The sequence below is a fragment of the Euphorbia lathyris genome, chromosome 6 (assembly GCF_963576675.1).
Source record: "Euphorbia lathyris chromosome 6, ddEupLath1.1, whole genome shotgun sequence".
Taxonomy (NCBI): Eukaryota; Viridiplantae; Streptophyta; class Magnoliopsida; order Malpighiales; family Euphorbiaceae; genus Euphorbia; species Euphorbia lathyris.
The window spans coordinates 84,470,917-84,759,274 of NC_088915.1; the positions used below are offsets into that span (position 1 = coordinate 84,470,917).

The 288,358-nt window shown below is 36.3% G+C and overlaps 13 protein-coding genes, 13 non-coding genes and 1 pseudogene across 39 annotated transcripts; 14 read left to right on the plus strand and 13 right to left on the minus strand.

Annotated features, from left to right (window-relative positions):
- The first annotated feature begins 2,624 nt into the window (after nt 1-2,624).
- LOC136232283 (phospholipase A I) lies at nt 2,625-11,355 on the plus strand. Its single transcript, XM_066021343.1, has 18 exons — nt 2,625-3,473; nt 3,954-4,101; nt 4,198-4,276; nt 4,387-4,540; nt 4,620-4,829; nt 4,918-5,163; nt 5,258-5,420; nt 5,504-5,764; nt 5,850-5,968; nt 6,301-6,462; nt 6,615-6,807; nt 6,897-7,033; nt 7,804-7,942; nt 8,196-8,402; nt 8,493-8,967; nt 9,061-9,277; nt 9,387-9,476; nt 10,673-11,355. The coding sequence occupies exons 1-18, from the start codon at nt 2,910-2,912 to the stop codon at nt 11,117-11,119; spliced, it is 4,011 nt and encodes a 1,336-aa protein (XP_065877415.1). The 5' UTR covers nt 2,625-2,909; the 3' UTR covers nt 11,120-11,355.
- A 17,210-nt stretch (nt 11,356-28,565) lies between these two features.
- Nucleotides 28,566-29,284, plus strand: LOC136233425 (uncharacterized). The gene has a single exon (XM_066023080.1). The coding sequence runs from the start codon at nt 28,670-28,672 to the stop codon at nt 29,030-29,032; it is 363 nt and encodes a 120-aa protein (XP_065879152.1). The 5' UTR covers nt 28,566-28,669; the 3' UTR covers nt 29,033-29,284.
- Nucleotides 29,285-34,357: 5,073 nt separating this feature from the next.
- Nucleotides 34,358-48,089, minus strand: LOC136233257 (probable serine/threonine-protein kinase PBL23). The gene is made up of 4 exons (XM_066022870.1): nt 48,002-48,089; nt 37,447-37,628; nt 36,113-36,302; nt 34,358-34,755 (listed from the first exon to the last, which is right to left on the minus strand). The coding sequence occupies exons 1-4, from the start codon at nt 48,024-48,026 to the stop codon at nt 34,358-34,360; spliced, it is 795 nt and encodes a 264-aa protein (XP_065878942.1). The 5' UTR covers nt 48,027-48,089.
- LOC136233256 (cardiolipin synthase (CMP-forming), mitochondrial) lies at nt 40,905-44,952 on the plus strand. The gene is made up of 8 exons (XM_066022869.1): nt 40,905-41,476; nt 41,600-41,666; nt 42,823-42,897; nt 42,991-43,042; nt 43,919-44,004; nt 44,109-44,183; nt 44,381-44,475; nt 44,569-44,952. The coding sequence occupies exons 1-8, from the start codon at nt 41,001-41,003 to the stop codon at nt 44,660-44,662; spliced, it is 1,020 nt and encodes a 339-aa protein (XP_065878941.1). The 5' UTR covers nt 40,905-41,000; the 3' UTR covers nt 44,663-44,952.
- Nucleotides 48,050-49,385, minus strand: LOC136233255 (small ribosomal subunit protein mS86 (rPPR1)-like). Its single transcript, XM_066022868.1, has one exon. It carries the CDS (start codon nt 49,262-49,264, stop codon nt 48,050-48,052), a length of 1,215 nt encoding a protein of 404 aa, XP_065878940.1. The 5' UTR covers nt 49,265-49,385.
- An 11,095-nt stretch (nt 49,386-60,480) lies between these two features.
- LOC136232598 (small ribosomal subunit protein mS86 (rPPR1)-like) lies at nt 60,481-84,324 on the minus strand. Of its 7 annotated transcripts, none has more exons than XR_010690559.1 (3): nt 82,950-84,324; nt 82,046-82,176; nt 60,481-60,674 (listed from the first exon to the last, which is right to left on the minus strand). XR_010690559.1 is itself a non-coding variant. In XM_066021832.1 (2 exons), exon 1 carries the CDS (start codon nt 84,213-84,215, stop codon nt 82,998-83,000), a length of 1,218 nt encoding a protein of 405 aa, XP_065877904.1. In that variant the 5' UTR covers nt 84,216-84,324; the 3' UTR covers nt 79,446-82,176; nt 82,950-82,997. The 7 variants fall into 7 exon arrangements, 1 of the variants encoding a protein (XP_065877904.1); XR_010690558.1 differs by lacking the exon at nt 60,481-60,674 and adding an exon at nt 65,239-66,123; XR_010690556.1 differs by lacking the exon at nt 60,481-60,674 and adding an exon at nt 69,905-70,303.
- Nucleotides 73,597-73,703, minus strand: LOC136234436 (small nucleolar RNA R71). The gene has a single exon (XR_010691320.1). It is a non-coding gene; the product is annotated as a small nucleolar RNA R71 (small nucleolar RNA).
- A 5,774-nt stretch (nt 84,325-90,098) lies between the features above and the next one.
- Nucleotides 90,099-90,170, minus strand: TRNAW-CCA (transfer RNA tryptophan (anticodon CCA)). Its single transcript has one exon. It is a non-coding gene; the product is annotated as a tRNA-Trp (tRNA).
- A 5,106-nt stretch (nt 90,171-95,276) lies between these two features.
- LOC136233507 (small ribosomal subunit protein mS86 (rPPR1)-like) lies at nt 95,277-98,447 on the minus strand. Of its 4 annotated transcripts, XM_066023182.1 has the most exons (3): nt 96,842-98,447; nt 96,671-96,688; nt 95,277-96,341 (listed from the first exon to the last, which is right to left on the minus strand). In XM_066023182.1, the coding sequence occupies exon 1, from the start codon at nt 98,345-98,347 to the stop codon at nt 97,136-97,138; it is 1,212 nt and encodes a 403-aa protein (XP_065879254.1). In that variant the 5' UTR covers nt 98,348-98,447; the 3' UTR covers nt 95,277-96,341; nt 96,671-96,688; nt 96,842-97,135. The 4 variants fall into 4 exon arrangements, with proteins under 4 accessions (XP_065879254.1, XP_065879255.1, XP_065879253.1 ...); XM_066023183.1 differs by lacking the exon at nt 96,671-96,688; XM_066023181.1 differs by having other exon boundaries at nt 96,671-98,447.
- A 134-nt stretch (nt 98,448-98,581) lies between these two features.
- On the minus strand, nt 98,582-98,653 carry TRNAW-CCA (transfer RNA tryptophan (anticodon CCA)). The gene has a single exon. It is a non-coding gene; the product is annotated as a tRNA-Trp (tRNA).
- Nucleotides 98,654-99,334: 681 nt separating this feature from the next.
- LOC136232320 (NADH-ubiquinone oxidoreductase chain 1-like) lies at nt 99,335-99,633 on the plus strand (annotated as a pseudogene).
- A 1,044-nt stretch (nt 99,634-100,677) lies between these two features.
- Nucleotides 100,678-101,369, minus strand: LOC136233789 (uncharacterized). Its single transcript, XM_066023478.1, is given in 2 exon segments — nt 100,678-100,974; nt 101,256-101,369. Coding segments are annotated over 2 exon segments (411 nt in total).
- Nucleotides 101,370-101,914: 545 nt separating this feature from the next.
- On the minus strand, nt 101,915-101,986 carry TRNAW-CCA (transfer RNA tryptophan (anticodon CCA)). Its single transcript has one exon. It is a non-coding gene; the product is annotated as a tRNA-Trp (tRNA).
- Nucleotides 101,987-112,802: 10,816 nt separating this feature from the next.
- On the plus strand, nt 112,803-117,460 carry LOC136232950 (tobamovirus multiplication protein 1). The gene is made up of 12 exons (XM_066022438.1): nt 112,803-112,928; nt 113,021-113,264; nt 113,737-113,827; nt 113,978-114,030; nt 114,202-114,294; nt 114,447-114,518; nt 115,072-115,144; nt 115,269-115,314; nt 115,421-115,484; nt 116,202-116,255; nt 116,787-116,864; nt 116,955-117,460. The coding sequence occupies exons 2-12, from the start codon at nt 113,115-113,117 to the stop codon at nt 117,045-117,047; spliced, it is 867 nt and encodes a 288-aa protein (XP_065878510.1). The 5' UTR covers nt 112,803-112,928; nt 113,021-113,114; the 3' UTR covers nt 117,048-117,460.
- A 1,468-nt stretch (nt 117,461-118,928) lies between these two features.
- Nucleotides 118,929-123,448, minus strand: LOC136233049 (derlin-2.2). Its single transcript, XM_066022589.1, has 6 exons — nt 123,141-123,448; nt 122,699-122,798; nt 121,284-121,498; nt 121,111-121,194; nt 120,344-120,397; nt 118,929-119,342 (listed from the first exon to the last, which is right to left on the minus strand). The coding sequence occupies exons 1-6, from the start codon at nt 123,237-123,239 to the stop codon at nt 119,160-119,162; spliced, it is 735 nt and encodes a 244-aa protein (XP_065878661.1). The 5' UTR covers nt 123,240-123,448; the 3' UTR covers nt 118,929-119,159.
- A 25,305-nt stretch (nt 123,449-148,753) lies between these two features.
- TRNAS-UGA (transfer RNA serine (anticodon UGA)) lies at nt 148,754-148,835 on the plus strand. The gene has a single exon. It is a non-coding gene; the product is annotated as a tRNA-Ser (tRNA).
- Nucleotides 148,836-149,557: 722 nt separating this feature from the next.
- On the plus strand, nt 149,558-149,640 carry TRNAS-UGA (transfer RNA serine (anticodon UGA)). The gene has a single exon. It is a non-coding gene; the product is annotated as a tRNA-Ser (tRNA).
- An 823-nt stretch (nt 149,641-150,463) lies between these two features.
- On the plus strand, nt 150,464-150,545 carry TRNAS-UGA (transfer RNA serine (anticodon UGA)). The gene has a single exon. It is a non-coding gene; the product is annotated as a tRNA-Ser (tRNA).
- A 923-nt stretch (nt 150,546-151,468) lies between these two features.
- TRNAS-UGA (transfer RNA serine (anticodon UGA)) lies at nt 151,469-151,550 on the plus strand. The gene has a single exon. It is a non-coding gene; the product is annotated as a tRNA-Ser (tRNA).
- Nucleotides 151,551-152,377: 827 nt separating this feature from the next.
- Nucleotides 152,378-152,459, plus strand: TRNAS-UGA (transfer RNA serine (anticodon UGA)). The gene has a single exon. It is a non-coding gene; the product is annotated as a tRNA-Ser (tRNA).
- Nucleotides 152,460-153,277: 818 nt separating this feature from the next.
- TRNAS-UGA (transfer RNA serine (anticodon UGA)) lies at nt 153,278-153,359 on the plus strand. Its single transcript has one exon. It is a non-coding gene; the product is annotated as a tRNA-Ser (tRNA).
- A 796-nt stretch (nt 153,360-154,155) lies between these two features.
- On the plus strand, nt 154,156-154,237 carry TRNAS-UGA (transfer RNA serine (anticodon UGA)). The gene has a single exon. It is a non-coding gene; the product is annotated as a tRNA-Ser (tRNA).
- Nucleotides 154,238-155,853: 1,616 nt separating this feature from the next.
- TRNAS-UGA (transfer RNA serine (anticodon UGA)) lies at nt 155,854-155,935 on the plus strand. The gene has a single exon. It is a non-coding gene; the product is annotated as a tRNA-Ser (tRNA).
- Nucleotides 155,936-159,268: 3,333 nt separating this feature from the next.
- Nucleotides 159,269-164,769, minus strand: LOC136233948 (cytochrome P450 716B1-like). The gene is made up of 4 exons (XM_066023683.1): nt 164,232-164,769; nt 161,873-162,314; nt 160,698-160,885; nt 159,269-159,791 (listed from the first exon to the last, which is right to left on the minus strand). The coding sequence occupies exons 1-4, from the start codon at nt 164,730-164,732 to the stop codon at nt 159,486-159,488; spliced, it is 1,437 nt and encodes a 478-aa protein (XP_065879755.1). The 5' UTR covers nt 164,733-164,769; the 3' UTR covers nt 159,269-159,485.
- Nucleotides 159,319-159,400, plus strand: TRNAS-CGA (transfer RNA serine (anticodon CGA)). Its single transcript has one exon. It is a non-coding gene; the product is annotated as a tRNA-Ser (tRNA).
- Nucleotides 164,770-188,498: 23,729 nt separating the features above from the next.
- Nucleotides 188,499-192,139, minus strand: LOC136233790 (cytochrome P450 716B1-like). The gene is made up of 4 exons (XM_066023479.1): nt 191,645-192,139; nt 189,932-190,373; nt 189,259-189,446; nt 188,499-188,816 (listed from the first exon to the last, which is right to left on the minus strand). The coding sequence occupies exons 1-4, from the start codon at nt 192,137-192,139 to the stop codon at nt 188,499-188,501; spliced, it is 1,443 nt and encodes a 480-aa protein (XP_065879551.1).
- A 7,156-nt stretch (nt 192,140-199,295) lies between these two features.
- On the minus strand, nt 199,296-215,904 carry LOC136232393 (cytochrome P450 716B1-like). Of its 5 annotated transcripts, none has more exons than XM_066021526.1 (10): nt 215,766-215,904; nt 215,477-215,585; nt 213,071-213,490; nt 212,552-212,993; nt 212,300-212,487; nt 212,127-212,213; nt 209,275-209,787; nt 200,500-200,941; nt 200,229-200,416; nt 199,296-199,806 (listed from the first exon to the last, which is right to left on the minus strand). In XM_066021526.1, the coding sequence occupies exons 2-10, from the start codon at nt 215,504-215,506 to the stop codon at nt 199,492-199,494; spliced, it is 2,625 nt and encodes an 874-aa protein (XP_065877598.1). In that variant the 5' UTR covers nt 215,507-215,585; nt 215,766-215,904; the 3' UTR covers nt 199,296-199,491. The 5 variants fall into 5 exon arrangements, with proteins under 5 accessions (XP_065877598.1, XP_065877600.1, XP_065877597.1 ...); XM_066021528.1 differs by having other exon boundaries at nt 213,071-213,476; nt 215,766-215,801; XM_066021525.1 differs by lacking the exons at nt 215,477-215,585; nt 215,766-215,904 and having other exon boundaries at nt 213,071-214,999.
- Nucleotides 215,905-288,358: the final 72,454 nt, after the last annotated feature.

Here is a 288,358-nt window from a genome sequence, read left to right on the forward strand (position 1 = left end):
GGGTCATAATACACATGCCCAAATGTGAATTAGGGATTCTCCAAGTGACATGAAAGACCTGATGCTTAATATAAAAACTTTTGGAGAAAAGGGTCTAAAATTATTCAACCGAATGATTTTCAATAAAATCCAATTAATGATTTTTACTTAGAATAAAGACTCAAATAATTTTTACTTAATTCAGAAATCTGGTTAATAATTTTAATAGTTTAAACGCTTTAAAGTTTTAATTTAAGATAGCCAAATTATTATTATGTCTGTATAAAGTGAAGTTTGTAATAATTTAATCTATAATTGATTTGTTTAGTTATAGTTCAATTTGGCATCTACGGTCATTAAAGCTCAGTCAAATTACAAATCTAGCTCAACTAAAAGGATCCATTTATATATATAACTCACTTTACTTCAGTCTCACCAAATTAGACACTTTCTTCTATTTTGGATAAAATTACCCTTAGTTCTATTCGATTGATCCATCCGCTCCTGCTCCCGCTTCTTCTTCTTCCATTTCTTCTGCTGCTTCTTCTTCTTCTTCTTTTTCTTCTTCGGTTCATCTTCTTCAATTTCTGATACCAATCATTAGAGATTTTTGAGATTATTGAAGTATTATGTTCAATTTCCCATAGAAATGATATGTTTTTAGCTTATACGCATGCTTTTCTCGCTTTTTCTCGATGGTCTTGCCTCTTTCTTTATCTGTAACGGTATCGTTTCAATTTCCTCAATTGTTGTCGCATTTATGACGAAATTTATCGTATTTCGTCACAAATGCGACAATAGTTGTCGCATTTCGTCGCAAATGCGACAACTCTTGTCACATATGCGATAACTCTTGTTGCATTTGTGATGAATTCGTCACAAATGCGACATCGCAGTAGTTCAATTGTTAGATTTTTTTTTATTTCTCATTTTTTAAGCTTTTCACCCTAATCCTCTTCCACAGACACTAATTCTTCAAAGGTTGAACGAAACATAATCTCTCCTCTCTATAAACCACCGTCTTTTTGTCAGTTTGGGATGGCAAAGAAAGACGTTAAGAGTCTGAGGAAGAAGGTGAATTGAAATAAAGTTATTCTTGTCCACAGTGGATGAAAGTGTCTAATTTGGTGAAATGGAAGCAAAATGAGTTAGATATGGACCCCTTTAGTTGAACTAGATTTGCAAATAGCCCTTAAAGCTCATAGTCCAATTTATATTGTTACCAAAAAAATCCTACAAATTCGTTTTCTTTCTATAAATCTAGCTTTAATTACCCAATGCTTCGGACCTCAGGCATCTACATGTATTAGAAATTCATTTTACTAATAAGTTTTAATCACTGTCACTCCGTTTTTGACTTGGGGTTCACTTCATTCATATCTCTCATCACCATCTTTTAAGATCGCTCATTGTTCAGACTTTCTATCATTCACACCGGATCTGGTGGTTACATGCCCACCAACTTTCGCTTGGTTCATCCCGAACCGCATATCATATAAAACCAGCTTTGATATCAATTATAACCAGTTGATTCAATATCATATAAATATTGTCCGTTTTGGTTGGGTCCCACGAATTTAAAAAGGAATCTACATATATTAGAAATCAACGTTACTGATAAATCTCCGCCACTCTATTTCTGATGTGAGATTCAGTATATTCCCACTCATCGTCTCATCGTCATTCCTTAAAGCCCCTCCTTATTCTGGTTTTTTTACTAGGACCACCCACTTTGAACCGAAACGTTACACTCACTATTAAAAATGTCAAGAAACTTTTATGGAAACTCTGTGTGCAAGGTGTTTTTTTTAGGAAAAAAACTAAAATAAATAAATAAATTATGACTTTTACTTTATAAATTATATTTTTTTTACTAAAAAACCAATTATATATCATTGTTATGTAAATCTAAAAAAAAAAATCACCATTTTTATAGTCTTATCATTTCACATTTTTCTTTTTTTTTTTGTTATGTTTTCGTGGTTTTCTCATTTTTCGTTGATTTTCATTGTGTAACTAGGGATGGCAACGGGTAGGGTACCGCGGGTAGTGCCAATCCTAAACCCTTACCCTTTTATTTTTTAATTAATCGTACCCTTCATATTACCCTAACGGGTATATGTTTTGCATCCCATACCCTTCCCATCTAATTCACGGGTACCCGCGGGTACCCTTATCCGTTAAGAATCAAATTGAACAAATTGAACCTTAATCAATAAAAATAAAATAGTTTAGTAGTATCACTCAATGGTTAAAGGACAAAAGGTTAGTATTCAAATCACATATCTTACATCTAAAACACAATAATATTTTTTAATATATAAAAAATTTATGACGGATAACGGGTATCCTGGAAGATCTTTCCATACCCGTCACATACCCTTTTATACAAGGTACGAATAGTCCCATTAGGATCGGATAGTACCGGATATCCGCGAGGAGAATAGCCGTTGCCATCCCTATATGTAACGACTTTGATTTCATTGTCTAAATTGTTTTGATGAAATATTTAATCTTTTAAGTGGAGTCGGCAAACAAGCACTTGCAGTTGCTGTACCAGAAATGGGGTGTACATTACGTCACCGTATTAATAAAAACGACGTCGTAGCTACTCTTCCCTCGTCCACAACGAAAAGTACCGAAATCTAGAAGATTTTCAACATTTCACCAAACCCGGCACCCATCTGCATAATTTCCCGTTTATCATTTTCCCGTTTCTCTCTCCCGCCATTGTTTCATTCTTTGTTTTCTGAACTCTAACTATGATTCTTTTCCCCCATAACCTTCATTCCTAACGCCTCAGATGTTTTCGTTCGGAAAATCGATCACCACCACCTCCGTCGGGGAATTTCTCTCAACGGTCGCGCCGTCATCAGTCCGTAACCGCTCGATCAAATCGAAATCTTGAGAGTTCTTTTCATTCTTGTACAATGTCTTGGGGATTAGGCTGGAAAAGGCCTTCGGAGATCTTCCGTTTAACGCTTAACTATGGTACTGAAGAATCAGAAGACGATCTTAACCGTACATCAACTTCATCTTCAACTTCATTTTCCTCGTCTTCTCCGTCTTCGCCTACGTCACCGGTTCTAGATCAGGATCTTGGATTTCGCGTTGATTTGGATTGGACGGCTGCGGATGACGAGGACCAGGTGGCCCTCAGGTTGCAGTCGCAGTTGATGGTGGCACTGCCTTCGCCGCAGGATTGTGTGACGGTGGATTTTAATGTTGGGGAGGAGGGAGGCGAGGGTGAGGAGAGGGGTGAGGAGGAACAGAATGTGAGGGTAGAAATGAAGGTAATCAAGAGGAGGGAGCCGTTGCGAGGGATGATGTTGAGCAAGGCAGGGTCTGGACAGCAAAGTGATGGAGTAGGGGTTTTAACAAGGTTGATGAGGTCAAATTTGACCCCTGGTGGAGCTGTGGATGCTACTGGTTTGGGTTATGGTGAGCATTGGCGGACTGTCACCTACCTTGGCCTTTGTGGTTGCGGTTTATCGGTTAGTTCTTATTTTGTGTCAATTTGACTCTTAATATCCGCTGTAATACTTTGTTTTTAAGATCATTTAACTGTATGTTTATATAGCCTACTTGCATGTGATTTCTCATCATTGAGAATGCTTGTAAATAAAACCCTTGCTGAATTGAACGTATTCCTTGTCTACTTGCATGTGATTTCTCATCATTGAGTAAGCATTGTCATAGATAATATTAATAAAACTATTCTTAGGACTTAATTATCAACTTAAGCTTTTAGTTCAAATGGTTCTTTCACATGGTATCAGAGCCTCTTAGACCAAGTGTTCGAATCCTGACAACCATTGGCGTGGGGTGTGGGGGTGTGTGTCGGAGATAATAATAAAAACTAGTCTTGAGCCTTAACTATCATCTTAAGCTTTTGGTTTGATTGGTTCCTTGACAAGCATGTCTTTCTGTGGCACCTTGGTTTTGTATAATTTGTTAAATGGTTTTATTAACAGGTATTGCCAGCTGAGTTAATTGGATTGCCTCACCTTGAAAAGCTGTATCTTGATAACAATAGGCTTACAGTTTTGCCACCAGAGCTTGGTCAATTAAAAAGTTTGAAGGTTTTAAGTGTTGATTTCAACATGCTGATTTCAGTTCCCGGTAGGAATTTATTATCTGACAGTGCCTGTTCCATCATGGTTTATTAATGTTCTGAAGTTCATTTAGTTATATGATTTTGATTGAAACTGTGAGCAGTTGAATTGAGACAGTGTGTTGGATTGGTTGAACTTTCATTGGAACACAACAAGCTTGTCCGTCCTCTTCTTGATTTCAGGTCATTTTACGCAAAAATAAAAATACACTTCTGCCCTTTTCCGTCTGATAAAGCTTGTAAACAGTAGAGTTTTCTTTGGGCTTTATTGTTTATCTCCAGTTGAATGACAGGGCTGTGGCAGAGTTGCAAATTCTCAGGCTATTCGGTAATCCTCTGGAATTCCTTCCTGAGATTCTACCGCTGCGCAAACTTCGCCACCTATCCCTCGCAAATATGAGAATTGTAGCTGATGAGAATTTAAGATCAGTGAGTGTACAAATAGAGGTACGAATAATACAATAGTTGTAGGAATTTTTAAGCTATTTGCTTTCTCTAGTTAATTTCTGGTATTTGATTATCGTAGATGGAGAACAGCTCTTATTTTGGTGCATCTCGACACAAGCTGAGTGCTTTCTTTTCTCTTATATTCCGTTTTTCTTCATGCCATCACCCATTACTGGCATCTGCACTAGCAAAGATAATTCAAGACCAAGGAAACCGTGTTGTTGTTGGTAAAGATGAGAATGCAGTGCGACAACTCATTAGCATGATAAGTAGTGATAATCAGCATGTGGTATTTTTCCAATCCTATCTGTTATGAATCCCATCATTATCTTTTATCTGTCATTGTGGGAATATTTCTTAGTTGTAATATGTGGCAGGTTGAACAAGCATGCTCTGCTCTATCCTCTCTTGCCGGGGATGTTTCAGTTGCTATGCAGTTAATGAAATGTGACATAATGCAACCCATCGAATCAGTACTGAGATCGGCTGCACAAGAAGAAGTAATGTCAGTGTTGCAAGTTGTGGCCACCTTGTCTTTTGCGTCTGATTCTGTATCTCAAAAGATGTTAACCAAGGATATGTTGAAATCACTAAAGATGTTATGTGCCCACAGAAACCCAGAGGTGAGATGCCCACCTCCTTTTATTATATATCAATGTTCTTTTTACTGGTTTTAGTAATCTGCAGTTACTAGATTTTAGGTTCATGTTTCACCAGGTGCAAAGGTTAGCTTTAGTAGTAGTTGGAAATTTCGCTTTCTGCTTGGAGAATCGCCGTATCTTGGTGACCTCTGAAAGTCTACGGGATCTCCTGTTGCGGCTGACAGTTACATCTGAACCACGTGTTAATAAGGCAGCAGCCCGTGCTTTGGCAATTCTTGGTTTGTAAATTAGTTTGTATTTAATGTTCTCAAATTGTTTTGTGTATTAGCATATAAGGAGTGGTCTATTTATGCTACTGTAGGAGAAAATGAGAATTTGCGGCGTGCCATAAGAGGAAGGCAAGTTGCAAAGCAAGGTTTACGCATACTTTCAATGGATGGAGGGGGTATGAAAGGTCTGGGAACTGTCCAGATGCTTAAAGCAATTGAGAAGGGAACTGGAAAGCGTATACATGAGTTGTTTGACCTTATATGTGGCACATCAACGGGTGGGATGCTGGCTGTAGCTCTTGGTATCAAGCTGATGACCTTGGCCGAATGTGAAGAAATATATAAAAATCTTGGTACACATGGTTTTCTAAAAGATATGTTACATTAGTTTCGTGACTTTCAATTTGGTTGTCACTCTCTGAAAATATGCTTCTTTAGGAAAGCTTGTCTTTGCTGAACCTACACCAAAGGATGAGGCAGCAAGCTGGAGAGAAAAGTTGGATCAGCTTTATAAAAGTTCATCACAAAGTTTCAGAGTCGTGGTACATGGATCTAAAGTATGGATGGTTCATTTATATATGTTTCCTTCCCTTTCTAAATTTTCAGTTGTCTGTTCTTTTATAACAAGTGACATGCAATACTAGACATTCCATGAGTACTTGTAAAATTTGTCATGATAAATTTTGCTAAGGGTTTGACAATGTTGCTCATTGCTGACTGTTATCTTTTGTGCAGAAACATAACTGCATTAAATGTGTTTTGGTTAATGCTTGATTCTGGATATATACCTGTTCAATTACTTTGTGTATGGCAATGTCTAATGTTTTCTACTACCCGCACCCATCCTACTTGGCCAAAAAACGGAATACAATAACATCTTGTCTTGCAGCACAGTGCAGACCAGTTTGAGAGACTGTTAAAGGAAATGTGTGCTGATGATGATGGCAACCTTTTAATAGAATCAGCAGTGAAAAACGTACCCAAGGTTTTTGTTGTGTCAACTTTGGTTAGTGTGACGCCAGCCCAACCTTACGTATTTAGGAATTATCAGGTCAGATCCTGAGGTTTGCATATTCTTTTCAATGAAATTTTTACCTTACACTTTATGTAATGTATATATCTTAATTCTGTTGTAAGGACTTTGCATTGTTATATTAGTTCTTGATGGGCTATCTTTAACTATTTTTCTGTACTATTACTCAGTACCCTGCTGGAACACTTGAAGTGCCTATTGCAAATTCAGAAAATCCAGGAACTACTGTGTTAGGAATATCAACTACAGGAGGTCAAGTTGGCTATAAACGCAGTGCTTTTATTGGCAGTTGTAAGCATTATGTTTGGCAAGCTATAAGAGCATCATCTGCTGCTCCATATTATCTTGATGATTTCTCAGATGGTATTCTATCAACATGCTCACCATATTTTGATCTCTCATTCGTAGGCTCCGTAAGTTCTAATGAGCTGAATGTTTGTTTGATTATGTAGATGTGAACCGTTGGCAAGATGGTGCTATTGTGGCAAACAATCCTACCGTTTTTGCCATTAGGGAAGCACAACTTCTATGGCCTGACACAAAAATTGACTGCTTGGTTTCCATAGGATGTGGTTCTGTTCCAACGAAGGTGACTCTCTACTTATTCTTCTATGCCATGTGAGTTTGCACTTTATTGTTATGCAGATCACTTTATTGATCTGGCTCTCATCAAAATCAAGTTTCATCTGACAACCATAGAATAAAGAAGAGCAAGCATTTCATGCAAATTTTAGACGATTTATCTATGGCAACTTCAAGAACTTGGAGATTTAGATGCTCATCATAGCATTGAAGTGGTCAAGATACTGTTGATGGTTATGGTTAAATACTATGCTTATTATGTTTAAAATGTTGGTGGCCATATTTAATTTGATGCAGTTTGCCTGTACGTTATTTATTGTGCAACCTTGAATAGAGTTTTTGATTTTGAATTGTCCTATTATGCTTCACTGAGTGATTCAAAGATGCGTTCAACTTTATCGCATTTCAAGACACAAGATATTTATATTTTTATTTGTTCCTTCAACTATGGACATAGCACACTCACAATCCCGTCGAAGGTAATCCATGCTCTAGATCACTTTGGCAAGTAGGTCTATGTTGAGAAAGATGAAAATCAGAATCGTTGAAGTTTTCAAAACGTTTGTTTGAAATGGTGGGAAAAACTGTGAAGTTTTGGTTAGAACCATTGAAAGACTGGAAGAACAAAGTGTTGTTTTTGTCGAGGTGCCAAATTGTAATTATTTATGGACTAGCATTGTGTTTTAATGAAAAATGTATACTCTAACCTCCATTTCCTTTTTCTGGTGGTCTTTCCAAATTTCTATTTTATTTCATTAACCATGAATATTCCTGTAGGTGAGAAAAGGCGGTTGGCGTTATTTGGACACTGGGCAAGTGTTGATTGAGAGTGCATGCTCTGTTGATCGAGTGGAGGAAGCTTTGAGTGCATTGCTTCCAATGCTCCCTGAAATACAGTATTTTCGTTTTAATCCAGGTACATGAACAGTTGAAAGTCTTGAGTTGTTGCTTTAGGAGTATGAAACATATTTATTTTGAAAAGGATGTTCCTTTAATCATCCTGTTTTTTCATATCTTAAATGCTTTATTTTCCCCTTTTAGGAATTATTTTTTGAGACTACCATTTTTCTTAAAAGAAAAAAAAAACTAAAAGAACTATATATATATATATATATATAAGATAAGGAACTTTAGCCTTTAATCAGCGTCGTACGTGGTATCTGTCACAGTTGATGAACGTTGTGATATGGAGCTGGATGAGACTGATCCATCAAACTGGCAGAAGTTGGAAGCTGCAGTTGAGGAATACATCAATACTAATTCAGAAGCCTTTAAAAATGCCTGTGAGAGATTACTTCTCCCATATCACCATGAAGATAAGTTATATGAGAATTTTAAAAGTCAGCAATTTCCCAAGGCTAAGGTACCAAATGCAGGTACTATTTGATTTGTTATTAGGAGGTTTACATTTGTTTTGTTCTTCCTTTTTTCTGAACCTGAGTTTTTTTGCCTTGCTCTTGTGTTAGATGAGAATAGTCCCTCTTTGGGCTGGAGGCGCAGTGTGCTACTTGTTGAAGCGTTGCATAGTCTTGACTTAGGACGGGTTATGTACCATGCTAGGGCTCTAGAAGCATTTTGTGCGCGCAATGGAATTAGATTATCTCTTATACTTGGGGCATCCGGGATTGTGAAGCCAGTGCCAGCTACTACATTCCCCTCACCATTTACCTCACCCTTGATTACTGGAAGCTTCCCTCCAAGCCCTCTTTTTTATAGTCCCGATTTTGGTCCACAAAAAGTTGGGCGCATTGACATGGTCCCACCTTTAAGCTTGGATGGAATTCAATCTGGAAAGAGTGCTGCATCACCACCAATATCTCCATCAGCACGGAGACAGTTATCTTTGCCTGTACTTTCATTGCATGAAAGGTTACAGAACACTCCGCAAGTGGGAATTATACATTTGGCCCTTCAAAATGACTCAATAGGCTCAATATTGAGGTTCACTGCTCTTTGTTGGCTGGTTTTTTTTTTCAAATATAAAAATCGAGTTTCTTACACTGCCTTTAACTTGCTTGATGATTATTTCTCCAGTTGGCAGAATGATGTATTTGTTGTCGCTGAACCTGGAGATCTTGCAGATAAATTTCTTCAAAGTGTTAAAATTAGCTTGTTATCAATGATGCGAAGCCGCCACAAGAAGCTTCCATCGCTTCTTGCGAATATAACATCTGTTGCAGATCTTGTTCGTGTTAGACCATATTTTCAAGTTGGAAATGTTGTGCATCGTTACATAGGACGGCAAACACAGGTATGTTTATGAATTCTTCATTTCCCTTTGGATGATTCAGTATGGTATTTGTAGAGTAGAGAATCACTCCCTATTTATTTCCTGTAATGTTTATTACTGTTTTCTGAAGGTTATGGAGGATGACCAAGAAATTGGGGCATATATGTTTCGTAGAACAGTCCCTTCTATGCACTTAACACCTGACGATGTTCGCTGGATGGTATTTTTCTTGGCTTTTATTTGATCTGCTTATTTCTGTTGGACTTCTATGGATCCTTATGTGAATACGGAAAGCTTACCTGCCATATTTTGATATGTGATGATAATGTGAATATTGGTATATTCTCATAGGAATTTTAAGTACTTCCCTGCTTTACCAGGGTTCATGGTGAGTAATCTACTTGCAGATCTTAACTTTCTGTATTTCTGTGTGAATTGAGTCAAGCCAGTGCTTTACAAACATGAACTTTTTGCCTTTGCGCTTGATTGTCATTATTATTCTTTGAACTCTGGTAGGCTGATTTGACACTGTTAGAGCTATCGGATTCAATTAAGTGCATTATTTGCGGATTGTTTAAAGAAGGATAAGTACACTGTATTGTCCTGCTGAATAATCCACTTGTTTAGAGAATCAATAGTTCTTATAGATTGTATAGTACACTTATTTTTAGCTTCACAAAAGGATAGTTCTTGTTGTTAGCCTGGAAATTAACATTATGGAGAATGATAATGAGTCGGGTTAAACATGAAGCAATAGGAAAATGAGTACTTCAAATAACAACAAATGAATGGGGAGCATAGTTATCAAAGGCGCGCCTTAGATGCAAAAAGCTCTAGGCTCCAGACATGTCTCCTGAGAAGCCAAAAGGCGAGTTCTGTTCAAGAGGTGCTCCCCTGAGTGCGCCTTGGCAGAGCGTGCACTAGGTGCATTTTATAAGACAGACACTGTTTTTCAGGGTTCTATCCCAACCCTTTTCTCTCTATATCATCTACCCTCTGAAATTAAATTAGACTAAAAAGAAATAAACAAAAGAGGAAATAACATTTGAGTGGTAGAAATATCGCATAGTTTGATGAGTGATGAATATGGACCGCGGAGACTTTAGTCTTGATGAAAAGTAGTTATTAGATTATTAACTTAGGATTTGGTTGAACTTCAGTTTTTAGATTTAGAATTTATTATTATAAATTATGATATGGAAGACTTAGTAGTTAAATTCAAATTTATTTCATGCTAAATTTATGTTTAAGATTATATATAATTAGATATTATTTAGTATTTGACTATTTGTTGCATTTTAGAAATGTTAATTGTCGTTATTTATGATTTTATATGTTATTTTTTTTAGTGCGTCTTGTGTCGCTCAGGCATGCGCCTTGCGCCTTTTAATAACTATGCTGTCTTATGTGGTCTAGGTTGGAGCCTGGAGGGACAGGATCATAATCTGCACAGGGACATATGGACCTACTCCAAATTTAATCAAGGCCTTTCTGGATTCTGGTGCGAAATCTGTTATATGCCCTTCTGCAGATCCCCCAGAAATCCCACAGACGTCAGGCCATGGATCGGACGAATTCCAAGTTATGGAGAATGGGAAGTTTGAGATCGGAGAGGAAGAGGCTGAGGATGAAGATGCAGAGCCAATCAGTCCAATGAGTGATTGGGAAGATAGCGATCCAGAGAAAAACGGGGAACTTTATAAAGGTTTCTGGGATGATAATGAAGAGGAACTTGGACAGTTTGTCTGTCAGCTTTACGACTCGTTGTTTCGAGGAAGCGCAAGGGTGGATGTGGCCTTACAAAATGCGCTTGCTTCGTATCGGAGGCTGAGGTATTCTTGTCATCTCCCTAGTATACATTAACTAGTCACATATACTATAAATACATGAAATGAAGAAAAATAATTAGTTCATTAAAAAGGAAAAAAAGAGGCAAAATATAGAGCAGGAATAAGAATATAATGAAATTCTTCATTAATTACAGAAAATATGAGAGGATATTTTTGATTTTGAGGCTGATGTAGAAGAATTATGTTCTTTATTCATTACTGAACAGAAGTAAATAGCATTTACCATTATATATATTTTTTGTTCTCATAGATCATAATACATACACGTGTCATCTCTTCCTATGGCTAAGTAAATCCTGAAATCGCTAAATTACATAATTGTTGTTCATTAATGAAATGATTGACTGTTAAATCTCAAGTCTCGTAGAACAAATAGGATAGTTTGTTTTTGTTGAAGTGGAAACAATGACTGATCTAACTGGAGTGCTTGTGGTGGTTTCTCGTGATTTATGGATGCTAAATTCATGTCTTTTTGTGTTTTTCACATAAAAGCCCCGTTTTATAAAATTTTCGGCGTTTTCCAGCGATCAGTGGTTGCTCAAACCTCTAGCTCCCTGGATTCATCTGTGAATGGAAACATGTTTGAATTTAACCGAATCATGAGATATTCTACAAGTTTCGGTCCAAGGAGTGTTAATGAGCTGCCTAGATAGGCTCGGCTCGAGAATCGGCAAGGTTGGGCTCGGCCGAGCTTAAAATTTTAGTCTCGGCTGAATGGTTTGATTTGAATTTACTCAAATTTATATGTTTTATAATTTACTAACAAATTTAAATGATATAGAATATAAAATTAAAAATTAATGAAATATATATGCCAAAAAATAATAAAGTCCGTTTGCGAACTTTCAAGTTGAACTTAAAGGAAGTTCATGTTCAAGTTCCTTAATATTCGAACCAATCACAAACTCAAGCACAACCTTATAATGTTAACTTGAAAATAAGTATTTCACCATATTGTGACGCTGATAAAAAAAAAAAAAGGTCGGTAATATAATGTTAACTTGAAAATAAGTATTTCACTATACTTTATGGTGACCTTGATAAAAAAAAAGTCGATAATATATCTTTGTTAATTTTTTATTTTGACTTTCATTTTAGAATAAGACAAAAAGCATTCTGAGGTCCTGATCTTTCATTCTATGGTGCATTAAGCCTTCGATCTTTCGTTTAGATACATTGAGTTCTTGATCTTTCATTGTTTGGTGTATTAAGCACTCGATCTTTCATATAGACACATTGAACCTTTGATCTTTCATATATGGGTGTATTAGGTCTTTTTGTAAATCAATTCATATATGGATATATTAAGGGCCTGTTTGATTCAACTGTTAGCTAATAGATATTGTTGTTGCTGTTAGCTGTTGTAGTAAGCTGTTTGTTGCTGTTGGTTGTTTGTTATTAATTGTTTAATTATTAGTGTTTGATAAAATTATATTGAATTGTTACTGTTAGTTTATATTTATTTCTAATATGGACATGTTTTAAATTAATCTACAAATAAATTATAAAATAAAAAAATATATTATACAAATTAATAAAAATAAATTATATAAAAAATAAAAAATAAAAAATTTATTAAACGCAACAAAACTTTGTTTTTTGGTAATTTTGTTCTAGAAATAAAAATAATGTAAAAAAGAAAACACATTTCGTGGAAATAAGAATGATAATTTTGTCAATAACAAGTAACTACAAACAACTATCCATGTTTCGTGAAAAGTTTCAAAATGTTGCAGTATTCAGAGAAAATACTAAACGCTACGGTTATATAAACCTAACCAAATGCTATGTTTCATGCGGTTTGGAGTAAAACGCTAATAATTAAACAATTAATGACAAACAGCTTACTACAACCGCAAACAATTAACAGCAACAACAACATCTATTAGCTAACAGTTGACCCAAACAGGTCCTTAATACACCCATATATGAATTGATTTACAAAAAGACCTAATACACCCATATATGAAAGATCAAGGGCTCAATGTGTCTAAATGAAAGATCGAGAGCTTAATGCACCAAACAATGAAAAATCAGGGACTCAATGTGTCTAAATGAAAGATCGAGAGTTTAATGCACTAAACAATGAAAGATCAGAGATCTCAGGATGCTTTGCGTTAGAATAATGGTAACTTTTAAAAAACTTTTATGTCACTTAGAAATCAACACCAGGGATCATTAATGTGTTTTACTTTATTTTCTTTTGGCTTAATACATGTCTGAATTTGTTCAAAAAAAGCTTGGTCAGCTCTTTGAACGTTTAAAGTATCTCATTAGTCCCTTGAACTTTTATAAACTATTCAGTTAGTTCTTTAAATTTACGTAAAATATAATCAATTGATCATTCGGTTGTAAAAAATAAGATAAATGTGAAAAATATATTACACGTGTCTCAAAAAAGTAAAACAATCAAGATCAGAGTATTGTGATTGTAATATTAGAGAATACAATGTTTATAGTTGAACAAGTAATAACTTTATTTTTACTCTATTTTTAATTATGTAATAACATTTCAAGACACGTGGATTACATCTTCCGTATTTAACTTTTTTTATAATCGAGTGATCAATTGATTACATTTTACGCAAGTTTAGGAGGCTAACTGAATATTTTATGCAAGTTCAGGAGGCTATCGAGACATTTTGAAAGTTCATGGAATCAATCAAACTTTTTAGATAAGTTCAGGTATTATTACAAAATTATAGAGGAAATTACGTCAAAAACATTAGGAAAATATTTTAAAATTAATAATTTCATCATCTCCTATTTGGCCTGCTTCTTATATCTTCACCTCTCTTTATCCATTACTTGAGGCATATTTCATCTTCTTTTTTTCAGGGGTTAAAGTGCAAAAATACTCCTAACGTTTTGAATCAGGAGCAATTTTATTCCTAATATTTGTAGTTAAGAGTAATTTTATCCATAACGTTGAGAATTTGGGTCAATTTGAGAAATAATATCATCAAACTGTCTGTTCGGTCATGAATCTTGTCATCTACACTTCACACGTGCATCATTTTATCAGTAACAAATCACAAATATATATTAGGATGTGAAAAAAATAATAAAAAAAATATAGTCTTTAGTACAAATTAGATAAAAAAAAGTTAAAAAATTCACCGAATTTATAAATATTAATCTTCAATTCTATTATTAAACTACAAAAAAATATGAAATCCTTTTTGTTAGAACGAATTGATATGCAATTGGTACAAAATAAAGACAAAAATATCTGTGTTTTATAATAGCGTCTAAAATTGATCCAAATTATCAACATTAGGGGTAAAATTGCTCTCGGATACAAACGTTAGGGGTAAAATTGCACTATTTTAGACGTTAGGGGTAAAATTACTCATGATCCAAAACGTTAGGGGTATTTTTGCACCTTAACCATTTCTTCAGTTTCCTTTTTCTCTCATTTCTTTTCTTTCGTAACATTATTTTACTTGTGAGTCTTCTTCATGGGTGATTTTAATAGTATCGATCGAAAAAGTCCTTATTTTGCTAAAGTTGAAAACCTCAATCCTCGTTTTGACAAAAAGTAAACCACAATCCTTTATCTGAAAATTAGTGAAACCACAGGGGTTTTATTTGAAATTTATCCTAATTAATATTAAATGGGCTGTTAATCAGATAACATAATTTACCTAAATAATTTGTTTGATATGGTTATTATTTTTATGTGATTTATATCATACGTAATCATGCAAAATATATATAAATATATATAAGAATATATATAATAGGTCTAAATCATACGCTTCTCCTTAGGAGTGTTTAAAAACCGAACCGAACCGAAATAACCGACCGAACTGATGAATTTCTGTTTTTTTCGGTTCGGTTTTCGGTCTATTAGGTTCGGTTTTGGTTTTGAATATTAAAAAATATCGGTAATATCGGTCAGTTCGGTTTTTATGACAAAATAACCGAATTAACCGAACCGACCAAAATATAGATTAATTAGATTTATAATTTAGGTAGAAACTTTATATGACCGAGACTTTGCATTTTTCTCCGACCATCCAAAGAATGTAACTATTTATAATTTTTTTTTTTATCAATATTAAGTCTAATACATTAATATTATTCTACTAAGAAAAATACATTAATACTGTTCAAACCTTACACTAATATTGATCAAATCAATAACATTAATGTAAATTATGGTTGTAATGCGAATTGTGGTGGTAGAAGATTGGAATTCAACTATTTATATTTTTAAAATTTGAATCACTTTGATTTGACATTTTTTTTATAATTACATTTTAATAAAAATTTAATTTTTAATTTTCAAACTTTACATCAATTTTATGTTATATGCTACTCAACTTGCGTAACTATTTTTAAAATTTTAGATTAAACTAAATTAATTAAAACTTATAAAATTATAAATATTAATTAATTTTTTTATTTTAACTATTTAGTATGTGTTAAAACCGAAAATTGAACCGAACCGACCGAAATAACCAGTTAGGTTCGGTTTACTAATATTATTCGATTAGGTTCGGTTCTCATTTTAAGTGTTTTCGGTTTTCGGTTATTTCGGTTCGGTTCGGTTTTCAGACCGAACCGACCGATGAACACCCCTACTTCTCCCTGAACTTGTCAATTTTGGTCATTTTGTTCCCTGAAATTACAGGACGATCTATTTGCCCCCTCAACTATTTAAAAGTGGTATTAGCAACCCCATATTTTCATTATAACGGAAACAAAATGAAGTTCCGATATTAGTACAAGTGTTCATGGAAGCCTGCATATATGTAACCTCATTTGCAGCTTGTTTTAGTAGTGCACAACCCTATATGCAATTTTTTACAAGAGAACTTGTGTACTGTCTATACTAACCTCATTTGCAGGTTATTTTAGTAGTGCATTACCTTTTTTATTATGATTTTGGTGTTTGCAATGAGAACATGTCATAATTGTTTCTGTTATAAAGAAACAGAGGGTTGTTAATACCACTTTTAAATAGTTGAAGGGGCAAATGGGTCGTCTCGTAAGTTCAGAGAGCAAAATGACTAAAAATGACAAGTTCAGGGGGCTACGTATGGTTTAGGGCTATATAATATGATTATGATATAATCCGTTCTTACATCCTTGATATATACCAAACTTAAATATCAAATGGCCTTTTGAATATCCTTTTTATAGTGTTGTAATTCATTAGGAATATTCACATGGATCTTAATGACCAAGTGAATTCGGTCATTTATCGTTAGATATATGCTTATTAAATCTAAGCCACAGGATGCTTTGAATCTCCACCTTAGGATTCTAACAAGCTTAGATCTAATAGTGAATGAACAAATAGTGCATGGTCGTTAAGGTCCATGTGATCCAGTGTTCTAAAAATTGGCCTAGGCGGGGATTTTTAGAACACCGTCCTGATTTTCACTAATCGGGCGGTATAAATCGGTTGACCGATTTTTGACCGCCTAGGCGGTCCTAGGCAGGTCTAGGCGGCTCCTAGGTGGTCCCAGGCGGCTCCCAGGCGGCCTTTTTGAAAAAATTGATCCTTAAATTTTACGTCAACTTTTTTAATTTTAAAAAAAATATTAAATAACAAAAAAATAAAAAAAACCTTAAAATATTAAATTTATTTTTAAGAATATTAAATTTATTTTATTTTAACATATTTTATTATAAATATTATTTTATTGATCTATTTGTTATTTTTTAAGGATATTAATATAAATAATATTAAAATATGTATGTTTTTCTATCCTAAATATTTTATATTATTATATTTACATAGTATAATCCATATATTAATAATATTTATATAATATTTTATTTAATAAAAAATAAATAAATATAAAAAATACAAATCCGATTAATCCGATTAATCGCCGATTAATCAGTAAAGACCCTCTCCGCCCGACTAGCACCTAACGTCTTTTACAACCTTGATATGATCAAAACCGTGTAATTCATACTGTTAAATTAGTTGACATCTATCAACAAATAGGCTCAAGAAGCCTTCAGTTTTAAGGAAACTTTATTTTGTGCAACAATCTATTGAACTTTATTCTTCTCAATGGACCAACACTACACTAGAGAGATAATTTCACCTTCTAATATTAAAGGAGAAGATAATGGGTCCATTAGTGGGACATTAATGAGATTCCAAGCAAGATTTTTGCTTAAACATAACAGGTAAATTACACTAATTGCTACTCAGTTTTATTCATTTTCACAGTATGACTATTAAACTTCAAAACGTAATGTAAAAAAAGTCACTCAACTTTACACTTTTTAACATTATGGTTACCAAATTTCAATTAACGCCTTAAATAACTGTTGGTGACTAGGGATGACAACAGGTAGTGTACCCGCGGGTACCCGGCACTACCCGACCCTAATGAGACTACTTGTACCCTGTGTATAAGGGTATGGGAAGGATATGTGATCAAAATAATTACCCATTAGGGGAATGAGACAGGTATGGGAATACCTCCCAGGGTACTCGGTACCTGTCATAATTCTTTTATATATTAAAAAAATTATTGCTTTTTAGATGTAATATTTGAGATTTTAAACCCCAACCTTTTGTTTTTCAACCATTGAGTGATACCACTAAGCTACTTATTCTTATTGATTAAGGTTCAATTTGTTCAATTTTTAGATAAATGATTTATTAAATTTATACTTTGTTAAATTTGTAGTATTTTTTATTTTATTTATTAATTTTTAACGGATAAGGGTACACGTGGGTATCCGCGAATTAAATGGGAAGGGTATGGGATGCAAAAATATACCCGTTAGGGTAATGGGACGGGTACGTGTAATTAAAAAATAAACGGGTAAGAGTTTGTGATTGACACTACCCGCGGGTACCCTACCCGTTGCCATCCCTATTGGTGACCTCAAAATAGAAAATTCTAAGATTTTATTATATCCTAAGCAATTTTAATTCTCAATTTTTTTAATTTTTAGATCATTTAAGTGTTGTTTGGTTAAGAGAGAGGAAGTGAATGTTTAGAAAGAGAACTCTTTGAGAATAGTGATTTTGGAATTAAAAAAAACGTGATTTCATTTTAAGCAACTTTAATTCTTGAATATTTTTATTTTGAAGTTATAAATAGTCATTTTGAGTCGTTAATTGAAAATTAGTGGTCATTATGTTAGAAATTATAAAGTTGAATTATTTTTATGTTATGTTTTGAAATTTAGTGTCCGTATGTGAAATCAGGGTTGTAAAAAACGACAGACGCTAGTCGGGCAGAAAGGACACTCGAGGATTCCTCGAGGATTCCTCGAGGATTAGTAGGGAATTAATCGGATTTGCATTTTTTTTTGTACTTTTCATTTGTTAATAAAAAAATTGTTATATAAATTCAATTAAAATATGTATTATACTATCTAAAAATAATAATATAAATTATTTAATATAGAAAAATCCGTATATTTATAACATATCTTTAAAAATATGCAAACATCAACATTTCAATAATAATATCCTCGAAACAACTCAAAACTGAATTATAATAAAACAAACAATAAATTCATAATAAAAAATACTTTTGTTTATCGTTGCTTAGGCGACACCTAGGCGGCCTAAGCACAGCTCATGCGGTTAAAAATTGCTTAGGGGCCAAAAAAACACTTAGAGAGATTATGCAGAGGGGACGGATTCTCGATTTCGAGTGTCTAGGCGGTCTTGATTTTGAATAGAGTGTGAAATTGAGTAAAGTTCAGTGTCCAAGAATGTAATTTACCCTAAACATAAGCATTAATTGGAGGAAAATTCTATTATATGATGAATATTTGGTAAGGTGGCCTTTTCTCTTACCAATTAATTTAAGCAATGATTTCTTCCACTATCGCTTGTTTATAATTGTCTCACAATTAATTAGAAAAAAAAAAACACAAAAAGGGGCTTAATACATCATTTGCCCCTGAACTTGTCCAAAAAGTTTGATTAGCCTTCTGAACTTTTGAAGTGTCTCGATAACCCATTGAACTTGCATAAAATGTTCAGTTAGCCCCTGAACTTGCGTAAAACGTAACCAATTAATCACTCAGTTGCAAAAAACTAAGGTGCTGTTTGATAAAACTGAAAATTAAGTGCTGAAAAAATAAGTACTGAATTTTAAGTGCTGAATATTATAAGTGCTGAAAATATTGAATGATTTAATTTTTAAAAAAGTATGAGTTGATTATGTTTAACTTAAAATGATAAGTTAAATATTTTGACTTATCAAAATAAGTGGTTTTTAACTTAATTAACTAATTTAAGTGGTGAAAAAACAACTGTTATCAAACGCACTTAAATTAAATAAGTGCTTAACATTTTAATTTAAGCAATTAAGTGCTTTATCAAACAAAGCCTAAGTTAAATGCGGAAGATGTAATCTACGTGTCTTAGCATGTTATTACATAATTTAAGAATAGAATAAAAATGAATTTATTACTTGCTCAACTATGAACCTTGTATTCTCTAATATTACAACCGCAATACCCCGATCTTGATTGTTTTACTTTTTTAAAGACGCGTGCAATATATTTTCCGTATTTAACTTACTTTTTTACAACCGAGTGATCAATTGATTACATTTTACGCAAGTTCAAGGGGCTAACTGAATATTTTATGCAAGTTTAGAGGGCTATCAGGATACTTTGAAAATTCAGGAGGCCAATCAAGTTTTTTGAACAAGTTCAGGGGGCAAATGATATATTAAGCCAAAAAAAAAAAAGGGAAAATCAAACCCATCAATGACCACATACACACAAAGCATTGTTTCAAGTGATTTGGCAAGCAAGAAAGTGAAATCTCCTAGCTAAGGGATTAGCACTAATTAATGCAATATTAATGAAGGGATAAAGTGTAAAATACCCTTAACATTGACAACCATGAGCAATTTTACTCATAACGTTTAAAATTGTGCAATTTTATCCTAATGTTATTGCGAAGAGCAAATTTACCCCTAACATTGACATGTTGAGTCAATTTGAGAAATAATTCATCAAACTGTCTTCTCAGTCATGAATCGTATTATATATCCATCATTTTATCACTAATTAGTAACAAATCACAACCATGTGAATAGATGTGATATTTTTTAATAAAAATATTAAAACAATTATACTATATTTTGTACGATTTGGACAAAAATGAAAAACATTTCGTCAAATTTAAAAATATTGATCTCCAATTCTATTATTAAATAAAAAAATATGAATTCTTTTTAGAATCAATTGATAGGCAACTCGTGCAGAATAAAGAATAAAATATGTCTTTTATAATTATATCTGAAATTGATCCAATTTGACACCGTTATGAGTAAATTTGTTCTAAATTGCCAAAATTAGGGATAAAATTGTACTATTTTAAATATTAAAGGTAAAATTTTGTGGTGATCAATATTAAAGGTATTTTTGGACTTTATTCTATTAATGAATTAAGAGTCAAATCACCCTTAAAGTTTTGATAATCAATATGAATATAATCCAAGTCGAATTTTAGGAATTAACTCAATTCTCTAGTTAATAAATTATTTCAAATACAATTAAGTTTAATATTTGAAATTTGTAAAATTTGACCTAATTTATTAAATTTTATTAACTTAAAAGTTGAGTTGATTTTATCAAGTTGGACTAAATTGTTTTTTAGTGCTAATTTTAAGGGTCATTACCTTTAATTCCAATATTAACAATAATTTGAACATAAAGTGAACTGAATCTCACATCGAAAACAGAGAATGAGTGATTAAGGCTTCTAATAAAGTGAGAATCCAGTACACGCAGACACATTTTAAAGCTATGAGACTCAAGATGTTGCATTTGAGCCAAAGCGGACATGATATTGGACTAGGGTGTTACATCTTCTTTCAATTAACGCTTTATGTCTATACTAGGACTCAAACTCGAGATCTAACTTAAGCGAGTTGAAGCCCTTAACCACTCAAACCAACCTTAATTGATTGCTAGGTTGTTTGTAACTATGTTAAATATTTTAGACACGATGGATGATTAAAAAGTTCGATGCTACATTTAAATAACGAATCAAATAACAGTAAATCAATCTGTTTAATTTTCTTAGATAGAAGTAAATTTGATATTGTTTAGAAACGTTAGAGGTGAAATTATACTATTTCACACGTTAGGAGAATTTTGCACTTCCCAAAAAAATGATTGAATAAAACTTGTACATTGTCCCTTACGGGGTGTTTGTTAAAAGGGATATAGGAGGTGGGATAGGGATAAAAAAAAACACGAGATAAGTTATCACGTGTTTGTTTGGGAGATAGAAAAGTGAGACAGATGAGGGATACACCTCTTATCCCTCAAATCTTATACCCAAGAGGGGGGTGGTATAAGGAGGTGGGATAAGCTCCTACGATTTTAATAGGATGAAAAAGTCCATTTTATCCCTCAAATTAATGTTATGTAGTTTAAATAATGTTAAAATAGTAAAATGTATTATTTTATCGCTATTCCTATCCCACATACCAAACATTGAATAATAATTCTCGACTATCATATTTTATCCTTATCTCAATCATTTATTCCTATCTTTATCCCAACTTTATCCTTATCCCTATCTGTTATCATCGTAATTTATATCATTTTTAGTATTTAATTACTAGTTATTTTGTACCATTTTAATAAATTTTAATAATGGTTTTTGTATATTTTCTTTATTTTATGTATCTAAGCCAATTTGTGTGTTTTTTAGGCATTTTCGCAAGGTTTTCGGCACAAATAACTAAGTCGGGGCTTAAGGCGGTAACTCGGGAGTAAAAGGGACCAGAAAAAAGGAGTTTTAGTGACACCCAGCATGCACTTCGTCGCGGATAGGTGCTGTAAAATAAAGTCCAATTGTTCACACTAGGACAGATTTTACATATTTTCGTATTTTCAACTTATCTCCCTCATACGGACTCAGATTGAGGCGATTCAAAATGCGTTGGAAAGTTAAGAGAAAGATGAACAAATGTCTAATAATAATCATCTCCAAATTCGAAGTGCATCAGGCCCAGAAAATTATCCAAAGTTGATGAATATGTTGAAGACTAAGATTCCTTTCACACCTTTACACATTTCAACTCCTAAATTATTGAAATCCTCCACCATGATCTCTTAAATGCTAAATTCAGATGATAAGGAGTGGAAGGCCATAATGATGACTTGGTCTTTGGAATTATGTGTGCCATTTTACTATAAAAGAAGGCCTTGGGTGCCATTTGAAGACACACCAAGCTTAGGCTTAATTCTTCCCTCTATAATGTTATTTTGTTGATTCTTCTCCTTAAGAATCGGTTGTTTGTGTTATTGTAATTGTTGTTATTGTTGTTAAAGTGTTGCTTGTGCAAAAGTTCATCAAATAAAAGTAAGTTTCAAGTTACCGAAGAAGTTCGTTCGGTAATCGTCATTACGGTTTCTTCTAAACTTTAATCCCTTTTATTAGTATGAACTCCATTATCTATTTTTCTAAGGTGTGATTTAATCTAATCATGAGCTAAATCCCCCTTAACTAAGGCTAAAAACGGATCTTAATCTTAATTATGTGGTAATTACGTTTAACCTATTTTAATTTTACCCATTCTCAACTCATCGAATATCCTATTTACCCCCTTAACTCCATAAAAGTGGTATTTCTCACCACTTGTGATCTTATTTACCCTCTTAACTCCATAAAAATGGTATTTCTTATCCCTTTATAGTAGTCAAAAAAATTAAAAAGAGAAAGAACGAATGAAAAATACAAATAACAAAAACATTAATATAAACAAGTTAAATACATTATATATAGGGATAATGTACCAAAATAGGCCTATGATTTTTAGAAAAGTATCAATTTAGGTTCCACTTACAAAATAGAGGTTTAACGTTTAAAAAAAGTTATCAATTTAGGCTTCGATAACGGATTGTAGGGGGTGAAAAATATCACTTTTATGGAGTTAAGGGGGTAAATAGAACATTCTATAAGTTGGGGGGATAAATGGACAAGTTGAGGGGGTGAGAAATACCATTTTTATGGAATTAAGGGGGTAAATAGGACATTTGATGAGTTGAAGGGATAAAATAACTAATTTGGATAAATTAAGGGGGTTGGGGAAACATTAGGCCAAAATAAAAATAACGTACTATCATTTACTCTCCAATAGACCTTGACTCAAATTCGTCCTCTTTCTTTTTAAATTCTATGGAATTATTATGCTCTCCTTATAGACCATTAACATTATACGCTAGTCCTGCTTCAATAGAAAAGAAAAAAAAAACATTGGTGATGTTCAGTAAATAGCTGTTAACTGATTATATTAACTATTAGCTAATATGTTAGCTGATTTGACTAGCTGATTGTATAAAGTTGTTCGATTAAATTTAACTGATTGTTAATAGTTGTTTGTGTAAAATGATAAATAAAAATATGATAAAGTTTTTATTTGGGTGTTAAAAGGTATTAATTAAAGGAAAAATGTCATTAAAAAGAGATGGAACAATAAGCTAATTGAAAAAACTCTTAAAACCAATATTTTCAAAATTAGTTTTTTTTATCCAATAAGCTCTTTCAAATCTTTTTCACCAAACACTACTATTAGAGGTTTAACTAGTCAAAATCTCTAAAGTGGCTCAAACCTCTATTTACCCTAAAAAACTCTTTGACCCTGTTTGGCAAATAGCTGTTAGCTGTTACCTGATTACCTTTTTGGTTATCTGATTTGACTAACTGTGTAAACTTGTTTGGTAGAACTTAACTGATTGCTAATAGTTGTTTGTGTAAAATGACGAATAAGGACATGGTAAAGTTTTATTTGGAGTTAAATGATAGTAATTAAGGGTAAAAATATCATACAAAAGAGATGAAGCAATAAGTTAATTGAAAAAGCTTGTAAAACCAACTTTTTCAACATTAGATTTTTGGCCTAATGCTTCTCCAGGCCCCTTAACTTGTCCAAAATGGTCATTTTACCCCCTCAACTCATGAAATGTCCTATTTACCCCTTTAACTCCATAAAAGTGGTATTTCTCACCGCCCTCGACTTGTCCATTTCCCCCAACTCATAGAATGTTCTATTTACCCCCTTAACTCCATAAAAGTGGTATTTTTCACCCCTTACAATCCGTTATCGAAGCCTAAATTGATAACTTTTTTTAAACGTTAAACCTATATTTATGCTATTTTGTAAGTGGAACCTAAATTGATACTTCCCCAAAAACCATAGGCCTATTTTGGTACATTATCCCTATATATAATGTATTTAACTTGTTTATATTAATGTTCTTGTTATTTGTATTTTTATTCGTTCTTTCTCATTTCAACTTTTTTTACTACTATAAAGGGATAAGAAATATCATTTTTATGGAGTTAAGAGGGTAAATAGAATCATAAGTGGTGAGAAATACCACTTTTATGGAGTTAATGGGGTAAATAGGATATTCGATGAGTTGAGAATGAGTAAATTGACAAATTTGGACAAGTTAAGAGGGTAAGAAATACCATTTTTATGGAGTTAAGGGGGTAAATAAGACATTCGATGAGTTGGAGGGATAAAATGATCAATTTGGACAAGTTAAAGGGCTGGAGAAGCATTAAGCGTATTAAATTCAATACAATATTAAAATAGAAAACTTTCAACCAATTACATAGTCAAAAGGGTAAAAAGAATTTTAAAATGCTTGATCATTCTGTCTAGTATAATATGAATACTTTGCTTAATCTTCAAAAGGAACAACAACCCATTACATAGTCAAAAGGGTAAAAAGAATTTGGCTAGTAAAAGCAAGGGTAAAATTTAAAAGAGATAAAAGCTCATAATTGTTCCCTAACAAGTTTACCCCAATTCAATTTTGGTTCCTTATTAACTTTTTTTTTCTTTCTTATATTACTTTTATTTCGGAGATAAAGTATAAAAATACCTTTAACGTTAATTTTCAGGAGAAATTTTATCCTTAACTTCTAAAACGGGGGTAATTAGTATCGATGGTCATAAAAGTTTAGACAATGTTCTCGAAAAGGCACAAAAGTTTAACTTGTCTCAATAAAATCACTTGAGCTTATTTTTGTCCCAATAAAGTTACTTTGGACATTTTCCGATTATTTTTGTACCGGAATTGATTACGTGATATCTAATCACATGTCTCAACCCCATGTGGCATAATAAAAAAAATTTAACTACTAATTAACACAAGTAAATAACGATTGTCAATTAAAATTTTAACCACAAATTAACCTACGTGATATATCGATTGTCAATTAAAATGTGTAGTTATATTTTTTTTAATGTACCGGGTGGTGCTAACATGACATTGAGATGCTACGCTAGCAATTTCGATGAAAAGATGACTGAAAAACATTTAAAGTGATTTTATTGGAACAAAAGCAAACTTAAGTGATTTGATTGTGACAATTTGAACTCTTGTGACATTTTGAAGATATTGTCCAAACTTCAGTGACCGCCAATACTAAGTGCAATTTTACTACTGATGTTGACAAGTTAAGATAATTTCAAACATCATTATAAAATACATATATTTTGTTCCGTATTATACACTAGTTGCATATTAGTTAGTTCCAATTTGTTTTTTACGTTTTTTTTTGTAATTTCATAATAGAATTGAAGATTAATATTTTTAATTTTGACGCAATATTTGGATTTTTTTCCAATTCGTATAAAATATAATATAGTTTTTTTTCCATGTGTATACATATATTTGTGATCTGTTGCTGATGAGTAATAAAATGATGCACATATACAGTGAAGATGACAAGATTCATGATTGAGAAGACAGTTTGATAAAATATTTATCAAATTGACCCGACTTGACAACATTAAGGGTAAAATTATTATCTTTTTTTGCTGCCAATCTTACGAATAAAATTGTCACACTTTAGTTTTTATGGGTAAACTTGCTCTTCAACATTAAAGGTTTTTGTGCATCTTATCCATTTATTTTGATTTAAAGTTTAGTTGAGGTAAAACGAGAACATACAACAACATTATAAAAGGAAACCCTTTATATTCCCGATTAAGTGTCCGTTTGATTCTCATTTTGGAGCTTCTTTTTGTTGTTTTATTTTACTCCAAACAATATATATGAATATTTGGTTGGTTAAACTGCACTGATGATCACTGAAGTTTGAAGTCCATTTCAAAAAGGTCATTGAACCTTAATTTGATTCAAAAAAGTCATTAAACTTTTCTTTTTTATTTGAATAAACTCATTACAACCAATTCATACTGAAATAAGGATAAAATAGCCACGTTGGAGAAAATTTACTTTCATGTATATGTCACATGACAGCTGAAAAAAAGGCCTAGTGCTCATCCAACCCCTTTAACTTGTCTAAATTGGTCATTTTATCCCTCCAACTCATCTAATATCCTATTTACCTTCTTAAATCCATAAAAATGGTATTTTTCACCCCCTTAACTTGTCCAAATTGGTCATTTTATCCCTCCCCAACTCATCGAATGTCCTATTTACCCTCTTAACTTCATAAAAGTGGTATTTCTTACCTCTTATGATCATACGTTAAGATTATATTTTTTTATTTTTTTTTGTTGTCATTTGATTGTTATGTCATACGTAAAATTCAATCATTTCTAATGTAGTTGTTATGTCACTAATCAAATGATTTTTTTTGTGTCTCAATTAATAACTAACTTTAATGAAATAAATAGGAAAGTATAATGATTTTACTCGAACAAAATGAAGTTCAAGGCTTTTTTGAAATATGTCCAAACTTCAATGATCATTAGTATAATTTACACATATTTAATTAGAATTGAAAAACAATTGACCATATCTGTTTGTTTGGAAAGAAAATCAACTAACATTCAAACAATATAATGAATAAGCAACAACAATAACTGAATCGAACAGATTCTAAAATTTACTAATGATAATTTTTGATATTACTAGAAGACCCAAAAGGCCCATATGGACGGCTCTCAGGGGAACCAACGTCGTTTGGTTCTACAATAGACTGAGAGCCTTGTGTAAGAGTGAAGAGTAGTCTTCTGAGGACCATGACGGTAATAGTTCATTTGGCATGAAAATCGAGTGTCAATGTAAACGCAACTATGAAAAAACCTTACACGTGAAGGATTCTTATTAGAGAATCCCCTGTCCCAATAGAGGCGTAACACCTCAAAAGGCATCAATAAAAATACGTAACGAAATGATGTAACAACCTATAAATACATGGTTTTAGAGAATCTTTTCTTTCTCTTTATCTGAGTTTCAGACTGACTTAAACATCGAAGTGCTTATGCCGGATAGTTAACACCTCTTCTATTTTACAAGAACCAACCTTACGACACAAGAAGCTTGAAACTCATCTCGATGGTTAATTTACTCATGATATCAATAATATATTCTTCGTATAATATTGTTTTTATACTATGTTTGTTATTGAATTTTTAATTATTAATTAATAATGGATTAAATAAAACATAATTTAAAAATCTTTTACAATTAATTATTTATTGAAATAATATTTATATATATATAAAATTCTATAATATATAATTATAAATACCGCATAAATAAATATTATATGAAACTTATTATATTTAAATTAAAATATTATATTATTATAAATTTAATTATTTATTTTAATTAAAAATACACCAAATAATGATATAATTTTATTATTAATTTTAGGATAATTAATTTATTAGTCCCTATATTTTGATAAAACACACTATTTAGTCTCTATATTTTCAAAAACACACAGTTTAGTCCCTAACGTTTTTCTCGGTGAACAATTTAGTCCCTAACGTTTTTCTCGGTGAACTGTTTAGTCCCCGCCGTTAGACTCTCATGAAGATTTTGTTAGTCAATTTGGATTTGCGTTCTTCTTTTCCTTTATTTTCCTTTCCTTTAAACTCTAATGAATCTGAAATCAACTTTGAGTGTTCTTCTTCTTGATTTTCTTCTTAATCATTCAAATTCGTAAGCATTGAGTCTGTTCTTTTTATTGTTCTCCATATAAATAGCTTCTTCTTCTAAATTGGATTTCCTCTTCTGAAGTTTGAAGGTAAATAGTAAAGGGTAATTTAGTCATTTTCGAAGTTATAAACGGTAAAAAATCTAACAAACAGACGGAAGGACTAAACAGTTCACTGAGAAAAAGGTTAGGGACCTTACCATGTGTTTTTGAAAAAAACAGGGACTAACCAATGTGTTTTGTCAAAATATAGGGACTAATAAATTAATTACTCTTAATTTTATTACTCTTACATTTTATATTTGCATTAATATAATTAAAAAAAATATATAAAATTTAATTAAAAAATATTTGTATAAATGAATTAATAATATAAGAATAATTATCATTTACATAAAATTTATAGATTCAAGACCCAAATAATTATTTTTATCAAAATTAAGAGAATTTAAAGTTCATTTGTGTGATATCTATAAATGTATAACTAATAAATTATTCACCAAAAAAAATAAATATGATGACTATCCCCATACCATCATATCATCCAATTATGCTCAATATCACGCTGTCCACTTTAATTAAAAAAAAAAAAAAAACACTTGAATTAAACACCAAAGATTAGATGCTCTAATCCCTTAGGACCACCATTTTCTTCAAACTAAAATGTTCTATAAACCCACCATTACAACCACCAAATTGCCTGAAAAAATGGCTGCTGCAACAACTCCGGTGGCGATCGGAACCCGGGGCACAGTAGGATCACTGGTGAGGAAAGAGATTGATTACTTCAACAAGATTAATGATCAGGTAGATATATGTGGAAGCTCAAGAAATAAGGCTCATAGGACTGGTTTCTGGTCTTTGAAACTTAGCTGGAAAAAGAAGAAAAGAAGTGGCAATAGCAGTAGATTCATTCCAAGCATCTGTTCTGCTGTTGATCATGTTGAAGTTACTAATAGAATCAATGGAATTCATGGATTCAGTTATAGGATTCTCAAGGATGAGGTGAAGGAGATGATTGTTTAAGCAAGAAGATAATGATGTTGATCCGATTAATCGATTCGAGGTTAGTCAGACACGTTTTTTTTAGGTTCGGGTGGCGGGGCCATGTTGTGTCAATTACAGGGTTAGCGTCATTAACTCAACTTACAAAATTTCGTGTTATAATCATGTCAACTTAATTGGGTAAATGTTGATTTCGTGTCGCTTGAAATTTTATTGTGTAAACATTTAAAATATTAGATGATATGATAATATTTCTAAAAAATTTATATATTATTTTTGGATTACGTGTTAACAATCTAAAAGTCTGTTAATATCATGTTGGATTTATGTGATATGTTTATGAGTCACGTGTAATTTTACTACTTTTATTAACGATGAGAAATGATTCATTCCAAGCATTTCTTACTAATAGAATCAATGGAATTCATATAGAATCCTCAAGGATGAGTTGAAGTAGATGATTGTTTAAGCAAGAACATCCGATTAATCGATTCGAGGTTAGTGAGACACTTGTTTTTAGGTTCGGGTGGTGGGGCCGTGTTGTGTCAATTATCAGGTTAACGTCATTAACTCAACCCAAAAAAATTTCGTGTCATTCAACTTAATCGGGTAAGTGTCGATTTCGTGTCGCGTGAAATTTTACTGTGTAACTATATTAATGACAAAATTTAAAAATATTGGAGGATATGGTAATATTTATAAAAGATTTTACATTATCTTTGGATTACATGTTAACAATGACTATCTAAAAGTCCGTTAATATCATGTTGGATTTGTGTAATGTGTTTACGAGTCACGTGTAATTTTACTATTTTTATTAACGATGACATGTTCGCTTAAGCGGGAAGCGTAATGCATCGGGCCGCCCTTTTTTTATTATTAACGATGACATATAAAAATATGAGAAATGGATTCATTCCAAGCATTTGCTCTGATGTTTATCATGTTGAAGTTACTAATAGAATCAATGGAATTCATATAGAATCCTCAAGGAGATGATTGTTTAAGCAAGAACATGATGATATTGATCCGATTAATCGATTCAAGGTTAGTGAGACACGTTTTTTTTAAGTTTGGGTGGCGGGGCCGTGTTGTGTCAATTATCGGGTTAGCGTCATTAATTCAACCTAAAAAATTTCATATCATAATCGTGTTAATCTAATCGGGTAAGTGTCACGTGAAATTTTACTGTGTAACAATATTAATGACATCATTTAGAAATATTAGAAGATATGGTAATATTTCTAAAGATTTTACCTTATTTTTGGATTACATGGTAACAATGACTATCTAAGGGGGAGACTTGAGGGAAACAACGAGAGATCTGAGGAAAACCTCCTGAGACCTGAGGGAAACCACTAAGGGAAACCATGAGATATATGAGGAAAACCTTATGAGAAGACTATGGGAGACATGAGCGAACCCACTAAGAAAAACCATGAAGAGACATAAGGGAAATCAAACCACCTTAGGGAAATCAGGGGAGATTAGAGAGAAACCATGGAGAGATCTAAGGGAAACCTCGTGAGGAAAATCACATTTCAATAGGCCATTTAATTAATTAATACATGTTCTGTGAATTAATTAAGAAATAGAAAGTCAAAAGGTGTTGTCAAGTTAGAGATCATGGAAACCACAAGGTGAAAATTTTTATGAAGATATGAGACACATGGTGGAGAACGAGCATTGGTCGAGTAAACATGGAAGTTACCTTTGTTAGAAAAATGGCTTTGTTGTTGAAGAGAATAACTTTGAATGGTGGGGGTATATTTGTCTTTAGGGACTTTGCTCTTAAGAGCGCTTTTCCTATCCCACATGGGAAACTTACAAATCTTTGAGTGTGTATATATAGAGTTGGGCTTTATAAGCCTTTAAATTGTGTTAAGTGGGTTTTAGCAATACCACACGCGCGCACTCGCTCATTCGGACTGGGCCCAAATTTTATTTTTATTTTTATCCGTTTCACTCCTTTGAATTTTTCTTCAACACTTTATTTAGTAAAAAAAACGGAACCTTATTTTTCTCTTGTTCTACCTTCAGGTTCTAACGTGTACATGAACGTTCTAACGTTCTTATTTCTGAAGCTTATAAATACAAGAAGTTTTCCAACTTTGCAAATACAGTTTTCTTTTATCATTTTTTCAATCAAACTTTCTGGGCAATTAAAACACTCTTGATGTTCCATCATCTTCGACTTTTGAGTGTACAAGTTCGAAAGTCTTTATGTTAACCTTGGGGAGCGACCGGAATTTCAGATTGCACATCGGTCTGCCGAAATCGCTTTCAAGACAGTGGCCTCCGCCACGGTACAGTTCGTTTCCTATTAACACATAGTCAACTTAAAGACTGACATTTCAAGCAATCCAAGCAATTTTTCTTTTGACTTTAACAATCTTAGCTTTCTAAGTTCATTTTTCTATAGTTGTAATCTTTATTATTTTCTTTCAATCCAAATACAGTTTTATTTAAGTTTGTTCCTCAATTATTTTTGAAAGGCTGGTATCATTTTGATATTCAAAACCTTTGAAATTTTAGGTCTCTTTTATTCCTTACCATCATTTGATTCAGAAATTAGTAAGCGCAATTTACTTCCACAATTTGGAAATACTATAATTTTCTAGCATGCTCGTAATTTCTAAGAAATATCCAAACACCAACCTTGAATCTAATTAAAATATAATAACAATAAAATAATAATAATAAATAATAAATAAATAAATAAATGCACATTCATGAATTTGATAGAGAATTCCTAAATAGATATATTAACGTTGTTCTTTTGTTTTTCCTTTTCTATTATATATATAGTTTTCTAATATATTCTTAAGTAGTGGAATGCATAGAGAGTCTGTTGGAATGTTGACACGTGTCCCAACACATGTCAACATCCTAATGAGAATTTTTGGGAGAACCCCGTCCTTCCAATAAAATTTCTTATCGCACCCTTGACCACTAGAATCTAGGTTGTGAAGGGTGGTTCCAGACGACTCTCTCTCTCTCTCTCTCTTTCTAAAAAGATGGTATGAGGGTGCTGCAACTACACCTTTAAATTTGAAAACCTGTCTCCGTCACTGCTCCTAAACTTATGCGATTTCCGATGTTTGTTGCTTCTTTATAGCATTGAGATAGTGAAAGCTGTTTTTGGGACCAGTAACAAGCTGATTTCGCTTCCTAGTCATAGCAAGAGATTCAAGTGCAAGAACAACATCTCCCATTAGAGGTCTGACATTAGCTTCATCTTGAATACACATTGCTGCAATTGCAAGAGCTTGATATAAGCTCTTTTTTGGATAATTCCCTTCAAGCAATCTATCTGCCATTTCTGTGAATTTGTTTTTGTTTCTAAACAATGGTTCTGCCTGCAAGATACAACAACTCAATCATGTCAGAGGTTATAATAAAACTATTCTTGGACCTTAACTATCAGTTTAAGCATCTAGTTCAAACGATTTCATAATATGGTATGAAGTCTCTTAGATCAAACGATCGAGGATTTGAATCCTGACAACATCATGTCATGCACGCTTCAAACCATTTTTTCGACAAATGTGATCTAAATGACACTTGTCTAAAAAGAATCATGGTGCAAACGGACATATGTCATAGTGAAACACTACTAATAGTTGTTTGACTGTCTCTAAACATTACTGATTTTAACATATTTTTATGGGTAAATGATCTTTTGACCTCCTGAACTTCTTTGACCTAAACTTTTTAACTTTTGAACTTGCTTAAAAGTGATGCATTTTAACATGTCCAAATCTCAATTTACCCTACCACGTGATACTTAGAGAGTTAAATTATTCATGTCACTTTTAAGCAACTTCAAAAGCTAAATCAACCGTTTTCAAAGTTGAAAGAGTCGTTGAACCTTTCTTAACAAGTTCAAGAGACTAGAAATGTATTTGACTGTAAAATTATTGATGTCACTTTTAAGCAACTTCAAAAGCTAAACAACCGTTTTCAAAGTTGAAAGACTCGTTGAACCTTTCTGAACAAGTTCAAGAAACTATAAATGTATTTGACTGTAAAATCGAAGAGTTTTGCATACCCATAAGATAAGATTTGTGCTAATTAGCATTTCAATATTGAAACTTTTTAAAAATTTCAATGTGATTTTATTGGAATAAACATCACTTCCCTTATTTTATTAGCACAAATCAAAGTTTTACGATCATAGTAAAACATTACCGGTAGTTGTTTGACCGTCTCTATATTTAACCACAAGTTAAAAAAATCAACGCATTTTTGTGTAAATAAAGCCGCCTCTTGGACAAGTTGAAGAGTCAAATTATTTCCAAATGCATACAAAATCCTTCCGACTTGAGCATAAAAGTCAATTGCCCCCGAAAATTTGAAAACAACCGATTGATTCCTTAAACTTGTTTAAACTGATGTTTTAAGGGCAAACTTCGTTAAACTAACTTATTTGCCTCTAAACTTGCTTAAAAGTGATGAGCTTCAACTTGTCAAAATCTCAACTTGCTCTACCACGTAGTACATAGAGAGTTTAATGTCACTCTAATCATGTCACTTTAAGCAATTTTAGAAGATAATTGGTCGTTTTCAAAGCTGAAAGTGTCATTAAACTTTTCTGAACAAGTTCGAGAGACTAGAGATCTATTAGACCGTAAAATCGAAGAGTTTCACACACCCAAAGGATAAGATTTTGGTTAAAGTGAGTTAACTCCTTAAATTTGCTTAAAGCGACGTTTTGACCTCGTAAACTTTCTTAAACTAACATATTAGTCTCTGAACTTGCTTAAAAGTGATACACTTCAACTTATCGAAATTTCAACTTGCTCTACCATGTGGTACACTTTTAAGCAACTTCAAAAGCCAAATCAACCGTTTTCAAAGCTGAAACCGTTATTAAACTTTCCTGAACAAGTTCAAGAGGCTAGAGATGTATTAAACCGTAAAACGGAAGAGTTACACATACCCAAAAGATAAGATTACGGAAACGTTTCATAAAATGTATCAGTTTCCGAGAGTTTCCATTTTTCACATCTACCGGAAACGGTGAAACGTGTGTCATGATGAGTTTCCGTGCATCATAGATGAAAATCGATTTGACCCTTCAACTTGGCTCGTGAATTTCATAAAACTTGATGAATTTTTTCAACAAATCTATTAACCCTTGAATTTGCTTAAAAGTAACACACTTTGACTCGTCAAAATCTCAATTTACTCTACCACCTAGTACTTAAAGAGCTAAATTAACCATGTCACTTTTAAGCAACTTCAAGGGATAATCATCGTTTTCAAAGTCGAAAGAGCCGTTAAACTTTTTCTGAACAAGTTCGAGAGACTAGAGACGTATTAAACCGTAAAAAAACGAAGAGTTTAACTCACCCAATAGATAAGATTCTGCTCTTCAGAAGGCCTAGAATCATCAATGACTCTTCTACCAGAAATGATCTCAAGCAAGACAACACCAAAGCTATAAACATCAGATTTGGCAGTGAGTTTTCCAGTTCTTTGATATTCAGGAGCACAGTAGCCATAAGTACCCATAACTCTAGTAGAAACATGATCTTTTCCACCAGTTGGACCTAATTTAGCAAGTCCAAAATCTGATAATTTGGGGTTGAAATGTTCATCTAATAATATGTTTGATGCTTTGAAATCTCTGTAAATTATTGGTGGATCTGCATCATGTAAGAATTCTAATCCTCTTGCTGCTCCTATTGCAATTTTTATTCTGATATTCCAATCCAATGGCATTGTTCCTCTTGGTAACTCTGAAAAAAATAGAGGAAAAATTGTTCAGAAAAGTCCAATCTTTAAAATTAAAAACGATCAAAAGTTGTTTAAAGTGACATGATTAATCCATTAAGTTCTACGTGCTAGGATGAGAAAGTAACACGTATCAAATAACTATCAATCAAAATTTAAATCCTCAACCATTTAGTTCAAGAAACTTTAATAACATGTTATGAAACCGGTTACCTAAAAGACTAAGCTATCATATAAGACTCCGTAATAATAAAATGCAAAATTACTTTTAACGCTTAGAGATAGGAGTAACTTTACCCCATAACGTCTAAAATGGTGCGATTTTACCTAACGATGGCAGCCAAGAGCAATTTTATCCTTAACGATGGCAAGTTGGGTCAATTTCAGACATTATTATAAAATACAGGTATTTTATTCCATATTTTGCACAAATTGCACGTAAATTGATTCTAAAAAAAATCATATTTTTTGTGATTTAATACTACCTCCGTTCCACAATACATGTCTTTCTAGAGAAGTTTTTTTGTTCCACAACACATGACATTTTGCTTCAATCCATGCACATTAATTCACTTTTACCAAATATACCCCTATTTAAGTTGACTTTTTGCTTTGGGAATTGATAAAATTACTAGTGGATGCAATTAATACAAAGGTAACAAAGTCTTTTACTTAAAATTAATTGCATTTCTTAATTAGTGTGCATTAACCTTAAAAGACATGTACTGTGGAACGGAGGGAGTAATATAATTGGAGATTAATATTTTTAAATTCGGTGAAATATTTGATTTTTTTTTGTCAAACTCGTACAAAATACAGTATATTTTTTAACTTTTTTTTAAGAATTTTTTTTCACATTTAATCATATGTTTGTGAACTATTACTAATGAGTGATAAGATGATGCACATGTGTGAAGTATAGATGACAAGATTCATGGCCGAGTAGACAAATTGATGAATAATTTCTCCAATTGACCAAACTTGTCAATGCTAAGGGTAAAATTGCTCTTTACCACCAACGTTAAAGGTAAAATTGCACCATTTTAGATATTAAAGATAAAATTGTTCCTATATGTAAACGTTATTGGTGTTTTTACACCTTATCCCATAATAATTATTATTATTATTATTATCTCCAACATGAATTCCCCTTCAAACTCGGCACATTTGGACAAACCCAAAATAACATTAAACTCTGACATATTTGAATAGTACAGTTCGGTTCAATTTTAAAGAAAAAAATCAACAGTTTAATTTAATTTTACATCTTTTTATTCTTGAGTCGCCTCGATTCAACAATTTCAAAGATTTGTGAATCAACGGTATAATTTGGTTTGATACTAAAGAAAAAAATGGACGTACCGAAAAGGTGATTTTCGAGTGAACCTCTAGGCATGTATTCATAAATCAACATTCTGTGATCACCATCTATACAGTAACCAAGTAATTCTACAAGGTTTGGATCTTGTACCAGACTTAACATCAGAATTTCTGAAAAGAATTCTCTGTTTCCCTGAAGTCCGTTCCTGTCTAGCTGCTTTATCGCCACGTGCTGAAAAAAAAACGAACTGTCAATTTCTGATACGATAATATAAATTATATGTCGGGTCAATTCTAAAATGGTCCGAAAAATTGGTACTATACATAATAAAAAATCCGATTCATCATTTTGCTATTGGGTAAAACTAAATTATTTAGTGAATGTAATAATACAATATTTTTATTGGAACATATAACTAGGGAGGTCATGGGTTCGAATCGCATCCGGGTCTGGTCGGGATTTTTCTTTCTTCTTTAATGTAAGCGCATTGTGCGCAAATTTTAAAAAAAAAAAAAAGTACATTTTTTTTGTTATGGGGGCGTTATCTCTTGTTTCATTTACGACCCAATAAAATATAATAAAATATAAGGACCGGTTCTGTATTTTTATTGCATTTATATCATATATATATATGTGATATAAATCATATAATACGAATATAACACGGCAATCCAATTAAAAAAAAGCATATAAATGAAAACAATGTCACAAACTGGATCAAAGGGCTAATTGTGCTTGGGAATTAGCTTATAAGATCAATTTAATTAAGGTTTAATACATAATCTACCCCTGAACATATTCAAAAAGTTCGTTAACGCCTAAACTTTTAAAATATCTTAATAGCCTCCTGAACTTGAATAGAATGTTCGAATAGCCCCCTCAGTTTGCCTAAAATATAGTCATTTAATCACTGGTTTGTAAAAAAAGTAAGTTACATACGGAAGGTATGTTGCACGTACTTAGGAAAAATAAAGCGACCAAGATTGGGATATGAGGCTCTAATATAAGAGAGGACACGTTTTACGATTGAGTAAGCAGGAACTTCATTTTTAATATGTTTTAAAGTTTAGGGAGTCAATTAAACTTTTTGAACAAGTTCAGTGACGGAACGGGTGACATATTAAGCTTTTAATTAAAAATAACTTGAAGTATCAAATTAAATTAGTCCAAAAATTATATGTCAGCTGACCCGAACCGTCCTATCTTTATAAATTCCAATCCGACACAAACATAGACAATGCTTAGATGGGAATGAGCAGTCCGGGTCAAATATTATTTTTTCTTATCCAAACTTGACTCATTAAATACGGGCCTAGACGGCCTATGCATGTGGAATGTCAAAAGCGATAACCGATCCTGGAAAGATGAAACATACCCGTTGGATTTTCGCAACAAATCCCTTGTAAACCGTCCCGAATCCACCTTCTCCGAGAAAGAATTCCTCATCAAAATTATTAGTTGCTGTTGCAAGTTCCCAATAGGAGAAAACCTGAGCCGAAACTTTAGCATTATTCACTTTCCTTATCTCCTCAGTAATTAGTCTTTGCTTAATGCTGCCTGTAAATTCAAAACATGATCAATCAATTCAAATCAAAAAAAAAAATTACGTGATCAGCAGTCTCATCCATAGAGGTGCAAACCATCTACAAAAAGGAATAGTCACTAATGCCTGTAGTGGATACCCTTAAATAAAAAAAATCAAACCCAAAAAAAAGGAAAAAAAAACAATAAACAGTGGCGGAACCAGAGAAGAAGGTCGCGGGTGCAATTACAGCATCCTTGGACTCTCTTTTGTTGCTTTTCGGCCAAATTCCACCTCAAAAATGCAAATTATTGTTTTTTTTGGACATTTTAAGCAATTTTCCTATTTTCTTTTATTTTGTGTTTATGATCAGGAGTTAGGGTTTATTATATAAACCCCTAATTCAAGCGTATTAGATAATTTATCATTGAATAAGAATCTATTTCGTTTTCTTCCAAAGTTCTTGTCGAATTTTAAAGGTTTTAATTGGAAATCGTGCGCAATTCAACAATTCAAAACAAGTCTCTTTATTCCTACTGCATCAGCGGAGGACCATCAGTGGTTTAGTGGAGATACAATAGCTTCCTATGCACCCCTCCCTCCGCCATTGATAAGTGGGGGAGCCACATAATAGGGTATATGGGTGCAATTGCAGCATCACTAGATCTTTTAGGCGGAGAGCCACCTGAAACCACCCCTTCCACGAGGTGTGGAATTCAGACCCATTTTCAGACAGAAGACCACCGAAATCATTACTCACAAAATAGATTTCTATGAGCGAAAACGCAATGGTCTCCGTGCACCCCTCCTTCCATCATTAACAAGTGGAATAACCACATAAAAAGGTTCTGGATGCAACTATAGCACCCCAAAACCTTTTTTTCCAATCCGAGAGCCACCTGAAACCACCCCTCCCAGAATGGATTTTCGCAGCCAGAAATGCAACAAATCTCTTATACCCCATCCCTCCACCACTAACAACGTACAATATCCAAATGGATTTCAAACCCACTTTCCACGCGGAGGGCCACCAAAAAATCACCACTCACAAAACATATTTCAGTGAACGAAAATGCAATGGCCCCCGTGTCATGCACCCCTCCTTCCACTATTAACAAGTAAAAGAACCACATAAAAAGGTCCGCGATGCAATTATAGCATCCCAAAACCTTTTAAACCCTTCCATAACAGATTTCGGTAGCCGAAAACGCAACAAACCCGGTATATTCCCATAATAGATTTATGTCGCCGGGGATGCAACAAATACCCCATCCCTTCACCACTAACAACAAACAATCACCATAATCACTGCTCACAAAATAAATTTCAATAAGCTCAATGCAATGGCCCCCGTGCACCCCTCCTTCCGCCATTCCACATAAAAAGATTCCGGACGCAATTATAGCATCCCAAAACCTTTTTAAACCCTTCCAGAACGGATTTCAGTAGCCGAAAATGCAAGATTAAAACATATATACTTACCTGTTTTACGAGAAACATTTTTGAGGAAGACAGAAAATGTATTTCCATCTTGTTTGGAAAGTTGAGTGTTCTTGGTGTATGTATTTTTCTTATTATTAGGAAAAGAATTACTACGTTCAATTCTACAGCAAGAGAAATAATTCATGATCTTTATTTCTTTGCTAATTTTAAGACAACCTTTTTCCTTATAACTTCATAAATTTCTCAGAAAAAATTCTTAAATATAGAATTTGATTTTAATTTTTGAGGGTTTAGATTGGATTAAGAAGTGGGATTATACGTTTTTATTGTTAATTTCTGGCTTAGTTTAGTTGTCTAATTTTGGTTTTTATGTACTGTTTTTGTTATCTATGTTACTCTTTTTGTTTAGCTTCAACAAACTCTTAACAATCTCTTTATTTTTTTGGTGATTTATTCTTAATTGGTTAATTTGTGCTAAATTAAGGTTCTACTCCATTTATTATAATAGTTAATCAATCGTATCTATCATTGTTGTAGCTCGGTTGGCAACGTAAGTTTAGTTTGTGAGAAAGAACTCTGGTTTGATTCTCGCCAAATATATCCGCAAAGAGGGATGATGAGTGTTAACTATAAGCAAACCCGAACAAAATTATTTCAATGAGGATCATAATAGACAAAACAAAAGATAAGGTTAAAAAAAATACCCCTATTAGTGTCAAAGAGTCTAAATCGTACAATCGGGAGCTTAACGTTGACAAAGGCGATTAACGACGTGTTGCTGAATCTTATTATTTCCACTACATTTGTACGCTATGTTATCATTTATGAGTAACATATCAAGTAACATATCAAAGACACGTGACCTATGAACATATTTTGAATGTATTGGATAAAAAAATCTTCGATATAGATCTTGTGACCTAGGTTTAGAATTTATGAAAGGTGTTAGAATTTTTAAATTAGAGTATAAAATCATAATTTATTTGTTATATATACAAAAATAGTAACATATTGAGAATTAATTTTGATGATACGATTTAATTGTAATTTTGTAACCAACCGTCGTATTCATGTAAAAAGCTAAAAAAAAAAAAAACAACAACAAACACATAAAAAAGCTTAGGTCTGTTTGGTACGTTGTAATGGAATGTCTATTACAATGGAGGCCTCCATATTTGGTTAGTCATATCATTTTTGTCGTAATGGAATCACAAATACATCACTTTTTTTTTTTTGCAAATTTATGTAATAGGCATTACGAACAAAAGAGACATGAATCCTTATTACGATTAATCCTTGTATTTTTTATTACTAATGGAGAAATACGAAAAAATTGAAAACCGAAAAAGAGAAAAATATGAAAGCCCCGAAAACGAGAAAAAATGCAAAAAACGAAAAAACCCAAAAATCGAAAAACATGAAAAAGACGAAAAAAACATAAAAACAAAAAAAATATGAAAACCACGAAACAAGAAAAATGAGAAAAAAAACACGAAAAATGAGAAAAAACGGAAAAGAGCAAAAACAAGGAAAACAATGGAAAAACGAAAACAGAAAAATAACGAAAAAATGAAAAAAAATGAGAAAAAACATGAAAAACACGAAAATTGCATTTAACTAAATACACATACACATTGTATTGATAATTGCACTTTATGAATTTTGTTAAAATTTATCCAGCAAACATAATAATTGAATCATTATTTCATTCAATTTTATTCGATCTTAATTACATTACATTGCATTATAACTTAATATTATGGGCCTCGAGACCAAGCCCATTCCAAATAACCGGAGGCCCAAAGCCCATTAAAAAAATTACGTGTATAACCTTAAGTTATCCACGTGTGAAGTCCCAGCACGTGAAAAATGTTTCGCCCACCTCTAAACCCCAGCAAAACCTAAAATTTCCGAATTTGCAGAGATCCCCAAGCTGAAACAAAGTTAACTAACATGCGCCATTAATGGTGATCTTCAGATCGCTAAGAAAAACCCTAACATATGAAATTCCTCTCAAAAGCAGGAATTTCCTTACCGTCATATCAAATTCTACATTAACCCCATCTCCCTTCGCTACTTTCCATCCCTTACATTACTCTCCTCTTCCTCCTCCTCGATTCCTCTCACCTCTCTGTAATTGGATCGCTCCTTTTCGTGGTCAAGGTCCTCTCTTCCTCATCTCGCCTCCATGGAAGCTCTTGCAATCTGCCACTCCTCTTTACCTCCGTGGCAACGTTGTCGTGTTGAGGAAAGTCGAGGCGTTGCAGTTGAATTTGCTTAGGAATCGGATCCGATCGGGATTTCCTGCTCAACGTGTGTTGGATAAGGTAAAGGAGTTTAAGGAGGGTAATGCTGCAGATGATGAGGTTTTTAAGAGTTTTGTTAATTGGCCTAATTTTATCTCCATGACTCGTTTGGTTTCTGGACCTTTGCTTGGATGGTAATTGTTCTTTCTTATGGTGATTTTATTTCGTATTTCCTGTTGTTTATCTAGAAATTGGTGCAAAGTTGAATAAATTGAAATCAAATCGATTTTAGTTGGTGATTAACAACATTCTTGTAGGATGATTACAAATGAAATGTATTCTTCTGCATTTGTGGGGTTGGCCATCTCTGGAGCCACTGATTGGGTAATTATAATTATGAAGACATTTATGGGATGAATGTAGGGTTAATTGTACTGAAGTCTGGGGTCTGTTTCATGGTCATTGAACTTCATTTTCTTTACATAGAGTCAATGGAATTTAAATCCATTTCGGCCTATTTGTGTATAAAAACTTACTGGAATGTTTATGTGGCATAGAGACAGATTAATTATAGTGCCAAAGTCCAATTAAGTATGGGATAAGGTACCACAATGGTCTCAAAGGTGACAATTTAACCCAACGTACAAAATAGCACCATTTTAGCCTCAAGATTTGTGAAATGGCACCATTTTAGCCCTGGGTAACGGAACTTGGAGCATTGAGGCGTCTTGTTCGGTTATCCAGGGTTCAATTGGTTCCATTTCACAAATGTTATGCCAAAATGCTGTTATTTTGTACTTTGGGGTCAAATTGGTACTTCCCCAAAAGATCTTGAGGTTATTTTGTTACCTTTTCCCATTAAGGCCCTATTCGGCAAATAGCTGATAGTTGATTACCTTTTTGGGCTCATTGTGTAAACTTGTTGAGTAAAGCTTAGTTGATTGCTAATAGCGGTTTGTGTAAAATGACAAATAAGGAAATGGTGACCCCTTTATTTGCGGTTAAAGGGTAGTAATTAGGGGTAAAAATGTCCTTAAAAATAGATTGAGCAATAAGCTAATTGAAAAGTTCATAAAAAGCTTTTTCAAAATTAACTTTTTGAACCCAATAAGCTCTTTCAAACCTCTTCACCAAACACCACTATTAGAGGTTTGACTAGTCAAAACCTCTAATTTTACTCCAAAAAGCTATTTACCAAACAGGGCCTAAGTATCATGTCGGATATGGATGTAAATTTTTTCTTTTTTTAATGTCTTAGGATGTGTCACGAGGTCGCCATGTTTCTGCTGTGTCATCTGTAAAACAATCAGACATGTCTGGTAGTATGCTTAGTTGGTATATAGTCAATTGCCTTGGCAGGTCAAAATCCCATTGAGTTTTTGTACACAAATTGGCCATTATGATTTTATTGAAATCAAATGTGAAATTTGGTGATTTTATTGAAAGAAAATGAAATTCAATCTTTGTAGAACAGACTTCAATCTTCAATGCCATTGTGCATCCGGTGAATGTAACATCCTTAATAGTGTTTTTCTTGTAGCTAGATGGTTACGTTGCCAGAAAAATGAAGATTAATTCAGTGGTGGGTTCTTACCTTGATCCTCTTGCTGACAAGGTAAGTTATAGCTTTCAATTCCGTTAGTATTATTAGGCGATTTAAACAGGTTGTTCATCTTGAATAAAGATAATTAACTCTTTAATTGTTTAGGTTCTTATTGGATCCGTGGCAGTGGCAATGGTGCATATGGATCTTCTTCACCGTAAGTTGTCTCTGTTCTTAAACATATTATATGATACACAGGGGCAGAAGGCGGAAAATTCTCTTGGTGAACCCAAAAAAATATCCCTAACTTTTTACATATTTTCTTCCATTAACCCCTAAGTATTTTGTTCTGGCTCCGCCACCGTTTGATCTTAGTTGTGGTGTGAACTCAGTCACCAAACCTCTGGATGTATCTGCCTCTAATTAGCTGCTCATGGCTAAAATTTTTTTTTTGCGTTGAATGACTTCAATTTTGAATTGTTTCCCAGTTTGAATTTTCAGAATAAAATAGCTAATTGTGGAAGGCCTTTAAGACGATATAGAATTTTACTTTTTATTATCATTTTCAATTCTACTGATATTTAGCATAATATACTAGTACACCCTTGTGGTGGGACCCCTCCCCGGACCCTCGCTTAGCGGGGACGCGTAATGCACCGGGCCGCCTTTTATACTAACAAGTAGCTTTAGTAATATATTGAGGATATTCTCCAACTGTCTTTGTGCATATAAAAAGTAGAATATGTTGTAACCATGAGTAAATATTCCGTAGTTGCTAGACCGTACATCTTTCTTGGTATATCCAGATAATAGGTAAGAGCATAAACTGAATATTTTTGGAGCTAGAAAGATAGTTATTAAACCGTTAGCACCACGTTAAAACGTTCCTCCTAGAGTAGATATTATTGTTAATACAAATATGAGAAACTCTGGTATAGCCATTTTTGTACATTCATGTACTCTATGCACGGATAGAGGACATAAAGTTGAACAAAGTAAAATAAGAAATTGAAACATTTCGTTGAAATTGTTTGCTTGGAAATTTCCAAGCAAGTCAATTCATGACATCTTATGAAGTTTTTGTCTTGTGAAGCTGGACTTGTGGCAATGGTCGTGTTGCGGGATGTTGCACTTGTTGGTGGTGCATTCTATCATAGAGCTAACAGTTTAAATTGGAAGGTGAGGTTGACTGAGCTGAACTTGGTATTCGTTGTTTCTTTTCATCACAAGTTAATTTATTTGGCTAAAATTCTACCTTCACACCATTGAATTTATTCTTTCAGTGGAACAGCTGGTATGATTTTGTTAATCTTGATGGAACCAGGCCGGAGAAAGTTGAGCCTCTCTTTATAAGCAAGGTACGTGCCATGTTATTTTGACCTGACCAGTAATGGCAATACAATGTGGTTTTGGTTTAAGCCTTTATGCCTCTTAGTTAGGCTCAAGTTAAAATTTGAGTACAAAGTGTTAAAAACGAACTCCAACATTTTCCTGTTGAATTTTGCGTGAGATTGGTTGATAACTTCTTTTCTCCGTTTTACCATAACATTGGCAGGTCAATACAGTTTTCCAGTTGCTTTTGGTCGCGGCGGCCCTCCTTCAGCCAGAGTTTGGAACAGTGGAAACTCAACCATACATAACATACTTGAGGTAAATCTAAGCAACTCTCAAAGTCTACATCAATTAGGTTTCGGTATTTTTCGTGTTTTTACAATACTGCATATTTGCCACAAATTGGTGCAGTTGGTTAGTTGCCGGGACAACAGTGGCTTCAACAGCAGGATATGGGGTGCAGTACATGAGAAATCGACCTGCATTGCTTGCCAGAAAATCATAATTCGAGATTATGAACCCGATCCTGCATTTGACACCTGAGTACAAAGTTCAGTGTCGATTTACAAGAGAAAGAGCATCTCTTGTTGTCCGTACTGATCCCATATAATGAGTTTGAGTACTGATCCATGAATCAATTCAACAAAGCGACTGAAAGCATGCTTGGCAGAGATGGTATGACTGTTGCTGAAGCAACTGGAACTTGTAAAGCATGTGTTTTAGCATATACAAGACTGTAAAGAACGGGAAAAGGGATCTCTTTTTCATAATGTGAAATTAAATAAGTTGCAGACAGCTAATATTATTGGTCATATATTCAGTTCGTCAATGCAGAATGAGATGCATTCAAGTTAGATCATTTAACACAAAGCAAAGTGAATGGTTGATATTTTGCAATAGATGGTTGCAATAATCAACATGAATTTTAATATGTTGGATTCAATAAATGATTTTAAGTACAAGAAATATCTTTGTTACAAGATTAATATTAACAAACTGAACGAATTTTAAATATGCGAAAAGAAGGCCAGACTCCAAATTCTTCAAGAATGGTGGCAGTCCTTCAAGAACAGTGGGGTTGAGTTTTTTGACCAGTTTTCAGTTTTCTGAAGAACAGTGGGGTTGAGTTTTTTGACCAGTTTTCAGTTTTCTGAAGAACAGTGGGTTGAGTTTCATAAGTGGAACAGACATGTGGAACAGACCAGGAATCAGGATGTCTTTTGAACAACCAACCTGACATAAGTGGTAGCTCATGTTCAAAACTTCTCCGACACGGGTCCTACTCGTTGCGCTGCGGTCCGTTTTCCAGCTTCGCTTGTGCAATTTGCACTTCTGATTGGTTTCATCCATCTCCTACCCTAATGAATCAAGTATTTAGGGGATTACTGAAAGAAATCTAAATATTTTGTTATGTCTTGTTCTGCATTTTTATACCAGTTGTTTGAAAAAGATTGGCATTTTTTTGTGAGCTTTAAAGATTTTCCTTTTTAACAAAATGGATTACAGAGCTAAAGCAAGTCTGTCCCTCATCCCAACTAAGTTGGCACTAGAAAACTAAACTAGCAAGTTTGTTTCTCGTCCCAACTAAATTGGCACTAGAAAACAAATCTAACATAAGCAGAGAATCAAATTTATTAAACTATCAAAAACAAGAAGTACAATAAAGATAGAAAAAACAAGTCGAAGTCTAATTAAACCTCCCTTAAATAATCAGTCCTACTAGGATTAAGATAAATTTAGAGCAAATAGAGGGAAAACAGTGTCATCACTGAGATGTTGATAGACAATCAGCAGCACCATTGCCATCTTATGAGAGAAGTGAAACATGTATGTGGGCAACCAATCCACTCACGAAGCAGTTCCCAGCGAACATCAGCATATACATTGAGTCACTTTCAATCCAAAGCGGAAACGAATGCAACTCAACAACCATTTTTATCGCATAAATAACAGCCATAAGCTCAGTAAACCACACATCACGATCACCAAAAGCACCTCATGAGAAACTTCTGCAGTTCTGAAAATCCCACCTGCACCAGCCGATCTATGAACCACGAAAGAAGACATCCATCTTACTAAAACAATCCGAGGAGGCTTCGGAATGGCAGAAATAAAGAATTTGCCAAGGATTGCAAGGTCCACCGTACAAGAGCAACCTTTATTAAAACTACTTGGTCCTTAATGGATTAGGAGATACTACGGAGAGTGTACCCAATATTGACCTCTGTGTTGTGCTATTGAAAATCATATCATTTCGAAGACGCCATAAAAACCAGGCAACATGAATTAAGGCTCCGTTCAGATAGCTGAGAACTCAAGGAAACATATGTTGCTTGGTACATGTATGTATGGGGTAATTGAATTATTATTTCGGGATTTATATGATGGTTCATGTTAGCCGACCCCGAATCATTTCGGGACTAAGGCTTTGTTGTTGTTGTTGTTGTTTTATCTAGGCTTAATACATCGGTTGCCCCCTGAACTTGTTGTCTAAAAAGGTTGATTGGCTCCCTGAACTTACATGATGTCTCATTAGCCCTCTAAACTTACTTAAAGTGTCATGATTAAGTCCCTAAATCCATAAAAACGCCATAAAAATTTACAAAATAAAAAGTTAATTTGTTTCAAAGATTTAAAATCACGAATTAAGCCTTTACTTTCTAAGTTTTGAATTTTTTTACGGATTTTGACAAATTGCAATGTAGGTCACTTTAAATAAGTTCAGGGGGCAAATGGATCACGATAAGCAAGTTCAGAGGGCCAATAGGTCATTTTAAACAAATTCAGGTGGCCAATAGGTCATTTTAAACAAATTCAGGTGGCCAATAGGTTATTTTAAGCAAGTTGAGGGAGCTAATGAAACATTATGTAAGTTCAGGGAGCCAATCAAATTTTTTGGACAAGTTCATGGGGCTTTTGATGTATTAAGCCTTTTATCTAACATATAAAGAAAACAGGGTTTTTCTCTCTTTTTTCACGTATATACACGTCTTTGACATGTTATTAATGAGTTATCACATGCCGAACGGATGAGGTGGAGATAATAGAAATATACAATTCATGAATGAGTAGAGTACTCAGTCAATGATGTCTAAAATTGCCAAGTTTACTAATGTTAGGCCCTCTTTGTATCATTTATGATAAAGATAAAATTACTTTTGAATGTCGTGATATATTCAATCCTAAAATTGACAGTGGATAAAAAATGAAATTTCACAAATGACAACATGAAATCTCAAACTATACGTCATTGCATTCATTCCTTCATTATCCATTACACATATCTAAAATGTCGTTACTCCATCCATATATCATCGTATATAATCATCATTTCATTAATTCATCAGGCGTATTCAATACGTCATTGCTCCATCCATATAACCATTTCATTAATTCATATTCTGTAGACGTATCAATACGTCGTTGCGACCAAACATCACAAGAGTTGAGTGCGTTAAATGCCAAAGGTATGCCTAATTCGGAACAGCTAATACATGCCACAGTGCGAATATAAGCCAATTTATGGAATTCAAGAATTAGATGTCAAAATCTTCAGCATATATCACTCTCTCTGGCTTAATGTATTAGAAAGAAGAGAGCATTATTAAAGATCAAATAGTCAGGTTCAACAAGTAAACAATTGTAATACATAGAACATTTTTACAAGCTTGAAACCTCTAATACATTCAACACCAGAAAAAAAAGAATGAAACCCAGCATCACTGAATCAAAAGACCATTTTCATCTAAGGGGCGAAAAATTCGATCATGTCTCAATAGCTAATTAGCAAATGCAAAAATTGTTATTCTACTAACTTGCAGGTATGATTCTCAATACAGCGTACCTGGCTTTCGATTGTGTTCCATCATCAAAGATTGAAATGTCTCCTTTCCTACTGAGGCAAACCAGCTTCAACTTCTTCCCATTGGCTAACGTTCCTCGGAAATTTCTCCTTCATTTTCCGGACGAGCTCTTTCGCATGTTCCACCTTCCCAACACGAGCAAGGCCATTCACCAGAGATTTCATAGTCCCATAATTTGGAAACCATCCCTTCTCCATACTCTCTTGACAAAGTGTCAGTGCAGGCTCAAAATCCTCACCTTTACATAAGTAATGCACCAAAGTAAAATAACACACAGCATCCGGTTTACAACCCCTACTCACCATGTTCCTAAACATGCTTTGTGCTTCCTCTAAATTTCCTTCTACGCAGAAACCGAAAATCAAATTAGAAAAAGTATCAGCATTTGGCTTCATTGTCCTAGATAACATCTTATCAAGTAAAGCTTTCGCCTCTGCAGACCTCTTGAGCTTACATAAACTCTTAATCCTAATGTTATAAGTGGCTACATTCTGGCCGATTTTGTACTTCTCCTTCATCATTTCCAAGACTTTACCAACATCTTCTTCTTTATCGTCCATATAAAACCCAGAAATTAAGTGCTGAAAAGTGGTAGTATTTGGCTTCATCCCTTTCCTATCCATTTCTGCTAAAACAGAATAACATGAACTAGAACTACCAGACTGACAGAATGCTTTAGCAACATTATTATAAGTTTCCAAATTTGGCTCAATATTGTAAATTTTGGGGAATTCAAGAAAAATCCTATTCACCTCCTTAAAATCTTTAGCTAAAATGAAAGCAAAAATCAAAGCATTCAAAGCCTTAACTGATCCAGTAGAAGAACTACCGATGACATCAGCATGATACTCTTCGAAAACACGAATAGCATCATCGATCATGCCAGCCTGGCCGTAGAGAACGATGGCGTGAGCAGCAAATCGTTCGGAGGATCGGAGATCAGGGCGAGACGATCGGAGTTCATCTATGAACTCTTTAATGTAGGAAAAATTGTTGGATTGAGAGAGTTTGGAGATGGCCATGGAGAAGACGATTCGATCCAGGTGAGTTTCCGGTATAAGAGAGGCTGCGCGGCAGATTTCGACGATCTTTTCAGGGTTATTCTCGAATTTAAGAAGAGAAAGCGCAGCTCTGGTTTTCTCCTTGGAGTAGAGTGGAGTTGTGGAGTTCGGCGAGAGAATTGAGTAGAAGCGACGATTGCTTCTAATGAGAGATTGGATACGGTGACGAAGTAGAAAAGCCATTTTCAGATTGAGTTCTCTCTCTGTTTTCTTCGCAGTGATTTTGATTTCTAGGGTTTTAGAGTGGAGATGATGATCCAAAAGGAAGAAGAAAAGAGAGGGTTTTGGCTGAATCAGGTGCGGTCGATAGTAATTGTTTATGATCTGTTGTACATGATATATCAACGGTGTCGATCTAATCAATACTTTTATTCTTTTTCGAGAAATTCTAATAAATACTTCTAGGGTTAATCCTTTGAGGAGCTGTTTAGGTAAATAATTACACATATATTGTTATAAAATTAGGTGTTGCTATTTTCATGAGTTCTTTGATAAAAAAAAAAATTTAAATTTTAATATTTTTGATTCGTAATCATCCATTTTCGGAGTTCAAATTGTCACACATCAATTATTTTCATAATTTCAATTATTATTGTTCGAGTTTATGATTTTGGAAAGAGAATTTTCAGTTTTTGATCAAAATTATGAGAATGACAAAAAAGTTCAAATGAGAGCAGTAACTAGTAAAAAAGGGCGGTATTTAACAATCTACTAAAATTATGTGAAAAGCACAAAGATGAACCTTGTGCTTTAGCCGATTTGCAAACATAATCCTTGTGGTTTAAAAGTTGACAAATGGGTACCTTAAGGTTTATTCCGTTAGCAAAAACAATCTAAAACACTAACACCGTCAAAAAGTGATGACATAGCAAATTAGGTCAAAAAGTCAAAAGGTTGTTTTAGTCTTTTAATTATTAATTTAGAATTAAAATTTTACTTTTTTACTTAATTTTATTTTCTTCGTTCCTCCTCTCTCGTCAGTCTTACCCTCTCTCCCGATTCTTTGAAATTTGGTCGACCTTATCTAAAATTGTGAGAAAATGAATTTAAAGAATTTTGTGATATCACCAGAGCTACCAAAGCGCTCGGAGCTAATCTCTTTAATTCTTAATTGAAATTCCTGCAGAAATTATCTCCTCCATTAATGCTACTGGTTTCGGATTGTCGAAAAAATGTTTCTAATTTATGGTGCCGAAGAAGGCGGTGATATCTTCGAAGCTACCAAAGACGACAAATGAGAATTAGGCGTGGCAACGGGGTGGGATGGGGGCAGTTTTGCATTCCTCGTTCCGCCCCCAATATTTTCGGGGGTGGTTTCGGAGAATCCCCAAAAAAATGTTCGGAAATTACCACAACCGCCCTTACGGTTCTCCACGAATAACGGAGAATCCCCAATCCCCAAATAAAATTTAAAAATTTATATAGAATTAACAATTTATAAAAAAAATTATAACTTAATATTAATTTTAGTATAAAAGTAATACTGGTTTATACCAACAGACTGGTATAAACTAGTTAAATAAAAACAATTTCTAATTAAAGTATATATTATCTTATATATATAATATTTTATTTTATTTTTTTGGGATTTCACGGGCGGTTCGGGGGAGGTTTGTAGATCACCACGGTTCGAGGATAGTAACAGCCACCCCCATCCAATTTTAATGTTCGGGGCTAAAATTTCCTCCACCCCTAATCACATACCTAAAAATTTCGGTTTTTCCCCGACCCATCAATTCGAATCCTCATGGTTTTCGATTTTTTCCCGTTCCATTACCACTAGAAGACTTTTTAGATACCCAGGATATATGCTCATCCACATAATATATGATTATATTTCATTCCATTAATGGGCATGTATACAAATGCTCGTCTTTGAAGTTTCAATTAATGGGTTTGTGCATAGATGATTATATTTCCTTCCATTCTTTCTAGAAGATAAAAGAATGGGTTTATATTTTTATTTAGACAATTTGGAATCATAGAAAAGGAATGCGATATTAAATCTGGAAAAAAATAAGCAGATAATGCATATGAAGAAAGATAGGAGTTGGACATGGATTCATTTCCGGTGGAGAGATGAGAGAAGAAGAGAAACATTGTGGAAACTATGAGAAGAAAGAGAGATGTGAGGTGTCAAACAGAGATTGATTAGATGAAAAAAAGTAAAAATTTAATTCTAAATAAATAAATAAAAGACTAAAATAACCCTTTGGCTTTTTGACCCAATTTGCCACGTCATCGTTTTTTATGGTGTTGGTCACAATGCACTTTGACATGCTTCTGACCAACTCCCAAATCTTTTAGCAATCCCTGAAGCCAAATTTCCTCCTTAACATCTTCTGTAACTGTCATATATTCTGCCTCCGTCATAGATAAAACAACTGTCAATTGTAAAGTAGCCTCCAACTAACTGGTGCCTTTTCCATGGTAAACAAAAAACCAGTAGTTGATAATTGGTTATCCAAATCACTAGCATAGTAAGGATCACAATATCCTACTAAGTATTGGCTGACTTTCTCATCCCGCTCAAACATCAAACCAACATCCATAGTATGTTAAATATACCGTAGAATCCATTTCAGAGATTGCCAATGTTCGTTACCAGGATTATGCATATACCTACTCACAACTCCAACTGCTTGTGAAATGTCGGGCCTTGTACACACCATCGTATACATCAAGCTACTAACTACATTTGCATATGGAACATTTGACATATATTCTCGTTCTTCATCACTTTCTGGAGATAGAGCTAAACTAAGCTTGAAATGAGGAGCAAGTGGAGTACTGACTGATTTTATCTTCTCATCCATGGCAAAATGTCTCAGTACTTTCGTCATATATTCTTTCTGAGTCAAACAAGGTCTCCCCAATTTTCTATCTCTGCTCATCTCCATACCGAGAATCTTTTTGGCCTCATCCAAACCTTTGATTTCGAACTCCTGAATCATTTGAGCCTTCAATTTTTATATATCTCCTTTATTTTTTGACGCAATCAACATATCATCAACATAAAGGAGAAGATAGACAAATAATCCATCTTGTAGCTTGCGCAAATATATACAGTGATCGTACTTGCTTCTGGTGTACTTCTGCCCTATCATGAACTTATCAAATTGCTTTGGAGATCACTTCAATCCATACAACAATTTGCTCAACTTGAACACTAAATTTTCCTTACCAGAACCTTATATCCCTCTGGCTGAGTCATATAGATTTCCTACTCCAAGTCCCCATATAAAAACACGATTTTTACATCCAAGTGAACTAGTTCCAAATCAAAATGCGTTACGAAGGCCAACAATATTATAATAGAGGTGTGTTTTACAACTATAGAAAACACTTCATTGTAATCAATTCCCTCCTTTTGAGCATAGCCTTTTGCCACCAACCTTGCCTTGTAACGAACACTAGACTTGTCAGGAAATCCTTATTTCATTGCAAACACCCATTTGCATCCAATTGCATTCTTTCCCTTTGGTAGACTTGCTAGCTTCCATGTCTGATTCTTTTCAAGGAACTGCATCTCCTCATCAATATCATTCCTCCATCTTTCCTCTTCTGAACTCTATACCGTTTCAGAATAAGAGGTAGGAATTTCTTAAACTGAAGATGCACAAGCAACCATATCTTCATAGCGAGCAGGATTTTTTCTGTTTCTACGTGGCTTTCTCAATGCAATTGACATATCTTATTGTAGTGATTCTTTTATTGGAACCTCACCTTCTTCATCTGATCCTTCTATTTGTACGAGTATCTAATTCTATTGTTGGATCAATTTTTCTACTACCCTCAAACTCCACTTGTTTGGAAGTATCTTCCACCTGCTGTGGAGTACCATCTGTTTGCTTATCTTCTAACTTCTTCAATATGGTGGATTTATCAAAGGTAACATCCCTGCTAAGGATTATCTTCTTGCACTCTCAGCACCATAAACGATATCCTTTGACTCCAAAGGAAATGCCCATAAATACCGCTTCTTTTGCTCTTAGATCCAACTTCAATTCCTTATCATGGTAGTATGTAGTGGAACCAAATACACGTAAGGAATTATAATCTTTAGCTGGTTTTCCATGCCACACCTATAAAGGTGTCTTGTCATTGATAACAGATAATGGTAACCGATTAACGAGATGGCTAACGTATGTTACAGCCTCAGCCCAGAACTATTTGCCTAACCCAGCATTGGAGAACATACATCAAACTTTCTCCAGTAGAGTTTGATTCATCTGTTCTGCCACCCCATTCTGCTGTGGTGTATTTCTAACTCTGAAGTGTCAGACACTTCCTTCATTTTGACAGACGTTCATGAAAGGATCACTTTTGTACTCTTCACCATTATCTGATCTGAGACATGATCTTTCTTCATGTCTGAGTTTCCATCATCTTTTTCCATATGAGAAAAACTCACAACACTTCATCTTTTGATTTCATAGTGTACACACATACTCTTCTTGAGAAGTCGTCAACAAAACTAACATAATATGATTTACCCCCAACGAAACTGTTTTGGAATATCCCCATAAATCTAAGTGAACATAGTCCAAAATACCCATGTTATTATGGATTCGTGTGCCAAACTTAACTCTCATCTGCTTCCCTTTGATACAATGCTGACAAAGATCTAAGTTGCAGGTTCAAACTGTTTGTCCCTTGTGATATGAGAATAAGTTCCTGGGGGGGGGGGGGGGGGGTTAAAGGAACTATTTAAAATTTTATGTAATAAGGCTGACTTGTTACCGTTGATATTTATAATTTTTCATTTAGATTAATAGCACAATGATATTGAGTGTGGTCAGAGGCAGATTTAGTTGGTCAACAACTAAAGTTGTTTCTAACGTTGATTCAGGAAATATCACTTAGAAGTCTATTCCTGAACTCAACACCAGATCACACAACTCAGTAGACTTAAGTTAAACGTTTACTTGGCCAAAATAAAAGCAAGCAGATAAAAGAGATAAGGGATAAAAAATGTTACTCAGCAGTTTATCCTGGTTCGGCCTCCTGCCTACATCCAGTCCTCGGAATTCCTTTTCCGAGCTTTAATCCACTATTGGGCCCTTTTGGGGTAGAGCACAAACCCCTTATAATAGTCAGCGAGCGGTTACAGAGTACCTTCCTCTATAAACCTATAGTCAGCACTATCTACATCTAAGTGCTAAATACCGAGCAACTCAGAGTCTCCTAATCAATTTAATGATTGATAAAGTTTTGTTCTATTAACAAAGAACACTTGAAAGATCTAATCTATTCGTTTACACAGAAAAATAGGAGTTTGTGTAAATGTCTTTGCTTTGCTTTCAGAGGGAACTTCAAGTATGAATTTGGTTAGAGTTTTGGCTTGTTGAAGATCGAGTTCTAATGAAGCAAATGACAAGCCTTTTATAGTGACACTAGAAGTCATCGGTCATTTCAAATTTCGAAATAACCGTTGGAGGGAAATGGCTCTGATGTCCCTTTCATCCTCAGTGCTTAGTGTCACGACCAATAAGAATGAAGTCTTCTCTGTCGTTGATCGATGCTTCAGTTGCTTTACTCAGTAAGCGTCAGATTGTCTCTCCATTTTAGGCAAAGATTCCTGGACAGCATAGCAACAGCTTCTCTGTTGCATTTGAAACTTTCCTCAATTGGATAGCCTTTGTCCGCAAGTTAGCAAGTCAACTTGCGCCTTGTCTGCTTGTCCTTCGAACTCAGCAGCTTCAATGTGAAGGCGTCGGCCTTCCTTCTGGATCCTTCTTTCCGCTGGGCTGAGTGGATAAAAAACCTTTGATCCGTTTGACTTTCTTTTTGGCTTTGTTTGGGCTTTGACTTGACTTATCGGACTTGGGCTTTGTCTTTAATATCTTTTTGCACTTGTAATTTAATTACTCCAAAAATACTCAACAAACACATTAGTGGTAATAAATCAAAGAATTTAAATTTAATGTGTTGGGAATTTATCTTAGGGATTTAATTCTAATTTTAAATTGGGTGAAGTCAAAATGGCATTAAATAAGATGAGATTGAAGAAAGCAGTAGGACCTGATGGCATTCCTATTGAGATTTGGAGATGTTTGGGAGAGAGGGGAATCGAATGGTTGACGAAGTTTTTCAACAAAATTTGGAGAAACAATAAGATGTCATCCGAATGGAAGAAAAGTATCCTAATCTCGTTGTATAAGAACATAAACTTAATCCATACTTCAGTTAATCGCTTTTTACTCACCATGGTAACTGATGCGTATAAAACGTATACGGGCTTTTTAAAGCAAGTGCACTCTATCGTACAAAGTAATACAGTATACTTATGTATAAAGATCGATCCCATAGGGATTCCACATAATCATTAACTATCCACAGGTTTTTGAAGTCTAAACGATTGAATTAAAGAGGCTTGGGTTGTTTGTAGCTACGAAAAACTTTTGTTGTTAAAGCAATAGAGTAAAATACTAGGGAGTCGGGTTCACTTCCTAAGTTTGAGCCAATGAAATCAATTGAAATAAAACATCGAGTAGAAGTTCGTGATTTTAAAGATGGTGATTTCTAAAAAAAACTTGTGCTAAGATCTTAGACCACCTCGTTCTAATTCTTCCCTCCTATTCACTTAACCGGACCAATGGTTACTTGAATACAACAAGAAAGCGTTAAGTGTAATGAGAAATCCTAGCAATGTAATGCTAGAAACCATATGGAGTTGCTATCGAATCTAAGAATGTAGTTTTCCATTAACCTCTTGTCACTATGGTGGGTAAAAAGTGATGAACTGAAATATGGATTAAGCTTACGTTCTTAGTTCTTTTAAATCGAATTCCTTCCAAGTGTTTATCTAATATATTTCTAACTTGACTCAAAACATTAGAAAGATTCCCCTCATCCCTAGTAGGGAAGAATTAATTCATGGTCATTGGGGAAACAAAACATGAAATAAAGTGAAACAAAGTGAAACTCATAGAAAGTAGAATATGAAGGAAATGGAAGATGAACAAACTTTGATTGAATATGAAATCAACTTACAAAACTAGAAGGAAATGACTTTAAAATAAGAAATTGTACTTTAAGAACTACAAAATCTAACTAAAAATAGAGTAATGACAAACGCCTCAAGCCTGGCTACAACAATAATGGAGTTTCTATGCATAAGGATGTAAAAGGTGTAGCTTCTTCTCCAAAATATCTTCTATTTATAGGCTAAATCTTGCTCCAATCAAGATGAAATTCTGAATTTGATGATTGGTAGCCTCCAAAACAGTAAAAATTATGCATTAAATGTCATTGAGAAGTCAAATGGAAGAGAGGTATGAGCTTGCATAGAGAAGAGGAGTTGCCCAGTGCAAGTTGCGGAAGAAAACAGGTCTCGCCGAGACTTGCCTCTGGGGTAGATTCCAACATGTCTTCCAGCCTATTGCAACGCTTCTGTGCGAATCGGTTGCAATAGGCCCAAACTGTCCAAAAATCACCGTTTTGTCGTCCTTTGACGTAATGTTCCCTCGTTCTTGCCATGTAACTCACTTGGGTAAATTGTCAATCTCGTGAGGGTGTGTGAGGGTGTAAAAAAATAACCAACAACTCGTGAATTAAATTAAAATTACGTGACAGTGTGTGAATTTGTGAATTAAAGTGAATTCTAACACTAAAGTGATAATAAAGATAACAAAATGGACAAAATTATGACTCAATTTTACTATAAAAACGGGCGGCAACAACATTCTCAAACTTAAACTTTTGCTTGTCCTCAAGCAAATTAAATCTGAAAACAAAGCTAGAAGACCAATCATTCAAATAGATTAAAAAAAGAGACATTATTTATTTCAATCAACATGGAAGATCCTAATTTCAAACCATCTGAATCATGATAAACATCTTAAACAACTCAATGATTTTTGAATTTATACTTGAGCCATTAATGGGACATTTTTCCAATAGTCGATGCATAATGAACTCGTTAAAACACCTCACAAGGGATTCGATATTTACGCTCAAGTGTTTGGGGTAAGGTGTTTTCTCTCGATTTTCCGACACAAGAAATAACTACCGCAAACTTGCATGGTCATCCAACCTCTACTATTATGTTTCCTTACTAAGATTTGATCAAAAGGGCTTAATTGGATTGTAATGAAAGGTTAAGTACGGGTGTGATCGTGATATAAGTGAGGTTTCAGGAATCTTATTAAGTTTCTAAAATATTAAGGCGTAATTGGGTACTTGAATGTATTCGTTTATTATTTTTTTTCTTTTTTTTTTCTTCCCCACTTTTTCTCATTTTTGTGGAATGTGAGGATTACATTAGGGGGTTGATGTGTATAAGCTAAAAAATGTATATGTTTTTTGCTCGGGTGCTCTTTTTATTTTTAGACCCATAGTCTTTTAAGGAGAATTGGTTAGAAACTCGTGGATTCCGGGTAATTTTGGATAGAGAGTGATGGTATAGGTTCGTGTTATGATGGCGAAAGAAAAGGCAAGGCTCAAGGAGTGAACAAGGGAAATTGATTTTGGGTAGGTTAGTGGTTTATGTGGTGGCGAAAATGAAAGAAGGCGTTAATCATATCAAATTCCTAATTTGGCACGTGTGGTTTCGGTTAGCATTTGATGCAAGCCCTATAGTTAAAAACAAGTGTGGATCCCACATCAAAGAAAAATAATTGAGCTTTTTAATGTGCTCGTGGCTCAAAATATCTTTCCATGGGTATGTTTGTGTCCTACAAGTTCAAGTGTTTCAACTATAGGCAAATGTCTAAAAATGAGTATTTATTCGAAAAAGAGTTATTCAAGTTTTTATTCATGACTCGACAGTTCAATTTTAGAATTGTCAAATGAAGGTTTATCCTATCACGAATTAATGCTATTCAAATGGATCTTCCCGGTGGGCCTTGAGCAGGGCATGGTAAGGTTTTGGCCCTGGTGTATAAACGGAAACGGGGAACTCTTTTTGTGCTACCCACAAATTCAAGTTTACTGGCTGATTCGCTTACTAAAGAGAGAAGGAATGGGACAGGTGTGGACAGAGTAGTTCTCCCCAAGTCTGGTCTTGGCTTTCTTATGGCTGAAGAAAGGTCTAAAACAATCGGTATGGAAAGAAGAGCAGGAGCTATTCTAAAAGACTCCTTCGGTGAAGACCTAGTAAGACCTTGGGAGGAAGCCTTTGAATCGAATCGGATTTGAGTTCCCGGTCGGGGCAGGAAGGTTAAACTCTCATTCGTTACCTATTCTAATCTAATAGAAAGAAATGCCTAAGGAAAATAAGTACCCTATTCGTTACCTATTCGAAACAAACTTTTCTCTACGGAACCCATACCTCTTACACCGGTCAGCCATCACTCTATCATAGCCTATTGGTCTAGTTAATATCCCTATTACTAAGTTTGTTTCGGGAGTCAATTGATGCTTTAAGACATTATTACTTGGGTTGGGGTTGTGTTGCCAAAACATTGAAAACTAAAAGTAAAAATCACAAACTAAAACACTACACTTATTATGGTCAATTTCCTATCTTTTGCCCCCAGCGATCCTGCACACATTGCACACATCAGAAAAAACGGTCCACATAAAAATGGTATCAGAGCCTTAAAAGGATCTCACAAATAGTTAGAACTTTTTGAAATCACTATGTCATCTTCATATACCAGTATGTTTGCATCACAGCTTAATATTCATAGGAAAGCAGTTGACAAAATTACAAGCGGCATAATTGAATTAGATTTAAGCAATAGTTTAGAAATTTCTATTCTATTAGGCAAATTAATTATATTATTAGAATATTACCAACATCTCCTTAATATAGGAACTAATGATTTAAATAGGCATATAATGTTAACACGAAAAGTAGTAATGATTAAAAGCCTAATTAATTTCACAATCGTGATTTTTCAGGATTATACACACTAGATAATGGATATACCAGTTGAAAGTCTTAGGATTATTACTGAAAAACCATTAATTTATAATCAGGATATTAATCAACATATTATAAGTTGTAGAAGAGCATTACAAATTATGGAATTAAAAGATAGACAATTAGAATTAGCACAAGGTGCTTTAGATGCTAAGCGTATTGAAAAGATAAAATTACAAAAAAGAGTTTTTGACTTAGAAGATGAAGTAAAACGATTAGAAGAAAAACATAGAGAGCAAGAAGAGACAATAGAAATTCAAAAACAAATAATTACTGAAAGTTACAGACATATTCAAGCTTTAACAAATGGAAGAGAATAAGGAAATAACAGAACAGACTAATATCGATAATACTTATTATCAAATGAATACTTATGAAGGTGGTATAACTCAAACTTTAAGTTTTAAACCAGAAATTTATCAAAAAATACAAGATGAAACTGAAGAGCTATCTGTAAATAAGATATTTAAAACTAAATGGTTTGATAGAAATAAAAATATAAGATATATTGTTCAGAAACATGAGAATATCATAGATACAACTACTATAAATGGTAGAACAAGGATAAATTTGATAACAGATAAAGTAATAAAACGAGAATTATCAAAATTATCACATAAAGAATCTAAGAAATATAGGAATATTTATTTTGGAGGAATAGAATTCACTATAAAAGCATATTTTCAGAAAAATATCGATACTCCTATTCAAATATATGTATTAGATTATAGAATATTAGATAATATACAAGATGCCTTAATATCAGTAGTAAGAGGGAATTTAATTTATCAGAAACTTAAATTCACAATTCAACCAGATTTTAGTGTATCATTAGAAGATAAACATAAAGATCTAGCTTTAACCCTATATTATAAATTAGAAGGAATAAGAATGCCCCTAGGGAGTAAAGTAATTAGTATAGAAACAAAAATGATATATGCCCTTACAGGTAATCATCATATAAGAAAAGAAAATGATAGGGAGATATTAGTACCAAAATTATATCAGGAAATATTAGAACCAATAGAACATAAAAAATATTCAATCATAACAATACCAGACGAAATATGTATAGATTTTAATTCTAGAAAAATACAACCAATCTAGAAATTGTTACCCAAGATTGAAGGAGGAAGATTAAGTTTTAAAAAAGAGATAATAAGACAACCAAGAACCTTAGATTTATTACATTCATATTATGAAGATAAATTACGAATAAAAGTAATATTATTTAATGAGCTAATAGCAAATGAATGTATAGCTGAAATCAATACATGAACTAAAAGTTTAGTACATATTAGCAAAATAAACGAAAACAAATGTGAACTAATAGAACCACAAACGTATAATTGTCCAAATAGTACGAGAGAAATAATCATAACTAGAAGTATAAGAATTAGATTTAAAATTCAAGATTTAGAATATGAGATAATTGTAGGAGTAACAGAATATGATAGTACATATGCACTATTATTAGGATACGACTTGTTAACTAAAATATAAGATAAATAATGAAGGAATTACGATAGAAGATCAAGACAAAATTAGGTATATTAATAAAATATGAACATACCACAACAACTTGAGAAAAAAGAACGAAAATTACAAACAATAAACAATAATAGAATCTCAAATGATGTAAAAACATCCAATATAGACATAAGCACCGAAGTAGAATATCTTCAATTAAATGTAGAAAAACAAAATCAAGAATTAAAAGACCTGCAAAAAGAAAATATTAAATTAGTCATAAATTCTAATACAGAATGGGTAGACAAATATAAAAAATATAAGCATAAGTTTAAAAACACTAAAAAAGAATTAAAGGAAACCAAATTAGAATTGAAACACACAAAATCAGAATTAATCCACATTAAAGACGAATTAAAAGAATTAAAGGAAGAAGTAAACGTCTTAAGAACAATGGTGAAAAAAGTGAAAGGAAAAAATAGTCACATTCGTAATAGTAGTAGTGATAGTTCAGATAATCAAAGTGAAGGTGAAACTAAACTAAACATTATTGGATACATAGAAGAAGAAAATAAGGATGAAACAAAATTAATAGAAGAAAATAACGAGATAATAAAAGCATTAGAACAAATGAAAAATATTAATGCAATTATAGAAGAAGAACCAGAAAGTGATATAGAAAATACCGAATACACTAGGTATGAGGAATCAGATATAGGATCAGAAAATATAGTAAATGAAGATGCAGATAATTATCCAGAAGAAGAAATGATAGACCCCAATTTAGAAGTGGTGACTAAAAAGGCACCTACAATACCAAGACATATACCAATAGGACAACAATGAGACTTTAAAGAATTTATAGGATCTATGTCTCAAGGATTAAATCCAAATGGATACTTTTTAGACTTAGATAATGTCTATGATGAACAAGAAATAAGTAGACGAATAAATGATTGGAATTTAGGAATGTATATAGCCTTAATGAATTCATCTCACACTGAAAATTTAGACTATATGTATGACCTAATATCTAAAACAATGATAGGAAAAGTAGGATTTTGGATGGAATCAATAACTCATCAGTTAAGATCACAAATAGAAGCTTGTGCTCATGATTGGAAATCAATGTTATTATTATTTGATATGGTATTAAAAAGAGAATTTTTAGGAGAAAGATGGTTAGTAGCTAGAGAAACAGTATTTGCTGAAAGAAAAGCCGAAATAATAATGAATTTGAATAACATGAAATGTTGTAAAATCAGTAAATTACCAGAATATACTATCAGTTTTACTAAGTTCTTTTATGAAGCTAGATTCTTACCACAAGAAGGATTGATATATCAACAACTATATTATGACCATTTACCAAACCCGTACAACATAGAAGTGTCAAAAGAATATACACAATTAGAACCAAAAGAAAATACATTAGGAGAAAGAATAAGAGTTTTACGATCTTATCTTATGAGAAAATGTGAAGAATATAGAGTTCAACAAAAGGTTAAAAAGGATAAGAAACTAGGATTACGAGAAATATGTGGATTCACTGAAAAACGATTAGTTTTTGGTTGTGATGATAAAGTTAGACGAAAATATAGACGATATACTCATAATCGTAATTATAGAAATAATCCTACATATAAGAAGTCTTATACAAAAAATGATGATTATGGACGATTTCGACGAAAAAGATTTAGACGAAAAATAATCCAGAAAATAGGAACAGATTTAGATATAAACGAAAGTTTAGGAAAAGACAAGAAAGACCCTTAAGAGATAAAAAATACTAAGCTTACAGAATGTAAATGTTGGAACTGTAATGAAAAATGACATTATGCTAATAAATGCCCTAAATTAAAACAAAAAGGTGCCAAGTATATAGGAACAACAGAATTTATAATGAGTCTAGAACAAATAAGAGCCAATGATGACACATGGCATAAAGAAAATGAATTTTATATTAGTGAAACAGAAAATTCTAATTCTGAAATAGAACAATTAGAATATGAAGATAGTGAAACTGATAACTAATGGTAGCTATATATGTAGAAGCCCCAGTAGAATATAAACCTAATAAGATTATAAAACGTCGTATATTTATAGATAGTGGAGCTGATATATGTTTAGCGAAGCAAGATGTACTCGTTCCCCATAAATGGAAAAGATCTAAAGGACATAAGGTCAGAGTTACAGGATTTAATGAACAAATGAAAGAATTAGATATTATAGCCGAAAACATGAGATTAATACTTAACAAGACAATCTTTCGATTACCCATAATTTATCAAGAAAATAATATGAAACAACATATATTATTAGGAAATAATTTCCTTGATTTCTTTAAAGTCCAACTAATCAAACCTGAAACCATCAGTCTTTTAACTCCTTGTAATAAATGGATTATCCTTAAGCGAGTCCTACCTTTATATCCACTCACAATACATAATATCAAAACAAACAGAGATAATAATTTAGAACTTTTAAAACAGAAATATTTAGACCATTTAAAGATTAACTTTGGAGAAAACCCTATAACGTTGTGGGAAAAAGAAAAGATATATGCTAAGATAGAACTCATAAACCCTAATGATGTTGTTCGCACCAGACCAATAAGATATAGTCCTGATGATCAAAAGGATTTTGAAATACAAATAAAAGAATTATTAGACTTAAAATTAATTCAAGAAAGTAAAAGCCCTCATAGTAGCCCAACATTCTTAGTAAGAAAACATAGCGAACAAAAGAGAGGCAAAGCAAGAATGGTAATAGATTATCGAGAACTAAATAAGAAAACGATTTTTGATGGATACATTTTACCTTATAAGAGAAATTTAATTAATAGATTATCAGGAAAAAAGTGGTTTAGTAAATTTGATTGTAAAAGTGGCTTTTGGCAAATTAAGCTTACTAAAGAATCAAGACCATTAACAGCATTTAGTGCACCACAAGGACATTATGAATGGATTGTGTTACCTTTTGGTTTGAAAAATGCACCCCAGATATTTCAACGAAGAATGGATACGATATTTAGAAAATTAAATGAATTATGTGTAGTTTATGTCGATGATATATTAATCTACAGTCATAATATAGCAGATCATTTACAACACCTAGATGCATTTATAAAAACAGTAAGACAACATGGAATCCTTTTATCTGAAAAGAAATCAGAAATCTTTACAAATAAAATAGAATATTTAGGATATATAATAGATAGTGAAGGATTACAACTACAAGATCATATTGTAACTAGGATCGAAAATTTTAAAGAAAAATTAGATACTAAGAAAGAAGTCCAACAATTTCTAGGAATAATAAATTATGCATCAGATTATATAAAAGACTTACCAAAATTACGACAACCCTTGCAAGAGCTCATTAAGAAACATAAAGTATTTGAATGGACTACAACTCATACTGATACTCTAAGAAAAATAAAAGAAGCAGTAAAAGTTCTCCCAAAATTAAGACTACCGAAAGATAATGATCAATTAGAATTATATACAGATGCTAGTGATATCGGGTGGGGAGCAGTACTCATCGCATATAGAAAAGAAGATATAGACAAAGAAACTCCTTTAATATGTGGATATAGATCAGGAACTTGAAAACCCTCAGAGAAAAATTATCATATCAATGAAAAAGAATTACTAGCTGTTAAAAAATGGAATTAAAGGGTTTAGGTATCATTTGTTACCCATAGAATTTATCATAAGAACAGATAATACACAAGTAGGAGCATTTATCAGAAATAAAATAGATCCCCTACCAGAACTGAACAAAAGAAGGCATTGGCAAAGTTTTTTCAATTGTTATAATTTTGTTGTTAAGCCTATCTCTGGAAAACGAAATATCTTAGCTGCTTTTTTGAGCAGGAATGGAGATAATGATCCAGCGAATATCAGAAATCAGAACCGCCAGATGCTGGCAATGATCAGAAATCATGAGAACTTTCTGGACAACCTTGAGGAAGAACTCAAGAAACTCCAGTCTCAAAACAATCAGAATATAAGAACCATGACTCCTATATCATCTTATGAGTTGTTAGGAGATCTTCATAAGAAGCCATTTGAGATGCCAACTTCATCAAGTGGACTTGCAGGAGCCACCACCTTGAACCATTCTAAGCTGATTAATCAAAACTCATCAGAAATCACAACCTCCCAGGTTATACAATTCCCTCCAGAAATGACAGAAGCATATAAGAATATCATGAAATTTTTTACATATAAGAAGAGTCAAACCGTATATAGAACCATTAAGATGACCAAATACCCTAGGTATATATGCTCAGAAGACTGCAGTCCAGATGTTGTTCAGAAACTATTTCGATATGGATTTCTGGACAAAGTCATGACTGATGAGAGCCTTACTAGTGTTTCAAAACTCCCATCTATCATACTCAGATCCATTGACGAACTTGGATTACGATTTGGAAGAGGAATATTTTGTGTTCAAATTTTTGATGCTGCTATGGACTTAGAAGGGAAACCAATAATAATTGCTCAGATCTTTAAGACTGGTAGAAACACTAAGATTGATGTAGATAATTCCGACCATCAATGGGACATTCCATGCAAATTAGAAAATTTTAAATCTTGGTTAGGAGAAAAACGAGCACATGGAATCCATACGATCAAATGTAGACTCGAAGACTATATTAGAAATAAAAAGGTGGCTATAATAGCCAGATCGAATCATGGAGAAGTTGAAGAAATGATAACTATCAACTATTTAATGGAAATGGGTGATGAAACGAGTCAACAAATTTTGATAGAAATGCATACGAAATTGATGGATAAGAAATTTGTTGACTCGTTTCATCACCCATTTCCATTAAATAGTTGATAGTTATCATTTCTTCAACTTCTCCATGATTCGATCTGGCTATTATAGCCACCTTTTTATTTCTAATATAGTCTTCGAGTCTACATTTGATCGTATGGATTCCATGTGCTCGTTTTTCTCCTAACCAAGATTTAAAATTTTCTAATTTGCATGGAATGTCCCATTGATGGTCGGAATTATCTACATCAATCTTAGTGTTTCTACCAGTCTTAAAGATCTGAGCAATTATTATTGGTTTCCCTTTTAAGTCCATAGCAGCATCAAAAATTTGAACACAAAATATTCCTCTTCCAAATCGTAATCCAAGTTCGTCAATGGATCTGGATATGATAGATGGGAGTTTTGAAACACTAGTAAGGCTCTCATCAGTCATGACTTTGTCCAGAAATCCATATCGAAATAGTTTCTGAACAACATCTAGACTGCAGTCTTCTGAGCATATATACCTAGGGTATTTGGTCATCTTAATGGCTCTATATACGGTTTGACTCTTCTTATATGTAAAAAATTTCATGATATTCTTATATGCTTCTGTCATTTCTGGAGGGAATTGTATAACCTGGGAGGTTGTGATTTCTGATGAGTTTTGATTAATCAGCTTAGAATGGTTCAAGGTGGTGGCTCCTGCAAGTCCACATGATGAAGTTGGCATCTCAATTGGCTTCTTATGAAGATCTCCTAACAACTCATAAGATGATATAGGAGTCATGGTTCTTATATTCTGATTGTTTTGAACTGGAGTTTCTTGAGTTCTTCCTCAAGGTTGTCCAGAAAGTTCTCATGATTTCTGATCATTGCCAGCATCTGGCGGTTCTGATTTCTGATATTCGCTGGATCATTATCTCCATTCCTGCTCAAAAAAGCAGCTAAGATATTTCGTTTTCCAGAGATAGGCTTAACAACAAAATTATAACAATTGAAAAAACTTTGCCAATGCCTTCTTTTGTTCAGTTCTGGTAGGGGATCTATTTTATTTCTGATAAATGCTCCTACTTGTGTATTATCTGTTCTTATGATAAATTCTATGGGTAACAAATGATACCTAAACCCTTTAATTCCATTTTTAACAGCTAGTAATTCTTTTTCATTGATATGATAATTTTTCTCTGAGGGTTTCCAAGTTCCTGATCTATATCCACATATTAAAGGAGTTTCTTTGTCTATATCTTCTTTTCTATATGCGATGAGTACTGCTCCCCACCCGATATCACTAGCATCTGTATATAATTCTAATTGATCATTATCTTTCGGTAGTCTTAATTTTGGGAGAACTTTTACTGCTTCTTTTATTTTTCTTAGAGTATCAGTATGAGTTGTAGTCCATTCAAATACTTTATGTTTCTTAATGAGCTCTTGCAAGGGTTGTCGTAATTTTGGTAAGTCTTTTATATAATCTGATGCATAATTTATTATTCCTAGAAATTGTTGGACTTCTTTCTTAGTATCTAATTTTTCTTTAAAATTTTCGATCCTAGTTACAATATGATCTTGTAGTTGTAATCCTTCACTATCTATTATATATCCTAAATATTCTATTTTATTTGTAAAGATTTCTGATTTCTTTTCAGATAAAAGGATTCCATGTTGTCTTACTGTTTTTATAAATGCATCTAGGTGTTGTAAATGATCTGCTATATTATGACTGTAGATTAATATATCATCGACATAAACTACACATAATTCATTTAATTTTCTAAATATCGTATCCATTCTTCGTTGAAATATCTGGGGTGCATTTTTCAAACCAAAAGGTAACACAATCCATTCATAATGTCCTTGTGGTGCACTAAATGCTGTTAATGGTCTTGATTCTTTAGTAAGCTTAATTTGCCAAAAGCCACTTTTACAATCAAATTTACTAAACCACTTTTTTCCTGATAATCTATTAATTAAATTTCTCTTATAAGGTAAAATGTATCCATCAAAAATCGTTTTCTTATTTAGTTCTCGATAATCTATTACCATTCTTGCTTTGCCTCTCTTTTGTTCGCTATGTTTTCTTACTAAGAATGTTGGGCTACTATGAGGGCTTTTACTTTCTTGAATTAATTTTAAGTCTAATAATTCTTTTATTTGTATTTCAAAATCCTTTTGATCATCAGGACTATATCTTATTGGTCTGGTGCGAACAACATCATTAGGGTTTATGAGTTCTATCTTAGCATATATCTTTTCTTTTTCCCACAACGTTATAGGGTTTTCTCCAAAGTTAATCTTTAAATGGTCTAAATATTTCTGTTTTAAAAGTTCTAAATTATTATCTCTGTTTGTTTTGATATTATGTATTGTGAGTGGATATAAAGGTAGGACTCGCTTAAGGATAATCCATTTATTACAAGGAGTTAAAAGACTGATGGTTTCAGGTTTGATTAGTTGGACTTTAAAGAAATCAAGGAAATTATTTCCTAATAATATATGTTGTTTCATATTATTTTCTTGATAAATTATGGGTAATCGAAAGATTGTCTTGTTAAGTATTAATCTCATGTTTTCGGCTATAATATCTAATTCTTTCATTTGTTCATTAAATCCTGTAACTCTGACCTTATGTCCTTTAGATCTTTTCCATTTATGGGGAACGAGTACATCTTGCTTCGCTAAACATATATCAGCTCCACTATCTATAAATATACGACGTTTTATAATCTTATTAGGTTTATATTCTACTGGGGCTTCTACATATATAGCTACCATTAGTTATCAGTTTCACTATCTTCATATTCTAATTGTTCTATTTCAGAATTAGAATTTTCTGTTTCACTAATATAAAATTCATTTTCTTTATGCCATGTGTCATCATTGGCTCTTATTTGTTCTAGACTCATTATAAATTCTGTTGTTCCTATATACTTGGCACCTTTTTGTTTTAATTTAGGGCATTTATTAGCATAATGTCATTTTTCATTACAGTTCCAACATTTACATTCTGTAAGCTTAGTATTTTTTATCTCTTAAGGGTCTTTCTTGTCTTTTCCTAAACTTTCGTTTATATCTAAATCTGTTCCTATTTTCTGGATTATTTTTCGTCTAAATCTTTTTCGTCGAAATCGTCCATAATCATCATTTTTTGTATAAGACTTCTTATATGTAGGATTATTTCTATAATTACGATTATGAGTATATCGTCTATATTTTCGTCTAACTTTATCATCACAACCAAAAACTAATCGTTTTTCAGTGAATCCACATATTTCTCGTAATCCTAGTTTCTTATCCTTTTTAACCTTTTGTTGAACTCTATATTCTTCACATTTTCTCATAAGATAAGATCGTAAAACTCTTATTCTTTCTCCTAATGTATTTTCTTTTGGTTCTAATTGTGTATATTCTTTTGACACTTCTATGTTGTACGGGTTTGGTAAATGGTCATAATATAGTTGTTGATATATCAATCCTTCTTGTGGTAAGAATCTAGCTTCATAAAAGAACTTAGTAAAACTGATAGTATATTCTGGTAATTTACTGATTTTACAACATTTCATGTTATTCAAATTCATTATTATTTCGGCTTTTCTTTCAGCAAATACTGTTTCTCTAGCTACTAACCATCTTTCTCCTAAAAATTCTCTTTTTAATACCATATCAAATAATAATAACATTGATTTCCAATCATGAGCACAAGCTTCTATTTGTGATCTTAACTGATGAGTTATTGATTCCATCCAAAATCCTACTTTTCCTATCATTGTTTTAGATATTAGGTCATACATATAGTCTAAATTTTCAGTGTGAGATGAATTCATTAAGGCTATATACATTCCTAAATTCCAATCATTTATTCGTCTACTTATTTCTTGTTCATCATAGACATTATCTAAGTCTAAAAAGTATCCATTTGGATTTAATCCTTGAGACATAGATCCTATAAATTCTTTAAAGTCTCATTGTTGTCCTATTGGTATATGTCTTGGTATTGTAGGTGCCTTTTTAGTCACCACTTCTAAATTGGGGTCTATCATTTCTTCTTCTGGATAATTATCTGCATCTTCATTTACTATATTTTCTGATCCTATATCTGATTCCTCATACCTAGTGTATTCGGTATTTTCTATATCACTTTCTGGTTCTTCTTCTATAATTGCATTAATATTTTGCATTTGTTCTAATGCTTTTATTATCTCGTTATTTTCTTCTATTAATTTTGTTTCATCCTTATTTTCTTCTTCTATGTATCCAATAATGTTTAGTTTAGTTTCACCTTCACTTTGATTATCTGAACTATCACTACTACTATTACGAATGTGACTATTTTTTCCTTTCACTTTTTTCACCATTGTTCTTAAGACGTTTACTTCTTCCTTTAATTCTTTTAATTCGTCTTTAATGTGGATTAATTCTGATTTTGTGTGTTTTAATTCTAATTTGGTTTCCTTTAATTCTTTTTTAGTGTTTTTAAACTTATGCTTATATTTTTTATATTTGTCTACCCATTCTGTATTAGAATTTATGACTAATTTAATATTTTCTTTTTGCAGGTCTTTTAATTCTTGATTTTGTTTTTCTACCTTTAATTGAAGATATTCTACTTCGGTGCTTATGTCTATATGGGATGTTTTTACATCATTTTCTTTATGTTTTCTAGCGGTTCATACCCCCCCCCACCCCCCCCCCCCCCCACACACACACACTAAGTCTAAGCCTAAATTCCAAAAGGCACAAAACTCGAATAAAAAAAGGAGAAGATAGGAAATATCGTCTCAGTTCGGGAACTTCTCCCTGATGTCTTCCTTCGTAACATTCTCCTTGGATTTGAACTCTAACCGTGAATTGTCACCCAAAGACACATATTTCAAATGACTAGGAAGAGTTTTAAGATGAAGAACATTAGGATCCTCCAATGAAGTCTTAGGTCTCCCTTTTGGCAGTAGTTCCAGTTTCTCATAGTAACCCTTCACCCATAAGCATTTTTGAACGTCTTCATTTGGGGTTTCTACAATGTTTTGTGCTTTTCGATCTATTATGAGTTCGTCCAGATTTAGGCCAAGACCATTGACAACGACTGTATCGATGGTGTCTTCGTAAAGGTTCTCCTGAAACACCTTGTCAACATCAATGAAATTGCAATAATCATGGGAGGTATGATATTTCATTGAGTCAAAAACATTGAATATAACTTCCTCATCTTGAAGACGTAAAATGAGTTTACCTTGCTCAACATCAATTAAAGTTCTACCTGTGGCTAGAAATGGTCGACCGAGGATGATCGGTACTTGTGCATCTTCTTCCATATCTAGCACAATGAAATCTAGTGGAAAGATAAACTTATCTACCTTAACAAGAACATCTTCAATTATTCCCCTCGGGATGCCAAGGATCGGTCGGCGAGTTGAAGCGAGACATTTATGGGTTTAGGCTCACCTAAGCCTAGCCTTTGAAAGATGCTTACGGGCATTAGATTGATGCTTGCACCAAGATCGCATAAAGCTCTTTCAAAGGTTAGACTCCCAATCGAACACGGGATAGAAAAACTTCCCGGGTCCTTTAACTTTTACGGTAATTTTCTTAACAGAATGGCCGAATAGTCTTCGGTTAATTTCACAGTCTCATTTTCTCCCCTTTTTATTTTCTTAGATAAAATATCTTTTAAATTTTTTTGCATATATGGGCATACTTTCCAAAGCTTCCGCGAACGGCATGTTAATGTGCACTTTTTTAAAAATATCCAAGAACTTAGAAAATTGCTTTTCTTGTTTCTCCTTATGTAGCCGTTGCGGAAAGGGAATTTTCGCCTTATATGGCTGCACAAGGGGATTCGCGAAAAGTTTAGGTGGAGAATCAGATATACTTACCTCGGGTTCTACTATACCTTTATCCTTGGAGGAGGATGGCTGAGATGTCTCCTTACTATTCCAAAGTGTAATGGCATTGACATGTTCCCGAGGGTTGGTCTCGATATCACTGGGTAAGGATCCCCTAGGACGTTCAGTGGAGGTTTTTGCAACTTGATTAATGTTTTTTCTAAAGCCCTAGTGAATGTGTCTTAATGCCGACGCCATTCTTCTAAGCCATTTAATCTATTCTCAATTCTACCAAGGGTCTTTACAATGGTAACTAGCGGGTCATGTTCTCTTGCGAGTTAAATCCGGGTGGAGGCCTAAAATGATTATGAGCATGTGGATTTAGAGTATTTTGGTTATTGCTCTATGAAAAATTTGGATGATTCCCACACCCATTATTGTAGGAATTTGAGTATGGATTGTTTTGTCGATAAGAATTACCGATAAAATTTCACGTTTCACCCATGAATTGATTTTCGGGTTGGTTATGCATACTCAAATTAGCCATTAATAGATCTATTTTCTTATTTAGCTCATCAAGGTTAGGAGATGATCGGGGTGGTGCATCACACATATACATACTTGCCCTTACCTCGGAGAATCGCTCGGTCGGCCAATGGAAACTTCTTTCGGCTAGTTCTTGGATGAGTGCATAAGCATCATCCGGACTCTTTCGGAATCGACTTCCACCTGCAGCTGCATCAACAACGGCACAATTATTTGAAGATAAACCACTATAAAAGATATTCACCTGTTCCACTTCGCAAAACCGTGATGTGGGCATTTTTTGAATAACAGACGGTAGCGTTCCCACGCATCATACAAGCCTCTCTCCTTTTGACGGAAAGCATTGGTCTCATTCTTGTACATGGCCGTCTTGGAAGGAGGGAAGTATTTAGCAAGAAACTTCTTTACTAAATCGTCCCAAGTCGTGATGGATCCGGCATCTAAAGACTCTAAGCAGTCAATGACATCCTTCCTGAGAGAAAAAGAAAACAATTTAAGTTTAATAGCGTCACTCATAATACCATTAGTACGAAACAAAGAACAATGTTTAATAAATTTAGTAAGATGAGCGTTTGGATCTTCTCTAGCATCGCCTCCGAACTTTCCGACATTTTGGAGGAGTTGAATCATAGTCGGTTTGATTTCGAAATTATGCGCGTCTATGGTCGGTTCTACAATGCTAGAGGTGACCATGAGGCGATTTGGAGTTAACATGTCCATGATTGTTCTTTCTCCATTTTCTTCTATGGCGGAGTTTCTTCCTACACGCCGATTCCTTCAACATGTACGCTCTATTTCTGGATCAAAAACTAAAACAGGCCAAGATTGGCTCCGCGTTAGCATAAAAATAATTGAAAAATGTCTAGAACGTCAAACCTGGTTGTTGCCAATGTTGCAACTAGAATACCCGACAACGACGCCAAAAACATGAAGTCTAAAAACAAGAGGTTAACGGAAGACTACATTCTTAGACTCGATAGCAAATCGATGTGGTTTCTAGCATTACATTGCTAGGATTTCTCGTTGAACTTAATGCTTTCTTGTCGTATTTAAGTAACCATTGGCCCGGTTAAGTGAATAGGAGTGAAGAAATAGAACGGGGTGGTCTAAGGTCTTAGCACCGAGTTTCTTTTAGAAATCACCATCTTTAGAATCACGAATTTCTCTTCGGTGTCTTATTTCAATTGATTTCATTGGCTCAAACTTAGGAAGTGAACCTGATTCCTTAGTGTTTTATTCCATTGCTTTAACAACAAAAGTTTTTCGTAGCTATAAATAACTCAAACCTCTTTAATTCAATCGTTTGGACTTCAAAAACCTGTGGATAGTTAATGATTATGCGGAATCCCTGTGGGATCGATCTTTATACGTAACTATACTGTATTACTTGGTACGATAGATAGAGTGCACTTGCTTTAAAAAGCACGTATACGTTTTATACGCATCAAGTTTTCGGTGTCGTTGCTGGGGATTCTAGTTGCAACATTAGCGACAATCAGGTTTGACGTTCTAGACAATTTTTTAATTGTTTTTATGCTAACGCGGAGCAAATCTTTGCATGTTTTAGTTTGTGATCCAGAAATAGAGCGTACGTGTCAAAAGAATCTGCGTGTAGGAAGAAACTCGACATGGACGGAGAAAGAAAAAACCCCGCCATAAAAGAAAACGGAGAAAGAACAATCATGGACATGTTAACTCCAAATCGCCTCGTGGTCATCTTTAGCATTGTAGAACCAGCCATAGCCGCACATAACTTCGAAATAAAACCGGCTATGATTCAACTCATCCAAAATATCGGACAATTCGGAGGTGATGCTAGAGAAGATCCAAACGCTAATCTTACTAAATTTATTAAACATTGTTCTTTATTCCATATTAATGGTGTTACAAGTGACGTTGTTAAGTTTAAATTGTTTTCTTTTTCTCTCAGGGAGGATGCATTTGACTGCTTGGAGTCTTTAGATGTCGGATCCATCACGACGTGGGATGATTAAGTAAAGAAGTTTCTCGCTAAATACTTCCCTCCTTCCAAGATGGTCATGTACAAGAACGAGATCAACGCTTTCCGTCTAAAAGAGAGAGAAAGCTTGTATGATGCATGGGAACGATATCATCGGTTGTTCAAGAAATGCCCACATCACGGTTTTGAGAAGTGGGAACAGGTGAATATCTTTTATAGTGGTTTGTCTTCAAATAACTGTTCCACTATTGATGTAGCCGCAAGAGGAAGTCTATTCCGAAAAAGCCCGGATGATGCCTATGCACTCATCCAAGAACTAGCCGAAAGGAGTTTTCATTGGCCAAACGAACGATTCTCCGAGGTAAGGGCAGGTATGTATATGTGTGATGCACCACCCCAATCATCCCTTAACCTCGATGAGCTTAATAAGAAAATGGATTTATTGATGGCTAATTTGAGTATGGAAAACCAACTCGGAATTCAATTCATGGGTGAAATGACAAATTTCGTCGGTAACTCTTATCGAAAAAATAATCCATACTCAAATTCGTATAATCATGGGTGGAGGAATCACCCAAATTTTTCATAGAGCAACAATCAAAACACTTTAAATCCGCATGCTTCCAATCATCCTAGACCTACACCCGGTTTTAACCCGCAAGAAAAGAGAGAACCTGCCCCGTTAGCTACCATTGTTAAGACCCTTGGTAGAATTGAAAATAGGTTAAACGGTTTAGAAGAATGACGTCGACATCAAGATACATTCACTAGGGGTTTGGAAACAAATATTAATCAAGTCGCAAAAACCTCAACCGAACGCCATAGGGGATCCTTACCGAGTGACACCGAAACCAACCCTCGAGAGCATGTCAAAGCCATTACACTCCGAAACGGGAAAGAAACCGCTCAACCATCCACCTCCAATGATAAAGGTATAGTACAACCCGAGGTAAACACATCCGACTCTCCACCTAAACTTTTTGCGGATCCCCTCGTGCAACCATATAAAGCGAAAATTCCATTTCCGCAAAGGTTGCACAAGGAGAAACAAGAAAAACAATTTTCTAAATTCCTGGATATCTTTAAAAAGCTACACATTAACATTCTGTTCGCGGAATCTTTAGAAAATATGCCCGTTTATGCCAAGTTTTTAAAAGATACTTTGTCTAAGAAAAGGAAATTGGGAGAAAATGAAACTGTTAAATTAACCGAAGATTGTTCAACTATCCTGTTAAGAAAATTACCACAAAAGCTAAAGGATCCGGGAAGTTTTTCTATCCCGTGTTCAATCGGGAGTCTAACTTTTGAAAGAGCTTTATGCGATCTTGGTGCTAGCATCAATCTAATGCCCTTAAGCATCTTTCTTTTTTGTCTCCCTCTTTTTCTCTTTGTATAAACGTTTTTGTGGCATATGAGAATTGCGTTAGAGGGTTTGATGTATATGAGCTAAAGAATGTATATGTTTTGCTCGGGTGCTCTTTTTATTTTGGATTCATAGTACACTTAAAGAAGTTGGTTAGAAACTCATAGATTCCGGGATTTTTAGGTGGAAAGTGATGGTATTGGTTTGTATTTTAGTGGCGAAAGAAAGGTAAGGCTCAACCGGGTGAACAATGGAAAATGATTTTGGGTAGGTTATGGTTTATATGGCAGTGAAAATGAAAGAAGGCCTTAGTCATATCAAATTCCTAATTCGGTGTGTGTGGTTTCGGATAGTATTTGGTGCAAGCCCTATAGTTAAAAACAAGTGCGGATCCCACATCAAAGAAAAATAACCGAGCTTTTAATATGCTCGTGGCACAAAATATGTTTCCATTAGTATGTTTGTGTCCTATAAGTTCAAGTGTTTCAGCTCTGGGTAAATGTCTAAAAATGAGTATATATTCAAAAAGAGTTATTCAAGTTTTTATTCATGACTCGACAATTCAATTTTAGAATCTTAAAATTGTCAAATGAAGGTTTATCCTATCACAAGTTAATGTCATTCAAAACTTGGTTTTAAAGTTTGTTTTGGGACTCAATTGATGCCTTAGGACATACTCGAGCTATTGGGTTTGGTTCGTGTTGCCAAAACAAAAAGTAACAATTGCAATTAAAACAAGAAAAATGCAAACAATAAATACATATTACACAACCACACATATTGTTACCCCATTTCCTATCTTTGACCCACACCCCTCCCTATAAAGTTTAAGCCAAATTCCAAAAAGCGGAAAACTGGAGGAAAAAGAGAAGATAGGAAATACCAACTCAATGGGGGAGGTACCAGTTTCGCTCGCTGGCATACTGTGCCATGAAACTGTCAAAGCGAGCATTGTGGCGGGCATTGTCGGCTTGAGTCTCCAATCGTGCTAAAGCCTCAGTATGCTGGTTAGTGATAGGGAGTTGGGCATTGGAATGTTCAAGTCCATCCAAACGCTAACGGAAGTCGGCTGTAGCAGAGTCATGGACAGGGTCAGCAGTGGTGGCACTGGGACCGGCAGCAGGCATAACCGTATCATCGATACCTGGAGGAACAACTGCAGAACGAGCAATTTTATTTAAATAATTTTCATCAAAGTTTAAAGCGCAAGTTGCTTATAGTTTCGCAAGTCCGTTCGAAAACCAAAATGAATGACCAACTTAGTGATTACGTTACCGAAAGTTAAAGTAATTTTATGTATAATTGTTTCCATGGCACGATAAACAAATCGGGCAACATTCACTCGTTTACGGTTCATGACGCACCAATGGATAGTGATGTCTTGTTCACTTACTTTGTCACTCTTTTTTTTTTTTGCCTTGGATGGCATAATAGCTTGATTTGTGGACCATTTTGAGTGTGTTGTCCATAATAAGAGAGGACTTTTGGTTGCCCTTTTGGTATGGAAAGAAATTTGTGAATTGATTCCAAACTGATTCAGGGGTGACGTTGATGGGGTGAGAATCAACTCCCCCCGGACGAAGATTAAAGCAAGTGCAAAATCGTTTTTCATCAGCCTCGACAGCCTGACCACATAAACGGAATTTGATAGTTTTATGGTCGGGTGTATCAAAGACCTGAAGAGTGCTATAAAATTCACGTAAAATGACCGAGTAAATACCATAAGGGGTGAAAGCAAAATCATTCCAACCTAAACGACCTAGAACAGCACGTAATTCATCCACATCCCCAAACTTAGCATATGCATTAAGATCAAAATAATGGGGCTCAGCAATAGCCACAGAATTTATAATACGATACTTTTCGCCTTCCTCATCATAAAAAAGTTTAAAGAGACAATTGTACCTTTCAACAATGGTGAAGACTCGTCCTGTGCGCGGGTCACGGGTGGCATGAGGACGAACCTGAATATCAGATTTAGACGATATTCAGATTCGTCCTTGCGCCACCCGTGACCCGTGCACGGGACGGGTCTTCACCATTGCTGAAAGGTACAATTGTCCCTTTAAACTTTTTTCTGATGAGCAAGGCGAAATGTATCGTATTATAAACTCTATGGGTATTGATGAGCCTCATTATTTTGATCTTAATACATATGCTAAGTTAGGGGATGTGGATGAATTACGTGTTGTTCTAGGTCGTTTAGATTGGACTGATTTTGCTTTCACCCCTTATGGTACTTACCCGGTCCTTTTACGTGAATTTTATACCACTCTTCAGGTCTTTGATACACCCGACCATGCTAAAACTATCAAATTTCGTTTATGTGGTCGGGTCGTCGAGGCTAATGAAAAACTGTTTTGCACTTGCTTTAATCTTCGTCCGGGGGGAGTTGATTCTCTCCCCATCAACGTCACCTCTGAATCAGTTTGGAATCAATTCACAAATTTCTTTCCATACCAAAAGGGCAACCAAAAGTCCTCTCGTATTGTGGACAACACACTCAAAATGGTCCACAAAGTTAGCTGTTATGTCATCCAAGGCAAAAAAGAGAGAGACAAAGTAAGTGAACAAGACATCATCATCCCTTGGTGCGACATGTACAATAAACGAGTGAATGTTGCCCGATTTGTTTATCGTGCCATGGAAACAATTATACATAGCAATAAGCACACTTTAGCTTTCGATCACGTAGTCACTAGGTTGGCCATTCATTTTGGTTTTTGAACGGACTTGCGAAACTATGAGCAACTTGCGCTCTAAGCTTTGATGAAAATTGTTTAAATAAAATTGCTCGTTCTACAGTTGTTCCTCCAAGTACCGATGATACAGTTATGCCTGATGTCGGTCCTAGTGCCACCACTGCTGACCCTGTCCATGACTTTGCTCCAGCCGACTTCTAATGCCCAACTCCTTCTTATTGCTAACCAGCATACTGAGGCTTTAGCACGATTGGAGCAGCTTCACCTACAGACTCAAGCCGACAATGCCCGCCACAATGCTCGCTTTGACAGTTTCATGGCACAGTACGACAGCGAGCGAAACTGGTACCTCCCCGATTGAGTTGGTATTTCCTATCTTCTCCTTTTCCTCCAGTTTTCCGTTTTTTGGAATTTGGCTTAAACTTCATAGGGAGGGGTGTGGGTCAAAGATAGGAAATGGGGCAACAATATGTGTAGTTATGTGGTTGTGTAGTATGTATTTATTGTTTGCATTTTTCTTGTTTTAATTGCAATTGTTACCTTTTGTTTTGACAACACGAACCAAACCTAATAGCCCGAGTATGTCCTAAGGCATCAATTGAGTCACATCATGCCAAAGTCTATAAGGAACGAACCAAATGGTGGCACGATAACACATTTCAAATTGGAGACAAAGTTCTTTTGTACAATTCACGAATGCGACTTTTTCCAGGGAAGCTAAAGAGTAAGTGGTACAGTCCATTCATTGTTACCGACGTATTCCCATCGACCGTCGTTTGAAATCAAGAAAGAGGGACATGATCCGTTCAAGGTGAATGGACAACGAATCAAGCACTTCGAGGAGGGCGTCTTGAATCTCAAAGCAATCACAGTAAAACTCCTAGATCCGCCTACAGCCGGATCTCAATCATCTCGATAAGTGCAAGTGGTACGGCTAGCTACGAGACGTTAAAATGCAAGCACTCATAGGATGCACCCCACTCTGGTCTCAAGTTGAACACAGATTTTGATTTGCATCTTGATTTGATTAATTTGTTTAGCAACTTACGAGGAAAACAAACTGAAAGTGCTCGAAAGAGCTTGAAAATGCCTAAAACTTGTATTTTATTTTCTTTTGTCTTTTCGAGAGTGGCACAAAAACTATTTCAATGGCGATTTTGCACTCTTTGCTAGAACTTTGGCTTTGAAGTGGTTGATGCAGTTATTTTAATTCTTTCGGTGCTCAAACGAGAAGAAAAAAAGTGGGTTAAATGTTAGCGGGTTAAGAAAGAAAATTTGGTTAATAGTCTCAAATGGTTTTCTAGGGATTATGAAAAACAATATAAAAGAATTAACCTAAGTGAGATCATTTTATCATTTATTGTCTTTATACCGAAATAGACGTACTTAACCTGGTATTTGGTGCAAACTCTACGACACAAGTGAAGTAAAAGCTCTCAAAATTGTGAAAATGTAGAGTTCTCATGTGAACTCTTTTTGGCTCAACATACTTCACCGTAATTTTAGGTTTATTTGTGCGTTTAAGTTCCTTAGAATTCTCAATGATCTATTTTTATTGCCTTTTCAAGATTAATTAGCAAAATAACTCATGAATTCGAAACTATTGAATTTGTTTTCCATTGGGTGCAAATTTTATCTATTCATAAAATTCCTATTTTCAGAATTATAACTAAAAATTTCAACCAAATCGATCCTTCACATCGAGGTATTTAGTTTTGAGGATAACTAAGCTAAAATTTCAAAGGTGACGATAGGTTTATTTTGGTTCAATTTATTCCGAGCTAAATTTATTATTCTTACTATTTATTTATTTTTAAATAAAAACGCACTATATGTAAAATAAATAAAAAGAACACAAAGCTGTAAAACCACAAATAAATATAAATTTCGAAATTGAAAGAATACATATAAACACGCCTACGAACACTAGTGCGAGGGTGTGCAACCCCTTCGCACGAACAAAAGGTTAACTAATTCCAAAGGTTCACGAAAAGAAATATAAACAAATGATAAAATAAAAAGAAATATAAACGAAAAACTGCAAACTAAGAAAACGTCCTTAATTTTCCGGTGGTTATGGTGGTGGCGGCCAATCGATATGGAAGTGTTGGCAAAAGGCGTTGGTGAAGGAGTTGAAGCTGGCATGGTGGGTTCTAGCTTCGGCGAAGTGTGCTTATGCTTCGGCTCTATCCCGTGCCTGATCAGCTTTAAGAACGTCCATCTGAGCATTCATTTGCATGAATGTGGTATGGTAGTCAAATGAAGGTTCGATGGGAATGTCGAATTCAAAATTACCGTCACCAAAATCACTGGTATCCATAGGAGTGCCACTCAAATCGTCTGCACCTCCATCCATCGTCCCATCTGCACCTTAACGTTCATGCCCCGATCCTTGGCCGTGATTAGCAGCGGCTGATGAAGTGTCGACCTCTGTTGGACGTTACAACCCCTTTAACATCTTGGCCTCGATCTTCTTTGGATCAAGTTTGGGGAGACTGTTAAAGAAGGTAGCTGGAAATACACTCTTGGCAAAAATGGTGACCAAGTGTTCGAGACCGAGTTTGGCTCGTTTCCGTTTGCACATTTGCAGGATGGCTTCTTCATCCAGTGGGCAAAGATCAAATTAAAGGTCGTTATGATAACAGTAAAGGCCAAGGAGCTCGGGTTGATTGATCTTATTAGTTTCCCATTTGCCGGAGAAAAAAATAAGCAATGAACTTGTAGAAGAGGTAGAGGACGGGGTATTTGATAAGGCTCGGGGAGAGGTTGCTAATGTTGTATAAGGCCCCTCCCGACATAGTCTCCTAAAATTCAGCTTGATTAACTCCTTTAGGCCACTTTTCAAGACCCGACCTTGTCTGTTTGGCGAAGGAGGTGCGGATCCAATCACTGTTGATGGAATATACTTGATTGTTGAGGCGCAATTCCAAGAAGGAGTTGTTGTCACGGGTCACCGACCGAAGGGTGGTGAAGAACTCAGTCACCAAGGTCGGGTAGATGTACCAACGGAAGTCGAACAGGGGACTACAACACATGTCTTCCAATTTCTGTGCAAAGAGCGCGAGAAGATCTTTCCGTAAGAGGAAACTATTGGTTTGACAAAAGTTTCCTCTTACAGAAAGATCTTCTCGCCCCCTTTGCACAAAAATTGGAAGACATAGGTTGGAGTTCCCTGTTCGACTTCCGTTGTTATGTCTACCCAACCTTGGTAACTGAGTTATTCACCACCCTTCGACCGGTGACCCGTGACAACAACTCCTCCTTGAAATTCCGCCTCAACAATCAAGTTCATTCCATCAACAGTGATTGGATCCGCACCACCTTCGCCAAACAGACAATGTCGGGTCTCGAAAAGTGGCCTAAAGGAGTTAACAAAGCTGAATTTTGGGAGACTATGTCGGGAGGGGCCTTATACAACATTAGCAACCTCTCCCCGGGCCTTATCAAATACTCTGTCCTCTACCTTTTCTACAAACTCATTGCTTATTTTTTCTCCGACAAAGCGGAAACTAATAAAATCAATCAACTCGAGCTCCTTGGCCTTTACTGTTATCATAACGACCTTTAGTTTGATCCTTCTCTACTGGTTGAAAAAACCCTTCTGCAAATGTATAAACGGAAACGAGCCAAACTCAGTCTCGGACACTTGGTCACTATCTTTGCCAAGAGTGTATTTCCTGCTACCTTCTTTGACAATCTCCCCAAACTTGACTCAAAGAAGATCGAGGCCAAAATGCTAAAAGGGTTGGAACGTCGTCGGCACTTCATCAGCCGTTGTTGCTGATCACAGTCAAGGATCGGGGCCTAAACATCAAGGTGCAAATGGAACGACGGATGGAGGTGCAGACGATTTGGGCGGCGCTCCTATTCGATATCTAGACTTAACCAGTTTTATTACTTGATAACGACAAGGTACACTTATCCTTAGTTGTAAAGTTGGAGTAGTTATCACCTCGAGTGCATCGCTACGCTTTCTCTCATCAACTAGTCGAGGATTCCCCTTCCCCGCGAAGAAGGGGACAAATTTATTCTCATCCCCATCTCGCGAGGAATCCCTGTCCCCAAAAAGATCCTCATCCCCCGTTTATAGATGTACCAAAAACCTTCTCCTCATTCCCCATTTCTCGTTCCCGACTAGGAATCATCATTTATTGAGGTTTAAGCACACAAGATTCCAGTTGATTCTCACTTGTTGAAAGCTATATCCAAAACTTGTGTTAGAGCTCTTTCCTAAAATTTGCTCATAACAAAAATTTTTTTCCTAATCATTCGATTTCGATTCTTTTTGGGAGTCAAAGCTCTTTCATCAACTATTTTAATCACAACTGCATTTTCATTTCAAATCCTGGTTGAATGGTTAGCTAGCTAATTCAATACCTTAACCACCCTAACCACATGCTTAGTCGACTAAGAAAGAACGAATTTTTCAATGACAATCGTGAAGGGTGTAGGACATTAAATACCTTAAAGCTTTCCAAGGAGAAATCTCTAACGATATCTTCAATTAGTTGAGATCACCAAAAAAGAGTATATAGCCTCGTCATCAACCCATTGTTGAAGCAAAAGAAAGAGCTCCACCATTATTTTGAGTATCCTACGGCAAGTGAAAATTTGATACAATTAGTTGTAACATCATTATTTTGATCAGCAAAAGTCAGAAAGTTGCCTATGCAATCTTCATTCCTCCACAAGCATTGAAAGAAATCAGTACATAAATTCCAATAATGATTCTCATTCAGGGACCAAAATTCTAAACATATACAGGCTAAAAGACCAGCATATATTTATGTCGTTGTCAACTTGTTTTTGCATATGAAATAGTTACTTCTATAGGTAAATTACATACATGATCCCTTAACTTTGGCCTTACTTTCTTTATGGGTATGGCCCCTCAACTTGAAAACCAGGCACAAAAATACTTAAACTTTACCACTTACAAACATAAAATCCCTTGTAAAAGTAAAGGATCGCAAAATGACTTTTAAGTGTGTTGAAATGCCAAAAGTATGTCCAATTTAGAACAAATAATGAATACCACTGTGAGAATATAACCCAATTTATGGAATTCAAGAAATAGATATCAAAATCTCCAATTCATTAAAAAGAAGAGAGACTTATTAAGAATCATATAGTCAGGTTCAACAAGTAAAGAATTGGAACATAGAGAACAATTTACAAGCTTGAAACCTCTAAACCTCTAATGCATTCACCATTCACGAGAAAAAGAATGAAAACCAGCATCACAAATGCAAAAGGCCATTTTCATCCAAAGACGAAAAATTTGATTATGTCCCGTAGCTAATTAGTGAATGCAAAACTGTTATTTCCATTAACTTGTAGATATAATTCTCAATCAAGCAAACGTACCTGGTTCTCGTTGGTCTTCTCTCATCAAAGATTGAAATGTCTCCTTTCCTACTGAGGCAAGCCAGCTTCAACTTCGTCCCACCGGCTAACATTCCACGTAAATCTCTCCTTCATTTTCCCGACAAGCTCTTTCGCCTCTTGCACCTTCCCAACACGAGCAAGGCCATTCACCAGAGGTTCCATAGTCCCATAATTTGGAACCCATCCCTTCTCCACACTCTCTTGACAAAGTAAAAGTGCAGTCTCAAAATCCTCACCTTCACACAAGTAATGCACCAAAGTAAAATAACATTGAGCATCTGGTTTGCAACCGCTATTCAGCATGCTTCTAAACAATCTTTGTGCTTCCTCTAAATTTCCTTCTAAGCAAAATCCGAAAATCAAATGAGAAAAGGTATTAATATTTGGCTTCATTCCCCTAGATATCATCCCATCAAGTAAAGCTTTCGCCTCTGTAGACCTCTTGAGCTTACATAAACTCTTAATCCTAATGTTACAAGTGGCTACACTCTGCCCGATTCTATACTTCTCCTTCATCATTTCCAAGACTTTACCAACATCTTCTTCCTTCTCCTCCATATAAAACCCAGAAAGTAAGTACTGAAAAGTGGTAGCATTTGGCTTCACCCCTTTCCTATCCATTTCTGCTAAAACAGAATAACATGAACTAGAACTACCAGACTCACAGAATGCTTTAGCAACATTATTATAAGTTTGCAAATTTGGCTCAATATTGTAAAGTTTGGGGAATTCAAGATAAATCCTATTCACCTCCTTAAAATCTTTAGCTAAAATGAAAGCAAAAATCAAAGCATTCAAAGCCTTAACCGATCCAGTAGAAGAACTATTACCGACTATATCAGCATGATACTCTGTGAAAACACGAAGAGCATCATCGATCATACCAGCCTGACCGTACAGAATGATGGCGTGAGCAGCAAATCGTTCGGAGGATCGGAGATCAGGCCGAGACGATCGGAATTCGTCAATGAACTGTTTAATATAGGAAAAATTGTTGGATTTGGAGAGTTTGGAGATGGCCATGGAGAAGACGATTCGATCCAGGTGAGTTTCCGGTATGAGAGTAGCTTCCTGGCAGATTTCGACGATCTTTTCAGGGTTATTCTCGAATTTAAGAAGAGAAAACGCAGCTTTTGTTTTCTCCTTGGAGGAGAGTGGAGTTGTGGAGTTCGGAGAGAGGATTGAGTAGAAGTGGCGATTGCTTCTAACGAGAGATTGGATACGGTGACGAAGTAGAGAAGCCATTTTCAGATTGAGTTCTCTCTCTCTGTTTTCTTCTCAGTGATTTTGAATTCTAGGGTTTTGGAGCGGAGATGATGATTATCCAAAAAGAAGAAGAAAAGAGAGGGTTTTGGCTGAATCAGGTGCGGTCGATAGTAATTACTTATGATCTGTATATAATATATCAACGGTGTCGATCTAATCAATACCTTTCAGTGCTTCCAATTAATTATTTATCATATTGGAATTGTTTTCTAAATAATATAGAATATCAAATGAAATTATAAGAAAATTACAATAAATTCTTAAACCTTTCATGGAATAGGAAGCATAAATAGAGTGAGTTGGAGGTTTGATCAGATCAGTTTTCATAAAAAAAAAAAATAATAATAATAATAACTGTAATTAGTTACAGTCTCTTAGGATATAACAGAAGGGAAAAGCTATCCGGATAGAATTTATCCGGATAGAAGGGATAGAAAAAAAAAATCCTACCAAAATACCCTTTTGAAATATTTTTATTTTGTTTGTTTTTATATTCTATTAATGATTCAATACTACTACTACATTAAATACTATTTTAGTTTGTGAGTTTCCATGACTACAAATATATAAACGAAAATCCAATTTTATTTTATGAAGGGTAATTATGATATTTTAACTCATTCTATCCATTCTATCCCCATTTTTTCTATCCATTTAGCAGTGTCCAGAACAGAAACGTTGTCAAACTCTCTTATATGCAAAAGGTAATCACAAAGAAAAACAAAACAAAAAAACAAAGAATTCAGACATTTTGATAAAAACCGATAAATGAAAAAAATGGCTGAAGCTTTTAAATTTGTCTGTAGTATCATATTTGATTTTTAATCATTAATTCTCGATAATAGCTCCATCTTACTTATGGGATAAATTGCATTTATGGTCCTTAAGAGTTTACTTTCTTTTGACCCCTTATCGTTAAAAACGGATATAAGAATTGCAAAAGAAATACCATTACTGTTAAAAAAGGTTAGAAAAAAATAAAATTAAATTATGGCCCTGTTTGGTAAAAAGCGTTTTGGGATAAAAATAGCGGTTTTGACCAATTTTAGAGGTTTGACCACTGAAACCGCTAATTGGAGTGTTTTGTGGAGAGAGGTTTGGGAGAGAGTTTTGAGATGAAAACGCTAATTTAGAAAAAACTCTTAAAATGAGCTTTTTCCATTAGCGTTTTGCAATATTAAAATTAATGGACTTCTTTAACCCTAATAGATAGACTCCCTCTTCTCCTGCGCCAAAATTAATGCCCTTATTCGTCTTTTTGCACAAACCGCTATTATCAATCAGGTAATTTTTACCAAACAGGTATACACAAACAGCTAATTAAATCAGCTAGTCAAATCAACTAATGTAATCAGCTAACAGCTAACAGCTAATTCCCAAACAGGGCCTATGTTGAATGTCTTTTGTGAGTATGAAAGGTTTAATGCCCCTCCCAACGTATGCATAATGGTCATATTTAACCCCAACGTTTCAAGTAAAGTGTAGATTGAGCCTAACGTATGAAACGGTGCAAATTTAATTCTAAAGTTTTCAAGCAAAATCAATTTTAGTGCTGCTCTATCGAAATTTTAAAAAGACTAGTTTGACTATAAGTTAACTGTCACATGGGACCTTCCAAACAAGTTTGTCGATAAATTGAACCAGTGCATTTTTTTGTAACTATATTAATAACACATAAAATATTTTAGACAGTTTGACCAAAAAAAATAACTAACTTATATATAGCAGATTTAGGTTTAGCATTTTAACCAAATTTTTATAATTTTGTTGATAATACACTAAATATGTTAGATATAATTGATATTTGGAAGGTCTGAAGTGACAGTTAAATACCAGAAAAATCAATTTTTTCTATTTTTCGATAACATGTGGCCAAAATTGATCTTACTTGGAAACGTTAGGATTATATTTGTATTATTTATACGTTAAGGCTAAATCTGCACTTCCTTTAAAATGTTAGGGTTAAATTTGATCTAAATCACCTGAAAGTACAAGAACAAATGTCTAATTAATGCACCATAAATTAAAGTTGCAAAATGTCTTACATGTACCTGACATTCGGATGAACCTGGTTTAAGAAAGCCTACTTAGCACTCACATCTTTAAGATGGTTTTTGAAGCTGAAAAGTTTATTTTGTCTAAGGATGGAATGTATGTGGGTAAATGTTATATATCCAATGGATTGTAGAAATTTAATGCAATTTCTTGTTAGTCCAATGCAATGACTTTTTTTTTTTTAGTTTCGGAATGCAATGACTATTAATAAGAACAATGTTCTTCTACTTATATCATTGAGTCATTTAATTTATGGCACAGTAGACTTGGATATGTTAATTATGACACTTTACGTAAATTAATTAATTTAGAACATATCACTTCATTCTAAATTGATTATGAACATAATGTGAAATTTGTGTTGAGACAAATTTAACAAGGTCGTTATTCCATACTGTGGAAAGAAATAAAAAACCGCTTGATCTTATACATTATGATATTTGTGACTTAAAATTTATTCAAACTAGATGAAGTAATAAATATTTTCTTGCTTTCATTGATGATACTACAAAATATTGTTATGTATATTTGCTTAAAAGCAAAGTCGATGTTATTGATAAATTTGTTCTTTATAAGTAGGAAGTAGAAAACCAATTTAATAAAAATATTGAAGTGGTTAGAAGTGATCATGGTGATAAATATGTTGAACCATTTAACAAGTTTTGCTCATAACATGGAATTATTCACGAGGTAACATCACCATACTTGTTATCGTCGTAATCTACAGCTTCTTCGGATTTAATTTTTTTTATTTCATATCATTTTTCTAGAATTAATAATAATTCATACAATTTTCATCATTTTACGTTTCTAAGTCATTTTCATGTATTTCCAGGTGTTTTCACAATGTTTTATCTATATTACCAAAGTCGAGAGACGACACGATAATTTGGTGTCAAACGACACCATTTTAAGTAAAGTTCAAGGTACCTTGGGAAGGAGCATCACCACCTCATGGAGGTGAAAATAGTTGGGACTTTGATCCCAACTCACCCTGCACCTTGGTGAGGTGCATCGCCACCTCGCCGAGGTAAAGATAGTTGGGACAAAAGCCCCAACCCATCCCTGCACCTCGACGAGGTGCTTGCAAAAATTATCCATAAATATTTCATGTTCCTATATGGTTTCAACACTGACTCGCAAACTTTTTGGTGTATAATTGTTGTCATCCATAAATGTGACTGTTTGGCAGTTGGGGGATAGTTGTAGACTTGGGTTTTGGGAGTATATGTGACTTTCCACTATTAAAGGAGGCTTAGGGATACATTCAAAGAGACACCAAACTTAGACTTAAACTATTTCTCCCTCTGTATTTTTAGTTTACTGTTTCTTTTCTTTAAGAATCGGCAGTTTATATGTTGTTATCGTTTCTGTTATTAAGTGTTATTTGTACAAGAATTCATCCAATAAAAATAAGCTTTTCACTTTATTGAAGGAGTTCCGTTCGGCAATCGTCATTACGATTTCTTCTAATCCTTGTTTTACTTTTATTACTATGAACTTCATTGTCTATCTTTCTAAGGTTGGTTTTAATCTAATCATGGGCTAAAACTTTCTTAACTAAGGCTAAAAGCGGATATTAACCTTAATTATAAAGTAATCACGTTAACCTAATCAAAATATGTTTATCCATTTGAAAACTAATTTATGATTCTTAATGCTTGTTGGAGATGGACCAAATCCCAACTCGAATATAATTAATCATTTATATGGAATGTGATTAAATTGATTAATCGAAATCCATAAGTAAGACCTAATGACCATTTAGTGTGGCTTATTGGGTTTTCAAGATTTTTTATGAATCTTAATACTATCTTTGATTTATTACTTTAGCGGAACCAGGGTAAAGTAATAAATCAGAGGTTAAGAACTGAGAAAACTTAATGCTTATTTGGATTAATTACTTTAGTTGGACCAATGTAAAGTAATTAATCAAAAGTTTAGAACTAATAAATGGAGAGGTTTTTTTAATCTTAAGTAATCACTTTAGTCGGACCAAAGTAAAGCAGTTAACAAAGGTTTAGATCTAAGAAACTTAATGTTTCTTTGGATTAATTATTTTAGTCGGGCCAAGGTAAAGTAATTAATCGGAAGTTTAGAACCAATAACTCAAGAATGTATTAGTTAATAAGAAAAATCATTAACTCAAAAAGGATAAAACAACTTGAAAAAGGTTAAATGTTATTACTAAGAAAAGAGGTTAAGTGAAGCTAAAAGCCTTAGTTTCTTCTATCATAAGTAATCTTATCAACTCTGTAATTTTCATTTCACTTGTTAAAGTAATTCTTAATTTGGTTACCTAACAAACTCTGCATTTTGATTGTTTAAATAATAGTAAATAAGCAAAAAGATTAATAATTACGGTCGTCCTCCTCATGGGAACGATACTATACTTTGACTTTATTACTTGATGCACGATAAAGGTGCACATGCCTTCACATAGTTTGGTTTAAGTCTGACGAGAATAATATTATAGTACTAGCAATTGATTTATTTTTCAAGTCGACCCATTTACTATCTATTATTTGATTGACCAATCCTTTATATTGAAATGGGTGAAAAGTCAAATGTTTTGGCAATTCCTCCTCGGGGGATGAATCGAGATATTTTTGAATCATAGCTCGAGATTTTTGTTAATCCCTCGTTGTAATAATATCTCGAGTTTTACTACAATTACATGAAATGCGGTTGGATAACATCCTTTTTCGATTGGGTATGGCGTCAACTATTCCTCGAGCCCGCCAATTAGTTAATCATATACATATTTTAGCTAATGGTCATATAATATATATCCCAACTCCTCAATCGAATGGAATAGTGAAGCGCAAGAATCGTACCTAAAGGAAACGATGAACGTAATGTTAAACAGCTCTGAGTTGCCACATAACATGTGGGGGGAAGTTGTTTCATCCGCTAATTACCTTTTAAATAAAGTTTCATCAGACAAAACACCACATGAGTTATGTAAAGGAAGAAAATCTTCCTATAATTATTAGAAAGTGTGGAGGTGTCTTGCTAAGGTAATGGCTCTATTACCAAAGAAAATGAAAATTAGTCTAAAGATCATGGTCGGTCCTGCTATTTTATGGTCCTAGGAGAAATAAGAGATAATGGGCTTTTAATTAAAAAAAATTGTACTTAAAAGGTTAAAATTATAATTTTTGGCCAATTTTAAGTCTAAAATATCATATTATTTGGTACTCTTTAGGCGTGAATGAGTATTATAATTACATTTATAATAAAAAAAAATATTATAGACATAGTAAAAAAAAATTAGGCTCCTTTTGGCACTGGGTTCTGGGCAGTTGCACTATTGCCTATGCCTAGGGCTGACCCTACGAAAGATAGTGGATTATATTTTCATTGATTATGCACTTCATAGTAATGCATATTGATTACTTGTTTATGAATCCGAAAATCCTAAGATTCATAATAACATTATCATGGAATTTAAGAATGCTTCATTCTTTGAAAACGTATTTCCATACAAGAGAAATGAGGGTAGACCTGGACTCAAATAAACTCTAAAAACAGTTGATGAAAACATTTAAGACCTTCAACAAGAAGTTGAGGAAGAGGCAGAGCCTAGAATGAGTAAATTTGGACAGGAGTGGGTGTTACCACCCCCGAATCGTGGGGATCCCCACCCTGCCCCCGAAAACCGCTTGTGGTTACCCCCGAAAAATCCCTGAAAAAAACACCATAAGCTAATATTATATAGAGAATAATTAAAATTTGAAGTTCAATTAAAATTTAATAGTTTGTTGTTTTTCTTTGGTTGGATATGTAAAATCTTTTTAAAAAGAATGAACCTGAAGTGAATCGAACACGCAACCTTCTGATCTGGAGTCAGACACGCTACCATTGCGCCACAAATCCTAATGAAAGTTAAAGTAGTTGTACAAGACTATATCGAAGTGTTTATAAAATGTTGTGTAAAAAATGTTTTTATGAAATAGTACGAGTACATGTAAAGTTGATTAATTACTGGAAGTTATAAATTTTATTCTGAGAAAGTGTAAATTTATCCTTAACGTACGAACTTATGTAATTTTAATTTTAATTTTTTTAAATAAGATCAACTTTATCTCAATAAAATAATTTAAATAGATTATTTCTTACTATTTGATAACATTAGGTAAGGATAAATTTGATTTTCCTTTACAAAATTAGAAGTTAAAGTGTACCATTTCATATAGGGTGAAGTCCAAAAAAAATCCATGTGTTTTCACGTATTGTCAAACTGTAACTTGAAAAAAAAATTATTCAAAAGGTGACTGAGCTTTTTCGTTTTGCTAAAAACAATGATCTTTTAGCTTGACACTATAAAAATAACCGTTAACGACCTCAAAATGGAAAATTACAAGAATTAAAGTTGTTTAGTACCATATTTACTAGTGTTCGAGTTTGTGAAGAAAAGAATATATGAAGTCCCTACATTATCCAATCAAATGACAATAAATGAGCTTATACAAATGTTAATGGATCACTATGGAGTGGGTTGACAAGTGTCCTCGAGATATTCCATTTGATGTTGGCTACGGGAGGAAGAAGGTTTTGGATAGTATCCGGTTAACTAAGTGAGAGATAGAGAAGTCTGAGGATGGTCAACTCAAAGCAAATGTATGATTTTCTAAGAGTGTTCATGGGATTGCCAAGAAGTGGGTTGACAAGTGTCGTCAAGACAGTCCATTTGAGGTGATCAATGAGCGGAATAAAGTTGTGGCTAATTTTTGAATTAGTGAAGTGGAAAATAAGAAGGTTCAGGGTCCACTCAACATGATGTAGGAGCTTGGAAAGGTGTTCAAGGGATTATTGAGCGGTGGTTTGACAAGCTTCATCACAATATTCCATTTGATGTCGGTGAAGAGTGGAAAACGAATGTCAATGAGGATGAGAACTAGGCCAAGTTACACGTTGAAATGGGATATGAAATTATTGTATACTCAAGCATTGAGAGGCTTTCTAGCACAATAAGTCTCAAATGTCAAACTCAACAAAATGATACGTTCAAGAATATAAAGAAAGTGAACCTGGAAGTTTGCGGGGTGGTCTTCATAAATTCATTACGAATAACACTTTGTTCGATGTGAAAGTTTAGAGTTCGTTCACGATCGACAAGCTTTTTCCATACTCAATAAAGAACTTAAGATCAAGTTCTTTTCAAGAGAGAGCGTATGATGAAGACATCAAGTTCACTGAATGTGTGAAAACGGGTAGTTAGGAGAAGTCGGGTAAAATGGATAAAACACTGAGGGTAAGAGATGACAAACCGTGTGGAAAATAGTTCACACGGAGAATCACTTTGTTGGTTTAAGGTCAAAATCTTGAATCAATTTTTTACTATCAACACTGATCTGCATCAGCATCCATTAATCTTTTGTTCGGTTTCTGGTAACCATACTCACCAGATGTGCCATATGGCAGTTAGGCAAGCAAAAAATTGCCACATGACATTACTTGTGCCAACTAACCTGACCCACCATCTTGATTTAATTCAACCCTTTTCTTTTCCCACATCCAAATTAAAAAGGCAAAAAAACAATGAGTCTCTCCCATTGTACGACTTGTTTCTTATCTCCAAACTTCAAAGGTGCTTCCAACTAAAAGCAATGTTTGGTAAATGTAAAACTACTTTCCTTAAAAACTAGAAAAGTTTGAAAAATTGCTTTTAGGAAAAACTATAATTTGTAACCTTTGGAGAAAGTAACTGTCACAACTTAACAAAAAATTGATATTTAAATTTTGTCGGACTAAAATATTCCATTGTAACCTAATATTATATATTTTTTATTTTTTTATGTCTTGACTTTTAGAACTTTTATAGTGTTTTAAACACTCATCAACTTTTTCCAAAATAAATTATTGATAAAAAAAAATGAAACAAGAAGAGAGAAGGAGGCTCCTTAATAATGAGCTGAAAAATTATTCTTTTACTCTCTTTTGGATGATAGTATTTTAAAGTAGATAATGGTAAATGTAATTAGGTAGCATTATTTGTTTTGAGATATAATTGAAAATAATAATAAGTGAGGGAAGTTGAAAGTGAATTTTGAATAGTTTTCTTTACAACCCAAATTAGAAGAAAAACATGGTATATATGTTTTTTCCTAAAATTATCTTTTATATTTTATTTTATTTACACAAATGAAGAAAGTAAAAGTTTTACATATAATCTTGAAATTTTTAAGTATGAAAAAATACCACTCATGCTTCTAAACTTTGTTAACAAAATAAATAAATATCCCCCATCATTTTTTTATTCACTATTGAAAAAAGAAATAGCTAAATAGTTGACATTTAATACCGTATAAAACAATGTTTAGAATATTTCAATTATTTTATATTAATAAATACCGTGGTGTTCATATGGACTTGAATGACCATGTGACTAAATTCATTTAATCATTCCGGATTCATATTGGAGATACTCTAATTAGTAATAGTTGGGAATTCGATCTAATCAACTTTGATTATAATTAATTTAGTTGATAGAGAACTAAATGGTATAAAAATAATTTTGTATTTCACCTTACCTTACTTTACCATCAAACCAAATACAAATACATTATTAAATCATCACTTACTTTATCTACTATCGAAACACAACAAATTATTTTACACAACTCACTTACTTCACCTTACATTAGCTTACTTTAATTCATGCTCACTTGTGTGGTGAAGGTTTTGACCTAATGGTTGAGAGTCTACGACTCGTAAGCTAGTCAAGCACTCTTTAGATGGATCCTCTGACAATTAAAGTTTTCTACGTGCACTATGATTCGAACATAAGATCTCTAGCTTAAGCGACTTGAGATTTTTAACCACTCAAATCCACCTTGATCAGTATGTTTCTTGAGTCTTTAATGAGTTTCTGAATTTTTCAATGGTTATGGGGAAAAAAACAATTCATACAAACATTTTTGGATTTAGTTTGCTCTAATGTCTGTACTGTATGTGAAATTGTTAACCAGTCTAGCACATAATCTAAATTCACTATTTAATAAAATTAAGCAAACAATTCATTAGGGATATTGACTTTCCACTTGCGACTTACAATAGGAGAACATATGAAGTTAGGGTCCTTTACTAATTATGGATTTTTTTTTCAATTAAAAAATTATATTTTTTTAACATTGATTGTAATTAATTAGAAAAAGAAAAACCCGAGATTACCCCGATTCCTGGTTGGACCGCCAGGTCACGGATTAATCCCAATTTTTGTTGGGTTATTGCATTTAAAAAATCCAATGACCCAGACCGGAGACCTGTCCAGTTTCCGAACCGACCAACCGGTGTAATCCGAGTCTGACAACACTGATTAAAACAACAAATGAAACTACTAAAAGGAGAATCAAACGGACATTTAATAACAACCATAAAGGGTAAGGCGTTAAATCTCTTCCACTGACGGATTCTGGAAGTGGGCTTGAGCTTTAACTTTTTCTGCATCAATTGGATATCCATAAATCTTCAGAGAGCACACCAAACAACCCTGTCAATGAATCCTAATGAATTGTTGTTTGTTATTTGTTGTTACTTGTACGACTATGTTGCACGAAAACTCTTCTTCACTAGCGTTTCATGTCCGTTTTTGTTTCCGTTTCTTTTTTGTCTCCATTACCTGGGAGCAGAAAAACGCGTTATCATCTTGACCACAAATCCCCACCGACTTTTCCTAGCAACATAGCTTGTAGATAATAGCTATTAGCAGTTATTCCTGAATCTAACTATCCGTTTCCGTTTCCGTGCAATATAGCTTGTAGATAATAGCTATTAACAGTTGTTACTGAATCTAACTAATCAATTTATATCTATTTTATGAATTAAAACAACAAAAAATGTTGTGGAAAGGAGAGAGAACCAAACCAAACCGACTGTAGCACATTAAATCTCTTCCAATTTTCCAAGGAAGAATCACTAATGTTGTCTTCAATCAGTTGAGATCATCAAAAAAAGGAGTTACAAACCCTGTGAAGCAAAAGAAAGAGCATCTGATCTGCTTATGGAACAGAAGTTGAGTACCATGCAGCAAGTAAGATTTTATCATAGTTGTTAAATCGAGATTCGACTCGTGACTCGAAATCTCATTTTGTGAATCGGGACTCGTGAATTGAATCGGATCGTAAGATTCGGATCAAATTCAAAATATTATAAAAAAATAAAATATTAACCATATTTAACTTTAAATACTAGTCTAAAAAAATTATATCTACACTTATAAATCTAATAATTATATGGAAATTATACAATTAATATTACATAATTTTAAATCTTAAATACTATTTATATATATATATATATATATATATATATAAACTCTTTTTTTATATATATATCAAGGATTTTGGATACATGAAAGTGCATAAATTAATTATAGTTTATTAAAAAAAATCAAACAATTTAAATATGGAGCTTATTGTAGTGGAAAAGAATTAAAAATAAGTTTTTCTTTTATCGAAATAGGAAGAATTTTATTAAGGGTAGGGGTGAGAATCTGAAAAAGTTGAGAGCAATGATTAAAATTCACCATTTGACTTTAAACTCACCGTTTCACTTGAGACTCCTTAAATTAAAACATAAAAAATAATTAATAAGATAAAGCCTTCATCTTCTACATTGTGTAACCTAATTTTTCCATCATCACAACTTCTGCCGCCCTCCTGATCCTTCCTTCATCCAAACCTCTGCCGCCCTTTCTTTTCCAGCCCAGGCTAACCCATCCCTTGTTCCGACACTGCTTCTCCAGACGTTTTCATGGAAAACAGTGTTTTTTTTCTAATGGTGTCATGAATCGGCCGAATCGATGGACTTGGCCGATTCGGCCGAGTCGAATCGATGGACTTGGCCGATTCGGCCGAGTCACCACCGATTCGGCCGATTCATGTCCGATTCATGAAGAGTTCGAGTCGTACCATAGATACGACTCGAAATCTTCATGAATCGGATCGAATCGTACGAGTCGACTCGTACGATTCTAACAACTATGGATTTTATACAATTAGTAGCGAGTAAAATCATGAGGGTGGGCCTTGGCGCAACGGTAAACGTTGTTATCGTGTGACCGAGTTTTAGGAGCGGTCTCTTGCCGAAGACTTGCCCCTAGTACACCCTTGTGATGGGACCCCTCCCTGGACCCTCGCTTAGGCGGGAACGCGTAGTGCTTGTCCAAATTATCCGATTGGTCTCCTGAACTTTGAAAATGCTCATTAGCCTCCTAAACTTACTTAGGATGACCTATTGACTGCTTACACTTGCTCAAAAGTAACTTATACGCCCTGAAGTGGTTACAATGATCAATTAACCTCTGAACTTTCTTAAAGTGATACACATTTTTAACTTATCGAGATTTCTACTTGTTCTGCCACTGAACTTATGAGGTTAACATTTTAAGCAAGTTCAGCTAATGAAACATCTCCAAAGTTCAGAAGGTCAATCAATGATATGGACAAATAGAGGGGCTGATCTATTAAGCCTAACATCAGTATTTTGAGCAAGGATTTTCTTCAAAAGTCACCAAGTTGAGTATGCAGTCTTCTAAAAAAGATGGACCATAAGCCAAAATTCTAGACATATATAGACTAAACCACCAGCATATATGTATCCATTGTCATCTTACATGTGAGGCAGTTATTTTTTTTTTTAACACAGGTGAGGTTAGGACCCGAAGGATACAACGAAAAGAAGAAAAAACACTAGGTTCGAGTCATCCGAGGTAGACAAGAACCGCACATGTCGGCAAAAATAAAATCCCAGATGCCTGCAGGAGGCACTTCACACGGGTCTCGTGATGATCCAAGGACAAATACCTTGCGTAGTAGTAGCCATCCAGTCAGAAGCTCTGTTGCCCACATGCAGTACATGAACAATCTTCACATCCCAATCACGATCATACAATTGATATCACGGCACTTACCAATAAGCCAATAGAAATGATGCCAATGCTCCGTACCATGACTGACCAAGCGAACCACAACCAATAGAAACGATGCAGATGCTCCGTACCATGACTGAAGCAGTTACTTTTATGGAAACTGTGAAGTGCAGCACCTGTACATGTTTAAGAATCAACCTATAGGAGCGGAACAGATTTGGCTATTCATAGCCCCATGTACTAGTCTAGGAAAGTCAACTGCCCCTTATAGTTTGGAAAGGTTCTATGTACCCCTAAACTTGCTTAAAATGACTTGTTGACCCTCTAAATCCACATGGCGGAGCAAGAGGAGATTTCAGACAAGTTGAAGTGTATATCACTTTAAGTAAGTTCAGGGTGTAATTAGGACATTTCCAAAGTATAGGAGGACAATTGACTTTTGTAGACAAGTACAAAGGGCTAGGGATGTATTAAGCCGAACAGATTTTGAAAGGTAAATTCAGACCTCTAATACGTTCAACACCTGCAAAAACAAAATGAAAACCAGCAAACTGAAACAAAAAACCTTTTTCCCTCGTTCAATGAAGAAAGTGAAATCAGTCTTTCCGGGCACTATTGATTAGCAAATGTAAAATTGTTATTTCCACTCGCATATATGCTTCTCAAGCAATATTACCTGATCTTCTTCTATGTTCTTATCAAAACAAATGAAAGACTGAAATGTCTCCTTCCCTATTGTGGAAAACCAGCTTCAACTTCTTCAGAACACTTCCTCGAAAATCTCTTCTTCATTTCACTCAAAAGCTTTTTTGCCTCTTGCACGTTTCCAACATGAGCAAGGCCATTAACCAGAGATTTCGCAGCTTTTATTGTTATTTCCACCAACTCAGATATGCTTCTCATATAATATTACATGATCTTCCTCTATGTTCTTATCAGACAAATGAATAACTGAAATGTATCCCCTTCCCTACTGTGGCAAACCAGCCTCAACTTCTTCCCACTGGCTAACGTTCTTCGTAAATCTCTTCTTCATTTCACGCACAAGCATTTTCGCCTCTTGCACTTTTCCAACACGAGCAAGGCCATTAACCAGAGATTTCATAGTTGCGCAATTTGGAACCCATCCCTTCACCAAACACATATTACAGACTCGGAATGCAGTCTCAAAATCCCCGGTTTTACATAAATAGTGCACCAAAGTAAAACAACAATGAGCATCTAATTGGAATCCCCTAGCAACCATGACATTAAACATCTTCTTAGCTTCCTCTACATTTTCTTCTATACAGAAACCGAGAATTAAATGAGAAAAAGTATCAGAATTTGTCTTCACATTCCTAGATAACATATCATCAAGCAAAGCTTTAGCCTCTGCAGACCTTTTTATCTTACACAAACTCAAAATCCTAATATTATAAGTTTCTAACCCCTGGCCAATCCCATATTTCTTCATAATTTCCAAAATTTTACCAACATCGTCATACTTCTCCTCCATGTAAAACCCACAAATTATATTCCCAAAAGTAGTAGCATTTGGCTTCACGCCTTTCCTATCCATCTCTGCCAAAACAGAATAACATGAACTAGAACTTCCAGATTCAGAGAGTGCTTTAGTAACAGTATTATATGTCTGCAAATTTGGCTCGATATTGTAAGTTTTAGGAAATTCAATAAAAACCCTATTCAGCTCCTTAAATTTCTTAGCTAAAATGAAAGCAAAAATCAAAGCATTCAAGGCCTTAACTGATCCAGTAAAAGAATTACTAACTACATTAGAATGATACTCTTCGAAACTACGAATAGCATCGTCGATCATACCAGCCTGACCGTAGAGAATGATGGAGTGGGAAGCAAATCGTTCGGAGGAGCGGAGATCAGGGCGAGACGATTGGAGTTCGTCGATGAATTGCTGAATGTAGGTGAAATTGTTTGATTGAGAGAGTTTGGAGATGGCTGCGGAGAGGACCATGCGATCCATGTGGAATTCCGGACTAAGAGAGGCTGATTGGCAGATTTCAATGATCTTTTCCGGGTTATCCTCGGCTTTAACAAGAGAAAGCACAGCTCTTGCTTTATCCCTGGTGTAGAGTGGAGAAGTGGAGTTCGGAGAGACGATTGAGGAGAAATGACGATTGCTTCTAACTAGAGATTGAATACGGTGACGAAGAACAAAAGCCATTTTCAGATTGAGTTCTCAATTTCACTGATTTCTAGGGTTCTTCAGTGGAGCTGATGATCCAGAAAAAAGAGGGAAAAGGGGGATGTTTTGGAAATGTTCCAGTGCGGTAGTTAATAATTGTTTATGATCTCATTGATCTGTAGTGGATGAAATCAACGGTGGTGATTTAACCAGCACGTTTTAATTAAAGGAAATAGAAAAATATTTAAAAAATACTAAATCCGTATAAAAAATTGAACCTGACGTGAATCGAACACGCAACCTTCTGATCTGGAGTCAGACGCGCTACCATTGCGCCACAGATCCGGATGGAAGTTTAGTTGGCTACTACAATATATAATTAAATGTCAAATAAAATATTGTGTCAATTATTGAAAAAAAGATGAATTACTAAGACGGTTAAGTATAAATTTGGTAGAATTAAAAATGTGTAAATTTATCTCTAATTTAGGAACTTGTGTAATCCTAAATTTTTTAAATAAAATCAATTTTATCTCAACTTAATAAAAAAAATTAAATAGATTGATTTCCTATTATTTGATAATGTTATATAAAAGTAAAATTGATTTTCTTTAACAATATTAAGAGTTACATCATTTCGTGTGTGGGTAAATCTACACTTTCTAAAAATGATAGGGAAATTTTGAATCATATCCCTTTAATTAACCGGCATTCTTTTATAATTAAAGTTTGTTGCGTATACTTTAATAATGATAAAAATAAACTACAAATTTATCTTTATCATTTTTGAAGAAAAGTAAATTTACTCGGTCCAAACTTAAAGACGTCTATTTTTTTCTTTTCCAATTTGTATTTTTCAAGAAAGGGTCTCATCCTTCAATATCATGATTGAATCGAATTGAACGGACCAGATCATGAGTGAATAGAAAATCGAAAACGTATATAGTTGTTCCAACTGAAATTCTTGGAATAATTTTACCACTTCTACTAGGAGTAGTCTTCGTAGTGCTAGCTGAACGTAAAGTAATGGCTTTTGTGCAGCGTCAAAAGAATCTTGATATAGTGGGATTGTTCAGATTGTTACAGCCTCTAATAGATGGTTGGAAATTGATTCTAAAAAACTTATTTCACCAAGTAGTGCTAATTTCTCCCTTTTTAGAATGGCTCCAATGGCTACATTTATGTTAAGTCAGGTCTTCCAAGATGTTGTACCTTTTGATTATGGTATGCTATTATTAGATCCAAACATAAGGTTACTTTATTTGTTTGTCATATCTTCAGTGGGTGCTTATGGAATTGTTATAGCAGGTTGATCTAGTAATTAAAGGGTGGTCATTTGGTCGTATATGATACTAGGACCAATAGGTCATAATTGGGTTTGTGCCGCATGTGTTGAATGTTCTACTCTACATATGTTATACTCTACATATGTCCTCACTATATAATATTAAATTGTGGCAATCAATTTTCTTGGCCACTAAATGTTTTAATGTCGCGTTTCTAGTGGCTAAAATTTTTTCCGCCACAAAAGGCATTAGTGGCGAATTTCTAGCCTTTTGTGGCAAATAATTTCCCCATAAAAGACGTTTTTCTTGTAAAATTTCATTCATCAATAGCAATAGACCCCATTCGTTCACTTTTTTTTTAAGCTGAGATCAATAAGTGGAAGTCATAAAAAAAAGATGTTTAACTTCGCAGCTTAAATGAAGAAGAAGGATAACTTCTCAAGCTGGACTAAAAATATATATTTTATATTTATATTATATATATAAAAAAGATTTGTCGTCTTTTTTTAAACCTAACTAACCGACTATTGTTCTTGTCAACGTTGTTAAGGACCTATAGGTTCAGCTACTTTCTTTACTTATGAAAGATAACAGGGTTATTCAAAAAGGAAAATGCACTACTATACAATACATTAGTAGAAGTAAGCGTTAGTCTAACCTAGCTTATGTTTTAAAGTAGGGTGTAGAATGATAGGCGATCGGGTTAGTGAAGATATTAGGCTAATAGATAAGATATTGTTGGTGTGCAGCCTTCATTCTACTACGCAATGTAAGCGTTGTGAAGTAACTTAGCTTGACTCTATCTGAGTCAATAGGGAAACCATACCTACATTGTATATAGAAGAATCGTTGTTCATGGACTTTTTAAGGTCTAACCTTTCACTCTCCTACTAAAAGCAAAGCCGCTTCGCATCACTGATATCTTACTAATAAGATTCAATTCAAAAGGCCCTACTTAGTTGAGTGACAATGATAAAGGCTTGGGATACTTTGTGAATCCATAAATATAAAGAGTATGTCACAACAAAATGATGGTCCCCTATGCATTTCATTCTTTCCGAAATAGAAAAAAAGTACCCTTTATCATAGTGAACCTCTCCTTATGATAGGGTTGAGGGAAATGCTTCCCAGTTGGGGGATGGATCGAATCGGAGTTTCCTTAGGTAGCCTCCAACCCACAGTTATCCTAAAAATTCCGTGCTTGGTGGAGAAGAAGCGAACAAAGGTACGCTCGTTTTCTGTCTCGTTCTCTACCATGAACTGGGGTCACACGCCAGCTAGGTCAGATTGGAGAAACATTTTTTGAGAACATCCTCTCGATCTACTTACTGCAATGAATAAGAACTTTTGTCTAGATGTTCCCTCTTACTCTGATCCCCTCTACGCATAGGACGTTGTCTGGGCCAAGAGTTATAATTAGTTGGCGTTTTCATTTGGTTGTTTTTTTCTCATTGTTGATACAGGTAAGTCCCTGCTACATGATGTTTACTGGTTGGTAGTGAGAGGACTCTTAGTATATGCATACCCAAAAAGGGATGTTGTGATTAGAATCATTTTCTTTTGTTTCTTGCTTTCCCTTAGCATCAGAAAAATAGTCTATCTATATGCCTAGCTTTGGTAGATTTCCCCTAATATATTCCACAAAAATTCTAGAAATCTTTTGGTTGATAAGTATGATGACTCAATAGTAGTGTGAAATTGAGTTTCTTTTCCGGTGGATCTGATCTATAGTTAAGGGGCAATACATACAAAAGGTCCGAAGAAGGAGCGGACATAAGAGTACATAATAAACCCACCCTTCCATATATATAACTTATTCACATTAATGAAATGGCTGGATGCATAAGGGAGTGCATGTTTGTGAGACCTTAGTCGGGATGCATAGGGGAGTCACGAGCACGGAAGGGGTTCATAGTATTAGTACTTGTTTTTCTTTGCTGAGTCAAAAGTGGCATGGCGTGTAGTGAGCTTTCTAGCGGAAGACAGACTTAAAACTGCCTTACAACTTGCTTTGATCTAGAGGGAGCTTCCTGAGTCAGACCAACTCGGCCACCCAATCATCTAAATGGAATGTGGTTATTAGGAAATCGACTATTCACTCACTAAAAGAGCTCAACAAAGTCACTCCTCGATCCTTTTAAAGCATACTAGATGGATTATGTTAAATAAGTATTCTGTGAGGTGATATATTAGTCCTTGCTTGCTTGCTTTTTAATTGAAAAAAAAAATTAGTATTTTAATTGGAAATTTTTTTTTATGTCAATACTAAAGATAAGAAATAGGTAATCAACAACAAATAAAATAAAAAGTTGGGAAAAATTGAACCTGACGTGAATCGAACACGCAACCTTTTGATCTGGAGTCAGACGCGCTACCATTGCGCCACAGATCCTGATAAAAGGTTAAGTGGTTGTACAATAATATAACTAAAGTTTATTAAAGTAATGTGTCGAATAAAAATGTTTTTATAAAATAGTACGAGTATATATGAAGTTGATAAATTATTGTTAAAACGTTTAAGTTCTAAATTTGTTCCTACCATTTTTTTTTTGGGGAAATGTAAATTTATTCTTAACGTGTGAAATTGTGCAATTTTAACCCTAAATTTTTAAACAAGATTAATTTTACTTTTACCTAACAAAAATTTAAACAGATCGATTTACTGTTATTTGATAATGTTAGGTAAAGGTAAAATGCTTAGCGACGTTAAAAGTTAAATTGTACCATTTCGTATATTAGAAGTAGATCTACACTTCCCAAAAAATGATAAGGAAATTTGGACCTTATCCCTTTAATTAACTAACATTTTTTTACGATTCAAGTTTGTTGCGTATGCTTTAATAATAATAAGGATAAACTACAAATTTATCTCTATCATTTGTGAGGATATGCGGATTTATCCATAGCGTACAAAATGGTACAAATATATCTTTAACATTTATAAGTAATGCAATTTTACCCCTACTTAACGGAAAATTTAAACGAACTGATTTAACTCACATCAGATCTTTTAAACATTAATTTATGTCTAAAATATTTAATGTGTTAATAACACATTTACAAACAAGTTATTAAAATACTAATAACTAAGTCTGACACATATAAATCAATCACAAAACAAAATGTTAAATGTTAAAGTGTCTAAAATACTTTTTGTGTTACTAATATCATTGCAAACGACTAACCAAAATATACGAACCTGCTTCAATTTTATCAACAAACTTACTTTGAAGGTCCAATATGGCAATTGAATAGTTATCAAACTAGCTTGTTCAAAATTTATCAAAACTAAGATAAAATTGATGTTGCTTGAAAATGTTAGGAGTAAATTTATATCATTTTATTTTTTTAATAAAATCTAAAAGCTTGAAGTAAAAGAGAAGCTTAAACATCCCAATTATGTTGTTACCCCTAAGACTAAACTTGTGCACCCAAGTCCGATATTATCAAAGATAAGTAAGAAAGTTAAAACTAGAAGATGAATAATACATCCAGAAAATGGGCAATTAGCAAAGCCAAAACTAAGCTAACATATTAACATCATCAATAATAATAAAAACTACAAAAATCAGGTGTCGAATACCACTGTATTGTGCCATTAGCTAAAACCCTATGCATGCCGAGCCAAAACATCCACCACTCGATTTCCTTCTCTAAAAATGTGAGTGACCTCCAATTGCATTTGAGCACAAAACGACAAATAATGCATCCATTCATGCCTGAACCGCCAAACGACTAAGGACGTCTTGCTTCTGAAAAGACCGACCACATAGTAGAATATACTTCTAGCCATAGGTTATGCCACCCAAGAGCTCATGTTGTACCAACGGTATAAATTACTTTTCCTCATAAACAAAAGCCGACATAATAACAAGAGAGAATGCGTTCATAGGAAAACCCTCTATAATTATGGGAAATGTCACTAGAACCCGTTGTCCTAAAAGAACCAAACACCAACCCATCAATGTCCACTTTCATCCAACCTAGAGGCGGCGGCTTACAATTAACTTCTAAAATCCTCGGAGCAGCATCAACACTCCTCGAAACTTCAAGCTATCTAAAGACATAGCGGTCCAGTGTTGGATCGAACATGTAGTCTCGACTTAGCATGTTAGACTCCTTAATCATTTTCTAAAGAAGGCGCAACCTATTGAAAAAAATTGGTATTTTTTTTAAAAAAAAGCTTCATTTCTTGCCCTTTAAATAGACCTCTTTAGTAGGGGTTGGCTAGCCGAAACTTGAAGAAAGTATTGGTGCCGCACAAGATTTTAGTCTGGTACAGACCTGACTCCGTGACACAAAGTACCACAAGTTAGAGACTAAAAGATAAATTAAGGACACTTGTATGTTTTCACCATTGGATGAATTTTACACTTCATCCAATGGTGAAAAAAACAAAGTAAAGTTTACTTTATCTAAAACAAAGTAAGTATAAAAAGCACCATATATTTCTATAGTGGAAAAACTTCGCACATTTGTACAAATATCCATGCCCATAATATTCCAAACGGATTTATAAAAAATATTAGCATATTTAATCCAGTGGTCAATTTTTTCACTGAGACATAACAGTAAAAAATGCTTAATTATGGTCACCCACGTTAAGCCATCGGATACGACTCTTACCTTTGAGAAAAATTTATTCCCCGCGAGATGCTCATCTAAATTCTTATGGAGAACAAGCTCCTTACAATGCAAGTCATTAACCAGGACCCCGAATGATGCAGGGCTCAAACATATCATTTTTAGCCTCCAATGTATTAAAATTGTAAAAATGTTATCATTTTTTAGAAACTAGCATTGAACTAATAGAAAATTAAACATGTTTACTTTTTTTAATGGTAAAGACATGATAAAAATGAATATTAAATATGTTTATTTTTTTTAATGGTAAAGACATATTAAAAATGAATTCAAAAGTGTTATCTTTTTTTTATCAATTCAAGAGTGTTATCAAAATAAAAATAAAGAGTCTATTTAAATTAATTAATAATGGTAACATGTTTTTATAATTATTGAAAAATAAAATAAAAATAAATAATTTTAAAAAAAAATGAGATTGAAGGGAGTCGAACATAGGACCTCTAAAATAAAAGTAAGCAACCTTAACCATCTCATCTACCTTTAAACATTGAAATGATACTACATAGAGTCAATATAATTCTCTCCAACATATTACCAGACACTATTACTAAAAAAAAAATCTCAATTCTCCGGTCGCTTACTGGGGCTCGAGCCCCTAACCCCCCTTGGTTCCGCCCCTGTTTGAAAGCCCTTGAATTTCAATTTCATATAGTAACAACTACTATCCTAAAAAAAAAAAAGCAGGTCGATATACTTCAGATCCATGTTGCTATTCCAAATTGCACTGAATGATAGATCTTATATTAATTTATGGCACATCCTCACATATAAATATCCCTGGACTTGCATGGTCTGTCATATGTTTTTAATTCCACAACAAGAGACTTAGGCTCTGTTCTTTTTTTATTGAAATTAAGTAAACTGAATTGAACTGAACTGAAATTACTGATACCGAAATTAAGTGACAAAAAACAGAGCATTAGATACCATGAAACCTATTGAATTAAAAGTTCAAATTGGTAGTTAAAGGTGCACTTCTTATTAATATCGATTGGAAAAAGATCCGTAAAATAAAAGGATCCCCATTTAGCTATGAAGGTCTGAATTAGGATTGTAATCGAGCCGAGACGAGTCGAGCTTTGGTCTGTTCAAGCTCTACTCACTATAAAATTAATGAGCCCGAGCCCGAGCCCGAGCCCGAGCCGAGCCGAGTCGAGCTTTGGTCTGCTCAAGCTCTACTCACTATAAAATTAACGAGCCCGAGCCCGAGCCGAGCTTTGGCTTGCTCAAGCTCGACTCAGCTCATTACAAAATAAACGAGCTCGAGCCGAGCCCAAAACCCTATTTGAATTTGGTTCATTAAGAAAATTATCTTACCATGAATTGGTTGTAAGTGAATCGTTAATTATATTTATGAAGTTTGCTCACAAATAGCTTTTTAATTGTGTAAATAACTAAGATCACAAGCAAAGTTTGTGAATAAATAAATAAGATGCTTACAAATAGTTCGTCTTATTATATTTGTGAATGAACTCATCTAATAGCAAATGAAATAATATTAAGTTTAGATATTTGTGAACTAACACAAAGCTATATAGTTTTCTACAAAACTAAAATTGTTCATAAATGTTCTAATCGAGCTGCTCGCGAGCTTTGCCCCGCTCAAGCTCGGCTTGTTTACGAACCGAACTAGTAAATCGTGCTTACGAGTGGTTCGTTTACAAATCGAACCAAATCAAACTGAACTTTCATCGAGCCGACTACCGAACCGCTCATAAGCGGCTCGGCTCATTTACAGCCCTAGTCTGAAAGAATAAAAATCGATTAGGACTAGTTGTGAAAAGTAATCTCGTTCAAATAAAATAGGGTAAAGTTCAAATAAAACTCCTGTGGTTTCACTAATTTTCAGATAAAGGGCTGTGGTTTACTTTTTGTCAAAACAAGGATTGGGGTTTCAAACTTGGATTAATGCTATTAAAACCATCTTTAACGATCTGAAAATGAAAATTTTCAAGAATTAAAGTTGTTCAATATCATATTTTCTATGGAACTGCATTTTCGATTTTCGAAAATCATCTTTTTTGGAACTTTCTCTCTCTAAACATTAACTTTCTCTCTCTTTACCAAACATCACCTAAACAATCTCAAAATAAAAAAGTTGAAGAATTAAAGTTGCTTAAAATATTAGTAGTTCTTAAAATATGTCATTTTTGAAGTCGTCCAAGGTGATTTTAATAGTATCAATCGAAAAAATCCTTATTTTGTTAAAGTTAAAAACCTCAATCCTCGTTTTGACAAAAAGTAAACCACAGTCCTTTATCTGAAAATTAGTGAAACCACAGAGGTTTTATTTGAACTTTACCCAATAAAATATTGATGTTTGCCTTCTAATCTAATTCATACATTAAAATATTGGGTAAATTATATTCATGGCCACTAAACTTTACACATTCTTATATTATACCTATTGAACTTCAATTTTTGACAGTATGATCACTGAATTTTACACTTTTTAATACCGGTGACAACTCAACTACTAACTCTTCAAAATGGCCGTTAACGACATCAAAATGAAAATATTTAAGAATTAAAGTTATTCAGAACAAAATTTACCATGAAACCATATTATTTATTTTCCAAAATCTTATTTTTTTGGAGTTTTTTCTCTCTAAAAATTCACGCTCTCCCCTAACCAAACAACACCTAAATGACTTCAAAACGATTTTTTTAAGAATTAAAGTTCCTTAGAATAGCATTAACTCTTCGAATTTTTTATTTTGAGGCCGTCAACGGTCATTTTGAAGCATTGAATGACCATCAGTGTTAAACAGTGTAAACTTCAGAAATTCAGTAGTCATAATATTAAAATGAGTAAAGTTCAGTGGACCATAAATGCAATTTACCCTTAAAACATTACTATTTTTTTTTTTTATAATAATGCTTAATTATTTCATTAGATAAAAAAGTATAAATACATCATAAAAATAATAAGGGATAAAACCTTACATAAATACAAATAATACAAAATCCGCAATAAAATCCATAAAGGTAATAAAAAAAATTAAAGTATTACATGCACGTGCAAAAAGTGTTGATTTGTTATTGAGCTAACCCTCTCAGCAACCTTTCATTCTCCAAGCAATTCAAATTTACGGATGCCATTAACTTGTTGCTACGTACATTCTATTTAAACCAAATTCTCATTGTTGCCCAATGTATATAATATATATCTACAGTACGCATGGATTTGATTATTTAAACTAAATCATCCTTCCAAAGAAGAATAGAATAAAGACCGACGGATTTTTGGTTGTTTATTTTTATGCTTATTTTTGTCTTTTTGTTTTAAAATAGAGAGTTTTAGATATTAGGTTAATGATCTTTTGTCTTTTATATCTGAAAAGTACCATTTTACTAAAACAGAAAATCTCAATTTTTTGAAGAAACAGTTTTTTTCAACAGTAAACAGTAAGTAAAACAAACGAGCTCTTAATATCCATTTGTTTTTTTTATAGTGCTTTTAGCTTCTTTTTTTTTTAAGAAAATTCAACTAAAATTTAATAGTTATCCACAACAAATAATTAATAATAACAATATATGACCAATATCGTTTTGATTAAGAATGTCTTGCTATTGATACGCTTTAAGTTTCTTTTCCTCTTTTTGTTTTTTTCTCTCTTTCTCTCTCTGACCATAAAGTCCCTGAATAAGTCATATGCAAAAATAACTTTGGAAGAAAATAGTGATGCAGAAATAGTTATTAGCCATGACGATGCTGAGGTCCAACCAATACCAAAAGCTCTGAGCTCGAGTCTCATCGGCAGATTTCTCAGTATTAAAATTTCAATGATGAAGAAAATGATGGTAGATCTTCGGTATCCGTCTAAAGGGTTATGTATGTTAAGAGACTATGCTGGTTTTATTAGGATAACAGTAGGGGGTTACATCTATTGAGAATAAAATGAAGGAAACCCGACTAAGGTGGTTTGACCATGTAAGACGAGGAGCGCTTGATGCGCCGATTAGAAAGATTGAAGAGTGGCAAATGGATGCAACGGTGAGGGGTATGAGAAAGGCCTAAGCAAACTTGAAACATGATGATTGAGAGTGATATGAGTTTATTGGAGATTGAGGAAAATATGGTGGTGGATAGGACGGAGTGGAGGGAGAGAATTTATGCCGCTGACACGACTTAATTTCACGGTTTCATATAACGGTTCATGTTAGTCGATAGTGAATCATTTCGGGACTAAAGCTTTGTTGTTGTTGTTTGTATGACCACCGAAATTAATGTTTCAAAATGACTATTATGACCTTAAAATAGAAACATCCCAAAATTAAAAGTAGTTAGAATCACGTTCACTGGGTTAAATGCACCATTGGTCACTGAACTTATATGGTTGTCTCAAAATGGTCACTCAACTTCAATTTGTCTCAATAAAATCACTCAACTTTGAGTTTTGTCTCAATTGGGTCACTCCGCCGATTTTAGTGGTTAAAATGCATCGAAATAATGACATGGGTAACACATCAACATAAGTTAACCCAAATCTCTAACCGCAACAAAATGTGACAACCACATGTCGGGTATTTTTATGAAAAAAACTAAATTTTTCATAAAAGTAATCGACATGCGATAGCCAGGGTGGCGCATATGTGGATGTCATGTGTCATTTCTATTAGAAATATGAGTGGTCTCATATTGACATGTTACTTACATCATCATTCCGATGTTTTTTAATCATTGAAATCGTCAGAGTGACCTAATTGAGACAAAACTCAAAGTTAAGTGATTTTATTGAGAAAAATTGAAGTTGAGTGACCATTTTAAGACAACCATATAAGTTCAGTAACCAATGGTGCATTTAACCCACGTCCACCATATAATCACATTTTTTCTCTTTCTAAATTTTTATTTTTTCTTTCCTAACCAAACAGCACATAAATGATTACAAAACAAAAATGTTTAATAATTAAAGTTGTTTTGAATATTATCAATTCTAAGAATTTTATATTTTAAAGTTAGAAAAAGTCATATTGAAACTTAGAGATCATAATATTAGAAAAATATAAAATTAAGGGACTTTAACGTTATTTTAAAATTTAATAACCATATTTTATTAAAGTTGAGTGGCCATGAATGTAATTTACCCATTAATTAATTAAGTTCATACTTAATTCAGTTATTTGGACGGGTAAGGGTGCGTCTACAAATCAAATACGACAAGCACCGTCCAACCGGCCATTGCCACGTCGAGCCGTCAGAAATTTAGCGTCACAAACAGTTACTCCATATCTGGTGGACCCTAAGGAATGTACCTTGGCATCTATATCTTCTCCTCATCTTCGTGACTACATCACGTGATGCGACAATTCCAATTTCCAAACATGTCCTTCATCAAAAATAGTAGTATTTGTTTACGTGTTTTATTTTTGTTTCTTTAACATATTCCACATTTCTAAAACTAAATAAAAAAAGTAAAAAAAACAAAAGTAAAAAAATTTAAAAATTTAAAAAACTAAATTATGGTATTAATTTGATTTTTATATTATCCAAATTACCACCCTCATTTTATATTAATTGAAGGGTTAATACATATATTTGCCCCTGTGTTTTCGTGGAAAAACAGATTTGCCCTTAAATCAAATAAACCCACAAAACTATCCCTGAATTTTCCATAAACCTGTAATTATACCCTAATCTAATAGAGCTGCTAAACGACGATGACATCAAACCTTCTTGTCTCAAAAAAAAATTGGATGACGACAATCAAAATTCATTTGGTTTTTTTATTGTTTTCTATTGCTATTGCTTTTGGATTAATTATGAGGTTTAGACGTCGTTTTATTAGGTTGACTGAGCTTTTATGAAAATGAATTTTGACCAATCTGTTCTTCTAACTTGCTTTTAATCGAAATTGAATGTGCATATTTTTTTCTGTTTGTGATTGGTTGTTCTTTTCTGAAGTTTTTCTAGAGACAAGCAGGTTTGATGTGAACGCCGTTTAACAGCTTTGTTAGATTAGGGTATAATTGTAGGTTTGTGAAAAATTCAGGGATAGTTTTGTGGGTTTATTTGATTTAAGGGCAAATCTGTTTTTCTGAGAAAACACAGGAGCAAATATGTGTATTAACCCTTAATTGAATTTTATTTTGCTACTTAGGACCCGTTTGTTTTACTTACTGTTTGCTGTTACGGTTTGTCATTTGCTATTGCTGTTACGGTTTGTTGTTTGCTGTTGGAAAAATCTGTTTTTCCAAAAAACTGAGATTCTCTTCTTTTGTAAAAGACTGCTTTTCGGGTGTAAAAGGCAAACAGGAGGTCACTAACCAAACACATAATGCTGCATTTCAGATGTAAAAGGCAAACATGAGGTCACTAACCAAACACCTAAAACTCTCCATTCTGAGATGAAAATGCAAACATAAATATGAAAATGAGCAACCAAACACCCCCTCAATCCACAACGTAAAAATAATCTAAAAATCATGTAGGTGACTTCACATTTTTAGAAAAAAAATCTATAATAAAATTTGGACTATACTTTTGTTTCGTTTTGTATTTGTAAGATTAGTTTGATATTATTTTCCTGGACAATAAAAGCAATTTTTCAAAATTTTTAGCTAAAAATTACGTTTAATAAATGTAAAATTCATTCCCTATAAAAAAAACAGTTTAACAATTTATAAGAAAATCTGAACTTTTTGTGACAACAATATCAAAATCACCCTAAAAAATGTTGGACTTTCATTTAATATGTGATTTATAGTTATTTTATTCTATATTTTTCTTTGATGATTTTTTTGTCATTTATGATATGTTTTTTTTAGTTTTGTATATTTTGTACTAGTTTTAGCTTGATTTTTTCTGTTTTTATTTTATTTTCTCATTATATTTTTTAATGGAATAATATATACTTTTATAAAAAAATAAGGCCATCTCCAACCCATTACGCTATCTCTATCTCCATTTTTTATTTTCTAAACATCAAATCTTATTTTTTCTCCAACCCACTACACCATTTATTACACTAAAAATAATATTCTCCACTTTATTCTATTTTACATAACACTTTTATTATTTTTTATATATATTATTATTATCATCAATAATCTATATTAAAAAAATTAATTCAAAAATAAGAAAACAATATTATTTAATTTTAAATCATTAATAATATATTTAACTATAAAATATAAAATGAAAAAAAAAATTAAATAACATTTAACTAAATTAAATAATTCATAAAACATAATTTAAATTAAAATAATAAATATATTTATATTAAATTATTGATTTCCACCGAAATAAATTTTGGTGGAAAGCAAAATCAACCAAAATTGGTTGATTTTGCATTTCTATGCCACAATGGCATAGAAATTTAGTGGTGGTTGGAGAAGCCAACCACTACTAAAAATGCATTTCCAACCCTCATTTGGTGAGGGTTGGAGATGCTCTAATGCACGTAGTTAAAAGTGGAGGGAAAAGTCAGAGGTGTATGAGGACCTTTGCACCCTCGTTAATTGGATAACATTTTGAGGTCTCAAATAATCGTTTTAAGTAGTCCTTTGTATAAAAATAGAAAATTTAGAGAGACGGTAAATTACACCATCAAATTTGAAAAAAATAACATTTTCCAACTTCAATAGTCAATGTTTATATTTTTCTTTTTTTTTGTCTGAATAAAAAATATACATAAAAGAATGAGTTAAAAACTCGAATATACATGCTGGCCAACATTAATCCTTTTCTTTTTACTACTACCGTCGAGTTTCCGCTTGCGATTCCAACTGCTGTATGTTCTGAGAGATAAATTTCTAACTCTAACAACATATATGCTAAATTAAAGATTTAGCATGCGATCCCAACTGCCCAACGTTCCCGAAAATGAATTCCTGACTCCAACACTATACGGAAAATGGTTTTGATATATGCAGCCTTAAGGATCGCATATAAACATTAAATATAAATATATATTCTTGTATATTTCTAATATTTACACATTTATTATTGCATTGAACTTTGGAATACAATAAAAACTATTAATAAAAAATATTGGAAATACACAATAATATTTAATTTATTCAAAAGTTCAATGCAATAATAATTGTAAATATTGAAAATACACAATATATATATACACACACGCTTACATTAAATGTTTATATACAAGGGTTGTATATATCAAAACCGAAAAAACTATAATACACTTTAAAATTATAAAAACCCAATATACCATTGTATTATAGGGAAAGAAATAATTTATGTACATAATTTTTTTTGAAGTAATTTATGTACATAATTGAAATATTATAAAATTGAAATAACTCCAATTTATTACAATATAAATATTTTTGCGGTAATCTAGAAAATAATTTTTAATATTACTAGTAAAATTTATCGCTTCCGTTTTTTTTTTAAAGTAAAAAGCAAATTTCTATAAGTAAAAAAGGCGCAAGTATTTTAATTTTCAAATATATAATCTAATCACATTCAATTTTACTAATTAACTTGCCGCCGAAAACGATACGGGGGCATTTTTGGAATTAAAAAGAAATCCAAACCCAGAAAGGGGAAAGCAACCGCATACTAATCACAGCTAATGTTGATTAATTAGCAAATAGAATAATATTACCCTTTTCTTAATAAAAAATAAATAATTTTTTTTTTTATAGAAAGTAAGCAAAGTATGAGCTGCTACTGCGCACAACCACCAAATCTGATGAATTGTCTGCAGATAGACGCTTAGGTGCTTCTCTCTGCTTGGACTGTCTGGTAGAGCCATTTTTGAGCTGAATTCCAATTCCTTTCTATCTTCGTTTTTATGTTTGGATTTTGCAGTCCTTTTCCTTTCTGTTCGAAGTAGTGGTGCGGCGGTTTTGGGAGGTGCCGAGGAGTTTGACTTTCCCGGAGGTACTCGGGGAAGGTTTTCCAGATGACGAGAATGCCGGTGCAACTTGTGCCGATGGAAGTTGTAGGTTTGGTTGGGGACTGGTGGGACGAGATCAATGATTCTAGTCAATGGCAGGACGGGATCTTCTATGCTCTTTGTGGTGCTTATGCTCTTGTCTCTACTGTTGCTCTGGTATCTCTCTCTCTCTCACTCTCTCTCTCTACATATCTCTCTCTAAATGCTTCTGAATCATTATTGGAGTTGAATCTTTCGATCAATAATTAGTTTGATTTATTTCTTTTATTGTTTGTATCCTTTGCTTAATAGCAAGTGTTTTTGGTTTGATACGAATTGATTGGCATTGTGTTGGAGCAAAGAAGCGTTTAGTGCAAGGAATATTGCGTTTACATCTTCAAATTTCTTGAAATTCATTCTCTTCGGTTCTGGTGCTTATTGAGCTAGAATTGAGCAATTCGACTGTTTTTTCTTCTTCTTTAGGTATAACATCAGAAGTTCTCAGAGCTTCACTTAGTACTTGGACGACCTATTAGTTAGTTACTTAGTTAGTTGCTCTTAGTTTTCTCACTTAGTATTGAGTTGCTCTGGTCAATACTTAATTAGTTAACTGGATTATGAGGTTTATATGTGTGCATTTGATGTCCAGATTCAATTAATACGGATAGAATTGAGAGTGCCTGAGTATGGTTGGACGACGCAGAAAGTTTTTCACCTTATGAACTTCATTGTTAATGGAGGTAATGCTTAAAGTTTTGGGAACATTTTTAGATTCTCATTTTAAAAAACTCTGTAGCTGGAATGTTAGTATTTTCGCAACATTTAAATTATCATTTTAGAAAATTTGTCATGGAAGTGTTAATATGTTCTGCTGAAAATTGTATGTGCAGTGCGTTCAATTGTGTTTGGATTTCACAAGCAAGTGTTTCTTCTGCATCCCAAGGTTAGTTATGGAGGTCTTAAAGTCAAATCAACCACACTGGGAGCATATATTTTGTGCTCTTTTTACAGGGCTTGATATTTGAGCAAGAGTTGCATAAATGTTCATTTCTTAGTTTGTCTATATCATACAGCATCTTAACCTATTACATGTTTGCTCTGCCTCTTTGACCAGCTGCTAACGTGGGTTTCATTGGATCTCCCTGGACTTTTGTTTTTCTCTACATATACCCTGCTTGTCTTGTTTTGGGCAGAGATATATCACCAGGCAAGTATCTGCGGGAGGGAGTGTTTCATGAATTGTAGTTTTTCAGCATTTCACTTGGATATCTTCTCCATTAGTCATATGCATTCTTATTGTTTTTCTAAATCTTGAATAAAATGTAGAAACTCTAAACTTTTCCTTACTGTAACAACCAGGCAAGAAGTTTGCCCACAGATAAGCTCAGAATATTTTATATATCAGTCAACGGAGCAGTGTACTTCGTACAGGTGAGCTTGATATTTCAATCTTTCTTTTTTCACCTCATGATATGTATAAAAGACTATCTATTTTAACATGCTTAATTGCTCTTTTATTATGTCATCTCACCTAGTCCCATAGGGATATAGGTTATATGAGTTCCTTTTTGCATTTTTTTAATTTTTATGCTCATTGGCCTATGTCCAAATTAAAAAGTTAATATGAGTATATCTATGACAACCAAACACCTCTAAATTGTGCAAGTATAGGAACCAAAGATGGTTGTTCTAAATTGTGCCTTTGTAGTTTTTTCCCCAGTCTATTGACATAAAGGAGTTGCAATTCAAATGGACTGTAGCTTTAATACTCTAGCATGGGAAGGTCTAGATGAGCAATGGTTCTGGAAATAGGTTTAGGACTATCAGAGGTTCTAGTTATTAAGTTACCTCTAAATATGGTCATTGATGGTTACATTACATGGCTTAAATGCCATATCAGGAACTGTGAAGTCCAGTGCTGGAACTTTTTTTATTTTTTCATCGTGTTTCTGTAAAGTGCCTGACTGACATAAGGTTGATACAGGTTTGCATCTGGGTATACCTCTGGATTGATGACAACAGTGTTGTGGAATTCATTGGGAAGATATTTATTGCAGGTTAAATTTTGTACTTACCCTTGCAAGCTTGGTGACTTCATTTATGCTCTCACTGGAATCTTGTTTTAGACATTTGTACTTATCTAGTTCATTTTCTTCTTCCTTTTTGTTTTTTTGGTTCTAGTGGTGTCGATCATTGCGGCAATAGGTTTCTTGTTGTATGGAGGAAGGTGAGTTTTCCGTACATTACTAAATAGTAAATCAGCCATCTCTTACATTTGCTTGCTCTTGTTATTTTCTCTTCTCCCTCTAAATTGTCATATGCAATCCTTACAGATTATTTTTCATGCTGAGACGCTTCCCTATTGAGTCTAAAGGGAGAAGAAAGAAGCTCCATGAGGTTTGGTACCCTAACCTGTGGCATTACATTTAAAGGCATAAACCGTGGATAACTTTTAGGAAAATTGAATATGTTTATTATGTTAAATTTGACATATGAAATGACGGATCCCATTTCATACTCACCAAATAAAGCATATGTCACTGATGAGTATCTCTGCCCTTGATATTATATTTTTTTTTCCACAAAATCAAGCTTGTTCAAATGGTGACTTTTCATGCTCACCACCTTTTGGCCAACAACCATCCTATCCTAACATCTAGATCTAGCATAGAAATCATACACTGGATGACTAGAAGTTTGCTACACATCTATGGGTGTGGTTGAATTTGATAATTGTATGGACTTACTTGTGAAAATGCATTTTTGTGTATACGATCTCTGGGTACCACGACTTCATTCCAGAGGCAGGATAGTTCAGTATGAAATTGAATTAAATGTGCTTAGATTACTGTAAAACTTGAACCCAAAGTTAAATTTGATTAAATTTCATGTATCACTATTGCTTTGTTAAAAAAATTGTCTATAATTTCACTTAGGGAAACTGTTGATCATGATCGTGGTATAAAATAGAAGAAACATGTGCTAAGATATGCATGTCTTCTTCCGTAAAAGAAGAAAAAAAATCATTTGAGCTTTTTTTTTGTTCTTTTATTTCCTTTAGTTGTGATTTGTGCTTAAAATATCTTTAACAACATTATATTATCTTCATTTCAGGTTGGGTGGGTTACAGCCATTTGCTTCACATGCTTCCTTATAAGATCTTTTGTGGTAAGCTTGGCATTGTTTGAGCTTTAGAAAATTCTTTGATGTGCTAATGACTGTAATGCTATAGTTCGTCGTACCTTCCTCATATCATGCCACGTGACAATGCAAATTGCAACCGTTATATATTGTAGCTTCAGGCACATTAATAATCAAATTAGAGTCTCTACATGAGTCATAAATAAAACAGTAAGCCAATCATTCTTCCTTCCAACACCTATCGGTCCAACACACACACACACAATCCTATTCCCGACCACAAAAGAACAAGGAAATAGAAAAAATCTATAAAAGATTAGAGGCCAAAGTATCTAATTATCTTAACCACTTTAAATTCCATTAATGAAGCTTAGATGTTGGTCTTCAGTCATTCTGATATATATAAGCTTAAGAAATCAGCCTGGAAGATGGAAATCTAAATTGATCTTAAGCTTAAATGGTAACTTTTGGCTGAACCATATGCCACACTACTAAATGATGGATTTTTTTTTTTTTTTTTTTTTTTATCACATTTTAGCTAAAATTTGGAATTTGCAGGTTCTTCTTTCGGCTTTCGACACAGATGCTTCACTTGATGTTTTGGATCATCCAGTTTTGAACGTGATCTATTACATGGTATTATACACTGTGCATCACGTTCAACTCCATTATTACTGTATTATATTCTTTAATTTCCTTTTAAATAATTGTTACTCTAAATTACAGCTGGCTGAGATTTTACCCTCCGCCCTAGTGCTCTACATCCTACGAAAGTTACCTCCGAAGAGAATATCAGCACAGTATCACCCGATTCGCTAGCTGAAATCTTCTTTCTCTCATTATTTTTGCCCAGAGAAGTGGTTTTCCATGGGTCCAAAAAGTAGGTGATATTATTGGATTTGAAAGCAGAGCCAGAACAAAACAATGCTGAAGCAGTAGTATTCTGGTATGGCTCTTGAATGCGGTATTCTTTTTTGCATGTATATTACTTAGCTGGTTTTGCAGCTTTTTACCGAAATGAAAGATATTTTTAGATTTAGTTCTTCATGGCTTATCTTGATTGAGGCTTTAGTTTGATAAAAAAAAAGTTATTATTTTTAGTTCGTTTGTTGTAGGTGGCGTTTAGTTTGTTTTTAGGCTTAATATGATGTTATATATGACTTGTACTTCTTGCTTGACACTCAATTGATCAAATAATATTTTTGCTGGCAATTCGGGTTATTATCTCGTAATCATGTTATGTTGTTTATATATATGTTATTTATATATATGTTCTATATGATTATATATTATATGAATGTAAGAAAAATGATCACCGTGAATTGGAGTCAATCATGTTGTGTCGGTTGGTCCGTATATTGTGTTATCATGATAGAATTTGCCACCCTTCCCAAATTGTGGCATTCTTGGAATTGATTTGTTAGTTAGATAGATGGAAAAAGAATATTTTCAAACTCTTGATCTTTTAGCTTTTTGTTGATTGAGCTTTATGATCTTTCAATTTGATACACTCATTTAATTGTACACATCAAATAACATTACTTTGCATTTTAATTGTATTTTTTACTAATTTGAAAGAAGGTTTTTCTGTTTCTCTATCATCACATCAAACATAAAAAAGAAGGCCTCGAACATTTAAAAAATGCAAATTTCAAACGATGAAATAAATATCATTCAAATGATGAAATGAATATCATTTTATCAATCGAGTTTTATATTCAAAACGACTTTTTTAGTCACTAAAGGCTTAATGTGTATAATTATAATTAATCAATTGAGAGTTCAATAGCAGGGTTTAATTAATAAAAAAATAAATATCGGACCTCAAAATGCTTTTTTCCTACATAATTAAACTTGAAATCAATGAGACACGGAGGTAAGAAATTTCATCACATCACTTGGCTCTTCAGCTGAATTTCTTGATCAAATTCAATTTTGTGCTAAAGGCTAAAAAGCTGTCTTAAGCAATTGTTCTATCAACAAAGAGGAAAAAACTGTCATTTTTCAGATGAATCGTCTTTTGGTAGAAAAGATGACAACAAGGAATGCGTCAACGAACAGTTTTTTCTAGAACAGGTCAACTCGAATAGTAATTATTTGAAACACTTATTTTTACATTATTTCTAAAATCCGAGGACTCAATTTTATGTTTATGGATATGAAAGATGCAGGATTTTCGATTCTAGAAAGAAAAGGAGGAAAATAAATACTCAATTTGAAGTGAATAAACAAAGTTTCATATCCGATTTTCGATTTTATAGATACATATAGAATTTTGTGAAAAGCTTTATAGATACCTGTACTACGGCTTATATTTCAAGGTTCACCCTACAATATGAGGTCAAAATGTCAAAATAAATGACTTTGCAATCCCTTATGAGAGGAAAACCGATTCTTGAAAATTTCTTGTACGCTCATATACTGCAGAACAGAAAACTGCAAAATCCAATCCGATTAATCCGATCCAATTTATCATAATCGATTAGTTAACATGTTGATGCATTTCTTTGCCTTGTTGAAATTGTAAGTACTGGAAATCAGAACGACAGAAAAAAATATTTCGACTTCAATTCGAGCTACACGAGCAAAACGAAGAAACAAAAACTAATCAGAAGAACAAATTAATGTGAGCAAAAGAACCAGGCGAAGGCTGTATATTTGCAATGGCGTAAGAAAAGAAATCCAGAAGAACACCCTGAATCACCAAAGACTGACTCAGTAAATTTTCCATTCTTCATACAAATTACAAAAACCTGTGTCAAAGTTTCCGTGGCTCCAGTAACAGAAAAAATATCATATACATTAGTTAAACCTCTAAGAAGGGACACGTCAGGATTTCGACCATATCGAAACAACTCTATTCACTTCTCTTTCCCCGCTAGTGAAAACCAACGCAACAAAACGCTACCATCTACTAGCCTATATGGTCACTCAATCTCGGTGCAGTTCATCCCCAGGCGGAGGAGCAAATCTCACGTTAGCTGGCCGTGCCACTACAACAGGGTCGTCCGCGAATAGTGATTTGATAAATGACGGGGTTCGTAGGGGTCGACGACCGGTCATTCGGGGATATACATCTTCAAGAAAATAGTAAGCATGACCAGCTATCATTCCCTGAAACCAAATTTTTTGTTGTTAGAAATGAGGACAACTAAGTTCACTGAAATTCATTTTCTTTCAATAAAATCATCGAGCTTCAAATTTTATTTCAATAAAGTCATTCCCAGCAATTTATGTACAAAAACTCGTTGGAATATTGATGTGACAATAGAAGATGATTGAGTATATGCCAACTAGCGATGCGCCATACATTTCTGACTCTTATGGCTAATGTGGAAGCCACATGGTATATCAGACCTGGGGCTTAGTTGGCATATACTCAACTCAACTATCTTTCGTGTCATGTCAACATTCCGATGAGTTTTATATAGAAATTGCACCTTATTGAAATCAAATATGAAGTTAAGTGATTTTATAGAAAGAAAATCAAGTTCGATAATCTTTCAAAAATAAACAGCAAAAAAACAAACACCAAACAGTATAATATTTTGACAATGGTTCGATAAAGGTCAAGCAGATTCGCGTTTCTCATCTACACTAAAGCTAGGCAAATTATAAAATCTATGCGGTAAATAATTTATTACTCAGTACATTTTAACCTAACACACTGTTTAGTCCTTAACTTGTTAAGACTAAACAATGTATTATTAAGGACTAAACAGTGTATTAAGTAAAAATGTAGGGGCAAATAAATTATTTGCCCAAATCTACGGAAGAAATATCAAGATCTTTTTGTAACTAACACATCAACCATACCAATTATTCCTATATGAAAACTAAGTATGCAAGATCGTTTTGCATGTCCATGTGATTATTAGCCGATTGTTAAGAAATTTAATGCAATTGGACTTTAAAAAGACTGACAGTCGACATTAAAGGCAATTTAGTAACAGAAACACACTAGTAGACACGATTTATAGTGACAAACTGCCCACCCAACCCATTTGACACGATTATCAGTTTTGTTGCATTTATATTATATATAATCATGTGAAATATATATAGATCATGTAATACTATTATTACACACATATAACCCGTTTTGACACCCTTACCAGTAGATCAACCCAAGCACTAGCACCGACAAGGACAGAGAATCCCAAAAGAACCTGCATAATAGAACATAAAAAGAAAATTAATACACTTCTGGAATGGACTTTGTTACTGTATCAAATAGACAAACAACATTGCATTAGAACTCATTGTTATGTCGGGGCGACTTCAGATACGAGTTACTTGTGACAGCTCGTTTTTAAGCAGGGCTTGCTCTGAGGGTTTGCAGAAGTGCAATCGCACAGGGCCTTCAAATAGTAGAGGCAATATAAAGATTCTTGTGATATTGATAGTGAAGTCAAGATTTGTTTCAAGAGTTAAAAAATTTACGAACTAGTTTACCAAAACAGGCAAAAAGATGCTATTGAGTTATTTTGAAACATTCTGATTGCTTTCCAAATGTATTTATTGCTTATATGATATTGTTGACTATACCAGTTACGGTTGCATCCGCAGAAATGAGTTTTTCAAAATTAAAGTCATATTTACGATCAACCATGTCACAAGAAAGATTAAATGAATTAGCTTTATTATATATTAAACATGATTTGCTTGAAGATATTGATTATAAGAGTCTAATTAGTGATTTTGCTTAAAAAAATGCAAGAAGAACTACTTTTTACTTTATTTTCTGTAATTAAATTCTAATTTTTTTTTTTTTCCGTTATTAGTTGGGCACTTTACTTAAGTTTTGTACAGGCCACTCAAAATATAAGGACCGGCCATGTTTTTAAGAGGAGACGAAAAACAAAAGGAAAAGCCAACATACCCATGGAAGGTAAGCTGCTGTGAAAGTGAAAAGACCCAAGAAACTCATGTGGATAAAAGGATTCTGCTTACTCCATACGTAAACCTGAAAAGTTAAAAAAAACAACATGCTTAGATGAAAGTTTGCTCAAATAATCAGCAATATGTCGGACGTGTATGGAAAGACCAACTTACCATCATAAATGTCAATGAATTGCTAAGGAATATTATTTTCGCAAATGATTCTGACAAATACGGTATCATCCCTCCAACGAGAACAATGCCAGTCAAAACAGTAGCACCGAATAATAGCATGTAAAAGAAATCAGCCGTCCTTCCCCTGAAAGAGTTCTCTTCTAGTAGTTTGCAGTATCGAGCAAGAAAGAACATATGAAACAAAAAGTCCAGATCTGGCAAAATGAAGGCACCCGTCCAAACAAAAACAGTGTCAAAAGATTCGCTCAATCATGCATATACCATAAACAGATTTCACACATGTATGTAACTCAATCAAATACTTGACATGACCCAGCAACTTGGTCGATCATTATAACGAGATTGGCATATCATTATAGTGTTAGAAGATTTACTTCAATCATGCATACACCACATACAGATCGACACGTGTATGTAACTCAATAAAATACTTGACATGATCAAGCAATTTGGCATATTACTAAAAGGCATACACGGGACAGGAGCATCCCGAAAAAAGAAAAGGAGCAGGCTTTTAACTAAAAAGGCATACAAAGGGTAGCGAGCTTCACGACAAAAACGAAACAGTAGGTTTTCAACTAAAAGACATATGCAGGACAGAGAACATCCCGACAATGAAGCCATAAAGTGCAAGTAAAACTGCCTTTTTATTACAGGCTTTCAAGATATTGAACCATCCTTCAATGCATTCACATGAATAGCAGTTCCGCGTTTCTTGTGCGTCTAACTATCAAAAAGAGCAATTCCTTTCCTTAAAAATTGTGAATCTTAAGTATCTTACAATTGGCAAATCTAGCCTATGCTTAATGAAATCATTTAATACTCGTAACCTAAACTCACATTTCTATTACACTTTATCAGCATAAATCCTGCAAGAATAATGATGATTTTCGCATCATTTAACAGAATCTATCACGCAGACATCCAAAAAAGAACTCCATCTATTAGCATAAAAAGGGCGGCCCGGTGCACTACGCATCCCCGCTAAGCGAGGGTCCGGGGAGGGGTCCCACCACAAGGGTGTATTTGGGGCAAGCCTTCCCCTGCCAATTTTTTGGCGAGGGGCCGCTCCTAAGACTCGAACTCATGATCTCTCAGTCACATGACAACAACGTTTACCGTTGAGCCAAGGCACGCCCTCTCCATCTATTAGCATAGAAATGGGAAATTATGTTGCAAGGTAAATATAAGTCGTTCCAATCCACAAGACTCCAATCACAACAACCGAAAAGAACCATCTTCGATAATCCGAAACTTGCAAACACCTCAATGTACAATAGGTAATATGTGAATAAATGTTGATACAGATAAAAAATCACAGCAGAGATTTGGTTGCATTACATAAAACACCATCATACTCAAACATAAGCTAAAGCTAGAAGTTTAAAACATACCCATCTTTCGGAAGTACAAGAAATTGGTGATGAGGCGCCAGAACTGATAATTTTTAACCACAAGAGTTGGATGCAAGTACAGATTATGAGGAGAAATTATCTGCCAAAAACGAAAATACGAACTTACTAAAGTTATCAATCAAAGCCCCCAATTAGTTTCACAACTCCAATTCAAATAAATCAACAGAATCAATAGGAATCCAATGTTTATGCAAATAAACCCCAATCTAAAATCAAATCCACATGAAATTAGAATATAAGGAATAAAAACGAATTAACCTAAATTAATCTTCATTAAGGCTATGAAGAATCAAATTGGAACAACGAAGACTAAAAACCACAAAACCAATATATCTACAATTGAAATTATCGATTAAATTCCCATCAATGATCCTGATTATCCAAACACAAATTCAAACCCTAAAAGAGGAGGAAAACATACTTCAAGAGAACAACCGATTGTGGTGACAATAGCCGCTGTAAGATAAGAGCGGGTGATAATAGGCATCTGTTTGTACCATTCCTCAACAGCTTGAGCCATGATTAAGTTATTTTTCCGGCGAATTGGGGGAAAATCTGTGAAACTCACCAGAGATTATCGATTTTGTGAGGGAAAAAGAGGTTTTCTTAGATGTAATTCAACAAAAGGGATACTGAAGATCGATAAAGAGAGGTTTTGGAATAACCGAACGAAAGTGAAAGAGGAAAGGAGAAATTCACATCACGGGATGACTGAGTGAGATGTTGCAATCTTAGTGTGCGAGCTCGGTTTTGCTGACTAACAGCTGCGAATCATAAAACGCGTGAGATACACGATCCAATAGGAACAGGAAGCTTGAGATTTTGTTTTTTTTTTATTGAAAGAGGGGCTTGGTTTAGTTTAATGGGCTGGTTGAAATGGCCGATTGTTTTTAGTGTAAATTAGACAGTGATCATAATTAATAAATTATTTATATTTATAATTATGTCAGATCCTTAAACAAATTTATTTAACTGTCAAATAAATTTATATGAATGTTAAATTTATTTAACTGTTAAATAAATTTATTTAAATGTCATATTTGGTGGTTTTTTTAAAACTGTTTTTATTTTCTGTAACTAAATAACTGAAAATTTGATAAAAATAAAAATAAAAATAAAATTATGATATTATGATATTTTAAAATTTAAAATCATATAATTATAAAATACATAAAAGCGATTTTCATAATTGTAAATAGTTTTTAAAATATGAATTTTTGTGTAATTTTCCCTTGTTTTTATAATAATTAGAGCTGTGCATGGGCTGGGCTCGGGCCGGCCTACCCGACGTTTATGTAAAAAACTCGGGAAAATTACACAGAAATTCATCTTTTAGAAACTATTTACAACTGTGTCAAATCATAATTTTAGATTATGTCAAACTAGTAAAATCGGTACTTTTAATATATTTTAAGGATTAGAATTTATAAATTAGAAGTCTAGAATATATTTTCTAAGGTTTATGATTTATGAATTTGAGTCTAAATTTTTTAAATTATGGTGTAAAATCATAATATATAAAGAATAATGACATATTAAGAATTAAGTTTTGTGATATGACTTAGTTGTAATTTTTTACTTAATTATGATATTCATGTAATTGACCCAAAAAACTCAGTCCAAATCCAGTCCATTCTACTATTAATTTAAATGGGTTTGGAGTTGGGTTTAAAAATGGGTCAAATACATGAATATCATAATTAAGTATAAAATTACAACTAAATCATATCACCAAACTTAATTCTTAATATGTCATTATTATTTATATATTATGATTTTACACTATAATTTAAAAAATCTAGACCCCAATTCATAAATCATAAACCTAGAAAATATATTATAGACTTCTAGTTTATAAATTATAATCTTTAAAGTATATTAAAAATACTGATTTTATGATGGTGAAGAATTTTTATGAAGATTGAGAGTTTTGAGATCTATCTCTTCTTTTTTAGATCTTTCTCTCTCTTTTAGATCTATCTTCTCTTTTTCAGATCTGGCTTCTCTCTCTCAGATCTGTTGTCATGGTGAAGAATTTTTATGAAGATGGAGAATTTTGAGATCTATCTTCTCTCTCTCAGATCTATTTCTCTCTTTTAGATCTATCTCCTCTCTTTCAGATCTCTCTTCTCTCTCTAAAACACATGATCAATTTTATAACTCAATTTTCTCTCTCTCTCTCTCTCTCTCAATTAGTTATAACTAAATTAACTATAACTAATAGTAGAATTTAAGAAAAGTAAATCTCTCTCTCTCTCTCTCTCTCGACGATGACCAAGGCGATCGTGAAGGTTAAGGGGGATGGGTCGGTGAAGGCAGGCGGCTGGCCTGTGTCGGATCTGGTGGTGGCGGGGCGCGGGCGGGGCAATGACTCCGGGATCGATGAGGCGTGGGCGGCGGCGGATGATGGGAGATTCGAGGGATCTCCTCGGGGGAGGAGGCGGAGCAGCGGGATTCGGAGGGATCGGTCGAGGGATAGGAGTAGATCGGAGTGGGTGGATGGTGGGGAGGCGGATCCGGCGGTTTCGACGGGGGGTGCTAAGGGTGCGTCGGTGCCGGTGGGGGCTTCTAGGGATGCGGCGGCCGATCGGGGGCTGGAAGGTGTTGGTGCCGCGGCCGCGGCCCTGGACTCGTTTTTCACGGAGGGACGCGCGCATGATTCCGGAGTTAGAGGGCCGCTTCCGGTGCTTGGGCCACAGGGAGTACCGGCCGTCTCTCCCCAGCAGGATGAGCATGCCGTGCGACTTTCGTTGGCCGTGCAGGCCGCGCAAGCCGCACAGACTGCGCAAGCCGCTCAAGCGGGAGTTTCCGTGGATTTGGGAGGCCCCTCCTGGAGGGATAAGTTGCTAGGGGTGTCAGAGGAGGATCCCATGATGGAGGTGGATGCTTTTGAGAATGATTCCGGGGATTTTCTCTCTGATTCCGATTCTGAGGATGGAGAGCCTGATAACCCGCTGTGTCCTAGGATCCGGCTGTCCTCAGATGACAAGCGGGTCATGAGATCGAAGTGGAAATTGGCGTTAATCGTCACTGTGTTGGGGAAAAGGATCAGTTTCAATTATCTTGCCCAGAGGATCCAGGCTCAATGGGCAAAGAAAGGAAAGGTTACTATCACAGACCTTGAAAATGACTATTATGTCATTAAATTCACAAGGGCTGAGGATTTCAATGCTGTTGTGAATGGTGGTCCGTATATTATCTCCAATCATGTGTTGGCTCTGAGACTTTGGGTCCCAAATTTTGATCCCCATGATTGCTCTGTTAACAGGATCCTTACTTGGGTTAGGTTCCCAGGCCTACCTCTTGAATACTACAGTGATAGGTTCCTGAACAAGATTGGTAGCCTTGTTGGGAAAGTCCACCATGTTGATAAGACTACCATTGGGGCAGTGAGAGGCAAGTTTTCCAGGGTCTGTATCGATATTGATCTCGCTAAGCCTCTTCTTTCTCAGTTCTGTACTCAAAACAAGGTTTATCATATTGAATATGAAGGTATACACAACATCTGCTATGAATGTGGTATGTTTGGCCATACCCTTGAGGGTTGTCCTAAGAGGAGGAAGGACGTGGAGGAGTTGGTGCAACCTATCATAGGTGAAGCTGAGAAGAGTCAAGGGGAAGTAAGGAGCTTTGGCCCATGGATGCTTGCCAAGAGGCCAGTGAGAAGGAAGCCACGGGCTAATGTTAATGCTAATCATTCACCAGATATCAGTACGAAGATGACTACTCTCCAGATTGCTCCTGAGATCAAGGTCAGACCCCCGGATATTAAGAAGGGGATTGAGGCTGGAGTGGACTCAGCTTCGGGTTCCGGGTCAAGGTTCGGTGTTTTGTCTATGGAGGAAGATCAGGACTCGGATCCTTCTGATAAGCAGATTGATTTAAGCATGCCTGGTCTGGAGTCGGTAGAGCATGCCTCTAGTCTGGGTAATTCTATTAATCCTCTCTTTGTCTCTAATGCTTCTGCTAAAGGCAAAGAGATTCCCCAGTCTATCCTGTCAGTTGGGAAGGGTTTGAGTAGGGAGGCGAGTACTCTACATCCTCTTGTTGATGCTCCTATTGGTAAGACTATAGGAGTGAGTAAGTTAAACATGAAGAATCCCAAAGGGAAACCTAAAAAGAACCTTCATGGTTTGAATTCTTTGGATAAAAGGGGTCCTTCTGGGACCGCCTCTAGGCTCTCCGGAGCCCCGAACAAATACCTGATCTAGGGTTTGGGCCTGCGTCTGTAGTCTCCCCCTCTGATGGACTTCTTTGTTTGGAATGTTAGAGGTGCGGCGAGCAAGGCTACCCGCATTCATGTCAATGATCTCGTTAAACAGTTTAACCCTTCCTGCTTTGTCCTTCTTAAGACCAAGGTTAGTGGAGCCAAAGCAGATGAGGTGGTTAGAAAGTTTAAGAATTGGAATTGCGTCAGGTCGGAGGCTACTGGCCGGGCAGGGGGGATTTGGCTCTTTTGGAAGCCAGGTCAAGTCAATATTGATATTGTTACTATGGACAGTCAATTCATCCATAGTAAGGTGTGTTACCCGGGTAATAAACCCTTCTTTATTACCTTCGTCTATGCTGATCCTGTTTCGACTAACCGAAGAAGGCTGTGGGAGATCCTTCATTCTTTTAGCTCTAACATGGTGGAGGCGTGGTTGGTTGCCGGGGATTTTAATGACATTGCCCTCTTGAGTGATCAGAGAGGAGGGGGTAATCATTATGTGAACCAGTGTCTTAATCATAAGCAAAGTATGGATATGTGCGGGCTTTCGGACCTGGGTGCTGCTGGCCACAAATTTACCTGGAAAAGGAATAGTGTGTTTGTTAGGTTGGATAAAGTGTACGCTAATGTTGCAGCGATTTATAGGTTTCCTGAGGTCAAGGTACTTAATCTCCTTTTCCGTCACTCAGACCATTGCCCTATCCTCATTAATTTGGTCAAAGGAAATCGGCTGAAAGGTAATAGACCTTTTAGGTATCTGGTGGCTTGGGAGTCTCACCCCGAGTTTAAGGATTTCGTTAAAAGCAATTGGCATCCCCACTCTGATGTTCTCCTCGCTACTGAGGAATTCAGGAGGAATGTGGCTGTTTGGAATAAAAATACTTTTGGTCATATTATCAGGAGGAAGAACAAACTCTTGAGGAGAATGGAAGGTGTTCAGCGTTGCTTGGAGGTTCGTTTTGATCATAGCCTGAATGGTCACCTAAGAGCTCTTCAGAACGAGTTGGAAGCTGTGCTTAGACAGGAAGAGCTTCTGTGGTTCCAGAAATCTAGGAAGGCTTGGATTCAAGACAGGGACCGGAATACCAGGTTTTTCCACCTCTCAACGATCATTAGGAGACAGCGAAATAGGATCGAGGCTATTAAAGACGCCAGTGGTGAGTGGATTTTTGAGGAGGAGGACATTCGGCGCCTTGCCCTTGATTTCTACAAGGACCTGTTCAGAGAGGAAGCTGTGGACCTAGAGAGTGCCCACTCTGGCATTTCCTTTCCTCATTTGGGGGAGGATGCTATAAATAATGCTTTCCATCCCATTGAGCTTAAAGAGATTGATCTGGCCTTCTCCAGCATCGGTTCCACTAAGGCTCCTGGTATTGATGGTATCCCCGCTAGTTTCTATCATAAACACTGGGACACTGTTAAAGAGGGTATATACAGCTTTGTGTTAGGTGTCTTTGGTGGTTCGAACGATATCAGTTTGGTTAATAAAACCCTCATTGTCTTGATTCCTAAGGTTGCCAAGCCTTCTTCCTTTCTCTAGATGAGACCCATCAGTCTTTGTAATGTCTTGTATAAAGCTATTACTAAGATTGTGGCTAATAGAATCCGGAAGATCCTTCCGGATATTATCAGCCAAAATCAAGGGAGCTTTGTTCCTGGAAGACAATTGATGGATAACGTTGTTATTGCCCAGGAGGTTGTCCATTCTATGAAGATTAAGAAAGGCAAGAAAGGGATCGTGGCTCTCAAGCTGGATCTGGAGAAAGCCTATGATAGGTTGAACTGGAGCTTTCTTCTGGATAGTTTAGCCAAAGCTGGTATCCCGGAGAACTGGAGGAATTTGATTGGAAAGTGTATCTCCTCTCCTGTTTTCCAGGTTATGATCAATGGGGATATGTCGGATGAGTTCTCTCCATCCAGGGGTATTCGTCAAGGGGATCCTATGAGCCCCTTCCTTTTTTTTATTGCCATGGAAAGATTGTCTCACCTGATCCAAGAGGCGGTGAGCGAAGGGACTCTCCACCCTGTTTCCATCAACAGACATTGCCCCCCTGTTACCCATTTACTCTTTGCTGATGATGTCATGCTTTTTGTGGAGGGTAATGAGGAACAAATTAAGGCTGTGATGGATATCCTCGACTGCTTTTGTGAGGCTTCTGGCCAGAAGATTAACATCCATAAATCCCGTATGCTTTGTTCCAAGAATATGGATAATAGCTTGTGTAGAAGACTGAGTGAGATGTCTGGCATTCCCATGACTCAATCGTTTGGGAAATACCTTGGGGTCCCTCTTCATAGTGACAGGGTGTCCAAAGCCTCTTTTAAAGACATTTTGGACAAATCTAACGGTTTGTGTGCTAGCTGGAAAGCTAATTCTCGTTCCCTTGCAAGTCGCCTTACTTTAATCCAGTCTATCAACTGCGCTGCTCCAAATCACATCATGCAAGCCTGTAAGCTCCCTGAGCCGGTCCTCAACGACCTTGATAAAATTAATCGGCGTTTTCTATGGGGAGAGTCTGGGGATGGGAGGAAGATTCACCTGGTCCCTTGGAAGGAAGCCTGCCAGCCTAAAAGCAGGGGGGGTCTTGGTATAAGGAAAGCTAAGGACAATAATAAAGTCCTGTTAATGAAGCTTCTTTGGAGAATGTGGCAATCCCCCTCCTCCCTTTGGGTTCGTCTTCTGTGCGGCAAGTATAGGAAAGATAGAATCTTTGGTGGCCCGAAGGAGAGGGTTGTCAGCTTTTCCTTCCTCTAGAAAGGGCTTAGTGCTGTTTTTGCTGAGTTCTGTACGGGGATTGGCTTGGAGGTGGGTAATGGGAGATCCATTAGTTTCTGGTATGACACCTGGATTGGTGACAAACCGTTGATTGAGGTGTGCATCGCCCCTCCGCCGAATGATCTCCTCTCCTGGAGAATTGCTGATGTGGTGGACTCGGAGGGAGACTGGATCTGGTCTAAGTTCGACTCCTTTCTTAGTCTGGAGACCCTCCTTAATATTAGAGGTGTGAAGATTAGTAATCAGGAGGAGGATAAGGACAGACACTGCTGGGCCTTGACTAATAATGGTTCTTATTCTTGCAAATTGGCCTATGAAGCTTTTACCCCTAATAGGGCTGATCCTCCCTTGGAAATTTGGAAGTCCATTTGGGCCCTCAAAGTCCCCTACCGCATTAGGAGTTTCCTATGGCTGGGAGTCAAAGACAGGCTCCTCACGAATGCAGATAGACACAGAAGGCACTTGGCTGTTTCTGGTGCCTGTAGCAGATGCAGCGGCCATGTGGAAACCTTGTGCCATGCTTTGAGGGATTGCCCGAATAGTAGAAAGGTTTGGGAAGGGGTCCTTCCTCACCACATCCTTCCTTCCTTTATGGGGTTCTCTGATATTGACTGGTTCTCTGAAGGCATTAATGGGAATTTGTTGGCCAGTATGGAGCACGGGGCTATTCTCTTCGCTATTATTTGTCACCAAATGTGGAAATGGAGGAATGAAGAGTTATTTGCTGAGAAGACTGTCTTTATTCCTGACCTCCGGTTTTACTTCTCGAAAAAACTCTCTGTTATTACAAAGAGTTTTGAAGGAGAGCCCCTGGTTCACCCCTCCCCGGTTAAAGAGGTCCAGTTAGTTGGTTGGAGGAAGCCCAGGGAAGGGGTTGTCAAGTTGAATACGGATGGCTCCTGCCTTAGTAATGGCAGAATTGCTGCTGGTGGAGTTCTTCGGGATGCTGGTGGCGCCTGGCTGGCTGGGTTTACCCATAACTTAGGTACGGGCTCCTCCTTTACTGCGGAGCTCTGGGGGATCTTGTCTGGCTTTAAACTCACCATTCGCATGGGTGTTAAAAGACTTTCAGTGGAGTCTGACAATTTGGAGGCTATCAACAGGATTTCGGATAGACAGGCTGTTTGTCTTAAGAGTCAGAATCTCATTAAAACCATCTTGAGGCTTCGTCCTGCCTTTGATTCTCTTACCTTCTCCCATATTTATAGGGAGCAAAACCGCGTGGCGGATCGCTTGGCAGCTGCTGGGCATGGGGGGATGTTAGGTGTTTCTACCCTTTCCGTTCCTCCTTCTTTTCTGTTACCTTCTCTTCTTGAGGATAATATTGGGGTCAGTCTTCCTAGACTGATCCCGGGTTAGGTTTTTGTTTGTTTGTTTTTTTTCTTCCCTTCTTACCAAAAAAAAAAAATACTGATTTTATTAGTTTAACATAATCTAATTATGATGATATAGTTGTAAATAGTTTTTAAAAGATGAATTTCTGTGTAATTTTCCTTTAAAAAATCAAATATCAAACCCAACCCATATAAACTCACCTAAAAGTATATACATATTTTTTTTTTGAGAAAAATAGCCATTACATTAAAACAGAGATCCTTACATAATGCAGAAACAAGAAAACTAGGAACATCTAAAAAATGATAAAAATTAGCATAGGAATGAGCATTACGGGCCAATAAATGAGCTGTTTCATTCGCTAATCTTGGGACAAAAGCCACGGTATAATCCAGACAAGAAATAAGACATTCTTTAATATCGTCAAGAACGCCACCGACTTCAGTAATATTCCGCTCCCTTCTCTGTAAACCGTCCACCACATTCTTCGCATCCACCTCAAAATCCACGTTTCTGTACTCGAGATCATGAAACCAATCAATTGCACACCTCAACGACATCGCCTCTGCTAACTCAGCAGTAGCAGTGCCCTGCTGAAACGTGCAAAAACCCGTTATAAACGTCCCCCGACAATCTCGAATAATGGCTCCCGAACCCATTATTGCAACCGCCGATGAAACAGCAACGTCTGAATTGCACTTCAGATGACTTGCGCTCGGAGCCTTCCACCCGTTGTGATCCGCCTCATTTCGACCACTCCTTGGAATCCGACCGCCTGAGTCCGCCACCCTTACCCGCTTCCATTCTTCCCAAAATCGCAGCACTTCCTCAACTGCAGAAGATGAAGATTTCCTAGTGTCGTTCCAGACCAAATTATTTCTTTGGCTCCAAATTTCCCATAGTATCATAGAAACTCGACAACACCAATCATCCCCTTTATTCACACAATAGTCCAGGAACCACTCCTCAACCCACTCATACACCTCCCCCAGTGCACTAATACCCGTAAAAAACCAGCAATTCCGTGCGAACTCGCACCCGCTGAATAGATGCCATCTGTGCTCAATATCAACACCACACATCAGACAATGTATAGGAATTGCAATCCGTCTATCCGCCAATCTCAGGCGCGTGGGTAATAATTTTGCGCAGAACCTCCATAGAAATATCTTAACTTTTGGCGGAACCACCAACATCCATAATCTCTTCCAACCATTGCTAAATCTCACCCCTTCCTGATGCCTAGCCAACAGTTTATACCCAGATTTAACGGAATACAAGCCATTCTTAGTAAAGTGCCATAACAACTTGTCAGAACCACCGCCAAGAGGGACAATCATCTGTAGGATTTTTTCCGCATCAGCAAGAGAAAACCAATCCCGAATTCTCTGTTGATTCCATAATCGGGAGGCCGGAATGAATAAATCAGCCACCTTAGCAGTCCGCACATCTTCTCTATAAGCTGAAGTAACACACCTAGAACTATCATCAATCACCCAAGGGTCATTCCAAACCGATATCGTCTCCCCACTTCTCCAACGGATTCCTCGTTTCAAAACCTCTATCGAACTCCATACGCTCCTCCAAACAAAACTAGGATTAATGCCTAATTTGGAGGAAAGGAAAGATCCATTCGGAAAATATTTAGCTTTGAAGATCTTGCTTACCAACCTATGAGGTTTATCCAGAAATTTCCAACCCTGCTTACCCAAAAGTGCCAAATTGTATTCTCTTAAGGTCCGATATCCTAATCCTCCTTCTTCCTTAGGTAGGCATAGTCTATCCCAACTACACCAGTGAATCTTCCGTTCCCCATTCTCCTTCGTATCCCACCAAAATGAATTCATCATCCTCTCCAATTCAACCCCAATGGATTTAGGAAGTAAAAAGGTGCTCATACAAAATGTTGGCAAAGCTTGAGCCACCACTTTTAATAACACATCCTTCCCAGCTGCGGATAAGAATCGAAATGTCCAGTTTCTAAACCTCTTGAGAAGTCTATCTTTCAGGAATCCGAATATATGTTTTTTAGACCTACCAATTAAAGAGGGCAAACCCAAATACTTTCCCGTATCCAACTTCCCAGATACTCCCAGTAAATTACAACAAGCTCCTCTAGCTTGCTCTTTAACGTTTGCACTAAAAAATACACCCGATTTTGCACAATTAATTGCCTGCCCGGAGCATTGCTCATAATTCTTCAATATCTCCATCAATTTCGTGCACTCTTGCTCAGTAGCACTACAGAAAAGAAAGCTATCATCAGCAAAAAATAGGTGGGATACACTAGGTGCCCCCGGGCAAATTTTACACCCAGTTAACTCTCCTTCAGCTTCTGCCTGTACAATAAGCCTTGATAGGACCTCAACACACATGATCAATAAATATGGAGATAACGGGCCCCCTATCTCAGACCCCTCTCAGGAGTAATAGGTCCAATTAATTCTCCATTAACAGCAACTAAGAACGAGATCGTAGTTACACACATCATTATCCACTTCACCCACCTCTCATGAAATCCCATTCGTTCGATAACCCGTCTCAAAAAACCCCAATCCACCCTATCGTATGCTTTACTCATATCGATTTTCACAGCCACATCGCCCATAATTCCCCTTTGTTTATGTTTCATATGATGTAGCAATTCAAACGCAATCTGTACACTATCAAGTAGGGACCGACCAGGTACGAAGGCAAATTGAGTCTCTGAAATCACTTTTGGTAAAATATCCTTCATTCTGTTAGCCAAGACCTTAGCAATTAGCTTATACAGCACGTTGCATAAGGAAATAGGACGAAGCTCAGTCATCCGTTTTGGGTTTTCACACTTCGGAATCAAAGTTATGACAGTATCATTTAATCCTTTTGGGAACTCATATTTTTCCAGCCAACCAATACATGCATTAAACACATCATCACCAATATCTCCCCAAAAATGCTAGAAAAATCCTGGGCTAAATCCGTCCGGACCCGGGGATTTATCCGGATGCATTTGCATTATAGCAACTTTAAACTCATCCACCGTAAAAGGTCGAATGAGATCCTCATTCATCCTATCCGAAACTAACAATGGAACCACCTCAACAGACGCATAATCAACTTCATGTGATGCTTCAAATAATTTATGAAAATAATTTCCAGCAATGTTACATATACCAGGAAGATCGTTGTGCGTCACTCCGTCGTCACCTTCTAAGGAAGACGATAAATTGGCCTGTCGCCTAGCTTTAGTAGTTGCATGGAAGAATTTTGAATTTTGATCGCCCTACTTAAGCCAAAATGCCTTCGCCCGCTGCTTCCAATAAATCTCCTCTTGCTCAAGCACATTGTCGAGTAGAGCCTTCAATCCCGAATAGCGTTTTACCGATACCTCATCCACTTTCTCCCTTAGACCAGTAAGCTGCTCCTTCAATCTTTTTATTTTACCAGAAAATCGTTTCTTGAAGTCAGCCCCCCACTCGCTCATCATGCCCCGACAATCTTCAAGTCGTGGTAACACAAGCTTATGTCTGTTTTCTTGCCAATTTGCCTTAACCAGTTCGTAAAAACCTCCTTCTTTGATCCATGCACGTTCATACTTAAACTGCTTATTCCTTCTACAAGTTCCAGGAATATCAGTTTCCAAAATAATCGGAAGATGATCCGAGTAATTTGAAAACACACTCTGAGCTCGAAACTGATCAAACCGCTCCAACCATCCTGTTGACCCGAGCACCCTGTCGAGCCTTTCGCTAATCCAGTTATCCGATCCTCGACCCCTTTCTCACGTATACCTGCTACGACCCATGTGTAGACATGTCAGGTTATTTCTTTCCAAAGCTGAAGCAAATTGAGCAATTAAATAGGCCGGGTAAGCCTGTCCATCTCGTTTCTGAGTCCTGATGTAGCAAACAATTGAAATCTCCCATAAATATTGTAGGAAGCAGAGAACTTGTTGCTAATCTGTCGAGTAGCTCCCAAGAATCCTTATGTTTACTTCTGTTAGCCTAGCTATAAAACCCGATCAAGCGCCAATCCCCTCTCTTAATATCCCGAATTGCAATCTCTATACGATGATTTGAATAACTAGTAATAGAGAATTTCCCACTATATTTCCAAAGAACAGCTAACCCACCACTGTGACCACGAGCATCTACAGTGAAACACCCATCAAAACCAAACTTTCTTCTTAAACTCTCCATTCTATTTTTTTTCCACAAAAGTCTCCATTAAAAACACCAAATTCGGCTTGTGAGTGAGCAAAAGCTCACCAAGTGACCGAACTGCCCGGGGGTTGCCGAGACCCCGACAGTTCCAACTTATGAAACTCATAATCCTCGGTGGGTCTGTAATGCAGACCGTGCCATTTCAATATCATTAGTGCTAACATTATCCTTGCTGATTAAGGAAGATGATGGCCCTTTTAAGTTTCCATGTTCATCATTGGTAGTTCCTTTGTAGCTCGTGTTTTCCCCTTCGTCACGCCTTCTTTTCTTTTCTTCTTGAAACTCTAATAATGTTTCCTGCTCTATGCTCACATCCACATCAGAAGTTATCATAGCAGTAGACTCCCCTGCACCACTCGAACCTCTTGTCCAGCCGGCCTTGCCAAAATTATTGCCGCTCAACCAATCTCCATCCTCAACAACTCCTCTAGGATCCTGTAACCATCTAGATGTTTGCACATTAGAACCTCGTCTTGGAGCAGCCACCAACCACACGCCCCATTCTCTCACAATTTCTCGAGTTTGTGGTCCAAAGAGTTTATCACAATAGCGTTCAGTATGGCCTATAATTCCACACAAAAAGCAAAATTGCATAAACGTTCGTATTTGAACTTCAGCATAGTCTCCTCACTCCTTCCCCTTTTTATTTTTTTGAACCTTTTAAAGGGCTTTCTGACGTCTAATCAAACTCGAATTCTCATATAACTGAACCTTCGTGCTCCCTGATTATTTTTAGCGTCGTATTCCAGGAAGGAACCAATGAAATCTCCTAGCTGTTTTCCGATGCTTTCAGACATACATCCTGCTAGAAGTTACCTACACCCACATATCAATGTGATAAGATCAATCTCTTCAGGCCGTATTCCATGATCCACCTCTTTTAACAACAACATCTTATTATCAAAAGACCAAGGCCCTCCTTCCAGAACCCTATTTTTATAAATATAATGAAAGAACTCAAACATAAATAGGTTAGTCTCAATCTCCACAATCCAAACCCCCTTGTTAGGCATCCATAGGTCTGCAGGTTTTGTTTTCATGACAGAGAAATTAACAGTTCTCTCTGATAAAAATCTACCAGCCAATAGAAGAGTCTCTTTTGTGCTGTGATCGACCGGCTCGTCCCCAGGTATTGCGATAACGCAATCTTCTTCCTCCGTGAGTGTAAGCTGTGTGATCCCCTCCATGCCACCTAGAGTGTTTATTTCCAATCGCAGCCTCCCTTCATCGGAACCCTAGCCACCTCCCTTTGAAATACCTTCACACACACGTAACAAAAACCCTAACAGACCGCAGATAAAACTCTTACGAGAAAGAGAAAAGAGGAAACTCTTACGAGAGAGAGACTCACTATAGATTAGACTAATTAGGTTTTCATGATCCTATATCTTTTAATGCCACAATTTGCCATATGACCGTCGGTTCTAATTACCGGCAATTAACTCTATAGTGTCTGAATTGATTAAATATATACATAATTTTTAATTACAAAAAATAAATTTTATACTTAAAATTAAACATTTAATATATAAATTAATAAGGGTAAATAATTTATTAGTCTCTGAGTTTGTGCATATTACACTAGTTAGTCCCTCTATTTTTCGAAACACACTATAATATCCTTGAGTTTTGACAAAACTAACTACTTAGTCCCTCCATCCATAAATTTTATAGAAAATGACAAATTTACCCTTCTACTACTAATTAACTTTCTTATGTGTTTAATTAAGTTTTATCTAATTTTATTTATTATAATTAATTCAAGAATAAAAATTAATAATAGTTACAAAAAAATATCATAGTCTATTTTTAATTAAAAATAGATAATCAATTTTATAATAATTTAGTATTATAATTTAAATATAGTATTTATATAATAACTATTTTACGTGATAATTGTTATACATGTAGGGCTGTAAATGAACAGAGTCGCTCATGAGCGGCTCGGTGATCAGCTCGATAAACACTCGGCTCGATTTGTAAACGAGCCGCTCGTGAACATGATTTACTGGCTCGGTTGGTAAACGAGCCAAGCTTGAGCAGGCCAAAGCTCGGCTCGAAAGATCGCGAGCAGGCTCGATTAGAACATTTATGAACAAATTTTAGTTTTGTAGAAAACTACTGTATATAGTTTTGTGTGAGTTCACAAATATCTAAACTTAATATTATTTCATTTGCTATTAGATGAGATCGTTCACAAACATAATAAATGAGTAATAGACGAACTATTTGTAACCATCTTGTTTATTTATTCACGAACTTTGCTTGTGAGCTTTTTATGTACACAATTAAAGAGTTATTTGCGAGCAAACTTCACAAATATAATTAACAATTTACTTACAAACAATTCATGGTTAGATAATTTTCTTAATGAACCAAGTCCAAAAAATGATTTGGGCTCGAAACAAGCTCGAAGCTCGGTTCAAGCTCGTTGAGCAAGCCAAAGCTCGGCTCGGGTTCGGCTCGTCAATTTTATAGCAAGCTCGGCTCGGGCTCGAGCTCATTAATTTTATAGCGAGCCGAGCTTGAACAGGTCAAAGCTCGGCTCGGCTCGGCTCGGCTCGATTATAGCCCTATATACATGCATTATTGAGTGTCTAATTTATTAAATAATATTTCTAATTTATTAAATAATTATTGTTTAAATGAAATATAAGTTAAATAGTTATTAATGTTTTTTAACCTAAAGAGAAAATTAAAATTTATGAAATAATTTCTAATTAATTTTAGTACACACTATTTTAGTAAAAAAATATTTTTTTTATATAATTTATCTGATTGCTCGGTTCCAGATTCGTTAGACTTTAGGAGGATTCTTTTCCAATTAATTTTTTTTTTACGTATACTAAGGCTCGAACTCAAGATCTTTAGTTTAAGCGACTTGAGATCTTTTACCAATCAACTAAATATTAATTGGTTTAGTAAAAAATAGTTAAATACTACATTAATTTTTTAATACATTGATTTATCAAATATTATGAAACACTAAACTAATTTATGGTAGATTAGTAAATTTATCATTTTATTTATAATGATTTATTAAAATAATTTTAATTATTGATATAAATAAAATTTGATACAACTTAATTAAATATAGATGAAAATTATACTCATAGAAGGACAAACTTATTATTTTCTATATAATTTATGGATAAAGGACTAATTAGTTAGTTTTGTCAAAACATAGGGATGTTCTAGTGTGCTTTTAAAAACAGAGAGACTAACTAGTGTAATACGTATAAACTCAAGGACTAACAAATTATTTACCCAATTATAATTAATATTAATAGGCGGGTCAGACAGTGTCGGTCCGTGCTATTTTTATCAATCCCAAGTCCGTCCAAAAAATAGGCGGACTTTAGTGGGCCTAGACCGGACTGGTCTATGATCAATTTTCATTGTTCAAACCCGATCCAAGGAAGACAGACTTGGACAGACCGTACGAGTATTCGGACCCGTGGACAGGTCTAATAATAATGCTTAATCGATTTCATAAGGTTAAGAAATACAAGTACATCATGAAAATAGTAAGGAATAAAATCTTATACAAGTATAGGCTAAAGCTTAATATAAGATCTATAAAGGAAATAAAAAGACTACAAAGAGTAAACATAGCCATAAAAGATATAACTAAAACAAAAGGACAACAAATCTCATATTTCTCACGGATCCAAATCCGCATGAAACCAGCTGCAAACCAATCATCATCATTTAGTTGCTTTCAGCCAATCAGATCTGAGTCATTTCTATTGGTACAACCCCGCATATCCGTAGATCTACGTATAAGATAATACGTTTCCACTCTTGCTAAACCGATTGTTTTGGAAAATGTTAGTGCAACCCATATTAAAAAAGGGTTTTAGAAAAATAACTTAAAAATAAAAAATAATTATAAATGTATATTAAAGATAAAATATATTCTTTTTTATTATTGTGGGACAAATTAAGTAATTAGCGTAGGAAAGCTCAACTATTTTCGGACAATATTAAAAGAATTAGATATTTTATTTACGTGTTCTGCACTAATTACATAAGAATTTTATTGTTATTTTTGTTTTTTTTTTTCTCATTTCAAAATTGGTTTAAGGATGAATTGTCTTTAAGCTCGATAAAATATTTGAGAGATTTTTTTATCTAAATATATGCAAAACATGTGATAAGAATCCAAGAATCCAAATAAGATGAGATTCATATGATGTCACGTGTGTACATGCATTTTTTATTTGTTACCAATGAGTGACGATAACAACCAAAATATAGTTATTCTCGAATTTAGACTTAAGGCCTATATGACAGCTCCCTTAAAAGTCGGTCGAATATCGCCTTAAGAACAAAAGTCCATTCATAGTTTAAGCAACGCCATGTTAAGGAAGACTCATAAAAGGTTTAAAGAACCACCATGTTTGCTAAAATAAGCACACTAATAGAGTACCTTTACACGTAATGGCTTACCGTTAGAAGGTTTAAGTTTTCCAATAGAAACCTGAGACACGTAAAATGGCGTTGACAAAAAAAATGGTTTACAAGAGACTTCACAACCTCTAAACAAGGTTTATGAGAATCATACATGTATGCTAAAAAAACATAGTCTCTTTCTTACTTTACCGCTAAACCAACAGTTCTATTGTTTTACAGATTCAATTAGACTCGAGAATATATAAAAACGACAATTTGATTATGTCTGATGCAGGCAAAATTGAGACATATGTTTTGGATATCTATTCCAATTTAGTTTTTTTTGGGGCCAAAATTGCATCCTTAGGGATCTTTTCAAGGTCGAAAATATTATCCCAAATGTGGTGAGTAATGTTGATGAAATCAAGCACACTATTTTCCAAATGGACGGGGTTGAGATTTACGAGTAATTTCTACAAGGTTTAGTAGGAAATTATTGGTTCCGATGTGTGTAAGGTGTTATTCAAAGCTTTTTTTACTACCGGAGAAATGTTTATGGGTTGGAATTCGAATATTATCATACTTAGGCCCTGTTCTTTTTGACTTAATTTCAGTATAAGTTCAGTTCAATTCAGTTCACCAACATTCAGTTCAGTTCAGTTAAGTTAAGTTAAGTTAAGTTCAATTAATTATTTGGTGTAGTTAAGTTAAGTTCAGTTCAGTTCAGTAGCATTCAGTTCAGTTCAGTTAAGTTAAGTTAAGTTAAGTTCAGTTCAGTTCAGTAGCATTCAGTTCAGTTCAGTTAAGTTAAGTTAAGTTAAGTTAAGTTAATTTAATTTAATTTAATTTCAGTCAAAAAGAACAGGGCCTTAGGCTCTATTCTTTATCGCTGAAAAAAACTGAACTGAACTGAATTGAACTAAACTGAATTGAATTGAGCTGAACTGAACTGAACTGAATTGAACTGAACTGAACTGAATACTACTGAATACTGAACTGAATTTAACTGAATACTACTGAATACTGAACTTAACTGAATGCTACTGAACTTAACTGAATGCTACCGAACTTAACCGAACTTAACAATAATGATGATATTAGACTTTAAAATAATTTTCATGATAATATTGGACATTAATGAACTTATAATAATAATAATGGTTCTAATAAATTTAATAATATCAATAACAAATAAATATATTATTAAAGATAAAACTAAATTGAATATCAAATAAAAGCCCGGGATGATAAAATCTTGGCTCGATAAAAGCCTATGAAATTAAATAAAAATAAGTCTAATTTAAATTAAAAATACAAATTACAGTAAAACCTCTATATAGGAATACGTTTGGGACCAGACAATTTGTATAACAATTGGGAGGTTATTCTTATATAGAGTTTGGTACAAAAAAAAAAAAAAAATCAATACTTAAAGTTTATGAAATGGGGTCGCTTGAAATTGGTTTATATACACAATGTACAATAGAATAGATTAATAAAACAAATTAATGTTTAGCATATCAAGTCTACGAGTTTTATTTCCAATACCTAAAGAATTGGAAGAGTTTTGAGTTTAGTTTCCAATACATAAAGAAAAGAGTTTTATGGGAAAATGGTAAGAATTTATAGTTAAAGTTGGAATTTGTGTGCCAACTCATATTTAATCTCAATAATTTTTAAATTTTTAAATAAATTTTGTTTAAATCCTTAATACATATATACATTATTTACATAATTATTCCTATATAGAGGTATAGTTTCTAAAGGTGGGACTTGGATTATGTATAACAATTAACATTTGGGAGGTTATTCTTATTTATAACTGGCCCAAGTTGGGACCGAAATTTTTTATAACAAATTGGAGGTTATTCTTATATAGAGTATTCCTATATAGAGGTGCAAAAATAAATACAAATCTTCATATGAATATAAACTCTTAACTTTTTATTTTAATTAAGGGTTAAAGTGCAAAAATAACGTTTTGGGTCAGAAGTAATTTTACCTCTAACGTCTAAAATGGTGGAATTTTATCCCTAACATTGATACAACAACAACAACAACAAAGCCTTAGTCCCGAAATGATTCGGGGTCGGCTAACATGAACCATCATATAAAACCGTGAAAATCAAGTCGTGTCAGCGACACAGATTCGCTCCCTCCACTCCGTCCTATCCACTACCATATTTTCCTCAATTCCCAATAAACTCATATCACTCTCGATCATCCTCCTCCAAGTTTGCTTAGGTCTTCCCCTACCCCTCACCACTACATCCCTTTGCCACTCTTCGGTTCTCCTAACCGGCGCATCAAGCGCTCTACGTCTCACATGGCCAAACCACCTTAGTCGGTTTTCTCTCATTTTATTCTCAATAGATGTGACCTCTACTTTTGTCCTAATTATTTCATTACGCACCCGGTCCTTTCTCGTGTGACCACACATCCATCTCAACATACGCATCTCCGCCACCGACATCTTATGGATGTGGCAGTGTTTCACTGCCCAACACTCCGTACCATATAACAATGCTGGTCTAATTGCCGTCCGGTAGAATTTTCCCTTCAATCTATTAGGCATGCCGGGATCACAAAGGAAACCCGTAGCACTCTTCCACTTCGACCAACCAGCTTTAATCCTATGGGCAACATCTCCATCTACTTCTCCATCCGTTTGGATAATAGATCCTAAATACCGGAAGCAATCCGAGGCCTGAACAACTCTCCCATCTAGGGTGATTGTCCCTGCCTCCCTACTCCTACGGCCGCTAAACTTACACTCCAAATATTCTGTCTTACTTCGACTCAACTTAAAGCCTCTAGATTCTAGAGTTTGCCTCCATAGTTCCAACTTCATCTCCACTCCTTCTTTCGTCTCATCAACCAACACAATATCATCTGCAAACAGCATGCACCATGGTATACCATCTTGAAGTGAACTTGTTAGTTCATCCATAACGATGGCAAAAAGAAATGGGCTTAGTGCGGAACCTTGATGCACTCCAATCGTAATAGGAAACTCTTCAGTTTTCCCAACACTAGTACGTACACTCGTGCATACTCCCTCATACATGTCCTTTATGATGTCAATATATTTCCGCGAAATGCCTTTCCTTATCAAGGCCCACCAAAGTACTTCCCTTGGTACCTTATCATATGCTTTCTCCAAGTCAATGAAAACCATATGCAAGTCTTTCTTCTTATTTCGATAGTGCTCCATTAATTCTCTCATTAGATGGATGGCTTCCATAGTTGATCTTCCCGGCATAAAGCCAAACTGGTTTTCCGAGATCTTCACCGTCCTCCTTAGCCTTTGTTCAATCACTCGCTCCCAAAGTTTCATAGTGTGACTCATTAATTTGATTCCCCGATAGTTGGCACAATCTTGGACATCGCCTTTGTTCTTATACAAAGGGATTAAGGTACTTTTCCTCCATTCTGATGGCATCTTATTGTTTCTCCAAATTTTGTTGAAGAACGTCGTCAACCATTCGATTCCTCTTTCTCCCAAACATCTCCAAATCTCAATAGGGATGCCATCAGGTCCTACTGCTTTCTTCAACTTCATCTTACTTAATGCCATTTTGACTTCACCCTTTTGAATTCTCCGCAGGCATTCATGATTTATCATATCGTGATGGATACTTATATCTCCAACATCTTGTTGGCGATCTCCATTAAATAAGTCATCAAAATAGGACCTCCATCGTTCCTTGATATCCTTATCTCCAACTAGGACTTTCTGGTCCACATCCTTCACACATTTAACTTTTCCGAGATCTCGCGTCTTCCTATCTCTCATCCGAGCAATTCTATATATGTCTCTTTCCCCTTCTTTCGTATCCAATCTTGTATACAGATCCCGATTCACCTTTGCTCTAGCATCTCGTATGACCTTCTTTACTTCCCTTTTAGCCTCTTTGTATTTTTCGTAGTTCTCGTCACTCCTACATTTCCCCAATAGTTTATAGGATTCTCTCTTACTCTTTACTGCTTGTCGTACTTCTTCTGTCCACCAAGATGTGTCCTTACCCGGTGGCATGCTACCTTTAGATTCCCCTAGAACTTCCTTCGCTACTTCCCTTATACTATGCTCCATCTTATTCCATATCGAATCTATATCTGAATCCATATTGCAAGTCCAAATATCTTTTTTGGTCATCTCATCCACAAATTTTTGTTGATTCTCCCCTTGCAATTTCCACCACTTAATCTTAGTCTCTACTTGAGGTGTTTGTTTTCTTATACATTTCCTACTTCGAAAATCTAGCACCACTACTCTATGTTGGGTTGTCGTACTCTCACCAGGGATCACCTTACAATCAATATAACTCTTTCTCCAAGCACTCCTTACTAAGAAGAAGTCAATTTGGCTCGCATTACCGCCACTCCGATAAGTCACTAAGTGGGATGTTCTCTTCATAAACCATGTGTTCATGATACTCAAGTCATAGGCTGATGCGAATTCCAAAATATCATTTCCTGCTTCATTCTTATCTCCAAAACCATACCCTCCATGAACACTCTCAAACCCATCTCGCCTAGAACCCACGTGTCCATTGAGATCACCCCCTAGTACCATTTTTTCATCCCTAGGAACCTGTTGCACCACTTCCTCTAAGTCATCCCAAAAAGCTTGTCTTATAGACACATCTAATCCTATTTGTGGCGCATATGCACTAATGACATTCACAACCTCATCCCCTATCACTAGCTTAACACTCATAATTCTATCGCTCTTCCTAGACACCGCTACTACCTCATCAATATACTCCCTATCAATAAGAATACCTACTCCATTTCTACCCTTATCCTTTCCTGAGTACCAAAGCTTATAACCCCAAGGAGCTATCTCTCTAGCCTTGGCTCCAACCCACTTGGTTTCTTGTAGGCATAATATATTTATTCTCCTCCTCTTCATAACATCTACAATTTCAGCTAATCTTCCTGTCAAAGAACCTATGTTCCATGTCCCAAAGCGTAACCTACTACCCTTACCCCTACCCTACCATTACCGTGGACTAGCTTATTTACCCGCAACCCTTGCATATTTGACACCACCCCCGGGTCCTGGGGTGGCGCGCCGCTTCGGGGCGACGACCTAGCAACCCTTGCACATTTATCACTACACCCGGGTCTAAGAAGTGCAGCGCGTCGCTGAGTAGGGAACGCCCCAACGGTATTTATATTATGGTTCATGTCATAAGATGTGGCTAAGTTTTACGCTGGCCGCCACAAACCTACCGCAACCCTCCTCCTTTGTCCGGGCTTGGGACCGGCTGTAAAGGCCACCAAGTGACCCTCACAGGCGGAGTTTATCCCTAACATTGATAAATTGGATAAATTTGAGAAATAATTCATAATATGGATGCAATTCCTAATTTTTAAATATGGATGCATACTTTAGTTTTATTTTTTTTTATTAAACCATATATACTTTAATAAACTATCATTTCTTACTTTTATCTAATTTATAGATAATGATAAACTATAAATAATAATAATAATAAATAATGATAAATTATAGATAAATAATAATAATAATAATAAATTATATATAAATAATTATAATATAATAAATAATGATAAATTACTGAATACCGAAACTGAATGCTGAAACTGAATGCTGAACTGAACTGAACTGAACTGAACTGAACTGAACTGAATTGAACTGAACTGAACTGAACTGATTGTTACTGAAATTAAATGATAAAGAACAGGGCCTTAGGCCCTGTTCTTTTTGACTTAATTTCAGCATAAGTAAGTTCAGTTCAGTTCAGTTCAACAACATTCAGTTCAGTTCAGTTAAGTTAAGTTAAGTTCAATTAATTATTTGGTGTAGTTAAGTTAAGTTAAGTTAAGTTCAGTTCAGTAGCATTCAGTTCAGTTAAGTTAAGTTAAGTTAATTTAATTTAATTTAATTTCAGACAAAAAGAACAGGGCCTTAGGCTCTGTTCTTTATCGCTGAAAAAAACTGAACTGAACTAAACTGAATTGAACTGAACTGAACTGAATTGAATTGAATTGAGCTGAGCTGAACTGAACTGAATTGAACTGAACTGAACTGAACTGAACTGAATACTACTGAATACTGAACTGAATTTAACTGAATACTACTGAATACTGAACTTAACTGAATGCTACTGAACTTAACTGAATGCTACCGAACTTAACCGAACTTAACAATAATGATGATATTAGACTTTAAAATAATTTTCATGATAATATTGGACATTAATGAACTTATAATAATAATAATGGTTCTAATAAATTTAATAATATCAATAATAAATAAATATATTATTAAAGATAAAACTAAATTGAATATCAAATAAAAGCCCGGGTTGATAAAATCTTAGCTCGATAAAAGCCTATGAAATTAAATAAAAATAAGTCTAATTTAAATTAAAAATACAAATTACATACAAACACAAATTTATATATAATTTAAAACCTATGAAACTAAATACATCTTCATATGAATACAAACTCTTAACTTTTTATTTTAATTAAGGGTTAAAGTGCAAAAATAACGTTTTGGGCCAGGAGTAATTTTACCTCTAACGTCTAAAATGGTGGAATTTTATCCCTAACATTGATAAATTTAATAAATTTGAGAAATAATTCATACTATGGATGCAATTCCTAATTTTTAAATATGGATGCATATTTTAGTTTTATTTATTTTTATTAAACCATATATATTTTAATAAACTATCATTTCTTGACTTTTATCTAATTTATAGATAATGATAAACTATAAATAATAATAATAATAATAAATAATGATAAATTATAGATAAATAATAATAATAATTATAATAAATTATATATAAATAATTATAATATAATAAATAATGATAAATTACTGAATACTGAAACTGGATGCTGAACTGAACTGAACTGAATTGAACTGAACTGAATTGAACTGAACTGAACTGAACTGATTGTTACTGAAATTAAGTGATAAAAAACAGGGTCCTATTCCTAATATAGTTGATGCTCTTTCCATTGATCAATTTAAGCCTATTGTTTTGAGCAATGTTTGTTTCAAAATTGTCACTGAAATTTTCTCATCCAATCAATTCGGCTTCATAAAGGACATGATAATCTCATATTAATTGTATTGCTAGGTTGTTTGAGGGTGTCAATATTCTTAAAATGCAAGGATATTTTTTTTTTTCACTTTTTGATTGACTTTTCTTTTTTTTTTTTATTCTTCTTCCATTTCTTTTTCTGGAAAAATAAAAAAAAAATTGAAATTCAAGAAGAAGGGAAGGAGAAAAAAAAAATGTTTGAATCAGTACTCTGCCCGTACGTTACGCGGTTGATAAATTTTTTTGTACATATATTTAATATTTTTTAATTATATATCATATTGATAACAACCCGAATTATTCCTTATAAAAGTAGAATTAATGATAATTAATGCAGGATTAATGCAGGGGTGAATATGCAAATAATGAAGAAAAATGAAGGAGTCTCTAGCATTATGCCACGCCACATGGACCATGACGAGACACGCCATAGCAAGATACGCCCAATGAGAGCAAGTAATGGAGACCCGCCATAGTTCTCAAGGAGAGCATACATACGTCTCGACGGTTCTAAAGAATACCAAAAGGCGCACTTATAACCATCCATGAAGGAAATAAATGCAATTAAATGGCAATTAATAGCCATCAATAAAGAGATCAGTATCCGCCAGGTGAATATAAGGAGGTTTCTTGAGACAGGTCCATCCAAAGGTCTCTAAACCATTATCAAGGAGAAACCTCCGACATTGATGATACTAATAACTCCATTAATACTTAAACCATCAAGTATAACTAAAGTAACATCAAAACCCACATTCAAGGACAATAAAGGGGATTAATGCAATTGTTACAGAATTGCATATAAATACCTCAGCTTCCTGGGATCAAAGGTACACACATTATTCTAACCTTACTTTGTGATTACAATTTATTCTCTCAAGAATATTACTGACTTAGGCATTGGAGTGCCGGCCGATCCCAATGGCGCCTCACAGGGAAGGGCTCCAATCAAGAATCTTTACACAAGATATCACATATGTATATAATGATATTAATACTTTGTTTTAAAATAATTTTAAGTTTAAAAAATAGTTTATAAAAAAAAGTGTTGGAGTTTAGTGTCCTAAAGACAATTGTTTTAGGATATGAATATTAATGAATAAATTGTTTATTTAATCATTGGTTTAATCAGATATATATCATAACTGTAACTATATATAAAAGACTTTAATCTTTAATAAAGAAAGTAATCCTAAGTTTATTTAAATAGTTATAAAGTGTTCATACAAGCATGAAGTGAGACTATACTTTATAATAGACCAATAAACTTAAAATCAACCCAAGTCAAGTAATGTGTTATAGGGGTTGACATATTACTGTTGAGACTTGCATGTAACAATGTTTTATGTCGAGACAGAGAGCTGATTTCACAAGCTTTAGATATAGAGATATCTAGACAGTTACATGGATCCGGTGAAGGAGTTCCTTAGGATTGGGACCCGACTTGAGATAACAGCATAGATTGATTTATCAAAGTGTCAACTGTTCATCTCATTGGTATTATTGGCACAAAACACATCCGCGTGGCAATATCTACTGGATCAAAAATATGGCGTACACCAGAAGAAACTCTAAAAGGGGACATTGACACGTGGATATGCCACGAAGGTTCGACACGCTAAAAGACACCAATGTCCGCCATCTAAGGCAGATACGCCTTTGTTACCACTGAGCCGTTTTTTCAGGAAATTGTTATGATCAGTAGCATTAAAACAGTTCGTTAAAGGCCTTAATGGTCGCACCTGAAAAATGTATAATTAATACATTAAAAGACATGAAATCCAAGACTGTTCAAAATACCACCTAGATGGTTACAGAATCTAATATAAATACCTCCACTCTGAGGTATTCAAGGTACACATACTGATTCCTTACAATAGTGCTTACAGTTTATTCTTAGAATTATCACTAACTTTGGCATCGGAGTGTCCCCTGTCGGTCCCAATGACACCTTACAGAGAAGTGTTCAGACCAGAAATTTTTTCATAAGTTATCAACTTTCTTCTTTTATCTCCATCATTAGTCAATATGTCCGAGTGGTTAAGGAGACAGACTTGAAATCTGTTGGGCTTCGCCCGCGCAGGTTCAAACCCTGCTGTTGACGTTTTTTTCTTAAAAAAATTGCATATTTTTTTTTAAATGTTGAATATTGTAAATAATGCAAAAATTTTAAATTTTGTATTACTACAAATCAATAAAAATCAGATAAAATATTAATAAAATAATAATTTGAATAATTTTTTCTATATTATTGATAACATCCTAATATTATCACTAAAATCAAAAAAATCCATAAATAAAAGAATCCATTGGCACAAAGCACAGTCGCGTGGCAATATCTGCTAGATCAAAGATATGTCGTACGCCAGAAGAAACTCCAAAAGGGAACCTTGCCACATGGATACGCCATGAAGGTTCGACACGCTAAAAGACACCAATGTCCACCATCTAAGGTAAATATGTCCTTGTTACCACTGGACCGTTTTCCCTGGAAACTGCTATGACCAGTAGCATTAAAACAGTTCATTAAAGGCTTTAATGGTCGGACCTGAAGAATGTATAATTAATACATTAAAAGGCATTAAATCCAAGACTGTTCGAAATACCACCTATATGGTTACAGAATCTAATATAAATACCTCCACTCTGAGGTATTCAAGGTACACATATTGATTCCTTAATATAGTCCTTACAATTTATTTTTAGAATTATTACTGAGTTTGGCATCGGAGTGTCCCCACGATCCCAACAGCACCTCACAAGGAAGTGTTCTGACCAGAAATTGTTTCACAAATTATCAACTTTCTTCTTTTATCTCCATCATTAGTCAATATGTCCGAGTGGTTAAGGAGACAGACTTGAAATCTGTTGGGCTTCGCCCGCGCAGGTTCGAACCCTGTTGTTTGACGTTTTTTTTCTTCAAAAAAAATGCATAATTTTTTAAAATGTTGAATATTGTAAATAATGAAAATATTATAAATAATTATGAGTATTAAACGATATAACTATTTGACTTAGAGTAAAAATAAGAATTAAACATTATTTTTAAACATAAAATTTTTTAAATTTTATATTACTACAAATCAATAAAACTCAGATAAAATATTAATAAAACAATAATTTGAATAAATTTTTTCTATATTATTGACTTTTGATAACATTTGAATATTATCCTTGGGGTAAAATCATAAATATCTATAAATAAAAAGATCTATTGGCACAAAGCATAGCCGCGTGGCAATATTCGATGGATAAAAAATATGGTGTACGCTAGAAGAAACTCCAAAAGGGGATTTTGTCACGTGGATACGCTATGAAGGTTCGACACGCTAAAAGATATCAACGTCCGCCATCCAAGGAAGATATGGCCTTGTTACCACTAAGCCATTTCCCAGGAAACTGTTATGATCAGTAGCATTAAAATAGGTCATTAAAGGCCTTAATGGTCGAACCTAAAGAATGTATAATTAATACATTAAAAAGCATTAATTCCAAGACTGTTCGAAATATCACCTAAATGGTTACGGAATCTAATATAAATACCCCCACTCTGAGGTATTGGAGGTACACATACTGATTTCTTACTATAGTGCTTATAGTTTATTCTTAGAATTATTACCGACTTTGGTATTGGAGTGTCCCCCGTCGATCCCAACGGAACCTCACAGGGAAGTGTTTTGACCAGAAGATTTTTCACAAGTTATCAATTTTCTTCTTTTATCTTCATCATTAGTCAATATGTCCGAGTGGTTAAGGAGATAGACTTGAAATCTGTTGGGCTTCGCTCGCGCAGGTTCGAACCCTGCTGTTGACGTTTTTTAAAAAAAAAACTGCATAATTTTTTTAAATGTTGAATATTGTAAATAATGAAAATATTATAAATAATAAAAGTATTAACGATATAACTATTTGACATATAATATTAAATTTATTCATGTGTCATGTGTCGTTTTTATATTGGTGACCGCTGTTAATTTTTTAACAAAGTTAATTTTCTATTCAATATGGGTTGAATTTTATCTAATTTGATAGGTCAGGGGCCAAATGTGACCAAATAATAGATTAGGGGCCAAATACACAAATTTTGGATAGATCAGGGGCCAAAAAGTGCTTCAAGCCATAATTATTTGAATAAATGTTTCTACATTATTGACTTTTGATAATATCCGAATATTATCCCTCGGACAAAATCATAAAAATCCATAAATAAAGAATCCATTGGCACAAAGCACAGTCGCATGGCGATATCCGCTGGATCAAAGATATGGCGTACGCCAGAAGAAACTCCAAAATGGGACCTTGCCACATGGATACGCCACGAAGGTTCGACACGCTAAAAGAAACTAATGTCCACCATCTAAGGCAAATATGTCCTTGTTACCACTGAGCCGTTTTTCCCTGGAAACTTCTATGATCAGTAGCATTAAAACAGTTCATTAAAGGCTTTGATGGTCGAACCTAAAGAATGTATAATTAATACATTAAAAGGCATTAAATCCAAGACTGTTCGAAATACCACCTAGATGGTTATAGAATCTAATATAAATACCTCCACTCTAAGGTATTCAAGGTACACATACTGATTCCTTAATATAGACTTTACAGTTTATTTTTAGAATTATTACTGAGTTTGGCATCGGAGTGTCCCCGTCGATCCCAACAGCACCTCACAGAGAAGTGTTCTGACCAGAAATTGTTTCACAAGTTATCAATTTTCTTCTTTTATCTCCATCATTAGTCAATATGTCCGAGTGGTTAAGGAGATAGACTTGAAATCTGTTGGGCTTCGCCCGCGCAGGTTCGAACCCTGCTGTTGACGTTTTTTGCTTCAAAAAAAAAAAAAATTGCATAATTTTTAAATGTTGAATATTGTAAATAATGAAAAAATTATAAATAATTAAAAGTATTAAACGATATAACTATTTGACATAGAGTAAAAATAAGAATTAAACATTATTTTTAAACATAAAAAATTTTAAATTTTATATTACTACAAATCAATAAAAATCAGATAAAATATTAATAAAATAATAATTTGAATAAATTTTTTCCATATATTGACTTTTGATAACATCGGGATATTATCCTTGAGGTAAAATCATAAAAATCCATAAATAAAAGGATCTATTGGCATAAAGCACAACCGCGTGGCAATATCCGATGGATAAAAAATATGGCATATGCCAGAAGAAACTCCAAAAGGGGATTTTGTCAGGTGGATACGCCATGAAGGTTCGACACGCTAAAAGATACCAACATCCGCCATCTAAGGCAGATATGGCCTTGTTACCACTGAGCCGTTTTCCTAGGAAACTGTTATGATCAGTAGCATTAAAATAGTTCATTAAAGGCCTTAATGGTCGAACCTGAAGAATGTATAATTAATACGTTAAAAGGCATTAAATCCAAGACTGTTCAAAATACCACCTAAATGGTTACGGAATCTAATATAAATACCCCAACTCTGAGGTATTGGAGGTACACATACTGATTTCTTACTATAGTGCTTATAGTTTATTCTTAGAATTATTACCGACTTTGGTATTGGAGTGTCCCCCGTCGATCCCAACGACATCTCATAGGGAAGTGTTCTGACTAGAAGATGTTTCACAAGTTATCAATTTTCTTCTTTTATCTTCATCATTAGTCAATATGTCCGAGTGGTTAAGGAGACAGACTTGAAATCTGTTGGGCTTCGCCTGCGCAGGTTCGAACCCTGCTGTTGACGTTTTTAAAAAAAAAACTGCATAATTTTTTTAAATGTTAAATATTGTAAATAATGAAAACATTATAAATAATAAAAGTATTAAACGATATAACTATTTGACATATAATAAAAATAAGAATTAAACATTATCTTTAAACATAAAAAATTTTAAATTTTATATTACTACAAATTAATAAGAATAAGATAAAATATTAATAAAATAATAATTTGAATAAATTTTTCTATATTATTGACTTTTGATAATATCCGAATATTATCCCTAGGACAAAATCATAAAAATCCATAAATAAAAGAATCCATTGGCACAAAGCACAATCGCATGGCAATATCCGCTCGATCAAAGAGATGGCGTACGCCAGAAGAAACTCCAAAAGGGGACCTTGCCACGTGGATATGCCATGAAGGTTCGACACGCTAAAAGACACCAATGTCCACCATCTAAGGCAAATATGTCCTTGTTACCACTGAGCCGTTTTTCCCTGGAAACTACTATGATCAGTAGCATTAAAACAGTTCATTAAAGGCTTTAATGGTCGAACATGAAGAATGTATAATTAATACATTAAAAGGCATTAAATCCAAGACTGTTCGAAATACCACCTAGATGGTTATAGAATCTAATATAAATACCCCCACTCTGAGGTATTCAATGTACACATACTGATTCCTTAATATAGTCCTTACTGTTTATTTTTAGAATTATTACTGAGTTTGGCATCAGAGTGTCCCCGTCGATCTCAACAGCACCTCACGGAGAAGTGTTCTAACCAGAAATTATTTCACAAGTTATCAACTTTCTTCTTTTATCTCCATCATTAGTCAATATGTCCGAGTGGTTAAGGAGACAGACTTGAAATCTGTTGGGCTTCGCCCGCGCAGGTTTGAACCCTGCTGTTGACATTTTTTTCTTCAAAAAAAAATGCATAATTTTTTTAAATGTTGAATATTATAAATAATGAAAATATTATAAATAATTAAAAGTATTAAACGATATAACTATTTGACATAGAGTAAAAATAAGAATTAAACATTATTTTTAAACATAAAAAATTTTAAATTTTATATTACTACAAATCAATAAAGTTAAGATAAAATATTAATAAAATAATAATTTGAATAATTTTTTTCTATATTATTGAATTTTGATAACATCTGAATATTATCCTTGGGGTAAAATCATAAAAATTCATAAATAAAAGGATCTATTGGCACAAAGTACAGCCGCGTGGCAATATCCGATGGATAAAAAATATGGCGTATGCTTGAAGAAACTCCAAAAGGGGACATTGCCACGTGGATACGCCGCAAAGGTTCGACACGCTAAAAGACACCAACGTCCGCCATCCAAGGCAGATACACTCTTGTTACCACTGAGCTATTTTCCCAAGAAACTGTTATGATCAGTAGCATTAAAACAATTCATTAAAGGCTTTAATGGTCGAACGACATTAAATCCAAGACTGTTCGAAATACCACCTAGATGGTTACAGAATCTAATATAAATACCCCCACTCTGAGGTATTAAAGGTATACATACTGATTTCTTACTGTAGTGCTTACAGTTTATTCTTAGAATTATTACCGACTTTGACATCAGAATGTCCCCCCGTCGATTCCAACGACACCTCACAAGGAAGTGTTCTGGCCAGAAGATTTTTCACAAGTTATCAACTTTCTTCTTTTATCTCCATCATTAGTCAATATGTCCGAGTGGTTAAGGAGACAGACTTGAAATCTGTTGGGCTTCGCCCGCGCAGGTTCGAACCCTGCTGTTGACGTTTTTTTCTTCAAAAAAAAATTGCATATTTTTTTTTAAATGTTGAATATTGTAAAAAATGAAAGTATTAAACGATGTAACTATTTGACATATAATAAAAATAAGAATTAAACATTATTTTTAAACATAAAAAAAATTAAATTTTATATCACTACAAATCAATAAAAATCGATAAAATATTAATAAATAATAATTTGAATAATTTTTTCTATATTATGATAACATCCTAATATTATCCCTAGAGTAAAATTATAAAAATCCATAAATAAAAGGATCTATTGGCACAAAGTACAACCGCATGGCAATATCCGATGGATCAAAGATATGGTGTACGCTAGAAGAAACTCCAAAATGGGACCTTGCCACGTGGATACCCCATGTAGGTTCGACACGCTAAAAGACACCAACGTCCGCCATCCAAGGCAGATACGCCTTCGTTACCACTGAGCCGTTTTCCCAGAAACTGTTATGATCAGTAGCATTAAAACAGTTCATTAAAGGCCTTAATGGTCAAACCTCAAGAATGTATAATTAATACATTAAAATGCATTAAATCCAAGACTGTTCGAAATACCACCTAGATGGTTACAGAATCTAATATAAATACCCCCACTCTGAGATATTCAAGGTACACATACTGATTCCTTACTATAGTGCTTATAGTTTATTCTTAGAATTATTATTGACTTTGACATCGGAGTGTCCCCGTCGATCCCAACGACACCTTACAAGGAAGTGTTCAGACCAGAAGATTTTTCACAAGTTATCAACTGTCTTCTTTTATCTCCATCATTAGTCAATATGCCCGAGTGGTTAAGGAGCCAGACTTGAAATCTGTTGGGCTTCGCCTGCACAAGCTTGAACCTTGCTGTTGACGTTTTTTTCTTCAAAAAATAAAAAATGCATAATTTTTTTAAATGTTGAATATTGTAAATAATGAAAGTATTAAACGATATAACTATTTGACATATAGTAAAAATAAGAATTAAACATTATTTTTAAACATAAAAAAATTTTAAATTTTATATCACTACAAATCAATAAAATTTTAATAAAATAATAATTTGAATAATTTTTTCTATATTATTGACTTTTGATAACATCGGATATTATTCCTGGGGTAAAATTATAAAAATCTATAGATAAAAGCACAGCCGCATGGCAATATTCGTTGGATCAAAGATTTGGCGTACGCCGGAAGAAACTCCAAAATGGAACCTTGCCACGTGGATACGCCACGAAGGTTCGACACGCTAAAAGACACCAACGTCCGCCATCCAAGGCAGATATACCCTTGTTACCACTGAGCCGTTTTCCCAGGAAACAATTATGATCAGTAGCATTAAAACAGTTCATTAAAGGCCTTAATGTCGAACCTCAAGAATTTATCATTAATACATTAAAAATCTAATACTGTTCGAAATACCACCTAAATGGTTACAAAATCTAATATAAATACCCCACTCTGAGGTATTGAAGGTACACACATTCTTAGAATTATTACCCACTTTCGTATCAAAGTGTCCCCCATCGATCCCAACAGTTTCCCATAGAAAAGTGTTCTGACCAGAAGATTTTTCACAAGTTATCAACTTTCTTCTTTTATCTCCATCATTAGTCAATATGTCCGAGTGGTTAAGGAGACAGACTTGAAATCTGTTGGGTTTCGCCCGCGCAGGTTTGAACCCTGCTGTTGACGTTTTTTTTCTTCAAAAATAAAATTACATAATTTTTTTTAATTTACTATATAAAAATATCTATGTATCTTTGGAGAATGATATATCGGGAGAAGAAAGCTTCCTATTGAACTGAGTGATAAGAATATGAATTGTAATTAAAGTTTCAATCTTTGCAAATTCAAGTCCAAGGCAAATTCGGACTCCTCCGAATGGAATGAAACTATAGGGAGGTATTGATAAATTCTCAAAATATGCAAGATCAAACTTTGATGCATTTGGAAATATTTTATCATCCATATGAGTCCGGTTCGAGGTATAATGATAACTATAGCTAATGTTTCATCATCTTGTTATGACTTCTCGTTCCTTTAAACGAAGATGAACTATTTGGGCTCGAAGGCCCGTAAAGGATGCACTAGTAGGGAATCATGGCCACTAACAAATTCCAGCCACCCCTCGTTGTCACATGCACTCTGGGCTGGAGACCGTATCCTCTCTCAAGCCAGGGTATTACGGACTTTACATCACCCTATGGGCCATATCTACAAATAAGGGACACCACCCCATGGTAAAGGATCCAAACTTTTTCTCTCCATTTACTCTCTCTACATACTGTTATCCAACCATCATTGGACACTAACGTAACCGTCAGAGTGTATTCCATGGACCACTGTTAGCACAAGTACAACCGGTGGACTCGACAGGACTTCCAAATTCTAACTTCTCATCAAATGATAAGGTTTAGTGGATTGCGACGTAGTTAGTGGCGAACTGTCTAGTCGTCACGATTCAAACATTTTATTAGACCATTCAATTGGCCATTGTGATATATAGGCAGTGTTTAAATGGTAGAGATGTAATCATCGTAAGTTGATGACTTATATTTACTAGGACTTCTGTGTTTATAACATTGTAATATATCGGAAATTTTCACATGCATCTTAATGAGCAAGTGAATTTGCTCATTCACCGTTATATATAGTGACTTTTTTTATACAATAATTTTTTAAGGAAAAGTTTAAGGGTGGGAGGAAAATATTCAACCAAGGTAAAAAAGAGAGCTTAAGATTACATAGAGATTTACGAGAGAGTTTATATATTGCTCAATCTATGGACTCCAACGGTAATGGGATATCGAATCTATATAGGGTACGAGGGTCACTTCCGTACCATTGTGCACACCTTTATAGACTTGTAATAATTAGTTTTTTAATAATGGTAATTTTTTGTGATTGGAAGTTCGATGACCATAATGTACATAAATGTATTTGACTGTTAAAGAAGTATAACACTAAAAGCTGGAAATTGCATCCATAGGTAATGAAGTTTGGAGATTGTTTCACAAATGTTAGTAAACTTCTTTTTTCTTTTGATAACATCGCTAAACTTTACATTCGATTTCAATAAAGTTATTTCGGTTGATTTGTGTATAACAACTTTTAGGAACATTAACGTATATAGCATAAAAAACAATTGATTATATAATAATATAAGCACCACAATTGGACAATGACACTTGGCTACCATGTTCTACCAAGTCAATCATAAAACTCTTGTAAGATGCTTAGTTGACATATAGTTAGCATCTTTAGTGCCACGTCAATATCCTCATGAAAGTGTGCACACAAATTAGCCAAAATGATGTTAGTAAAATCAAATGTGAAGTTCACTAATGTTCTTGAAAGAAAATGATGTTCAATGTTTTTCTATGAAATGAAATGTTGATGAATTTTACTCGTACTAAAAGCTGAAAATTCATACCTGCCATCCTTTTGAAATCAAGAATCTTTCGCACTCGAAATCTTTTAGGACTTTTTTGTAGGTGGTTAATACAAGGGGGAGTTATCCTTAGAGTCTCTGTTGCTACTCTCTAAATATATTTCATTTTTTTATAAGATCATCCCATGTCAAAAGCTCTTTCGGAGCCTTATTCTTAGCTACCTGCATCCTCAAAAATTAGTAATTACTAATGTAACATGCTAGATAAAGACTAAGAATAGTTTAAGATTTTATGAAAAAGTATCTTTAAGCCCCTAATGTTTCCAATTTTGTTAATGAAGTCTCTAATCTTTCATTTTAATACATTGACCTCTCGATCAATTATAATCGCACATATCAAGACTCTACCTATCTAATTAGTCAGTTGTACACTTTAGTAAGTCACCAAAAGGTTGTGTTATCGTATTTCTTAATGAATGATCATTGACTGATCTTCCGGTCACCTGAAACCACAATAGACGTCAGAAAAGGTACCGGAGTTCCAGCGAACTCTCTGCGATGCTAAAGTCAGTGGTACTGTGGATAATATCAAGCTAATGTAATTAGAGAAATGCAATTCTAAGAAGTAGAGTTAAGATACATGAGAACCCAGAATACATCTACTATTTATAGATAAATTGAGATGCATTTAGACACATGGTAGGTCGTGATAGGTCTTTGGGCCCTATCTTTCCGTGCCAATGTATTTCTAAAAATGAGGAGCATGTGTTTGGAATCCAGCATGCCGATTGGTCCACGTGTTTCCAAACACCCCTCCGAAAACAGCCTTCAGTTACTCAAGGTGCCCGAAGCCTTGATTTTGGTCAAGCCAAGACTAACGATCGTAACAGGTCTGAATGGGCCAAGGCCCATATGAGGTCTTCGGGTCATGATAGGGCTTTTTGGCAAAAGCCCAAATAACTCAATACCATATTAGGTTGTACAGTATCATGTGTAAAATTGAAAGATGTATACTAAATTGTGAAATAGGACAACAATTTATGTAATTTATCCATACTTTCTTTGCTTGTGCTAGGGTTTCATGACCATTGGTGGAGCGATATTCCAGACTTCTGTAGTTCGGCCTATTTTCATGACATTGGAGGACGAGGTTTTTATCGTTTTTTTTATGATTTTTGGCTATATTTTATTTTATTTTATTCTATCATTCATTTGTATTCGGAACTCTTTTCTATTCTTTTTAATAATATCGGTTCGGGGGCTTTGGTGTTCGGTTCGGGAGTGCCAGCATAGCTGGGATGTCCGTATTTGACCCTTCCTCGCTAACCAGCTTTCGATTAAAAAATGACCATTGGTCAATGAAATATTCAGCTAATTTCCCAGAAATTATTAAGTTATTATTTTATTTTTTAAAAAGAAAAAACTAATTATGAGTTGAGTTGAGATATATGAATTTGGTCAAATTTGGAGATGATGAATAAAGAAAGCTTCAAATCAAAAGTTGGATCATTACGTGAAAGAAAGAAAAACAATGGGCAATAATTACAAAATTTCTTAAATGGTGCGGATCTATGTAAATTTTTATATTTTATATTACTGTAACATTAAATTTCAAAAAAATTGAAATAATAAACTTGAATAAAATTTACTATATTATTGACTTTTTTTTTTATCCATATAATTAGTTGATATGTCCGAGTGGTTAAGGAGACAGATTCGAAATCTGTTGGGCTTCGCCCGCGCAGGTTCAAACCCTGCTGTCGACGTTTTTTTCTTAAAAAGAATACATAAAATCTTTTATTTCGTATCTAAAAATATCTCAACTGATTTTATTCAGAGATTTAGTTGTAATTAATTAATAGACATTTTTGGCTCAATTAGTATCTCTAAACCATTTTTGAAACTTGGCAATGGATCTCTGAAGAATGACATATCCGGAGAAGAAAGCTTCCAATTGAACTGAGTGATAAGGTTATGGATTGTAATTAAAGTTTCAATCTTTGCAAATTCAAGTCCAGGGCAAATTCTGGCTCCTCCTCCGAATGCAATGAAACTATAGGGAGGTATTGATAATTTCTCAAAATGTGCAGGATCAAACTTTGATGCATTTGGAAATATTTTATCATCCATATGAGTCATGCTTCCAGCCCACATTACCTGAATTAATAAGAAAAAAAAATTCAGGTAAATCCAGTTAAAGTTACGGTTAAATGTACAGACGGTAATCGAACTTGTGAATAACTAGTGTTTCTACAACTATAGCTAGTGTTTCACCTACATAAATCTTGTTATGGCTTCTCCTTTGTTTAAATGATGATGAAGCATTTGGGCTCGAAGGCCCATAAACAGTGCCCTAGTAAGGAATTAGGTTCACTAACAAAATCCAGCTACGCACGCTGTCACATGCACTCAAGGCTGGCGACCGCATCCTCTCTTAAGTCAGGGTATTATGGACTTTGAACCGCCCCATAATCATATCTACAAATAAGGGGACACCACTCCATGATAAAAGATCCAGACTTTTTCTCTATGTTTACTCTCTCTCTCTTCATATACTGTTATCCTACCATCCTGAACACTAACTTGACCGCAAAATGTGTCCTATAGACCATTCCTGTCACAAGTACAACCAATGAACTTGACAAGACTTCCCGATTGGACTGTGGCGTAGTTGGTAACGAACCGACTAGTCGTCATGATTCAAACATTTTTCTAGACCATTCAATTGGCAAGAGTGATATATAAAGAATCTTTAAATGGTAGAGACGTAGTCATCGGATATAAGTGTATTTGACTGTTCAAGAAGTATAACACTAAAAGCTTGAAATTACATCCACATCCACGACTAATGAAGTTTGGAGATTGTTTCACAAATGTTACTAAACTTCTTTTTTCTAGTGAAATTGTATACACAAATTGGCCGAAATGCTTTTAGTAAAATCAAATGTGAGCTTCTGTGATTTTCTTGAAAAAAAACGATGTTCAATGATCTATATGAAACGTAATCCAAAGTTTAATTAATGTCGATGCATTTTACCCGTACTAAAAGCTGAAAATTCATACCTGCCATCCTTTTGGAATCAAGAATCCTTCGTACTCGAAATCTTTCTGGACTTTTCTATAGGTGGTTAATACAGGAGGAGTCATCCTGAGAATCTCTGTTGCTACTCTCCAAGTATATTTCATTTTCAGGAGGTCATCCCATGTCAAAAGTCCCCCCGGAGCCTTATTCTTAGCTATCTCCTCTTGCTCTGTATTCTCAAAAATTAGTAATTACTAATGTGACATGAATAGATAAAGTTCGAGAATAGTTTACAATTTTATGAAAAATGCATCTTCAAGCCCCTAATGATTCCAATTTTTGTTAATGGAGTCTCTAATCTTTCATTTTGACATATTGAGCTCTCGATCAATTATTATTGCACACATCAAGATTATGCGTACTAAATTAGTTAGATGTAATTAACATCCATTTCAGTTAGAATCTGAAATTATATTTTTTACAATTCGAATAAGGTTTTTAAAATTTCTCCATAACCACATCAGACATAAAAATATAACTATTCAGTTCGTTAAAAATGCAAATCTCAAATGCAAATGAAATAAACAACTCTATGTTAACCAACTTCATATACAAAGCTAACTTTGCTGTTGGTCACCAGAAGCTTACTGTATGCAATTATAATCGATTAAGAGCTCAATATGTCGAAAGATCACTAGTGAAAAACTTGTCTTTGGTGTCGGTTATTTTTTGCTATTTGCGTATATCATTGAACTAACACCAAAGACCAACGACACCAAAGCTCAGCGCCGGTCGATAAACTGATGCCAATGATATGGTCATTAAGGTCGGTCCTTAGTAAAAGATCGACCCTAATGACCATTTTTAAATTTGTGTGGATGCATTACAGAGGCTATTAGGGTCGGTTATATATAACGACCCTTGTCAATAAGGCATCTTTGAGGTTGTTCGGTCGTTTCTAATGATCAACCCTAAAGACCATTGTCATCGGTTTATTACAGAGATCGTTGCCAATAAGCTGTCATCAAAGATCATTTTTCTACTAGTAGATCATGAACTTAATCAACGAAAATAAAATATATTAGCGATCTCAAAATGCGTTTTCCCCCCCCAAATTTTATTAACACCTCCACGTTTTAGTCCGAGAGGCTTTTATACCACACTAAGCAACCATTCAATCCAAAAACTTAAACCGATAGCTAAGAACCAAACATACCTTGAAGAACATTGGCACGAACCGAAGCATCAGTCGCAAGTAGCCGGATGAAGAAAGTGAGGGGGATGGAGGTTGTGTCATGACCCGCAATCATAATAGCAATAGCGTTATCTATGATTTCCTCGTCGGACAACACGGGCAAACCGTCATCGTCTCGGAGAGCGAGCAAGCAAGTGAGAAGATCTTGTTGAGGAGAAGCCTTTTGTTGGTCCATTGCTAGTCTTTTTTCATGTATAAGTTCCATTAACAAGGTTCTAATTTTTGCTCTTGCTTTGAGGCTAATGTTGAAGCTTGTGAAGGGCAAATTAATAGGTACGGATAGTATTCCTTTCATGATTTGTTGGAAGAGTTTTCCAAGTGTATCTCTTCTTGATCCTTCTTCTAATCCAATTATTAGTGAGCTCATTACTTTGAATGTGAGTGTCTTCATAAATGGCATAACCTAATATGTTAACATGTCCAAAATTAGTATGAATACAAGTATACAAAATCACAGGTTAAACTTGTGAAAAATTATACTGAACAGTACTGATCACTCCACTTAAATGATGCTACATCAGCAGTTGGATTGACATGTTATCATCTGAGTAGTCGGGATCAGTACTGACCACTCCACTCAGAGAGTTCTTATATTAAGCACCGGGTCTTCCATGTCATTCGGAGGACCTCCAATTCACATTTGGACATGTGTGTTGTGACCCTACGTAATAATTAAAATAGTGGGTCTCTTATAATATGAGTGGATCCATGTTACACATGTCAAAAGATGTATAGAAGGTCCTCCATTTGACATGGAGAACCGGGTGCTTCTAATAATTTTCCCCACTCAGATGATGCCACATCAGCAGTTAGGTTGACGTGACATCATCTGAATGGTCGGAACCAATACTAGTCCCGATCTATTTTATTTTGTAAAAAAACATACCATATATTTGCAAACTTTTAAACCACATATCTCTATAAATAGGACAAACCACCATCATTTTTTTTTTAACTTTGCCCTTAAATTATATGTATTTATATTTAGGTCTTAAATTAAAACATTTCAAAACTTCAAATTTATTTGTTGTGTGTTTTTTTTTAATAGAATAAGGATTAAATCTGCTCTTAAGATTATTAGAGAAAATAAAATTTACCTAGCCCCAATTTTTTTTGCTCACTGTAGAAAGTTTAGCTCAATTTTATTCTCTACTTCAATTTTATCCGTTTCCAAATAGATGCCAACAAAAGGTAAATTATGTGAAAGAAGAAGGTAAAATTGAGCTATTATTTATACAATAGGACAAAATTGGACATTTCCAATAATCTTAAGGAGCAAAATTGACCCTTTATCACTGTTTCTTTGAATTTGATTTTATAGACTAGTTAATAAATTATTCGGATAAGGTATCAAAATAAGCTTATAGTTTTGGGGAAGTATCAATTTAGACTCAACGTATAAAATACACCAACATAGGTTTAGTGTTTAAAAAAGGTACCAATTTAGACCTCGATAACGGAACGAGACACGTCATTGATATTACTCCGTTAAGTTCTGTCAATTGTACGTAGAGGAAGAAATCAGAACTTAACGGGTAATAGGAATGACGTGCCCAATCCGTTATCGAGCCCTAAATTGATACATTTTTTTAAACGTTTAGTATATATTGGTGCTATTTCGTACGTGGAGCCTAAATTGATACTTCCCCAAAAATCATAGACATATTTTAATACATTTAACCCTAAATTATTTGATTTTATAGACTACTTAATAAATCAATAAATTTTTGGTTAATAGACTCACTAAAGCCGTCCATGTGCACCCTTACAAAATTAGTGATAGTGTCAAACAGATCATCATATATATCATAAACGTGTTATGTGATGTATATATTCCACATGATAGCAATTTACCCATAACGTCTAAAATGATGTAATTTTACCTTTAACTTTAACCGTCAATAACAATTTTACCCCTACAATTGACAAATTGGATCAATTTGAAACGTTGTTTTTAAAATATAGATATTTTATTTCTTATTTTACACCAGTTGAATACTAATCGGTGCTAAAAAAAATTTAACATTTTTTGTGACTTAATAATAATATAATTGTAGATAAATATTTTTAAATTCGATGAAATATTTGATTTTTTTTTGTCCAACTCATACAAAATATAGTATAATTTTTTCATTTCTATTTATATATTTGTGATCTGTTACTAACGAGTGATAAAATGACGCATAAAATTGCACGATTTTAAATATCATGGATAAAATTGATATTAATTATGAACGTTCATAACGTTTTTGCGCCTTATTGCTTAATTATATATAACGCGAAAATGATAATCGTGTCAAACGAGAATGAAAACACATACCGAAATCTTTTGGTTGCCATGCCAATGAATTCCGATTTCCCTCCTAATCCCTTCATCCATCCTTCCAACATATTGTTTCAACACATCAGGTTTAAGAAAAGAAACAAGAGCACCTCTAACTCTCTTATGTTCATGTCCACTAAGTTCCATAATATTCCTCTCACCCATAATCCTTCTCACAGAAGAAGGTTGTTCATTGTTAAGAACGGTGTGATCACATGTGTATATGAACTTGTTAGCTGCCTGGCCGTGGAGGAACACCGTCCGCACCCCGAAAACGTTCATTTTCGAGACGGAACCGTGTTTTCTGACCCTTTCCTGAAGCCATGATTCTGCTGTGTTTGTTTTCATGGCTTGCAGGAAGCTCAGGGTCTGGCCTATGATGGGGAATCCTAAGGATCCTGGAGGGACATTTTTGGAAGATTTGGTTTTTAGAAGAAAGTAGAGAGGAAGAATCAGAACGAAGAAGATGAAGAAGATAATTGAGATTGAAAGATCCATTTGTGGAGTAGAATCAATTGTGAATCTCTGATAAACTTAATTTTGAGTTCAATCTATATATATATATATATATAATAGAATATTTTCTTTCTTTTATGTCATCATCTAGAAGGGTAGGAGTGAGAAAAGTCTAAAAATAACAAATAAAAGAATTTTCCGGTAAATTACACCAATGACTTAACGGTATCTATATATAATATAAAACAGTAACGATGGAGCTGAGGTGTCACTTCCTCCTTTTTTATATCATTAATTGTAATTATTAATTATATTTTTGTTAATATTTATATATTAAGATGAATCCGTACATCGCACGGGTCAAAAACTAGTATTCATTAAACTTTAAAACTTAACCTAAAAGTCATTTAATTTTACCAGACTCGTCCCTGACCATGGGCAGGAGGGACACCTGTCCAGGGTCCATGGATAAAAGAGGCCCAATTATAGTAATGTATGGTACTATTATAGGCTTTTAAACTTGATAACTTGCTGGATCCGCTTTGATATTCTTTGCCGGAGTTACCTGCAAAACAAAACCAGAGACAGGATCTCCGGAAAAACTCTCCGACGATCAAGTCAGTTTTTATAAGAAGGTTGGTAATTTGACAATAGTATTGCGGGGAAAAATGTGAACGTACCTCCCTCCTTATTCTTAAGGCCTTTTATAGGTGCTTTTTTGGGTAACCGCCGAGGGCGGTTACTCCTTAGTGGGCCACGTTCTGAGGGCGGTTACCCCTTTTTAGGCCATGTCCCTTTCGTGGCTTTCATGGCAACGAACGTGGTTCTGAGTGGGAGTCTTGACGCTCCGTTTAGGAATTCGGGGCGGTTTACTCGCTGCGCCCGCTTCCTTCATTCGGGTCCCGTCCAATCTTAGCCCATGGGGCTTTAATATGGGCTGGGCTTGCGAAATGAATATAACCCGTTTTGGGCTTCGCGGGTTATCACATGCCTCCCCCTTGGTCTAGCAAGAGCCCTTTTAGGGTCTTTTTATAGGGGACGCTTCGTCTTTGTCCGATTATTTCAAAGTTTTGAATTTATGCATTTCTCCTCTTTCGTTTTCTCCGGCGTCGATCTTTTAATTCCGTTACTTCTTTTCCGGCGTTGACCTCTTAATCCTGTCACTTCACTGTGTTGTCTTTTTCATGTAAGTTTTTCTTTTCACATTTGTTCCTTGTTCGGCTTTTTGCTTCTGTTTTCCTTTTATCGATCATGTCAGACCTCGACTTCGCGCCGTTTGACGACGATTATGTCCGCGAGGTCTCTAACGAGGTCGAAGAGATGGTTGAGGAAGCTTCAACCAGCTCTCCTGGGTGTAATTCTCATCCCACCGACTTCCTTCATCTGGCGAATACAACCGACGAGGGTTTAGGTTTTGACCCCAAAAAGTTGATTCCGCCACCTGTCCCAACCCCTCGTTTGTTACCAAAGAAGGATAGGTCGGGAAGTCTGGTTTGTCAAGAGACAATCGATGATTTGCGGGAGCATTATCCCTGGCTCCGAGGTCTCGAGACTATCATTCCTGGGGAGGATAGGGGACCGGGCGATTACCCAAAGGGGTACTTCACTATTTTCGTGGCCCAGATTATCTGCGGCTTCACTTATCCGCTGGCGGATGAGATTGCTTCCGTCCTAGGCGGTTACGGAATCGCGCCCGGGCAATTGCATCCTAACGGCTGGGCCGATTTGACTCTGGACAAATTCTTGGTGGATTGTTTGGAGGTTCCCTTTTCGCCCAAAATCTTCTCCAAGCTCCACCATTTCAAAAGCTCGGCGGGGTATTTCACTTTCATCCGCCAGAGCGGATACTATGGTTTTGACGAGAAGCTGAACAAGATCCGCGAGTGGGATCGATCTTACTTTTTTATCAAGTTTAATGAGGAAAACCTGAACTTCCTTCGTTGCTGGAGCCGACCCAACGTAAAGAGTTTGAACTTCGGGTATCCCAGCAAGGAAGAATCCGCCGTTATCAAGTTCTTGAAGAGCACTCCTCCCTTTGTATGGACATACGATCAGGCCTTTCATATGCTAAGGAGCCGAGTAGCGATTGCGTACCGCGAGGGGGATCGCGTTGTCTATATTCCTTATCGCGTTTTTGTGCAAGGTACTTTTTATTTCCAAGTTGATGGTTTCTTTTAACCCTTTGCAGGGGTGATCCTTTATCTCAAATCGCTGCAGATCGGGAGGCTAAAGCCCTGGCGAGAAGAAAGAAGCGGATGACGGAAGCCGCTTCCGTTGTAGGGGCGGATACTTCTGGAGGGACGATTCCTTCTATTGGGGCGGCTTCCCCGATTAGGGCTTCCGCTTCACAAGGTCCCGCTTCTGCCTCCAAGGATCTTCCTTTAACCAGGAAGCGGAAGATAAGTGCGGATACAGAGTCTTCTCGTTCTAAAAAGAAGAACACTTCTGTGTCCCTTACTGTTGGCGGCGCACCTGTATCCGCCTCGTCTAAAGGAAAGAGCAGTACCCCCATTCACGAGGTATCTTGATCTACTCCCTCTCGTATTGCTACTTTTTCCTCATGAGCTATCTGCCGTTCTCTTGATATTTTTCTTTATGCTTTTGCAGCCAATCCTCGATATTAGCGGATGGTGGACTAGGACTTTCGGCCTGGCCGTGAACTTCTCTTGCAAGGATATTGTATCTTCCATATGCAATGTCCTCGGGCGACTTCCCTCTGCCTCCCGTGTGCGCGAGCAAGTACCGCTCCCTACTGCTGTGGAAGGGATCGAGAAGCGTTCTGTAGAGGTATATTATTGCTTTGTCCTTCGCTTTCAAATATCTTGTGTTCATTGTAACCGCATATTTCTATTCGCCCATTTTTATTTGTGAGACGTGTTATATGCAGATTATCAATTTCGCTGAGGGCATTCTCCGAAGGGATGCAGAGCGAGCCAAGGAGTTGGAAAGTCTTGGTACGGAATTGGCGACTCAGAAGTCGCTTTATGATGATGTCCAAGGGAAGGTGAAGGTCCTAGAGGGCACCTGTTAGAAGGCCGTGGGCGAGAAGGAGGAGGTCCTTAAATCCCTTCAGGCCAAGTCCGATGAACTGCAAAAAGCCCTCGACGACCTAGCTGCTTTCAAGGAGGCCCAAAAGAAGAGGGTTGAGGAGATTTTGGCTGAAGATGGCGCCCGCATCTACTAGTATGGGGAGCGGATTCATGCCGCTTATGAGCACGGGCATCAGGGTCTAGTACTTAACCGCCCCAAAGTTCCCATCCCTGAAAAGGATTTAACTGGGGAGTGGGATAAGCTGGAAGCCGAGGATGCTGATATGGATGAGGTACTCTTCTTAGATTGGAAGAGTCTTTAGGATCCTCCGATTAGCTGCGAGATCCCTATTCAGCCCACGGAAGGAGAGGCACCCTAAGCCGTTTCTCAACCTGTGCAAGAGGTACCTCTCGCCGAAGAGGTTACTGAAGCGGTTACCGATTCAAGGGTTGAGGATTCGCTTGAAGTAGATCCTCCTACCGGAGGAGATGAGGGAGTCGCCGCAGTCTAGGAGGGCATTAGGGGCGAAGGAGAGGAAGCTGTAGCATAGCTTAACTTATATTTGGACTTTTGTATGTAAAAACCATGTAACAAACCGCTCTGATATATATATTTTCTTTCGGTTGTTGCTTTTCATATGTGTGTGATTGTCACTTTTTTGCCCTTTATATGTGCCCTTTGTCCTTTTACCGACTCCATATTTGTGTTTCTTCATAGCTAGGGTGGCCAGACCCTTTTTGCAATTTTGAGTACTCGTTTATTCGCTTAATTTTATGCCTTAACTTATAATTCTTCTTTCGAAAATAATCATAAGTTTTGATCATAAGGTTTTGCGAGTGATGCGTAATCATGCATCCGCCTTTCTTTAACAGGCAACACATTTATGTGTTTTTGATTTTAACCCTAAGGTTTTTTGCGAGTGATGCGTAACCATGCATCCGCCTTTCTTTAAGAGGCAACACATTTATGTGTTTTTGTAAAGAATCCGCATTTTGTTGTAACATACTGAGTGAATGTAATAACTTTTATTGATGACGAGAAAAAGTTTATTACATATGTACACCAATTGTGCGGGATCGAAGCCTCATTAAAACCTTTTATCAGAAAACCCAGTGGGAAAAACTCATAAAAGGAAAAAGAGTACTCGTCATTTCCTCGAACTACTCGGCCTTTCTATATAGGCGTAGATTCTCTAGATTCCAGGTGCGCGGGAGCTTCTTTCCACTCATTTCTTCTATTTCGAAAGTGGCCGGTCCCATCTTCTTGGATACTTTGTATGGCCCGATCCAGTTGACGCCTAGCTTGCCTTTGCCATCTCTAGACTGTATTTTATCTGCTTTTTTCAAGACCAAGTCGTTTTCGTTGATCATTACTTTTCGCACTCTTCTGTCATGGTATTTCTTGATTCTATTGCGGTACATTGCCATTCGCATGTAAGCTTTTTCTCTTCGTTCCTCCACAGAATCCAAAGCATCTCTGATGTTGATATGATTTTATGTGTCGCAATAATAAATTGTCCGATCTGTGGGCGACTTGATTTCAACAGGTAGGACTGCTTCGGCTCCATAAACTAGCGAGAAAGGTGTTTCGCCTGTTGCTGCCTTTACAGAGGTTCTGTATGCCCACAACATATGGGGTATCTCATCCGCCCACCCTGTTTTTTTGTCACCTAGCCGCTTCTTGATGCCTTGAACCATGGCCCTATTGGTAACCTCCGTCATACCATTTGATTGGGGATGATTTACAGAAGAAAAATGATTCTTGATTCCCATGCTTTCGCAGTATGTTTTGAACTTGGCACAGTTGAACTGGGTGCCATTGTCTGTTATAAGCTTCTGCGGGATCCCAAATCGCATGATAATGTTCTCTCGTAAGAACTCGATCATTCGCTCAGGTGTTTGTGCGGTTACTGCCTCTGCTTCTACCCATTTGCTGAAGTGGTCCACTGCGACTATCAAATACTTCCTTTTCTTTGTTGTTTCTGGGAATGGACCCACTATATCAATTCCCCATGTTGCGAATGGCCACGCCGTCATTATAGTGATTTGTTCAGCTCCGGGAACATGCTTTTCATTCGCATGGATTTGACAGTTGTGACATTCCGCAACCATCTTCTGGAAATCTTCCACCACCTTGGGCCAGTAGTATCCCATCAGTTTGACCTTTCTTGCCAATGCCGCCGAAGCTTCGTGTGCGCCACAAATTCCTTCGTGTAGTTCTCGCAGCACATAGTCTCCTTCATTGGGACTAACGCATTTCAACCATGGACATGTGTACGATTTCCGATACAAAGTTCCATCCCGCATTGAGTATCGTGCCGACTGCCTAATTATTTTTCTGGCTAAGCTCTTATCAACTGGCAAATCTCCCTGCTCCAGATATTGACGGATTGGCATCCGCCAATCTTCATCGTCTTCCAGTTCCTCGATGATCATAATCTGATCAACCTCGAATGCTGGTGCCGATTTTATTTCCAAGCTGCATGCTTTTTGACTCCATGGTTCTCTACTTGCCGCTGCTTTTGCCAATTCGTCAGCTTTTGCATTTTGGCCTCGTGGAACATGCACCATCTCCCAAACGACTCCCTTGTGCGTTAACTCTTGTGTCAATCGGCTGACCACCTGATGGTATTTTACTAGCTCCTCCTGTTTCACCAGATAATTTTTTGTGATCTGGTTTATCATGAGTTTGGAATCGCTGTAGATTACCACTCTTTCTGGGGTGAGTTCATTGAGCAATCTCAATCCACATATCATAGCCTCGTATTCTGCGGCATTATTGGTAGTTTTGAAAGTTAATTTTGCTGCATAGTACAGGCGGATAACCTCCGGACCTTTGATGACGATTCCTAGCCCAGCTCCGTCTGCAGATAAGGCCCCATCTGTGTACATGCTCCACTCTTCTTTTTGTGCCTTTGGACATTCATCATCATCCCAGGTGAATTCGTTCACGAAGTCGGCGAGCACTTGGCTCTTTAGCGCTGGTCTTCCTTCATAGCGGATATCGAATTCGCCCAGGCGAATTGACCATTCCATCAACCGGCCGGATGCGTCAGGTTTCTGCAGTACCTTTCACATTGGGATGCCAGTTCTCACAATGATAGTATGCGCCTGAAAGTATGGTTTCAATCTAGCCGCCGTGGTTATCACTGCGAGGGCCATTTTGTCCAACTTCGAATACCGGAGTTCTGCATCCTTCAGGACTTTGCTCACGTAGTACACTGGATATTGTTGCCCTTCTTCTTCTCGCACCATCACAGTGCATATCGCCATGCTGGTGACGGATACATAAAGAAACAAATCTTCTCCGTCTTTCGGCCTGCTCATTAAGGGCGGATAACATAGTAATCGTTTTATCCCCTCAAATGCTTCTTGACAATCCGGCGTCCATTCAAAGGACTTGGATTTTTTATGGCATTGTAGAAAGGTAGACATCGCCTAGCTGAGCATGATATGAATCGCCCTAATGCCACCAATCGCCCATTTAGTCTCTGTACTTCTCTTATGCTCCTCGGCGTTTTCATCTCCATTACTGCTTTAACCTTCTCGGGATTCGCCTCGACTCCCTTGCCGCTAACAATGAAACCCAGGAACTTTCCCGCTCTTGCTCCGAATGTGCATTTCTCTGGGTTCAATTTGAGGCCATATTTGATTAGCACTTCCAGGATTTCTTTGATATCCTGCGGGTGGTCTTGCATTTTCTTGCTTTTGATGATCATGTCATCAACGTAGATCGAGAAGTTCTCGCCGGATTTGTCTGAAAATATCTTGTTCATCATCCTCTGGTATGTTGCTCCCGCGTTTTTCAATCCAAAGGGCATCACCTTGAAGCAATAAGTCGCCTGGTGAGTTATGAACAATGTTTTGATTTCATCCGCCTTCTCCATGGGTATCTGATGGTAACTGGATTTCACGTCGGTGAATGATAAAGCTTCATATCCTGCAGTTCCATCTACCAATATATCAATGTTAGGAAGCGGATACATATCCTTTGGACATGCCTTGTTCAGATCTTTGAAGTCGATGCACATTCTGTACGTTCCATTTGGCTTTTTGACTAGCACCACATTGGCTAACCACTCCGGATAGGTGACTTCTCGAATTGCATCTGACTTTAGCAAATCCGCCACTGCTTTTTCAATCGCCTTTTGCCGCTCAGGAGCATGTCCTCTCTTTTTCTGTCGCACTGGGGTTGCACCTTTGTCTATATTCAAACGATGGGTTGCCACGTCTGGACTTATTCCTTTCAGTATTTCATTTGGGGCGGCAAATGCCGACTCACATTGGACCAGCACCTCGGTAATGGCTTTCTTCGTTTCTTCGGGGAGGCCCGTCGCTATTCGCACATTTTTGTCGCTTGAGATGGCGAATAGTTCCGTTTCTCCCAATGCTTCCGCTGGCAACTTCTCCTCTACCCTATCTTCCTCGTCTGGCTTTGGTTCAAGTGACAATGTATAGGCCTGTTGAGATACAAGTTGATCACCTTCAACTATGACTCGCCCTTGGTGTGTTGGTAAATGTAATGTTAAATGCTTCATTGAGATGAGCGACTCCGTTTCTGACAGGAATGGGCGTCCCAGAATTATGTTGTAGGCCAATGGGAGATCAACAATTGCGAATTCTAAATCACCTCGCCATTTTAGCTTTTTATCGCCCATTTCTGCCTCCAACACCACCTGTCCACTTGTTTGAGAGGATTGACCCCCAAAACCTGTTACATCCATGAATGTATGTTCCACTCGCTCGTCATTAATTTCCAACTTGTTGAATGCAGTCCGAGTAATAACATTACAAGAACTGCCAGTATCAATAAGGACCCGCTTGACGTCCCATCCTTCTACAGCCATTGTAATCACCAAAGCATCCGCATGCGGCTCCGTGATTCGCGCGAATGAGTAATTGAGGGCATCCCCCCTATGAGTGTTGCTTTTTCGCTGTTCACGGCGAGCTCTTTTTGTTGGAGGCTCATAGATCCCGCCGGCTATCACGTTTATCACTCCTTTCTTCTGCTTCTTTTCTGGCCGTGTTTCTCCCTCATGCGGGAGCGTTGTTTTCTCATCAGCTATTTCTTTTCTTACAAATTGACTCAGCTTGCCTCTCTCGATCAGTTTTTCTATTTCCTTCTTCAGTTCGTAGCAATCATCTGTGTCATGGCCATTCAACCTGTGGAACCTGCAATACTTACTGGGATAGCGCCCCAAACTGGTTCGGCCTTTCACCTCGGGGAACCGCACATCCTTCTTCAAGGGGCTCTTTTCGATCCAAAGTAACACCTCTTGGCGAGTCGTGTTTAGTGGTGTGTGATATCCTCCACCTTGAAAGGGACGATCGCCTCTTCGAACAAAATTACTTTTGGACTGGGTCTGACGCCGACTGTCCGAAGTGGTTCTAGCGGCGTCTCTTTCTCGCCGAGTTTGGGCCCTATGTTCCCTGTTGACATCATCCACTTCCATGAATTCCTTTGCTATCTTCATGAGCTCGGCTACAGTGCGTGGTTTGTTACGGATGATTTCTTCCCGCATGCTCCAATCTGTGGTTCCATCCGCCATGATGTTGCGAATACTCACGATATCTGGGTTCTGCAATCGCACCAGGATATCGTTAAAGGCGACAACAAATTCCCTTAGGGAATTATAGTTTCTCTGTTTGATCTCCTTCAGCTGCCTATCTGTCACATCCGCTGCTTTACAACCCACAAATTTCGCACAGAAATCCCGACTATATTGATGCCAATTGTGAATAGATTCTGCGGGTAAAGATCGAAACCAATCAGATGCGGCTCCGCCCAAAGTTGTCGAGAATAACCTGCAAATGATGCTTTCACTCGCTCCTGCAACATCCATTAGTTCTCTGTAGTTCCTGACATGAGCCTCAGGATCAGAATTTGGATCCCCATAGTATTTAGGTATCGCGGGCGCTTTGATTCTGTGATCTGGAATGAATTCCCGCAACGAAGGGGCAAAAGGTGAATCGCTCTGGACCTCTGCTCTCGGCCTAGGCGAGTACCCCATTCGCTCCATCATGCTTCGTAATTGATCTTCTAAGTCAATATCGGGTATTCGCCGGACTTCTTCCATTCGCTGCTGGTGAATTCTGGGTGGCATCCACCCGCCCATCGGTGTTGAGACGTGTGCCTGTTGGGGGACTAACCGCTGTCCCGTTATAGGATCAAAGTTCCATGTGTGCTCTCGCCCAGGAGTCATCAACTCCGAATGCCTGTGAGGAAAAGGTTCCACTTGCTGTAGCGGAAGAGTGCCTTGTACTCCTGGCAACGATTGGGATGGCTGCCAGGTCGGATGTATCGTCGTAATGAGATCTGGGTGCGAGTAGATGCTCGGGTGGCTGTGTGGGTTTGTGCGACTACTCTGGCCCACTTGATTTGGCGCCTGAGATGGCCGCGGAAGGACAGGCATGACAGGAATAGTCGGTGATTGTGTTGAGATAACCACAGGTTCCTGAGGGGCAGGCGCCATGGCGGTATCGCGTTCGGCGAGGGCGGTTAATAAATTAATCATTCGATCGCCAGGCGCCTGGCTCATATTCGAAGCCAAGACCTGTCCTTCCATCTGCACGAAATCGCTATTGGACATCTCCACTTCATTTTGCACCTGCACTTCCAATAAGGGACCCAATTGTCCCGAGGGGCCTGACGAGCTAGGCACCACAGGCTGAGTACCTGCAGGCTGCGAACTTGCAATCCGTGAACCTCGTGAGTTCATGCTAGTGGATCTGGTTGTAACACCGGTCGTTCGTGATGGTTCTGACATGTTCTTCGTGTACCTTTAACCAAGTGTTGGTAAAAAAGGTCCACCTTCACCGCACCAATGATAACTTGCTGGATCCGCTTTGATATTCTTTGCCGGAGTTACCTGCAAAACAAAACCGGAGACAGGATCTCCGGGAAAACTCTCCGACGATCAAGTCAGTTTTTGTAAGAAGGTTGGTAATTTGACAATAGTATTGCGGGGAAAAATGTGAACGTACCTCCCCCCTTATTCTTAAGGCCTTTTATAGGTGCTTTTTTGGGTAACCGCCGAGGGCGGTTACTCCTTAGTGGGCCACGTTCTGAGGGCGGTTACCCCTTTTTAGGCCATGTCCCTTTCGTGGCTTTCATGGCAACGAACGTGGTTCTGAGTGGGAGTCTTGACGCTCCGTTTAGGAATTCGGGGCGGTTTACTCGCTGCGCCCGCTTCCTTCATTCGGGTCCCGTCCAATCTTAGCCCATGGGGCTTTAATATGGGCTGGGCTTGCGAAATGAATATAACCTGTTTTGGGCTTCGCGGGTTATCAAAACTATACTTGATTAAATTCAAAAAAGAAAATATACTTCAATTAAAAACATTGTTATAAGATTCTTTCCAAATGAAAAATCTTGGCATTAGATTAAATTCAAAAAGAAATTATACTTGATTAAAAACATGGACATCAGTTACTAAGTAGTGTTTCCAAATTCTCTAATTTATCTCACATTCTTTCCAAATTTCTTGACAATTCCATAATTTATCTCAAAGTCTTTCCATAATTATCTCTCCCACCCATTATTCCTAACAAAATTTCTAATTTATCTCTCTCATCTTTGCAAAACTCTTTCAGATTCTGATTTACTTGGTCTTCAGAGGTAATTTGGGAGAAACACATCAAAATCTTCCAATTTCAAGAACTTAGCCGCTAAAGCCCGTTAAGTGAGATGATTTTCATATTTGATTTTTCATTTTTCTGTTATCATACTTTATGTCCTGAAGAGCATAAAATCTATTAGAACTATTTCATAATCTATTAAATTTGAAAATTTTGCATTTAGAAATGCTCATAGACATCATTTTGTATAAGAAATTGGGTACTTACAAGGTGTTTGTTAGAAGGGATATAGGAGGTGGAAAAAGGATAAAAAATACGAGATAAGTTATCCCGTGTTTGTTTGGGAGATAGAAGAGGGAGACCGATGAGGGATAAGCCTCTTATCCCTCAAATCATATACCCAAGAGGGGGTGGTATAAAGAGGTTGGATAAGCTCCTGCGATTTAATAAGATGAAAAAGTCCATTTTATCCCTCAAATTAATGTTATGCAGTTTAAATAAGGTTAAAATAGTAACATGTATTATTTTATCCATAACCCTATCTCACATACCAAACATTGAATAATAATTCTCGACTATCATATTTTTATCGCTATCCCAACCATTTATCCTTATCCCTGTCCCAACCTTTATCCTTATCCTTATCCCAATAGAATACCAAACGCTCCGTTAAAGGAATATAAAATGTTTTTTCATATGAAATGTTTTTAGATTGTTTGTTAAATGTAACAAAAAAAGATGTCATTTTAAGTAATATTCTTTTATACAATTGACTTTTCTATTTTATTTCTTACTTGTACTTATTTATTAGGGCCCCAATTAGTAACTCGCCTCTGAGCCTCTAAAACCTCAGAATCGGCCCTGAATTTTACTTTTTTCAAAATCTGTGGCCACTTAACGCCTCAACACGGCCTTTGAAGGTCTCATAATAAAAATTTTTAAGAATTAGTGATATTTTAAGCAACTTTAATTCTTGAAAATTTTGAATTTTGAGGTCATTTAAGTTTTGTTTAGTTAGGAGAGTGATTTTTTTTAGATAGAGAAAACTCCAAAAATGGTGATTTTGAAAAATAAAAAATATGGTTTCATGGAAAATATCGTTCTGAACAATTTTAATTCTTAAATATTTTTATTTTGCGATCGTTAAGGGTCATTGTGAGGAGTTAGTTAAAGTTTAGTGGCCACGAGTGTTAAAAAGTGTAAAGTTGGAGTTCTTATATTAAACACCCGGTTTTCCATGTCACTCGGAAGACCCACAATTCACATTTGGACACATTTATTGTGACACCACGTAATAATTAAAACAGTGAGGCCTCTTATAATATATGTGGGTCCATATTATACGTGTCAAAATATGTATGGTCGGTCCTCTATTTGACATGGAGAACCGAGTGCTTCTAATAATTTGCTGTAAAGTTGATTGGCTTTTATGTTAAGCTTTGAAGTTCATTGGTCATACTGTTAAAAAAAAAGCAAAGTTCAATGGTCATGGGTGTAATTTACCCAAAAAAATCAGTTCGGTTATTTATGAGTAGTGTTCAGATGGATCATGATTTATTTAGATATGAGAGTCTATGTGAACACCATTGAATTATTTATTTACTCATTACATTCCAAAATAATTGCTATATTTGGCTAACTAGTAGTTCTCATTTTTTTTGTGCCACTAATTAAATTCAACCATTCTTCATAGATAGAAAACATAAAATACAAAAAGTGTGATTAGCATTAAACTCATTAATAATATGGGTAAAATAGGAAAAAGTTGCATTGAAAACTAGGTCCGACAAATAATATAAAATAAAAAAAGTTGATCAAATGTGACAATTATTTTTTCTCAAAGAAAAATATGACAATTTTTTTAAAATGGAGGGAGTCGTTTGATTGAATGAGTTGCATTTTAAAATAAAAGTAGTTTGATTATCAATTATTGATAATTTATTTTAGAATTCTTTCCAGTGTAATCTAGCCGAATCAAATATTATATAGGGATGGAGACATGGGTGTCGGGAGGGATCCTGTCCTCCGGAATCACCCATACCAAGATGGTTCCGACCATGCAAATTGAGGATTTCGGATGCAAGATTGTACCCCTAAAAATATATGCGGAAATTTTTTTAGGTAAGAAAGATTTAAAATGAGATTGAATTTCTTTTTGTCCAAAATAAATGTAGTTAGTGTAAAATTGGTTTCTCAATAGAACAATCCTCTATCCGCTACTGATTATATATATAATACGATTTCATATATGTTATATAATATTTATTTTAGATTTTATAATTTTATTTTATTTTTACATATCATAACAAATATCAACTAGTTCCATAGTAATCGAATCAAACTGATAATTTTGGTTGGATTATATTCAATCATTAAATCTATTCGGTTCAGTTTTAATTTTGAAGAAAAGTTCAGTTCGATTGATTAACAATTCAGTTCGGTTAGTAATTGAACCGACCTGGTGTCCACTCCTAATTAAAGGGGTAAATTATGCTCTTCAAATGATTGTTTTTGTCTTTCACAACTCGAACATGAGATCGAGATTGTTTTTGTCTTTCACAACTCGAACATGAGATCGAGACCTTAAGGAGAAGGAGCTTTTAACCATTTCAATATTGGTAAAAGGAAAGAAACTCGTAACCACTTTAACTAATAACTTAAGCTGTAAATTTTTTATTATTAAAAAAGGTTAGACCAAGACCAAAAAACAAAAAGAAACTAAGATCGAATCACTCTGTTTTGACTAATTATGTAATAATATTCAAATAAAACGTTCATGTTGTCTGCAGGTTGAAAATTATACTGTTTGAACTCTGGTCGTGATCGGCTCGAGACATTGACGAACTGAAGCTAATATTTTTTAAGCTCGGTTCGAAAACTTGCGAATAAACTGTATTTTTTTTAATTGCTATACCTATTTCATTAGTAGTTTTAATCAAAATAAGTTTATTATTGTATAAACTGTTTATTATTGTTTTTTTTAAGTTTAAAGTTAGTATTTCATTAATTAGGAAACTGGAATTAAATAACAAAAATGTCAAAATATGTATATTTAAGTATATATTTGAGCTTAAAATCATTCTCGACCCGTGTCATTCTCCAATAGAACCTCGAGCTAAGCCTATATTTAGTTCTCTCGAACTCGAGCCCGAACCTAAATCTTTTCGAGTTCGACCTTAGCGTTAATCGATCCAGATTCGGTCTCGGTTTGGCTGGGTTAACACTAAGGATGTAAATGGGACGGGGACGATGACTAATATGTGCCCCGTTAGCAGGGATGAGGCGGGGACAGGAAAGGGTATCCCCGCCCCGCGGGGATCCCAGAACCCGTCTCGTATTGTGCCCCGCGAGATTCTCGACGGATTACCCGTTTAATACATGATAACATATTATTAATCATAGAAAATAAAAAATACGCATAGAAAAACTTGAATTTATGATTAATCCGATCCAAATGTTTTACCTCCATTTCACTCTATATCTATTTGTTCATCATATATTTTTTTTTTTTCCTCTATTCTTTTCATTTATTTCTTTTTTTCATATATTGTTTTAAACTTTAAATGGGTAAACGGGGATACCCATGGGATAGGAGATTCCCCACGGGCCGGGGACATGGATGAATTTTGTCCCTGTTTGTTTTGCGGGATGAGTATGGGGATTCCCCGTTTAGTCGCGGAACGGGGATGGGAACTCCAATCCCCGCCCCACCCCCGTTTTAAATCCCCAGTTAACACCCTATTTTATACTCCCTCTGGTCCACAATAGAAGTCTTTCTAGAGAGTTTTTTTTGTTCCACAATACATGACATTTTGCTTAAATCTATGCACATTAATTTACTTTTATCAAATATACCCCTATTTAAGTTGATTTTTTTATTTTAGGAATAGATAAAGTTTACTAGTGGATGCAATTATTACAAGGATAACAAAGTCTTTTACTCCCTCCGTCCCATTTTGATAGGTAAAATTTCTATTTTGGTTGTCCCATAATATAGGCATTTTTCTATTTTTAAGTGGTGGTTAAGTGTTAAATAGTCCAAATTACCCTTGTTTTATTGCTCTAATAAATTTCATTTTCATGTTTACGAAGGTTAACTTTTTTTTATCCCAATATCAATTAATTGCATTCAACTAATACAATACCAAGAAACTTTGAATCAAGACTAATAAGTTGACTAACATCATTTATTACATCATATTTATTCCATGGGTATTTTAATAAACATGTATGATTTTAACTAAATTTCTTAATTACCGTGCAACTAAAAAATTGCATATCAAAATGGGACAGAGGGAGTATTCAAAATTAATTGTATTTTTTAATTAGTGTATATTAACCACTTTAAAAGACTTCTATTATGAGCAGGAAGTATAAAAGTATAGTGAACTCCCTACCAAAAAAAATAAATAAAAGTATAGTGAACCAATAAAGAGATGACACATCATCAGCCCACTTACTTGGTCAATTATGGCGGCTACCTTGGTGGCTTGAGTAACTGTGGCGGCTTGGACTTGAAATCGGCTGCAATAAAAAAAATTCAACTTTTTTGGAAAAGTAGAATTGAAATGTGATTTTATGTTGACAATTGTGATGCAAGATAAGATTTTTACACTCTAAAAATAATATATTAATCTGGTAAACTTCTTTATATAATTTGATGGGCTAATTAATCACCAGCTCCCTGAACTTGTCTAAAATAGTAGAATGATTTTCTAAACTTTGCAAATGTCTCACCAGCTCCCTAAACTTGCTTATTTCGTATCAACATCTTCCTAAACTTGTCCATAAAAGTATATTAGTTTCCTGAACTTTACAAGTATCTCACTAACTCCTTAAACTTGCTTATTTTGTAACAACTAAATACAAAAACTTATTAAATCTAAATTCTAAAAATACGTTTTCATCTATTCGAGAGGTAATTTTTTCGTTTCTCCTACCTTTCAACCTACTATAAGAGTTAGTGTTGCAGGTTTGAGAGATTGAATGGATAAGGATTGAGAGTTAGTATTATAATTTTTGTATTTAGTTGTTACAGAATAAGCTAATTTGGGAAATTGGTGAGACATTTTGCAAAGTTCAGGAAGCTAATCTACTTTTATGGACAAGTTTAAGGAGCTGGTAATACGAAATAAGCAAGTTTAGGGAACTGGTAAGACACTTGCAAAGTTTAGGGAGCCAATCTACTATTTTGGACAAGTTCAGGGAGTTGATGATGTATTAGGCCTAATTTGATCATTAGTAGCAAATACATGATCAATTTGTAGCGGGTCGATTTTACACGTATTTGCGTAATTTTTTTTTTTTCTAAAATCGAACTTGCTCAATTTTATATATATATATACACGTGTTATTATCTGAGTGGTCTAGAACCAATTTTTACGTACCAAGGTAAAACTTTTCAAAATTAAGCTAGATTTGGACTATAAAAATAAGATCGAGTCGTTTTAAACAAACTTACAGAAACTTATGGCCTATTATATATTAATCATAATTAATACAAACTTAATGAGTTAATTAACCAATCTGAATCTTAATTTATCGAAAATAGGAGGACAAACCCATCAATAAGGGTAGTTCCAATGGCCGAGGCCATGATAAGGGTGGTTGTGGCGGTCTTAATGGTTGTGACGGTCTTGATGGTATCAGCGACCTTGGGGCCTGGATCCTCAAGATCCCCACTTATCGCCGCCCCTGCTAATGATTCTTTAAACTTACTTAAATTATACGTACTTTAAATTATTCAAAATTTTCTTTGCTCTGCTATGTGAATTTTAGAGGTCAATAAACCACTTTAAACAAGTTGATATGGTAAATATAACGTTTTCAAAGTATATGAAGTAATATATTATGAAGACAAATATAAGAGATTAGAGATGTATTAATCTAATAAAAAAAATTAACGATTAATTTAAAAAATTGTCCTTGTGGTTTTTTTTTTTTTTTTGTAAAAGAGGACTGAGGTTTAGACCGTCATCAAATCGAGGACTTTCCTCGAACACCGTGGTAAGGGATTAATAATTCAAGGCCTAATACACAAATAACTCCCCTGAACTCGTTCAAATGTCCCCCCGCCGACGAATTTTCAATTATAACAACTTACCCCTCAAACTTATCCAATTGTAAAACTTACCCCTTAAACTTGTCCAATTGTAAAACATAACACCAAATTGCTGACATGGACTGCAATTGAAGAATCACGTGAAATACAAAAGCTGCAACGCTCGTGGAGTGTGATAATCATATCTTTGGCGTGAGACGAATCCGGAGATACGTTTTACGGTTGCTTCAAGTGCGGGGTAAAAAAATTCTCAAATTGGGTTTATGTTTTACAATTGGACAAATTTAAGGGGTAAGTTGTTACAATTGAAAGTTAGAGGGGGCAGTTGCAATATTTGGACAAGTTCATGGGTTATTTATGTATTAGGCCATAATTCAATTTAAGTAAATTTAAAGTACTAATAAATATTTCCAAAGTTTACTGATTCCAATCAATTTTTTAAATTAGGTTCAAGCCACTAATATATTTGGCTTATATATAATTATGTGAATTTAAAAGAAGAACACAAAATATTTATAAAATTGTTATTTATTAATTTTTATTGTCTTTTTTATTTATCTTCCAAATTATTTAGATTATTTTTAATCTATTTGTATCTTATTTACATTTATATAATTATGGGATAAGTACCAAAACAAACCTATAGTTTTTGAGGAAGTATCAATTTAGCATCCAGGTACAAAATAATACCAATATAGGCTTAACGTTTGAAAAAGGGTACCAATTTAGGCATCGAGAGCGGATTGGACACGTCATTTCTATTATTCTGTTAAGTTCTGATTTCTCCCTCTATGTACAAGTGACAAAACTTAACGGAGTAATATCAATAACGTGTCTTGTTCCGTTATCGAGGCCTAAATTGGTACTATTTTTTAAACGTTAAACCTATATTGATGTTATTTTGTACCTGAAGCCTAAATTGACATTTCTCCAAAAATCATAGGCCTATTTTGATACCTTATCCCTATAATTATTATATAATTAATTCGAAACATATCTTTATGAGAGTCTTTTTATACTCTAACGATAGGTTAATTTGAGTGGTTAAAGTTTCAAGTCGCTTAAGCTAGTAATCTCAGATTCGAATTCTAGTGTATGCAGAAAATTTAATTAGGAGAGAATCCACCTAAAGGGTGTCAGATGCAGGGGCGGAGAGAGCCTGGAGCCCGAAGGGTTATAGCCCCTCAGTCTCTGGCACCATCCCTAAAGAATAATGGTTCAGCCCCAAGGAACCCCCTAAGATAATTAAATTAGTACTTATACCATAGGACGTGATTACATAACACAAAATTAAGTTTGCACAATTGGTTTAGTTTGTAGTTAAGGACCAATGACGAATACATGATTGGTCGGTTGGGGGGGGGGATTTTACTCGTGCATGCGTTATTTTTTTTTGCTAAATCGAACTTGTTCATTTTCCCCCGTATATATACGTGTTATAATCTGAGTAATCAAGAACCAATTTTTAAATACCAATGTAAAATTTCTCGGAATTAAGCTAGATTGTGTTTAAGATTCTTAACATATAAAAAAAATTGTATCTAATAAAAAAATTAGATTTAGTTAGGACAAAAAAAATTAGAAATTTGGATTTAAGAAGGTCATAATATACCAAAAAAAAATTAGAAATTTGGGTTTAAGAATAACCTAACAGGGTAAAAAATTTAAAAATTTAGATTTAAGGAATGCCTAACAGGAAGGGCTTAACTTTTAGCCTTTCTTGGGTGAATTTTAAAATTTCTTGGAGACAAAGAGACCAGAACCACCTCTGATTGGGGGGCCGGAACCACCTTAGATTGGGTAATTGAATACAATCTCAATGAGTTAATTTTGTATTAATCATATCAATATCCTCAATTTATGTCCTCAATTTATCAAATACCTAATCAAAGTTTTAGATCAAATTCTCAATTTATCAAATACTTAATTAAAGTTTAATCAAATTACCAATTTAACATCCTATAATGTTAAATTTTGTAAAGACAGAGAGGACAAAACTACCCTGAATCATGGTGGTTCCGGCGTCCCTCCCTGTATCCGTTCCTGCTAAGAACTCCTTCATAACCACGTGGTTCTAGGTTTAAACCTCCATCTTCTTAGTTTTTTTTTTTTTGCAATTGTAAGTTTTTCCCGTAAATCCCTTTTAAATCAAAATGTGAATATTAAATTATTATTTTTCATCATTGTTTTTATTTAATTATAATTTTTTTAATGTCAATATTATTATCTAATTTAATTATTGTTTCATTATTACTTATTAATTAATTTTAATATTTTTCCCTAATCAAAATGTCAATGTAAATATTCAATTTATAAAGAATAATATAATTGTTTAGGAGTTTTAATGGGCTAATTACTAATCTAGCTCATTTGAGGGGTCCATTAACATATCTAACACACTTCCCTTTCATCTTACAGATCTAAACACTTTCATCCATTTTGAACAAAAATACCCTTATTTCAATTCACCTTCTTCCTCAAACTCTCAAACGTCTTCTTCGCCCTCACTTCGTTTCATCTTCTCTCTTTTATTGACTTTTTCTTCATTTTACATACACATTATTCAAGTACGCAGTTGGTTAGTTGAGTAATTTCTCGTTGAACCCGTCATTTCCAATTTCCTCCATTTTTATCGCATCGATAGTTGCTCCTATTGCATTTGCAACAAAATTGCTCCTGTCGACGACAGTTGCTCTTGTCGCAAATGCGACAACAGTCGTCACAAATGCGATAGGAGCAACTATCGATGCGATAAAAATGGAGAAAATCGGAAATGACGGGTTCAACGAGAAAACATTCAACTAACCAACTGTGTACTTGAATAATATGTATGTAAAATAAAGAAATAATACTTATATGAACTTGAATAATGTATGAATATGCTTAGATCTTGAGTTGAATTATTGAATTTTGTTGTAAGAATTTGAAAGAAATGAAAAGGAGAAGGAGGTTGGGGGAGGTTAGGGTGTTTTTGTTCAGAATGGATAAAAGTGTCTAATTTGGTAAAATGAAAGGAAAGTGTGTCAAATATGTTAATAGACCCCTCAAATGAGTTAGATTAATAATTAGCCCGGTTTCAATTTAGGAAATTAAAGTTAAACTTATAAAAATTTAAATATGTTCATGCACTAAAACGAAACAGTTTTATCATGCTGGAGGTCAAAAAAGTTTTGCCCAGTCCTGCGAAACTTGACTCTAGAAAATTACTCGAAACCGTAGGGCTAAATTTAGCCCCATCGAAAATAAAATCCTAGCTCCGTCACTTATCGGAAGATTTTCAACCTGAGTAAAGGGCGCCCGGTCGCACTACGCGTCCCCGCTGAGCGAGGGTCCGAGGAGGGGTCCCACCACAAGGGTGTACTGTGGCAAGCCTTCCCCTACCAATTTATTTGGCAAGAGGCCGCTCCTAAAACTCGAACCCGTGACCTCTTGATCACACGACAACAACGTTTACCGTTGCGCCAAGGCTCGCCCTCAGTTTCAACCGGAGTAATTGGAAATTTTATAAAAGAAAAAAAAAACTCATTATAAGCTTATCAATCATTTAAAAAAAAGGTAGCAACCATAAAAAAATACTAACAGTATTTCCAAACACGTTTTTAATAAGGAAATAATTCTAGAAAAAAAAAACAATTATACCAAAAAATCAACAACTGAAAATTATTTACAATTAGTGCCGGCATGATTTTGAATTTTCTCAAGAAAATGAAACTCAAATTGATAGAACAAATACAAAGTATGGTTTAGTGGACAATATAATATTAAATTAGTGGAAAGAGCATTGTAATTAATTTCATATTGTCTCAATGATTTGATGCAATTTTTGAGAAAATTTATAATTGGTGGGTCAACTTGATGTAGATAATTATAATTTTAAAAGTAAAAGAAGACCTCGAGGTAATTGACATCTATGGCTAAATTACACCCATACTAGTTTTTACGGTATCCGTGCTAAATTTTATACTGTAACATAAAAGTCATTCAACTTATATATTTTAACATTATGATAATTAAATTTCAATTAACACTTTAAAATAATCGCTGACAATCTTAAAATAAAAAATTTCAAGAACCGATGATATTTTTAGATAACTTTAATGTTTTAAAATTTTCGTTTTGAAGTTATTTAGTTGTTGTTTGGTTAGTAGAGAATAATAGACTTGTCAATGGGGATGGTAATACCGATATCCACTAGGTCGTGTCCCATTAGGATCGGGGAATCCCCAACAGGGACGGAGCCAACCCAGGGCTCGGGAGGGCTCCGGGCCCCCCAAGCCGCCAACTCCATCCATCAATAGTATGCCTTCATTAGTGGACATCCCCCCTCACCCCTACCCCCCGCCCCCCTGCCCCCCATCCCCCCCCATCCCCTCAATTTTAATTCATATTGGTGTATTTATCTTCTTAACCCTTTTGAATTAATTTTTTTTTTCTAAATCAATTTTTTACTTTTAAAACTCAAAAACTTAATTTTTGAATTAAATTTTATTTAATAAACATTATAAGAAATTCATCCAAAACGATAAAGTTTTAGGAGATTGAGGCCAAAAAAATTTGCCCAGCCCTTACGGACTGGATTTCGAAAAAATTCAACAACACTGCTTGCAAGGCTAAAATTAGCCATCTCAAATACAAAATCCTGGCTCCGTCACTGTCCCCAATACCCATTTTTATAGGGTTGGGGATGCGAATGAAAATTATCCACATTCTCGGGAATGGATTAGGGACGATAATAGCTATCCCTGCCCCATGGGGATCCCCAACCTATTACCGCTAGGGTTACCCTATGGGGATACTTATAGATATACCCATTAAAATGAAATATTGAAATAAAAAATTCTATTTTATATTTATATATTAAATACTAATATAATTTGTAAAAAGAAACTAACCTTAAAATGCAATTATATCATATAGTCTATAGAATCCACTTTAAATACAGTTAAAACTTCCTAATTCTTAATCTCCTGTTGTAATAAAATTTCAATTTCGAGTTATGAAAATTCTAACTTCCTATTTAATTCAAACTTATAAATTGGAATTTCCAACTCGATTCATTAGATTGGTTTGCGCATCTCTATTTTTCGTATAATAAGGCAAGTCGATTTACTTCTCATCTATGTTTTTTTTATTTGCTTTTTATGTTTAATCGTTATCAGAGGTAACACAATTTTATGTTTATTTTTTAAAAATAAATTATATTTAGTAAATCGTATATATTTGATATTAGTTTAGAAAAGAATTTACAAAATGGAACGGGTATCCATGGGATCCCCATTTCTTATTAGTACGGGAATGGGGACAAATTTATCCATATTCCTTATTAATTATGTTTGAAATTACATCGTATGGAAAAGTTAGGTTGGAGATTAAGTTTTAGGGAAAAGTACGAAAAAAATGCTTGTGGTTTGCCTAATTTGCAAACAGGGGCATGTGGTTTAAAAGTTTACAAATAAAGGTCTGTGGTATATTTTATTTAGAAAACAAAGCATTACAATTACACTGTTAAGTTTTGATTACAACTAAATACATTTTTATCTTAAAAAAAGTTATTCTTATATATCAGCAAAACAAAACCTCCGAAAAAAAACAACTTCCTAAATCGAAACAATAAATAATATGGTGGAATTTCACGTTTTTTACTAATCTGACAGTTTACGAACTAAATTGATATTTAAGGTCATTTTACACAGTTGCAATTTGATTTTTGGATCTATGTTTTGTCAATATATAAATGTAATTGAAAAAAAATTTAAAAAACGCTCTTATTGTCATCAATTACTTAAACGTTTAATTTTATGTACTTTGTTTTATAAAAAAAAGAAAACTACATACCTCTATTTGTAAACTTTTAAACCACAGACCTCTATTTACAAATAAGGCAAACCACGAGCATTTTTTTCGTACTTTGCCCTAAGTTTTATACATCAAGACTAAATCTGGTATATTCATTGGAGTAAAATTGATAACTTATCAAAAGAACATCTCAAGGTAATTGTAGAATATGATTGGGATTAGGGCAAAATTTGACATATAACATTTTTGGGAAAGTGTATATTTGAATTTAACGTACGAAATACTTATAAATTTATCCATGATATTTTTAAACAAGATTAATTTTATCCATATCTAATTGAAAATTTAAACGGATTTGTTTACCAGTTATTTGATTGTCACATTAGATCTTTCAAACAAGTTTGTTGATAATCTGAAGCAATTCCGTACATTTTTTTTGTTGGTTATTTATAACTATGTTAATAACATAATAAACATTTTAGACACTTTTACAATTTTATTTGTGATTAACTTTTATGTATAAGACTTAGTTATTAATATTTTAACTAATTAACATACTAAATACCTTAGATATAAATGGATGTTTGGAAGGGCCGATGTAACATTTGAATAACATCCAGACCAATCTTTTCAAATTTTTGGTAACGTAAGGGTACAATTGTTCTTGACTGAAAATGTTAGAGATAAATTTGTTCTATTTCATATATTAGGAAAATTTATACTTCTCCGAAAATTCTAAGGCTAAATTTGATACTATCATAGTATTATTTATCTTTACTCCCTCCATTTCATATTACAAGTCTTTTTAGAGAGTTGTATATAAATTAAGGATATTAGAAAAAAGACATTGTTGCCCTTTATTTATTGATTCCTATAATAAGTCAATTATTCGAATTAATTTTCGTAAACCCACGTTTTATAGCAGAAAAAAAGATGACTCAACGTGTACTGATCATATAAAATGATATGTAATATGAAACAAAAAAGAATCTCTAAAAAGACATATAATATGAAACAGAGATAGTAATTTATAGAATAAAGTATAAAAATATATCTATAATTGTGAGTAAAAAATAACCATAAATAATATAATTGATGAGACACAAAGAAATCTTTAATGGAATCTTTTTCTCAACCGACATAGTGTAAACATTATCTTGTCTGAATTTTTATTACGTCTTTTGCACGCGATGGACCTTGTTTTTATATCATTTATATAACGTTAAGAATAAAATTTATCTTGACTCGCACCGATAACTTTATAATTCATCAATTTACACCACTCATACAATTATACAAATTTTCCATTCCCACATTTCTCTTTAACTTTATCAAAATTCATAATCAATAATTAACATTAGCAATAATTTTTGGCTCAATTAGTATCTCTAAACCATTCTTAAAACTTGGAAATGGATCTCTGGAGAATGACATATCGGGAGAAGAAAGCTTCCATGAAAACTGAGTCACTAGATTATAAATTGTAACTAAAGTTTCAATCTTTGCAAATTCATTTCCAGGACAAATTCTGGGTCCTCCTCCAAATGCCATGAAACTATAAGGTAAGATTGATGATTGTTTCTCAAAATGCATTGGATCAAACTTTGATGCATTTGGAAATAAACTATCATCCATATGAGTCATGGTGCTAACCCACATTACCTGAAAAAACGAAAAAGATTTAGTATTTTTAAGCAAGTTTTGATTAAATTATTAGGTACTTTGCACGGAAACTCTTCTTCATTAGAGTGTTTCCGTGTTTCGTATCCATTTTCTAGCTAAATTTTCTTAAAATGATGTTTCTCGGTGTTCGTTTTCATTTCATTTTGTGTTTATGTTTCCATCTAACATAGTGAAATGTATCAACCATCATTGACATGTTGTAATTATGTGTCAGTCGGTAGTATGCGACCAAAGTTAATTTGGTATAGGTAAAATTACTAACATTTAATTTAGGTGTCAATAAAGTCCATACAGCCAGATTTGAGAAAAAAAAGACAAAAAATATGATGTGACGAGTCAACTTAAAGTCCTACTTGGTAGCTCATCGCCATTTAACCCAAGACTGGAAATATTATACTAGTTAGAAGCTGAAAATCAAAACCTGCCATCCTTCTGGAATCGAGAATCCTTCGTACTCGAAATCTTTTACGACTTTCCTGAAAGAACAAAATACTGGAGGAGTTATCCTGAGAGTCTCCATTGCTACTCTCCAAGTATATTTCATTCTTGTGAGATCATCCCAAGTCAAAAGTTCCCCTAGAGCCTTACTCTTAGCTATCTCCTCTTGTTCTGCAGTTTCAAATGTTAGTACGTGTGACCGAAATCCGATCTTTATTCAAAATAGAAGAATTAGTATATTATAAACAAACATCTAATTCACTCCAAATATTACCTCAACAAAGGAGACCTTACTATACATATATAACAAACCATATAGCTCTATAATTAAACAATGTAAAATATCTAACACACGACCCTCACACCTAAAACAATATGGGGCATAAAACGTATATGAACGGGTGACCAATTGTATACAAGGCTCTGATACTATGATGAGGATTACCTCACATATAAGGAGTTCATATAACTTCCTAATTAAGCAATGTGAGATATCTAACACCCGTTTCTCACATCTAGAATCATATGGAACATGAAGGAAATATCAAAGAGTGACAAAATATTGAAGGCAAGGCTCTAATGTCATGTAATCAATGACTTAACTCACTTTAAAAGGTACCTCAAAGAACAATATTGGATATCTGACACATACATACCTTGAAGAATGTTGGCACGAACCGAAGCATTAGTTGCCAAAAGCCTGGTCAAGAAAGTGAGGAGGACGGAAGTTGTGTCGTGGCCTGCAAGCATAACAACAATAGCATTGTCTACGATTTCCTCATCGGATAACACGGGTGAATCGTCGTTGTTTCGGAGAGTAAGCAAGCAAGTGAGAAGATCTTGTTTTGGAGAAGCCTTTTGTTGCTCCATGGCTACTCTTTTTTCATGTATAAGCTCCATTAGCAAAGCTCTAATTTTTGCACTTGCCTTTAGGCTAAGGTTGAAGCTTGTTAAGGGCAAATTTATGGGTATTGATAGCATTCCCTCCATGAGTTGGTTGAAATGTTGTCCAAGAATATCTCTTTTCGATCCTTTCTCTATTCCGATTATAAGTGAACTCATCATGTTGAAAGTGAGTTTCTTCGTAAATGGCATAACCTATTGTTTTTTTGGTAAAAGGAATTAGCGTGGTGGAATCAGAACAAAATAATAAGAGATTAATGAATGAAAATGTGTTAAAAAATGCAAGTTTCTTTTGAGACTAAGCATTAACGACGACTATTTCGCTACAAATTTTGAAAATACTAAAATTATCGACGGTAAATTTGCATGTAATGTAGGTTGCTAATTCTAATTTTTTCCTAACTTGTCCCCTAGTAAGGAGTCAAGGGACCCTCGGTGACCCCCTTTCTCCGCCCCTGGCACAAATTAAGTGATCAACTAAACAACTAAATACATCAGGAGTTTTCTGAATTTGGCTAAAAAACCCGATTCATTCTCTGAACTTTAAATATATCTTATTACCTTCTCAGCTTACTTAAAGTGACCTATATATTAACCACCTAATAAACTTATTTGACGTGGCATATTAGCTCCCCGAGTTTGCTCAAAGTAATATACTTATCACTCTAAACTTGATTAAAAGATACTCGTGTCAAACGGGTCGTCTTCATAAATCGTGTTATCGTGACCCGAAAAATCAGGATTCCAAGTTCGAAACTAAAAGGCCAAAACAGTATCATGTCAATCTATGATGCACGGAAACTCTTCATGACAAGCATTTCAACGTTTCCGGTAGATGTGGGAAACGGAAACTCCCGGAAACTGATACCAAACGTTTCCGAAATTACCCAAAATATGAAACTCCTCTAGCAGTTTTTAAACAGATTCCTCTATCTATTTCGATTAAAATTCTAAAAATTCGAACTTTATATTTTTGAAATTCCTATTCAGTCTAAGTTTAGGAAAATCGAAACTTTCTATTTGACTGATAATTTCTTTCTTGTATCATTCAATTTGAAAGAATTTACCTATATTTTTTCCTCTATAATCCCTACCTCTTAAATCTGGATTGAGCTTGAACTTTCTTTATCTTGTTCTTGGTTCTTGTTTTTTAAAATATATTATTATATTTTTAATATTTATAAATATGACCCTATATTTTTAATATTTATAAATATGACTCTATATTTTTAATATTTATATGTTTCCCCGACGTTTCCGTTTTTTTTAGAAATTATGTTTCCCGGTATCCATTCCCGTTTTCGTTTCCATATCCATTTCTGTTTCCGTGTAATATAGATGCGAATGGATTTTGTTTAATAGTGTCAAAACGGATATCATATATATATTCCACATTATATATGATATAAATGATTCGAAAATAATAATCGTGTCAACCGGATCATCGACAAAGTAAAAAGACATACCGAAATCTTTTGCCTGCCATGCCAATGAATTCCGATTTCCTTCCTGATTCCTTCATCCATCTTTCCAACATATTGTTTCAAAACATCAGGTTTCAGGAAAGAAACAAGAGCACCTCTTACTCTCTTATGTTCATGTCCACTCAGTTCCAGAATATTCCTCTCTCCAATGATCCTTCTGATGGAGGAAGGCTGCTGATTAGCAAGAATGGTGTGATCACATGTGTATATGAACTTGTTAGCTGCCTGACCATGGAGGAATACCGTCGGCGTCCCGAAAACGTTCATTTTCGAGACGGGACCGTAGTTTCTGATTCTTTCCTGAAGCCATGCTTCTGCTGTGTTTGTTTTCATGGCTTGCAGCAAGCTCAGAGACTGGCCTATAATGGGGAAACCTAAGGATCCTGGAGGGGCATTTTTGGAAGATTTGTTTTTTAGAAGAAAGTAGAGTGGAAGAATCAGAAGGAAGAAGATAAAGATTGAGATTACAGGATACATTTTTTTTTCTCTAAGGTTGAATTCAATTGTATGAATATGAAATAAAGATGATCAAATCTATGATTTATAGGAATTCAGATTGCCTCTAGAAACCTTCTGTAATATCCGATTGGTCCTCCGAACTTTAAAAACTAAATATTAGACATGCTTGTTTGGCGATTAGATTATATTAGCTCTTAACTGATTAGTTTTAGTTGATTTGACTAGCTGGTTATGTAAACTTGTTTGGTAAAATTTAGCTGATTGGTAAGAGCACGTGTTTGGAAGGGTTTTGGATGAGATATAGGATGCTTGAATTCCTATAAAAAAAAAGATTTAGTTGACGATATTGTTTAAATGATTATGACAATGTTGCCAATTTTTTGCACTCCTTTTGACATCCTTACTTTTTTTGTAATATAAAAAAAAGATTTAGTTGACTATTATTAGTGGAATTTTATAGCAATATTTATAATTAGAATAAATTATATATAAAATAATGATTTGTGGAATTATAATGTCAACTTTTAGAATTGCTTAGCATTGAAGTTTTTTTTTTTTAAATTATCAAATGTGACATGGATGGGAGAGAAAATAAAATAATATATTTTGAGATGATGTGTGAAATTTTAGAAACTTAAAAGGTACTTGCATTGGAGATGTTCTAATAGCTGTTTGTGTAAAATAACAAATAAAGACATGGTAAATCATTTATTTGGGATTGAATGGTAATAATTAGGAGTAAAAATGTCCTTTAAGCTAATTGAAAAAACTTTTAAAACCAGTTTTTTCAAAATTAGCTTTTTAAACCCAATATGTTCTTTCAAATCTCTCTTCAGCAAATACCACTATTAGAGGTTTGATTAGTCAAAATCTCTGAAATAGCTCAAATTTCTAATTTTACCCTAAATAACTCTTTACCAAACAGAACCTTAATACATCTTCAGCCCCAACGTTTATAATTGTCCAAAAATATCAACTGTCGGTGTATATTACGAGATATTATTGTACATTAACTAATTGATCAATTTACAATAATATCCCGTAATAATCTACTTTCCTGAGCATACAAGAATTTTATGAGGAAAGATTTCAACAAAATGACCAATTAGTTGATGAATAATAATATCTCGTAGTAATATTTTATACTTTAAAAACGTGATATTTACCTTTTGAAGTTGCCTAAAAGTAACATATTGATCCCTAAAATTCACATGGCAAAGAGCAATATGAGATTTTGGACAAGTTGATATGTATATATATTTTAAACAAGTTTAGAGAGCCAATAGATTATTGTAAGCAAATTTATAGGGAAAACAAACCATTTATCAAAGTTGAGAGATTTAATATATCAATTTAAATAAGATAATGGGTAAATGAGATGTTTTCAAAGTGTAGGAGGACATTTGACTTTTTTGGAGAAATATAAAGACTAAAGATGTATTAAACGTAAATATTACTTCGCCCCGTTACATTATATAAGTCCTTTTATAGTTTTCACACAAATTAAGAAATACAAATCAAATTATTGAATTTACATTTATTGAATTTAGGAAAAATTTCTCTCATATAATGGTCGTGGAATAAGTTTTGGAATGTTCAAAAAGCACATTGATAAATTGAAAACTAAAATAAAAATTCAATACTTAGACCGAAAAATTAAATTAAATATTCTTTAAAAACTAGAACGATGTATATAATGCAACGGATGTTGCGACTTATTGCTGGTCTCAACTTACTTAAATTGATATAAACCCCTCGACTTGTTTCGAATGACCTATTAGTCCTTAAAATCTGTTCAAAGTGATGTACATTTCAAATCGCTCTACCACGACTTGAGGAGTTAATCATGTCACTTTAAGCAATTTTTAATAAGCTAATCGGCTGCTTTCAAAGTTCAAGGACCAATCTGCTTTTATGAACAACTTTAGGGACTATAAATATATTAGGCCAACTCTTTAGTTTTCTAATGCGTGATTATTATTATTATTATAGCAAGAAAAAACAAGAATCTTGTAATAGCTTAGCCTAGAATTCCTTTATTGGCAGTATTATGTTGTCTTTTCTTGTTGTCTCCACATATTTTTTTTTGTCCTTGTGCATGTGAAACAAGGGGTATTCTAACTTGGATGCTGACGAAATTTGGGTAAATTTATTCATAGTCCCTGAAGTATGAAATATATTTCATAAAAGTTACTGAATAAAAACCTAATAGGGTTAAGGTGCAAAAATACTCCTAACATTATAGACTAGGAACAATTTTACCCTTAACGTTTAAAATGGTACAATTTTACCCCTAACGTTGATAAATTGGGTCAATTTCAGACACTATTATAAAACACAGATATTTTTGTTCATTATTTTGCATCAATTGCATAATAATTCGTTCTAAAAAAAGGATTTCATGTTTTTTATAATTTGATAATAGAATTTGAGATTAATATTTATAAATTCGATGGATTTTTTGTATTTTTTTTTGTCTAATCCGTACAAAAAGACAGTATATTTTTTTATTTTTTTTATTTTTTTCACATCCCAACGAATGTTTGTGATTTGTTACTGATAAAACGACACACGTATGAAGTGTAGATAACAAGATTCATGACCGAGAAGACAGTTTGATTAATTATTTCTCAAATTGACCCAATTTATTAACGTTGGGGTAAAATTGCTCTTGGCTTCCAACGTTAGGGGTAAAATTGCTCCTGGCCCAAAATGCTATGGGTATTTTTGCACCTTAACCCAACCTAATATATTCCTAACCCTTGTATTTGTGCAAAAACATATCAACTACAAACTAAATTTTGAAAACATCCTGTTTAATGTTTGAACTTGCTTAAATCCACATGGCGCACCAAGGGGAGACTTTGGACTAGTTAGAAGTGCGCACATTTTAAGCAAGTTTAGAAAATCGTGTAACCAAGTTCAAAAGACAAATAAGTCACTTTTAGAGAATCAAAATAGGTTGTTTTAAGTTTAGAGGTAAGGAGGTAAACAAGGCAATTCCAAAATATAGGGAGATTATTTAGTCTGGCTTTTATGATATCTTGAGAAATTTATGAGGATCAAATTAAGTCTCAACCGGGGAATCTGTGTTTTACTACCGAAACACAAAACAGCTAATTAGAAATGTTACCAAATCCCCCGCTCTTCGGGGAATCAGTGGATGACCTGTGGTCAGGGGTGAAATACCACTCAAACTTAGAGCTAGCTGGTTCTCCTCAAAATGCATTGAAGCGTAGCAGTTGATTGGACATCTAGAGCTTCAGTGAAGGCTGCGAGAGCAGTACCAAATCGAAGCAAACTCTGAATACTAGATATGGGGCGTGCAAAGGTTTGCTACGGCTGAACGGAGATTGACCCTCGAGCTCAAAGGTAGAAGGGAGCTTGACTGCAAAACCCACCCGTCCGAAAATCGAGGATAAGTATAGTGTGCTAGAGATATATTAAGTCTAATAAAATTAATGAAATTGTTGCATTTTTTTAAACACATTTATTTTTAATAACGTCGTTCCACCAATTTATAAACAAAAAAGTCATTGTAATATTGACGTGGTATAAAATACAATTGACTGTATATTAACAAAACACCACGTCGGACAATGATGTTATTTTTAAAAAAAATTTATGGGCTTAGGATGCGTTACATGACATACACTTAGCTGCCACAAAGTTGTTATATATATCAGCTGTTAAAGTTAAACATATCCGGCAAAACACTTTAGTTGTTATATATTTAACTATCTTGAGTGCCACGTTCTGTGTATAAATTGATTTGAATAACTTTATTAAAATCAAATGTGAAATTGAATAACGTTCAATGATTTTATTGAAAACAAAAATTCAATAACTTTTGTTAAACATAGCCCAAACATTAGTGACAAAAGATGCATTTTACCATACAATTTGGATTAGAATAATTAGGAAGGGTGTATTGTCCAATGAGCTGCAATAACATTAATCCAAAAATAATTTTGATGTATGTTTATTGTTTGGTTACCTTGATTGAGACATCTATAGTTTTAATCTCTGTTTCTTTGCTGAATACATCAAGTCCCTAAACTTGCCTAAAAAAACCAATTGAGCCCTAAACTTTAACAAAGTTTCGTTAACCGTCAGAACTTGATTAATGTGGCATGATCAACACTTATTACTACATGACAATACAACAACAACAACAACAATAGAACCTTAGTCCCGAAATGGTTCGGGACCGGCTAACATGAACCATCATATAAAACCGTGAAATCAAGTCGTGTCAGCGACACAAATTCTCTACCTCCACTCTGTCCTATCCACTACCATATTTTCCCCAATCCCCAATAAACTCATATCAATCTCGATCATCTTCTTCCAAGTTTGTTTAGGTCTTCCCCTACCTCTCACCCCTACATCTCTTTGCCACTTTTCAGTCCTCATAACCAGCGCATCAAGCGTGGTATAGAATACAATTGACTATATATCAACGAAACACCACATCGAACAATGATATTATTTTTTAAAAAAAAAATTATGGCTTAGGATGCGTTACATAACGTACACTTAGCTGCCACAAAGCTGCTATATATATCGGCCGTTAAAGTTAAACATATCCGGTCCGACAAAACACTTTAGTTGCTACATATTTAACTATCTTTTATGCCACGTCTAACTATCTTGGGTGCAACGCTCTGTATAAATTGGTTTTAATAACTTTATTGAAATCAAATGTGAAATTGAATACATTGAATAATTTTATTGAAAACAAAAATTCAATAACTTTTGTTAAACATACCCCCAAACATTGAGTTCTTATATTAAGCATTGAGTCTTCCATGTCATTCGGAAGACCCCAATTCACGTGTATTGTGACCCCACGTAATAATTAAAATAGTGAAGCTTCTTATAAATGTGTAGGTCAATGTTACACGTGTCAAAATATGTATGGAATGTCCTCCATTTAACATGGAGAACCAGGTGCTTCAAATAATTTGTCCCAAACATTAGTGACAAAAGATGCATTTTACCATACAATTTGGATTAGAATAAGTAGGGTGTAATGTCCAATGAGCTGCAATAACATTAATCCAAAATAATTTTGATGTATGTTTATTGTTTGGTTACCTTGATTGAGACATCTATAGTTTTAACCTCTGTTTCTTTGCTGAATACATCAAGTACCTAAACTTGCCTAAAAAGCTAATTGAGCCCCTAAACTTTAACAATGTTTCGTTAACCGCCAGAACTTGATTAATGTGACATGATCAACCCTTATTACTACATGACAATACAACAAAAACAACAACAACAACAACAAAGCCTTAGTCCCGAAATGATTCGGGTTTGGCTAACATGAACCATCATATAAAACCGTGAAATCAAATCGTGTCAGCAACACGAATTCTCTCCCTCCACTCTGTCCTATCCACTGCCATATTTTTCTCAATCCCCAATAAACTCATATCAATCTCGATCACCCTCTTCCAAGTTTGTTTAGGTCTTCCCCTACCTCTCATCCCTATATCCTTTTGCCACTCTTCAGTCCTCCTAACCAGCGCATCAAGCGCTCTTCGTCTTACATGTCCAAACCACCTTAGTCGGGCATTAAATTCCGGACATTAAATTCCTTGCAAAAGACTATAGTATACAATTGCATTCTAAAGTTGAAATAGGCCTACAATGGAAACTAGAGTTCATTGTACACAGTGACAGATCCAGGGGCTAGCACTGAAACTGTGTATGAAGACTTTAATTTTTTTAGGGTTTATTATATATAGATGTATATTGGTTGGTCACACAGGTTTACTAGAATAAAATATTTCATTGCCTAAGAAAGAAATATAAATGACTGATCATGCATAACATAAAATAATCATTATTAAATTTGATAATACATCATTTGCCCCCTGAACTTGTCCAAAAAACTTGATTGGTTCTCTAAACTTTCAAAGTGTTCCGATAGCTCCCTGAACTTACAAAAAATGTTCAGTTAGCCCTTTGAACTTGCGTAAAACGTAATCAATTGATCACTCGGTCGTAAAAAAAGTAAGTTAAATGTGGAAGATGTAATTCACGTATCTTAGAATGTTATTGCATAACTTACTTTTTTACGACCGAGTGATCAATTGATTACGTTTTACGCAAGTTCAGGAGGTTAACTGAACATTTTTTGCAAGTTCGGGGGGCTATCGGAACACTTTGAAAGTTCAGGAGATCAATCAACCTTTTTGGACAAGTTCAGAGGACAAATGATATATTAAGCCTTTGATAGAAGATCAAAGAGCATCCTTAATTGTTTGGAGGGTTTTCAACCTCTCGTTAAAAAAAAACTCTCTCTGATTATAAAATGCGGTTGAACAATTAGACACTATTTTAATAATGGTTAATTAACGGCTTCAACTTACTTAATGTGACATGATCAACCCCTATTACTACGGAAGCATACGGAGAGATTTGGGAAAATTCCGGACATTAAATTCCTTCGCAAGAGACTATAATACACAACTGCATTCTAAAGTTGAAATAGGCCTATAATGGAAACTGAAAGCTCATTGCACAATTGTGTTGAAAAGTAATGCTACCTTTGATGAGCTGAAGCAACAAGTGGGAAAGAACTTCCGGTGGGGATTGAGAGGTCTCTCTGTTAAGTCTACGCTGTACAAGTCTTCGGAGTGGTGGAGGAAGATCGGAAATGCCAATTCATTCTGAGTTCTTCATCTATCTTTCGAACACATTGCTTCGACACTTCAAGTTTCAGGAACAAAACAAGTGCACCTCTGATTCGCTTACGTTCGTATCCACTCAATAACCTTTCTAGCAGAGGAAGGAGACTGATTGGAAACAGACCTGCTGGTATAGATTGAGCCTGGCCATGGAGGAATACAGAAGGGATCCCAAAGACAACAAAGAGAAGAGTTAGTTTCTGCATGTCATGGAACCAATTGAACTAAAAGTTCAAGTTTTGAGTTAAAAGTTATAGCTGATACATCCCACACGCGAATGCCCACTGAGTTTGAAGCGTGCACAACACAGGTCCATATTACCATGTCCTGCAATTAAATCAACAAATGGGGGGCTGTCAGGAATCTAACCCTGGACCACTTGGTCACAGTGGCTCTAATACCATGTCATGAACTAAAAGCTCCAACAGATAGTTAAAAGTCTACTTCATATTAATAGCTGACACTAAGCATAAACATTTACAATAAGTGAATTGATTTACTTTTCAGTGGCTGGCATCCAACCAAATGATATTCCAACAGTTGATGCATAATTATTTAAACAATACCAGTATCAGAATACAATAGATAACTAGAACACAAAAAAAGCTTGATTTTAGGACAAAACACAAAAGGCTTTGACCGTATTCAACATTGAACAGATATTTAGAGAATTTAGTTGAGCTTAGTAGTGATCTTTGGCTGAATTAGTATCTCTAAACCATTCTTGAAACTTGGAAATGGATCTCTAGAGAAAGACACGTCAGGAGAAGAAAGCTTCCATGAAAACCGAGTCACCAAATAATGTATGGTAACTAAAGTTTCAATCTTTGCAAATTCATTTCCAGGACAAATCCTGGGTCCTCCACCGAATGTTGTGAAACTGTAGGGTGGGATTGATGCCTGTTTCTGAAAATGTGCCGGATCGAACTCAGATGCATTCGGAAATATGCTATCATCCATATGTGTCATGAAGGGTGCCACCGTTAACTGAAAGGCAAAAAGAAAAAAGAAAATTTGAACCTTTCCTGTACACGTTTATACAGCTGTGTTCACATGGACCCTGATGACCACGTAAATTTGGTGGTCCACCGTTAGATCTAAGCGGATTAAATATAAGCCTTAGGATGTTTTAAATTTCCACCTTAGAATTTTAATCCGCCTAGATTTAACGGTGGATGACCAAATTTACGTGGTCATCAGGGTCCATGTGAACGCAATTGCACGTTTATAAGCAGTGACGGAGGGAGGGGTGCATCCCTAGCCACTGGAACTCACCTATAAGGGGTGGTTCCAGGCAGCCCTCCAATGGTCTGCAGGTGCTGCAGTTGCACCCCCAGATTCACAATCCTAACTCCGCCACTATTTACGAAGTAGTGAAAGTGGTACTGCTAGAAGCTCGAAGCTAAGACCTGCCATCCTTTCGGAATCAGGAATCCTTCGTACTCGATATCCTTCATGACTTTCCTGATGTGTAGAAGTCCCGGAGGATACATCCTAAGAGTCTCCATTGCTACACTCCATGTATATTTCATTCGTATGAGATCATCCCATGTCAGAAGTTCCCCAAGGGCCTTACTCTTAGCTATCTCCTCTTGTTCTGCAGTTTCAAATTTTAATAACTATTAACACGAATTAGCGCGAAATTCGATCTTTGTTCCAAACAGGTTAACTATAACATACCTTGAAGAATGTTGGCATGAATGGAAGCATCACTTGCTAGAAGTCTGATCAAGAAAGTGAGGAGGATGGAGTTTGTGTCATAACCAGCGAAAATCGTAAGAACAGCATTATCTACAATTTCCTCGTCGGAAAACATTGCTGAATTATCGTCGTTTCGGAGATTAATTAAGCAAGTGAGAAGATCTTGTTGAGGAGAAGCCTTTTGTTGATCCAATGCTGCCCTTTTTTCATGTACAAGTTCCATAAGCAAATCTCTGATTTCTACTCTTGCCTTCAGGCTACGGTTGAAGTTTGTGAAGGGCAAATTTATTGGTACTGATAATAACCCGTCCAAGATATGGTGGAAGTGCTGTTTGAGCCTATCTCTTCTTGATCCTTGCTCTATTCCCATGATAAGTGAGCTCATGATGTTAAAGGTCAGTGTCTTAATAAATGGCATAACCTGTTATGTTTTTGATAAAAAAGAATTAGTCTTCATGTAAATGTGTAAATTGCATTGACAGTCATTGAAGTTTGGAGCTTGGTTATTGGACTATTTGTTTTTTCAGTTGAATCAGTGAACTTTACATTTGATTTCAATAAAGTTATTTCAGGCAATTTGTGTATAAAAAAGCACTGGAATATTGATGGGAGACAGAATACGTTTGACTATATGTCAACTAAGGGTCATGTTGGACATGTCCGACTCTTATGGCTGACGTACAGAAATGTGGCAACCGCATGTTTCTTACGGGGCACATATGGTATTTAGTTGGTATATAGTCCACCCTTTTTTGTGCCACGGATAGAAACAAAAACAGAACACGCAACAAATATGGCAATTGGATTGTATTGATAAGGTTGAACACTGTAGGGCGCTCCAGTGCACTACGCGTTCTGATAGAGATAATGCTAACAATGATACAATCCTTCAAGACAACACAAATGGGCCAAGAGAGCTGCAACAGACCATGGAAATAGAGAGAAATCCATGGGATACCATGTAGAGTAAGATGCTACATTGATATATTTTACTTAAGAACAATACACATATATATACAAGGTTCTCCTTCAATTAAGGAGACATAGTAAGCCCACAGCAGCCTCTAATAATGCTTTAGTTGACTTAGGCATGCTTTAGTTGACTTAGCCATGCTTACATTTATTACATTGACTTATTCTATAACACTCCCCCTCAAGCTGAAGCATGGATTTTAATCATGCTCAGCTTGCTACAGATAGAGATAACATAGTCTTTAACACAATACCACTCAAAACAAAATAAAACATAAGAAACTGAAGATACTTCAGGATATAAAACATAATCCGGAAGATGCAACTTAGAAGAACAAAACGGATAGGCTAAAGGTAGATGACAAGACGACAGCAGAACAACAATCCTTGTCGGAAACAGAGAAGCGACGACAGCAGAAGAGGAACAGCGACAATCCGTTGAGGTGAAATCAGACTCTGCTCACAAGGCAGACAGAAATGCTGAAAGAAACAGCCCAAAATTACAAACCCACGAATTCTGCTCACAAGGCAGAAACAAATTTTGGAATCTTAATCCAGAAACCCAAGAGAGAAGCCGAAACAAGGCTCTGACCATGTAAGGAGGACTTTGCTTACAGCGATGACGACACAGGGTGGCCGGAATGTGAGGAAACGCTGATCGGAAGCAGAGAGGATGAACCACATAGGTGGTGAGATAGAATGACGTCCCAACAGTGAGTATTCAAGAGACCCAAGCTCTTGACAGAAATGGAACCCTGGGAAATACTACCCAGAAAATATTGAACCCTGGGAAATACTACCCAGAAAATATTGAACCCTTGCAGAAACACAACTCTGGAAATACTACCCAGAAAACAGAATTCAGAAACCTTAGACCTTAGGCTCTGATACCATGTAACAGACCATGGAAATAGAGAGAAATCCATGGGATACCATGTAGAGTAAGATGCTACATTGATATATTTTACTTAAGAACAATACACATATATATACAAGGTTCTCCTTCAATTAAGGAGACATAGTAAGCCCACAGCAGCCTCTAATAATGCTTTAGTTGACTTAGGCATGCTTTAGTTGACTTAGCCATGCTTACATTTATTACATTGACTTATTCTATAACAAGAGCTAAGGGTATATGTCCGCAGAAACAAACAGATGGCCAAGAGGCCCAATTAACTAGCTGGTAAGTTAGTTATTCCTAGGGGTACACAGGAAAATGTTAGTTATTCTTAGGGAAGAGTGAGCTGTTATATAGAGGTGAGATTGTTATGAGAAGAAAGGTAATTTTGTACTTGTATTCTGCTTCTGCAGGGCTCTCTTTGAGAGAGGGAAGGTTCACCTTCCTGGTTGTTCTTTCTCCTTCCTTTATCGGTTAAATAAACTTCATCTCAGTATTTCCTTTATTTCATACCCTGTTTCTTTGTCATTTCTCTCTGTTAGAATTGTTTCTATCATTTGGCGCCGTCTGTGGGAAATCTCTTTTCTCTCATTCTCCGTTGCCGACAATGGGGAACGATCCACCAGTTCAAACGAGATTGCAGTCACAAATAGATCTGCAGACTCGAGTTACAGAGCAAGAAGAAGAAGTGGGAGGATTGAAAAATACCATGGGGTCTATTCAACAATCTCTCTCTAACCTGCGAAAGTTTATGGAAATGGTGGTTGTTAAGGTTGATCGACTCGAAGCAAACAACAACAACCGACCTGATAAACAATCTCAAGAAGAAGAACCGACCACTCACCAGATATCATCGCCGCAAAATACAGAACACAGCGATTCCCAACATCCCAAGTTAGATGGTTTTATTCGACCTAATCATTTCAATGGCGGAATGATAGTTTTGCCCAAGGTGAAGTTGACGGAATTCACGGGACCTGATCCTCGAGAATGGATCACCAAGGCTGAGATGTATTTTGAGGTTCACCAAACATAGCCTCCTATGAAGGTTACCTTAGCCCGTATGTGTATGTCAGGTGCCGCTGTCACTTGGTTTGCTCGTATCCTCCGAGATGACCCAACGATTTCCTGGGAACAATTCAAAGTTAAACTCGTCCAACGATTTTCCGGTAATCGGTGTGAGAATCCTTATGAGGAACTGCGGGTGATGTTCCAAACAGGTACGGTGGACTCTTATATTGAGGAATTTGAATTATTAACAGCCTTTATTCCCAAATACTCTGAGGAATTGTTTGTGGGTTTTTTTGTTGGTGGATTGAGTGAGAAAATCAGGGGTTGGGTGGGTTTTTTTAAACCACAAACTTGTGAGGCAGCCATGGAACTTGCTAGAAACGCTGAAAGAACATTCACACCTCTAGGTGTAAAATCTGGAATGAAGGAGACAGGGAATCACATGGGTGCTGTTGCTCACGTGACCTCTTATACTTGGAGGCAGAATCCACATCCTAAAGATTCGGGTCAACCCGCCCGCAAGGATAATGATATGGGGCAGGGTCGAATCCAGCCCATTAATGCTCCTCCAATTCGCGCTTTACCTGCGCCAAACATCCCCCCATCTAATCCAGCAAACCCTAATCGAAACAGAGGAATTAGACATCTTTCCTTGAAGGAACTTGAGGAGCGTAAGAGAAAGGGACTCTGTTTTAAATGTGCGTTGCCCTACAATCCACAACATCGGTGCAACGTGGGAGAGTTACGCTTAACGGTGGAGGAGAATGATTTCCATCTAGAAGCCGAGGAAGTTTGGGTCGATCCGAGTGGGGGAACCATTGAAGTTGATCAACTCCAAAAAGGGGAATGTAATTCCATTGAGCTTTTACCTATGAGCAGCGACGTTACACCACCGCCACGGACACTGAAATTGCAAGGGGCCTTACGTGGGATTCCGATTGTCTTGTTGGTTGATTCAGGTGCCACTCACAATTTCATCTCCAGTAAATTGGTTCGTTCTTTGGGCCTTGAGGTGGACTCTATTCCGCCGATTAAAATTAAATTGGGGGATGGGTATAAAATTTCTGTCCAGGAGTGTTGTTCTTCTATTGATATTCAGTTTGGGGAATGGCCGTTTAAGTTGGAGGCATTGGTGCTCGATTTAGGTCCACTGGATATGGTTCTTGGTATGGCTTGGTTGAGTACACTTGGGGAGGTTATTCACAATTGGGAAAAAAAGTGGATGAAATTTCAGTTTGCCGGGCAGCAAATTGAGTTACAGGGAATTAGGGGGGCTCAGAATGAACTATCAACTCTTCACCAGTGGCTGGAAGGTGACACCTTGAAGCTAATGCGTGGGGATAGCATAGCTCTTGAATCCAAACTCGAAGCAGGGACTGATCTGTCCCAAGCTCATTTGATGGAGCTAGACCAATTGCTTCAACAATTCTCTATTGTCTTTGAGCCTCTAACAGGGCTGCCTCCACGAAGATCACACGATCATGCAATTAATCTCCTTCCAGGACATGACACAGTTAGCGTGCGGCCTTACCGATATCCGCACATATAAAAAGAAGAGATTCAGAGGCAGATTGAGGAGATGTTACAAATGGGAATCATCAGACATAGTCAGAGTAGTTACTCTAGTCCAGTTCTTTTGGTGAAAAAGAAAGACAACTCCTGGCGTCTATGTATTGATTTTAGGGCTCTAAATAAAGTCACAGTTGCGGATAAGTTTCCCATCCCCGTGGTAGATGAGCTCTTGGACGAATTGAATGGCGCCAAATATTTTTCTAAATTGGATTTGACATCTGGTTTCCATCAAATTCGGATGCGCGAAGGAGACGAGTCTAAAACAGCCTTTCGCACTCATGAGGGCCACTATGAATTCTTAGTCATGCCCTTCGGGCTCACTAATGCTCCATCCACATTTCAAAGCTTGATGAACCACATTTTTCGACCTTATTTACGAAAAATGATTCTAGTGTTTTTCGATGACATCTTGGTCTACAGCAAAACTTGGTCTGATCATATTCACCAGTTATCTATGGTTTTGCAAATCTTGGCAGACAATCAGTTCAAGGTGAATCGGAAAAAATGTTGCTTCGGCCAGACTTCAATTGACTACTTGGGACACTGTATTACAGAATTTGGCGTTCGAGTTGACCCATCCAAAGTTGAAGCAGTGCAAAATTGGCCTCAGCCACAGAACGTTAAAGGGGTCAGGGGGTTTTGGGACTTACCGGTTACTATCGCAAGTTCATCGAGGGGTACGGTCGAATTGCTAAGCCATTGACAGAGTTAACCAAGAAGAACAATTTTTCATGGAATCCTCAGGCTCAGGAGGCTTTTTCTACTCTAAAATCGCAGTTAAGTACAACTCCTCTACTAGCCTTACCTGATTTCTCTAAGCCTTTCTGTATTGAGTGTGATGCCTCGGGATGTGGGCTAGGGGCTGTTTTGATGCAGGAAGGGCGACCAATTGCTTATTACAGCAAAGCAATATCTGTTGCTAATTTAGCGAAATCGGCATATGAAAAGGAATTAATAGCTTTAGCCCTTGCAATTCAACACTGGCGGCCCTATCTCTTGGGAAGGAAGTTCATTGTTTTTTCCGATCAGAAAAGCCTTAGACACCTCTTGCAACAACGCAGTACTACAATGGATCAACAGAATTGGCTCGCTAAACTTATGGGCTATACCTTTGAGGTTCATTATAAGCCAGGGAAACAGAATGGGGCAGCGGATTCACTCTCTCGGAAACTCGAAGTTCCTTCGCTGCATACAATGGTTTCTGCTCCCAGTTGGTCTGATGGTAAACAATTGATCGAGGCGAAGCAGGATCCCCATGTCCTGACAATTCTGGGTGCTTTACAACTTGATCCTTTTTCTCGACCTGGATATACAGTGAAAAAAGGAGTGTTGTACCGTAAGGGAAGTTTAGTTATATCTTCTTCTTCCAAATGGATTCCTGCCATTCTATCGGAATTTCATGATTCAGTTTTTGGTGGGCATTCAGGTTACTACCGTACTTACCGCCGAATAGTATCTCATTTCTATTGGCGTGGAATGGTCCAATGCATCAAGGACTACGTGAAACAGTGCTCAGCCTGCCAACAGTATAAGTCCTCTACTCTTTCTCCTGGTGGATTGTTGCAACCCCTCCCCATTCCACAAGCTGTGTGGGAAGACATATCAATGGATTTCATTGTCAGTCTCCCAAAATTTAAGGGTTATGATGCAGTTATGGTGATAGTCGATCGCTTGTCCAAGTACAGTCATTTCATCGCATTGAAACACCCTTACACGGCTCGTCTGATTGCTGAATTGTTTGTGCGAGAAGTCGTTCGCCTTCATGGTTTCCCAAAGTCGATTATCAGTGATAGGGACCCGGTCTTCATGAGAAAGTTTTGGCAAGAGTTATTTAAATTACAAGGCACGCAATTGAAGTATAGTTCTTCGTATCATCCTGAAACGGATGGACAAACCGAAGTGGTCAATCGCTGCCTTGAATCTTATCTTCGCTGCTTTGCATCAGATCAGCCCCGTTTCTGGTATCAGTGGCTGCCATGGGCTGAGTTTTGGTTCAACACTTCTTTTCATGTATCCACAGGTACTACTCCTTTTGAAACAGTTTATGGTAGAAAACCTCCTTCTGTACTTCAGTATGTGCCGGGGGAAATCCAAGTGGAGGCCATGGCTAGGGATTTGCTTGATCGTGACGAGGCTCTTAAACAGCTTAAGCTTCACTTGTGGCTGTCCCAGCAACACATGAAGCAGCAAGCAGATAAACATCGACGTGATGTGCAATTTGACGTCGGCGATTGGGTTTATTTGAAACTCAAACCCCATCGACAACAGTCCGTTGCCAGGCGTGTCTATCCTAAGCTTTCAGCTCGGTTTTATGGGCCTTATTTGATTGAGGCGCGGATTGGGACTGTCGCTTACCGTCTGCAGTTACCCGCCTCTTCCAAAATCCACAACGTCTTCCATGTTTCCTTGCTGAAAAAGGCGATTGGTGAACTTCCATGCTCTTCTACTCTACCCCCTGAGTTCGAACCGGATTCTTCCCTTGCTCTAGTTCCGGAAAAGGTACTGGCTTCCTGCATCATTCACCGACAGGGAGATTCTGTTTCTCAGTTTTTGGTTCAGTGACAGTCTAAGGGGATGGATGACGCTACTTGGGAGGACGAGTTTATTTTACGCAGCGAATTCCCTCACCTAAGTCTTGAGGACAAGACTCTTTTTCAAGGGGGAGGTAATGATAGAGATAATGCTAACAATGATACAATCCTTCAAGACAACACAAATGGGCCAAGAGAGCTAAGGGTATATGTCCGCAGAAACAAATAGATGGCCAAGGGGCCCAATTAGCTAGCTGGCAAGTTAGTTATTCCTAGGGGTACACAGGGAAATGTTAGTTATTCCTAGGGAAGAGTGAGCTGTTATACAGAGGTGAGATTGTTATGAGAAGAAAGGTAATTTTGTACTTGTATTCTGCTTCTGCAGGGCTCTCTTTGAGAGAGGGAAGGTTCACCTTCGTGGTTGTTCTTTCTCCTTCCTTTATCGGTTAAATAAAGTTCATCTCAGTATTTCCTTTATTTCATACCCTGTTTCTTTGTCATTTCTCTCTGTTAGAATTGTTTCTATCACGTTCTCACTAAGCGAGGTCCGGGAAAGGGTTCCACCACAAGGGTGTATTGGGGGCAAACCTTACCCTGCCAATTTTTTTAGCAAGAGGCCGCTCCTAAGACTCGAACACATGACCTCTCGGTCACACGACAACAAGGTTGAACACTATAAGAAACAACAATAAAGCCTTAGTTCCGAAATGATTCGGGGTCGGCTAACATGAACCATCATATAAAACCGTGAAATCAAGTCGTGTCAGCGAGACAAATTCTCTTCCTCCACTCTGTCCTATCCACTACCATATTTTCCTCAATCCCTAATAAACTCATATCACTCTCGATCACCCTCCTCCAAGTTTGCTTAGGTCTTCCCCTACCCCTCACCACTACATCCCTTTGCCACTCTTCAATCCTCCTAACCGGCGCATCAAACGCCCTTCGTTTTATGTAGCCAAACCACCTTAGTCGGTTTTCCCTCATTTTATTTTCAATAGATATAACCCCCTACTTTTGTCCTAATTATTTCATTACTCACCCGATCATTTCTCGTATGACCACACATCTATCTCAACATACGCATCTCCGCCACCGACATCTTATGAATGTGATTGCCGTGCGGTAGAATTTTCCCTTCAATCTATTAGGCATGTCGGGGTCACAAAAGAAACCCGTAGCACTCTTCCACTTCGCCCAACCAGATTTAATCCTATGAGCAACATCTCCATCTATTTGGATAATAGATCCTAAATACTGAAAGCAATCCTAGGCCTGAACAACTCCCCCAACTAAGGTGATTGTCCCTGCCTCCCTACTCCAACAACAAGGTTGAACAGTATAATTGACAAAAATTGAAAGATAAGAACTGAGCTGAGAATTGTCTAAACTCAAACAGGTAAAGTTCCCTCTCTGCTCAAAGAACAGAGCCAAAAGTGCTTACTAGCAAAATTGTCCCCCCATTTTCCTTCTCATAACAAACTTACATATACTAATTACTAACTAAACTCTCTGTTGCCTGTAACTAGCTTCCACCACCCTCCAAACTGCGTTTCTCTCTAATTCCCAAATTAACCTTCATTCTCATTATCATATTCTCTATCAGCCACGTCTACATTCCGGTGAGTTTGCATACACAAATTGGACAGAATGACTTTATTGAATTCAAATACGAACTTCAGTGGTTTTATTGAAGCTAAATGAAGTTCATCGGTGACCATCAAGCCGAAAAACAAAAGTTCAAAACCTCAAATAAAATGCCATACATACCGAAATCTTTTGCTTGTCCTGCCAATGCTTGCTGATTTCGCTTCTGATATCTTCATCCATCCTTCCAACATATTGCTTTAACACTTCAGGTTTGAGGAAGGAAACAAGTGCACCTCTAACACGCTTATGATCATGTCCAGTCAACTCAAAGATATTCCTCTCGCCAAGAATTCTTCTGATAGATGAAGGTTGCTGATTCGAAAGAAAGCTGTCGTGGCTCGTATACATGAACTTGTTAGCAGCCTGTCCATGGAGGAATACAGAAGGGGTCCCAAAGACATTCATCTTCGAAACCGGACCATATTTTCTGATTCTTTCAATAAGCCATGCTTCTGCTGTATTTTGTTTCATGGCTCGCAGAAGACTTAGGCTCTGGCCTATGATGGGAAGGCCCAAAGATCCTGGAGGAACCCTTTTGGAAGATTTCTTCGTTAGAAGAAAGTATAGAGGAAGAATCAGAAGAAACAAGAAGATGATGAAGATTAAAGGATCCATTGCTGCAAGAGAGAGTTGCTGCAGAAGCTTAATAAACATATATGATGAGTAATTGATTTCAACAACTTGATGCAAAATTTGAAGGTCTAGAATCCATTGACAATTGACATTGGTCTAAATTTGTCAAATCCCCAGTTCAAAGAACATTTTGTTAATATTTATTTTTTCCCTTTTGAAAGCAACTAGATCTCTCTCTCTCTCTCTCTATATATATATATATATATATATATAACCTTAATTATTAAAAAAATATCGTTTCCCATGTGAGGCTCCTCACAGAAATGTACTTAAAATATTAGTTGGTTACTAAAGAACAAAAATGACAGATCATGCATAACATAAATAATCAAATATTAAAGGTTATCAAGAGTCTCCTAAATTGGCCAATAACCTGAACTTTGAACTTGCTTAAAATGATATGATTAACTTTCTAAGCAGAGTAAGAGGCGATTTTGACAAGTTGAAGCCTCCACTTTAAGCAAGTTCAAGTTGTCATAGGTCACTTTGAGTAGGTCCACGATCATAAGTCAAATTAAGTAAGAGCAAGGCAATCGATTTTTTTAGCCAATACATGAAATTTTATTGAATATCAACATGAAATTTTATTGAATATCAAGGAAAATTGATGCCTTCGAAGTATCTTGACTTTATTCAAGTTATCCTTTTGAATTTTGACCATACAAAACAAGTGGAAAAGAAGGAGAAGAAAAACCTAGTTAAATTAAAGGTTTGAAAAGCAAGCCTTTGATTTGTTGAGAATTCTAACGCCATTTTTGTAAATTCAGTTTTCTTTCGATCTGTTCCTCTCCTTGCTTCCTCTTCCCTATAATCACATAAATCACACACCAAGCAGACATATAGCGTTCAGCTAATAGTTATTTGTAATCAGTTATCAGCTAACAACTATTTGCTAAAAAGGGCATTTACCTTGTATGTCTTTATATAGGGATTTGTCTCATCATTACATGGTGGGTCCCATAACCAGAGATGATCTAAGAGCACCTCTAGTGGGTGTTAACAAACTAGTGGGTGTTACAAGCTTGTTGCTTGTAACACCCAACCACTGGAGAGCTTGTAATTTCTTTATTGCAAGCGGGTGGGTGTTACTAACAATAGTAACAAGAAGTAACAAGGGTATGAGAATTTAAATTTATTATATATGGTGGAGGTTTTGATACACGGAGAAGGGAGCGGCCCCTAAAAAGGTGTGTATTCCAAACTCTCTATGAGGAGAGTCTCTTTGTGGAACAAAGTGGGAGACAATGCTTGCCACTCATTATTAAATACAATAAAACTTCTTTTCATTATTATTTTTATATATATCAGAAACCTTATTTCGATGACTTCAACTAACGTTTTAAGCGTGTGGCAGGTGGGTGCTAGATAAGCCTCTTGGAGCTTTTTCTCCTTAATCCATGTTGGGGATCATGACATAGTTAATAGATAAATCAAGGAATCAACTTACTTTTATTTTTTTTTCAGAAAGAACATTGACAAAGAGCAACAACAAGCAAATCGTAAAAGTCTAATCCGTCAGCACCCTCCTGCCACACACCTAAAGCATCAATTGTAGCCGTCAAAACGCTCATCCCGATAAACATGTAGATCTACTATGGTTATAAGACCCACCAAATATTGATGACATTAATCCCTATACAAGAACACAAACGGTTCAAGGTAACATGTAAAATTCGCACAACTATGTCCCTATTCATTTAGCCTCAACCATTCCCCCATTGAAGTTCTTTAACTTTATCATCGGAGTGCAGATACCGGTCACCGGGCCCTCCACTTGACCACATTTGTTCGTTTTCCAGGATACCAAAGGCAAGGGATAGAGAAATTACCTCCTTGCCCAAGTTGGTGTATCAGATTGCAAATCCTAAGAAAACAAACATGTCATCTAAAGGAATATCCTAAGTAATAGGAGATGATCTTGAAGGACTCAACCAAAGGAAAGTTTAGATATAAGTTTACAAATTGGGCTGTAAATAAATTTGTGAATAAAGTTGAAATATAGAAACTATTGATAGAAATTCCTGACAGCATTAATAGAGCTTCAAACACATACATTGAACAGAAATTTCAACTGATTTTCACCCAATTTGAACTTCCACTGAACAACTCATTTACTGGAATTTAGTAGAGATCTTTGGCTCAATTAGTATCTCTAAGCCATTCTTGAAACTTGGAAATGGATCTCTGGAGAATGACATATCAGAAGACGAAAGCTTCCATGAAAACTGAGTGACCAGATTATGTATCGTAACTAAAGTTTCAATCTTTGCAAATTCATTTCCAGGACAAATCCTGTAACCTCCTCCAAATGCATTGAAACTGTAGGGAGGGATCGATACCTGTTTCTCAAAACGCGCCGGATCAAACTCTGACGCATTTGGAAATATACTATCATTCATGTGAGTCGTGAAACTTGCTCCCATTACCTGAAAAGGAAAAGAATAACTGAACCTTTCTAACACAAGTTTATCAGGTAGCAACATTGATACGGCTAGAAGTTAGTAACTAAAACCTGCCATCCTTTCGGAATATGGAATCCTTCATACTCGAAATCTTTCACAGCTTTCCTGAAGGTAAAAAATGAAGGAGGGTACATCCTGAGAGTCTCCATTGCTACACTCCATGTATATTTCATTCTTAACAGATCATCCCATGTCAGAAGTTCTCCCGGGGCCTTACTCTTAGCTATTTCCTCTTGTTCTGCAGTCCTGAATGTTAGTAATTATCAAAATTCAATCTTTAACAGGTTAATTAATTGACATACCTTGAACAATGCTGGCATGAATAGAAGCATCACTTGCTAAAAGCTTGATCAAGAAAGTAAGCAGGACTGATGTTGTGTCATGGCCTGCAACCATTGTAAAAATTGCATTGTCTACAATTTCCTCATCAGAAAGCATTGGTGAATTATCCTCGTTTCGGAGAGCAATTAAGCAAGTGAGCAGATCTTTTTGAGGGGAAGCCTGTAGTTGCTCTAGAGCTGCTCTTTTTTCATGTATAAGTTCCAAAGTAATGGCTCTGATTTTTGCTCTTGCTTTGATGCTACGGCTGAAGCTTGTGAAGGGAAAATTGATTGGTACTGTTAAAGCCCCTTCCACAATTCGGTAGAAGAGCTGTTTAAGCCTTTCTCTTCTGGATCCTTGCTCTATTCCAACTATAAATGAGCTCATAATGTTAAAGGAAAGTGTCTTCATAAATGGCATAACCTGTTATGTTTTTGATAAATCATGTCAATTAATAGGAAAACCAAAGTCAAAATCTTCAAAGTAAAAAAATGGCATACAGAAATCTTTTGCTTGCCATGCCATTGCATCCTGATTTGGCTTCTAATTTCTTCATCCATCTTTCCAACAGATTGTTTCAACACATCAGGTTTCAGGAATGAAACAAGTGCGCCTCTGATACGCTTATGTTCATTTCCACTCAATTCAAACAAATACCTCTTGCCATAAATCCTTAAGGAAGAGGAAGGATTCTGACTGGAGAGAACGTCGCTGGTGTACATGAACTTGCTAGCACCCTGCCCATGGAGGAATACTGTTGGGGCCCCAAAGATATGCATTTTTGAGACAGGACCATATTTTCTGCTTCTTTCCATGAGCCATGCTTCTGCTGTATTTTGTTTCATGGCACGCAGAAGACTTAGGCTCTGGCCTATGATGGGAAGACCAAAAGATCCTGGAGGAACCCTGTTGGAAGATTTCTTCGTTAGAAGAAAGTGTAGAGGAAGAATCAGAAGAAACAAGAAGATGATGAAGATTAAAGGATCCATTGCTGCAAGAGAGAGTTGCTGCGGAAGCTTAATAAACATATCTGATGAGTAATTGATTTCAACAACTTGATGCAAAATTTGAAGGTCTAGAATCCATTGACAATTGACATTGGTCTAAATTGTCAAATCGCCAGTTTAAAGAACATTTTATTATATTTATTTTTTCCCTTTTGAAAGCAACTAGAACCATATATATATGACCCTAATTAATTATTAAAAAATATCGTTTCCCATGTGAGGCTCCTCCTCACAGAAATGTACTTAAAATATTAGTTGGTTTACTAAAGAACAAAAATGACAGATCATGCATAACATAAAATAATTAATTCACCCTCTAAGTAGACTAAGAGGCGATTTCCACAAGGTGAAGCGGGTATACTCTAAGCAAGTTCAAGGAACAGATGTCACTTTGAGTAAGTTTCAGGGATCATTGCATGCAATCGGTTTTTTGAGCCCATACGTGAAATTTTGTTGAATAACAAACAAAAACACAAACAACAACAAAACATTAGTCCTAATCAGCCGGCTAACATGAACCGTCAAGTCGTGTCAGCAATATAAATTCTCTCCTTCCACTCCATCCTATCCACGGTCATATTTTCCTCAATCCCCAATAAACTCATATCATATTCAATCACCCTCTTCCAAATTTGCTTAGACCTTCCCTACCCACACCATTGCATCCTTTTACCACTCTTCAATCCTTCTAACGGCGCATCAAGCGTTGTTCGTCTTACATGGCCAAACCACCTTACTCGATTTTCCCTCATTTTATTCTCAATAGATGTAACCCCTACTTTCGTCCTAATTATTTCATTTGTCACCAGATCCTTTCTCGTATGACCACAAATCCATCGCAATATACACAATTCCGCATGTAAGTGTCACTTGGTGGCATTTACAGCCGGTCCCAAGCCCGGTCAAAGGAGGAGAGTTGCGATAGGTTTGTGGCACAATTTAGCCACATCTTATTCACATGAACCAAAATACCTGATATTTTTTTTTAATATCTAAGGAAAATTGATGCCTGCAAGTATCTTGACTTTATTCAATTAATTGTTTTTAATTTTGATCATACAAATCAAGTGGAAAAGAAGAGAAGAAAAACCTAGTTAAATTAATTGGGTGTTTGTTAGAGGGGATATAGGAAGTGAGATAGGGATAAAACAAAAGAGATAAGTTATCTCATGTTTGTTCGGGAGATAGGAGAGCGAGACAAGGGAGAGATAAGCCTCTTATCCCACTAAAGTTATGCCTAGAGAGGGTGGTATATGACATAGAGATAACTTATTTAGATGGAAAAGTCTAATCTGTCCTTCAGATTTTATTATTTATTCCATTTGTTGTGTTTTGAAAATTTAGTAGGCTGTTGCAAATATTTATCAAGTTAATTTTAATCTATGAACTTTTAAAAACTTAAGTTTGTCTATATATTGTAGTATCAACGTCGAATAAAATTAATTAAATTTAATCTATCATCTTAAATATATTAGTTATTCCATTTTGTATGTTTTGAAAATTGAATACTGTGTTCTAAGCATTTCTAAGTTATTCCATTTTTTGTATTTTGAAAATTTAGTACAGTGTTTCAAGTATTTCTAATTGATAGATTAAATTTAAAATTGGTACAAGTGTACTTAAAATATGGGTTGATTAATTAGGCTGTCATAATTTTTCTACAACAAAATATTTCCATTATGATTTGCCTATTAATGAAATAAAAATTGCAGATCATGTGAAACATAAAACAATGAAATATTAAATTTTATTGACTTTAATATTAAATTTTAGTTTTTCAGGTAATTTAATATTAAATTGCAGATCATGTGTAACATAAGATTACATGTTGACTTTTTTCAGGTAATTGTTTTTAGTTTTTGATCATACAAAACAAGTGGAAAAGAAGAGAAGAAAAACCTTTGGTTGGCTGTAGAATTCTAACGCCATTTCTGAAAATTCACTTTTCTTTTGATCTGTTCCAGTCCTTGCTTTCCTCTTCCTATTGACACCTACCGCTTCCTCTTCCCTGTAATCACAGAAATCACGCACCAAACAGACATAAGTTCCAATTGAGAAAAACCTGAATTCGTATTTTATGTTAATACATGATCTGCCATTTTTAAATCCCTAGCAAACCGAAGAAGAAAGCAAATTAGATCTAAACGAACAAAAGTTCCAATTGAATTCGTAATCCGTAATACGTTACCTTTTTTCCTATTGTGTAGATTTTGATCTCGATTCAGCCGTAGCAATGGCATGTTTCCCGCGTTTTTCACTTCTGAAGCGTCTTCTTCCGCCATTGGAATATCGATGCTCATTCGGATCAAATAAAGTATTATTTTTTTCATATGTACACGACTATGATTCGATGTCGTTTTGGAAAGGGAAAGATACACTCTCCCCCAATTAATATGGCTAAACTTGAGTAGCATTCTTTCACTAATTTTCAATTCAATTCTGTTATTATTATTATTATTATTATTATTATTATTATTATTATTATTATTATTATTATTATTATTATAAGTTTATTTATTTTAATTATTGTTATTTTTAAAATCTAATATTATCATTTCAATTCAATAACATTCAGTTCGGTTCGGTTTATTTAATTTCAGTCAAAAAGAACTGAACATATGTCTTGTCTGATATTGCTTTTCTGGACTTCAAAAGCATTTAAAGCAGCATTTCATTAAAAATGTAGGAAAGCTGATATTAATTTATTTATTTTATAAAAATAACCACAACTTTCAATATAACATAATATATATATTTATATTTTTTATTTCTTAACTTTAAATTTTTTTATAATGCATTTACTAAATACTTATTAGCTTTTTCCGATAGCACTTTCTCTTACATCACCTCACAACACTTTCCCTCATAACAGCTCGTCTTATGTTTATTGGGTTAATTGCGTGTTAATTACTTCTATGATCCTCTAAATATCATAAATAGAAACAAAACCGATAATAAAAAAATATAATAATTACCAGTGGTGTGATAAAAAAAATCTATGTGCAATTTCATATTCGACTACACTCCAACCTTTATCTTTCTGATCACTTAATAAGAATTGAAATTACATCTTTTGTTAAAGAAAAAAAAGTTCATCTTCTATTAATCAAATTTAAAATTGTACAATCTCATAAATGTATTGTTTTTTTTTTTAAGTAATATAAATATATTGTTAAATTGTATTGTTTGCACTTAAATGGTAAATTTGCTCCCTCAATAAATCACATGACTAAATTTATAACCTAAAAAGTTGTGAAATTAATTTTGAAAATCTCTATTATGTTATTGTTGTTAAGACCGTCAATTGAAAAAAACAATTATGTATTGTTTTTTTACCAATTTTGAATTCTACTTTAACAAATTATATTATTGTTTCTTTATATATGAAAACTATTAAACTCAGACATTGTTAATTAATATAAATAAACTTAATTTATTAAGATGGTCAAATAAGGATATGTGATGTTGGAAAATTATCAAAAAAAGACAAAAAACCTTAATGCATGCAAGTAATGCATGTGATAAAAAAATAATAAAAATAATAAAATAAGAGGTAGAATTACGTGGGTGATGGGCTGTGGAGTTGAACAAATTGTGGCTAAATTTTGTCAAGTCTATGTCAAATTAAATATCATAATTTGTGGTGTATTTTGTCATATCATAACTGTAGAACTCCACCGCAATGCTCTCTGCACACAAAGCAAGCTCAGATGAGGAGGAAGACCAACTCCATCGCAGCAACAAGAAAGTTAAGGATTCTGAAGGAAAAGCCTCCCCTGCAACTGTCAATGAACCTGCTCCTCATGGCTCTCCCTTCAGGAAAGGGGCGACCTCCTGGAGAGATAAAGTCCTCGGCAGTCCGGCACCGAACGACACCTCTATGACAGAATCTGCAGCAGTTGACGAAGAGCACCTCCATGATTTCCAAACGTACGAACCGTGCTCGGACAGTGAGGAAGAAGACGATGCTGATGATAAATGTCCTGTGGTCCATTTCTCTTCAGCAGAGAAAAAATTGTTGTGGGATCCTTGGAAGCTTTCATTGATAGTGAAGGTGTTGGGGAAAAAATTGGCTATCGTTATCTTGATTCCAGACTACGTTCCTTTTGGGCGAAAACTGGAACTGTAACCTTGGTGGACCTGTCCCACGATTTTTTTCTGGTGAAATTCTCTACTGAATTAGACTATAAAGCAGCACTCTCAGGTGGCCCTTGGGTAGTTGCCGACCACATCATCACCATCAGACCCTAGAGACCTCATTTTGAGCCTGCGGAGGACCAAGTAACAAAGATCATAGCCTGGGTAAGATTCCCAAACCTTCCAATTGAATATTACAGTGCAGCTTCATTGATGAAGTTTGGGAACTTAGTCGGAAAAGCTCAATACGTGGATAAAAACTCCTCTGCTGGTACAAGAGGGAAGTATGCCAGAGTCTGCGTTGAACTCGACCTGTCCAAGCCACTGATAGCTAAATACAAAATGCGTAAACGGATTTACCGTGTAGAGTACGAAGGCCTCCATAATATCTGCTTCCATTCTGGTAGATATGGTCATAACTTGGAGCACTGTCCCGCTCGCAAGGAGGAATCCGGTCCGAACGAGCAAGCCACAACAGGAAACCAACAGCAAAATGAGGAAGCCAACATTAGAGGGGAGGTGGTGGATGACTACGGCCCCTGGATGGTGGTTCGCCGGCCAAAAGGGAGAAGACCGGTCAGGCAATCCAACCCAATCATCATCCAAGAGGACCCTACAGATAAACCAAAAACCAAAGCTTCTGAAGAAAAAGACAAGAGTTTGCCCATTATCTCCAGAGCTCCTCATGTCCACTCCAACAAAGAACCTGATTTAGCAAGTCAGGATAATAGCAAAGTCTTAATGACTATAGAAGACAAAGGAGCCCATACACAAGTTAGTGGGGAGAGTGAGGGGCAACCCCCAAAAGTCATCATGGACACACAAACAAAATTTCTTTCTCAGGAACCCACAAGTTTACCAAATACCAAAGTCAACTTACAAACCAGTGGCCTAATTAGCACTAATCCCACCCATAACTTTCCCTTGCAATCGACCATCTCCAAATTTTCTCCTAATGATAACAGCGTCCCTCCCCTCATTGTGTGTGACAAGAACAAGCAACTAAAACTTCAAAACCTGAGGGATGAAGGTATGAAATTTCCTGAACCTCCCTCCCTATCCATTACCAAACAAATCTAGAAACTCTCTCAAGCTTTCCAACATGAGTTTTCTAATGGAGGGGAAGGGAAACCGCTAGATAAGGGCCCAGATTCTCTTAGGCCAGCATCTACCCTGTCAAAGGCTAGTTCATCGACTCCAGGAGTGGGGAAAAAACAGGTTTCCAAAAAGCTTTTATAGCTTTCCTCTCATATTTGTTATCATTCTTTTTTTATCTCCATTTTTTATGATAGTACTGAGTTGGAACATTAGGGGGGTTGCCAGTAGACATAACCTCCTACACCTCCATGATCTTCTGAAAATTCATCGACCGGTAGTTTTCTTTATTTTGGAAACCAAAATCAGTGGCACAAAAGCCGACGATATTGTTAAGCGGTTTAAAGAGTGGTCTTGTGTTCGAGCGGAAGCTACGGGCAGGTCAGGTGGTATCTGGCTTTCTGGAGGAAAAACCAAGTGAGCTTCTACCATCTAGCATCCAGTAACCAGTTTATCCATGGGAAAATCATAAATGGCAACAATTTAATTTGCTTCCTCACAATACTTTATGCAAGTACCAACAGTTTCATTCGCAGTGGCCTCTGGGATGATCTTTATAATCTCCAGACCCCCCCCAAATGACCCTTGGCTAGTTATGGGCGACTTCAATGACATAGCCTGTATTGAAGATCAGCTTGGGGGCTCCCTAACGTATCTGAAAAGGTGTGAAATTCATAAGAGACAGATTAACAAGGTTGGGTTGATAGACTTGGGCACAAAGGGTGGGAGATTCTCTTGGCGAAGAAGGAACCTGCAAGTTAGACTCGACAGAGCCTATATGAATTCAGCTGGCCGCCTTGCATTTCCAGAAGCTGAGATGAGAACTCTTCCCTATAGAAGCTCCGACCATGCACCGATCATTTGTAGTTTACATGGCTTTAACACCTGTGCTAGGAAGAATAAAGCATTCAGATACGAATTGGCTTGGGAGACGCATGAATCCTTTCCGGAAGTTGTGAGACGGAGTTGGTCCCCGCATTATAATTTCAGCCTCGCTGCTGCTAATTTCAAATCAGAAGTTCAATTGTGGAACCGAGAAACCTTTGGTAACATTTTCCAGAAAAAAAGACGTATCCTCAAGAGAATCGAGGGTATTCAAAAGATACTGAGCCGGAAATGGTATCACCACCTATACGACTTGGAGAAAGAGTTACAGACAGAGCTACTGGGTATCATGAAACAAGAAGAATTATTGTGGTATCAGAAATCTCGGAAGCAATGGATTAAAGATGGAGATCGGAACACGAAATACTTCCATATTTCGACGATGATAAGAAGACATCGTAATCGCATTGTCTCCTTAAAGGATGAAATCAGAGAATGTGTCGAAGATCAAGATAGGTTGAAAACCATGGCCCAGGACTTTTTCAGGAATTTATTTACAGCAGACAATGATAGCAACCTTGGAACGCCCCCTCCAGCAAATTTTCCCACTCTCCCTCCAGAATTGATCCTGAAGACCTTCAGCCATATTACCAAGAAGGAAATTAAGCAAGCGGTCTTCGACATGGGGGCGAACAAGGCGCCCGGAATTGATGGGTTGACCGTGGGTTTTTTCTAAAAGCACTGGAAAGTAGTTTCTGATAGCATCTACCAGTTTGTTTTTGGCTGTTTCTCAGGGACATCCTCTATCTCATCCGTCAATGAGACCATCTTAGTCCTTATTCCCAAGGTAAACAACCCAGATTTTCTTCATCAGTTTCGTCCGATTAGCCTGTGCTCGGTGATCTACAAAACCGTTACTAAATTGATCACAACCAGGCTAAAGAGCATTATGCCTGTGCTTGTAAATGAATGCCAGACAAGCTTCATCCAGGGGAGACAGCTTCATGACAACATCATCTTGGCTCAAGAGGCAGTCCATTATATGCGAATCAAATCAGGCAAAAAAGGTTTCATGTCTATTAAGATAGACTTGGAAAAAGCCTATGACAAACTCAGTTGGGATTTCATAACGGACACCCTCCAAAGTATAGGGATGCCTCCGAACTGGGTCAATCTGGTGGGTGAGTGTATATCTTCCTCTTCCTTCAGGGTGGCTTTCAATGGGGAGCTTACTGACAGTTTTAAACCTTCCCGAGGAATTCGTCAGGGTGATCCCCTATCCCCCTTCCTCTTCATTCTGTGCATGGAGCGCCTGAGCCAAATGATACAGGCTGAAGTTAACAAATGGGCCTGGAAAGGGCTTTCGATTGCAAGGAGTTGCCCAAAACTTACCCATCTCTTTTTTGCAGATGACCTTATTTTGTTCGCTGAAGCCTCTTCTTCCCAGATGAGCATTATTAACCAATGTCTAGACGAGTTCTGTAAGATGTCAGGGCAAAAAATAAGTCTATCAAAGTCCAAAATTTGCTTCTCCAAAAATGTCTCCTCGAGCCTTGCTCGCAACCTCAGCGGTCAGAGTAGAATCCCTCTCACGGCATGTCTAGGGAAATATCTTGGGGTTCATCTTCTTCAGAAAAGATTGAAGGTCTCTGATTTCCAAGAAGTAGTCAATAAGGTCAATGGGCACCTTGCAGGCTGGAAAGCAGATTCTCTATCCTTAGCGGGTAGAACTACGTTGATCCAAGCCGTCCTAAATGCCATCCCAACGCACACAATGAATACCAATCTCCTTCCAAGAACCACGACTAGGAAAATTGACAGCCTTAACCGAAGCTTCCTCTAGGGTAGCTAAGTTAGTAAAAAGCGAGTCCACCTAATTCCGTGGGAGGAAGTGTGCAAACCAAAAGACAAAGGGGGACTAGGCTTGAGGAGCACAACAGACCAAAACAGAGCCCTCCTTATGAAGCTCGCGTGGCGTATTATCAGAGAGCCTGACACACTTTGGGTTAAAATCCTGAAAGCTAAGTATTTCCCCAACACTGATCTCTTCAATGCTTGTATTAGAACTGGTCAGTGCTCCCATGTTTGGAGAAGCATTTGTTCTATCATCGGCGAGTTCAATAGCGGCCTTGTTTGGGGTGTCGGGGATGGAAAGACGATTAATTTCTGGCACGATAAATGGTTAGGAGATTTTCGCCTTTGCGACTATGTGAATCTCATTCCGGATACCCACTTGAACTACACACTCAACAATTATACGACTGCGACAGGCACATGGAACTGGTCGGTTTTAGAATAGTGGGTCCCTATAGAGTTGAGACTCCGGATGACAGCAATTCGCCTAGACAACTCTGGTTTTGCTAAGGATGAACTGATCTGGAAAGGAGCAAGCAATGGGATTTTCACAACTAAATCGGCGTACCATATGGTTGTGAAGGAAGCTGGGGCAAGAGAGAGTTGGAAATGGCAGTTTATATGGCAACTAAAGCTACCTCACCGCATTGTCTTTTTTCTCTGGACTGCCTTACACAATCGCTTACTCACCAACATGGAGAGAAACCGACGGCACTTGACTTGCTCGAGTACGTGTTCAATCTGTAATCGTGGGGATGAATCAATCCTTCATGTTTTCAGGGACTGCACAGCTAGTAGTCCTTTATGGAAAAAGATCAACCCAGCTCTGTTAACAGGTAATTTTTTCTCCCTCGACTTTGAAAACTGGATGATGGAAAATCTAAAAAATGACAGTCGAGGAATTTGGGGAATAGGCTGGAATGTCATTTTCGCAATATGTACTTGGTTTCTTTGAAAGTGGCGCAACTGCAGCATTTTCGATAATCAAAGCGCCATCCCAACCGACAAAAGCCTTAGTATCCAATCGTTCGCCAACCTGACCTTAGGTGCTGACTCAGACGACATCCACAAGACGAAAACAGATATAATGATAAATTGGAGGAAACCTAACCCACCATGGTTTACTCTGAATACTGATGGGTCTTGTTGCTCGAGAACGAAGACAATAGGGGCAGGAGGTCTGATAAGAGACAGTAATGGAATTTGGATTAGAGGCTTTATTCATAACATTGGCAGAGGCGATAGCTTCCTGGCGGAATGCTGGGGGATTCTCTCAGGTCTGGAGCTAGCTACCGAAATCGGCCTCCAATTTGTAGCTATAGAATCCGATTGTGCGGAACTAATAAACCTTCTCAATGACACTCAAGGTCAACTGGTTGTTCACCCCTTGAAGTCAGTCCTGGGGAATATTCTGGGCTTCCAAAAGACTCTGAATATCAGTTTCAAACACATCTATAGAGAGGTCAACCGTTGTGCAGACTGGCTGGCTAGAGAGGCAAGGGTGTCGCCTTGGGGGAAGCATATCCTATTGGAACCACCCTCGAACCTGAGACATCTGCTCGAGGAAGGTTATAGAGGCATGTACCAAAATCGTAGGGTCACTGATCCTACTGATATGCTGTAGTTTTTTTGTTACTCTGCTGGTTTACTGGTTTTTGTTTTTCTGTTCCTTTTCTTCTACTTTGCTGTTGTAAAGCATCTGTAATACCAAAAAAAAAGTGATGTTATATATAGAGGTGTGGACTAAGTTTGAATATTGAGATATATAAGAAAAAGAAGTGTGCAAAATAAATGAGTGTGAGGGTCTATATTGAGTTGTGTAATCCGAAAATGTTTGTTTGAGTTGATGTAATGTTTTGATAAATATCAATTTGAGTTCCTTTTTATTATTAAAATTTCCTCTTTATCTCCAATAAACATTCGATAATAATTATTTATATGTATAATTTATAATTATTATTTCAATAATTATTATATTGTTATTGAAATAAATTTTGAACTTTATTAAATAAAAAGTTTTGGAATATCTTTCAGCACAAAAACGAGAGCGGCGATGAGAGAGCGGGCTAGGTCAAGAGAACGGGTGAGGGAAAGATCAAGGGAGCGAGCGGCGTGGGGTGGGAGTGAGGAGAGATCGGCGGCTGATCGGGTGCTACTTGAGGATGGGAAGGGCATCGGCGGGCAGTTGAGGCCAGATGGGGTGAGGGAGGAGGGTGATAGGGGATCGACAGGGGAAGGGAGGGGTGGGATCGGCGCATCGTGTCTAAGAGGTGAGGGGGAGATCCGACTGGGTCAGCAGGGTGGCGAGGCAAGGGTCTTAGGCAGTCGGGCATACGGGGCGGAGGAGATCCCTGTGTCTGGGGTATGTAGCGAAGGCGGAGGCCATATCTCTAGGGCAGGAGGGTGTGGCACGGGTCAGGGGGTAGATGCGGCTGGCCAGGAGATTTTATGGGGGGCGCGGATGTGAGCAGGCTTACAGAGGGAGGCATAGGCAACGGAGGTGCGGCAGGATTTGGTGTTGGAAGCAGAGGACAAGCGATGGGTGATGCGGGCAGACCCACTACCCTGGCTGGTTGCGGAAAGGCTGTCGGTCCTATTGCGGTTGGGGATATTCGGAATAAGGGGACTGTAGGGGTCATAAAGGACTCTACTATTCTAAATACTGACAATAAATATGTAGGAGATATAATGATTTTGAGAAATTCATGGAAAGACACGGTCATGGGAGTGGTCGATGAGGAGCCATTATCTAATGATGAAATGGTAGACGATGACTTAGAAGAGATTTATTCTGATTCAGACAAGGAGGATGGGGAGGAGGATGATCCTTTGTGCCTTGTGATTCGGCTTTCCTCGGCCGATAAATATGGCCTTAAGGCCAAATGGAAATTATCTTTAATAGTAACGGTGCTTGGGAAAAGAATTAGTTTCAATTATTTTGCTCAAAAGATCCAGGCACAGTGGGCCAAAAAAGGGAAAGTCACTATAACGAACTTAGAGAATGAGTACTATGTAATCAAATTTACCCGAGCTGATGACTATAACGCTGTGATAAATAGGGGTCCTTATATTATATCCAATCATGTTCTGGCCTTAAGGCCATGAGTCCCTAACTTTAATCCACATGATTGTTCAGTGAATAGAATTCTGACTTGGGTGAGATTCCCGGGCCTCCCAATTGAATATTATAATGAGAGCTTCCTTAATAAGATAGGTGGGCTTGTTGGTAAAGTTCATCATGTGGATAAAACCACCATTGGGGCAATTAGAGGAAAGTTTGCTAGAGTTTGTATTGATATTGACCTGGCTATGCCCCTTCTGTCTAAATTCTGTCTACAGAATACAGTCTACTTTATTGAATATGAAGGTATCCATAATATCTGTTATGAGTGTGGGATGTTTGGGCACACTTATGAGGGTTGCCCGAAGAGGAAGAAGGTGGTGGAAGAGGTGGTGGATGTTGTGAAAGAGAAAGAAGAAGAGATTCAAAGAGATGGGAGGAATTTTGGCCCTTGGATGGTTGCTAAAAGGACGGGAAGATGTAGGGCTCGTGCGTCTGTTGTTCAGAATCATCCTCCTGATATTAAAAAGGGTTTTGAGATGATCCATAGGAGTCCTGGAGTCCAAATGAATGCTGAAGTAAAAGAAAGGCCCTACCCTAAGAAGAAGGTAGGTACTGGGGATTCCTCGGCTATCAGCTCAGGGTCCAGATTTGGGGCTCTTACTATTGAAGATGACCATGACTCTGACCAGTCGATCGAGCATGTTGAGCTGAGCATGCCAGGGCTGGAATCTGCGGAGCCTGCAATTAATATGGTGGAGGCTGTTAACCCTCTTTTTGTAGCCAAAGAAGAGGTCCAAGGTGGATCCCTGGCTCATGCCTCCCAAAGGAAAGAGAAGCTCAATGAGGTTAGTATCCCTAAACTCTGTGTTGAGTCGAAAAATGGAAAGGCTATAGGTATCAACAAAACAAGTATGAAAAAACCTAAGGGTAGTCATAAGAATAACCAAACTTCTTTGGAGTTGATGGATAAAAGGGGACCTTCTGGTACCTCTTCTAGGCTCGCAGGAGCCCCAGATAAGTACATGGTTTAGGTTTGGGCCTGGGGTCAGTAGTTTTCCTGTCTGATGGATTTATTTATTTGGAATGTTAGAGGAGCGGCTAGCAAGGCGACCCGCATCCATGTTAAAGACTTAATTAAGCAATTTAATCCTTCTTGCTTTGCTTTAATGGAAACTAAGATCAGTGGAGCTAAAGCTGATGAGGTGGTTAAAAAGTTTAGAAACTGGAACTGTGTCAGATCGGAGGCTACTGGCCAGGCTGGTGGGATTTGGCTTTTTTGAAAGCCGGATCGTGTTCATTTTGATGTCGTTAGTATGGATAAACAATTTATTCACTGTGAAGTTATCCTTCCTGGAAATAAACCTTTCTTTTTCACTTTTGTTTATGTTGATCCTATCCTGGCCAATCGTAAGCGGCTGTGGGAGGTTCTTTATAATATGAGTGTTAGTATGGCGGATTCTTGGTTTAGAATATGGATATGTGTGGGCTTTCGGATCTGGGTGCTGATGAGTATCCGGTAGAGCAGTAAAATATAATGATAAATGTGTGCTAGGGTTATGTATATGATCTTTCTAAGTGCTCTAACTCTACTAGATGCTACTACGTAGGGGCAAGTGTACCCCATCGTATCAAGTAATAATCTGGTTAAGACCGGGTATCGAATCCACGGGATTTATATCTACAAGTATTAAACTACTCGATTTTATACGTTATCTAAGCGGTGAGTACTTTAGTTGGTTGGGTGACAACTATAAACTACTCCTAAACTACGGGTGAGACAATTTTCATGTGTTTCGAGCCCTTTTAGAATGATACGGGTGATGATAAGTTATAACCTATGATAGACAACACGAAATATACATGATTAATAGTTTTACTCTTGCAAAGACGACTATTAATAGACCGAACAACTCCGTGAGGTTCTAGAGTCGTGATTCCCTCTTAAAACGACTCTAATTCTTAGGATCAGAAACTAGGGCCCGTAAGTTCCGTGGCTCGTCAATTCCTACGGTTTCCGGTTTGTCAACTCCGGTGAGGCAACACCTATGTGATTCCTAATAGATTTCGGAGCTCGTAAACGACATACACAATAATCAATTATAAGTATCAAAGCAAGCAATAAACATTAACACCTCAATTGTTCCTAAATGTAACACTTACATTTAAGGCCAATATATAATTTTAATCACATTTCAATTTTATAACAGCAGACAATATACAAACTAAAAATTGACTAAAGTGTGTCCGCTCTATAAATCTGCAATTTGCCAATTTCGTCGTTTCTTCAATTTTGCTCCAAAATTACAACAAGAGCAAAATAATAAAAGCAAAAGCCCCAACAATCCATAATTATATCAATCAAGAGAACACAACATCAATTAACTATAAAAGAACTTAGATGGCTCTGATACCACTTGAAGGATTTGAAGCGGAAGCATGTTGGTATTTAGGAAATGAATTTCAAAAAATTTCCCTAAACAAACAATCAGTGTGATCCAATCACTCTGATAAACAGTCAAACATCCGATGTTTGACACCAAATCTTTAACCAAAATCATTAAGTTCTTCAATAATCAAATTGATATTCATACTACGAGATTGAAAAAATACCTCTTGTAGATTCCAATCAGGTATTAAAGCTTCTCTAGTGGTGAAGCCTCTAGTCAGTCCACTAAGTCGATTAGATCAAGTTTCGAAGAAATTGATTAATCTTGCTCAAAATCAAAAACTGATTCCGGATATGATTTCTGAACCAAAACCGTGTCGCTATATTTTTATATCCATTCGTATACATATATATATCTTTGATATATATATGTATACTTTTGTTTCAATCCACCTGGATTGAAACAAAAGCATGCAATAGGACACATGTCCTAATGCATGTGTTATATATATATATATATATATATATATAATAAAAATAATATTAATATAATAATATTAATTAATTATATTATTATTATTAATTTAATATAATAATAATTAATTAACAACTTAATTAATTACTATCATATCCTTTATTCCAACAGTCAACACTTGACTATTGTATTTGGAAAAAGCCATCAATTTAAATTGAGCAAGAATAATAATTTATAATTTCCTCAATCGAATATCAAACAGTGTTAGAATGTTTTGTCAATCCCATTGACATATTCAATTGTGTCAATCAATTAATTAAAACACTTTTAATTAATCAATTTAACTAAAGCTTGATACAAACAACTTGTATGTATGTGACTTTCTAGGTTCATCTTTAACTAGCATTAGAGGCATAGTACTAACTCTTAGTAAGTATGTTAGGAATCTGATTCCTTGTACTAGAAGTGTATCCTATATAAGCTTAGCTTATATATACTTATAGTCCTCTAAAGGTCATGATCTCCAGCTAACACACTGCGCCATGACGTCCCAATTAAAGAATGAAGTTACTTGAAGTAAACTTATAATTAAACTAATTATGAACCATCGATCATAATTTCCATGCACTAAAGTCCTTTCATTAAAAATCCCGATCTTGACTAGAGTCACAAAGTGTCAAACTCTAATCGTCAAGATGCTAAGAAATATTGATTAAGTCTTTGATAAAATAAGACTCTCATCAAAGAACCATTCTTTGATACTTATCTCATAAGGTGAGTCTTATTGTCCTGGCTAGGAACTCATTCCATCAAAAAAACCAATCAATAACTATCTTAGGATTTATCTCTATTTACTTAGAGTAATGAATCCTCTATTAGCAAACTCTTGTTACACTACACAACTAACTATAGCGATTCACTGCCGGATTACCAGAATTAAGATCCCAGTACAAAGCAGGAAGTGAAAACGGAATCGTAAATCATGTATTATAAATGTGGAATACGAAAATACAGGATACAACCAAGCCTAGTACATAGAAAGAGTATAAGCTAATTAACAAGTAGAAAGGGAAGAAGAATCGGCCCTTAAGACTAGCTAACCGGACTCAAAGTCGTCTCTTAGGACTTGGAGGCGGAACTCTTGAGCTTAGTGAATGCAGGTGGAACGGAACTTCGATGGAGTAACGGGAGGATTATCAAGCTCTCAAGGTGTGAGGAACTCTAATACATGGAAAATTGAATACTGAAATGAGTGCTAATCACTCTTACTTATACATCAAGCTCGGGGGTAGAATTGTAAATACACAAGTTGTATTATTTCTGCAATTTTCCCAGGACACGCCCCGCATGGACAGGCAGGCGCCCCGCGTGGGTGCCCATTCCGTTGACAATTTCTAGCAGGTGGATCAGATTCAGTTTTGTTATTCGAACCACGCCCCGCGTGGCTAGGCAGACGTCCCGCGTGTTTGCCCATTCCGTTGATAATTGACTGTGTGTGGATCAGGTTCAGGCCTGATGTCATGAACACGCCCCGCGTAGGTTGGCATACGCCCCGCGTTGTTGAGCCTCTGGAGTTCAATCGCTTGAATCATGTCTTCGGCGCCCCACGTGGCTTGGAACACACCCTGCATACCTGAGCTTCTGAAACTTATGTTGAAGAATTCTTCTGTACGCCCCGCGTATTGATAGAGACACCCCACGTACCTGGTGGATTTTACTCCTTTGCTTGTACCTGCGAAATACAATTCTCGACGGCCGAGTTAGCTTGTCGTTTATTTTTTCAAAATTAACTAAAAACAAGGGAAATCAATCAAAAGCATAAAATTCATTTTCATTTTGTTATTTTATTAAAAACACATTATTTTTATAATTAAACTCACTTATTTAGTCCATAATTGAACCGTAATTTACGCTAAAAAATAGGGACAAAATGCCCCTATCAACCTCCTTGGACTTTAAAGTTTTACTTGTCCTCAAGAAAAAGAAATCGAAAGACAAGAGATTGAGACAATTGAGAAACAAACTTTCGGTTGGTTTTACCAAGTGCGTGGTTCCGAAGCTAAAGTTCTACGCAAAGTTTTCGACAAGTACTTACGCAAACGAATGAGTGACCAAAACTTATTTGAAACCTCCATGATCAAACTTAATAGGCAATATCAACGGGGATCGATTATCTTTTGAGAACCCGATTGTACCTCACCAAGGGATTTCACTCTTACGCTCAAATTTTGGTGGGTCGGTGTTTTTGCGCTCTCCTTTGTACTTACTCAAAGTCACTTTGAGTTTGCATTTTCATCCGGGTTTTTCCTCCTATGTTATGGTTTAGGCAATATTAAAAATGAACCCGGAGGGGGGTTGTAATGTGGGTGGCTTTTTTTTGTGGTTAATTTTTAGAAACTCGAGTTCAAACACCATTTTGATGATCGCACTGTATTTTCATTTTGGCCTTAGCAAGCTTGTAGAATAGAACTTGAAATTGCCCGGGTAGAGCTTGAAAATGCATTTTTGCTCTTTATTTTTTTACTATTATATTTTTTCCTTTTTTTATTTTGAGAGCGGCACAAAAACGATTTCGAAAACTTATTGTGCTTACTTGTTAAGGCCTTGGCTTGTTTCGGGTAATTCTGATGCGATTGATTTTATTGGTATTTTGAACAAGAGGAAAAAGGGTTAAATGTTAGAAAGGTGATAGCAAAGAAGTCGGTTAATAGGCTCAAGGGGGCTTCCTAAAGGTTAATGAAAACGAGAAAAATAATTAAGAAAGAAATTAGCCTAAGTGGATCCGTTTTATCATCTATTGCCCTTCTTACCAAAATAAGTGTACTTAACCCGGTATTAGATGCAAACTCTATGAGTCGAGTGAAGTCAAAGCTCTAGAAAGATTGTGAAAGAAATAGAGTTCTCGTACGAACTCTTTTAGGCTAAAAAATACCTCATAAGAATTTCAGGTTAAATTGTGTACTTTCAAGTTCTCGTCAAATTTTCAATAATCCCGTTTTTATTGCCTTTTTAAATTTCATTATAGAGATATCTTGTGGGTTAGGACTCAATGCTTTTGTTTAGTACGAACCTAGGCTTTGCATAAATTATATAACTTCAAAATCAAGACTAAAATTTCTTAATTAAACCGATCCTTTATGTTTTGATGTTTTTACCTTTGACGATAAATAATGGAACTTTTAATTATTGTTCGTAGAAGGTAGTGTGTTGGGTAATTTATGAGCCAATAAATGAGTTCAATTATTTTTATCTATTTTATTTTTATTTTTGTTTTTGTTAGTGCAAAACAAACTGTAAGTGCGGGGTTGCACGTCCCTCCGCGGGATTAAAATGATGTCTATTCCAAAGACGTCGCAAAAGAAATGAAAACAAAAACAAAAAGAAAGATGGAATTAAAGATAAACAAGGACCCTGCAGGTCTGTTCTCACGCGCGGCATGCCCATGGGGGTGCCTCGCGTAAAAGAGGTATTTTGTGTGATTGTTGGTGTTAGACGAGGTGTCGCGGCCTAATCTCCCGGGCGGACCGGGGGGTGGACACCTCATGGCAACGTAAGCGGTGATTGGCGCCGAAAGCAACCAATCGTGGAATCAAGCTGCTCGGCAGGACCGGAGCTCGGAGTATGGAAGAGTCGCCACCCACGAATGGGAAAATGAACACCGATCCCTTGCGGGAGACCGGTGAGGGTTCGGGAAACTTAGGTACGAGCCGAGAAGGCTAGCTCCTTTCCGGAGAAAGGCTACTAGGCACCCCGACATCGCCCGATTATGAACCACCGGCCTCCTACTCAGCGTGTTAGGCGATAACGGACTAATCGCATATTTCTTTAAGTTTAAAATTCATTTGAAACCTTTTCTTTCTCGCTTTGAAAACCGTTTTGAGCATGTCATTAAAAGCCACTTTAGTAAAGAATCACCCATTTTGCATAAATTTAAAATACATAGGAGAGAGAGGGGGAGAAGAAAGAATTGATTTATTCACGGTGTGATTTTATGCCTTAGTTTGTACACTAGTTCTAAGCTAATCTCATTCCCCAAAACGAGTTTATTTACATGGTTCGTACCTTAATCGCCGTTTGAACGATTTAGGTACGTTTCAAAACCCCGTTGGAACGACTCGAGCGTTTGAAAATGTTGAGATAAAAGCTTTAACAAGAAAACGTGGTTAAGCATACAAGTCAATTTATTTTGTTCGAACACCATTTAGTTAGGGAAACAATTCAAAAGCTCTATTATTTACAATTAAAAGCTATTTTAATTACAAGGTTCGCTTAATCCGTCGTTGGAACGAATTAAGGTTTTAAAACGTGATGTTTTAAGAAATGGTTTAAAAATGTCAAGAAAACGTTATTTACACTTAGGAATATCTAGAAAACTTTAAGTTTAAATAAGCAAATTAAACTCTCTTTTTGTGATTTTACTTTCCCCTTTTCACTCAATTAACCTTTACTTGAACATATTCACAAGAATGAACCACTTAAATCCCCAAAATTCACCAAATAAAACAAATTGGAAATATAAACATATAAAGGTCAAAAAGTGAAATGAATATATATATATACATTTTCATCTAAAATAAGGATATATCTATAGATTACAAAATAAGTAAAAGATACTAAATATATGTATAATAAGGATAATGAAAGATACTAAGTATAATACACTTTTATCCTAATAAAAAAATGTAAAACAATGAACAAAGTTCATTAAGAATAAGAAAATAAAACTTATATCCCAAAATAACTATTATAATAAATATATAGGAAATAACCCTCCCAAATATACATTAAACATCAAAATAACATCTAATTATCCTCAAAACATCTACTAATTAATTACCCCAAAATGCCCAAGTAAATAACCCTCTAAAATAATACCCAATATAGTTTAAATGAGTCTAGTTTAAACGAATAGAAAAGAAAAATCTATATATATACGTATACTTTTATTAAATCAAATTAATGAAAAATAATGATATATAAACACGCTAAATAAATATATGTACAAAGCATTTAAAAATAGTTTGAAAGTATATATTACATAAATATACATATATATATAAAGGACCAAAAGCCTAAAAGTTGAGAAGAAGGGACCAAAACAGCATTTTTTACATTTCAACAGCTTTACCGACGGAAAATCCGTCGGTAAACAGCCTTTAGTGACAGAAAACGTAAAATTACAGAAATGAACCAACAGTTTCCAGATTTATTCAAAAGCTTTAGATTAGATCTATTCTATCGTTTTGGACTTCCGAACTACCAAAAATGGATCATAGTCTATAACGGAGGTTCCTAAAACGACGTTTTATTTTAAAACATTATTTAGAAATATTTTTAAAACTTATAATTACAACGTTTTTATTAATCCCGAACTACCTTTGAATCGGATCACGGTTCGTATTGGGATATTAAAACGAGATTTTTATTTTAAAACAAAACCGAACGTTTATCTAATACGAGACGAAAATTAAATAAATACGAAAAATTAAATAAGACGTGATAAATAAATAAATGACTAAATAAATAAAATTATAACATAAAAATAAATAAATAAAGGAAATAAATTAAATAAAATAAAACGAGTCTAGTCCTCGGATAATACCTCAAGATCGGTATCTGACAGTCGAAGTCGGTCGATTCCACGAGTTGTGATTTTCCAGTTTTTTTTTATGTTTTTTCGTCTTTTTAGTAAAAAATTTAACTTTTAGGAAATTCGGACTTTTTGAGAAAAAAAAATATTTTTCTCAAAAAAATTCACTTTCTCTCTCTAAAAATGTCTAGAGTGAGAAAGCTCTCCAAAAAATTTCCCCCTCTCTTGCATGGGGATCCGTGCCTTAAATAGGCAACGGGTCCCGGAAAATTTTGGGCGACGCCCAACTAAGATTGGGCGTCGCCCAAAACAGATTGGGCGGACGCCCAACATGGTTGGGCGAACGCCCAACTATCGTTGGGCGTACGCCCAACCTCAGTTGGGCGCGCGCCCAACAAGCGTTGGGCGTGCGCGCCCAACTGATGTTGGGCATTCGCCCGACGGCTGCCGGGCGTGCGCGCCCAGCGGCCGTCGGGCGTGCGCCCGCGCTATCGAGCGCGCGCGCCCAACGGTCGTCGAGCGTGCGCCATCGGACGTGCGCGCCCTGCGGACGTCGAGCGCACGCCCCGCGCTGCCGGGCATGCGTCCAACTATCGTCGGACACACGTCGGCTGCCGCTAGGCGCTCGCACCACGTCGCTGAGCGCTCGCGAGCCGTCCACTTGACGACCGCGATTTCCGTTGACTTTTCCTTTCTTTCTTTTTCTTATTATATATTTTTCTTCTCTCTCTTTTTTTTTTAAATTTTTCCGGAACCAACCGCTTCGACCGCTTTGTTACAGGTTTTCGTCACAGGTCCTCCGACTCGGTGTCTACAGTTGCCCCTACTTTCCTATTTTGACAGTGATGTGTGTGTTTTGAAAACGTTTTTTGCTAACGCAACACATGCAATGTAAAACATATAAAAGTAAAAAACACGTAAAGAGTAGGAGGAAGAATACCTGACCTTTGCGCTGCGCGTTCCGGCGTCGTTCTCGATTCTTTCCGTCCTTGCCTTTGAATCGGCTGCCGGCGGATGTTCTTCTTACGGACCCTAGCCTAAGTTGACTGCGGGTAAAAATGGCTCAAAAGCAACCCTGGTGCACGACCACGAGTAAAATGGCTCAAAAGCGACCCCGGCCTACGACCGGGGGTATATAGCTCAAAAGCAACCTTGGTCTACGACCGTGGGTAAAATGGCTCAAAAGCAACCCCGGTCTACGACCGGGGGTAAAATGGCTCAAAAGCAACCCTGGTCCACGACCGTGGGTAAAATGGCTCAAAAGCGACCCCGGTCTACGACCGGGGGGTAAATGGCTCAAAAGCAACCCTGGTCTACGACTGTGGGTAAAATGGCTCAAAAGCAACCCCGGTCTACGACCGGGGGTAAAATGGCTCAAAAGCAACCCTGGTCCACGACCGCGGGTAAAACGGCTCAAAAGCAACCCTGGTCCACGACCGTGGGTAAAATGGCTCAAAAGCGACCCCGATCCACAACCGGGGGTGAAGTGGCTCAAAAGCAACCCTGGTCTACGACCGTGGGTAAAATGGCTCAAAAGCAAACCTGGTCTACGATCGTGGGTAAAATGGCTCAATAGCGAAAGGTTCTTTCTAACAATTCTAAATTCTAAAACACTGACGTCTGTGTTGTTACTGGAGCTACTGTCTCGGATGTTTGAGTGGTTCGATAGGAACGTCTTTTTCGTCCGGAGTGATTCAAACTAACAATTAGTTTTCTGTTGACTGTCGTCTGTATTTTGACTGACGTTATTGTTTTGTAAAGTTTGGCTGTCGTCTAGAGTCCCATCTTGATATTATTGGTCACTGTCTGGCAGAAACGCAGGCTGAAACGGACTGCAAATCGGAGGTCTGTGCACCTGGTAAATAATTATTTACTTTTTACCTTTATGTCACATCGTACCTTTTTCACTATTTACGGGAATGTCATTCCCTTTCCTTTATATAAGGTGGTGGGGTTTCATTTCAACCCCACACCTTCTCTCTCTTCTCTCTCTCTCTAACTTCTGATTTGGATTATTCTCGGGATGGATTTGGATAAACATGATGGCACGAAGGGCATGGATGCGGGTTTTGTGAACCTCACTACAGTGGCCCCTTTCCAGGATCATACCTCACATCTGAGCTGGACCCGCTCTAACCAGGTAAGTACTTTCTTACTTCCTCGTCTTTTGACTAGATTTCTAGGCTTTAGTAACCCTACTTTGAACATGATTTGCATGCTAAACTCTAGGTCGCTTTAGAAGACTTTAACTAGAAAACATGAATTTCTTTGCCCGCAAGTAACACTTTATTTATCTTTTGAAAGAATGTGAATTACATGCATGTGAATAGTAAACATACGAACAATGCATGCAACAGTAAAAACGTGAATAGCACGTGAATAGTGAAAACGTGAATAGTGCACGTAAATAGTAAAACGTGAATAGTGCATGTGAATAGTAAAAACGTGAATAGTGCACGTGAATAGTAAAAACGTGAATAGTGCACGTGAATAGTAAAAACGTGAATAACGCACGGATTAAATGTTAAAATTGTATCGATCTCTTTGCCAATGCGGGCGAGAGTAGATCAAAGAATAATGAATTAATCAAATCATATACAAACAACCCTAAGAACGAGATTCCACAAAATGATGGTCCTAATTGACAAAGTGTCTCTAGGTTGGATTTGACCGAAAGAATAGCTAGATTAACGAGCTTTTATTAGACGCAAGCCTAGAAATAACACTTAAACTTACTTGTTCCGTCCTTTCCAGATTATCGGCATTCTGGGACCACGGAGGACATTCATGTGTGGTATTTCATGCTTAGCGCAGCGGCGAAGGCCCGTGTGCGAGAGTTGGGCTTCGAGCCCTTCATTTTAGCGTTGCCCCACGCCAATGGGGTGTGTGACCGCTTCGGCCTACGCGCCTTATGCGAGAGATGGGTTGACTCGACCCACACCTTCCACCTCTCGTTCGGGGAGATGACGATCTTGCCCCGGGACTTCTCCTTGCTGACCGGATTGCGGGGGAGTGGTATTCCGGTTCCCTTCTCCTTCGATATGGTGCGCCCACGGGTTGACCGTGCCAGGTTGGCTGCTCTAATCGGACCAGGAGTCTACACGGGCGTCAAGTCCACCCCGACGAAGTTCATCACCACTTTTGGGCTTTTGAGTCGTAGGGACTTTTGTGGGACAGACGACACTGATCTGGCTGTCTGTAGCTTCCTTTTATACTGAAGGAAATTAAGGCTAAGGTATAGCAGCGGAAATATAAAAATTTTAGCCTATTTCCTTTTAACCATAGGATCCGTTAATCGTTATTTCATATAGAGAGGGATAAGAAGGAATACCTTTCGATGAACAATCTACCGTTGTTAAAGAAGCGCCCACAATTCTTCTCCGAGATTCCAACCACAAAGTATAACACGGTGAGGTTAAGATGAAATCAACCCTTATGAGATGCAACCAAAATAGATTGCCTCTAATTAACCAACACAAGATCAAAGAGAAAAGGAGATGAATGAGATTAATCAATTGACGAAAGCCGTATGAATTCTTGTCCACGAACTAGGGGATGCGAATTCACTCTCTCTCTTTTAATGTAGGTTTCGAAAATCACATAAAGAGGAGTTAGGAGGCTTAGTCGAAATTCTCATAAGGAGGGGGTATATATAGTCGCTTGTATCTAAACCCTAGTTAGATAGGAATAGGTTACTTAATAGGAATTCCATTCGGAATAGGATTCCTAATTATTATCTTATAATATATCAAATACATTTAGGATAATAATAAATAACCTAATTGGATAATAATAGGAGTATATTAATCTAATTAAAACTCCTAACTTAATTACCTCTTAATTAATTTAATTCACAAACCTAATCAAATTAGGATTAATGGAATTAAAATAATTCATTATTTCTATATATAAATTTCGGCCCCCTCCATTTAAACGGGCCTTACTGGGCTCAATTGGGCTTCCATCTATTAATCACATCCATCTCTCTTTTGGTTCCAAGTCTTATGTGTGATCCATTAGGTTCTTACTACTTCTGGCCGTATGCAACTATTAAATTAATTTCTTCAAGAATTATATTTAATCCTTGCATAACGTAATGATGTACTGAGTATGTTATTGGCAAGTCTGTAATCATTCCCCCAGAGTCCGTTAAGAAGACAGGTTGATTCTGTCGTTAACCCTTCCGTATTAGTTACAGTATAATTCGATCCTTTATCAACTATATCCTTGAACTGAATCTTATGACTATAGGTGATGTCAAGTCACATATAGCGAGACGTTCATTTTACTTGTACAGGCCGAGTCAACTCAAATAGATAGGTTAAGTGAAATCTGTATTTCTACTCTTAAGCTATCACCTTGCAAGAATTTAGAGTCGAGTCTTCCACAAGCGATCCTTGGATATATCTCCCATTAATCGGGAGTGATAAATGCTCAATCCAATGTATAACTACCCTGACATTACCTCCTGTGACACCCAACCTTTGCAGTTCACACCCCAGAGTCATCTCTGTTAAGGATCGTGGGACCACAGGATCAAAGTCTCACATTCAGTAATTCAGGATGACCAATTAACATTCCTTTGAGTCTGAGGATTACTTATACCTATTAATACCAATGAGATAAACAGGTGACAAGGATGAATCTACCCATCCTGTTATCTCAAATCGGATACCCAATCCTAATGAACGATGTTTCATCGGATCTATGTAACTGTCCAGATATCTATATATATGAAGCTTGTGAGATCAGCTTTCTGTCGGACAGAAGACATTGTTACATACAAGTCTCAACAGTGATATATCAATCCTAAACATATCACTTGACTTGGGGTGGTTTTAAGTTTATTAGTTTATTATAAAGTTTTGTCTCACTTCATGCTTGTATGAACACTTTATAATCACTTTAAACAAACTTACGGATTTCCTTTTATTAGACTTTATTTAGTGCTTAAAAAGGATTGCCTTTATATAGTTATAAAACATATATCTCATTAAAACAAATGATATAAAGAACAATTCATTTACATTAAGTTTGTATCCTGCAACAATTGACTATAGGACACTAAACCCCAACATACTCCCAATTGGACTAAAGCCAATTGTTTCTAAAACTTATCCCAGTAGAAGTTAAATGACGATCATGTACTTTCTGGGTTAAAGGCTTTGTCAACGGATCTGTAACGTTGTCCTCTGTAGGTACTCTTTCTATTCTCACATCTCCTCTAGCCACAATCTCTCTAATGATGTGGTATCGTTTTAGGTAGTGTTTGGATGCATTATGAGACCGTGGTTCCTTTGCTTGCGCAATGGCTCCATTGTTATCATAGTACAGAGTAATGGGATTGACAATGTCAGGCACCACACCTAGTTCTGTAATGAACTTTCTAATCCAAACTGCTTCCTTTGCTGCTTCCGCAGCAGCGATGTACTCTGACTCGGTCATAGAGAAAGCTACGCTTCCCTGCTTGGAACTTTTCCAACTGACCGCGCCCCCATTCAAGATAAACATGTATCCTGATTGGGATTTAAAATCATTCTCATCTGTGAGATGACTAGCGTCTGAAAATCCTTCAATTTTCAGATCTCCTTCACCGTACACTAGGAACATATCTTTAGTCCTTCTCAAGTACTTAAGAATGTTCTTGACGGCAATCCAATGCTCGTCTCCCGGATTCCCTTGGTAACGACTCGTTACAGATAACGCGAATGCTACGTCAGGTCTAGTGCATAGCATAGCATACATAATCGAACCGATCACGCTGGCGTACGGGACTACAACCATGCGTCGTTTGTCATCATCAGTTTTAGGACATTGATGATTGTTTAACTTTACTCCATGTACCATGGGTAAGTTACCTCGTTTCGATTCAAGCATGCTAAACCGATTTAGCACCTTTTCAATGTATGTAGCCTGTGAAAGACCAAGCAGTCTACGCGATCTATCCCTGTAGATCTTTATACCAAGTATATAGGCTGCTTCACCAAGGTCTTTCATTGAGAAGTTACCGGATAACCATACTTTCACCGATTGTAATAGAGCAATGTCATTTCCCATTAACAGTATATCGTCCACATATAGTATGAGAAATGATATAGAGCTCCCACTTGCTTTCTTGTAAATGCAAGCTTCTTCGCAATTTTGTTCAAAACCAAATTATTTTATGGTTTCGTCAAAACGCTTGTTCCAGCTTCTAGATGCTTGCTTGAGTCCATAAATGGATCTCTGAAGTTTGCAAACTTTATTTGCATCCTTTGATATGAAACCTTCAGGCTGCATCATGTATACATCCTCAAGCAGATTTCCATTTAGGAAAGCTGTTTTCACATCCATTTGCCAAATCTCATAATCAAAATGAGCGGCAATTGCAAGCATGATTTTGATTGATTTGGACATAGCAACAGGAGAGAAGGTTTCGTCATAATCAACACCTTGTTTCTGACGATATCCTTTCGCTACCAACCTAGCCTTGTAGGTGCTAACCTTTCCATCCATGTCAGTCTTCTTTTTGAAGATCCACCTGCACCCAATGGGAATTATCCCTTCGGGTGGATCAACCAAAGTCCACACTTGGTTAGTATACATGGAATCCATTTCAGAATCCATGGCTTCAAGCCATGCTTTAGAATCTGGACTAGTAAGAGCCTCTTCGTAGTTTTCAGGTTCGTCGTCTAATACGGGAACCTCGTTATCATCTCCCACTAGAAAACCATATCTAACTGGGAGTTCACGAACTCTTCGTGATCTACGAATAGGTGCCACTGTTGTCTCATCTAATGGGACTTCTTCGGGTACCTCAACCGCTTCTGTTGTTTCAGTCGGCGTTTCTTCCTCTTGAACTTCGTCGAGTTCAATCACGCTTCCCTTTTGTGTTTCTTCGAGAAACTCTTTCTCTAAGAAGGTTGCGTGTCTAGATACTATTACTTTCTGATCATCTGGATGATAGAAGTAATACCCCATGGTTTCTTTGGGATATCCAATGAAGAAACATTTATCAGATTTAGAATCTAATTTGTCGGATGCTATGCGTTTGACATATGCTGAACAACCCCATACTCTCATAAATGAGAACACAGGTTTCCTACCAACGAACAATTCATATGGTGTGGAACTAGCGGATTTAGTTGGTACTCGGTTTAGGGTGAAGAGGGCAGTTTCTAAGGCATAGCCCCAGAACGACTTTGGAAGTAAGGCCATGCTCATCATGGATCGTACCATATCTAATAGGGTACGGTTTCTCCTCTCGGATACACCATTGTGTTGTGGTGTATAGGGAGGTGTCCATTGTGAGCATATCCCACATTCAGTTAGATAATTCAGAAAATCATCTGAAAGATATTCGCCACCTCGATCGGATCGAAGCGTCTTTATTTTCTTTCCTAATTGATTTTCCACTTCATTCTTGAAGCATTTGAACTTGTCAAAAGCTTCTGATTTGTGCCTCATCAAGTAGATGTAACCATATCGAGTATGGTCATCTATGAAGCTTATGAAGTATCTGAATCCTCCTCTTGCTTGGACTGACATAGGACCGCATACATCTGAATGAATGAGTCCTAGAGTGTCTGATACACGCTCACCTTTATTGCTAAAGGGTGTCTTTGTCATTTTACCTTTTAAACATGATTCGCATGTTTCCAATGATTCGGAATCGATTGGATCTATAAGCCCATCTGAATGTAGCTTTAGCATGCGTCTCTTGTTTATATGGCCTAAACGACAATGCCACAAGTAAGTTGAATTATCTATCTTATGTCTTTTGGTATCAATTGCAAAAACAGGAGTTTTATCATCTAACACATAAATCCCATTTTGTGATATTCCTGAAAAATAAAAGATCGAATCTTTATAAAAATTGCAACTATTGTTCTTTATTGAAATATGAAAACCGTCGTCAACAAGACGGCTAATAGAAATAATGTTACGAGACATCTCAGGAACGTATAAACAATTCCTTAATTCTATTACAAGCCCAGAGGGCAAAAGTAAAACATAATCTCCAATTGCGAGGGCGGCAACTCTTGCTCCATTTCCCACTCACAAGTTTATGCTTCCTTTCTTAAGTTCCTTAGTCTGTTTTAGCTCCTGCATATTTGTACAAATATGAGATCCACATCTGGTATCAAGTACCCAAGATTCAGACAATGAAACTGTATTTATTTCAATATAAAACATACCAGATGTAGAAGCACCGCCTTTTCCCTTCTTGAGGGTGGCTAGATACTCCTTGCAGTTTCTTTTCCAATGCCCGTCTTTACCACAGAAGTGGCATTCTCCTTTGGGCTTCTTCACTTCCTTTCCCTTGGACACAGCTTTCTTACCTTTCTTGGGATGTTTAGGATTGGGAAAATTCCCTTTCCTTTTCTTCGATCCCTCAATTGCAAGAGCCGGTATGGGCTTGTCTTTCTTCATATTGGGCTCAACTGACTTGAGCATGTTTGCAAGCTCTTCAAGAGAGGTTTGCAAGTCATTCATCTGATAGTTCATAATGAACTGTGAATAACTTTATGGGAGGGATTGAAGAATTAAGTCAACACTTAATTCGTTATCCATCGCAAATCCAATACTAGAAAGTTTGGTAATGTAGCCAATCATCTTGACACAATGTGTCATGACTGATGTGCCCTCTTGCATCCTGCAACGATATAACAGCTTGGATATCTCGTAGCGTTCACACCTGGTTTGTTTCCCAAACAATTCCTTTAGGTGCATGATGATGGAATAGGCGTTCATCTCCTCATGTTGCCTTTGTAATTCCGATGTCATCGATGCAAGTATGATGCATCCGGCATGATCGTCATCAGCCTTGTGCTTCTGGTAAGCATCAATTTCCTCGATGGGAGCATCATCTTCAGGGACAGGGGGTATCGATGTATCAAGTAAATACCCAATTTTCTCGAACTTCAAAACAATTTTGAGGTTACGAAACCAGTCGGTGAAGTTTGAACCATTCAGTTTGTTATCGGTAAGAATGTTTTGCAGATTGGTTTTAGTCATGATTTTAAGAGTGTGTGTTTAAACAAAACCTGAGAGTGAGAAAGAGTAAACGTATGTCATTCATTTGCTTTAAAGTATAACAATCTAAAATTATAGGCCTTTTAATTTATTTCAGATTGCTCCCACTATTTTGCCAAATTAATAACCCTCCATATTAATTCGAAGAATTTCACAAATCCTTTAGTGAGCTAGGATCCTAACTCCTGAGATTTTGCCTTGACTTTAGCCAACAAGCTAGTCCCATTCGTTAGGTAGATTCATGCAATCAATCACATCTCGAATGTGATTCCTAGGTTATTGGGTTACTAACCACATTAGTAACTAATATGTCATTCATATTAATCCCAACCATCTTGCCCATTAGTTTATGACAACATGATTTTGCTCATCCAATTATCATAATCTAATTTAAGTACTACCCCATATTCATGAAAGAACGATTTTCGATAATCCAGGTGTTACCATAAGACCACGAGCTTGACTTTAGCCAACAACCCAAAGGCCCCCAGTACTGCCGGCTGAATTATAATATTAGGGAGGGGCAACCGATTTTAATAACTTGCTTATTTACTTAACTTTTTAATGAGGGATTTTTATTTAAGTCTCATAATCTAACTTAGTCTTGATTTGCTTTAGCATACATCAGACACACATACATACATACATTGGTGTTATGGACATATCATCTAAATTATTCCGTCGAGCCAGAGACGGAATAAAAAGGTCAAACCTAAGGAAATACTAACTATTACATATTTCTCTTTAGGTCCTCCGTCTTCTCCATGGCGCCTTGAAATTACATATTAATTTCTATACTACTATAAGAAAACTTCAACTGAATTGAAGGGAATTAGATGAGAGGAGAAATTACAATAGATAGTAGAAAGGCAGGACGCGCAAGCCCTATTTCAAAAAATACCAAAAGACTAAAAGAGGGTCCAAATATGTCCATAACTCCAAACATGCAAAGCCTCAATTAAATAAATTTAATTGGTTGATTACATAACCGTCTTATGTAATATTTAGGTTAATCACATTAACTCGTCAAATTAACTTTCATCCAATTTTACATCTTATCATTTCGTATCTTTATATTAACCCTTAGATTAATATAACCATATAAAACGTCGATTATGCATGTCCCAATTATTTTGATTTCAATTCATTTAACGCTTTGATTTACAACTTGGTAAAACCAAACTTTTAAACGAATTTTTTTCATTCGATAATCAAAACAGAAAACTATTGATTTCCGAAACATATATATATATAAATTATTTACAAGCCGATTTTAACAATTAAAATCAAGTGGGATTCGGGCTTGGGCCCGAAACTGGGCTGCTGCTGTTTTGCAGCAGCCCCGCGACAGCGGCTGGTCGCGCCGTGAGGCGCGACCCGAGCCGCTGTCGTATATTTTTTTTATATAAAATATAAATATATATATATATATATCAGTTTTTAAAACGGTTTTAAAAATGTTTTTCAGAAATAGGAAAAACTACAATAGATTTCCGTTTTATCTTTTAGAATTAATAAAACTAATTTTATTAACCTAACTATAAAACAAATAGATTTTGTTATAATGATTATCAGCCGAAATAATTAGGAACATACGCATAATCAATTTTAATTAACAATTAACTAAAATTTATTTATCTTTAGAATTAATTAACCAAACAATTTGTTAATTAATCCTAACCATAAATATTTATTCAATCCTATTGAAAAACTTCTAAATTTTCATATATGAAATAACGGATTTAACGATGGCTCTGATACCACTGAAGGAAATTAAGGCTAAGGTATAGCAGCGGAAATATAAAAATTTTAGCCTATTTCCTTTTAACCATAGGATCCGTTAATCGTTATTTCATATAAAGAGGGATAAGAAGGAATACCTTTCGATGAACAATCTACCGTTGTTAAAGAAGCACCCACAATTCTTCTCCGAGATTCCAACCACAAAGTATAACACGGTGAGGTTAAGATGAAATCAACCCTTATGAGATGCAACCAAAATAGATTGCCTCTAATTAACCAACACAAGATCAAAGAGAAAAGGAGATGAATGAGATTAATCAATTGACGGAAGCTGTATGAATTCATGTCCACGAACTAGGGGATGCGAATTCACTCTCTCTCTTTTAATGTAGGTTTCGAAAATCACATAAAGAGGAGTTAGGAGGCTTAGTCGAAATTCTCATAAGGAGGGGGTATATATAGTCGCTTGTATCTAAACCCTAGTTAGATAGGAATAGGTTACTTAATAGGAATTCCATTCGGAATAGGATTCCTAATTATTATCTTATAATATATCAAATACATTTAGGATAATAATAAATAACCTAATTGGATAATAATAGGAGTATATTAATCTAATTAAAACTCCTAACTTAATTATCTCTTAATTAATTTGATTCACAAACCTAATCAAATTAGGATTAATGGAATTAAAATAATTCCTTATTTCAATATATAAATTTCGGCCCCCTCCATTTAAACGGGCCTTACTGGGCTCAATTGGGCTTCCATCTATTAATCACATCCATCTCTCTTTTGGTTCCAAGTCTTATGTGTGATCCATTAGGTTCTTACTACTTCTGGCCGTTTGCAACTATTAAATTAATTTCTTCAAGAATTATATTTAATCCTTGCATAACGGAATGATGTACTGAGTATGTTATTGGCAAGTCTGTAATCATTCCCCCAGAGTCCGTTAAGAAGACAGGTTGATTCTGTCGTTAACCCTTCCGTATTAGTTACAGTATAATTCGATCCTTTATCAACTATATCATTGAACTGAATCTTATGACTATGGGTGATGTCAAGTCACATATAGCGAGACGTTCGTTTTACTTGTACAGGCCGAGTCAACTCAAATAGATAGGTTAAGTGAAATCTGTATTTCTACTCTTAAGCTATCACCTTGCAAGGATTTAGAGTCGAGTCTTCCACAAGCGATCCTTGGATATATCTCCCATTAATCGGGAGTGATAAATGCTCAATCCAATGTATAACTACCCTGACATTACCTCCTGTGACACCCAACCTTTGCAGTTCACACCCCAGAGTCATCTCTGTTAAGGATCGTGGGACCACAGGATCAAAGTCTCACATTCAGTAATTCAGGATGACCAATTAACATTCCTTTGAGTCTGAGGATTACTTATACCTATTAATACCAATGAGATGAACAGGTGACAAGGATGAATCTACCCATCCTGTTATCTCAAATCGGATCCCCAATCCTAATGAACGACGTTTCATCGGATCTATGTAACTGTCCAGATATCTATATATATGAAGCTTGTGAGATCAGCTTTCTGTCGGACAGAAGACATTGTTACATACAAGTCTCAACAGTGATATATCAATCCTAAACATATCACTTGACTTGGGGTGGTTTTAAGTTTATTAGTTTATTATAAAGTTTTGTCTCACTTCATGCTTGTATGAACACTTTATAATCACTTTAAACAAACTTACGGATTTCCTTTTATTAGACTTTATTTAGTGCTTAAAAGGGATTGTCTTTATATAGTTATAAAACATATATCTCATTAAAACAAATGATATAAAGAACAATTCATTTACATTAAGTTTATATCCTGCAACAATTGACTATAGGACACTAAACCCCAACATATACGCTTTAGGCGAGACGATCTTCCGCATAAAGAGCGGGACGATACACGCGGGTCTTATTCAGGCCTTCAGTGATTTGGACGTCGTGTCGTCTTACGATTGGGCAGGAGCGGGCTTGGCTTACTTGTACAAATTTTTGGATCTGACTTGCCGGAAGTGCAAGGACTTCGGCGGTTACACTTTTGCTCTCCTGGTACGTGGTTCGTCCTTAACTTGCTTTTTTATCCTTTTCGCGATTTCTGTCCGCAACCCTTGTTTCTACAAGCAAGTTTGGGCCTATGAGAGGCGGATTCTTCCATGCGAGTGTCGGCGCAGGACGCGGGTAGTTAGGCCCCCACTTATGGCTCGGTGGAGCGAGTTTGGTTTAGGCACCGAGGAGAGGCGGACAGTGACGCAGTTCTTAGATTCGATCGATTCGCGGACCTTGGGGCAGGTAAATGTCTTCTAACTACGCCAGATTTTCGTTTGATCAGACTTGACTTTTCTTTTTTTTGTTTTTAGATGCGATTCGGGTGGGATGACCTCGACTTTGGTCCTGATTACGCATACGTCACCCGCATCCAGGGGCAGCAGTGCGTTCTTACCGGCCCCTGCGTGCGGGCGTTGTACTTGGGCGATCGGGGTATCACTGGGGTTAGTGCCTCGCACTGGACACCTGACGAGATCCCCGTCTCCATGTTTGTTGTGCGGACCATGCCCTTATCGGTCATTTGACGTGATTTGACCCGCCGCTTTGCCCCTAGAGATGTCTGGGACCATGCCGGGGGCCACGCTCTCTATTTATCGACACTATTGACCGCGAGGGATGCCCCTGAGGTTGCGATGGAGGTGGACCCTGTGGCGGACGTGTTTTCAGCGGGGGCTGTCGCTGCAGTCTTTGGTCGGGAGGAGGTTCCGGTGAGTGGTTCGACCTATTTATTTTTATTTACGAGATAGTTAGTGGTATTTATTGTGCCTTTGCTTGCAGGAGGGTTCCTGGAGGAGTGCCCATATGTCAGATTTTTTCGATGGTGCACGGGCTCAGACGTCTACGAGCGAGCCGACACATTGTGCCGGCGAGTCCTCTGGCGCTGCTCGACCAGAGTGGTCCCCTTTAGGCGTACCTATCCCCGACTTTGGGAGGGATTTCTCGATAGTTTGCTATGACGAGTCCGGAGTGGCCTATGCCGGTGTTGAGATGGCTCCTCCTGCTTTTACGTCGAGGATACCGTTTGATCCCTCAGACGCCCTCTAGACTTCGAGGGAGACGTACACCGACTATGTGGGGCTATCTGGTTACTTCAGAGATCGACTCAGCTTGCGTTGCGCCAACCACCTGGTATGTATCTTTATTTCATTTTGGTGTAGTGGAATGTATGCACATATGTATGTATGACTTCTATTCTCGTCTGTATTTCTTTTTTTTATATCTATTTTTTTTCTCTTTTTTTTTTACAGAGTGATCTCCGTGCACATGAGCTGAGACGGAGTGAAGCGGTGTGGGAGGCCGATGCCAGGGTCGACCAGGTCTATAGGGAGAGGAACGATCGTTGGTCTATGGTGATGCGAGCTGAGACCGAGGGGCGTCTTGCTGTCGAGGAGAGGATGCGGGAGGAGACCACGGGACGCCTTGCCGTAGAGGAGAGAGTGCGAGAGGAGATCGCGGGGTGCCTTACCGCCGAGGAGAGACTACGAGTTGTCGAGGAGACCCTATCTGCGGAGCGGGCGTCACATCTGAGGGACTTTGAGGCTCACTGGAATTTCCCTCCTTATTAGGCTTATTATGTACAGCTTCGTAGCTTTTTATCAGAATTACCCCAATGTATAGCTTGTGTATAGGGAGAGGGGTGGATAGTATGTAGGCTTTTTATTGTGAAAAGAAATGTAAGAAATGTATAACTCATGATTCGTATTACCATACATTCAGTAGATTATAACGATCCCAATCATTCCCTTCAAATATATGCATGCCTTTATTTATTTACAAACAACAGAAATACTTAGCCGCTTATACATTATTTTTGTAATTGCTCAAGGTATAACTACCGTTACCAGGACCTGCCTTTTTTCGGTTTTCAGATCCTAGCGATTTTTCATCTCTCCTTTTACTATCCCGGAATTTTCAAATGAGTGCCCTTTCGGGTTTTCACCCATTGGGATGCCCCTTATTGTTGCATAGGCCGCCCTTTGCGGGTTTTCGACATATCCGGAATTTTTTTTTTTTTTTTACGAAAAGTATTTCTTAAGCCTATCCAGATTGGTAGGTTCGGAGAACTCCATGCCGTCCATAGTAGTTAACTTCACCGCTCCCTTGCTTAGTATCTTCTTCACGAGGAACGGCCCTTCCCAGTTTGGCCTAAACTTGCCCCTCGGGTCGGTGTGCGTCACTCGGATCTGTTTCAGCACCAGGTCTCCTTCTTTGATAGGACTGACCTTGACCTTTTTGTTGAAGGCTCGGGTCATCCTTCTCTGATATAACTGCACATGGTAAAGGGCCTCCATCCTTTTCTCGTCCACCAATGCTAACTGCTCATATCGCTTCTTCACCCATTCCGTCTCGGGAATCTCTGCTTCTACTGCGATTCTCAACGATCGCTTTTCAATCTCAATCGGGAGAACTGCTTCTGCCCCATACACTAAGGAGAACGGTGTTGCCCCAGTTGATGTTCTAACTGTCGTGCGATAAGCCCATAACGCGAGTGGAAGCTGCTCGTGCCAATTCCGGTGTGATTCTACTGTCTTTACGAGAATCCTTTTAAGGTTCTTATTAGCCGCTTCTACTGTGCCATTAGCCTGTGGACGATACGGAGAAGACCTGTGATGTTCAATACCATATTCTCGGAAGAGACTTCTCACTTCCCCTTGAAACTGGACCCCATTATCTGTGATTATGTGATGAGGCACTCCGAATCTGGTGATTAAGTGTTTTTCGATGAACTTCCTCATCTGCTTGGACCCCAACTTGCCGAACGACTCTGCCTCTACCCACTTGGTGAAGTAATCAATGGCAACTGCGATGAATTTTTGTCCATTTGACGCGTTAGGTCTCACCTCGCCGATGATGTCAATGCCCCAAGCTGCAAACGGCCAAATGGGCACTAACACGTGCAGTTCCATAGCTGGTAAATGATTATAATCTCCGTGGATTTGACAATCATGGCATTTCTTCGCATATTCGTTACAATCTCTTTCCATGGTGAGCCAATAGAAGCCTTGCCTTATGATGTTCTTTGCCAATACCGCCCCTCCCATATAGGCCCCACAAATTCCTGAGTGTACCGACTCCATTGCCTCGCGGGCTTCTCCCGCATCCAAGCACCTCAGTTGTAACCCATCGGTGTGCCTTTTGTAAAGCAAGTCGTTGTGGATGACGAACTGCTGAGCTAACCTTCTAATCACAGCTTGATCCCTAAGTTCTGATTCTGCCGGGTATGTTCCACTCTTCATGAAGTTTACGATATCGAAATACCATGGCTTTTCATCTGCCCCTAACAGCATTACATCTTCGTAGCATGGTTTGTGAGATCTCTTCAATACCAAAGGCTTCGAGGCAAGATTCTGAGGGTTGTCCCAAACTGACACTAAAGTGGCCAAAGCATCCGCTGCCTGGTTCTGTGCTCGAGGAATATGATAAAAATGACATTCATTGAATCTTTGTGCCAACCCTTCTAGCTGGTCTAGGTATGGACGTAACCTTTCTTCCCTCACTTCCCAGTTTCCTTGTGCCTGTTCGATGATCAGCTTTGAGTCGCCCCAGATTTCCACATACGATGCTCCCAATGTCGTTAGCGACTCTAACCCGTAGATGCATGCTTCATACTCGGCCATATTGTTAGTAAGAGGGAAGGATAACTTCTTTGCCATCGGGATCCTTTCTCCTTCTAGTGAGATGAGTAACACTCCTACCCCGGCTCCATTTGAGTTAACCGCTCCGTCGAAGAACATTTTCCACGGTATCACTTCGATCGCGTTCAAGTGCTCATCGGGGAAATCATAGTTTATCTCTTCCTCTTCTGCATTTAGAGGCTGATTGGCCAGAAATTCCGCTACGGCTCTCCCCTTAATAACCTTCTTCGTTACATATTCGATATCAAATTCGGACAAGAGCAACAACCATCGGGCTAGCTTCCCTGTTAGAGACGGTGTTCGGTACAGATACTTCACGGGATCCATCCGAGAAATAATGATCACCTTGTAAGATTGAAAATAGTGCCATAGTTTCTTTGTTAGCCATACTACTGCCACGCACGTCTTTTCGATCATGTTATACTTAAGCTCGTATTCCAGGAACTTCTTACTTAGATAATACACCGCGTGCTCCACACCAGTGTCCCCTTCATGGGCCAGCATTGCCCCTATAGATCGCTCTTCGATCGCTACATAGAGGAGAAGCGGTTTTCCAAGTTTAGGTGGTCTCAGAACTGGCGGATTAGACAAGTAGTCCCGAACCTTCTCTAAGGCTTGCTGACACTTATCATTCCAAATCGTGGGTTGATCTTTCCGCAGCAGCTTAAAGATCGGCTCGCAGATTGCAGTGAGTCTTGCTATGAACCGACTGATATACTGAACCTGCCCCAGAAACCCTCTCACTTCTTTCTCATTCTTTGGTGCCGGCATTTCCCGTATGGCTTTTACTTTGTCGGGATCTACTTCAATTCCCTTATTTTCGATTACATAGCCTAAGATTTTCCCTGATGAAACGCCGAAGAAGCACTTCTTCGGGTTCAACCTTAGTTTGAATTCTGCAATTCGGGCCAAAAACTTCTCGAGTGCCGCGAAATGTCCTTCTCTCGTCTCTGACTTGACCATCATGTCATCCACATAAACCTCTACTTCCTTGTGTATCATATCGTGGAACAATGCCGTAGCCATTCGCGGGTACGTTGCCCCGACATTTTTCAAACCAAACGGCATCACCCTATAGCAGTATGTTCCCCATTCAGTCGTGAACGAGGTTTTTGCTTTGTGTTTCTCGGCCATCTGAACTTGCATGTAACCCATAAAACCGTCAACATTCGTGTGTAAGACGCTCGATGCTGCACTGTCGATTAACACGTCGATATGAGGCAACGCGAATTCATCTTTGGGGCACGCCTTGTTAAGATCTCTATAATCAACGCACATTCTCACCTTGCCATCCTTCTTCGCGATTGGCACTACATTTGCGACCCAAGGAGGATAGTCGATTACTTCGATGAACCCTGCTTCCAACTGCTTCTTCACTTCTTCTCGGATCTTGTCTGCCCATTCCGGTCTCGTGCGTCGGAGTTTCTATTTTACAGGCTTAGCATCGGGGTATGTTGGAATACGGTGAGTTACGATTGATTGATCAATTCCTGGCATGTCTTCGTATGTCCAAGCAAACACTATTTCGTATTTTTTAATTATTCTCTCAAATTCTTTCCTCTCTTCGATAGTTAATTCTTGAGCAATTTGTATAAGTTTAGGATTTTCATCCATGCCAAGATTGAAAGTTGACATTTCTATTGTATTGATTTCAAATGTAGTCATATTATATGAATGAGAATGCATGGAATGATCATGATCAACATCAAGCAAGTAAGCAAAATCAGAATTCATTTCATTGATAGTGTTGGCGAGTACATCATCGGATTCAAATAAAGCAGTAATACAATTTTCATCATCAGGGTTCTCGGGTTTCTCATAAGCCTTGGAGGTACTGGGCTCGTCCGCCGCTCCCGCAGTTGCTTCAATAGTGATGACCTGCTCCTCGGCGTTCAGATCCAGCATCATGATCTCCTCGATGAAGTAGCTTGCCTTTCCCTTGCCCCAGTCGGTAACATCGTTGAAGATCTCAAAACCTGGCAGAATCTTTCCTTCGGTGCTAGTCCATGACTCGGGAGTCCCCGAATAAACCTTTCCGTGCCCCTCGTTCACAAAATACTTCTTTAGGCCCACCTTTCCTTCACCACTTGTGTTGGACGGACCTCCCAGCTCATATCCTAAACCCCTCCGGGTTTTCTGACTCTTGAAGTCCGGAAACTCTGGCAACCCTTGATGGTGTGCTCCCAAGCCCATGCCGGGGATGAAGCCTCCTTTCATCATCTTCACCACATCGGTGGTCATGCTAGACTCGTAGATCCCCGAAACTTAGAATCCGGAGAAAAGTTGAGGCTCAATTCCCAATGCCGCCACCGAGCTCAATTTTTCCGCTCTGGTCGTCACTATCTCCTCCCCGAAGGGGAATTTGATCATTTGGTGGAGCGTGGAGGGCACACCTCCCAACTTGTGGAACCATGGGCGTCCCAACAATACGGCAAAGGTTACCGGGATATCCAGCACCGTGAACTCTGTTTCTTCCTCGTGCGGCCCCACTTTCAGCTTGGCCTTAAAAAATCCTTCGATGTGCCTATGGCTATCATCTTAGGCCATGATCACAGTTTCCGCGGCCATCAAGTCTCCTCTTTCTACTCCCAACTTAGACAAGAGCTTCAGCGGGCAAACATTAATGGCCGATCCATCGTCGACCATCACACAGCTAGTCTTTTTCCCGTTAATTTCAGCTCGGATGTACAAAGGCTTGTTGTGAGCCTTCCCCTCTTATGGGAGATCTTCGTCAGTAAACGTGATTTCGGTCTTCTTTCGGGCCATAATTGCCCCTACTAACGCTGCCGGCTCAGTATCGGTAGAAATAACCAAATTCTGCAGCTCTTTCATCAGATTTTCACGGTGGTACTTGGAATGGCAAAGGACTTCCCACACCGTAGACTTAGCTTGTGTTTTCTTCAACTGCTCGAGGACTTGGTCATCTGGCTTGGGAGCCGATCCTTCCCCTATCTCAGTCTCAACCATAGATGCCTTTCCCTCAGCCACCCGACCTGATCTTGTCATGACGGCGATTTCCGGCTCATCATCAGATTCATCCCAAATATTGATAGGAATCCTCCGATCAGTGTCCTCCTCGTCCGAAGAACTTTCCCAAATGTCCACAATCATTAGATCCATTACGTGAGGAACGTTCAGATTCAAATAAAAGGGATCCGCTGATCCATACAAAGCCCAGCCTATCAAATCATCATAATCTCTGAGGGATACTCTACTCATCCTTCTTGCCGCCAACGGAATTGCACCTCTTTGTATGCACATGAGCTGCACCTTATCACTCATCGTTTCATGACACTGCTCATAGCGGTGCCTCCACCTCCTAACATAATCCACGAATGGTTCCTCGGGGAATTGCCTGATCCTATCCAGATCCTCCAGGGATCCCGTCCATGGAACATACATCTCATATCTTGCCACAAAAGCATTCCTAAGAGGTATCCAATGACCCATTTCCTCCTCTGATAGGCCTTGGTGCCACAGCAAGGCTTCTCCTATGAGGGTTTCCGGGAAATGTTCATGTAATTCGCATTGAGGGAACCCGACGTCATACATATGGTTGCGGAATAACTTCGCATGCTCAACAGGATCCTGGTATCCACCATACCTAGGCATTGCCAACACTGCCTCGGGTGTTTCATAAGAGGGTGAGTCCGGGGTTTGCTCCGCCAGCATCCATATCGTATACTCTTTGATAAACCTCTTGGTCATTGCCGCCCAATCGGGCTTGACATGCATCGGAAGTGACATATACCACATCAACGACTCACCCATCAGCGAATTACAGAACAAGCTGGTGATCTCTCCTTCATTAAAACCCAAAGGCCCCATGGCCGACAAGTAGAAGTGAAGATGTTCCATCGGATCCTTGTTGCCGTTATACTTACTGACCCTCGGTAACGGACGCTTGATAGGCCCAATCTACACCGCAAAGCGCTCTGCGGCCCTGCCCTTAGCTCTCTGGTACTTTTCTAGGAATAAATCTGACAACCGCTCCCAATCATACTTGTAAGAGTCGGGTAATGAGTGGAACCACCCCAAAGGCTCGCCTATTAGCGAATGGTGGAACCACTGAGCAATCTCGTCCACCCCGAAGGATTCAACAAACATATCGTGCATATATTCATGCAAGTGCACATCGGGATTCTCTCCACCACTAAACAGACTCAATTCTAGCACAATAGTCCGAGATGACCCTTCCCCGGTCTCTTCAGCACTATCTTCATCATACGGTGCTCCACCGTCCAAACCTTCATCCATCGATTCACCCTCCTGTTCCTCGCCAAGGAAGGACACATATAGACCATTTCCTATATTGCCTTTTTCATCGGAGTCCAACAACTCCTCTTCATTTTCCTCGAAGGATTCCATCACTGCACTTTCCTTCAGACCGACTCCGATCATGCTCACCCTATGATTAGGCAATGGATTACGCCTAGTGGAAGGATTCGCTGACGAAGGATCATCTATCTTCTTCTCCTCAATCAAATCTTGGATCTCATGCTTTAACCTCTCACAGTTCTCAATAGTATGCCCGTAACTACTGTGGAATTCGCAGTATCCCCTAGCTTGTATCTGCTGAGTGGGCGGAGCTTTGTTATAAGGAGTAAGAGCTTTCAACAACCCCTTTTTCTACAATCGTTCGAAAACTTTTGCATAGGTCTGATCAAATTTGGCGAACTGCCTCTTTTCGATAGCGTTAAGATCAAGCACTTTCACTGCTGCAGATTCTGCACTCACACTTGGCCCTCCGGCACTATATCCCGACTTCGTCCACTTGGTGTAAGCTTTCTTCGGTTCTCCGTCCCCCTCAACTGTCAAGGTGCAGCTATACATCTGGTTGAAATCGGTAAAAGGCATGTACCGCAGCTCATTCTTAATATACGACAATGTGTTACCGACTACCATTCGGATCTGATCCTGCTCAAGCGGCTTCTGCTTCATAACTGCGGCCTTGGCCCTCCATCTTTTCACGAAAATCGGAAAAAGATTCCCCGGCCTGCTGCTTAGTGCTCTCTAGCTCCTTCAGAGTAACCTCAAGCATAGTGTTGAAACTATACTGAGCGATAAATGACTTTGCCAACTCCTTCCAATCTCTTTTCGTAACCATCGGCAACGCATGGAACCATGTGAGGGCAGCCCCCTCCAGATAAGTGTTAAACAGCCCCAGGACCTGATCCTCAGTCAGGATCGTGTGCTTCATTACTGCGACATACTGATTCATGTGGGTGGTAGGATCCCCAGTTCCGTTAAACTTTTTCATGTCAGGAAGTCGAAACTTCAAAGGCAAGGCAGTTGCCGACAAACAATTCTTCAAATTATAAAAGTCCTGACTTCCGGAGCTTCCCCCACGCAGATCCTGCACCTCCTGAGTGATGTGATGCTTCCACTCCTCTTCCTTAGCCTTCTCTTTCTCAAGCTGTTTCCAGATATAGTCCTGATAGTCATCCTTATTCCCGAAGCGGGGGACCAGTGTTCACCTTATTCTCAGCACGCTTACTACCACTCTTGTTATCCTTCAACACCAACTCAGCTAGCTGGGCCAAAATTGCGGCCAACTGGTCATTGATATTGTTCACAGAGTTTTCCAATTCGGCCACTTTTTCGTCGGTCGCAGACATACTGGCTGAAGACTGAGTATACTCAGACGAAGATGATTCAGAAGCCACAACTGCCGATTCGGAACTGTCAATCTGTAGCTGATCAAACTGCCTGACTAACCGGTTACTCTCGTGAAACCACAACCGCTTAATGATGAAGTTTGCGCGAACGGTCATCCATTAGTATGTATGCATGATTTTATATGCATGATTCGTGGTGTGTGCGTTTATTTATTTACGGATATATAAGATAAGAAGAACAAACGTTAGCCTAATTACACGTATCACAATATCTCTCTTCCACCCTTATTCCTCCACACACTCGATGGTCCAAGTCTCTTTCCTAGGATTTTGGTTTGGGGCTCATATTGCGGTCCAGGGGACGCGTGATGCCGACGATTATTACGAAAAAGTAAATCATCCATCAGACAATACAGTTCGTTTTAACGAATCCACGTTTAGTGACTAAGGTATCGACCAAGTGGGATTGTCCTTTCGGAATAACTCGTCTTTTGTCATTTCGCGAGACGCCGTAATTCGGGTTTTGACTCCCTTTGAGCGCGTCTCGGATTTTAGACGTGGTATGAGTTATTCTTTTGGTTCAATCGTTTGTTATTGACAATGACTCGTTCCCTTTTATTCGTGTGGGGTCGTGTCTCGATTTTTGGATTACAACGGGATCTTTTGGATCTATTGAGAGACGTAACCACGTGTTCATTCAGTGATGAAAGCACTTTTTATTTTAAGGAACGGACTCATCGCGTAACGTGTTTGTTTTTAGCGTTAAGAATCCGTTTGCTCATTTTGGCTACGTAAAAAGACGGCGAGTCTTATTTGAGCGCACGGTAATCTTTCGGCTAGCAACAACTCTTTATTTCTTCCAATCTACAGGATATATCACCTTAGCGTGGTCATAGAAAATCAACGTTTCATTGAATCGCATGCTTATTCAAAGCAGGGATATTACCGTTCTTTTTCAGTTAGGGACGAGTCAAGCAAACACGCAGATCGGGCCATACTTCTTGTAGTTTTGGTAACGGTCGAAATGATCGAGTCGTTAGTCAAACCCACAGTCTCGTCCATATGGTGCAATTATGCGGTTTAGCTTAATTCGGCTTTGTGATTTTAAACGGCGTATATACCGGCTCGAGGCACGTATTTAACGGCATTGGTTCATTTTCTTTAACTACCCTCGGGATGGATATATATCGTAGATACAGAATGACTTTGGTCGTTTGTTTATTTTTTCTTTTATTTTCTTAGTCACTTTCGCGGACACGTCCATTTCTCTCAAGAACAACACAAGGCATAACGTAAGAGCTCGTCTTTATTCGGAAGGGACGGCCCGTGTTTGCGAAACTCTTTACGTTACAATAGGGTCGTTCGAAACAGAAATGTTCTTTGTTTTCGTTTTGTCAGAATCTCGTTTTATCCCAACCTATTTAAAGAATGTGAATAACGGCTGCCGTTAATATAGTCTTTTGAATCGAGATATAACTATCCTTAATACCAAACCGATTCATACTAATACGTGCTTACGTCATAACACATTTCCTGAACATGTGCCTTCTTCGGGACATGGAAAGGGACCAGGCGGGTCGCACAAGTTCATTCATACGAGATGACTAAGTCGTCTTTAGTTCGAATCGTTTCGATGTTTTGGGGTAGTTTGTATATCGGTTTAAGAGTATATATTAACGTATCGTTTCATTTTCTTTACATATTTTAGGATTTAGACACGTATCATGGCAATTTGAAAACACGACCTGATTCATTTATCACATCAAAAATAGTAACGGGTAATCCTATGGAAACTTCTAAGGCTACTATATGATGACACGGTTGATCGCGGGACCTCAAAGGACCGCACAAATTCGCCCCTAACGAATGGATGGGGACCCTTTGGCGCCTTACTGTAAGGGGGAACTTACACTAGCCTCTTTCGAGCGACGAATGGACTCTCGCTAGAGGTTTCGCGGAAATTACCCAAAAGGTTTGCAATAATGCTTATGAATGCATACGAAAAGAAATAATACGATCCGTCCCCGTTAAGGGCTTAATACACGCCTTCTGGAATCAAATTTCTCGCTTCCCCAGCAGAGTCGCCACTTGTTAGACGAGGTGCCGCGGCCTAATCTCCCGGGCGGACTGGGGGGTGGACACCTCATGGCGACGTAAGCGGTGATTGGCGCCGAAAGCAACCAATCGTGGAATCAAGCTGCTCGGCAGGACCGGAGCTCGGAGTATGGAAGAGTCGCCACCCATGAATGGGAAAATGAACACCGATCCCTTGCGGGAGACCGGTGAGGGTTCGGGAAACTTAGGTACGAGCCGAGAAGGCTAGCTCCTTTCCGAAGAAAGGCTACTAGGAACCCCGACATCGCCCGGTTATGAACCACCGGCCTCCTACTCAGCGTGTTAGGCGATAACGGACTAATCGCATATTTCTTTAAGTTTAAAATTCATTTGAAACCTTTTCTTTCTCGCTTTGAAAACCGTTTTGAGCATGTCATTAAAAGCCACTTTAGTAAAGAATCACCCATTTTGCATAAATTTAAAATACATAGGAGAGAGAGGGGGAGAAGAAAGAATTGATTTATTCACGGTGTGATTTTATGCCTTAGTTTGTACACTAGTTCTAAGCTAATCTCATTCCCCAAAACGAGTTTATTTACATGGTTCGTACCTTAATCTCCGTTTGAACGATTTAGGTACGTTTCAAAACCCTGTTTAATGACATTTACTCGAATCGCCGTTGGAACGACTCGAGCGTTTGAAAATGTTGAGATAAAAGCTTTAACAAGAAAACGTGGTTAAGCATACAAGTCAATTTATTTTGTTCGAACACCATTTAGTTAGGAAAACAATTCAAAAGCTCTATTATTTACAATTAAAAGCTATTTTAATTACAAGGTTCGCTTAATCCGTCGTTGGAACGAATTAAGGTTTTAAAACGTGATGTTTTAAGAAATGGTTTAAAAATGTCAAGAAAACGTTATTTACACTTAGGAATATCTAGAAAACTTTAAGTTTAAATAAGCAAATTAAACTCTCTTTTTGTGATTTTACTTTCCCCTTTTCACTCAATTAACCTTTACTTGAACATATTCACAAGAATGAACCACTTAAATCCCCAAAATTCACCAAATAAAACAAATTGGAAATATAAACATATAAAGGTCAAAAAGTGAATATATATATATATATATATATATATATATATATATATATATATATATATATATATACATTTTCATCTAAAATAAGGATATACCTATAGATTACAAAATAAGTAAAAGATACTAAATATATGTATAATAAGGATAATGAAAGATACTAAGTATAATACAATTTTATCCTAATAAAAAAAATGTAAAACAATGAACAAAGTTCATTAAGAATAAGAAAATAAAACTTATATCCCAAAATAACTATTATAATAAATATATAGGAAATAACCCTCCCAATATACATTAAACATCAAAATAACATCTAATTATCCTCAAAACATCTACTAATTAATTACTCCAAAATGCCCAAGTAAATAACCCTCTAAAATAATACCCAATATAGTTTAAATGAGTCTAGTTTAAACGAATAGAAAAGAAAAATCTATATATATACGTATACTTTTATTAAATCAAATTAATGAAAAATAATGATATATAAACACGCTAAATAAATATATGTACAAAGCATTTAAAAATAGTTTGAAAGTATATATTACATAAATATACATATATATATAAAGGACCAAAAACCTAAAAGTTGAGAAGGAGGGACCAAAACAACATTTTTTACATTTCAACAGCTTTACCGACGGAAAATCCGTCGGTAAACAGCCTTTACTGACAGAAAACGTAAAATTACAGAAATGAACCAACAGTTTCCAGATTTATTCAAAAGCTTTAGATTAGATCTATTCTATCGTTTTGGACTTCCGAACTACCAAAAATGGATCATAGTCTATAACGGAGGTTCCTAAAACGACGTTTTATTTTAAAACATTATTTAGAAATATTTTTAAAACTTATAATTACAACGTTTTTATTAATCCCGAACTACCTTTGAATCGGATCACGGTTCGTATTAGGATATTAAAACGAGGTTTTTATTTTAAAACAAAACCGAATGTTTATCTAATACGAGACGAAAATTAAATAAATACGAAAAATTAAATAAGACGTGATAAATAAATAAATGACTAAATAAATAAAATTATAACATAAAAATAAATAAATAAAGGAAATAAATTAAATAAAATAAAATGAGTCTAGTCCTCGGATAATACCTCAAGATCGGTATCTGACAGTCGAAGTCGGTCGATTCCATGAGTTGTGATTTTCCGGTTTTTTTTTTATGTTTTTTCGTCTTTTTAGTAAAAATTTTAACTTTTAGGAAATTCGGACTTTTTGAGAAAAAAAAAATATTTTTCTCAAAAAAATTCACTTTCTCTCTCTAAAAATGTCTAGAGTGAGAAAGCTCTCCAAAAAATTCCCCCCTCTCTTGCATGGGGATCCGTGCCTTAAATAGGCAACGGGTCCCGAAAAATTTTGGGCGACGCCCAACTAAGATTGGGCGTCGCCCAAAACAGGTTGGGCGGACGCCCAACATTAGTTGGGCGTGCGCCCAACTGATGTTGGGCGTTCGCCTGACGGCTGCCGGGCGTGCGCGCCCAGCGGCCGTCGGGCGTGCGCCCGCGCTATCGGGCGCGCGCGCCCAACGATCGTCGAGCGCGCGCCGTCGGACGTGCGCGCCCCGCGGACGTCGAGCGCACGCCCCGCGCTGCCGGGCGTGCGTCCAACTGTCGTCGGACACACATCGGCTGCCGCTAAGCGCTCGCACCACGTCGCTGAGCGCTCGCGAGCCGTCCACTTGACGACCGCGATTTCCGTTGACTTTTCCTTTCTTTCTTTTTCTTATTATATATTTTTCTTCTCTCTTTTTTTTTTTTTTTTTAAATTTTTCCGGAACCAACCGCTTCAACCGCTTTGTTACAGATTTTCGTCACAGGTCCTCCGACTCGGTGTCTACAGTTGGGCAGAGACTCGGATACGCGGGGCGTAGACAGGGTAACGCTCCGCGTAGTGTTAAGCCTAAAATATACCTGAAATATCATATATAAATACATTAAATTTACATTGAAATCATGCTAATTATATTCATTTAGAGTACTTTTACGTCTTTATTTACTTCTTTGATGCAAGGTACTTAATTATTTGGTTAAATCCAAATAGGAGCTAAAACAGAGCAAAAACGAGGGAAAAACCTAAGTTTCGTGCCGAAAATACGTGTTAATCAGAAGACCGACTCAAGGAGACAAGAAGCAGCCGAAAGACGGGGAAGAATGCCCCTGTCGCGACTGAGATTTTCAGAATCTCAGTCGCGACACGCGAATGCCAGTCATCGGAAAATCGAAGTTTTCAGCTCGCCCCTTCACCCCCTATCGCGACTGAGATTCTTAGAATCTCATATGAGACAGCGAAGAATTCTGCACAGCTTTCACATGTTTAAATCCAAAAAATGCGTCTGTTCGATTGGATAAAAGCGACCCTTCACCAGCGGACACGACCCTTCAATTACAACCCTTCACCAACTATAAATAAGTGATTCATTTTCAGAAATCAATGTTGGTTAGTTAGAGAAATTAGAGAGTTGTTATTATGTTGAAGAAACTCTGACTCAGAAATGAGTCAGATTAGTTTACATTTCTGTATAAACAAACTTGATGTACACAAGTTGTTATTAGATTAGTTATAAACACAGTAGTATTAGTTTAGTTTCAAAGGTTGATCAGAGACAAGTTTTCATTATGGTAGTGGACTGACCGATCTCTATTCCAAAGATTCAGCGAGAAGAACTAACGGCTGAAGCGCAAAGAGGTCTAACAAACCTATGGAGTTTGAGGGAAAGATTGACAACCCGGATCTCAAAGTTTTCATCAAAATGCTATCCATGTTTCTTCCTCTCTGTTAACTTGTGAAGATTCACAATTCACTAATAATATATTTATTTTATTCAATACATTCTTCCTGTTGTTATTTTGATATTGTTCTGACAAAATGATTTTCAAAATGATAAATTGGTGTTTTTATTAAAACGTTTTATACAATCATATTTATAAAGAAACTTTGTTGAACACTTGAAAGAATTAGTTTTTACGGAAGATATGATCGTGACCGCGGCTTATCGGATATAAAATACTAATTTGATTAAGGTAGAAATCTGCTCCGACCCAGAGAGATTTCTACGGTTCAAAGCCATTTAATTGCATAAAATCTTGTATTATTACATGTTCATAATCTTACCAAAGTTATAGTTGCTTTCTTTGCTTAATGTGAATAAGTTTTATACCTTTGATTCAGTCCAAATACGAAAGCTTCTGTCTTGTAATTAATTCTCAAGACAGACCTGTACTCTAAGTTCAATATAATATTCTTATCTAATCCTAATTAATCCGAACCAATACAATCAATTAAATGATTTTCTTAAGTTAAACCTAAAGTCGTGAATAAAACTGAATTAAAATAAGTTTTAGTTAAAAAGCGTTCCCTGTGGGTTCGATATCTTTTATTACTACAAGCGTATACCGTGCACTTGCGGAAATCGCTCAACACGTAGACCGAGTGGAAAACCGTTATTCAATGGTGAAGGGGGTTCACGCGAGGCGTAGATAGGGGTACGCTCCGCGTAAACCTTATTAATACATGCAGAAACAGAAATAACGAACATGTAAACAACGAGTGAGGGCAAAATAAAACCGTAACGGGGAAAGTAAAAGAACAAAACACAAACAGAGACCGCACGAAAGAGAAAGATATGTTAAGATAAACGAAGTAAAATACAAGAAAAACACGAAAAACAAAAGAAACACGAAACGAAAACATACAAACGGAAAGGTAAAAACACAGAAATTACAAGAATGGAAAAATCATAAAAATAGAAACACTAAAAATAAAGAGAAACTAGGGTGGGGCGGAGGAGGATGGCCATGAATGTTGAAGTGGGTGAAGAAGGTGTTGGTGAATGCGTCGAAGTTGGCCCGGTCCGCTTGCCTTTGGGCTTCAAAGGTGTCGAAGCGAGCGTCTAGGGTGTCAAACCGGGAGTCGAAGTGGGCCCGATCTCGTCGTTGGTTCCCCTCCAAAATGTCCAACCGGGCATAGATCGAGTTGAAGTCGGGGTTGGGGGGTGGGCTATAGTTAAGGACAAAGTCCGAGTCCCACTCATCGTCCGCCGGTTGTTGTCCCGCCCCTGAACTTTCACCCGGACCGGAGGGACGCCGTTTGAGGGTTTGGAAGGCATTTTTGTCCAAGGGGCGGGGGTAAAAATAGGGAAGACGATCAAGGGCGGTGGTGCCAAGAGCGGAGGAGGCATAGATGGTGAGTAAGTGCCCCAACCCGAGTTTGGCACGCTTCCGTGATGACATTTGGTGGAGCATGGCGGCAACAAGGTACGAGAGGTCGAAAGTAAGGTCGTTCTCGCAACAATAAAGGGCAAAAAGCTCAAGCTTGTTGGCCTCAGATTTCCCCGAGAAGTAGAAGGTGATGAAGCGATGGAGGAGGTAGAGGACGGGATCCCGGATGCTACCCGGGTGAAGGTTGGAGATGTCATAGGTGTCCGACCCAGTGATGGTCATCCAAAATTCACGAGCAGCGGTATCGGTGGGCCAATGGGTGGTGCCGGGATCCATTTACATGGTGAAATGGGTACGGATCCAAGCCGTTTCGATGGAGTGGGGGAGGTTGTGAAGACGAAAGGTGAAGAGTGCGGCACCGGGGACACCGTTGGAAGCGAGGGAAGTGTAGAATTCTTGGACTAATGAAGGATACACGCAGTGGCATGCATAATAATGTTGGTGCCATCCGAGGGCACGAAGGCGATCCTCGAAAGCACCACGAATATCATAACGGTCGAGTATGCTGGAGTCGATGTAGGGGAGAGCCATGACGGTGGAAGAGGAGATAGTTTGGTAGGTGATCGCCTTCCCTTTAGTGAGAAGGTGAAAGGGGGCGCTGTATTGGCGGGTGAGAGGTGGTGTTTCCTCTCGTTCGGGTGGGGGAGGTGATTAGGTTTGGTGGGAACGGGAAGAGCGGGCATGGCTGGACCGTGGTGGACGGTCATTGGTGAGGGGGAGTGAGTGAGATGTAGGAGGGAATTAGGAAGTTGGAGTGAGTGGGAGGGAGGAGGGTGGAAGGAATAGGGGGTTTAAATATGTAGGGGGCTGGGAATCTAAGGGTTTTTCGGATTCCCAGGGGGGTACGCGGGGCGTGAAGGGGCCACGCCACGCGTATCCCACCTATTGACCAATTTTGGTCCAAAAGGGCAAAGGCACGCGGGGCGTGCTTTGAGGCACGCTCCGCGTACTTTAGTCTCTAACCAAAATGTGGCTGAGGGAAGGACGGTACGCGGGACGTGTATGGGGGTACGCCCCGCGTGGAAGACGGTAGGTGAATCATTTTTTTGCGTTTTTGAAAGATGTTTTTAATTTTTATGGGTTTTAATGAGTTTTAAGTTTTTTTATGAGTTTTAATGAGTAATTAAGGTGGTGGTTAAATGAAAAAGTAATGATGGATGGAGGTTAATTTATTTTTGAATTTGAAATGAAAAAAAGTGATTGGGGGGAGAAGAGGTGGAGTGGGAAAGTGGAGAAAGAAATGGGGAAATGGAGAAAGTGATGTGAGTGGAGAGAGATAGAGGTGGAGTGTTGGAGTAGTTAATAGGGGGTAGAGTGTCATGGGGAGTTGATTTTCGCAACTCCCCATGGACACGCGGGGCGTAGCATGGGGCGCGCCCCGCGTGACCATTTATTTTCTCCGGTAATTCAGGGAACTTGAAAGTACGCGGGGTATGGTATGGGGTACGCCCCGCGTAACGTGCTTTTTAGCACCAAAAATTTTAGCAGAAGCTCATCGACGCGGGGCGTAACGGTGGGTACGCTCCACGCATATGTTTGGATAAAAAGTGGGATTTTTTTTTATATTTTGGTGTGTAGTTAAAAATGGACGAAACGAGAAAAACGACAGAAAATGAAAACAATTTGAAAGAAGATAAAAATACACGCGAAGAAGAATGAAATTAATTTGAAAGAAACGTATATGGTACATATAGACAAAAGGTTTGGAAAATGCAAACCGGGGCTACGTTTATAGTCGGAGTAGCTCGACTTTCTCGGCGGGTGTGCTTATTGCAAGATATCCGAACCGGAGCCCGATGGACCCGAGCTATGACTGTTGAGAAGAGTTATTGCTTGCCCGGATTCTCTATTCTTAACCCGCGGGTTTTGCTCAGTATTGGTCGGGAGAGTTCCTAACTGTCTCTCCTGTTGTTGTCGGTTTAAATGAGCCACTTGGTGACTCAAATCCCTGCAAAACACTCCATTGTCGGCAAGACGGGTTAGAATGTCCTTTAACAAGGAAGTTACTGATTGGCCTTGCATGTTGTTGGGAGGTTGGGCATTTCGACCGCCGGGGGTGCTTTGGGATTGCCCTAGCCCGTGCTCCCTGTATTCTTGGTGAAACTCGGGTGGGGGCCTCAGTGTTAGGGTTTAGTGTCCTATAGACAATTGTTCTAGGATATGAACTAAATGTAAATGAAGTGTTCTTTATATCATTTGTTTTTAATAAGATATGGTTTCATAACTATATAAAGGCAACCTCTTTTAAGAACTAAATAAGTCTAATAAAAGGAAATCCCTAAGTTTGTTTAAAGTGATTATAAAGTGTTCATACAAGCATGAAGTGAGACAAAAATTTATAATAAACTAATAAACTTAAAACCACCCCAAGTCAAGTAATATGTTTAGAAACAGGATTGGCATATCACTGCTGAGACTTGCATGTAACAATGTCTTTTGTCGAGACAGAGAGCTGATCTCACAAGCTTCAGATATGCAGATATCTGGACAGTTACATGGATCCGATGAAAGGGAGTTCATTAGGATTGGGGACCCAACTTGAGATAACAGGATGGGTAGACTTATCCTTGTCACATGTTCATCTCATTGGTATTAATAGGTATAAGTAATCCTCAGACTCAAAGGTATGTTAATTAGTGATTCTGAATTATGGAATGTGATGCTTTGATCATGTTGTAACACGATCCATAACAGAGATGACTCTGGGGTGTGAACGGCAGACGTTGGGTATCACAGGAAGTAATTGCAGGATAGTTATACATTGGATTGAGCATTTGTCACTCCCGATAAATGGGAGATACGTCCAAGGATCGCTTGTGAAAGACTTGACTCTAAATCCTTGCAAGGTGATAGCTTAAGACTTGAAATGCAGATTTCACTTAACTTATCTAATTGGAGTTAACTCGGCCTGTACAAGTAAAACGAACGTCTCGCTATATGTGACTTGACATTATCCATAGTCATAAGATTCAGTTCAAGGATGTAGTTGATAAATGATCGAATTATACTGTAACTAATACGGAAAGGTCAACGATAGAATCAACATGTCTTCTTATAGCTCTGGGGGAATGTTTCGGATTTGCTAATCACATTTCGCGTACTCATTCCGTTATGCAAAGATTAAATGTAATTCTGAGAAAATTAATTTTAATGGTTGCGTACGGCTAGAAGTAATAAGAACCTAATGGGTCACACATAAGACTTGGAGCCCAAAAGAGAAACAGATGTTAATTAATTGATGGAAGCCCAACTGAGTCCACTAAGGCCCAACAAATAGGGGGGCGATTTTATGTATAGTAAATACATAAATAATTAATTTGATTTTTAACAATTCTAATTAGATTATGATTGTGAATTAAATTAATTAAATGATAAATAAGTTAGGAGGTTTAATGAGATTAAATTGCTCCTATTATTATCCTAAAAGGTTATTATTATTATCTTTATATTTAGATATAATTATAGATAATAAATAAGAATTATATTCCGAATTAAATTCTTATTCAGTAACCTAATTCTATCTAACTAGGGTTTAGATACAAGAGAGTATATATACCCCCTTATATGTAAATTTCGGCCAAGATATATTCTACCGAAGAGAGAGAATTTCGACCCCCTGTTGAGGACGAGATCATTCACCGCTTCCTTCCGATTCGATTGATTTTCATCCCTTTCTCTATTCTTTGATCTTGTGTTGATTAATTAGAGGCAATCTATTCTTGATTGCTTTCATACGGTTGAATTCTAACTTGGTTTTGAATTGTGTTTTTGTCTTGTGCTCGGGAACTCGAAGTAAGAGTTGTGGGCACTTCGATTGCAACGGTAGATAGAACATCAAAAGCTATTTCCTTCTATCCCTCTTTATATGAAATAACGATTAACGGATCTTGGGTTAATCGAAAAGGGTTAAGATTTTATATTTCCACTGCCAAACGTTAGCCTATTTTCCTTCAGTGGTATCAGAGCCTGCGTTAAATCCGTTATTTCATATATGAAAATTAAAAGGTTTTTCAATGAGATTGAATAAATATTTATAGTTAGGTTAATTAACGGAACCGTTTTGATTAATTAATTCTAAAGATAAATAAGTTTTAATTAATTGTTAATTAAAATAGATTATGCATATGTTCCTGATTATTTTGGTTGATAATCATTATAACATATTTGGAGTCTATGTATGTTTGGAGTTATGGACATATTTGGACCCTCTATTTAGTCTTTTGGTATTTTTGAAATAGGGCCTGCGAGTCCTGCCTATCTACTATCTATTGTAATTTCTCCTCTCATCTAATTCCCTTCAAGTTAATTGAAGTTTTCTTTAGTAGTATAGAAATTAATATGAATTTCAAGGCGCCATGGAGAAGACGGAGGACCTAAAGAGAAATATGTAATAGTTAGCATTTCCCTAAGTTTGGCCTTTTATTCCGTTTCTGGCTCAACGGAATAATTTAGATAATATGTCCATAACGCCAATGTATGTGTCTGATGTATGCTAAAGCAAATCAAGACTAGGTTAGATTATGAGACTTAAAATAAAAATCTCTCACTAATTAAAAGTTAAGTAAATAAGCAAGTTATTAAAATCGGTTGCCCCTCCCTAATATTATAATTCAGCCGGCAGTACTGGGAGCCCTTGGGTTGTTGAGTAAACTCAAGCTCGGGGGTCTTATGGTAACACCTGAGTTATCGAAACATCGTTTTTTCATGAATATGGGGTAATACTTAAATTAGATTGTGATAATTGGATGGGTAAACTCATGTTATCATAAACTAATGGGCAATATGGTTGGGATTAATATGAATTGCATATTAGTTACTAATGTGGTTAGTAACCCAATAACCTAGGAATCACATTGAAGATGTGATTGATTACATGAATCTACCTAACAAATGAGACTAGCTTGTTGAGTACACTCAAGGTGAAATCTCAGGAATTAGGATCCTAGCTCACTAAAGGATTTGTGAAATTCTTCGAATTAATATGGAGGGCTATTAATTTGGCAAAATAGTGGGAGCAATTTAAAATGAATTAAAAGACCTATAATTTTAGATTGATGTACTTTAAAACAAATGAATAACGTACGTTTACTCTTTCTCACTCTCAGGTTAAATTAAAACACTCCTAAAATCATGACTAAAACCAATCTGCAAAATATACTTACCGATAACAAGTTGAACGGTTCAAACTTCACCGACTGGTATCGCAACCTCAAAATCGTTTTGAAGTTCGATAAGATAGTATGTACTTGATACACCGATACCCCCTAACCCGGCAGATGATGCTCCCATCGAAGAGATTGATGCTTACCAGAAGCACAAGGCTGATGACGATCATGCGGGATGCATTATACTTGCATCGATGACACCGGAATTGCAAAGGCAACATGAGGAAATGGATGCCTATTCCATCATCATGCACCTAAAGGAGTTGTTTGGGAAACAGACTAGATGTGAACGCTACGAGATATCAAAATTGTTATATCGTTGCAGGATGCAAGAGGGCACATCTGTGATGACACATTGTGTCAAGATGATTGGCTATATTACCAAGCTTTCTAATATTGGATTCGCGATGGATAACGAACCAAGTGTAGACTTAATTCTTCAATCCCTCCTAGAGAGTTATTCACAGTTCATTATGAACTACCAGATGAATGACTTGCAAACCTCTCTTGAAGAGCTTGCAAACATGCTCAAGTCAGTTGAGCCCAATATGAAGAAAGACAAGGCAATACCGACTCTTGTCATGGAGGGATCAAAGAAGAGGAAGGGGAATTTTCCCAATCCTAAACATTCCAAGAAAGGCAAGAGGGCCATGCCCACCAGAGCTAAGGGAAAGGAAGTGAAGAAGCCCAAAGGAGAGTGCCACTTCTGTGGTAAAGACGGGCATTGGAGAAGGAACTGCAAGGAGTACCTAGCCTCCCTCAAGAAGGGAAAAGATGGTGCTTCAACATCTGGTATGTTTTATATTGAAATAAATACAATTTCACAGTCTGAATCTTGGGTACTTGATACCGGATGTGGATCTCATATTTGTACGAATATGCAGGAACTAAATCAGACTAAGGAATTGAAGAAAGGAAGCATAAACTTGCGAGTAGGAAATGGAGCAAGAGTTGCCGCCCTCGCTGTTGGAGATTATGCTTTGAGTTTGCCCTCTGGGCTTGTAATAGAATTAGGGAACTGTTTGTATGTTCGAGAAATGTCCAGAAACATTATTTCTATTAGTCGTCTTGTTGACGACGGTTTTCATATTTCAATAAAGACAAACATTGCGAGTTTTATAGAGATGGGATTTTCTATTTTTCAGGAATATCACAAAATGGGATTTATGTGCTAGATGACAAAATTTATGTATTCGCAATTGATACCAAAAGACATAAGCTAGATAATTCGACTTATTTGTGGCATTGTCGTTTAGGCCATATAAACAAAAGACGCATGCTTAAGCTACATCAAGATGGGCTTATAGATTCAATTGATTCTGAATCATTGGAAACATGCGAAGCATGTTTAAAAGGTAAAATGACAAAGACACCCTTTAGCAATAAAGGTGAGCGTGTATCAGACACTCTAGGATTAATACATTCAGATGTATGCAGTCCTATGTCAGTCCAAGCAAGAGGAGGATTCAGATACTTTATAAGCTTCATAGACGACCATACCAGATATGGTTATGTTTACTTGATGAAGCACAAGTCCGAAACTTTTGAGAAATTCAAATGCTTCAAGAATGAAGTAGAAAATCAATTAGGAAAGAAAATAAAGATACTTCGATCCGATCGAGGTGGTGAATATCTTTCAGATGATTTTCTGAATTATCTAACTGAATGTGGGATATGCTCACAATGGACACCTCCCTATACACCACAACACAATGGTGTATCCGAAAGGAGGAACCGTACCCTACTAGATATGGTACGATCTATGATGAGCATAGCATTACTTCCAAAGACATTCTGGGGCTATACCTTAGAAATTTCCCTCTTCACCCTAAATCGAGTACCAACTAAATCCGCTAGTTCCACACTATATGAATTGTTCGTTGGTAGGAAACCCACATTTTCATTCATGAGAGTATGGGGTTGTTCAGCATTTGTCAAACGCATAGCGTCAGACAAACTAGATTCTAAATCTGATAAATGTTTCTTCATTGGATACCCTAAGGAAACTATAGGGTATTACTTCTATCATCCGGATGATCAGAAAGTAATAGTATCCAAGCACGCAACCTTCTTGGAGAAAGAGTTTCTCGAAGAAACAGAAAAGGGAAGCATGATTGAACTTGATGAAGTTCAAGAAGAAGAAACACCGACTGGAACAACAGAGGCGGTTGAGGAACCCGAAGCAATCCCATTGGATAAGACTCAAGTGACACCTATTCGTAGATCACAAAGAGTTCGTGAACTCCCAATTAGATATGGTTTTCTAGTGGGAGATGATGATGAGGTTCCCGTGTTAGACGATGAACCCGAAAACTACGAAGAGGCTCTTACCAGTCCAGATTCTAAAGCATGGCTCGAGGCCATGGATTCCATGTACACCAACCAAGTGTGGACTTTGGTTTATCCACCCGAAGGGATAAAACCTATTGGGTGAAGTGGATCTTCAAGAAGAAGACTGACATGGATGGAAAGGTTAGCACCTACAAAGCTAGGTTAGTAGCGAAAGGATATCGTTAGAAGCAAGCAATTGATTATGACGAAACTTTCTCTCCTGTAGCCATGTCCAAATCAATCAGAATAATGCTTGTTATTGCCGCTCACTATGATTATGAGATTTGGCAAATGGATGTGAAAACAGCTTTCCTAAACGGAAACCTGCTTGAGGATGTATATATGATGCAGCCTGAAGGTTTCATATCAAAGGATGCAAACAAGGTTTGCAAACTACAGAGATCCATTTATGGACTCAAGCAAGCATCGATAAGCTGGAACAAGCGTTTTGACGAAACCATAAAACAATTTGGTTTCGAACAAAATTGCGAAGAAGCTTGCATTTATAAGAAAGCAAGTGGGAGCTTAGTTGCATTTCTAATATTATATGTGGACGATATATTATTGATGGGTAATGATATAGCTCTACTATAGTCGGTGAAAGTATGGTTATCAGGTAACTTCTCCATGAAAGACCTTGGTGAAGCAGGTTATATACTTGGTATAAAGATCTACAGAGATAGATCAAGAAGACTGCTTGGTCTTTCACAGGCTACATACATTGAAAAGGTGCTAAAGCAGTTTAGCATACTTGAATCGAAACGAGGTAACTTACCCATGGTACATGGAGTAAAGTTAAGCAATCATCAATGTCCTAAAACCGAAGATGATAAGAAACGCATGGCTGTAATCCCGTACACCAACGCAATCGGTTCGATTATGTATGCTATGCTTTGCACTAGACCTGACGTAGCATTCGCGTTGAGTATAACGAGTCGTTATCAAAGTAATCCGGGAGACGAGCATTGGAATGCCGTCAAGAAAATTCTTAAGGACTTGAGAAGGACTAAAGACATGTTCCTAGTGTACGGAGAAGGGGATCTGAAAATAGAGATTTTCAGATGCCAGTCATCTCACAGATGAGAACGATTTTAGATCCCAATCAGGATACCTGTTTATCTTGAATGGGGGCGCGGTCAGTTGGAAGAGTTCCAAGCAGGGAAGCGTAGCTTTCTCTACGACCGAGTCAGAGTACATCGCTGCTGCGGAAGCAGCAAAGGAAGCGATTTGGATTAAGAAGTTCATTACAGAACTTGGTGGTGGTGCCTGACATTGTAAATCCCATTACTCTGTATTGTGATAACAATGGAGCCATTGCACAAGAAAAGGAACCACAGTCTCATAATGCATCCAAGCATTACCTAAAGCGATACCACATTGTAAGAGAGATTGTGGCAAGAGGAGATGTGAGAATAGAAAGAGTACCTATTGAGGACAACGTTGCAGATCCGTTGACAAAGCCCTTAGCCCAGAAAGTACATGATCGTCATCTAAGTTCTACTGGGATAAGTTGTAGAAACAATTGGCTTTAGTCCAAGTGGGAGTATGTTGGGGTTTAGTGTTATATATGTCGCACCCTGGCTTCCGGTTTTTACACAGGTCGGGGTGCGTGGCCGGCTCGATCCGCCTTTTTTGTGTCTTAAGGTTTTGAGTCGCCACCAATCATCACTTGAAAATACGTGTACGGACGTGATTGGTCGCCCTATCTATTTGGATTGACTCTGTATGGTTTGGTTTTGATAAGGATGGTCGTCGAAGAGATTCAAGGTTCGTTTTTCCGGTTACGTGTAAGGAAGAGATGTGATCTCACCCTACCCCGCCCGATGTATCGGTACTATTGTGATATCATGTGTTTGTTATTTGTTTTGCTTTGAATTTTCGATATAAACCAGACACTCGTGGATTTTGGGTATTGGGGTTATTTTAGTATTGAATTCTAATGACGTTTTCGCATCGATTAGAATTAATTTGGTTACGAATTCGAATGACGTTTTCACATCAATATGAATTAATTTGGTTTATGAATTCAAATGACGTTTTCACATCGATTCGAATTCATTTGGTTTACAGTTTTCGAATGACGTTTTCACATCAATCCGAATTAATTTAGTTATGAATTCGAATGACGTTTTCACATCGATCCGAATTAATTTAGTTATGAATTCGGATGACGTTTTCACATCAATCCGAATTAATTTGGTTATGATTTCGGATGACGTTTTCACATCGATCCGAATTTGATATGGCTTTTGGATTCGGATGACATTTTCACATCGATCCGAATTAGTTTGGTTTACGAATTCGAATGACGTTTTCATATCGATCCGAATTAGTTATGAATTCGAATGACGTTTTCACATCAATCCGAATTAATTTCGTTTACAAATTCGAATGACGTTTTCACATCGATCCGAATTAATTTTGGTTTATTATATTTCAAGATGACATTTGAAATAAATTTATTTTGGTTTCAAATCATGCATATCACATATACACGATATATTTATTAAAACTCGATTTAATTAACATACATAACATGTATGTTGAAAAATGAATTTTAACAGGTTGGTAATTTTATATACATGAGTGGTATATTTATAAAAATAATCTAAAACAATAATCAACTAATTAAAATTATACACATTTATTAAATCAATCATTATAAATATAAAATAAAATAGTCAATATTTAAGCTAATTTTTTTATATTGATTACATGACTAGCCTAATTGAAAGTAATAGGATAAGTAAATTTTACATGTACAAACTAATTGGTATGCTGCATATATGCATCACGATAATATTAATAACGTGTAATAATAAACTAATAACTTGTAACTAAAAAAAATAAAAAAGGGTAAATAATTTATTAGTCCCCTAGTTTTTACCTAACACACTGCTTAGTTTCCCTATTTTAAAAAACATATTTTAAGGTCCCTATCTTTTACCAATATTAACATTATGGTCCTTTTATCTATTTTTTTAGATTTTTAACCGAACATATTTTAGCTTTTAGGACAATCACAGTACAATACAAGTTGATCATGTTACTCTGTTATTTTATATATATCCGTTTATGCTAAAATATAATGATTACAAGTCTAAAAAAAACTAAACAAAAGGACCAAATGGTTAATATTGGCAAAAGTTAGGGACCTTATAATCTGTTTTTCAAAATAGAGGGACTAAACAGTGTGTTAGGTAAAAAGTAGAGGACTAATAAATTATTTACCCAATAAAAAAATAAACATGTACAGAAAAAGTGAAATAGGGATAGGAGATAAATGGGGTTTGAATTCACAAATTAATAAACAATAGAGAGTAATATGTAATTAATAGGGACTTGATTGAACTTACTTAAAATCATTAGGGACTTGATCAGAATACGGAGGGATTTAATTGACGAGTTAAAACAAAACAGAGTTAAGTTCGCTAATTAATTAGAACAGAGGGAGCAACACGTAACTTGTAAGACTCCATCGAAACAAACTATAACTATTGGGGTAAATTGGATGGGCGGAATCGATAAGGATTAATTCAGAACATTAAAACATGAGGTATAAATCTGGATATTTAGGGTTTTACCTCATTTGTATTCTCCAGCAGCCACCCTTCGTCTTCTTCCTCTTCTCTCTTCTTTCCCATAGAGATTAGAGCTTGAGCTCTCAATCCCCATGGCCGGACCTCCATGGCGGTCGCGTCTTCTTCCTCGGCGATGGCGATGGCGATGACGATGACGATGACGACTGCCCTCACTTAAGGGTGGTGATTCTTCCTTCTTCGGTGTTGTTCTCGTCTCCTCCCTTATGACAGCGACGACGACGTGATAGGGTAGCCGGAGACGTCTTCCTCCACCGACTCGAGATTGATTCCGGTAAGAGCTCTTCATTCCTTATGATCTCTCCGTCTTTTATTCTTCTGCTTGGCTCCTTTTCCCGGATCTGACCTTAATATCTTATTTTCTTCAGATCTCGATGGTTATCCAATGAATGGAAGATAAGAAGCATTGAGCAGTGGTTCGTTATCGGTTGGAAGGATTTCGTGTGAAATTTATGTAGAAGAGATGATGCTTACAATGTTATAGGTTAATCAAATTGTATTTTTTTTGTTGCTATGTTGAATCTAGTCCCTTTTTTGTGTAAATACAAAAACAAAGATTTATGAACAAAGATTATTTGCAGAAAAAAAAGTTATAAAATGGGAAACGATTTATGTTAAATATCAAAATCATTGGTTAACTCCATCATTGATTTTGCTTTGAATTTACAAAGAAACCCATTAGTGTTTTTGCTCTTTTTCTCCCTTACATTGTGTTCTCCTCCCCTTTTTACAGTGATGAAGCTCTCCTATAAATAGTAAAATTTGATGTGAATTATTGAGTTTCATCATTTTTCCCCTTTCCCTATGTCTATTTGCCTACGCATCTGTTCACTGTCGAGAAGCCTCTGGCAAATCGGCTGAATTATTGAGCATTTTTTGGCAAAAATGCCATTTGGTCCCCGTAATTGTGATTTTTTGCGGACTCACGCTGCTGAACTGAATTTGACATGGACCTGGATTGAATTATTTATGATCCGAACTTTGATGTGTACTCGGACTGAATTTGAATTATTTCTGACCCGAGCTTGATGTGGATCCGGCTTGAATTTAAATTATTTCTGACCCGAGCAGACTTCGTTGGACTTGTACGGACAAAATCCCAAGCTTTGGAATTTATTGGACTTGAACTGTCAATTACCCATGCTTTGGAATCAGACTTGAACTGACGGTTATCCGTGCTTTTGATTTTGTTGGACTCGTACGAATAATCCTTCGAACTTCCGATTTGTTGGGATTTGTACCGCAATGAGATAACTCAGTCACTTGAATAGGATTTGATCACTTTTTAGAATATTCTTGAACCGAGTGTGCGTTCTGATCTTGATTTTTGGGGACATAAGATTGCCTTCAGTTTTAAAGCGAGAATTTCCGGGTATCTCAGACATTGACGAGCGGGTTTTTAGATCCATCAAAATACGAGCGGGTCTTTGGATCCGTCAAAATTACTATAAAAACAAAAATAATAAGAGAAATATTTATATTAATAATCCAATATTTATTTATTATCAAAAATTCCATTTTTAAGCGTTCAATTATCGTTAAATTATTGACCTTTCAATTTTCGAATAAATAGACTATATTCTAAACGCTTAATTATAATATAAATCGTAACCAAAGTCAATATTAATTTTAACTTTAATATACGATGTTACATCATAATTCGCAATTCAGACTATAAGCATTTCTAAATATAGTTTACGACAAATAAATAAGTATTGAAATGTTAATTCGATTGATTGACATCTGAACCTTGATTAATAAATTATAACTCGAATTCAAGTAAATTTAATTTTATTCAAAATACGAGGAATATATCTCGAATAAAATAGTTAAAAATTGTACTTTAATTCTATTAAGTCATATTTTGAATATACTTCGGAATTTTTACCGATTTATACCGACATATGACAAATTAGCCTTAATAGCACAATTTTTCCCCAATAATTTATTTTCGAGATAATACCATATATTCTGGATAATTCATGAATTGTTCAAATTTTGAGTGAAATTTATTAAAAACTTAAAAATTGGCCCGGACAAAAATGGGTATCTACACTATAGACAATTGTTCTAGGATATGAACTAAATGTAAATGAAGTGTTCTTTATATCATTTGTTTTTAATAAGATATGGTTTCATAACTATATAAAGGCAACCTCTTTTAAGAACTAAATAAGTCTAATAAAAGGAAATCCCTAAGTTTGTTTAAAGTGATTATAAAGTGTTCATACAAGCATGAAGTGAGACAAAACTTTATAATAAACTAATAAACTTAAAACCACCCCAAGTCAAGTAATATGTTTAGAAACAGGATTGACATATCACTGCTGAGACTTGCATGTAACAATGTCTTCTGTCGAGACAGAGAGCTGATCTCACAAGCTTCAGATATGCAGATATCTGGACAGTTACATGGATCCGATGAAAGGGAGTTCATTAGGATTGGGGACCCGACTTGAGATAACAGGATGAGTAGATTTATCATTGTCACCTATTCATCTCATTTGTATTAATAGGTATAAGTAATCCTCAGACTCAAAGGTATATTAATTAGTGATTCTGAATGATGGAATGTGATACTTTGATCCTGTTGTAACACGATCCATAACAGAGATGACTCTGGGGTGTGAACGGCAGACGTTGAGTATCACAGGAAGTAATTGCAGGATAGTTATACATTGGATTGAGCATTTGTCACTCCCGATAAATGGGAGATACGTCCAAGGATCGCTTGTGGAAGACTTGACTCTAAATCCTTGCAAGGTGATAGCTTAAGACTTGAAATGCAGATTTCACTTAACCTATCTAATTGGAGTTAACTCGGCCTGTACAAGTAAAACGAACATCTCGCTATATGTGACTTGACATTATCTATAGTCATAAGATTCAGTTCAAGGATGTAGTTGATAAAGGATCGAATTATACTGTAACTAATACGGAAAGGTCAACGACAGAATCAACTTGTCTTCTTATAGCTCTGGGGGAATGTTTCGGATTTGCTAATCACATTTCGCGTACTCATTCCGTTATGCAAAGATTAAATGTAATTCTGAGAAAATTAATTTTAATGGTTGCGTACGGCTAGAAGCAATAAGAACCTAATGGGTCACACATAAGACTTGGAGGCCAAAAGAGAAACAGATGTTAATTAATTGATAGAAGCCCAACTGAGTCCACTAAGGCCCATCAAATAGGGGGGCGATTTTATGTATAGTAAATACATAAATAATTAATTTGATTTTTACCAATTCTAATTAGATTATGATTGTGAATTAAATTAATTAAAGGATAAATAAGTTAGGAGGTTTAATGAGATTAAATTGCTCCTATTATTATCCTAAAAGGTTATTATTATTATCTTTATATTTAGATATAATTATAGATAATAAATAAGAATTATATTTCAAATTAAATTCTTATTCAGTAACCTAATTCTATCTAACTAGGGTTTAGATATAAGAGAGTATATATACCCCCTTATATGTAAATTTCGGCCAAGATATATTCTACCGAAGAGAGAGAATTTCGACCCCCTGTTGAGGACGAGATCATTCACCGCTTCCTTCCGATTCGATTGATTTTCATCTCTTTCTCTATTCCTTGATCTTGTGTTGATTAATTAGAGGCAATCTATTCTTGATTGCTTTCATACGGTTGAATTCTAACTTGGTTTTGAATTGTGTTTTTGTCTTGTGCTTGGTAACTCGAAGTAAGAGTTGTGGGCACTTCAATCGCAACGGGAACATCAAAAGGTATTTTCTTCTATCCCTCTTTATATAAAATAACGATTAACGGATCTTGGGTTAATGGAAAAGAGTTAAAATTTTATATTTCTGCTGCCAAACGTTAGCCTATTTTCCTTCACTCAATACGTTATTGTTATTGCCATATGACAGATTAGGATGTTGGTATCGAGGTCTCCACCCATTATCGCTATTATTGTGGTGGTTAGGATAGGAGTTTGAGTTAGAGTTGTACCTTTGGTTACCTCCTACGTAACTTACGTTCTCGGTATCACCGACAAAAGGGGTGCCAGTGTTGCAATTTCTTCCGTCGTGATCACCACCACAATGGTTGCACATCAGGACCTGTGCATCTTTGTTGAGGCTCAATTGTGTTATTAAAGCATCTAGTTTCTTGATCATCTCAACCATGGAACCTTTTGGAGCCTCCTTTTCCATGGCGAACGCTTGATGTCTCGGGGGTCCGGCAAGCCGATCCTCTTGCCATTGAATGCTTTTTCTCGCAAGCTCATTGATGAGCTCATATGCTTCGCTTGCTGATTTCCTGAACAGGTCCCCACCTGCTGCGGAATCCACGGTAGCACGATTCGTAGGCGTTAAACCATGATAAAAATTACTTACAAGATCGTGCTTGGGGATGTCGTGGTGTGGGCAACTTCGAAGCAATTTTTGGAACCTCGCCCAAGCCGCATGAAGGGCTTCGTACTCGAGTTGCCGAAAGGAAGTGATATCATTATGCAACTTCACCGTCTTGGAAGGTGGAAAGTAATAGGAGAGGAACTCCTTTTCGAGCTCGACCCATGACGTGATAGTTCCGGCTTCCAGAGAGTGCAACCATTCCAACGCTTGGCCTGTCAAAGAGAAAGGAAAAAGTTTTAGACGTACGGCCTCAACCGGGACACCATTTTACCGAAAAGTATCGGCACACATAAGAAATTTATCAAGGTGTTCGTTAGGGTTCTCATGAAGTTCTCCTCCGAATTGACCGAGTTGTTGGATCAATTGGATCATGCTAGTCTTTATCTCATATGTGTTGGCTGGAATGACGGGGGCGACAATTCCATTGCGGTTTTGTGGTCGATGCGGAGCTAGGATCTCCATCATTGTTCGGGTGTCGTTTCCCCCTCCATTCGGGACGTTATTCACCGGTGGGTTGGTTTCGTTGTTGACGTTGGCCATCTTTTCTCTCCGAATCCTACAAAGAGTTCGTTCAATTTCAAGATCAATAGGAACGAGAGTATCACTCCGAGATCGGGTGTGCATAAACTCAAAAAATAAACAAAGAGAATATGAACAACAAAAAATATTATCGGTAAAAGTGTATATAAACAATTTATACAAAGATAATGCTTAGACTAACAATAAAACGTTTTGGTCTAATATTGCAAGAACATATAAATCCCCAGCAACGGTGCCAAAAACTTGATGAGTATCCGGTAGAGCGGTAAAATATAATGATAAATGTGTGTTAGGGTTATGGATATGATCTTTCTAAGTGCTCTAACTCTACTAGATGCTACTACGTAGGGGCAAGTGTACCCCGTCGTATCAAGTAATAATACGGTTAAGACCGGGTATCGAATCCACAAGATTTATATCTACAAGTATTAAACTACTCGGTTTTATACGTTATCTAAGCGGTGAGTACTTTAGTTGGTTGGGTGACAACTATAAACTACTCCTAAACTACGGGTGAGACAATTTTCATGTGTTTCGAGCCCTTTTAGAATGATACGGGTGATGATAAGTTATAACCTATGATAGACAACACGAAATATACACGATTAATAGTTTTACTCTTGCAAAGACGACTATTAATAGACCGAAAAACTCCGTGAGGTTCTAGAGTCGTGATTCCCTCTTAAGGCGACTCTAATTCTTAGGATCAGAAACTAGGGCCCGTAAGTTCCGTGGCTCGTCAATTCCTATGGTTTCCGGTTTGTCAACTCTAGTGAGGCAACACCTATGTGATTCCTAATAGATTTCGGAGCTCGTAAACGACCTACACAATAATCAATTATAAGTATCAAAGCAAGCAATAAACATTAACACGTATAGTGAAAACGAAATCGTAAATCATGTATTATAAATGTGGAATACGGAAATACGGGATACAACCAAGCCTAGTACATAGAAAGAGTACAAGATAATTAACAAGTAGAAAGGGAAGAAGAATCGGCCCTTAAGACTAGCTAACCAGACTCAAAGTCGTCTCTTAGGACTTGGAGGCAGAACTCTCGAGCTTGGTGAATGCGGGTGGAACGGAACTTCGACGGAGTAACAGGAGGATTATCAAGCTCTCAAGGTGTGAGGAACTCTAATACATGGAAAATTGAATACTGAAATGAGTGCTAATCACTCTTACTTATACATCAAGCTCGGGGGTAGAATTGTAAATACACAAGTTCCATTATTTCTGCAATTTTCCTAGGACACGCCCCGCGTGGGTGCCCATTCCGTTGAAAATTTCTGGCAGGTGGATCAGATTCAGTCTTGTTATTCGAACCATGCCCCGCGTGGCCAGGCAGACGCCCCGCGTATTTGCCTATTCCGTTGATAATTGACTGTGTGTGGATCAGGTTCAGGCCTGATGTCATGAACACTAGGGGTGCACATGGTCGGTTAACCAGTCCATTAACAAAAACCATTAACCAGTCCATTTAATTCGGTTAACCATATTTCGGTTAATTTAAACTTTGGTTGGTTAACCTATATTTCGGTCGGTTAACCATTAATGACTTTTCGTAACAAATATCACTTTATATCTTTAATTATTCATTTTAAAATAAATATATAATTATTTAAATATTAAATAAAAATATGTAACTTCAAATTTAGTTAACAAAATTGCCAAAACAAATAAGTTTTAAGTTATTTTAATATTTTTAACTTAAAAATTAAATACAAATATGTATATTTATAGGTTGATAATTAAATTTCTACAAATATTTATACTAGTTTTATGTGAATTAATACATAATCGGTTTATTTTTCGATTTCGGTTAACCATCGGTTTTTAAAATAAAAACCATAAACTAGTCCATCGGTTACGGTTAACCTATTTTTCGGTTTGGTTTCGATTTCAGAAATCGGTTTTTCAGTTTTTCGGTTAGTTTTGTGCAGCCCTAATGAACACGCCCCGCATAGGTTGGCGTACGCCCCGCGTGGTTGAGCCTCTGGAGTTCAATCGCTTGAATCATGTCTTCGGCGCCCCGCGTGGCTTGGAACACGCCCCGCGTACCTAAGCTTCTGAAACTTATGTTGAAGAATTTCTCCTGTACGCATGGATTTTACTCCTTTGATTGTACTTGCGAAATACAATTCTCGACGGCCGAGTTAGCTTGTCGTTTATTTTTCCGAAATTAACTAAAAACAAGGGAAATCAATCAAAAGCATAAAATTCATTTTCATTTTGTTATTTTATTAAAAACACATTATTTTTGTAATCAAACTCACTTATTTAGTCCATAATTGAATTGTAACTTACGCTAAAAGATGGGACAAAATGCCCCTATCAGGTGCCGCTGGCCATAAGTTTACTTGGAGACAAAATAGTACTTTTGTTCGTTTAGATAAAGTTTATGCGAATATATTGGCTCAAAGTAGTTTTCCTGAGGTGTCTGTGCTAAATCTCCCTTTCCGGCACTCTGATCATTGTCCTATCCTAATCAGACTGGTGAGAGGCCATCGTCCGAGAGGGGTTAGACCTTTTAGGTATCAGGTGGCTTGGGAGTCTCATCCTGAGTTTAATAACTTTGTTAAGGATAATTGGAAGCCTCATTCTAACGTTTTACAAGCTGCTGAGAGTTTTAGGAGTAATGTGGTGGGTTGGAATAAAAATATCTTTGGCCACATTATCAGAAGAAAGAATAAATTATTGAGCAGAATTGAAGGCATCCACCGTAGGTTGGAGATTAGGTTTGATCATAGTTTGGATGGTCTTCTGAAAACTCTCCAGAAGGAATTGGAAGCTGTATTGAGACAGGAAGAGTTACTTTGGTTTCAAAAATCAAGGAAAGCTTGGATTAAAGATGGAGATCGCAACACAAGGTATTTCCACCTGTCTACGGTTATTAGAAGGCAGAAGAATCGGATTGACGCTATCAAAGATTAGAATGGAGAATGGGTGTATGAGGATGGTGATATTCGTCAATTGGCCCTTTCTTTCTATAAAGATTTATTTAAAGAGGAACAGGTGGATCTGGATAAAGCTCTTTCTAGAACTACGTTTCCCATATTGGGAGATGTTAAGGTTCTGGAAACTTTCCAGCCTATTGAGCAGAAAGAGATTGATCAGGCAATCTTCAGTATTGGGGCTACTAAAGCCCATAGGGTTGATGGTCTCCCTGTCGGTTTTTACCATAAACATTGGGGGACAGTGAAGGATGGTATTTATAGCTTTATTAAAGGTGTTTTTAATGGGTCCGAGGATATTAGGCTGGTGAACAAAAGTCTTCTGGTTTTTATCCCTAAAGTGGAGAAGCCGTCTTCCTTTTTACAGATGAGACCGATTAGTCTTTGTAATGTGCTCTACAAGGCTATTACAAAAATTATGGCCAATAGACTCCGGTGTATTCTCCCTGATATTATTAGTCAAAATCAAGGCAATTTTGTTAATGGTAGACATATGATGGATAATGTGGTTATAGCCCAGGAAATGGTCCACTCTATGAAAATTAAAAAAGGGAAAAAGGGTATTGTGGCTTTGAAACTGGATCTGGAAAAAGCTTATGATCGCCTTAACTGGAGTTTTCTTCTTGATAGTCTGAAGAGAGCAGGTAGTCCGGACATTTGGATGAGGCTTATTGAAGTATGCATCTCTTCTCCGGTGTTTCAAGTTTTAATAAATGGTGATATGTCTGAGGAGTTTACTCCTTCCCGGGGCATCCGTCAAGGGGACCCTATGAGCCCCTTTTTATTTGTTATTGCTATGGAAAGACTGACTCATCTTATCCAAGATGCTGTCAGCAATGGGAAATACCACCCAATTTCCATTAATAAATTCTACCCCCGATTACTCATTTGTTCTTTGCAGATGATGTGATGATCTTTGTGGAAGGGAATGAGGAGAAAATTGGTGTGATCATGGATATCCTTAATTGTTTCTGCTCTGCTTCTGGTCAAAAACTTAATACCCATAAATCCCAGATGTTGTGTTCTAAAAACATGAGTCTAGGAGTCTGTAAAAGGCTGAGTGAAATTTCTGGGATTCCTCTGACTAATTCTTTGGGTAAATATCTGGGAGTTCCCCTCCATAGTGATAGAGTGTCTAAAGCCTCCTTTAAAGAGACTTTTGACAAAACTAACAGTAAATGTGCGATTTGGAAAGTTAATTCCCTCTCTCTTACGGGCCGTATTACCTTGATCCAGTCTGTCAACTGTGCGGTTCCTAATCATATTATGCAAGCTTGCAGACTGCCAAAGCCTGTTCTTAAAGATCTTGATAAAATCAATCGCTGTTTCCTGTGGGAGGATTCTGAGAAGGGGAAGAAAATTCACCTTGTTCCTTGGAAAGAAGTCTGTCAATCGAAGAGTTTGGGAGGTCTGGGGATTAGACAAGCTAGGGACAATAATAAAGTGCTTTTAATGAAGCTCCTGTGGAGAATGTGACAACTTCCTTCTTCTCTTTGGGTTAGGTTATTATGTGGGAAATATAAAAAGGACAAGATTTTTGGGGGTCCTAAGGAGAGAGTTAATAACTGTTCCTTTCTTTGGAAAGGCCTTAGTGCTGTGTTTTCAGAGTTTTGCTCTGGGATTGGCTGGGCAGTAGGTAATGGCTATTCCATCAGTTTTTGGAAAGATATCTGGATTGGTGATAAACCTCTTCTAGAAGTCTGTAGAGTTCCTCCACCTGTTGACAGTCTGAATTGGAAGATTGCTGATGTTGTAGATTCTGAGGGTGAATGGATTTGGTCGAGGTTCGAGTCTTATCTTAGTTTGGAAACGCTCATGAAAATTAGAGGAGTTAAAATTAGTAGCAAGGAGGAAGACAGAGATAGGCACTGTTGGTCTTTGACTAATAATGGGGCTTATTCATGCAAGTCTGCTTTTGAGGCCTTCAATCAGAATGTGATAACTCCGCACCCTGAAGTGTGGAAAATTATTTGGGCCTTGAAAGTTCCATACCGTATTAGGGGTTTCCTGTGACTTGGGGTCAAAAATAGGCTGCTGATTAATATGGATAGAAAAAGACGTCACTTGGTGGGTTCTGGAGTTTGTAGTAGATGCAGAGGTCATGATGAAACTATTTGCCATGCTCTTAGAGATTGCGCTAAGTGTAAAGAAGTGTGGAGGAAAGTTCTTCCTGACCAGCTACTATCTGCTTTCTTATCCCATCCTGATCTTGAATGGTTTTTAGATGGTGTTGGTGGTAAGCTGTTGGCAGGGCTTGAGCATGGTAATATCATTTTTTCGGTCGTCTGTCACCAGATTTGGAAGTGGAGGAATGAGAAGATTTTTGGAGGAGAAGCTGTGGTTATGCCTAATTTATCGGATTTCTTCGCTAAAAAGATTTGCTCCATTGTTGATAGTTTTAAAGGGGATCCTTTAGATAGGACTATCCAAAAAAAGGCTATTCATCTCATTGGCTGGAGTAGGCCTAGGGAAGGGGTTGTGAAGATAAACACTGATGGCTCTTATCTTAAGGACGGAACAATTGCGGCTGGAGGGGTTCTGAGGGATGCGGGTGGAGGTTGGGTGTCTGGATTTGCTCAGAATCTGGGTATGGGCTCTTCCTTCTCTGCAGAACTTTGGGGGATCCTTTCCGGTCTCAGGCTTGCTAAGAATCTTGTCGTGAAGAATTTGAGTGTGGAATTTGATAATAGCGAAGCTATCAAAATGATCTCTGAGAAGAGTGCTATGTGTTTGAAAAGCTAGAATTTAGTCAAAGGGATTAGAAGGATTTGCTCTTCCTTTGATTCCATCAGCTTCTGCCACATTTTCAGAGAGCAGAATAAGGTGGCGGACCGTCTTGCGGCTGAGGGCCATAGCAGGATCTTGGGTGTCTCTACCTTTTCTTCTCCTCCTGAGGTCCTGACTTCTCTCCTCTTGGATGATATGGTGGGGATTAGCTTCCCTAGGCTAATCCCGGGTTAGATCCTTTGTTGTTTTTTCTTTTGTCTTTTCTTTCCTTTCCTACAAAAAAAATAAAAAGTTTTGAATTGAAAGTCGCCCTAAATAAAAACCCCTAAGCGGACACCTAGATCGGCTCCATCCTTGTTTTTGCGTTTTTCACTCCAGCTGCATCTCCTTTCACCACCTCTTTGCATTGTTGGAATATCCATATTCGATACTCTTTGAGTAACAAACTATTCTTTTTTTTATATGTACATGGGATAAAAGGTAAATTATATCACAGTATCAATTCAAAAAAGATTATTGGACTTCATTTTGTTTCATAAACTCATTGAACTTTCTTTCAGTATGTGATTTCAACTAATTCAGACCGAAAAAGTCATTAGTATAATAACATGACAACTAAAAATCTTATGGCTTCAAGCAGTTAAAATTAAGTATATAAAGAATACATTTTCAATTATTTTGCTATCATGTCTGTTATGTAATGCGTAAAAATCATTCATTTTTCACATGGCTATTATGTCACTATTCCAAAAAAATCAATCATCAAAATGCAATTTTACAATCGTTGCCTCTTCAGTTTACACAAATCTTTGTTTTGCCTGAAAATATAACACATCTCAAAGACTAAAAACTTAAAGTGTCAGTTTGGTTTTTTTTAGAACTGTTAACATTAATTAGGATTAATCTGACCCGTCCAAAATAGAACGGGGCAGGCTCATCTTATGGGACGGAGTAATTAGGATTTTGGGTTCCATATAAAAGGAACACCACTACACCCTAATCAAGACATATATAAAGCTGATCATAATCGAATACAGTCCCTCTCTCACCTTTCTGCCTCCTGCGCCTCTCTCTATCTCTTTCTCGATCTCTCAATCAGTTCGTCTTCTAGTCTGTGGATTACACATTCTTCTCCGGCTAAACACCGAGTGGTTGATTGTCTCCGGTGGTAAAAAGATCGTGGTGATTAGATCCGCTACTACTTCCGCTTCTAACGAGATTAATCGGCTAAATAAGGTACGCCTGATCCTTCAATCTCAATTGGATTAGTTGCCGCTAATCTCTTCATTGGTATCAGAGCCTCAGATCTTGTGCTATGTGTTTTTTGTATCCATAGATATGAAGAAAGATCATTCGATAGAATGATCGTATTGATTGATTGAGTAATTGAGTGTTTGTGTTATTTGATTTTATGTTTTTTATTATCGAACAACAAGAACAAAGTTTCGTTTTTTTATTTGATTTGTATTAAAAAAGTGTGTTTTTTTATCTCCTTAAAGCGAAACAAAATCAAAAGGAATCCATATTTTATGTTTTTTTCAAAATTGTTCAAGGTCAAAAATCTTCCTTGGGATGCGTGTATATCAAAAAATCTATTCACGGATTGGAAAAAAGTCTTTTAGATTCATTTTTGGTCTGCTATTTGTCCGCAAATCCCAGGCCCAATATTACGGCAGCCGAACGGAGTTTGAGAGGGTGGCACGTGGCCCCCATGCACCACCGTGTGCATCGAAGCGGGTGAGCGACGCCTCCCGATGCCCTTTTTCGCCCGTTTTTTGACAGATTGACTCGAAATAATTTTTCGGACTTTTTGATAATTTTTGGACTGTCAGAATATTTAATTTTACCGTATTAGATATTCTAAAATGGATAAAACTCAGTGGAAATTGTTTTTTCTTTTACCAAACATTAAGAAAATTTTATCAAAGTTTTTATAAAATCATTGTTGAGTTTTTGAAGGTCCCTAGTACGATCATAACATGTTTTGATTGACAAAATAAGGTCCTTAGGATTAATTAATCAAAACTTATTTATCAATTAACCTAACCATAAATATTTATTCAATCCTATTGAAAAACTTCTAAATTTCATATATGAAATAACGGATTTAACGATGGCTCTGATACCACTGTTGGGAATTAGGCTAAGGTATAGCAGCGGAAATATAAAATTTTAGCCTACTTCCTTTTTAACCATAGGATCCGTTAATCGTTATTTCATATAAAGAGGGATAAGAAGAAATACCTTTTGAAGAACAATCTACCGTTGTTAAAGAAGCGCCCACAACTCTTCTCCGAGTTCCCACGCACGAAGTAAAACACGGCGAGGTTAAGTAAGAATCAACCGTATGAGATGCAACCAAAATAGATTGCCTCTAATTAATCAACACAAGATCAAAGAGAAAAGAAGATGAATGAAATTAATCAAACGATGAAAGCCGTATTAATTCTCGTCCACGAACTAGGGGAGTCTAATTCTCTTTCTCTCTTTAGATGTAGGTTTCGAAAATCACATAGAGGGGATGGTAAGAGCTTAGTCGAAATTCATGTAGTAGGGGGTATATATAATCACTTGTATCTAAACCCTAGTTAGATAGGAATAGGTTACTTAATAGGAATTCTATTCGGAATAGAATTCCTAATTATTATCTTACTATATATCTAATATATCTAGGATAATAATAAACAACCTTATTGGATAATAATAGGAGTATATTAATCTAATTAAAACTCCTAACTTAATTATCTCTTAATTAATTTAATTCATATTCCTAATCAAATTAGGATTAATAAAATCAAAATAATTAATTACTACTTATATATAAATTTCGGCCCCCCCTTTAATTAAATGGGCCTTACTGGGCTCAATTGGGCTTCCATCAATTAATAACATCCATCTCTCTTTTGGTTCCAAGTCTTATGTGTGATCCATTAGGTTCTTACTACTTCTGGCCGTATGCAACTATTAAATTAATTTCTTCAAGAATTATATTTAATCTTTGCATAACGGAATGATGTACTGAGTATGTTATTGGCAAGTCTGTAATCATTCCCCCAGAGTCCGTTAAGAAGATAGGTTGATTCCGTCGTTAACCTTTCCGTATTAGTTGCAGTATAATTCGATCCTTTATCAACTACATCCTTGAACTGAATCTTATGACTATGGATGATGTCAAGTCACATATAGCGAGACGTTCGTTTTACTTGTACAGGCCGAGTCAACTCAAATAGATAGGTTAAGTGAAATCTGCATTTCAAGTCTTAAGCTATCACCTTGCAAGGATTTAGAGTCGAGTCTTCCACAAGCGATCCATGGACGTATCTCCCATTAATCGGGAGTGATAAATGCTCAATTCAATGTATAACTACCCTGACATTACCTCCTGTGACACCCAACCTTTGCAGTTCACACCCCAGAGTCATCTCTGTTAAGGATCGTGGGACCGCAGGATCAAAGTCTCACATTCAGTAATTCAGGATGACCAATTAACATTCCTTTGAGTCTGAGGATTAGTTATACCTATTAATACCAATGAGATGAACATGTGACAATGATGAATCTACCCATCCTGTTATCTCAAATCGGATCCCCAATCCTAATGAACAACGTTTCATCGGATCTGTGTAACTGTCCAGATATCTATATATATGAAGCTCGTGAGATCAGCTTTCTATCGGACAGAAGACATTGTTACATACAAGTCTCAACATTGATATATCAATCCTAAACATATCACTTGACATGGGGTGGTTTTAAGTTTATTAGTTTATTATAAAATTTTGTCTCACTTCATGCTTGTATGAACACTTTATAATCACTTTAAACAAACTTACAGATTTCCTTTTATTAGACTTTATTTAGTGCTTAAAAGGGATTGCCTTTATATAGTTATAAAACATATATCTCATTAAAACAAATGATATAAAGAACAATTCATTTACATTAAGTTTGTATCCTAGAACAATTGTCTATAGGACACCAAACTCTAACATACTCCCACTTGGACTAAAGCCAATTGTTTCTAAAACTTATCCTAGTAGAAGTTAAATGACGATCATGTACTTTCTGGGTTAAAGGCTTTGTCAACGGATCTGCAACGTTGTCCTCTATAGGTACTCTTTCTATTCTCACATCTCCTCTAGCCACAATCTCTCTTATGATGTGGTATCGCTTTAGAT

Bases quoted from the DNA above. Each gene is read 5' to 3' on its own strand.
- LOC136232283 (XM_066021343.1), top strand. From the start codon at position 2,910: ATGTCTTGGGGATTAGGCTGGAAAAGGCCTTCGGAGATCTTCCGTTTA. The intron at 7,034-7,803 runs GTGACTCTCTAC...ATATTCCTGTAG, and splicing joins GTGGTTCTGTTCCAACGAAG to GTGAGAAAAGGCGGTTGGCG. The intron at 7,943-8,195 runs GTACATGAACAG...TATCTGTCACAG, and splicing joins GTATTTTCGTTTTAATCCAG to TTGATGAACGTTGTGATATG.
- LOC136233425 (XM_066023080.1), top strand. From the start codon at position 28,670: ATGTTCTATAAACCCACCATTACAACCACCAAATTGCCTGAAAAAATG.
- LOC136233256 (XM_066022869.1), top strand. From the start codon at position 41,001: ATGGTGATCTTCAGATCGCTAAGAAAAACCCTAACATATGAAATTCCT. The intron at 41,477-41,599 runs GTAATTGTTCTT...ACATTCTTGTAG, and splicing joins TCTGGACCTTTGCTTGGATG to GATGATTACAAATGAAATGT. The intron at 42,898-42,990 runs GTAAGTTATAGC...TTAATTGTTTAG, and splicing joins TTGATCCTCTTGCTGACAAG to GTTCTTATTGGATCCGTGGC.
- LOC136233257 (XM_066022870.1), bottom strand. From the start codon at position 48,026: ATGATGGAACACAATCGAAAGCCAG. The intron at 36,303-37,446 runs GTATGTTTCATC...TTTTTTTTTCAG, and splicing joins TTGTTGCGAAAATCCAACGG to CACGTGGCGATAAAGCAGCT. The intron at 34,756-36,112 runs GTACGTCCATTT...TATTTTTTTCAG, and splicing joins ACTCGAAAATCACCTTTTCG to AGTTACCAAGAGGAACAATG.
- LOC136233255 (XM_066022868.1), bottom strand. From the start codon at position 49,264: ATGGCTTTTCTACTTCGTCACCGTATCCAATCTCTCATTAGAAGCAAT.
- LOC136232598 (XM_066021832.1), bottom strand. From the start codon at position 84,215: ATGGCTTCTCTACTTCGTCACCGTATCCAATCTCTCGTTAGAAGCAAT.
- LOC136233507 (XM_066023183.1), bottom strand. From the start codon at position 98,347: ATGGCTTTTGTTCTTCGTCACCGTATTCAATCTCTAGTTAGAAGCAAT.
- LOC136232950 (XM_066022438.1), top strand. From the start codon at position 113,115: ATGACGAGAATGCCGGTGCAACTTGTGCCGATGGAAGTTGTAGGTTTG. The intron at 114,519-115,071 runs GTGAGCTTGATA...AGGTTGATACAG, and splicing joins GAGCAGTGTACTTCGTACAG to GTTTGCATCTGGGTATACCT. The intron at 115,145-115,268 runs GTTAAATTTTGT...TTTTGGTTCTAG, and splicing joins TGGGAAGATATTTATTGCAG to TGGTGTCGATCATTGCGGCA.
- LOC136233049 (XM_066022589.1), bottom strand. From the start codon at position 123,239: ATGGCTCAAGCTGTTGAGGAATGGTACAAACAGATGCCTATTATCACC. The intron at 122,799-123,140 runs GTATGTTTTCCT...CGTTTTTGGCAG, and splicing joins CAATCGGTTGTTCTCTTGAA to ATAATTTCTCCTCATAATCT. The intron at 121,499-122,698 runs GTATGTTTTAAA...TCATTTTGCCAG, and splicing joins CTTGTACTTCCGAAAGATGG to ATCTGGACTTTTTGTTTCAT.
- LOC136233948 (XM_066023683.1), bottom strand. From the start codon at position 164,732: ATGGATCTTTCAATCTCAATTATCTTCTTCATCTTCTTCGTTCTGATT. The intron at 160,886-161,872 runs GTATGTTTGGTT...TTGAGAATACAG, and splicing joins TCGTGCCAATGTTCTTCAAG to AGCAAGAGGAGATAGCTAAG. The intron at 159,792-160,697 runs GTATGAATTTTC...TTATTAATTCAG, and splicing joins TGATTCCAAAAGGATGGCAG to GTAATGTGGGCTGGAAGCAT.
- LOC136233790 (XM_066023479.1), bottom strand. From the start codon at position 192,139: ATGTATCCTGTAATCTCAATCTTTATCTTCTTCCTTCTGATTCTTCCA. The intron at 190,374-191,644 runs GTATGTCTTTTT...AAAAAACAATAG, and splicing joins ATGGCAGGCAAAAGATTTCG to GTTATGCCATTTACGAAGAA. The intron at 188,817-189,258 runs GTTTTGATTTTC...TCGTTTTTTCAG, and splicing joins CGATTCCAGAAGGATGGCAG to GTAATGTGGGTTAGCACCAT.
- LOC136232393 (XM_066021525.1), bottom strand. From the start codon at position 213,598: ATGTTTATTAAGCTTCCGCAGCAACTCTCTCTTGCAGCAATGGATCCT. The intron at 209,788-212,126 runs GTATCGATCCCT...AAGCTTCTGCAG, and splicing joins CGGCGCGTTTTGAGAAACAG to CAACTCTCTCTTGCAGCAAT. The intron at 200,417-200,499 runs GTATGTTATAGT...TTGAAACTGCAG, and splicing joins TCATGCCAACATTCTTCAAG to AACAAGAGGAGATAGCTAAG.